Source organism: Micrasema longulum, unplaced genomic scaffold, assembly GCF_059751315.1.
Source record: "Micrasema longulum isolate JH-2025_06_02 unplaced genomic scaffold, ASM5975131v1 h1tg002029l, whole genome shotgun sequence".
Taxonomy (NCBI): Eukaryota; Metazoa; Arthropoda; class Insecta; order Trichoptera; family Brachycentridae; genus Micrasema; species Micrasema longulum.
The window spans coordinates 1-288358 of NW_028279197.1; the positions used below are offsets into that span (position 1 = coordinate 1).

The 288358-nt window shown below is 32.4% G+C and overlaps 12 protein-coding genes and 3 long non-coding RNA genes across 22 annotated transcripts; 7 read left to right on the forward strand and 8 right to left on the reverse strand.

Annotated features, from left to right (window-relative positions):
- The first annotated feature begins 14367 nt into the window (after window positions 1–14367).
- On the forward strand, window positions 14368–78990 carry LOC148273225 (uncharacterized). The gene is made up of 7 exons (XM_088238982.1): window positions 14368–14483; window positions 54742–54792; window positions 65755–65882; window positions 68091–68243; window positions 70818–70994; window positions 74077–74380; window positions 75166–78990. Exons 1-7 carry the CDS (start codon window positions 14369–14371, stop codon window positions 75723–75725), a joined length of 1488 nt encoding a protein of 495 aa, XP_088095108.1. The 5' UTR covers window position 14368; the 3' UTR covers window positions 75726–78990.
- A 1538-nt stretch (window positions 78991–80528) lies between these two features.
- Window positions 80529–102039, reverse strand: LOC148273226 (uncharacterized). The gene is made up of 8 exons (XM_088238981.1): window positions 101574–102039; window positions 101171–101293; window positions 98981–99548; window positions 98196–98437; window positions 96638–96777; window positions 94374–94487; window positions 92393–92479; window positions 80529–87754 (listed from the first exon to the last, which is right to left on the reverse strand). The coding sequence occupies exons 1-8, from the start codon at window positions 101840–101842 to the stop codon at window positions 87456–87458; spliced, it is 1842 nt and encodes a 613-aa protein (XP_088095107.1). The 5' UTR covers window positions 101843–102039; the 3' UTR covers window positions 80529–87455.
- Window positions 102040–104110: 2071 nt separating this feature from the next.
- Window positions 104111–107951, forward strand: Prx5 (Peroxiredoxin 5). The gene is made up of 3 exons (XM_088238987.1): window positions 104111–104284; window positions 104798–105064; window positions 106777–107951. The coding sequence occupies exons 1-3, from the start codon at window positions 104186–104188 to the stop codon at window positions 106966–106968; spliced, it is 558 nt and encodes a 185-aa protein (XP_088095113.1). The 5' UTR covers window positions 104111–104185; the 3' UTR covers window positions 106969–107951.
- LOC148273228 (uncharacterized) lies at window positions 106775–109917 on the reverse strand. The gene is made up of 2 exons (XR_015824632.1): window positions 109733–109917; window positions 106775–109661 (listed from the first exon to the last, which is right to left on the reverse strand). It is a non-coding gene; the product is annotated as an uncharacterized LOC148273228 (long non-coding RNA).
- A 181-nt stretch (window positions 109918–110098) lies between these two features.
- LOC148273229 (apoptosis-resistant E3 ubiquitin protein ligase 1) lies at window positions 110099–149710 on the forward strand. 2 transcript variants are annotated; one of them, XM_088238988.1, is made up of 17 exons: window positions 110099–110375; window positions 137624–137780; window positions 140358–140566; window positions 141689–141828; window positions 143131–143271; window positions 143738–143849; window positions 144188–144381; window positions 144667–144865; window positions 144944–145167; window positions 145255–145419; window positions 145593–145770; window positions 145883–146028; window positions 146153–146296; window positions 146446–146619; window positions 146985–147137; window positions 148645–148839; window positions 149415–149710. In XM_088238988.1, the coding sequence occupies exons 1-17, from the start codon at window positions 110198–110200 to the stop codon at window positions 149583–149585; spliced, it is 2880 nt and encodes a 959-aa protein (XP_088095114.1). In that variant the 5' UTR covers window positions 110099–110197; the 3' UTR covers window positions 149586–149710. The 2 variants fall into 2 exon arrangements, with proteins under 2 accessions (XP_088095114.1, XP_088095115.1); XM_088238989.1 differs by lacking the exon at window positions 110099–110375 and adding an exon at window positions 116532–116542.
- Window positions 149711–158028: 8318 nt separating this feature from the next.
- LOC148273230 (uncharacterized) lies at window positions 158029–198039 on the reverse strand. 2 transcript variants are annotated; one of them, XM_088238976.1, is made up of 5 exons: window positions 197805–198039; window positions 177143–177464; window positions 174907–175098; window positions 159034–159176; window positions 158029–158805 (listed from the first exon to the last, which is right to left on the reverse strand). In XM_088238976.1, the coding sequence occupies exons 2-5, from the start codon at window positions 177455–177457 to the stop codon at window positions 158541–158543; spliced, it is 915 nt and encodes a 304-aa protein (XP_088095102.1). In that variant the 5' UTR covers window positions 177458–177464; window positions 197805–198039; the 3' UTR covers window positions 158029–158540. The 2 variants fall into 2 exon arrangements, with proteins under 2 accessions (XP_088095102.1, XP_088095101.1); XM_088238975.1 differs by lacking the exon at window positions 197805–198039 and adding an exon at window positions 179391–179516.
- On the forward strand, window positions 180345–206456 carry LOC148273231 (embryonic polarity protein dorsal-like). Of its 5 annotated transcripts, XM_088238973.1 has the most exons (12): window positions 180345–180717; window positions 180871–180961; window positions 188532–188603; window positions 190105–190327; window positions 193275–193427; window positions 193872–194050; window positions 195733–195965; window positions 198219–198380; window positions 200003–200081; window positions 201659–201745; window positions 205108–205188; window positions 205909–206456. In XM_088238973.1, exons 2-12 carry the CDS (start codon window positions 180937–180939, stop codon window positions 206349–206351), a joined length of 1737 nt encoding a protein of 578 aa, XP_088095099.1. In that variant the 5' UTR covers window positions 180345–180717; window positions 180871–180936; the 3' UTR covers window positions 206352–206456. The 5 variants fall into 5 exon arrangements, 3 of the variants coding, with proteins under 3 accessions (XP_088095099.1, XP_088095098.1, XP_088095100.1); XR_015824627.1 differs by having other exon boundaries at window positions 200003–201745; XM_088238974.1 differs by lacking the exon at window positions 180871–180961 and having other exon boundaries at window positions 180361–180717.
- Window positions 206451–210515, reverse strand: LOC148273232 (uncharacterized). The gene is made up of 3 exons (XR_015824629.1): window positions 210451–210515; window positions 208803–208948; window positions 206451–206658 (listed from the first exon to the last, which is right to left on the reverse strand). It is a non-coding gene; the product is annotated as an uncharacterized LOC148273232 (long non-coding RNA).
- A 4671-nt stretch (window positions 210516–215186) lies between these two features.
- On the reverse strand, window positions 215187–218229 carry Bacc (nuclear regulator Bacchus). Its single transcript, XM_088238977.1, has 3 exons — window positions 218057–218229; window positions 216248–216419; window positions 215187–216166 (listed from the first exon to the last, which is right to left on the reverse strand). Exons 1-3 carry the CDS (start codon window positions 218162–218164, stop codon window positions 216114–216116), a joined length of 333 nt encoding a protein of 110 aa, XP_088095103.1. The 5' UTR covers window positions 218165–218229; the 3' UTR covers window positions 215187–216113.
- Window positions 218230–218367: 138 nt separating this feature from the next.
- On the forward strand, window positions 218368–227869 carry LOC148273234 (uncharacterized). Of its 2 annotated transcripts, XR_015824631.1 has the most exons (3): window positions 218368–222822; window positions 223240–223373; window positions 224211–227869. It is a non-coding gene; the product is annotated as an uncharacterized LOC148273234 (long non-coding RNA). The 2 variants fall into 2 exon arrangements; XR_015824630.1 differs by having other exon boundaries at window positions 218368–223373.
- Window positions 227870–232072: 4203 nt separating this feature from the next.
- Window positions 232073–233471, forward strand: RpL36A (ribosomal protein L36A). The gene is made up of 3 exons (XM_088238980.1): window positions 232073–232106; window positions 232257–232430; window positions 233295–233471. Exons 1-3 carry the CDS (start codon window positions 232104–232106, stop codon window positions 233430–233432), a joined length of 315 nt encoding a protein of 104 aa, XP_088095106.1. The 5' UTR covers window positions 232073–232103; the 3' UTR covers window positions 233433–233471.
- Window positions 233472–234811: 1340 nt separating this feature from the next.
- On the reverse strand, window positions 234812–238497 carry CCDC53 (Coiled-coil domain containing 53). Its single transcript, XM_088238979.1, has 3 exons — window positions 238350–238497; window positions 235958–236120; window positions 234812–235160 (listed from the first exon to the last, which is right to left on the reverse strand). The coding sequence occupies exons 2-3, from the start codon at window positions 236117–236119 to the stop codon at window positions 234867–234869; spliced, it is 456 nt and encodes a 151-aa protein (XP_088095105.1). The 5' UTR covers window position 236120; window positions 238350–238497; the 3' UTR covers window positions 234812–234866.
- Window positions 238498–244418: 5921 nt separating this feature from the next.
- Tnpo-SR (transportin 3) lies at window positions 244419–260676 on the reverse strand. Its single transcript, XM_088238969.1, has 8 exons — window positions 260444–260676; window positions 259209–260285; window positions 258964–259130; window positions 257265–257478; window positions 255674–255829; window positions 254268–254500; window positions 249117–249854; window positions 244419–245230 (listed from the first exon to the last, which is right to left on the reverse strand). The coding sequence occupies exons 1-8, from the start codon at window positions 260561–260563 to the stop codon at window positions 245170–245172; spliced, it is 2766 nt and encodes a 921-aa protein (XP_088095095.1). The 5' UTR covers window positions 260564–260676; the 3' UTR covers window positions 244419–245169.
- Window positions 260677–261732: 1056 nt separating this feature from the next.
- On the forward strand, window positions 261733–265052 carry LOC148273238 (ubiquitin thioesterase otubain-like). Its single transcript, XM_088238971.1, has 5 exons — window positions 261733–261844; window positions 261924–262223; window positions 262333–262548; window positions 264052–264162; window positions 264304–265052. Exons 1-5 carry the CDS (start codon window positions 261740–261742, stop codon window positions 264388–264390), a joined length of 819 nt encoding a protein of 272 aa, XP_088095097.1. The 5' UTR covers window positions 261733–261739; the 3' UTR covers window positions 264391–265052.
- Window positions 265053–271620: 6568 nt separating this feature from the next.
- Window positions 271621–279340, reverse strand: LOC148273239 (uncharacterized). Its single transcript, XM_088238970.1, has 2 exons — window positions 278978–279340; window positions 271621–276469 (listed from the first exon to the last, which is right to left on the reverse strand). The coding sequence occupies exons 1-2, from the start codon at window positions 279095–279097 to the stop codon at window positions 272804–272806; spliced, it is 3786 nt and encodes a 1261-aa protein (XP_088095096.1). The 5' UTR covers window positions 279098–279340; the 3' UTR covers window positions 271621–272803.
- Between the last annotated feature and the right edge of the window lie 9018 nt (window positions 279341–288358).

Here is a 288358-nt window from a genome sequence, read left to right on the forward strand (position 1 = left end):
TCTGTGATTTGAGATACTTGTAGACGAGACTAAACTAACATCATGCTATAACATTACGTCGTATATCTACATATGTGCCGTATTTATATAGTAAACGTAAAATTTAAATTTACATTATTTATTGCACACTTCCAATCGAAGCAAGTTATAATTTTTATTAATAATTTAAGTAGTCAAAATGTATGTAGACTAGGATTCACTCCGTGGGGAGTTATTGATGTTAAAATATATTACAGATGTATTTCTGGCTGAATACGGCTTCTGCACGTAAATGGTCACTTTTTCCTGTACATATTGGCAGTTTATCAGATATCATTTACATTTGTTAACGCTCGTCCATGCGCTCAGTAGCTGCAAGGCTTGTTATCTTACTTCCATTATTAAAAATTTGCTTTTTATTTCGTTTTTAAAATATAACTTCAACTTTAAACTTCTCTATTTAATAAAAAAATGTAAATAGGGGCTAGATTTATTACTGTCCATGCGCTCTGTAGCTGCAAGACGTGCTGTTATCTAGCTCCTTTCATAATTGGAGACGAGGAACTATAATCCCAACCGTCCATGCGCTCTGTAGCTGCAAGACGTGCTGAGATATTTATTTATTGTACAGCGCCCTTGAGGTGATTTTCACGAAAATGGCGCTATATAAATTATCCAAACATATATATATATATATATACATATTAATTTTTTATTCATAATGTTATTCCTGAGATTTGGCGTCTACATTACGTAATGGATCAAATAACCTATAAATTAATGCCCACCACAGTTGGGAAATAAGTAAATATATGGAGAACTTTGACAGAGTAATATGGAGGTATCGGCATCAAGAAGACTTATGACCTGTCGTTACACACTGTGCAATTCTCAGCATTCCGCGTGTATTTGAACTTCCATATTTCTTAAGTTTGCATACGTTAATTTTTAAAGAACTGTAGCCTTTATTCACGCTAATGAGATTCATTCAACAGAATGAGGAAGTTCAGTGCAACGGGAAATTTAATATAAATAATGTTTTCTTGCTCGCAGTAAAAATAAAAGCATTTAATCGTACGTAATGTTCATGTAATAAAAAAATAATAAAAAATATTTTAATAATAATGAGCTACTTTGAATTACGTCATAAGTTTTTGGTAATCATCCAATCAACTAGAGTTGTTTAGATTTCCGGTTTCCGAAGAACCAACTCACCAGTCAGGACAACTCGCCAAAGTCAACTAAAGACGTCACGGGTGGATTAATTTCAAATTACAAAACTTTAAAAATCATAGCGATGATAATACGATACATAAAATACAAAAAAAAGTGTTTGGTAGTATGATATATAAAGATATTAGGGGTGTTGGGTCTATCGCATCGTTTTGTGGGATGCCGATCGTTTTTGTTGAAAAAAAACATCCATATGGGTAGATAGAGTGTCGTTGGAAGGCGTCTGGGTTTGATAAACATTTTTTGTTTTTGAAATTATTTTTGTAAATATATCGTTTATAAGTAAGGTTTGCACTAGCTGTTGAAATTTTTCTTTTTTTTTTGTACAATTATCCTAAATAACATAATAAGTACATTAGCACAGGTTTTTCTACAAAAGCACAAAGCATATTCTGAAGATGGCTCCTGCAATGGTAGTCGAAACGTTGAGACGAATTCCATTTACACCCTATCACCCAAAAATGATTCATATTGATAACAGTGACCGAGAAAATGTACGCTTCTATTTACATTTTTTTTGTTCAAAACTTTGCCCAGCTTACAATTTCTCCCAATTCTAACAATAAATTCATTTATTTGTCAGTTTGGAGAAATACTTTGAGCTGGACGCACGTCTTGTTGAAATGTAAAAAAAAAAAAAAAAAAAGAAAAGTGTAACGTGGGTTGTGGGACTGTGTAAGTATATAAAATACCTAGAATCGGCGGCCTGCTTATTTGCGTCTTAAGCTTTTACTTTGAATAGTTACAATTTTTACGAAAAACATAAATAGAATAGAAAAAACAATTTATTTTGAATTCGAATAAACCCACAAAGAATAATTATATTATGATCTTTTCTATACAACACGCGTTCTGTCATTCATTCCGTTAACATCCGTTATTCTCATTTCCTTCTAGAATACTATTTGTACATAGAGAAATTGTAATAAATAAATATGAAACGAGAAAGAGTCCTTATCGCCGGCCGTCCATGTATCCCGTACAAAGGGAGAGCTTACGAACCTTCGGCCCGGGGATCGTTGGACCAAGTAATATTGCTTTATGGCCGCGGGCCTGATAAGGGCTGCTGCACCCCTGACCGAGTCTAGGGGCAGATCGCTTAGCTGATTCCTTTAATGGAACTTCACTATTCAATCGGCAAACTTTGGGTACACAACACAAAACACAAACGGCAACCATCATATGTATAAGGAAATCAGACAGATAGAACTTTGAATCCAATTTAGAGCTCCTTTGTTATATATTATATTAGATTGTCGGCAAGCGTGTTTATATAATAGGAAACAAAGAAAAGCAGAGAGGATAGAATGTCATATGAGTCTATCTTCGCATATTTAACACAATTAATAAACATATTTTTGTCAGTTTAAAAAAATACATTCTTGATAAATTTTGATATATTGTAAAATGTTATGTTATTAAAAGTTTATGTTAGTTCTAAACTAACAGAATAAATAACGATAACTTTTAAATGGTACTACTTATAATCGGTTTTGTTAAACTTTGTTTTAAAATAATTTTAATATTTAAAGTTATCGAAAATTAGTTACATTTTTCATCTAAAAATTAAAACGATAATAAATGTAAATAAATTGTATATTTTGACGAATACTTTTATATCCTCAATACTGAATTATTTTTTGGTTCTCATTAAATTGTTTGAAATCGTACGTACATATTATTTAACCTACCGATATATGTTTTTCAACAATGTTTTAAATTTGTCCAAATTTTTATTGATAATTACTAGATTTAAACCTCTATGGAGCTGTTAATATCAAAACATTACAACTTAAATAAAGAATACTTAATCTAGCCAATGTACTGATCATAAGCTCTGTAAATGCCTAAACTTCTATATCCTCTTCTCTAAAGTGTAAAGTGTGTGAATATCTTTAGATTAAATTACATACCGAATCAATGTAGTCATATTGCAACTAAACCGCCATATAATTTATTAATCCATCAAACAAAATTATTTTTATTTCTGACATCATTTTTTGATTCGCACCCAGTAATGCAAAGGGTACTGCTCTGTTACTTCAATTGTAGCGTATCTTGATAATTAGATCAATAAAGCCAAGATGATCAGTCTTGCACTTCAGATCCAGACCAGGAAATGTGAAGTGCTGTGGTGGAAAGCCATCTATCGAACAAATATTTTTTTCGTTAATATTATTATTAACAAATTACAACAGAGATGGAGAACATCTCGGGGAAGGGAATATGGAAGTCTAGGCATTTACTGGGCTTATTACCTGTCATTGGCTGGTTTAAGTGGCCGCTTACACATCGTGTAACATTCACCATTTAGTCATCCATATTTTTAGCATCCACATTTCTTCGGTTCTTCCATCTGTTGATTTTAGTGAAGTTAAAGAGCTGAAACCTTTATTGTTGTGAAGAAATTCATCTGATCGAATTATTTCACATACTAGGCAACGCCTGAAAACAAATTTACAATTATTTAACTTCTTGGATCAGTTGATTTTATTCAATGACAGGTCATAAGAACTGTAAATGCCTAGACTTCCATATTCCCTTCTCTGAAATGTTCCCTTCTGCATCCCGTTGTAATTTTTCAACGTTACTGACTCCCTGGGAGGTTCATTTTTAATTTTTATTATTTATTTATTAATAACATATAAAAATACAATATTACAACTTAAAACAATCTTTTACATTTATCAAATACATATATTTACATTAACGTTTCCCATTACGTAAAAGAAATAAACAATTCTTGTGTACATAATGGGGAGTGACGTCTTACAATAGTTTATTTTATTTTAATCAATAATATTTGTATGATAATATAAATAAATTACAAAAAAGAAATAAACGATGTTTTCAATCAGTGTTACATAAAGAAGAATTATAGATGTAATTTTTCATTTCCTTCTTAAATATATTGTATTCCTGACTGTACTTTTTATTATCTTTGTTCATTTCATTAAAGAAAAATATTCCTCTGTGAGTATAATGATGTTGTGCAGTTGTTGTTTTTAATTTAGGAATTACGATAGTACCACCTGTTCCAGGTTGCATATTAACGTTTTTTAAAATCCAGTTTTTCGTCTACAAACATCTGGACGAACTCAAAATATTGTAATGTTATTTTTATTTTATGTTTTCCATGCATAGATATAGCCATACTGCCGTGTTTTTGCATTTTTTTTCAAAACTACTTTTTACGTATTATATACAAAGGCGGACATTACAGACATGTTTCCCGTATTGACACAAAGTTGTCTCGGACTCCCTCTCGTCTCTCGTGAACATTTCCTTTCCTTTGCAGCATACTTGACCATATAAACGGGGAATCTGACATAAAAGGTAAACAAACACGCATCAACTCAGCGGCGGGCATTCCTCTTCGTTTAATTTAAATTCCTCCCGCCTTACGTCAGGTCAGTTCATCCTTTGATCATTTAGCATCCTATCTCTTGAGGCTGCAGGGGGAAACTTTACTACGGTCTGTGCCTGACGTCCAAAGGGAATGCCCATTCATTTGCATGATCTTTGATTAAAGTGCTCGGAATATGCACTATTTACATCAGGGAACATTTTGTGAATAGGTAATATAAATTCATACTCGCAATACCACATTTTATTTCACAAATCTCCGTTGTTAGTAAATATAGTTTTATCGTGGCTATGTTAAACGTAGTATGAGAAAGAAAAACTGTACGGTATTTGTAAAATAATACACTTTTCTTGGCAACACAAAATCAAATGGGAGAACAAAAATCATAACAATTGGATAATTTTCCGGTCGGATGAATAATTGAATCAAGGAGAACAGAAATGTGGGGAGGTACGAACGGCATATTGTAGGTCCTTTCTGATTGAGGAAGTTTGGGGAGACTTCCTCGCGCCTCCTGCCGCCCCGGTATCGATCAGAGAGAAAGGGCATAAGGTAAACAATGAATGCGGGGGTAAACAACTACACGCACGCGGTACGTATGTAACGACCCTTTCTCTAATTCTGTTTGCCGTGGACCGGCCGGCAAACATGCCCCGAACACTGCAAATAAAATACCATTTTGCAAAAGGTGAGGGACGATGGTTATATTATGAATCTCAGCCCCGTTCAGTAAAGGTCAGCGAATAAACGCGTATTAAATTTTGACAAAGTCAAATAAGCCAGTTATTTCAATTTCGTGTGTAAATATTATGTTTACTTCCTTTCTTTATATCCACATTGGCAATCTTCGCTAAACTTGTAACGATGGCTTTTGTTTGTTCACGATTTTATAAAATGTACAATTTTCCGCTACTCAAATTCTTTCGAATTGTAGTAAGGAAATCAAATTCTTCGCACTCTTTGATACCACTATTGACCGAGGAGTATTCTCTACCCGAGTGGATTCAATTTGCAAAGTATAAAGACGAAATAAATTGGTTTCATTCATTACGTTGTCCGGCACTTGCGGATAGGCGTTGGGCTGACAGAATAGGGGACTGGACTCGTTCCCTAGATCGAGTAAAGAATGTATCGCCTCCGATAATTGGAAGGGGCAATATTCCTCCTAAATTACCATAATGGACCGTGGGAGGAAATAATGGCGTTTAAGGAAATTTATCGCTGACTTGCAGAAAACGACTTTCAAAGAGAAATTCACGGAATGTTTTCATAGATTTTTTTGCTGTCTTTTATTCATTTCATTAAAAGCTTTGCTTTCTTGGTTTCATATGATCATTTTTCAAAACATGGTTTATTTTTCGCTTCTTAATTTTTTCCAGTGGTAACTGTTTTGCGTTCGGCGAAACTTTAAATAGTGACAATCTAAATTAATATAAAGTTATCTACGTTTTATTTCTAGAGCAGGAACATTCCAAATATGTCGTATGTCATTTTGTAAAAAACTGAGTTTTTTATGAAATGTTTATTTTTATATTAAATGCTTACTTAAAAACATAATTTTTAAAACTACAAAAATATTCTTCACTACTATCCACTAATAATAGGTCTCTGTAGAACTCCCCATCAAAAGTTAAGATTTTTAGTTGTCCCAAAATTGAAGCCAATAAACCAGTCAAGTCCAGGGTGGATCCATTCACCGTTTTTCGAGCGATGGCGGGATATGCTAAGACCACCATAAGTGCTTCAAATATAAAATTTTGTTTGAGGTTTATATGTATATGGTAAAACTGGCTCCGCAATATGAAGCCATTTTACTGGAATAAAAAAAAATTAAAGAAAAAATAAAAATAGATAATAAAAAATAAAAAAATAATAATATTAAAATATTGTAATAACTGCAATATTTCATTGCTCCAAGACTGGCACCTGAAGCGTAAGACTGATAACCTTACCTTCGTGTAACAGATTATTGAAATATGCTGCATTTGGTTTACCAATGCAGCGCCCTATGCACTACAGGGTGCGGAAAGGGGAATGATTGATGATGATGTATATTTATACTATAGTTTCATGTCCCTGAGTGAGTTTTTTGACAATAACTCTGGTAGTACTCAGTAATGTTATAGAAAATTGTATATGTTTTTAATTCGGTATTGATTTACGTGGAAACTTTGTGAGTTTATTAATTATTAAACATTTCTGCTGGAATGTTGGTATATAAAGAAACGCACTACTACAAATTATTATGCTTTCCATTCCCCGGTCCATGTATCCGTCTCTATTCACGGCACCCACTAGCACTTTGATAAAATCTTAAGAAATGAGAGGTGTCGCAGACTGCTAGGGGTGGGTGGCTGCAGAGGGTGGTAAGGGGGTAGAGGTCGCTGAAACAGGGTGGCTAATATTGATTAGTCTCTCAGGCAAGAGTGTTCGACCATAACCAGACATTGGCCACGTATAGACGCAAATGGCGAGTACACTCTGGATACAAATATGCAGTCGAGTGTGACTTGGTCAAAAATGTAAAAAATCACATTATTTCACTGTTTCATAAAAATGGCATTACACTACGTTGTACTAAGAAGTTGGACATAGATATTAACGTGTTTGATTAGATAGCCTGGATAGATTTTTTTTGTTTAAATGCATTTATGACTACTGAGTTCACTATTTTAATTTGTACGAAAGTTCTTCGGCCAATTATCACAATAAGCATAATCGGCATTCAAACGGATTGTGGTCCTGTGGTAGTGTTACAGAATCTAGATAAAGAGGTCTAAGGATCGAACCCAGATCTACCACCATTGTTTTTCTCAATTTTCCAATACTGTTCTTATGGCTACCTAAAGGAAAATGACCCTAATGGATACGAGTAAATTAAGAATGCATTATTTTTACAATAATATTTTTTTAAAAGGTGTGCTTTAATGATTTTAACATGTATGTCGTGTTAATGGATAGCAAAATAAATAGCTTAAAATATTTATAATTTATACGAAAAATGTTGATAGATGCGAAAAACGAGGAAGACCTAGAAAATCTTCTCTGCTTACCCCTACGGAAAAAAATTGCGTAATAATCTGCTGTTGCTTTTAAGTTGTCAATAAACATAAATACTGGGACCGAACCCTTTTTTCTGTATTGATAGTTAAATAAAGACGGTAATGAAAAATACATCAAATGAAATGTTTTACTTTTGACTAAATTTAAAAGTTTATTTACCAAATCCCTAAAATACTACTGCCAAGTCAAAATTAACAATAACTATAATAATATTACTCCAGTAAAAAGGCTTTATGGTGCAAATCCATTTAAAAAAAATATTTTTTTGCATTATTTTTATAAAATTTAGAAATAAAATATCGTTGACATGTGGAAAATACAATTAATATGACCATTTTGTCTTGACCGCGCAGGACATAACGCTGGAACAATACGAAAATTAAGCCACAGTTCTCAAAATGAATACATGACGGCGTTTATTACGTAAACTATTATTTATTTTATACCAAGATGTATTGGAATTATTAAATGACAAACTAAATACTAAAAAGGATTTTTTCTGCCTCCATTTTCAGCAGAAAAAATGTGTCACGACGAGGAAATTACCATTATAATAAGGTCTTGTCCGTGCGCGTTCATAAGAGGACAATGCGGCCATGCGCAGTCTTGGGGGTAATCATTGTTCCGCGGAGATAACCTAGCTGTATATCTCCGTGGTAATATCTCGAAACAATGTTTTATCCTACAAATTGCTGTTTACACATGGACAATGATCGACTCATGGGACAAAACAATAAAGTACAGTCCACGTGTTAACGGCCTTTAACTGAGGTAAAAAAGAAAGAAAAAATTTCGAAAATGATTACACAAAAATATGTATAATTTAATGAACAATGCAGAAAGAAACAAAAAATTACAAGATTTATGAATGTTTAAAAAAATATAAATTAAAAGATTACTACAAGCATACAATAATGTTCTTAGAATGGTCTCAACACTTCTAGCCAATGCGTGAACAGGGGTGAATGGATTTACCCTTAGGCCTTGGAGCGGGTTGGAGCGGGTTGGAGAAGCGCATTATTGTAACTGCTTAAATTACTCTTAACATAGTGAAACTAACAAATAGTACGTTTGTTTACTGAAAAAAATAATAGTGTTTGGGAAGTGTGTAAATTATATTGTTGTATTTTTATATCTAGTGGGTATCATTTATAGGACCGTTTTTTCTTTCTATATATAAAACAATATCTTGATATTTTCTACTATGTACCCAATACGTAATGGATAAAGAAATCCACACGAAATTATGAAACTTATTTCAGGAAATTGAGTATCTCACTTCACCAAAATTGTATTTGTTTACTCAAGTTTTTCCTCATAATATGTAAACAAATCGGAGTAGCTGTTAGTTATGTAAACAAGAATGAGAAAATAATATCTTTTTTTATTTATAAAGCAATTAGGCACAATTTTTTCTCGATTTTTCGTAATTTATCTATATTCTCTAATAAATGTTTTTTTGTGATTATTTTTCTGTTTTGTATTCTCGATTTTTTATTATTGCATTTTTTTATCATCTCGCTAATATATACGGGTTGTACATATACTTGTACTTGGCAATATATTTAGTAAGTATAACTATGGTATGGAACGCTCTCCTAACAGAAGTGTAGAACTGTGAGAGTGATGTGATATTTTGAAAAAATATTCAAACTCCCCTGTTCTTGAAATCGTTTGTAAAATTTTTAAGCTTGTTTTGACAAAATTAATTGTTTTTATTCAAATTTTATATCAAATTCAATTCAATTTTGAATAAGACCGTCAATATGTTATTTGTGATATTTACACATTATGAAAATGGCGCGACATGACCTTTCTATTTCATTTTCATTTTTATGATAAAACAACACAAATCATGTAAATAAATAAGTATAAAAAAAAGTTAAGAGTAGGCACTGTTTTTTTACATGCAATTAAAGTTTTTTATTTCGGCCTGTGAATTAGTGGTCAGCGCATTAGCTTACCATGCAAGAGGTCTCGGGTTTGATTCCCGACATGGTTAACATGAAACATTTCGTTTCAATTTTTTTATTTTTAAAACAGGTGTTTTTACACTAAAATATTTCATAGTCCCTAGACTGGCGCCTGAAGCGCAAGACTGATCATCTTACCTTCACATAACACAAAAAATATGATTCAATCTAAATGCTCAATTCAATTTCAATTTTCAATTTTATTTATTCATATATATGTACATTACAAAATGGGATATCTTAATTCATACATATATGTAGAAATAATCAATATAATAAGGTAGAATTAGGTATATATAAAAATGACACATAATTATACATAATATCCAGAGAATAATATGGTAAAAAAGTAAGACAATCTTTTAACGAAAAACTCTCTCAGAGACGTGAAAAAGGTCTATGTCCAAAGTAATATTGTTCAATATAGAGATAGCCCTTCCAACAGGCATGATCAAGATACGCTGCGATTAGTGTGCCAATGCAGTGCCTTATGCACCATTCGGTGTGGAAAGGGATTGATGATGAACATTTTTTACAAATGTAATTGTAATGTTACACACTAAGGAAAATAAATAAAATATTATAGAAGAAAGAAACGAAATGAAAAGCACAGCAAGGTTGACGATGAAGAAATGAAATGGAGAATAGGAATCGGCATTTTTACAATATAGTTCACTAATTCGGAATTCAACATATTTAAAATACATTAATTCATGTTTAGGAACAATCGTTCGTAATACCCACAGTTTGGCTGGGGTAATCAGTCATATGATATATTAACAGAGATATGGAATGTAACATTTGGACCCAAACGAGATATTACTAAAATATTACCCTAAACTGGTACTTTCGCTCTCATGACTATCTCACTCACATTTGTGTAATTCAAATCTAGATTAGGTACGCTGCAGCTGATATTCAAACGTAAGTATTATTATTGTATAGTTATATTTAAAATGTTTGATTACGAAACATAAGTATTATTTGTATAATTATATTAAAAATGTTTGATAACGAAACATTTAATACACAAGGTTGTAATGTCAACGCCGGCCATGTAAAAACTCCACATATTAAACGAATAAATTATGAATGGCGGCCAACGCCTTTGCGATTAACATAAAATCATTCAAATGAAATTACTTTTGAAAAGTAACGAATTATTTTTAACATATTTTATCTCAGGCACGTGCTGGTTTAAGCTCAGCTTAATTTAATGTGGATTCTATTCTTTTGAATTAATTACTCTAAATACTGTGATATTGTGTACTGTTTTAAACAATGCATCTTATATTTAAGTCACAACAGATAACATCCTCTTTAAAGCGAGTACGAACCTAAATATGTAATAAAAAAACTTGATTTGATTTTCTCACGACTGTTAAAGTTTTCTATTCTCTTATTGTTTAAGCAATTATTATTATTAAGAAAAACGTAAACGTTTTCTAATAGTTCAAATTTATTACAATAAGCTTGTTTCTATGATGCTCGCATTTTTGTTGACGTTTTTACTCGATATGCTTTTTGAGGTAAAATGCTTCCACAGATACGAGATGATAATATCTATATAATATAAACACATTGAAAATAAATATCTGCTATACTATTTAAAGTTTTTCATGAATTGTGATTTCGTCATTCTTTTAAATGCATAGAAATGTATTTTCATTCAGTATATAAATAACCACAATGTAAAGGAAAATGTTACCAAGTGACATGTAGCAACTTCACAGAAGAGCCAATTAAAGGTTTTTTTTATTAATAAAAAATCTCATACATACCTATCATTTTGGCGTGATTTCTACAAAACATTAAAAAAAAATATGTAATACGTAAAATATTAATAATACACCTTATCACATTTTGAAAATTTAAATATGGAAAATCTTTATTTTTTACGTTAGTTTTTAGGACAATTGATTAATTATAAACAGGAGACTTAAATATGAAGCACTTTTAATATTTTATGATGTAAAATGCAATGAATTTAAATATTTACTAGTTTTATGATTATATCTAAAAACAATAAATTTATATTTTTATGTGTTCACAAAATATATGCTTTGAAACTTTTTGTTGTAATTTATAAAAAACAGATCCTTGTACAACACAAAATATTACCTTTATCTTGCGTAAATCAAGAAAGCCGTGCAAAGATATTTTTATTGGGTTTTGTAAGGAAATAATTCCGTAAATAAACAATTATTACTTCTACTCGCAAGGGCAAGGTCTTGCTAATAAAATGCCAATCAATGATTTGGAACTCTATTAACTGAGACTTGTAGTGCTGTGGGGGATTTTTCTTCCCTTTTCTCTCCTTTCTTTCCTCTATCTTTTTTCTTTCTTCTTCCTCCTCGAGTAGTTACTACGTCTCCACTACAGTCTAGTCTTAGTCTACTAATACCACCGTACGGTACAATACTCTCTCACAGCCTTCATTCAACGAACCACACACGCCCTGTGTAGCAGGGGTAATCAAATTAATTATACAAAGGCTGGTAATAATTTATTTAGTGGTAATAAAATAAAATCTCTATTTTTCTTCAGTTTCTCTTGCTAATGGGGATTTTTGTCAATTTCCACAATGCTTTTTATCATTATTTATCGTAATAAGTATTGCGTGTACTATCTAAAAGAATAAAAATATCTAAATGTGCAGTTTAATAATTGACAACAAAGAAGTGTACCTACAACGCAAATTGTAACATGTTTTACAACGCAAATCTCGTAACATGTTTTTTATTAATATCTAAAAATATCGCGTATTTTGACAATCACAATTTATTACATAATATTATTTGTACACGATTTACTTATTTTTATATTTGTATATTATATTTTATTAATTTTGGCAGAAAGTCAACTTTTATAATATTTTTGAATGAAAATGTTGGAAGACTTCAGTCACATAATATATTATGAAAATGAATATATTTATTTTCTAATGCGCATATATTATTTTTGTTTTGATATTGATATATGATGAAAAAAATAGTGATTTCATCTGGTTCTAATGGATACTACTATTTTCATATAAATTATTACGATTTTTTTTAAACTTAATGCAGTAATTACTAGATATAGAGGCATTATCTTTCTATGCATAACACGTGTTAGTATTTATTCCTTCATTCGCCTTTCCGCCAGTTTCCGATGTCTGTTTAGTTTCGTCTTCTGTCTGATTAGTTGCAGTAGGGTATCTTCCCTCCCTAACTCCACTTCACTGAGAATGTCTATACTTCACACACATACAACTCTACTCTTTGTGCCTATATCGTCTAATCAACGCACCAACTTACCGTCCTATTCCCATCCCCATTGTTTAAGAAAATCGCCTAATTTCGCCCCCGGCATGAGCGGGGCTAAACTATTTATTCCGTTACGATTTAGGAGATTTGTTCGATTCGGACTTTGTGTTTGGGGGTAAAGAAAACATCCTGGAATGTATTAAGACTGGCCGGGTAAGAGTTTTAGCTTCGCGTGCCCAGTTAGTGACGTATATTGTTCACACAGCATGCGAGTAAGGTAGGTTAGTATTTAGACACTTTCTCAGATATTTTCTTGTAAACAGAGCCTCCTAATACTTTTCTGAGTATAAGTTTGTCCGTGTTATTTTCGTACTACGGTAAAATTTGTAAACATGATTTAGCTCGGCTAAAAATAACATACCCGAACATAAATATGTGCTTTATAAATAGTTAAATACTATCAATTGGTTTATTAATATCAAAAATTTTAATCGTTCTTTATGAACATACTATATCGGCACTATAAACTAGTCATTTTATCTTCTAATGTAGAAATAGAAAACATAATATTACATATCATCGAAGTGTACCAATTTATTTTACAAAACAAAACATTATTTAAAAGATTTGTTCTCTAAAGCTCAAATGTGCCAAAAAAGTTTTTAATGAAATTATGAATGCATTGACAAAATGGTGAAAAGGGATCGTTTTGTATTTTGGCATTCCACCCGTTTTCTCTATTTCAACAACAAAGCGCCACACCGCATAACGCTCGCCACTATGACCAAGCACTTAAGTATAAATTCAATGGCGTATAAATAAACTTTTATTACTTCTACTTGTAGGGGTAGGCCACACACATCTATTCTGACAAACATTCCTAGGTTCATTCACATTCATACATCTTGTCATACGTGCCCTTCAGTTGTGTCTGCTTTTGACATGGCCAAACCAAAGATTTTAGTTTATATGATCATGCCATGGCTTTCTTGGTCATCTTCGTCTTACGTTGCCGTAAATTCTCGCCATATATGCCTGTTTTGCCATTTTTTCGTCATCCATTCGTTCTACATGACCAAACCATGTCAGTGGCCTTTCTTAATCTTATCAATTACTATAATAAGCGCTCAAAAAATGCTTCATAAGTTGTTGATGATAACGTTCTTACTAAAAATACATTGTGTATTTTTTTATAAAAGAAATATTTGCGTTCTTGTGATTTACCCAAATATTTCATTTTGAGGGCCATTTTTGACGAAATGTAAGTAATTCAATATCAGAAAATGGGAATCAAGTTGAGGTAGAGTGGGATTTGAACCACGAACCTTTGAGCCGTGAGTCCGAGACACTAGCCACGGAATCACAGCCCGATCCAAATACAATAATAATGAAAAATAATATCGTTATTCGTCCTAATCATAGTTTACAATTATGACGAACAACGATATTATTTTTAGTGTATGTTTACTTTATTTTACGAAGATTGTTTCTTGTCTACAGGTAAAATGTGGCTGAAAGACGAAGATTGTGAAGCTGCTAACATGCCCTGGCGTCCTCCAGTGGACACTCTTGATCAACACAAAGCTGCTCTACGAGCCAGGCTTGGACTACCATCACCTGGTAAGTTGTTCCTTTATATTTTTACTTTACTTTTTAGAGATAACAACACCAATCATTGATTACAACATGCATACGATAGAAAATCCAATCCACAAATTAACGTAATATATCATTGTTACTAAATATTATTATTTAACCATAATATGTATATTACTTATAATAGTAAAAGCACATATAGCTTCTTAAGTGAGTGACGCATCACTATTTTGATGTTTTAGCAATAGCAAAATATACTGAGCCAAATATTGTTCGCGCATTTATTGCATATTTATAACGTGAATAAAAAACTACTGTTCTTTGACAAAAAAAAACTTGTGAAATGTGTTCCTCAGCAAAAATATTTTCACTTTATTTTTATAACAATGAAATACATAATAAATGGGAAATAATCACGTTTTTAGTAAATAGGCACAAAAAATTGTAAGTAGAAATATTTTTTTGACTGTATGCGTATATTTTTGCAGGTATGAGTTTAAATAAGTGTGACAAAATATTTTTCTTAAATTCACGATTTAAATATTTGTTCACGAATCTACACATTGTCTCAATGGTTTAATTTTTATTTTACATGTTTATCTGATGCGATCTTTTTTTATCTATACATAAATAAAACTGTCAAAACTAGTCATAAAAAAGTACTTTTTATGATATTTTCCACGATTCATCAAAAATAAACTTCGTCTAATATGTATGTATGTAAGTTAGCTATGAAATTATCCAAATTGTCCTTATGTATTATAGTTATTTGTTACTTTTTTTATTGCTTATGTTTGAGGGTAATTAACAAAAAAAACAACGCCACGCCTTGCTTTATCTTTATTAAAATAAATTTGAATAGCAAATAACCAAGGATCTCATAGAAATCACATTTTTATTAACATATTATAATATGATCTTACTGGGAATTATTTTACCCGGAATTCCAAACGTTAGACAAGCGTAAATCATTGCACTAAGGAGGCCGGCAAATGTGTTCAGATTTTTATTTTTTATTAAGGCGGGTAAAATCAAGAACAGTATTGTTTTTAATTTTATTTGGGTCACCTGTAAATCTCGTCGTGTTCTCGGAGTGTTCTCTGCGCATTGCAGAGGTGATATTATGCGCTCCAGCGACACGTGCCCGAGTCAATTTTACTGTCAAATATAATTTGTCGAACCACTCCTTAATAACACCATCCACGCTAAAGAAACTGTGACGCAAAACAAAATCACAGAGAATAAATAAACCTGTATTCAATGATTTATCTAAATATTTAATTTTTTAACCGATAAATACACATTTGTATTCTTATGATAATTCCTGTTTTAAATAATTATATTCCGTTTTCAAAGAGTCGTAAATTATCAACATCATTCCGTGTCCACTCTGTACATGGAGCATGTAGTGTCCACAAATCCAGGCTAGCTCGTGTGCATCCTCCCAATTCATGTTAGCGCCCTGTAGTTCACACGTGAACTGTTAATGAACTGTCAACCATGGACGAGCAGGACCGAGAGAACCTTATGTAAAGTAGGCAAGGGCGGTTAAGGCTAACGGGGTACTTATTCTTAGATATCTTTTTACCCTAACACTTAATTTAAAAATAGGAATTAAAGCATTCGATTAGCAAAGTCCACGTATATATAATAACATGGATGAATTTACTTTTTTATTTGTTCTTTTCATATTATCCAAGTTCGAACCAGCATATGTGTAAAGATTTCATAACATAAAAATAATTTATAGTTTTACCTATAAAATTTCGTTATTTTCTTTACTTAAATAATATTTTTTACACATTTCGTGGGTTGTTTTTGTTTTATTCTGTAAAAAATCTCGAAATTATTTTAATAGTATAGAAAATGGGGCGTTAATCAAAATACATCAATCTCGGCACATTTCTTATAGAATAATTGACAACACAAGAAACTAATGGGAATATAATCGGTGGTAATTGTAACGCGCTGTTTAACTTACTTTTTACATTAACGACGTCAAATAACATTAATCATCTTCTTTTTCATGAATTAAATGACGTTTCAGTGCTTTATTTGAAGAAACTTCTAATAATCTTCATATTAGGAATCTTAAACAGTGCATAAAGACTTTTTTTACAATGTCATATTAATTTAAATAAAAAACTGTCTTAAATCTATGTACTGAAAATACATCGCTTACACTTTACAACGGTATGAATCACAATAATTAAAGTTTAAAATAATTGATCTCGTTAATATTTACTTGTGTTTAATTATAAGGTTTCGTGGAATTCACACTTGAGAATACTATTCGTTTTTTTTTTAATAAAAAAACTTTATTTAATTTACATACATATCTTTCTATTTAAAAATTTAATGATTATTCCTCACAATAAGGTTTGGTACAAAAGTGAGACAAAATTCAAACGGTAAATTATAACCCGAAGACATAAAAATGCCCGGTACTTTTTCGAATTTTTAACTTAATTGAGTTGACTGGTTCTAAAATTAATCGAGATTAATGAAGTTATCTATTTTAGTTAAAATGGATAAAAGACCTAGTCTTAAATTACCTATCACCTTTTTTTGTACGTAACACGAGTAGGTACAATAATATTTAAATTTACTAATTTTATACATGTAATTTATGACTAGCAAAATTCAATGTAATATTTTACCGAAAAGTCATGTCAAACAATAGATAGAATGATTTGATAGTCAATTAACTTTTGCTATAACTTTTATGGGGGTAATAGTGGTCAGCGATAGTCGCCGTTCATAAATTATCTGATTTTTGTGTAATCTAAAAAACTGTGCCTATTGAAAGATCTTCCCCAATATTTCCATTGCGCAATCGTCGGAATGATTTGAGGCCCTTAAAGCCCAGATTTTCCATTACCGGGGTACGGCTTCAATGGACTAAAATATATGGCAAATCAAAAGAATGAAAGGGAGTTGTCCACTAAAGGACATTACGCTTTTAAGGCGAATGACTTTTTCAAAGGGACTTTTCTTTACGGTATGTTTATCGAAATTTCAAATCAAAATTCTACTCGCTTTATTTTATTACATACATACATACATACATAACTTTTTTACTTAGTCTTACATTTCTAAATAAACAAAGTTAAGGAATGTCAGTTTTTACCATTGTGATAATTTCTACAAGTATTATTTATTTATAAACGCCGCCAAAGGCATTATTTACATATATTATATTAAATATTATACACAAGATAAAAGAGTTAAGAACTAAGGTAAAGAAGTGAATTAAAATAACACTTAAAATACATATCCACTTATAAACAATTATTTGTTGAATATGTAAGGAATGCAGTTAATTTAATAAATAAAGATTTCAACTAACACTTTTAAAATCTAACATGTTACTATTTCAATCGTGTAACAAATATTTGCTTTGTGTAAAATCAATAAATATATTTAATATTCCACCGTGATTTAAAACATGATTTCGTCAAGTTAGTCTTAAAATAAAGTAAAATTAAATATTTCACTTCTTACAAAAAACAAGTATGAATCTCAAATGCCATATCTTTTAGTTTTTAACTAAGCGTGTACATAAGTATGGTAACTTGTTGAAGTTTTGCAATATGTTCGAGTATTGTGATATCATTGTTATCTCATACTACAATATTTCATACTATAATAATATATATTTGTTTTTCCTTTATAAGTTTTTTTTTTATTTCTAATGCTATTTGGTACTGACAGTTTGAAATGCACGTAAAAATATTCAACAAGAAAATTTGTTTCCTTGCTTTCTTTGTTACATACAGTTTTTGATTTACACCGTTTTTGACACACTCAAAGGGAAAAATATAAAAATAAGGGACGGTGTTAAAGGTTTCTCAAGAATGAACCAAATCCTCTGCGAACTCTTAGAGATATAACCATATGTTGCCACTATCTTGTTGTATTCATATAGTGAATCAAGAGTGCATTACATCGGGCCATTCATCTCATCTTGTTAGATCCCACATCAGTCCGGCAACGCGGTACAATCGGATAAAAGATGGCCGATTTGATGGTCCAATCAGCGAGGGGTGTTTGGTCTGGAAGAGGGGAGGTAAGGGGGACAGGGCATACACCCTCACCCGATCTAAAAGGGTGAAGTTACTATATTCCACATGCAGTCGCCGACAAAAGCATAGTTCGCCAAGGTAAAGAAATTAAGATTTTTACAGTGCTATAAATATTATAAGTAAACCAGTATTATTTCCTTATAAAAATTATAATAATTTTGATATTGTGTAGCGTCGTTTTCGTCAAATACAGAGTCCGATTCTTGTGAGCGGACTCTTAAGAGTACTTTTTAATATTTAAGAATTAATTTTTTTCCTTAGTAGAATCAATTATAAAATATGGCATAAAGTCGTAGGGACATTCAACTAAAACTGATATTAAAATGATCTAGATTCTACAGTACTCTATAGTTCAGAAACTTGTATTAGCAGAGATTTACAGACAAAGAAGTGATAAAGTTTCCCTTATAAAACATTTACAACTCTGCCAGTTCGGGGATTACTGTGGCTTTGCATAATCTTAGAACATTTTAATAATAATAATTTCCGAATTTCTCTCAAACAACACCACAATACATGCTTTAGGTATAATGATGCTTGAGTAGTACCAAAAATATGTAAGTAGTATGGTAATAGAACTCTCAATTATTTAGTACCTAGCATTTTTAATTTATTGCCAATAGAACTTAAATTTAACACGCAATTTAACAAGAACAAAATACGTGGGTGGCTACACGATTCTTCTTCCTCGCAGTCTCAATCCTGGGGATTGGTTTGCAGCCAAGTCCTGCATCTCGTCCTCCATTGGTCTCTATTTTCTGCAGCCCTCTTCAGCTTGACATATGAGGCGCAGTTTAAATCTTCGCACACTTGCTTCAAATCATCCCGTCGGGGGATTAAAAGTTTATATATGAATAGTTATTAAACTAGCGTTATATTATATACGTTAGTATTAGTATAAATATCCGCCAACAAGCCACGGAAAAGTGGCTTGGGGGCATTTTAGTTACTTTAAAAATAATTTGTTTTTAAATAATTCAAATGTCAAAAGCGTAAAAAAAGATCAGTTTGACACATTAATTACACTTTAAATGTCGACTAGGGAAAAAATTTCTTTTTTTAAAATTGCGTTATTATACATTATTTACCCGTTTTAATACACGTTTTTTTTATTTTATAACAATCTACTTTTATGTATTTATTTAATCTTAAAATTGTAAATTTAGAAAAATGAGACTAGTTTTTGTGCTCAGGATAGTGGATTACACTGTTTTAGTTATTTAGCGCATTTAAAGTTATACAATTTCAAATAAAAAAATTGTCTTTCAAATGTTAATTGATGTTACAAATATACACACACATACATACACACATACATGCATGCACACATACATACATACAAACATATATACATACACATATATATATTATACATGCATTCACACATTCATACATACATTGATACAATGCAGCACTTAAAAAATAAACACAAAATCGTAAATAAAGAAGTGTTAACTCAATGTATAATATACATGAGTATAAAAATAAAATAAAAAATTACATCATATAAACTATTAAATGCAAAAACGCATCTTTGATGAAAACTTATCCTGTGTTTGTTAGGAATCAAACCCCATGTGCGCCTCTAACAATATAAGACGGACAATCTAAAACATTCCAAGAATTAGCAGATTCAGTTTTTTTTTTAAACTAGCAAACAAAATCAAATATGCATTCATTCAAATTCGTTAAGTTTTTTCGTATTTAAAAGTTAAAATATTATTAATGTTCAAAATTATATTTGAACGTAAAACATATTTAAATAATATTGTGTTCCAGTGAGTTAAGATTACTTATTGTGATATATTTTCTATCATTACAAACACAAATTTATTTTTAAGTGGTGAAACACAAATACCGAAAAATGAACTGATAAAGAAATAAAACACACAAAACAAACACTCAAAAACCATTTATAAATCGTTCCAGACAGTGCTATATTATCAGACCTGAATATCTTCGTTACCGAATAAATATATGGGAATGTATTTTAAATAATTTTTAATGGATGCAGAAATCAAAGAAGAACGAAAAAGCCATGGCATGACCAAATTCTACAAATATTTGATGATGGATATGTAATAAAGGTAATCTGCGTACGTGCAGAGAAGATGTATGAATGTAGAGGAAACGATTCTATCTTCTCTGCCTTTTCCTACTTGATTTGTTTGTTTATTTTAAATAGAAACCACAAATTTCAAACCCGAACACATAAATAGTAGCAATTTCCATAAATAAAATAATTAAGGGGTTTAATAACTAGGCTATGCATACAAAACAAGAGATAAAAAATACAAGATTACTAATGAGAATGTAGTCTTAAAACTCATTGTAGAAGGGTTTAAACTGTACAATTAGAAATCTGAAGAAATAAAAGGTACGGAAAGCCTAAAAAATATTTCAAAGCAATTGAAAAAAAACTATATTTGATAAATTTTGATATAAATTGTAATGTAATTAATGGTTTACATTTGTTCTTGATATATTGTGAATTATATGATTCATTGTTTCAGCATTTACTTTGTGGAAAAAAATTTTGAATTCATTTAAAATAAAACACTTTGTAAATTTACCACACAAGAGTAATACATTAAAACACGACTAGTTTCGGGTAATCAGTATTACCCATCCTTCCCCCTTCCGCCCGACCCTATCAGGACCTAAGTATTAATATGTGTATGTATATTTACACCTGAGGATGGGTAATACTGATTACCCGAAACTAGTCGTGTTTTAATGTATTAAACTCTTGTGTGGTAAATTTACAAAGTGTTTTATTTTTAATATTGTGAATTAACTTAATAAAGCATGAATAAATAAATGAATAAGAAGGTATACAATTATTATTATTAACATTTTAAAAAAAGCAATGAAATAAACGGTTTATTTTTTTTCCCTTTTTAGCGTAGTGGGGTCCAAAATGGCGCAGCGTCTCGTTTTATAAACTGGGGCCGTCACTTCACACCCGCATTAGAAGTTCTTTTCACTCTATTTTCCCGACATAAATACTTCTCAGTCAATCCCGTCACCAGCGCTGAGAGGAATAATGGCTCAAGTCGCCCAATTCCCGCTCCTTTTGCCCCTTTATTACATAAATCGTGCATAAAACTTATCGCCGCCCCCCCTCCCTCCTCGGACGCGTTTCAAAGTTCGCATAAAACGACCCTTAAATAGTTTATTCGCAAGAGCCCTTTTTCTTTGTTTTTACATTTCGATTTGTAGGCTGGAGGGAGCTAATCTGAAACTAATACTATTAGGATAAAGTGATGTCCTTGAGAGAGCTTTTTGTCGGGGGATTTAAAAAGCAATAATCTTTGTTTTCTAAATTATTTATTTGCAGTACTTCATTCTACATTTCAAGTCCTTACTCCATGGAACCAAAGCCCTGCGATGAGTAGTGAAGAATAATTCATTAAAATAACATAGCACACCAATATTATGCAAAAAAATATTTTTAAAATATGTGCATTTACATATTTCAAATAAAAAAAATCCAATATTAACAAAAAACTTTTTTATGATTTTTTTTTCTTTAAATGTACTCTTATCTGTCAATAAAAAAAACAACTACATGTGTAAACTTGCACCGTTTTTAAGTTTTTTATTTTCATGTTTACAAAATAGGTATTGAATTATCTATTTCCCTTTTCTTTTTCTTAGTATTTTGTAAATTAGTAACCAAGTAAAATTATGACGAAACCAACCTCAAAACCGCTCTTCACGACATATAACTCAAAATTTAAGAAGTCTACATACTTTTAAACTTTTTTTAAAGAAATTTTTGCGTTCTTATGATTTACCCAAATGTTTAAATTTTGGGTTCATTTTCAACGAATTGTGAATAATTCGCTATTTGAATATGGTAATCAAGTTGGGGTAGAGTGGGGTTCGAACTTCAAACCTCTGACCCGTGAGTCCGCAACTTAAATTTGTCACAAAAAATATTGAATTATTATTTTTCCGATTAAAAATTCACCACGAAAAAAAAATATTTAAAAAAAATCAAAAATGTCATACTTACTACAAAGTGAAAAATATTTTTGACGTTAAAAATACAAAATATTTACAAATCTAAACTTGTACGTTTTGCTTATTTTTTATTTGTCTATTTCATTGAACAAGTAACCTATTCCTGTCCTTTGCCCTATGCACCATTATGTATGGTTAAGGAAATAATAAAATAGTTAGTCATTTATGAAATATTTACATTTTTTCTGTAATATTTTTATAACTTTTTACGAGGATTTATCATAAAAACGCTATTATTGATATTTTCTGTTTAAAATTATACTTATATAAAATAATTGAAGGAATATAGATGTTCAAATATGGGCAGAATGGTGAATGTTACACAGTTTGTAAAGTGGTCACTTAAACCACCCATTGACATGTCATAAGCCCTGTAGATGCCTAGACTTATTACCTCATCTTAAATGTTCTTCATCTCTGTTGTTATATGTTAATATAAACAGCTCCCTAGGGAGTTGAATCCAGTACAAAAAGTAAAAAAATTGGACAAACTCAAACTATTGTTTATACTAACTAGTTTAATAGATTTTTGATCAATAAACTTTTTATTTTTTATTAAAATCCAAGTATCACCCTTGAACTTGAAATACTAACTTTTCTACAGCGTATTTCATTTTTATTTAATACAATATATAGAAAACGCTAAAGTACATTATATTTATTTCAAAGCTCCCCTGTACCTACAAATGTGGTTATAGTAAAGTTGCCATTATAATGCTACGCAAGCTTATCGCAGTGACCAGCCGGAGTATGTGCTTGACCGGCGTCGTCCATCTAGCGGAAATCTATCGAAGCTAAACTGTTGGGAAACCATTATAACATGAACGGGTCTGAATTTCAGTCAACTGAAATAATTTATGTACCAGAGTTACGTAGGTACTCAAATTTATTTTTCATGTATACAAACTTATTATACTAAAAAAAAATATATTTTATTTCATGAAATTGATGAAATTCCATTGTAATTGTATAATATAATGTTTAAATATATGTTATAAATTCAAAAATACCTTGTACGTCTCCAGATATTTATTTGACCTATTGACGCTTTCACCCTCTAACGGACAGTCTGAAGATGCTCGTTAGATGGTAAAAGCAGTAATTGATAAAATAAATAAGTGAAAGTTTACCAAGTATTTTTTTAATGTAAAACTTTGATTTAAATCGTCATGTTCGTAGAACAACGACGAATGTGCAAAAAATGCAACCCAAAAGGTTTTATAAAGACCTTATATTCCAGATTTAAATAAAATGAAATATATATAACTAACCCAAGTGTCAAAAAATATACTTTTGTACGCATCGAGTTGAAAGTGTCAAAAAAAATTCAACCGTTCTCATGTAAAGTTGAAGAAAATCACATGCGTCGTTATTCTATGATCATGACGAAACATAAATAATCCTTTAATTAATATTCAATTTTTCTTATATCTACATACATTATTTAATTTAGGTACTCTTCTTTGTCAAAAAATGTCTCGTTTCTCAAATGTCAAAGCGGTTTTTTTTATAACAAATTAAATGCAAATTAATATATAAACATACAATTTGGGCGTAAATGAAACTTTAGTCGAGTGAAAATAATCATTTGTGAAATTCATCAGTTTTTAAAAAAAGATAAGTAAAATCCAAATTTGTTTAAAAATCCAGACATTCTGATTACACTCTTGTACGCACTTTAAAGTGCGAAGGGCTTTGTATTGGTATACTGAATGCTGCGTACATTGAATATCTATCACATTAACATAAAGTGGCCATAGGAAATGAAATATTATAATTTAGTATAGTTTAGGATATAACCTAAATATATCATATTTTTACCATTTCTTTTTTTAATCTTTTTTTAAAATTATGTAAAAGTGTTTATTCTTGAGTTTTTTTCCACTTCTAGTTTTGTGATAAATGCACTGCAAATATTTTTTTAAAAACTTCCAATATTAACTCTCTCTATTGCAGTGTTAATATATCGAAATCTGGTGCGACAATCTCCTACCAGTTGCGCCCCCATAAATCATTCCATAGGGCACACTCCCTTATTTAAAAAATACTTTCACCCTCCGAAGGGGTTGGCACGCGCTCGGCACTAAAGCCTGAACGATGTCCTTCCGGCACAAAGCCTCAAAAGGAAGTAAATAAATAAATGGACGGAAGCAATTCCACTAATCAATGGGTCTTTGAGATGTCAAACGAAATGAATTTTAATGGCATTTAGCTTATTGAGGGTTTCGTATTTTGTTTAATTGAATTTTCAATTTAATGTGGGTCATATTAATGGTAAAAAGAAAACCTTTCACTTCAAACAATTCACCATCATCAGTATGATTATAAATAGGCACATAATACATTTTATTTGTTATTAAAACAATGCCCGATCTCAAAATCTTTTGACGTTTAATTTATTTGTTTTTAATAATGACTTCCATAAAATAATGTTTTTTTGTTTCTGCTTACGATTTGTGTCATAACCTATACGTCTGTATTCGGTCGTATTGAAAAATATTTTTTAAATTTTATTGATTCATTTTTTTTATTATGATGTATTATTAAGTACGGATCGAAAGAATAAAAATTGAAGGAATCACAATTAAACAAAAAAAAACATTCAAACTCCAAAACATTAACAGCTTGACAAGCGCCGTAGCGCAGTTGGTTGACGGCTAACTGTGAAACTGGCGTCGCGGGTTCGATTCCCGCCAGTTGCAAGAAAGGAATCCAAGAAATATTTTTTCTCAATTGGTCTGGGTGTTGTGGTGTATTTTTCATAGCTTCTTTCATATTCTCTCTTTCCCACTTGCTGACAAGCCTCTGAAATAGAGGCTTAGCAGGTTATTCCTTTTTAAAAAAACATATTGATTATGATCAATTTAATCCGGAGGCATTTTCCAAAAAGATAAACAAAATAACAATAATTAATTGATTGGATAATACTTTATAATTTAAATCGGGTAGACATCACACAAAATCAAATAAGTCATTAATATTTTTTTCAAATTCTAAATTTCATTATTGATAATAACCGAAAATTACAAATCATGAACATCCTTGGCCATATTCCAAACCTTTTAATAATCTTGTAAAACATCTTCATAATAATAACACTCCATTCCTCCATTTGGATAAAGGTTATATTAAGGGACGACTTTTTGAGGGTCACTTTTCCCTCTCAATAAAAAATAGGGAAGGGGATTGTTTGCAAATTCTGTTCCTTTTTTGCCGCAAATATTGTTTTTTCTTGTAATATGATAGTCCTAACCAGAAAATTTAGTAATATACCAAAAATTGCATTTTATTTCATAAAAATATGAAACAACGACGAATTATCGTCGTGGCAACATATTAAAAATATAATCATCAAACAAAAATATAACTGATTTACCTACATGTATTATAAAACCTTATTCTGAAAAGAATATTTAACAAAAAATATCCCTTACAAGTTATCCATTATATTAATAAAAAATATTATTAAAAGCCTATCAATTCCTTCGAACGTAGCAAGGCAAAGGGTCGATTCACAGAATAAATTAATTATATTATAACCTAGTTGTGATCCCGTGGTTAGTGTCGTGGACTCATGGATCAGAGGTCCAAGGCTCAAACCCCACTCTACCACAACTTGATTCCCATTTTCTAATAATGATTTATTTATAACTCGTTGAAAATGCCCCCCAAAAATGGAATATTTATAAATCATAAGAACGCAAATATTTAGTTTAAAAATATAATGCTTATGTTGTTTTTTTTACAAGATATTTTGGTATAAAATTTTCACTCTTGAAACGAAATTAAAAAAGCATGTTTAACATGAGCGCGTTCTAAACAAGATTTTTCGCTTCTATTTTATGGTAAATAATGATAATTTGGGTTGAAAAATACGTATTTAAATACTTTCCTGATTGTGTTTTGATGTCCGGCATCCCTTTAGTCGAGTGTGCAGTGTGCATTGAGGCACAAAGGTCTTGTACGAGTATAATATGCAGGAACAATCGCTCCCTTCTAATGTAAACAGTGGAGGACGCAAACAGAGGGCAGTTGGAAATTCTAACCCACTCTCTAAGTCCAACCGAACCCACAAAATCTACTCTAAATGTTAAAAACCTGAGGCATCTCCATACTGTTTACTCATGTTAATGCTGGGAGAGTTCCGCTCGCAAAGTATATGGTGCCGTGGTATCACTCCGCAGACGCAGACATATCAAAACGAATTTTATGTCAGAATCAAACATAAATATTTATGTAGAATTCGCCATAAATATTTATTGCTATCCGTGTTAAAAACATAACGAGCTTCTGTAAAGCTGTCAAAACATAATGAACTCCTCAACTTCTGTTAATAAGTGCACGAAGAATGCTCGCACTTATCAGAGACCATAAGGATAATAAAGTAGCGTACTTTTTACGGTATCACTTGAATTACAATATAAAATTATTATTTCACCGTTTTTTGTAATAAAAGACGGGAAACGCTACTTACAGTCTAAGTTTTATTAGCTTCCATATTAGTTCTTAATTTGTGCGAATCTTTTGGTCGCAATGTGTTCTAATTAAGGAATTATTGATTTGCAGTATTCAATGCATGTATGACAAGATGTATGAATGTGGAAGAGGCTAGGAGTGTATGCCAGGATAGACGTGTGTGGCGGTCCATTCTCTCTGCCTACCCCTACGGGGAAATGGCGTGATGGTAGTAGTAGTAGTAGCAGTATTCAATCTTCCTCTTTTCGATCCTAAGTGGAGCATGTAGACATCAGTAGTATTAATTTCCAGGAGACCCTTTCGCCCCTTAGTTCTGCCGAATGAACTCGAAAGATCGTCATCGACGGCCTTCCGGGACGGCGTGAGCCCGCAGGTTTAAAATCCATGCAACTCGGGTTTAGGCGCTCCCGAGGCATGCGTAGCGCGTGTGCAAGCCAGGCCCACCGCCGCACCCTCAAGGCGCTCGTTATAGGAGGCTGCTGCGTCCGTTCTCGGACTTCAGTGACAGTTAGAAAATCGAACTACCTCATGCCTAATATTCTTCTCAAGCGCTTACTCTCAAAACTCAGAAATTTGGTGTTCTGAGCTTCGGTAAGGTGCCAAGATTCGCTCCCATATAGGAGTACTGGCATTATACAAGAGTTGAATAATCGGTATTTCGTTTTGACCTAGTATAGACTAGAGTTTCAGACAACACGCATTGTGTTAAAAGTCGCTCCAGCTATTCCTCGGCGGATTGCAAGCTTTTCGTGTATGCTTCAATCCTCAGTAATGTATTTAATGGTCTATCTCAAAATGGTGTCGGGTTTCATTCATCAATATTCATTTTTCTGCATAAAACTTTTATATTTGATAAATGGGAAACTTGTATGACTTAATTTGAGAAATTCGATCAATTTTTGTCACTTTTATGGCAAGTTTAACGTAACATTTTAGTCATTATCTAGAAGATTGCGCAGTAAGAGGTGTGCGTGATTCGTTGGGTGTAAAATATGCCATTAGTGTAATCAAGGAAGGGTAACGCCAAAAAACGTAATGCGAACATGTCGAATATAATGAAAGTCAGTAGTTAGCGTCATAATTAAAAGTTGAATAAACTGACTGATTATTTTATTCATGGAACATTTTTTATTGTAATCAATCCCCGTTACATCCCCCGCGGCGCGATTAAAAAAAACATTTACCTGTTTAACTCGTTTCGCGTCTTCTCACTCCGTTAAAATTTTAATATTCCTGCGAAAGGATACACCTGTTATGTTATTACTCCGACCTCGGAGCTCTAAATCTATTATGCAGGCAATACATATATTCAACAATCCGCCGGACCGAGTCTCGCTTCTACCTGAGAACTCAAAGAAACTCTCTTTTCCACTTTGGCCGAAAAGGGAGGAATATGAAAAACGTTTTTTCCCAACTTTGGTCGAGTATTTACTTAGCGAGCTTCGCGGCAGCGCTTTGATATGGAAATGGTCTCCGGAATAAGTTCTACCGCACAACACACCTCCCCGGACCGGTCAGCGATGGGATGAATACATTACTAAATACTTGTATTTTTCTACGATGAATTATATTGCCTCCTGACTCTTAAGTAGCCTTTACATTATCAAAGAAACTGTATTGGTTTACAAAACACGTTAAAATATCCATCAGAATTCATTATTTCCCAAAGCAATTTAGTTTTCTCCTCAACTCACACCCGGCGTGTGTACCACACGTGAACTTATCTACTTGTTCGTTTGTACATTCAAATATAAAAATCAATATTATTTTTAAATCTAACGATGGCCTTATCATATTTTAGTTTTTATTAATATGATTTTGATATTATGAGCATGGTCAAAATAATTTAAGCATTTACCAACTAAAATATTTTTTTCGGTGTCTCTTATTTATTTTTTAAATTCAAATTAATAACAGTTGCTAGATGTATTTTTGGAAAGTTATTAGAACGTTTATTATTATTTTGTCATTTGGATCATTATTGGTAGTACTTGGGTATTATATTAGACTCGAAATTAACTTTGAATGCGAACTTTGAGCATTAAAAAAAAACATCTAAAAATCGTATTTCTCGGTAGATTGAGGAATAAATTAGATAGAAATACAGCAAAACTCATAGATACGAGTATCATCACAAAAATATTATGCCTTAAACAAGTAAGATAGATTAGAATAATACCGTGCAAGTCCTGTCCTGTTCGATGGTTTGAAAGTGAATTTATTGTAAAATAAATAATATTACTAACGGACATTTTAGTCCTTAATATCAGCGTATCAGTATAAATCCTTAGGTGTTCTCTATTTGTTCTTCTACTCTTCAGAATCTATTTAAACTTTTAAAATAATGTTTGAGTTATGATAAAAACGTTACTTGTGAATGAATGGTGAATAGTGTTAAGAGTAAATATATATAAAGAATTATGGAAGTATAATTAACATCGTTTCGTGAATATTAAACGATGAAAGAATGATTCTAAAAAAACAATTAATGTTTTGTTAAGTTAACTTTAGTATTCGTTAAGGAATACTTTTAAATAATTTCATCTTTATTATGTATAGTTTTTTTTTACTAAGCAATAGTGTTTTATTTCAAGACAAGTAACAATACTTGCAAGCAAGAAAATATATTATAACAGTACGCTGATGAATAATACAATTTTATATATCACTTTTTCCGGCAACTGGGTTATTACATGAAATAGCCGTGCAAATGAATCGTTCGCTTTCTAGTAACTAGGGCTGGAGTTCGAGTCCCCGCGGCTTTAGTTTTTTGGAATTACGTTTTTTTCTTGTATACATTGTGTTAAATTAGAAAATGTTTTAATTATTAGCCTTAATTATTATTTTAATTAATATATCAGCCACTAGCGCCATTTGTTATCGATAATTTATCAAATATGGAATAGACCTTTTTTATATGCCGTACTACCGCTATGGACATTTTATCAGAATTTTTGCAGCTTACCAATCTATAAACTCGCCGCTTGCCATTACAATATTTCAAATATTGTACATTTTTTAATATTTCAAAAGCATTTCAAATAAATATAACTCCTTTTCTACATAAACACTGAATATTTTATAAAATGCGATGGAGCACCCTCTATACTGAGTATCAATAATAGATAACATTGAGATTCTCCTAGGAGTTCTTATAAACCGCCTCTCATCACGAGTGCACCCTTCTAAATTTAAAACCACAATAAGCCAATGTGGACTTACTCTTTACCCCCACCACTATTTAAATACATAATATTCATTTGGTTTTTTATTTCAATGGCTTCGTAACCCTTCCAAATCCTCGTGGGGTCTCATTTGCATCCCTCGGGGCGAGAACGAGCCTATACTCTATCTTTTTATGATTTTCGACGAGCATAAAAAAGTCATTCACAAGTTTGTTACTACAACGTATGCATACGTCCTTAATAGAGAAAGGGGTGATAATGCATAGAAGTATATTAGGGTTAACCATGATTGGTCGCTGAAACTTGTGATTTATTGATTCATATATATGTGCTATAAAAGTTCCCCATTCATTTATTAATAAACAGCAGTTATCAAATTAATATTCAGTATATAAAAGGAGAACTATAAAACATACCTTAATTAAATTATTGAACATCGACATAAAGATGTAGAAACATGAGTTACAAGAAATATTTACTTACGGAATTCAGAAATATCAATTCCTCTACAAAGTTGCTGTTTCTTTTTAGTCAATGTACGAACTTTTATGAGCAGTCATGTTTAAATGGGATTTTTATCAAATCTTGGTGCTAGTATTTGTCACAGTAATTGGCCTCTTAACCAGTTGGGCGCATATAAAACAGAACTATCATAATGCACATGCCAGATAAGATTCCTGTTCTGCGGTTTCATCAGTATTTTGTTGCTTAATTCAAATCATTTTTTTAATACAACTACTTCTACCATCTCCCCATTCCACCGCCACACACATCTATCCTGACATACATTCCTCGCTTCTTCCACATTCATACATCTTGTCATACATGCCCTTCGGTTGTGTCGGCTTTTGATATGACCAGACTTGAGATTTTGATTTATCTGATAATGCCACGTCTTTTTTGGTCGTCCACGTCCTACGTTACCATTTATTCTAGCCGTGTATATCTGTTTTAACATTCTTTCGTCATCGATCCGTTCTTCAAGACCAAACTATCTAAGTTGGCTCTACCCGACCAAGTTTCTTCAGGGTATGCTTGGCTACAACAGTTTACAGACTAGAAGGTATGTGTATTTGACTACACATTTTTATCGACTGTTGCGCGGTGTGATCGATAATTCTGAAATTATGATGAGCATTAGTTTGTATGTTCGTGATAATTACCTAAAACAACGTCAGCATAGATTATTTCATATTCCGATATACAGGACCAACCTGCCTATGGTTATGCCTGTTGGAAGGGCTACCGCTATGCTGAAAAACATCGCTCTGGTTTTTGATCTGTTCCATGTATCCGAAGGGGTTTTCTGGAGCAGGATTCTCCTACTACTTTGACATGAGTCTCTTACATGTATTTTTTTCAAATATAATATATACGTATTGAATATATGTTTGTAATGTATATGTTATAATTAAATAAATAAATTGAATTGAATTGAAAAAGTGACCCTTCCTTAATCTTATCTAATATTTGCAGTCTCGCCTGATTTCACCATTCAGAACCATGTCATGCATTGATTTCCCGCACATTCGTCTGAGAGACTGCATTTCAACCGCATTCACTCCGCTTTCATCATTCCTCTGCCAATCTCACATTTCACTTCCATACATGAGTGTCGGGACTAAAACCTCGTTGTGCACTGATAGTCTAGCTTCGATTGTCATTTTTCGTGAAAACTCGTTTTTTATTGAATTTTTAATATTACTACTACTACTACTACCATCACGCCATTTCCCCGTAGGGGTAGGCAAAGAGAATGGACCGCCACACACGTCTATCCTGGCATACATTCCTAGCTTCTTCCACATTCATACATCTTGTCATACGTGCTTTTGACATGACCAGACTTAAGATTTTGGTTTATCTGATCATGCCACGTCTTCCTTGGTCGTCCTCGTCTCACGATACCGTTCATTTTCGCCATGTTGACTTGTTTTACCATTCTTTCGTCGTCCATTTGTTCTACGTGACCAAACCATAATATTTTTTCCATCGTTGATGTTTAATATAACCGTAATAATTTGATAAATGAAATAACTGCGCTTTCAAAGTCACTTTTGATTTATTCGTGGTAGGTTATTTAGTTTTAGTGATTCAGGTATAGCTGGCACACACTGGCATCTTCGCTACGAAACTGCAAGCGAAATCAGCTTTTATTCCGAATAACTTTGGGTTTCGTTGGCAGCCGTTGCACCTTTTCCATTTCGATTTCATCAGGACGTCAAGGTGTTCGGAAGAGTTACGGATCGCGTGTCGCCCACGTGACGTTGTGCTAAGTTTGTTGGTATTGTGTGATGGTATTTGTGCTCGACCATTATCCCATTCATCCTTTGAGCCGAACACGCGCAACGTCTCCGCGCTAGAGAGGGTGGGAAGTCAGGAGAATATCTACTTTTATCTTTAATTCCGAGACCCGCACGGGCAAACATCATTAAAGAGATTCATGACAGGCTGCGCTATGCCTTCGCAGTTGTCCTAGATCACTACCTGGCTCGCAATTATGAATGACTGCCAACAAACAGAACGATGAATAAATTCGTTTTCTTTAATAATAAAATCGAATTATTTCCGTAAAATATTGAGTCACCATTATTAATGAAATTTTACCGAACGTATTTCTGTAAATTTTCTAAATGAATATTTCCATTAAGTGAGATAATTTGAATTGACTTTATCGACTGATTTGTCAATTGTCATTCATAATGGAGAAGTTCGGTGTTTTTTTGAATATTTTTTTCTGTGTTATTTTTTTTGTATTTATTTTTATTTAAGAAGGTAAAATATAAAAGTAAAAATAATGAAACCCACTAAACACATAATACCGATTTTTCAAAAAAGTTAATATCTCAATAACAGAACCTGTTTTTAAAATATATCAATAACTAATCGTTTTGAAATTTATATAAAAGTACTTAATCGATTCATTAAATGCACCATAGATGCACCGCCGTGAATCCTATAAAATTTACGAAGTATAAATAGATTTAATGTGTCGATTAGAAGAGTTTTAGCGCCATATTATTTATGTCATAGTGTTGTGAATTAAATTTATATAGTTTTGAATACGATTTCAATAATAAATAACATAATCAAGAAAAAGCACTCAATTGGAATTATCAGATGATTCATGATTTTCTTTCCAAAGTAGTAGTGTGTTTTAAAATAATTTTTTTTATTGATGTGGTAAAAATTCTTAATCTAATACTTTTTTGTTTGAAAATTTATTTATTATCCCTTACGGATTAAAGCATTAATTTACAAAAATAACAAATAATTTTTTATTCATACTTGTTGTTGATAATAATAATTTTTACACCTTTTAAAAAATTTATCCGAGTCTTTTGTTTAGTTTTGTCTGGTAGTTTATTATATAATTTAAGTCCCTGATTCATTAGTCTCGATTGTCTTTGTCTCGTTTTGAGATGTATGTGATATTGTTCTGATATTCTTGTATTATGTCCGTGTTTATTCCAATTTTTCAAGTTTTAATTTTTTGTCTACAATAATATCAGTCGCTAACTTGTAAATAATTTACATTGTTTAGTTTCGTTAAAGAGTTCTTTAGTCGGTATTAGATAAGGGGGGTCATATACTAGCTTCAATTTTTTATTTTGCTGTCGTTGTAGTCTGTTTATGTCATTTTGGATTATGACCTTTAATTTGGATTACACATATCTTTTTTAGAAATAAATATACGTAGGTAATGAAAACTTTTTTGATTGTTCGCAATTCTTAAGATCAAGATGAAAATTCTCGCCTTGTTGTTTGTCATAAGTGATTATTTTTATATCCCCTGTCAAAGTACGAAATGATTCGCCATGTATTATATTCTCACGCAGTGTGATATTGTGCGTCGGTAGTCGGTAGTCGCTCGCACCAAGATCCGCGGAAAGGGAAGAATTCCCGTTAAGTATTTCACCCCATCGAGCAATTTTTCGACTAAATATATCCCGTGTATTCTCTTTGTTAATTGTTTCCCTCCTACTGCAATAATCATATATTATGTACATGTGCCGGGAAAGAAACATAGCCTAAACAAAAGAACCACTAAAAATGTCAATAGCCCCATATCGGAAGGGCAATATCATAACATATACGTTAATCGAAAGCTTTGAAAGTTCTCTCCCATAACGGTCTTGGCAGCGAAAGAAAATATTTATCGCACATTTAATTACGAGGTATATAATAAATAAAGAGCCAGAAATACAAGAAACATCTGTATTTGCCAGCGATAGTAAGTAATCAGGACTAAAGTTACCCTTACGGTGATTTAAGGACGTTATAACATGTACTCGTATACAAGCCCAATAGCACCTATATTAAAATGATGTACATGTAACAAGTAGTATTACAATATGGCGTTAAGTTAAATTAAATATTCTAATATTTAAACATTAATTAAACAAGATACACTTATTTTATTTTTATTTTATTTATTTTATTAACATACACGGCATAATTGCCTTTTACAAATTTATAATATAAACATATAAGGTTTGATATTTTTTAAACTACATATTTGCACTCAAAACTAAGGAACAATAATCAAGCCTAAAAATTATATAACATAATATTTAAAAATAAAAAATAAAAAAAAAGTTTAAATAAAACAAAAGTTTGAAATAAAAAGTATACGAGAACTTTAAAATTTAATATAAAAAGTAAATCAAATTTTAAACATAATAAGGTTTATAATAAAAATATATATAAAAAAAAAAAAAAAAAACAGAAAATCATATATGAAGTAACTACATTAAATATGATTACTGCTCATCTTTGAAAAAGTTTATAAGGTTTGTTCTATAAGAACAATACCCCCACATTAAATATATCCGATATGTGGGAACAACTATTGCCGAGTTCATGAAGTCGGCTTAATACGGCATTACAATTATATACTGTGCGTGAGTTGTTACTGCAAAACGGTGGCACTTATATTTAACTAATATAAATATTTACCCTTCCCAATGGACATCTTCATACGAATAATTCCTGGGTCGAGGTGTGTACCCAGTTAAGTAAAAAATTGACATTTTGAGTTACTGCAAAAACCAAGTTTAAAAAAAATCCTCTCATTCATCTAATTATAATTATGTTTGTTCATGTGATAAAAATAATGATTTATGGCATTGCTTTTTAATTTAATGTCCAACATGCTGGCTTATGTATGAATATGTTATTATTGTGGATAACGTATATAGCGCCATTTTCGTAATAAAATACCTCAAGGGCGCTTATATAATATAAGAAATAATATTATGTTACGTTTAATTTATTAAACTATAAATTTAAGAGTAACCCTGTAATGCTTTGTTATTAAAAATTATATGAAAACGTGGAAAATCACATTTTTAAACTAATGATAACCTATGCAATGTTACCGAGACTTGTTAGTCTTATGCAATGTTACCGTACTTAACTAAACGAATCAATGGATAACACTACCTTCTAAGTCCTATTTTTATGGTGTTAGCTCTTTTTTAAACAATGGAGTTCTGGTTCCGATCCTTGTGTATAGAGGCGAAGTATGAACAAGGATGAAAGCAGTCTGAATACTGTTAAAATGCGATCATTCGGGCGAACGTGTTGTTAAACTATGCACGATATCCGTGCATTATGTAAAGCTGATATAAGTATTATGGACAAAATAACAAAAGGAGTGCTTTATTTATTTATTTATTATGGATAACTTATATAGCGCCATTTTCGTAATAAAATACCTCAAGGGCGCTTTACATGGTGATTATATTGTTAAGTTAATTTAATTGAAGCTTTTAAATTTGTAATTTAATTAAAATAATTTATTTTGTTGTCACGTGCTACGGATTTATTCAAATGATTTAGAGAACAAGTGGGTTTTAAGTTTTTTCCGAAACATCACTTCACACTCACAGCCTCGCACCTCTGCTGGGATGTCTTGGTTTAGACATTTAGAGCAAATGGACAGCAAAAGAACGGCCAAAAAAAATACGATGTGAATGTCAACGGATACAGAAAATGAGTAAGACCAAAAAATATGTGGTATAACCAAATCCAAAAAATACTCAAAGATGGATTGAAATAAATTGGAATAATCGGCATGCGTGCATGTGAAGATATATGCATATGGCGGAAACTAAACGAAATGATGCAACATTTATTCAACTTTAATCTCTCAAATCCTCCAGTGTGAGTGACGTCTTGTGTATAAACGTTTTCTTATTTGGAGATTTCAATACATTTTTAGATGTAATTCAGGACACTGTTCTTTTTTAAGTTAAGTGCACAATAAACGGAGTCATATTCCACAATGTGCGATGCTCATTCGACTGATTTCTAGCTTGAAAAATAATTTAGCGAATCCATTTTATAATTGAATGTTCACAGCGCAGCGTTGCCATTTAACTCACTGAGAAATATATTGAACCGGTTAATTCCGGAGACGTTAAATCGCTACCCTGCGCACAGGGAGCAAACTAATTAAGAGATTATTTGGCGCGGAAAATTTACTGCAGCTCGCGATAATAATGGTATGGCGGTTGAAAAATCATTACTTCTAACTCTGACCGCCAGAGACCGCCAGGAAACGCCGGAAACCGCCGGGAATCACTTACCTCCTGGTTGCTTTAACGGGAATTAATCATAGTATCATATTTTGTCCGCCTCCTGGTCAAAAATCCAGCGCGCTGGCCTACCATGTAAGAGATCTCGGATTCGATTCCCGACGTGTTCGAGATGAAATATTTATTGTGTTTTAACACTAAAATATTTCATAGCCTGACAGGGGCCTGAAACGTATGTAACAAAAATAATCACGATACGCTGCAGTTGCTCCCTGCACTGCCATCTGAAGCGCAAGCCCAATCACCTTACCTTCATATAGCAAAAATTATCTAGGTACGCTGCGATTGGTGTACCAATGTAGAGCCCAACGCACCATTAGGTGGGAAAAGGAAATCTCATACTCTGAAGGTACTCTTTTTCGTGTCCAGACGGATTACGAATACAATTCTGTGAGTGAAATATAACCAGAATCCTTGACGAGTGTTTTCAAATCGATGGCCACTCTCGGGTAAAAATCCTGACAAATAAAATCCAATGCAGATAAATTCTCCCTGAGGTGTAGTGATTGACGCGTTCGCCTTCCGTGCTAAAGGTCCCGGATTCGATTATTTCGTTTTCAAATGTGGTTTTACAATACATTTATTACTAATTAACTTTTAATGAAAATAACAATTTAAATTTATTCAATTTACGATATTTTTAGTTTGTCCAAATGTTCGTAGACAAAAGACTGGATTACACCCCTCCCTAAGGGGTGTAATCCCTAAGTCATTTAGATTAACATTAATTACGACAGGAACAAAGAAGATTTTAGAGAAAAAAATATGCCATGACAGGTCATAAGCTCTGTATGTATAATGTCTTCCATGCCTGTTGTAATTTGTTAATCACTAAATTTATAAAAAAATCATAAAGGGAACGGATTTTTGTAACTGAATTTCATCATTCGTTTAAATTGCTCCATGGTCATGAGGAAGAATGATAATATCCGACATGAGCCTTCCATACAATTTGCCAAACCAGCAAAGAAAGGGGCAATGGAAGACATTTTTAAAAGTAACTCGTTTATTGACAAAAAAACAATGCTTTTTTGTACGAGCGAAACCGATAAGAAAACTCTTGGTCTTATCATGGTTTTCGAGTATGTGGAAGAAGTTATTTCACTTCATCAGTTCATGGACCCTGAACTGGCACGTGAATCGTAAGATAAGTCGCCATCTGGTGCGGATTGGCAAAGGTGTTATTCAAATATTCGAATGTTCAAGTAAAACCTTTGACTATTCAACAAACGAAATAATTAATCTAAAACAATTTTCATGAAAAAATCTCCAATGTGTATTATGTTTTTTCTTCTGGTTAATATTATTATAAAACGGTAAAGGCAATAATTAGTGTAAAGAAACTTCTGTTTGAAGAATTTCAGAGATATCTATAATATTTAAACAGCGATAAAAAATATTTTTTATTCAAATACCTATATGTTGAATTATTGATTTATTATATTGTATTAAGTAATAAAACTTTTTTTAATTCATTTTTCACGCCAATAAGGTTTGCATATGCGTACATAAAAGTAAAACACGAGTATATAAACAACATAAAATTTAAAAAATACAATTTAAAAAAATAAAAGATAGTTTAGAAATATAGTTGTTTAAGAATAATATAAAGAAGCAGTAAAAGAGAGAAAAAAATATATTAAAAAATGGTTTCGATAAAAAGTCACCACTGATGTATTTGGGAAAACGATTTTTTCAACTAATTGATTCAATTCCGTATCAAATGAGTAAGTACTTTATATTGAAGCAAAAGTATTTTTGTGTAATTGACTTATTTATTGTATCCTTGGGTATTTAGATACTATTATTTTTTCCTGGAATGAATGTTTACAAAATGTTCAAATAAAGGACCCTTATGTGAAACTCATACTGCTGCGTTCAATTAAATGACTAATTTAAGAATAAAATATAGCCGATAGGTATCGAGGGTGGTATGGGCCCGCATTTCACGTTCACAAACACTGCATTTAAATCAACAACAAATTGTCAGTCAATAATATATTTACCAATTTACGTAGTTGATTAACGGAAAGATAAATAATGCATTGAGTGGTTTTGTCAGATGTGTATCAAAGTTGACGCCAGCCGCCATTTGCAATAATAATTCGAAAGCTAAATCAAGTTTTTGATGTTATCAACGGATATCATTTTTATATTGATACAAATATCCTGTATGCAATGCTAGGAATCTGTCGGCCAAGGATGGTTTCCGTAAATTTACTTATAATTATGTCCTCCAAAATGTTTATCAGTTGTCAGACTGTCATGACACAATGCTTCCTCCCTCCTACCGCTCCCCCGCCGCAGTATTGCAACAGGCGTCTTATCCGAGGATGATCAAATGCAGTCTTCCATAAAAACTCTTTTTTACTCGGAATACTAAGAAACAAATACGAAATCCGACATCTGAATACAAAAAAACTGCAGGTAAAAATGTTAGGGGTGAAATAAAAATAATAACGCGGCAGAATTCCGTCGAAAAAAACGAATAAAATTAAGCAGCTTTTAAATGTGTTTTTCGGTTGATCTAGTTAATGCGAAAAAAAATGCTCTCAGGTAGGGAAAATAATAGGTGACGCCAAAAAAACGCGTAAAATTCACAAAAAAACGGGATCCCAACCCGGCAGTTGGTGGCGTGCTGTTAAGGCACTACCCTTATTAATGCTCCGAAATAACAAAGATGCATAAAAAATACACCGAAATTTATACAGAGAATCGCGTGAGTAGGGGTAGGTTTTATTGCGAAATCTAGACAATTCTACCTGCGTGGTTCTTGTACTGTTTTGTCCTCTGCGCAATAATAATGCCCGCAAGGGGTAACGCGAGAATTTTGAAAACGAGATTTTTTAAGAAACGCGCGTTTCCGGCTCGGCCTACTCCTTTAGGTTCTGTTCTGTATTGGCAGGGTATTAATACCATTATCGAGGTTCGGCATTGCGCGCCACTTCGCTAAACCCACAATCCGCCATCTAGCGAGTAGCGAGTAGCGAGTAGCGAGTAGCGAGTGGCGAGTAGCGAGTGGCGAGTAGTGTAGCGGGGAAGGGGATGCATCGGGTAAGCGGCACTCACTTACCGCGCACCCTTTTATTCCCTAACGGGGTGTCAAACGGGCAACATACGTTGCGTCAGTTCGGGAAATTCACGCACTTGGAAAAAACTTCGTAACAGTGTTTCGTAAATAATTTCATTTTTACTATCAAACCTGTGTAAAAAAACTTTTTTAATTAAATACTTCTAACGTGTTTGTTATAAACAATTCTTCAAAATGGTGATGGTATCATCTTGTAAGATGAGAGGTCAGCTGAATCTCAAGCCTCCCCCAGAACGTAACAATAATCAAGTGGTGGAGAAATCTTCATTTTCTTTCATGCCGCCATACATGCGATATCACCGTAAGTTTTAATTTAATATTTTGGATTTATTGAATATACTTCAAGTAAAAAATGCATGCATTTTGGCGGGCTTATTGCCAAAAACAATACCTTCCAGCCAACTTAAAAACTGACTCATCAAAAAAAAAAATACCAAACTTTTTCAAATATGCTATATTTAAATGTACATAACAGCTGTTTTTTAGTGTGCTAAGAGACGCTGTGCAGATTATTTAATCTTATTTTTAAAAATACTTTGTTTTAAACATGAGGATTTAGTACATAAAATTAAGTTTATAAAGACAATTTTCCAATATTTGACATTTTATATATTTTTTACTATTTAGAAGAAGAAATATAAATACATGCAACATTGTCTTACAAAAATTAAAAATACAGTACATTTATTATTATTATTAACAGTATATTTATTACTCTCTAAAATTACGAATGTATGATTTATTATCATTATTATAATAAATAGTTACATTTTAATTTAGTTTTAAAAAAGGTTAGAAAACTCATAATATTAGTTGAATCCCGCTATACTTTTTCAAGTCTTTTTATTTATAAACTATTTTGCCGTTCGTTTAATGTAATGCATAATTTTTTCTCATTGTTAAAATTTTGGCGAATGGAAAATTATAAACATAATATAATATTTCATTGGTTTGTAGGAGTTTAAATAACGCAATGATAATTTATTGCATTACAATTTTTGAACTGGAGTTCATAAACAAATTACATTTTATAATTTAAACGAAAATATATACGAATATTCGGATACAACATAAATCCGGTTTTCTTAAAAGCTTTTTAATTTATTCAATTAATTTTAATAAGCTTTCAATTGGTCATAGCTCAGCTTTACGTTAAAATAAATTATCTTACTTCTGAATTGATATGGACATGAATTATTTCAGTAAAATTATGCAGTTCGACCGCAGGTGGATGCGTATAATGCAGAGTAATTAAACTTGCTATAAATTCAATAATTATAAAAAATGCGCTTAGTTAATTCATTCAGTAAAATTACTTATTATCGGAAAGGCCGTTTATTTTCTGCTTAATCTTTGCAAAAAAAAAGTTCTTATGCCCGAAAATATTATTCCAATGCTATTGAACTGAATAATGTTTACGTAGCTATTTTTTTTAGTGAACGTATTATTTTTTAGTCATTGTAGTTTAATTAGTGCTCTCTTTACAACATTACAACAAATGGGTAGTAGAGGTAGGTAGAAGTAAAATGGATTGTGTCATTCAGCTAAGCCAATTTTGGAATATCTGCTCCAAAAATGCAAAGTGTATGCTTTCATTTTAAGTATTTTTAAATTATAAAAATATAATTAAATAAACAGAGAAAAATGAAATATATGTGTAGTGTTTCAAACTGTGGATTTGTTACATTTTTAAAATTTTGTTTATTTCTCTCTGTATGCATATTATGTTTTCTATGTTAAAAAAAGGAAAAAGAAAAAAAATCACATGCACAAAAATTCAAAGTATATTGTTAATTGTACTCGGCACGGGTTACTCCAGTGAGGACATATTACTTTTTTTTTAATTTTGTATGCAATGCATAAAAATCATTAATACCTACTCTTTAAAGAAACAAAGATACAGTGTTAGAACTATGGTTACTTGTAAAATGCAACATTTGCTACATATAGCGATTTGAAACAAATATATAAGTGTTTTTTTTTTTTATTTTTATATAAATAGAAATCAATATTATAAAACACAATATTCCTTTAATTCAGGGCCGGTAACATTATTAATTGCGCGTATTAAAAAAAAAATATGGTGCTATCGAAATTATATTTTGTTTATTTACTAACGGACATAGTCCATTCAAAAACTGGCTCATACAAATACTCATAATACATACAGGCACAAATAAATACAATTAAAGCTAGGACAAAAAATTAAATTTAATATTAAGCAAATTACCGTTCGCAAATATTTACCGACTATTATTTTACTTATTATTCACTCATAACTTATTATTTATTTAGTATTTGTTACAAACAAACAAACCATCGCGCCGATTCCCCGTAAGGGTGGGCAGAGAGAATAGAACGCCACACCACTCTACCTTTGCCTACAGATCTCGCTTCTTTTACATTCATACCTTCTCATGCTCGCGCGCCGATTATTTTGACTTTTAACATGTCCATTTTCGGGTATTTGTTGGATTTGGTCCTGCCATGTCTTTCTCGGTCTTCCTCTATTTCTGCATCCATCGTCATTTGCATCGTAAATATTTTAGCAGTTGTTTCGCTGTCCATTCGCTCTACATGTCCAACCAACGCAGAGCTCCTTTCTTGATTTTGTCGATAATGCTTATCTCAGCCTTGCATAATGTACGGATCTCAACATTTGTGCATCTATCGTACATAGTTTTACCACACATTCGTCTGAGAGATCGCATTTTGACAGCATTCGGCCTTATTTTATCCCTGTTTTCCCAAGTCCATACTTCACTCCCATACATCAAGGTCGGGATCAGGACTCCATTGTGAACTGCTAGTTTTGCCTCTTGCGACAAACATTTATTTGCCAAGGTCAATTTAAGTGCACCGTTCACTCTGTTCCCGGCACTCACCCTCCTTTCGATATCTTTCTCAGTCGTTCCATCCCTAGTAAACATACTTCCCATAGTATTTGTTATCTTGTATAAAACAGTGAATACAACACTTTATTATTAAACCAATTGCATTTTATCTCGATTACTTGTCACACGAAAGTCTAGAAATGTTCATTTAAAAAACGCTTTACAAATCTTTTTCATCTTGTATTACAAGTGCGTCGCGATATTTAATATGTTTCCTATGTAACTCGATGCAGTAGCTTAATAATAACGTAAGAAGAGAGTACCGATCTTCTTTTTTTCTTTTATGTGCAGTCAGTTATGTTTGGAAAAGGTGAAATTGTATTTCCGTAGCGCTCAGTTCAATTTAGCAGAAATTAATTAATGACATCGAGCGGCCATTCCGCCCACCGTCCCCCATTCACCCTCAAAGTACATAATATATTATTATATTCCAGTCATAGCGCGTGCTAACTTGAGGGGTAAAAGATATCACGTTCTTAAGAAAATGGAATACTGCATTCGAGTTTTTCTACCCCGTAACTCACCCGAAGACCGGTCAACCAACTAACTTTCATATTTTTTAATATTTTGAGCATTATTAACATCGCATTACACATTTTTTTTATTCAATTGATTTTTCAACCACTAGAGCTTTGTTGTGTGATCATTTTTAATAATTAATTAACAAAATTTATGACGAAAATTTCAAAATCTTTTTTGTATGAAAAATGTAAAACTTTATTTTTTTTATTTTTTTTATTAATAAAACATAAAGTACAAAAATTACATATTTTACTCCCAGGAGTTATTAGAAACTCATTTGGGACCGTACATAAGAAAAAACAATTTTTTGACAATACATAATATCACACAAATTGATACATCCGAAATAAAAAGAAAACGTTATTGTATAAGAAACATAAAACACCATCTTATATAAACTATATTAATAATTATCAATATCAAAAAGATTCAAGAAATATTTTTTAATTGCGACACTTCTAGATTTTTTATTCAGTTTTTCGTGTCTTAGCTCATCAGGCATTTTATTATATTCGGAATAGCCAATATTTTCCAAAGACCTACTGTTAAACTTTGTTGAGCGAAACTTTCGATTTTTAACTATCACCAATGATTAAACAACCGACTCTTAGGCCCTTACTTAACAAACATGATATAAAGTAATGCCTAGGTAAAACTATGCCAGGTTTATAAATAAGGCCCTTAATATTTTGTATATTAGAGATAGCGGGTGCTAACTAGAAGGATGAAATGTTTTTTTATAATATTGTTTAATCTTCTCACCCTTCGGGTGGATGAAAAATGCATTCGTTTTTGTAAAATAAAACCAGAATCCTCAACTAGTGTTTTTAAATGAGCTACTCTCAGTTAAAAATCCTGAAAAAGGAAACGTAATGTATCGAAAGTAATAGTGTAATGGCTGGCGCGTTCTATTTCAATTTCACAAAAAATAAACGTGAAAAAAAAAGCGTTTATTTGACATGCATAATTTAAACACGTTATAAAAGACCACACATTACGACAGCAAACTGCGTATCCAATTATAAGTTTTTGTGTAGAATTAAAAAAAATAATCTTAATGAATATTTATTTCAATCTGCTTCTGAATCACTTGATTGCCTACGGGTATTGGTTTGACCAATCTGTCATCTTTTAGACTAATAAAAATATAAAAAATTGCACGAATGTTTAAAAATAGTCACAAAAAAATATCAGAATACAACATATTATCTAATTTTTAAATGAGTATAATACCGAAAATACATTTTCAATATATTATACATGAAATAATGTTGTGGTTTTTTTATATTACTTGTGCATTATTTTCCCTGTCATTACACATAAAGATTCCTTCGTTTAAATGTATTTGTGGATGCGTAAAACTCACACATTTGTACGATGTGATTAGTGAGGGAGGCCTCTCTATTATATATATTATGTACATACTAACGAGGAAAGCGCCGCATGGTGGCGACAGTTGGAACTATTAATTGTTGGAAAAACAGGAAAAGCTCGCCGTACAAAAAATGTAGAAAAAGCTTTCTTAGAATATATTATTCATTTTTAATTATTTCTCTAACATATTATCTTATGCATAAGTATTTCTTTTCAGTAATAAATCTCTATTAATACATTACAAGAGATATAAAGAACATTTAAATTGAGGAAATATAGGAGTCTAGGAATTTACAGGGCTCATGTCCTATCATTAAAAACAGTGTGTTGAAAACCTTTGAAAAAAACTCCCATAGACCAAAACTCCCGTTGATCTTGTTTTAATTAGTACTTACCATTTTTTCTCTTACATTACATTACATATTTTGGTATTGTTTATTAATTCAATGTCTATACCGATTTTTTATTACTGTTAATATCGCTTTAACATTTTTTTTAGCTATCTTGAGTTTAAAATCTCGCTTTTTAAAATTTTAAATGCTTGAGATACTGTTTTTTTTATATTTTTAATAGTAAAAATAATAAATATTTATTAACCATAATATACGATGTCATACATACAAAAATAATAACAAAGGTACACAAAGTTAAATGGCGGACTTACTCTGAGCATGTTTTTATATTTTTTAACCACTTTTAATTGATTTTTATATTATTATTACTTTTCTAACACTAATTTGTTTTTAAAGTGTTTTTAAAATTAACATTATTTTTATACTCGTATTTTATTTTTTTGTTGTTGCTATACATCTGTTCTTTTTTAAATTTCTTAAAATACGTATTTTAATTAATTAATTTAAATTTAATCTTACTTATTTACAGCCAATGACATACATGTCATAAGCCCTGTAAATGTCTAGACTTCTACAATCCCTTCTTTGAAAACCTCTTCTGTTCTGTAGTAATATATTAGTATTATTACTCATAAGAGGGTTCAATCCAGCCTATGTTTACAAATATTTAGACAAACTCAAAATATTGTATTGTTTGATGTACACATACTAATAATTACTTACGTTGGTTGAAATATCCTTCTTATATAAGATTCTTTGAGAGTTATGTTATGAAGTTAGTACCCGCCCATGCAAGGATTACTGCAATGGCGCTCGCCAGTAATGCTGTGAAAACTTAGTTATGAGTTATTGTAACATTAACAGCCTCTGAGAACTTTCTACTGGGGATAAAGGTGAAAAGGGGTGGAACAAGGTAGAGTACAGAGTAGAAAGTAGGGGTTTCAAGGAAAGAAAAATACGGTGGAACGTACGTAGATTTAGTACATATTAAGAAATGACGTTTTTTTTATTTTGTTTGAAGATAATATTTTCTTGTCCCAGAATCCATTCACGTCTAAACAGCAATTTGTAGGACGGGACATTGTTCCTATGCACTGTCACTGAAATAGACAGCTTGCTATCTCAATCGCCAATGATTACCCCCACGCCCGCGCGTGGCCGCATTGTCGTCATGTGAATGCGTACAAACACGACTGTAGAACAGTAGCGACTTGCTTGACGCGTGAGTGCTACTCCTGTGCAATTTTTCTGCTGAAAATGATGGCAGAAAAAATCGCTCTTATTTTTTATTTCGCCCTTAAACAATTCCAACGCATCTCAATATAAAAGAAATATTTTTCCACGATCGAAATTTTGTACTGTCCCAGCGTCCTGTCCAGTGTTGTCAAAGCTGTTCACGGAGCTGGGACAAGACAATATTGTCATTTCTATTGTCCTCGTGTAAACCTAACCTTAAGGTCCATAGTAAATTTTTAAAAAATCACTTAATTCGAAAACAATAATACATTTTTTTCCATAAATTATAGTCTTATTTCGATACAGCACATTTAATTTAAAACAGATAGACGTTAAAATTTACAATAAAATTATAATTTTAATGTTAGTTCAGACAAAACAAAGAAAGTCTGATTTTTAGTTGGTGTAGCAAATAATCGAGATATACTGCGGTAAGCGTACTAAAGTAGTGTCTTATGCACCATCAGATGCCAATAAATGAATAAAAATGATGATATTTTGCTAAGAAAAATAGTCAAAACCATAAATTAGTTACCCTTATGCCACTTGTGGATAGACTAGGTGACCATAACACCGACATTAATAAGCCAGGCTCTCGCTTTTCCCAATAGACTGGCGCATTTATAGAGTTGCATATGCCATTGCAAAATGGCGTACTTACCCCCTCACCTCTCGGTGTACCACCTTCTGTACACCACCCGGCCCTCCCACCCCCCCAGCCCGACAAAAGAGGGTTGCTTAGCAACCTGGAACTTGTCTCAATTACCCACCCACATTAAGCTCTGTGCAGTTTTCGCCATAACCTAATGACTGAATATTATACGTTAAGCCAAAGAACAATAATAAATTATCAGTAAAATTCAATGACGTCTCATAGAACTTAATTTATCTTATACTATGACGTTTCTTACTACAAAGTTCAAAGACAATCATGTCAATTACCATACGCGTTAAGTTTTATGCCGTTTTCACCTTAATTTTTCAAAAGTTTCAACTTAATGACTTAATACAATACGTTAATAGTAATGACAGTCAGACTTTTCTTTATACAAACGTATTCCCGTATTTTTTTTCTAGATTATGTCACTAGATCCGTTGGTTTTGCACAGCATAGATATTTACCATTACACGTCTTTATCATTTTACTTTTTTGGAAAATTATTTCTTATGAGAGCCATCCAAAAATCCAAAAAAGACACTAGTTTTATCTGCCGTCTTCGGACATACGGTATACAAATAATATGATAAATAATATTTTGTCTACTAAATTAGATAACCACTTAAACTGAAAAGAAGCCGTGAAGACTGTTGTTGCTAAAATAAGTAGTTATGCATTTGTTATAGTCAAACTGAATAAAATAGCTATCAATGAATGTGTTATGTTCATTTATTACGTGCATTCAATTTTGATTTGTGGTATTATTTTTTGGGGAAACTCGACTAATGTACAAGATGTTTTTAAAAATCAAATAATATGTGTTCGGAAAATGATAAATGCTGATTACCTGGCAACATGTAGGCCAATTTTTATTAGATTAAATTTATTTACAGTGGCGGGTACTTAAAGAATGGAACTTTATCTTATTGTTAAATCAAGACCTGAATATTTTAGTACACAGGAAAAAAGTCACTTTCATTACACCAGATAAAAGTAAATTAAAAACTCCATTTGCGAAACAATCATTTGAACGAAGAGGACCCATATGCTTGGCAATCAAAATTTACAAGCTTCCCAAAAATATTATGGAAATAAATTGTGCATTTTTTTTTGCAAGTGTGCTAAAAGTGTATCTAAAAATTCAATGTTTCAATAGTATAAATGAAGATGCATTTTAATAAATTAAAAAGTATTAAATGTAAGCAATAAACACCATAACTTATATACCCTTCTTTAGCTTTTGGCATGACCAGACTTACGATTTTGGTTTATGTGATGATGCCACATCATTCTTATTCGTCTTCGTTCTACGTTACCGTTTATTGTGACCACGAAATGAATCAGGTTGTGGTCCCGTGGCTAGTGTTGCGGGCTCACGGATCTTAGGTCCGAGGTTCGAATCCCACTCTACCCCAACTTGATTTCCATGTTCAAATAGTGACTTATTTACAACTCGTTGAAAATGATCACCAAAATTGAAATAAACAAACAAACAAACAAACCATCACGCCGTTTCCCCGTAAGGGTAGGCAGAGAGGATAGAACGCCACAACACTCTATCTTTGCATACAGATCTCGCTTCCTCTACATTCATACATCTTTTCATGCACGCGCGCCGATTATTCCGACTTTTGACATGTCCATCTTTAAGTATTTGTTGGATTTGGTCATGAAATATTTGGGTAAATTATAAGAACGCTAATATTTCTTTTTTTTTTTTTTAATTCTCGCCATATATATCGATTTTAATCTTACCAATTATTCCTGTCTCAGATTTGCACTCTCGCCTGATTTCATCATTCGTAACCCTGTCATACATTGATTTCACACACATTTGTCTAAGAGTTCGAATTTCAACCGCGTTCACACTGCTTTCATCATTTTATTAATATAAATATTTTATTCTAACTTAATTTTCTTACAAAAAATTAAAGTCATCTATAAGTAGTCGATAAAAGGTGAATACGCACACAACACACTACCCTCCTTATAACGTTCTATTACTTTTCTCCCCTTTAACCTATCGCCACAGATCTAATTTATAATTCCATTAAAATCGTGTTCTGCGTCCATTTTGAATGTGAGTACATAACAATATTACTAGGAAAGTTATAGAAATGATTTCTGGTCTGGCATGCAAAATGTCTGACATTTATTCTGAATACTATTCGGTTGAATCAAATGTCAGATTGTAATTGAATTATTGAATATTTCACGTGAAATTCGTATAGCAACTGATTAATACCTGTGTCGACACGAATGAACGTGTATACAAATAGAACGGGTAATTTTTTATGTATTGTATTGATTACATATAATGCTACTGTACTCATCACACATCTAACTGTTTATTCCATGTACCATCCGTTCGTACAAATTATGCCCAGAACTCTCCACTTGTGCGTTTCGCTAAAAAGTATAATTCAAACCTTCATTCTATTGACCCTTTCGATTGTAATAAAGTGACTTTCAAAATGCTAGCTCTAAAATGAATATTGAATGCTAGTCCTTAAGTCTTTGGTGATATTTCAAATTGTTTACATTTGTTTACGAACTCTCCTCTATTAAACATTTTTTGTCTTAATTTAGCAATTGTATAATCTTACAAATACCAACTTATGCAGTCTAATTTTCAAGGCAAAATTGATACTTATTCGCATATACACACACCATTACTTTCACACACAAATACATACCCTCACACATATGCAAACACCCTCACCTACCTTCTGTCCTGCTCTCACATACACACAAATTCATATGTTTACGTAAAATGTATTTTGGTTGATATTTGTCATTGGTTTCATTTAATGGTTTTTTTTTTCATTTATACGTGTGTATTTGCCGTATAACTGTTGTTAATAATGTAATAGATAATTCAGATAGTATTCTTCTGCCTTGGAACACAGCGTGAGGGCTAGATTTCTTGTCGTCCATATGCTCTGTAACTGCAACACGTGTTGTTATAAAGCTCCTATTTTGTTATTAAAATCGATCGTAATTGGAAATGAAGAACTAGAATCCCAACCGTCCTTGCGCTCTGTAGCCGCTAGACATGTTAGGTTATCTTAAACAGCGCTTGAGTCAATTTTCACAAAAATAGCGCCATGCGAATTATCTAACAACGTAGTTTTTTAACGTACCCAAAGAAATGTTCAGACTGTTGCATGCCATGCATTATTTTCATTTTGGATCATTTTTGTGAAAATTACCTCAAGGGCGCTGTACAGTAAATATCCCGACCCGTCTTGTAGTTACAAAGCGCATAGGTGGTTGGGATTCTAGTTTCCCGTTTCCAATTTGTATGTTTAATTTGAATAATCTAAATATAGGAGCTGGATTACAACACGTCTTGCAGTTACAGATCACATGGACTTCTACAAATCTAGCCATGATTTACGTTTAAAAAATAATCGTTTATCGAATCTAGATTACATGTCTTACAGCAGAAATCTAGACACTATTTACAGTTCAAATTAAGTTGTATTTTTTTAATACAGTAAATTTCATTTACATAATATGGAAGCTAGTATTATAAAATGTCTTGCAGGTACAAAATATCGTATATTTATTGTGGATAACTTATATAGCGCCATTTTCGTAATAAAATACCTCAAGGGCGCTATGCTCCCACTATAACTACTGCTGTTTTGAATCCTTTTCTTCTTATTTTCTACATCCGTTCCTAATTGGATCATGTGGACATCACCTGATGCCTCGAACGTGTTGCGTTGGTAAAAATAAAAATTCCTCAGATCTATGGGCTAGTGTAGGCAATAAGGACCCCGATTAATATAGTCTGATGGCTCATGACCACTCCATATTATCTGCCATAAAGCTGAATGCCTGAAATGCAAAGTGGTACTGAATATTTAATCCTGCCTTACAAGGAATGTATCCTTTTCGATCGACGAATAGTGGTCATCATACTTTCTTGATAGACCCTCATTTATTATCAATCGCGATTATTTTTTTTACAAAAAATGTATAAACTTCAAGGTAATAGGAAATATCAAATACTACGAATACAGATTAAAATATATGAAATGGATTTAGAATAATTAATTGTATTTTCAAAATCAATATGGATATTGTGGAGAAATGTTTTCATACATAAATGTAAAAATAATAATAACATAAATACTTTTCTAGAAAAACGCGTCATGTTTGGCCTTGGTTGTTGTGACGTCAAGATTCGTGATAATGTTCTAAGCAAATTTAAATGGCCAGGAATAAATAAACATTAATCGTGACGTATTAGAGGCGTGACCAATAGAATGGCCGTTTTTGCGGGAATTCAAAATTACAAATTCAAAAATATTTTTTATGCTACTAATTTTTTTTCTCTTGACAGTATTTCATAGACCTTTATTACTTTAAAAATGTTTTAATAAAGTATTTTTTTTCGTTCAAATCATCAATTGGTCACTTTTCAATTTATCCTTTGTTTTCGATGACTACCCTTAAAACATACAGTTCCGCAATTCCTCTATCCACCTGGTATTCATATATAAATGAGAATAATGTTATCACCTCGGCTAGCTTATCCAGCTATGGATTGAGTATCTGGGGGCGCGGGGGCGAAGCCTCGACATCGGGGCTCAGTGTCGTGGCAGGATTAAGCCCGCGCTAGGGGCTGACCAATGTTTTAGGGCCGTATTACTTTAAACGACTCCCCCGGGGGTCACTTCTCAACACACCGCTATTATTTTTCATCCCTAACCCCCAAATTGTAAAGTACTAAAACTTAAGGTATCTCCATACTGAGGAAAGTAAACGAAGGAAGAACGACTGGGAAATTTGAGTATGCAATTCCCCGTTAACACTGGAATTCTAATTTATTTGAAAATGTTTTATTCGATATTGTTACAATATTTCATCGTTTTCCAACAGCGTAATATACTGTTTAAAATATTATTTGTCCACTTTTTGTAATTTTTCTCATAAAACTATTATTTGTCAAAATAAATTGTGGTATGTTTTCCTCGGTATGAGATTTCCCTGTAAGGAACTTGAAGCCTAATTGATCAAATAAATAAATGAAAACGTACTAAGTATTTTATTTATTTAAACGCCTTTTATGCTTTTACGTGTTTTTACATACATATATACAAATAAAGACAGACATGTTTTTTACAAAGAAGTAGCAAAAAATATATAAATGATTTTTAGAATAAAAAGAAAAATATCAAAAATAGCATCTTTACATATTAGTATAACAGTGGAAAGAACAAAATTAACGAATTAGTCATAATGTATCGGGTTGTGTTCCTGTGGCTAGTTTTTCGGACTCATGGAGCAAAGGTCCCTGGTTCAAATCCCACTGTACCCCAACTTTTTCTTATAGTGAGTTTTTTAAAACTCTTAATTAAATATTTGGCAAATTATAAGAACGCAAATATTTATTTTCCTTAAAAAACTTTTATTTAAATTTACGTTAAAATAAAATTAATTAGATCTTACTTTTGCATAATTTTCAACGGTTGATACATAAACAAAAAATATCAAATAGCTTCACACACTTCAAATAACGGTAAAAAAAAAAAAGTCAACTTTTATCCTTTTTTACGTATTAATTTCAAGAATACAAATTTATTTAATGACAAAATGAAACCTACTTAAATTATGGCAATAATACATACTTAAATTGCGTCAAATACAAAACTTCCAAATAACTATTAACTTTTACTCATAACTCAACAACTTTCTTATTATTACCTATCTAATTATTTATCACCCACTGACTAAGTGGATAATACCTCTTTTTTAAAGTAAATACAGCTCTATGCTTTCTGCACGAAAGTTCAAAACGAATAAAATACGACACAATTGCTCATCTTTTTTTAAACAGTCATATGAAGTTTTATATTTTGAAAATTAAAAACGAAATAAAATTAAGACGTATCCGACAATTTTCATTTTAGGTTTAATTGGAATCAACAAATCAATAACTGCAAAAAAATCCTATCGAATTGAAGTTAAATAAGAACCAACCTCCTCAACCAAACTCGTTAATGTTATATTTACTTGTAAATTAACTGAAAATGTAATATACATTATACTTTTATTGAAATTATGTTATAATAAGCTTTCTAGGCAAATACGAAAAAACATTTACATCTGGGTCTATAGTCTGGAGCCTGGAGGATATTTCTAATTCTCCATATTGGTATCATGACATTAGGTATCTCCCTTTACAGCTAGAGAAATTGTCATTTTCAAATCCAGGGTTGTAATCACCATCACCTTAATGGTGTTTTTTTTTTAATATGCTTCGTTTGTTTTCTTCGATTTAAACGCATCGCATAACGTTTGATAAATTTCCTTAACGTATTAATAATTTTATGGTAAGGATTTTCAAAATATTTACGATTGTTTTCTTAAAAGCATGTGTTTGCAGAATAAACTGTTTTTGTGTTTTTTTATTCAAATTTACTCGTAATTCAGTGTTGCAATAAATCACTTTTTTCAAGAATCATCAAAATAGAGTTGTATAAGTCATGTATAATAATAACTTAATAAATTATTTGTATTAACCTCTAATGTATAAGTATGCACATATGTTTAAACGTTTTATCAATGATGAATTATACGAACGTATTTTTTAGATATTCGTTCTGTATATTTTAATAAATTATGCTTATGATCTCAAAAGTTGATACATATTTTTGTGATAGAAATGCCAGTGAACGACTTGATTCAAACGAATTCCGGGGAGAAAAAAAACATTTTTTGTTTATTGAAATATAAAAAATAAAAAAAAGAGTATCATACGGGTATTTCAAAAATGTTGTTTTTTTAAATAATATACGTTTACTTGTTATTGTGTAATTGATGAAGTGGCGTTATAATGCTGTATGTTATAGCAAAATATTCGTATGCTTGTCATAAGTGAGCGATATGACTAATTACAAAAGTTTAATTCCTTTGCAAATTGTGTTTGATTTTTGTGTGACAAAGAAAGAAAAAACTAGTAAAATAAAAATTCTACATTAAATTTCTCTTTGTCAACCCTGAAATGCGCCAGGGATGGTTTTACGACTCCCGGGGCCCATTCCAGTGACAGAGTGGTGTCCTTACGATGGCCCAAACTAGCCTCCTGCCCTTACTCTAGACACCCCTGCATTATTTAATATTCAATACACTGAACATACACGAACCGAACGGATCGAACTCCCAAAACAATATTATTTCTCGATGCATAACAAAACTAGACCACCGAGTCAAGAGTGGTGGGAAAGGGTGTAAAACATAATAACTATTTCCTATTGGTTTTACGACTTTTATGTGACTTATTTGGAGGTGTCATGGTGTAGTTTACACGCTGAAATTGATACCTATAACACTCCATCAGAATATGTAAGGTATTCAAATAAGTGTTTTGTTTATTATTTTTATATTTAACATTGCAAATATTGGTATCATTTAAGTATTTAGTACAAATAATAATCTTTTAAATGAAAAATATACAAATTTCGGTTTATCATAATTTTATTGAAACAATAAATAATATTTGGTTTATTTTAAAGTATGCTCTTTTCCATCTTTTTATTTGTATTTTAAGCGTTTATTTTATGTTACACATTTCTTCTGGTCAAATTCTCACGGGGTTTACTAAATATGCCAAATAAACAGGTATTATCACCACCATTGCCATATTATAAAAATCATATTTTATTTACAAGTGCCGATTTCCTCATTGACGTGAAAGCTTTTGACAGTCTAAAATCTAAACCTTTTAAACATAGAATTAATGATTTTCATTTTTCATTTTCAGATCTGCCTCAAAGCAGGATGGTGAAATCCCCCTCCCCGCCTCCGTCCAATGGTAAGTGTTTTATTTTACTAATAACTGGGATAATAACTTACAAAAACGAAAATAAATGATCTGGACAGCTTATTAATGTTCAATATTTATTATAGCATTTTAATCGCCGTTTGATTAGTATTGATGTAATAACTTCAGAATCAATTAGGTCAAAAACCCGGCTGATGTTGAGACAAACAAAAAATAATGAAGGGTTAAAATTAGTATTTTTTTAAAGACCTCGTGCATTTTGATACTACCGAATGCAAATTTTTCCAACCCAATGTTTTTCTAGGCAGTATCAGTCTTTTTAGAAAATGGTGCGAATATTTTTACATACACTAAATATTTTGAATGGCACGTAACAAACGACTTCGGATCGGAACTGGATCCAGTCTCGGCTGATCCACAGAATCCCGCCAAGATTTAAAGTCAGTTTTTATTCCATTCTATATTCATATGCAAACAGCATTCCTGGCTGAATTGAGGAACGATACAGTGGACATAGTCGGCGCATTTAGTACTCACTACACTTTAAAATTTTTAATGAATATGGGTTTTAAAAAATCATGAAATGGTTTATCGAAATCTTAAATTATGCTTCATTCATATTTAGAGAACACAATTTAGCGTTTTTTATTCAGCATTTTAATGTTTAGTATAATATTAGTCTCAGTATGATGGCGTAGCATAGTCAGTATGTTAGTCCTACAAGAATAGCATTAACGTCTTTTTAGTACTTTTTAGATGATTTCTCTCAAAAATAATATAAACATTGGACTATTTTCTGAATTTTGAGCACTTTTTTCAAAATATAATATATCGCGGTGTTCTGATTTGTGTAACAGTTTTTTGTGATTTCGTTGGAAAAGACATATTATCGGTTAATTCCGGTATATTTCCGTAATAAAATTATTGATTTTGACTATTTCCACATAAATATTATTGCTTGGGTTTTACAACTCAAAAAGAGTCTTTGGAGATCAACCATAACTCAATAAATATTTAAATGTGCCATCTTTGACTAAAAATTATTTTGTTTTTTATTTTCATTTATAAGAATTGGTTATCAATTCTATTAAAAAGTTACTTATTTATCTGTTTTACAAGCTTAACTTGTAAAACAGTCAATAAAACAAGCTTCGAGGAAGTTTATTGAATCATTTACAGATTATTCAAATTAGTCATCATTATTTTGTAAATCGTGGTTTCTAAATAAATGAAACTGAGAAAATAATACAGAAATAAACAATCGCTAATGGTGCCATAATACACATTTGAAAATATATTTTCTCAGGCTAGAAATTTCTAGTTCTTTGTATGCAGCGGTCATCGATGGGAGAAACATTTTTATTGGGCCGATTTGGCATTCAAAGCACAAGCCGTTATTCAAATTTTCGGAAAATATGAAAATCTCGGCTGGACCGTGTCGGGGCCCGCGGGGCTGCAAAGGGGAAGGGGGGACAAGAGGGAGAATAGTGCTTTGAACGTATTCTAAAGAGAAAATTTCTGCTTTTTACTATCATTTTACAATATTCAAATTTCAATATTCCGTGACGTTCAAAGTCATCTTGCAGATTGTAAACATTAAAAATCCAATTCTACTTTGTTTCAATTCTTCTTTTACTTTTCAAACATAATAACGGACTTAGAACATCTTAAGTTACACGATCAGTAATGCAAAAAACTTTTAGTTTATTTTATTTTTCTTATACCTGTACATAATTCATATGTAAATTGGTTCGTGAAAATCGTAATTTCTGTATCCGTTTTTAGTTACTTAGTGCCATAAATTATTACTGGACTCAATTCTACGTTTATTTATAAAATATACAGGTGTATAAATGCGTCACACTGTGTACTCCTGCATATTATACAAATAAACGTGTAATAACGCAGCGAGACTTATTTTCGGAATCTCTAAGTTCAGTCATATCACTCCACTACTTCGGGAACTACACTGGCTACGTTTTCCACAGAGGGTCGAATACAAACTCTGTTGGCTTATGTATAAGTCACTGCACAACTCGGCTCCGGAATATCTAAGGGAACTATGCATTCCAGATGAACTAGCTGACAGGCGTCTCACGCTTAGATCAGCTACGTCTACGGCGAGAGGAAAAGTTATTATACCTCTACGCAAACAGCGCACTAAATTTGGTGAGCGCGCATTTGCGGTCGCAGGCCCTATGGCATGGAATGCTCTCCCAGCAGAGGTGCGAGGCTGTGAAAGTGAAGTGATGTTTCGGAAAAAACTTAAAACCCACTTGTTCTTTAAATCATTTGAATAAATCCGTAGCACGTGACAACAAAATAAATTATTTTAATTAAATTACAAATTTAAAAGCTTCAATTAAATTAACTTTACAATAGAATCACCATGTAAAGCGCCCTTGAGGTATTTTATTACGAAAATGGCGCTATATATCCACAATAAATAAATAAATAAATAAAATAACGGTATTCGTTTTATGAATTACAACAATTATTATTTTTTTGTTTTTAAACCATCGTAGTCTTTGATATTTCTCATATAAACAGCTACTCCACAGTTCTAATCCTACTAAGCTGTTTTCTTCTGACGATTCTACGTCTGTTGATCTTTCCCTTCATGACAAACCAAAATATGACATATTATCACCTCTCAACACACAACCAAAATAGAAAATCTCACTGAGCTTATGGGTTCTCTATTTGTACTGGTTCTACGCAATATTTCATTGTTGGTTATCATATCGGTCCTATCTGAACATAAAAATCAAATAGTGGAGTTAAGTTTTATCCAAAATATTTTATTCGTCATCATTGTTTTACGGTCTAGCAAAATTAATTCGAATTATCCTCCCTGTTTCAAGTTCGGGTCCATTTCTGGCTTCGTCATGTTGATTTTATCCGTGGAAAGTGCAGCGATTGTGGGGGGAAGTAATATGACGAGGGATGGGGTTAACAATACATCCCCGTCCCCTCCTTAGCCACTGGTCAGCCATCCCTCATCACTATTCTAGCAGCGTACTTTACTGCATAAAGCTTCGTCCTCGAAATTTTAAACCGAGGCGAGGCATATAAGTAATATAAAACTAATACGCGAAACAAGACAAAAACTTGCCAATGGTAAATCCAAGAAATATTGTTTCCATTAAAAGTTAGTAAGTAATTGCATAAAACCACTTACCGACTTTTCTATGCCTTCCGGTTTCGAGACGTACCCGTCTCTTTGTCATGACACTAACTACATCAACATGCTATTCCCACTATACACCTTCACCATAGTAGTAGTTGCACAAAGATAGATAGGACACATGCTGTTAGTAGCCAACACCAACACGCTCTACTACTTACGGCAGCGTTATACCTTAATATATTTTTTGTCTTACCACGGTAAAAATATAGTGAACCACTTGTGGATATTAAAATTCCATTGGTTAAATCAATACTTTTTTATCCAATAATAAACATTATTAAAATTAAGAAACAAGATTTTTTTCAATATTTACTTCCACTGTAGTAATATTGGGATTTTATCATAGATACGTTTTAATGTCATTTATGTAATTAAATTTAATAATATAATTTAAAGAAACACTAATGGATTTCTTTTTTTTTATCTAGGTATACCACAAGGTATTCCTTGAAATCAATTCTTCTTATATTTTTACAGTCAAGCAAATACCACAAAAATACTGGGTTTTTCGTTTGCAATGGTCACATCCGAGTTCGAGTATCGTCTATCATCTTGTTAACATTAATAATAAGTTAAGGAATGCTATCTTTGTTTAGTTTTTTATATTTTACTTTTTGTGCTGTTACATGTTCACTTAATTGCCATACTTACTAGTTCTTTGCTCAATGTATTATTATTGTGTTTTTTTTTTTAAATTTTTATTGTTAACTTTTTTAAATCATTCTTATGTTGTTGAAATACCATTCGTCGATCCGTTTTGTAGCTGCAAGACTTGTTGTTTTCTAACTTTTATTTTTATAAATTTGCTTTTTTATTTCATTTTTTAAAATATCACTTAAACTCTAAACTTCATTGTCAAATAAAAATTTTAAAAATAAAAATGTAAATAGGGGCTAGATTTCTTACCGTCCATGCGCGCTGTAGCTGCAAGACGTGTTGTTATCTAGCTCCTGTATATCATAATCGTTATTTATCATAAATGGAGACGTGGACCTAGAATCCCAACCATCCATGCACTCTGTAGCTGCAAGACGTGCTGGGATATTTATTTATTGTACAGCGCCCTTGAGATGATTTGAAAACAGTACTACTAAGTTTTAAATTGTGCCAGTAGTGATGAGTAATGTGCTATTTTTATAATAAATAATAATTATTCGTAATTCAAATACGTAATTAAAATCATTTTACGTTTTCGATTTATTTTTTTGTAAGTATTTTAATTCAGATTTATTGTCATTTTATTGGTTTTAAATAACATTTTAATAAGTCGATTTATTATTAAATCAATACCTTTCTTTTGATTGACCCATAACTGACCGACCGCCTTTTCACAAATAACACTTCTGCAAAATTCTTGATAAATCATTAGTTTTTACGTAATATATCATTAAAATTAAAAATCAAATAATACAACAGTAAGAAAGTGTGTTATTCTTGGACCCGGCAATTTTAATGATATCCTATAATGCAGTATTTTGAAATTTTAGAAATTACGCGATTTCACATCATCCGAGATTACGATAATGAATGTCCATTACTCTTGAACATAATAATTCAGAATGAATGTTGAAAAATAATGGCTTATTTTGATTTTTTTTGTATAACCGGATGCAATTATTTTTCTATCTCGGGACAGTTACATTTGGCATTTAGTTTTCATCATTCTGTCTGGAACGATAGCATAAAATAGCATTTTCATCGTTGAAGGGTTTTAATTGTAATATCACACACTAAATTTTATTCGTAAAATGGATACATCGATATGAAAAAGTTCGAAAATAAGGATTTTAAAAATTATAATTCAACCCACGTATTTTCGTATGGCCACTAGCCCATGGTGCGGAAAGTTAATACTGGGAACCCAAAAGTTTTTTTCACAACAAAGTAGCCTCGCGTATCGCGTTAAGTTCAGGTTCATATTAAAGGCGCCTATTTTTTCATAACTGGCCGACTCTCGGGAGCCGAATACCTTATACTTTGCCTTGGCGGTTTGTGACTAATATCGGTGCCGTCTAAAGGAATGGGCGCTTATTCTGAGACTTCTTCCAATAAAAATCTATTGACGGACAACTGTTCCTCGAAGGAAATTTACTGCGTAGTACATGTGAAATATTAAAATGACAAATATACCGGATGCTTCAATTCATTTAACATTTTCAGATATTATTATTAAAGACATTTAAGTCGAATTGTTTTCTTACGCCTTGGTATTTTATCAGGTAGGTACAGCTTCATTTTTACAGTATTTAACTTTTTATTTATTTATTTATTGACACCTTTTATCAAAAATACAATTTTAAGTTCACTTTGCCCAGCTAACAAGGGTACATACCCCGTTCCAAGCTAGGCAATTACATTATAATATATGATAATATTCAACAAATTAATAGAGAGCACAGATATACAATATAAACTTACTCGTAATCGTATACACATTTTGATACATATGCATACACACATCCACATATATACACATTTATATATGTACACACATATATACACATGTACATACACACACGTACATATACCCATTCGCATACACATATGTACATACATTCATAAAACATAGATAATTTATTTATAATGCGAAACATCATCGTTACCATCTGTTTATATATTTTTTTAAATTATTCTTTATTTAATTAACTGACTTTAATTTATTAACTGACGCAACACAAATTATATCTGATCATTCATAAAAGCAACGTGTCTGGACCAAATTACAGGTTATACATATACTCTTTCCAACACTGTGTTCTAAGGAAAGTCACATGTTCGGATTGCAATGGGTAATTATTCCTATTTTTAATAAACCGATATCTTAATCTGTCTTCATTGGAGAAACGCAGAACGGCAGATGGACCTTTTGCGCATTTCAAAATACTTAAAATAAATAATGTATCATCTCTTTCAACAGCAACAGCTTTCAATTTCTTTTCATGTTCCTAACCATGTCTGTCACCAGAAGTCAAAATCTGCTATTTATCAAATCTTCTAAGAGTAATTTTTGTGTTTATGTTCCAATGTCCAGAATGTGAATATTAGTCAATTTGTCACACATCTTTGGGATAGATCTTTCGGCTTTTCGTAGATCTCTTCGCCATTAACACAGTGTGGGATGAAGATGGATTGGCATTGGTTTGCTCGACGTCTTATATGTTAATCGTGTTTATGAATATATTGTGTATCATTATTTGATTGCCCTTGTTTGTCTTTGCTACATATTTTTATGTTTTTTTTGTTCAATTTCTTATATGCTTCTTTATATAACTGTTACAATTAGCTTAAGCCGCATATACAATCAATAAATAAATAAATAGTTTAAAACTTTGAAATTTGTTTTAATAATGAGACATCTAAAGATATATTGTTTTAATTTATATTCTGCAAAAAAAAAATATATTGAGGCGTGTTTTTCATTATGTTTGTATTAATAAACATTAGGTTATTATATTTTTCTTGACATTTTTCTTTGCTGGGTTTTTGAGCACTACTTCGACCGGGCTTCCAATATACCGAGACAGTCCTGTTAGGATTATGATGCGTGTAATATAATATCGCGCAGCTAGTGGACATCAAGGTGCTCTAGACAAATAAGTTTACCTTCCAAATTGGTGGTGCTATATGGTGTATAGTTTATGGTGAATGATGTATGATGAGTGATTAATGAGGACGGGCGCAATAACTGTTATTTTGTTTCTGTGGGAAAGTCATTAGCGTGTGAGGAATGACATAACAATATTTTTGGACAAGTTATTGTTGGGTATCTCACACTTTTTGTTATTCCGAGGAAATATTAGCCGATGACTGGTGGATTGTTGATCACGGTCAGCCATTGAAGCGACCGCTGGGAAAATTTTAAATTACAGCAATGCTCGACATTTCAAATTTTCCTTTTTTTGATTGACACGAATTTATCGAGAATTTCGTTTTTCGGCTAAAAAAGAACCGTTTTAAATCCGTAATTCTACGAACGTTTTATTAGGTATTACTTTCCATATACTTTATATAAGCCTATTTAAAACTTTTATCATTACTTAGTACTTTTTAATTAATTTTTAAAAGGAGTTTTTACAGCATAAAAATGCCATTTATTTTTACTGTCGACCTGTTTGCGTACTATATGTTTGTGATTTAAAAAAAAAACAAATTCGAGCATTGAACCTTGAATTCGCACCTTTTAAAAAAATGTAATGCCATTACCAAAGATATAAAAAAAAAAATTTGCGTTTAAGGGTGTTAATTAACAGGACAATGAAATATTATCAAATATACGTTCATGAGTATTTTTTTTTCTTTAATTAGTTTCGTCCTAAATACGAGTAATTAATATTTTGTATGTTTATATGTACTTACGAAATCTAAAGTTGTAAATGCTTTTTGACACGTATATTTTAATTTTTATGCACACTTTCGGTTGTAACCCCATATTTACAAGTTAATAAATCACAAGACAGGATCGGATAAGTCTAGTATCTCCGTAATAGATTCAACCCTTTCTCAATGCATATTCATTGCAGGTAAATGATGCCACGTGCCACAGCTTAATGTAGTGACTTTTTTAAGGGGTTGTGATTTTTTATTTAATTCAGGTACACGTTTTACTGTATCAATTCTCCCTGTGTTCAAACCCCTTCTGACATTGCTTTATCCACATCTTTGAATTATAATAAAACTCCAAGGTGATACCGTGATCTCTGAATTACGAAAGGGTTGCATAATAGATTTGACATAGTGTAATGAGGGTTATTTAAATATAAAGGGTGCGGGGATTTTGATTATATATGATTTCTATGAGCTTTTTTACAAGGTGGGTATCAAAGTGCTGTTTGGTTACAGTAATTTGTTTATCGAGTGCACAGGTAGAATGGGGCATATTTATATTTTTAGTGTATGGGGTGGGGCTTTTAATATATTCAACGAGGGTTATTATATGTAGTGTTGATTCAATTGATAATGTAGTTTAATAGAGTGGTTAACACAACTTTGAGATTCAATCAGGAATACTTGAACAGTTTTATAGAAACATTAGGTTGATTTTATTAAAACCGCACTTTATCACAAAGCCATCGTAATATGTGTGTTTAATTCGTTCTTAAGTCAATTTTGAACGCAGCTATTCAATAAATTAATCATCGTTTTGTGAATAAATGTGTTTTACAATTTTCTATAAAATAGCGTTCATTTTCTTTCCCGTTGTCTGTGGTTTCGTATCGTCTATTCCTGGGTCAATGTCTTAATCTATGGTCGCTCTGTCCGTTTCCGCCAATTTGGTATCCCGGTCATCCATGGATTTTGTTTTTTCATAAAGCTCATAATGCACCAGGTAGGTGTTACCTGGACTCCAGAAATTAATAGAAACATAATAAGAGTTTTAGTGGTAGGTAAAACTCCAATATTATGTGTTCTGAATTGATTTCTGGAGTCCATATTATGAGAGATCTGTCTGTTATTTCCTGGTGACCGGGTGACGCCTTTATTTGATATTAACCGGTTGAAACAGGCTTGCTAGAGAGGAACCTTTTCAGACTGTATGAAAAGACTGAAGAAAAGAAAAAAGACTGTATTTTGGCTTCGAAAAAATAATAACCACAATTTTTAATATTTATATAATAATAATGATGAGAAACAACCCAATATTCGAACTATAAAAAATCTTCATTTACCAAGACAACTTGCTATAATGCTATGTTGTCGTCAATTGATAGATTTCAATTGATTGTTTAAAAAAAAATTACATGAAAGATAAATTAATAGGAATTGTGAAATTTTGACTAGGTAGCGTAAAAAAAAATCCACATTATCTCAATAATATTATTCACTAATAATAGTATTTTCTCAATGATCTTCACAATAATAACGGTATTTTATTAAATACAATCAAATGTTATTTCATATCTAATTGTACAATTCTTTATCTGTCTAACGTGAGTTCAGACAAAGCCAACGCTTACATTGTAGGTACATAATAAAAAACACACCTTTTTGAAAATATTCAACATTTTTCAATTAGAACAATGATGTAGTATATAAAGTAATTGTTATTTTTGTTAATAAATCATGATTTTTATTATTATTATTAAAAATATTTTTTTTATTTGTTAAACACCCACATAGTCAAATATTTTTACCTTGCCCAATTTCAATATCCAAGTGAAATTTATTTTGCAACATCTTACTAAATATTGACTGCAAACCATCTCCGGGGATTGAAAATAGAAGAAGAAAAGTAAATGTTATAGGTACTCCTCTCGATTATATCTTGCGACTCGTGCCATGAGACAGCACGCCCAGAAACAACCCCTTTCATCACAGATTCAACCCCTTTAGGGGTAGAAAATTTATGGTGCTAGGTTAACTATCAATCACTCCGTTCATTCTTTGATTATTTTAGCAGTTATTCAGTTTTTAAATAAATATACTAAAAAATAAATCACTGTTAAATAAAAATCTAAATAATGTTAGTATAATATTGCATTCCGTTTTGAATATTTTAATATTTTGGTCGATATTTTATATAAATCATCCGTTTATTTTTTCGGATACTTTTTAATTGAAATGAAAAAATCTGTTTTTAATTTAAATTAGTAGTTTTTCCTCTCTGTTGCAATAAATTTAGAAAACACATTGTCAACCATTTTAGTTGAAATATAAGCGTTTTCGTAAAATAGGTATTAATAAAATATATCTTTAAAATATAAATATCAATTGAACTATTTAAAATTTCTACTATCATTATGACACGTGGCCCCTAACCCTACCGTCAGCCAATATCCGTCGTTAATCGGCCATAAATCATAATTTAAAGACAATTTCTAATTCCGCCTCGTGTCACAGAATAACGAATCAACGCATCACAAAAAAGTGTTGCCAGTATAATCAGCATTTTACTTGTACATATTAAAAAGTCAACAAAAAGCAATTATCCACGGCCGTATATAAACCTTTTCGCATAATCGCGACTGAATAGGAGGGGAAAATGGAATATGAAAAATGAAAGGGTTGCAGCGACCGGTGCAATAATATAAGCCGTTTATCATCGCCTTATAGAAATCAAGCGGGAAATATGTAATTTCTGTACTGTTGTGATTATCGGTCGTGTGATGGTCGATGGCAGGGGGTTTAGGACTCGACAAAGAAAGGGTTGTAACACGAGGGGTGGAGGCGGCGGCGGCGGCAGCGATTGGCTGCTAATGCGCGATAAACGGGATCTCATCTCCCGCCACCCTTTTTAGCTCATAAACAAGATGGATGATACAAAAAACGAGTTTTTAATAAATCTGTTATAATTTCGGTGCTTCATTGCCACAGAATGGCGTTTATTATTTAATATCATTAAGGTTTTTCAAATTAAAATATTAATTAGCGTTCGTACAATTCATCATTTGGAAGGATGTTTACTATGTAATTCAAGTCGAATTCAAATAAAATATTATGCTTTTTATTTTATTTTATTTTTGCAAAAGTTATTAACACGGACAATTGTATAAAACGCAATAAAAATTCGTCTGCTAATTGATTAAAATGTAGTTTTCTATGGATTTTTATCGTAAAAAATATTTTTAAGTTAGACTTAAACTATTTGAAATATTAACAACTCACATAAAAGTAAAACATTACATCTTTATGAAGCTTTGTTAGACTTTTGAGTATCTATATAGCACCTCCGTGATTTACTTCAATTTACAATTAATAGTGATATCAAATAGTAATTGAGTACAAAGTTAAATTTTATATGCTTAACATGAAAATTACAACGTTAATACTTCAACTTAATTTCAACTTTGATTCATTTGTTTTAGATGGGGAGACGGGAGGAGATAGCGGAGACGATAGAAGTGGAGGAAGTGAGAGATTGGGCTCACTACACCGACTAGGACCTCATGATGAGCATTCCCTGGATTCAGACAGAGGTGGCGCCCTGAACTTGGTAATTATCCATTAAAATGCTTTTATTATTTTCATTGCTCGGCTAATATTTTCATATTATGTATTTATTCCCCTGTACCAGTTTTTTTCAATCTGTGGGTCGCGAAGCCTTGCTATTTTTTAAGATCTGGTGCTACCAACCCCTCTCCCCCCAGGTTTTTAATTTTATATTACTACCTAAAGGGGTTGCGTATTCAAAAAGGTTGAAAAACACTGCCATAGGGCAGCAAAAAGGCTAAAGAATTATAATAAAAAATTTGATATATTTGCGTGCTTTATACAAGTTAACTATAAAATAGGCAAAAGAGTTTTAAAAATTCATGATCAGGTAATTACTTCGTTCATTATTTTTAACGTTACATACTTTTTTTGTCTTATATTTATTCATATTAAATATGTTATTTTAGAAATAAAAATATCATCGAAAAAATCAAAGTAAGCTTTACGAAAATATTTTTTTTATTCTTTGTTACTTTCATAATTATATAATGAAACTCCCTTAAGGCGTAAATCGAATTATAATTAATAACTTATATAGGTCATTGTGCTTCTACGTTACAGACAAAAATACTTTGCGCCTAGTTAAAGTCCAGTAGCTGTACATGAAAGTAACGCGTAATGCATGGATTTATAAAACGGAGTATATTACACGGATTACAGTATACGAAGGATATTAGATGAAAATTACGAGATTGAATAAATTAGCTAATTTTGTATGTAACTTTTGTGTAGATACAAACTATACACAATGTATTCTTCTCTTTTTTCAATTAAGAAAATTTTAATTATCTGGGGTTATTTTTTTAAATTTTTTTTACCACAACAGGCCAGGATACCCAATTACAGTGGTGAATTACATCACAGAATACCCAGGCTTGAGAAAAATCACATTTAATATTTGTGTTCTCACTGGGAATCGAACCCGGAACCATCCGTGTGTGAGTCAAGCGTCTTGACCACTACACCACGGAGGCCGTATTATATTATTCGTAAATTGATACTTCATCCGAAATCAGATTAGAAAATAGTAGGTATAAAAATAATCATAAATATGATTTTGTTCAATCATTTTATCAGAGAATTTTTTTTATCGTACACACTGTGTTTTAATTTCATTTTTTTACTTTTTTTAAATATGTAAATGTTTTTTTTAAATCAGCTTATTAAACATTCGAAAGCACTGTTTATATATATGTGAACCATTTCCGTGTTTAGAATTAAGAATAAAACTATGAAATGTCACTACAGCGTTTTTTTAACAATTATTGTTAGATTTTTACACTTTTATCTTCCAACAAACCTACAATCGATTGATTTACAGAATTAATAATTGAACAATGTTCGTTTATATAAATCTTTGAATCTATATTTATTACGTCAATTAATGTAGAAAGTTGCATCCCTTGAAGTGGTTTACACTTTTCTGGAATATTTTCTCCCCTACTGAGTATTATTCTTTTCCCACTAGATTTTACATTGTGCGAGGGTGAATTGGATTTATATAAAGTGTTTTAAATTCTTCGGGGAGAACATGTGTTACATTGACATAACATATTATGATCCTTCTCACCCCATCATAAAGATGAAGAAAATACTTTTGATATCCCATGTTTATTGGAAAAATGAATGAATATTTTATAAAAACAAGTATCGAAGTTTGAAACTATATTTTGGGAGTACCACCAGCTAGATTTTTTAATGTTATAAGGGAATGATGATGATAATTTTTAGTAAAATATTTAACTCGTGTTGGAGTACCCGATTACAAATTGCTTTAAAAGCGGTTAACCGGACTTAGGTACATGTATTTATTTATGTTTTTTTGTAAAAATTACTAAGCACCTATAAATGAATAAGTTTCTAATATACGTGGGTGTGTGTGAAGTATTTTTCGACAAATTTCTCGAAGGGACTGATTTGCGCTCAGCACTAAAATAATGTTATTTAGGAGTAAATGCCTACCTCATTTTGACTAAAAACTCGCCATTTCTCCGTAGGAGTAGGTAGAAATGATGGACCGGCACACACGTCTATCCTCACATAAACATTCCAGTCTGCTTTTGACATGGCCAGATTTAAGTCTGAACTGACTTAATCTGAAATAGAAAATAATAGCATTACCCCCAGATATCTGTAAGAGTATTTTAGTGCTGTTTGAATTCAGCGCTACGGTGATTTTTGTATTTTAATCGCTCGTGTCTATGTCCAGGTGACTGATGTGTCCCAGAGGAACAGCAGGGGAGGCAGTTCCCCGCTGGGGGGCGGCGTCGGGCCGGGGGCGGGTCCGCCCGCGGTGCAGGCCGCCCTGGCAGCCCTGCAGGCGGGACACATGTCCCTCAACTCGCTCATGTCACACGCCCAGGTAACGAACACGATTCAAAGTATCTTGTGCAGTGTTTTTCAATGAAATGAATTGCAACAGAGAGAGAAAACATTTTTGAGAAGGGAATATGGAAGTCTAGGCAGTTGCAGAGGTTATGACTCGTCATTGACTGGATTAAGTAGCCACTTTACTTGCTGTAACATTCACCATTCTACCTATGTATTTAAAAAAAAATTACTTGAGTCTAAAATGTTCTTCATCTCTGTTGTAATATGTTGATCTTAAGATAAGTTTGTGGTTTCCACATCTACGCAATTTTCAAAAGTTACATAATATAAGTATCTAATCAAATCAGATGTGATTTTATTAATATTATTCCGAATTTTCTCGTAGGTGACATCTGTTGACTTTTTAGTAAAACTTTAATAGTCTAGACCAGAGGTAGCCAACATGGTCAGATCCGCGATCTATTTTTTACCGTCCAGTGACCGTGCGCAGATACCAATCATGATTTCCCTTTTTAGAGCAGGTGCATTGGGCACTGCGCTGGAACTCCAATTGCAGCGTATCTAGATCATTTTTGTTTGTAAGATTGTTGTGACATTTACGTTTGTAGCAGGAGGCAAAACTAGCAGTTCTAACAATGGGGCAAAAACTAACAAAGGCAATACTAAACTACTAGACCGTAGCAACACTAACAACGTAGTTCTGATGACGACCTTAATTTATGGAAGTGAAGTATGGAATTGGAAAAATAATGATAAAAGTAGTTTGAATGCTTTCGAAATGCGATCTCTCGGCGGATGTGTGGTAAAACGATGTATGATAGGAGCAAACATGTCGGGATCTCGCCGCGCACTACGTAAGGCTGAGACAAGCATTATCGACAAAAGAAAGGCGTGCTGCGTTGGTTTGGACATATAGAGCGAATGGACAGGGAAAACCGGCTAAAAGAATCTAAGATGCGAATGTTGATGTATGCAGAAAACGAGAAAGACAAGATCAAATTCAACAAATATTTTAATATGGATACTTCAAGAGTAGGAATATAATATGTATGAATGTAGAGAAAGCGAATCGAACTTGTCAAGGCACGAGCCTTGGGTCTCGAGGATTCTAAAATACTTATTTAGGGTACTGGTTCTAATTGAAAAAATAATAATGAAAATAAAAATTTGCGTTCTTATAATTCGCAAAATATTTCAGTTTTGGAGGCCACTTTCAACGAGTTAACTTGCTATTAAAAAAAACGGGAATCAAGTTGGCCCGAAATGAGGTTCAAACCTCGGACCTCTGATCCGTGAATCTGCGACAGCCACGGGATCACAATCCGATTTACCATACATCTAATTTAAAACAATAATTATGTAAAGCATGCAATATAACTAGATGGCTAAAAATTCTTAAAAATCTTCGTCTTTCCGTAATTTTTTTTTTCTTCGCCTTGCCGCGATCGACAGTTCTAATAACTACGATCGACCGGTTAGCCACCCCTGGTCTAGACTCCCAGATTTACACATTCATTAATAATTCCTTCATCTCTGTTGAAATTTGTTTGTTGTTGAATAGATTAACAGTAAATCGTAACGAAACTTTTTGGACCACTGAGCCTCGATTACAAAACAGAGTTCTCTTAAATTGTCTACAAAGTCAATTCTATTTTTCTGCACAAAAATGTGTATGCATGTCTGAAAGATTTTTTTTGTAACATTTTCAATTACAGGTTACCGACGAAGATATTTTTAATGTAAATATTAAATAAACATTTTCATTCAGAACATTCGATTTTGCTTTATAGACAATTGAAGATAACTCTGTTAACTTCCCATTGTAATAGGAGTCCTTAATAGCTAGCACAAGAGTCACATAGAGTTCGTTCGTACGTAGCGGAAACGAGAGCGAAATACAATTTCAAAAGAATTAGAAGCAGACATGGCCAACCTTTTTAGCATCCGTGCCAAATTTTCGAAGAGAGATTTCCCGCCGGGCCACTCACCAAAGTTTTGTCGTTATTCAAACCAAACAATAGAACATATATAGTTTATAAAACCAAACGTAGAATCAAATGTTTTTACTAGATTGAAGTTCAAATTTGAAAAAAAAAATAGTGAGACGTCTGACTTTGTTTAGAAGAGCTAAGAGCGTCAATGTGTATTTCGACTGATGTCATTGCTACACGAAAAGAGTTTTGCCATGCTAGATAATAAAACATGAAATCAGATGCTCGATTTTTCAAATTGTCTTTAATATGTTTCAAAAGTCGTCCACGCGTCTAGTAATAGTTTGACGAGCCAGGCTTATTTTTGAGGAACAATTTTTCTTTTCAGAACAAAGTATTTCAGTTACCCTTTCCAAACATTCATCTTGGTAGTTTAAGTTACACCAAAAGTAAAAATGTTTATTAGTAATTATGCTCCGCGGACCACATGTTGTCGCCCGCGACCCCGCGTTGGCCACCCATGATTAGAGTGAGATCGATGTATGGGATACGATAGAACTTACGAAACGAAAGCATGACGTGCTAATAGGTCTAATCCATAAGTCCGCGAACTTGTTAAACAAAATTGAATACGCTTATTTTATTACGAATGTGACAGTTTCTTTTATTTTCAGAATCAACAAATGTATGTGCAGAACCCCGTGGGGGCCCTGGCGGGGCTGTCGGGGGCCGAGCTGCAGGCCCTCCAGAGAGCGCTGCAGCACCAAGCGGGGCTCCGGGCGCAGCTCCACGGACTGGCCATGCTGCAACCCCCGCAGGGAAACCAACCGCAGTTCTTCCTGCAAAATCAGGTTAGCCATCACACCTAATTAAAGTAAACTAAATTATTAGGAAATCGTGACTGACTGAGTCCCCCAGGACTATAACGCTGCGGGCGGAAGTGTGCTTTCTCCATCTGATTTGGTATTGTGAACATCAGATTTATTTCATTTTAATAATAAAACACTTTTAATGTTTTCGTTTATCAAACAAAAATTTATTTATTTTTTAATAAATCAAAACCAGTAAAAAAAATGCTCGCCTGTATGGAATGAGACAAGTTTACATATTTAATAATTTATTTTTAATTATTTTACCAAGTTCCATAAAATTGTTTGTAAATTAAACTTTTTTTTTTGTATTATGCAATGAAAAAATATATACCATAAATTGTCAATTGAACGTTCTAGGATATAGAAATAATATTATGTTTTTGAATCAAAATAAAATATTTTTTTAAATAAAAGAACATAGTAATGCATAAATCAGAAACTTATAGCGTAATCAATTAGGAAGTTTAGTGCTACGAAAAAATAAATATAAAAATGTTTTCTTACGCGCGGTAAAAAATAGTGGCGAAATTTCTTGAAAATGAATGAAAAAATAATTTAAATTATTTCGAACAACGTTATCAGGTCATTCAAACCAACCAACGATAGAGTGTTGTGATAATTTTTTTTTAACGGAAAGCCAATTCACCTATCAGCAGAACTCACCAAAGAGAGCTTGTGACCTCACACGCAGAGTATTTTCAAAATTACAAAATTTTGAAAAATCATGGCGCTGATAATACAATACATAAAAATATATCTAAAAATAAATTTGGTTTAGTTTGATGTCTATGATTTTTTATTCTTTTTCAACTCTGAACTCCCTCATTTGAGAGTTATGTAGAAAAAGTTTTTTTTTTGTTTAAATAACACATGACGTGTAATACTTCAATCGTTAGTGCAATGAAAATATAACCTTTTTGTGTCTTCCCCACGAAAACTTATTTTTATCGGATAGTTGCTATGTCTGTTTTTCTATAATCTTGAATACATTCTACGTATTAAGATTGCCTTTTCATATTATTACTACTTACGATTATTCCTGAAGTGCGGTTTTTGTTAATAAAACAACTTTACCTTTACATACAAAAAATATTTCATATTCGTTTTATATCTTTAACCGATCAAGTATTTCAGGTAGATTTTTATACAGTTCACTGAAAAATAGAACAAATAAGCTTAGAAATTTTCAAACCACCCCCACCAATCAATGCAATTAATGAATTGAAATATTTATAAACAACTGATGTTATAATGCAGTATAATATCCTATAGGGACTTCTATCACAGACATATACCCGCTCAAGTCACCCTGGCAGAGATATAACACATTCTGTTCAGGTTTGATTTAAACCGATATTACTGACTGTTCATTTATTAATTTAATATAGTGATATACTTAGGTATCTAGTTTCATTTTCTTAAATCCCATTTATGGGAGATATGTTGGTGATGAATCAAAGTCCTGTTTTGGAATACGCACTTAGAAGCATGATTGTTGTAACTGTATCTTATCTATGATGGTTTTTTTTTTAACTGTGCAAAGGCTGCACATTTTAGCGCATCCTTATAAACTTTTTTTATTAATATTTCTATAGACTAGAGATACTAGATTAAAAATTTAACAATGCTATGCTCTTTTTGCAATATAAACATAAATATATTAGAAAAGTAGTACCCATCTAATTAGATCAATATTTGAATGTGTAAATTTGTCTTTTTTCAAATAATTTGATCAATACACATGCTTTACAGTTATCGAGTAAAATCTATATCAATAAACAAAATGTCCAAGATTAGATTTACCTGAATGTATATTAATTTATAAAATAAATACTTTGGGTTAGTACTAAATATAATATCATTGTGTAAAGGGAGAGTTTCAGTGCACTCAAATTAACTTTAGCAAGTTAATGTTTGTCGCAGGAGCTATAACCATCATGTATGGCATTGTAAAAAACCAGGATGAAAGAAGGCTAAATTCTGTCGAATGCAATCCTTGAAGAATGTGTAGTAAAACTATCTACGATATGTACATAGATATCAAGACCTGGGCTGGTATTTCAAACGCTCTCATGGCAGTATTATCTCGTGTATTTACATACAAAATACACGAGAAAAATGGTTTTCTCGTGCCACGAGAGTGGTTCAGAATAGCACCCCTGGGATGCTATTCTAAATCTTCCTCATGGGCGTAGAAAGTGGTTCATTTATGGATTTTTATATTTTGCATGCGAATACACTTTGCTTTGTATATGGCCATAAGGATGATTTAATGAAGGGATTCGTTCCACGCAGTACTGTTTTAGAAAAAAACCGCCTAAAAATGAAGGTACTAAAATAGGCGCAAATGTGGATACGTTTCCTCGTATAAAAATCATTTCAGTATTTTAAAAAGAAAATTGTTTGTTATTTATCGTACTTTCATTTTATTTTAAAAATATAACATGATAAAAAAATACTTAATATAATTATTATAAAATCGTAACAATTTTTTTTTACGATCACTCTTCCGTTGCGCATGCGTCTCTGCGCCTTGTAAGTAAAAGAGCGATGTAAGGAATGAGCAAGTTCAGTGCTACAGGAAATTTGATTTTAAAAAATGTTTTCTTACATACGGTACAAATAGAGCATAAATTTCTTTAAAATGTATGAAAAAAATATTAAAAATGGACTACTTTAAATGACGTCACAAGTTCTTCTAAAGTAACTAATGATAGAAGTGTTACAATAGATTCTTGGTTTCCGGGAAACCAACCTATTAATCAGGAAAACTCACCGAAAAGAACTAGGGACGTAGCTTGCGGAGTAATTAAAAAAATACAATAAAAAAGTAGCTATGATAATACGATGCACAAATTTAAAAAAAAAAATTTTTAAAAAGCACTGAATTTCCTCATTCAAAATACGAATAATAAAATAATTATATTATTATGAAGGAATGTTAAATTAATGTAATTTTTTTAGTATTTATTTAATTTTTGTAACATTTAAAAAGTGGATCCGGTGCATTGTTATTCATCCGTAGTCACAAAGCGTTATTAACGGCTTGCATCTCATCCAGGTTCAGCAAGCAGTGGCGCAGGCCGCCCAGCAGTTGCAGCAACTGCAGCAACAGCAGCACCCGCCGCACTCGCCCAGCCCCGGGCAGACTGGGGGCGCGGCGCAGACCACGCCCCCCAACCAGGGCGCCGGCACCGGGGGGCTCCCGGCCGGGATGCTTACCCCATCCACGCCCAGCTCGGGAGGCCTGACGCCGCACCACCACAAGAACCCGCGCCTGTTGGAGCCCTCGCCGGAGGAGACCACCGACTTGGAGGAGCTGGAACAGTTCGCCAAGACCTTCAAACAGAGAAGGATTAAACTAGGTGTTTATTTATTTATTTACTAAATTTTGCCAAGCCCTTTAAACAGACAAGGATAAAATTAGATTTTTAATTCATTATTTTATTTGGAAAACCAACAGTTCTACATATTATTTATAGTTACCATTAACAAATATTGCATGGACTCGGAACCAATAATAGATAACCGCAACTTGCAAAAAGTACCTAAGTAAAGAAATAAGTATAATACACATTGCCAAACATGTGTCCATTGTATGTCAATAGACACATGTTGGCAATTCTACAGTATCCGATAGCTTCTTAAAAAAATATCAAGCTTTGTTTTTGCTCTCCTGTAAGCCTAGCAAAGTGCAGTTTCGATGGTATACGTAGGGACCGTCGATATACACCAGGATTATTCTGTCACAATTTCGTTTCATAGGTTCGTTTGTTCGTCATATATCCATCTCATTCTAATGCAATCAAAACCATATTTCACTCTCCATGAATTTACGAAACAAATTATTTACAACATACTTACGGCCACAGGTAACCCTCCTACAACACGGTGGATAGGATAAATGCCATGTGAAATCGTGTTATATAGACTCAGACAGTACACAGGTTGGGAAAACAATCTAAAAAGTTTTTTTTTTCTTACTGAAAATTTTGCAAAAAAATATTTTTGTGTCAAACAGTAAAAAATAACTGTAACCAGCAATGTACTCATTTAAAAATACATCTGCCTATATTATACCTACTTTTATAAATTTCTTCCTGCGTGTTATTTTAGTTAAAAACATTAAATAAGTTTTTTTCTTTTACAGGTTTCACTCAAGGTGATGTCGGTCTTGCAATGGGAAAACTGTACGGAAATGACTTTTCACAGACGACAATATCTAGATTCGAAGCTTTAAACCTTAGTTTCAAGAACATGTGTAAATTAAAACCTCTTCTTCAGAAATGGTTAGAAGATGCGGATAACACCTTGAACAACCCGAGTTCGCTGAGCAATCCTCTCACGACACCCGAAGCAATAGGACGCCGCAGGAAGAAAAGAACTTCCATTGAGACAAGCGTCAGAGTGGCTCTGGAAAAAGCCTTTTTAATGAACCCAAAACCTACCTCCGAGGAAATAACTTCCTTGGCTGACAGCTTATGCATGGAGAAGGAGGTAGTGAGAGTGTGGTTCTGCAATAGAAGACAGAAGGAGAAGAGAATCAATCCACCCACGTCCTCCATGGGCAGCCCTAATTCCATGAGTAATGGGAATGGGGCGATGTTCGCGGCGGCGCTGGCCAGCTCCTTCGCGGGCGGCCCCTTGGCGCTAGTGGCCGCCCCTCCACACTACGCGCCATCCCCACTACCCGCCATGAAGCAGGAATGACCCCGCCACGAGTGGGACCTCTCCGTACTTCTCGCACCCGACAATCGGTATATAGACTAACGGAAGCGCCTGTCGCCAGTGATCATAGTTATATTATACTGTCGTGCAATCCGGTAAATGTGAATTGTCCTCGGTTTCTGCTCTTACAGTGTCTACCGCGTTATATTGACACTTTTAATAGTGATGACAATTGTTATATAAAAACTATCTTGTTAATATTATCGACAGTCTTAGCGGCTCCATAAGTATATTTTCTAAGAGAATTGTGTAAATATTACCTTTAAGGTGAGAAATGTGCACCGTTGAACTGTTTTTGTATGCGTAATTCCAAATATACGAGAAGATTAAGAATAAAATATGAATAAATGAATAATCAATGTACTCCAGTATTTTGTCTGTCCAAAGATATATTATTGACTGGATCTCCATAGTATTGGATACAGTGCACATGAAGTATATTTTCTCTCACTGTTTAATTTGTCCCCAATATAAGATTTTCATCCCTACTATACTAACCCAGTCTTCCACGGACTAAAGTTCCTATAATATTTACTGTAAGTTTGAGACGTTTCCAAAGTTTTCTTTATTCTTGAATATTGTTGTATCTGTGTATTACATATCGTATAAAATTAACCGCATGAATAGCTCTGTTGACGCTACAAAAGTCTTAACATGGCTATTTATGCCTAATCTTTTAATATTATGTACATTGTAAAAATCTGGTTTCTTCACAGAAATACTAAAGTTATTAAATATTTAATTAGGTGTTTATAATATGGACAAGCTTATAATGGAGACTACTAAAGCATTTATTTATTGAAAGCCTTCTCAATTTGAAAACCTTAATTCATAATGTTTTTAAATTAACTAGGCTTTATTTTTTTAAAGAAAACATAATGATAATTTGATTTATATGTAAACATCTTCATTTAGGCTTCCTTCCAAATATATTCAGCGAGTGGCATTGACTCACTAACATGCAGGGTCTTAAATCAAAAATATATTTTCAGAGTTATGCCACTTCTTGAAATGCAAAATTTAACGGAATTAGCATATCTCTCTTAAGAACTCATCTTCTCATATAAAGCAATAACTTGTTTAACAATTTTATCCTCAAGAGGAAATAAAGTATACACGAATGAGGACCAACGTGATGAGTTCCTACGAATTTTATTTCCTTTAAAAACATAAATGTATAACTATATTAATCTCAAGAGCAAGGCTAGCTAGTTTAGATTCTAAGAAAGTTTATATAACTGATAACTGTAAGGATTTTCTTTGTTTATCTTGTTTTACTTTCAACTGTTACAATGAGAACTTTGTTAGAGAAACTTTACATACCTTAACTACACTTTGCTGTAAATATTAACATAACACGAAGTGGATTGTGTAAGATAACACTAAATAATAAAAACGTAAAATACACACTGAAATTTTTTATTTTTCCATGGATTACTTTTTATAGAGAAATAAGAATGTACGCATTATAATTTATTGATACTGTCTTCAGTGAATACTGGAATGTATACATTATAAATATTTCAGAAATGCCTCATTTATTGAATGAGTAATTAAAGCATCTTGTGTATTTTTGTTTAAATATGTAGATTTGTGGTCAACCCAAAATATAAACTCTAAAAAATAAACAATTTTTTTTTTAACCTGTATGTTCATTTGAATTTTTATATTTACTTTTCACTTTGTAAAACAATAAAATTCTACTTAATATTAAATAATATTGCAACACAATCGCATTTTTAATATTCTGTTGATTTTGTAAATATATATATTTATATCAATTATATTGTTTCCTTCCAGTGTCCTTGTTAATATGTTAAACGCAAATATAAATTATTTATGAGTTTTCAACATTAGCTCATCAGTGTAATTATTATTATTTTTAAACAAGAATGTGAGATTGTATTTGAATTGCATAATTTTGAAAAATCCCAATACAAAGAGACAAAAGCCTTCTAACGAATATCACTAATAATATCTTTGCAATGGTCATAAATTTTTAATTTTCAAAGCAAATTTTTAATTGATTACAATCCATCCGAAAGAGTTTAAGTAGTCTTATATATTGACATTATTAATTCCATTCAATATTCAAAAGAAAAACTCATGTAAAGTATTCTAAGTAAAATTAGATGTGCATTACCCATATAAGTAAAATATCATCATAAACAAATACTTTTTTTACTATGGAAACAAAACATAAAAGATTAGTGTTACTTAAATCCACAGAACTAACCATTTGTCTTTTATTTCTATAATTAATTATAATGAACTTCCACCAAGAATTTTCACTAATAAACTTGAATGTTTCCAATAAATATTGTTTACAATCATGTGTGGGCTTTAGGCTTTTTTCTATATATCCCTAGATTTCTTAATGATATATCCTGACAAAATATTTATCAGTGTGATAAAGAACCATTATCAGTATTGTGGTGTAGATATGTATATTTATTCTACTATAAACCAATTAGGTGAACATAAAAGAGTGAAGGAATCATAAAAAAGCCAGTGTTTACCAACATTAAAACAATATTTTTTGTTTTAAATTTCTACATATTTTTGCAACACATTATAATGCTGCTTTTATAATTTACAGTAAAACTCCAATTATCTGGATTAATGCCAGGTTTTATGGCTTTTGAACGAATTGAATTCACATTAAAAAATTACATGTCCAGCAAAGTTAATTGCAGAATTAAATTTAAATTAAGAACATCCTTATTTTTCATTTCCTGATAACGATTTGTATATTTGGCAATCCGGGTGACTGGAGTTCGGATAAACGGAGTTGTACTGTCTATAATTTTTTTGCTCATTTTTGTTATCTTGTAGAAGTTTTATATGAGATGGTTTCATGTGTTTTTTTTTCCTTAGGTCAAATAATAGTCGTACACTGGTGTTGCTTTTATTAGTTGTTGTTAATGTATATATTATATAATTATTTATTTTGTACTCTTCAATCAATATCATATCAGTAACTATAAATACTGCAAACACTATTTTAACAAAATAATGTGAAAATTATAAGTAAATGTGTAGAATAAATAGAATACCTGTCCTATGTATAATAAGTCATGGATATCTTTCATTTTTACATTCCCTGAAATAAATCAATCTGTGAACATTTATATAACATTACATATTAATAAAGACTTAAAGATACAAGCTAAAAATAATAAATGTATGTGTGTAGGTTATTTAAAAAATAGAAAGAAAATGTGTGTTGAACTACCAACAAATAAAACCACAAACAAATTAAATATTATTTTATTAACAATCCCCTTTTCCTGTATTGAGGCGTAAAACAGCTCAACGATTTGACTGGAACATGAAGAAAGAGATAAAGGAAATAGAAAGAATTGACGCTTTTGTAAAGGAAATAGTAAGAAATGTCTAAATCTGTGCATTATGTAAGGCTGAGATAAGCATTATTGACAAAATTAAGGGGTTCTGCCATGGACATGTGCAACGAATGGACGGCGAACGTTCATAGATGCAGATAACGAGGAAGGCCGAGAAAGACATGGGATGACCAAATCTATCAAACACTTGAAGATGGACAAGTCAAAAGTCGGTCAATTTTTCGTGGAGTACCTTGTGAAAGACTGAGTTGGCTGGTGAAGACAGTTTGTGACAGGGATCATGGAGGATCTCCTTAGCGGCTTTTTTTTAATTTTCTATGCCGCGGTCTAAAGCGTGACAGTACATAGACATAATATTAATTTTATTATGGATAACTTATATAGCGCCATTTTCGTAATACAATACCTCAAGGGCGGCCTTACTAAGTGATTATATAAAGAAATAAATTTGACTTCAACTTTTTAAATTTGTAATTTAAGACAAACAATGTACTTCGTCATCACATTTGTCATACATAAAGTAAGAAATAAAATATAATATTTGGTACATTCAAATACATATTCCTACATATAACTAGTAAGAAAATAAAGATGACATGATATACATAAATATTGTAAAACAATTCAATTAATCAATAAGAAAAACTTTAAAATAAAAGTGTTGCTGTACAGCAACACTTTTATTTGAAATATTATTTATTAAAATACACAGTTGTAAGCAGGGAGAAAAGAAAATTTTAAACAGATTATTTACATGCTTTAAAATGTTTAACATCTGTGAAAAAAAAGTATGCAAAACTTATACAAAAAAGGAAGAAAAAAAACTAGATTTAGGTATCTACAAGAAATAATCAACAACAGCAAAATATTTTTTTACTTGAAACATATAACAAACAATAACAAAAGATAAAACTATTGTACAGTGGTGTCTTTGATACCAAATTTCTAGTGAAGCTCAGATTTTAAGGATAAGTATAATATGCGTATATGTAAGGTAGGTACCTACAGTAAATAACACAGTACGGAACATGTCTGTAGGAATCTTTAAGCATTTTTATATTGGTTGCTAGTTTTTTATCTTCAAAATGTGTTGATATAAAGAGAATTAAAATACATATTAGGTACTAGCAATGATTTCTTAGTGATTTCAGTTGCTTCATATGCTCCTTCGTCCCTGCTATTGTATATAAATAAGAATGTATATTACAGACTTACGCAACAATTGAACCTTTATCCATAGAATTAAGAATAGTCCAGAAGGAGCGTAGAATCATATTTGAATACATCGGACTGTGTCCAATAATCCCCCACTATGGCCTACTTTCGCCGCGCGCATTCGTGATGTCGCCGCGTAATGTTGCTTGATGGGAAAAAAAAACTCATAACACAAATGTAAGGTAAAAAAAAAGCAATCTGTTAATTTCTCTAAAATTTTATTGTGCACACGGAAACATTGATTGACACAACAGAGTAGATAAGTAAAGGGTCATTTGATAAGAGTAATTGAATTTATGAACTTTGAACTTAAAATATAAAACAAATTTTATTTTACATAAAACTGAAATTTTTTTATATCATGTTAAATAATATTTGATGTTTTAAAGATAATGTCGTTCAAATGTCCCCCAAGGCGTTGCTTAATCCAAGGTCTAATTTTCATTAGTTCTTGCATTAGATGAGCAAAGTAGGGTAAAAAAAAATTACTACCCTGGCAACACTAACGAAATTTCCATTTTGTTTCTTCGACAATCTGACAGATGGAACAATAATTCAATTCTTAAGTAATGCATTTGCTGCCTAAACATTCCTTTGCTAATTACACATGAAAAGTGATACCATTCTGTTTCTTTAAGATCCTAGCAGTATTTCTACACTTCAAAGGGACACGGTATAGTTGAATTCAAATCAGGACTGTACTGAGCGATGTCTACAAAGAAACTAATGGGTCAAAATGTAAACCTACTCATTTATGAGTAGTTTAGTCGCCTTCTGTTTGATGTGCGTATGTGGTTTCTGACTATTCTTAATTCTATGCCTTTATCTATGCAATAAAACATTATTTGAATACTAGAAAGACAGTTTTATAATTGAAGAAAATCAATTTTGTTAAAAATTATGCATTGAAGTAGTATAATGTTAATTTCAGTCCTAAAAATTGTTTTCAATACCACTATATCATTGATTTCCCATCATGAAAAATGTATTCAATATTTTCAGCTGAAAACAAATCTTAGTTTCTTCAAAACTATTGTTTGGATGCACATATTTCAAATCACTGCAAAAGAAGCTTTCTGCCTAGTATTTGGTATGGAGATTGGAATACAAAAATGCTAAGAAATTAACGCATATATGGTGTGTGTTATTTATGTATTTTTTCTTCCATTGCACAGCTGGCTGGGAGACCCAATTATAGTAACGAATTATTACAATGCAGAATAACCAGCTATAAAGACTACAATTAAAATAATTGTGACCAAGGATCAAACCCTCAACCCCCTTTCATGAAGAAACATCTTGGAAACTATACCACAGGAGCTATCGAGAGTAAACTTCTGAGTAATAATGTGCGACACGCTTATAGAGATGCCATTTCGCCCTATCGCATAGAACAAAAGTGTTGCAAATTTTTGGTTTAACAGCAGACTGTAACGGACGGTTTCATCGCTGTGCTTACGATTCTTGACCGGAGTACCTACGGCCCTTTGTTTTGCTGCAAACTGTATCTAACTTCATGATTGATAATCCTAGAATGGTTTTTTTTCGTATGGGCGGCTCAAGCTGTAGAGGGTTATTGGCCTGAGGTAAAAATAGTGAACTAGATAAAACCATTATTTTTTAACAAAACAGCTCCCCTCAAATCTTTGTTGTGCCATGAACGTCACATTGAAGTTTTAAAATATTGTTTTATTTTTAAAATATTATGTGAATTTAATTTTAGGTGACAATAAAATCACATTTTACTTTTTTGTTTTGTTAACAAATACTAATACATATTTTTAATTTAATATAACCCATACAATATTTTTGATATTTCTTTATTCTATTTCAGAGGATTTAATCTACAATAAGGTAAAAATTAAAAAGATAAAAATAGCATTTAAAAAGTATTTGTATTTTCTGTTACACACATACAAAAATAAACTTAATACATACATAATTTGTATTATATAACTTTTTTCAAATGATCATGAATGTGTATGTATAGGGTCATTCCGTTGTTTTGTTGAAATCGCATTTCCACAAAAAACAATATATTTTTTTGAATCCATCAAAGCTTTAGCAAATCTTTATTTTAATAAAAAATATATATTCAAAACGAATGATTTAATTACTCACCCTAAAGCAACAAGATTTATCTTATTAGTCCAATTTCCTATCAATACTGACAAATTTTAACCTACTTTTAAGTTTCCAATAAAAGCCAGATTTTATTAAAATTAATTTCTTCATAACTAAGTATGAAGAAACAAATGTAAATTTCTTGATTAAAAAACAATATTTCTACTTTTGAATTTTAATAATTTAAGATAAAGAATTAGAAAACAAAGATATAAAAAATACACACATAATAAATTAGGTAGTAACCATTTTTTTGGCTCTCCTGTAAAATGAACCAAAATTAAATTATCCGCTTTTGTTCTTCAGCTTCTCACTTATCTGATACATATAATAATTTTACTTTATTATTTGTTATAGGGTAACAACTAAAAACAACGATGGCAAAGTTAAAGAAAAAACTAACAAACCAATAAAAGCTAGCCGAGGACAGGCTACATAAGCAACAAAAATATGCAGATATTATAAACAATCCGGAACTTTAGTCTTCAGACAGAGAAAGAAAGAAAAAGATACGCCATGAGAAAAGTGCAAAAAAGATCTGCAGCATTGAAGATATGGGTGCAAGTGCCCAGAGAGAGCAGAGGAAGATGGAAACTCGGAAAAAAACTAAAGAACCCTCTAAACTATTTGAAGAAAAAAGCGGAGCCGAGTAAAATAGAAAGGATTATATGTAGCAGAAAATATGCCCCCAAATAGCAACAATGCTGAGGACGTACTCAATGATATGCAAAATGCTTTTAACCCTGACCTTCCAGCAGTTGATAATGTTTCAACATATAACACAAAAAAAAGGTCGGCGAACGAATAAGACTGCTTGAAAATTACGGTACATATCTATGAAAATCATTACAAAAAAATCATTATAAGATGAGATTAACTAAAGAAAAAAAATAAGTGCACAAAAGAAAATAAGAGTGTTGCAGCTTCACAAAAGAAACACAACGCACGAAGATACGGTGGAGAAAAAAGTTAAAAATGACCCAATTAAAGACATCCCAACCAATAGAGAAATTGTTGCTTAGTGAATCACTGTCTCCTTTAAAAAATATCAGGCTTTTAAATTGAGTTCTGATCTGATGAATGTTTGCATAGGTATTCATAATTACTTAGTTAGCCTGCATATTTGATTACTCCATATAATTTCTCCTATTTAGGGATAGAGAGAAGTAGTGAAATAGTTTGGTTGTTCTGTCTCTGATGTTCCAGCTGCATGCACTTCACGCAGATTGTATTTTCATATTTTGTCCATTGCTTCATACAAATGTTGTAAACACATCACTAGACAGAACTGATCACATGTGATTGATATTGTGTAATTTCTTGTCTCCACTGATCCAAAGTCTGAATAAAGCATTTAATTTTTTACTATGAGTTTTCCTTTCTCTTTCCTATCTTTTTTGTCAGATGATACATAGAAAGATTCTATTTTATTGTTCACTTTAATTCATATTACATTAGTCTAGTGTTTCTTAACCGTGATCAGGCACATATGTGGTTCAGTTCATATCTTAATGAAAGAGAATATGCAGTTGTGTTCCAGGGTAAAAGCTCAACCAACTTTCGGGTGTCTACAGGAGTGCCTCAAGGGTCAGTACTCGGACCACTCCTCTATCTCCTTTACACTAAAGATACAGAGAACATTATCAAAGAATGTGGATTGTGGTCTCACTGCTACGCAGATGATACTCAGATTTATTTTTATTGCAAACCAGGCGAGAGAAGTGTGCTTGTCAATTTAATTGATGGATGCATCGAGAAAATAGGAAACTGGATGGCTGAAAACAGACTAACATTAAACCCATCAAAAACTGAACAACTATGGGTCGCTTCAGCCAGACGACAGAATTTGATCCAGGATACGGCTCTACCCAATGTAGGGAGTACCGCTTTAGCCACCGTTAAACTACTGGGAGTTTTACTCAATTCTGACCTTTCTCTTGACGCTCAAATTAGTAGAACGATAAGTTCACGCTTCTACCAGCTGAGACAAATTAAATGCATACGCAAAAATTTGCCGGTTGATGCCGCCCGTCAATTAATAAATGCGTTTGTAGTGTCTACAGTCGATTATTGTAATGGTATCTATGCAGGTCTACCAATGAAAAAAATTACTCGCCTACAATCTGTATTGAATGCCGCAGCGAGACTTATTTTCGGAATCTCTAAGTTCAGTCATATCACTCCACTACTTCGGGAACTACACTGGCTACGTTTTCCACAGAGGGTCGAATACAAACTCTGTTGGGTTATGTATAAGTCACTGCACAACTCTGCTCCGGAATATCTAAGGGAACTATGCATTCCAGATGAACTAGCTGACAGGCGTCTAACGCTTAGATCAGCTACGTCTACGGCGAGAGGAAAAGTTATTTTACCTCTACGCAAACAGCGCACTAAATTTAGTGAACGAGCATTTGCGGTAGTAGGCCCTATGGCATGGAATGCTCTCCCAGCAGAGGTGCGAGGCTGTGAAAGTGAAGTGATGTTTCGGAAAAAACTTAAAACCCACTTGTTCTCTAAATCATTTGAATAAATCCGTAGCATGTGACAACAAAATAAATTATTTTAATTAAATTACAAATTTAAAAGAATCACTATGTAAAGCGCCCTTGAGGTATTTTGTTACGAAAATGGCGCTATATAAGCTATCCATAATAATAATAATAATTGAAAGAATCAGTAAAAAATATCCAGCCCCCCCCCTGAACAAAAATCGAAATAAAAATTTACACTTTTCTCTATGTAGGTATGTATTGTATCCAATGTATTTCCTACTACAAATAAAAAATAATGAGTAGTACAAATAAAACACAATATTATTTTTATAAACATTATGTACTTATTCTCTTTTATGTCATATTAATATCACATACCTAGATATAATAATATTTTTTTAAACGAGTAAATAATTGAATATAAATTTTTTATCAAAAAACTAAAAAAAGTTAAGGAGATCCCTGAGCCTTATCTGATTGCGCCAATTTCGTAATATTAGGTTCAAGTTATATAAAATATAATCTCAAATCTCCACTTTGACTTATTTGTAATCGATTTTGTAATTTTTTTCAATATATGCATTTCACTAAAATCCTAATCTACGAAATAGGAAGATGGAAATGCTATGATGGGTAATTTTACTTCTTTCCAAAGAAGAGGGTATTGATTGTGAACGAACCCAAAACGCATTATAATCACATTGATTGAATACTATTTTGGCATTGCAGTCATTTTGTATGTCAATAAACTGCTCTTTTAAATTTGAACTGCCTCCGGCTTCGGACGGTACAAAACTTTCACTCATAGGTGATATTTTGAACTTTTTTGATTGGGCCTATATTTTATATGAAGAACATGATATTGAACTTATTTTTCTATATTGACACAATGCCCACTCGATTTTCTGCAGTACCCCCGAAGTGCTAAAAATTTCAAAGCACCCCACCAGAACTTCAAAACGCCCACAAAGAGGCGCCGGCGCCCCAGTTAAGAATCACCGCATAGTCTAACATCCATCAATTTTTCAATACCATACTAACAAACTTCATTACCATCCAAATGTATAAATTACGATTTTTTCATTACCATCCACACATTTATTACCTTCCATCAATTTCCTTCATATCTGAATGTTGCACATATCGATGACAGCTACGTAAACTGCCGTATAAACATCAACTTTTCAGGAGAGCTGTTTAAAGATGTTTTTGTTTACCTGAGTTAACAATTCTAAAGGTATTAATTTGAATTTTGAATTATACTAATAAAAATTTCTGTGTTTTTTTTAATGACTTTTGAAAATTGTGTCTACAATAAACCCTTTTTGAGATTTCGGTGTTGCAATTTTTTACATGGAATCCTTATCGGTTTAATAGTTAGTACTTATAGTACTTACGATTTTTTACTTGGAATCTGCATAACTTACGACATATTGGTTTATTTTTTAAACTAATTAATTTATCGTAATTGTCTACACGTTAATGTTAAAAAAATTAATTTGACATTTTGTAGGATACAATAGTATACGTCTTCCATCGATACGTGCTCTTTTCACATTAGTATACAGGAACACAATTCTATTTTTAAAAAAAACTTCTAAAACATGCAAATTTGAACAAAATGACGGAATGATCCTATAATGTATAATATGCACATAAACCCTAAAATTGCGTAATTAGTAACTACAGTCGACTATTTACTTACAGGGATTAGTGGTGTAAAGAATAAATTATGAAATTAGCATCCATTCGATTAATGCACATAATGTACAGGCATAAACAGATCAATCAATATAATCTCGCTAATAAAATAAAAATGAATATGATGTATTATAAAGGAAAATACCTGGCAACAATAAATATTGATTTAAATTCAATCAACCTTTTCCTAAATAAATGTAACAACCATTGCCAACTTTAAAAAATATTTGAACTCCTGCCTTTTTATTCATCCAACAGCATACTATGGATTGTTTATTCACATTTTATTGCTGCAGATATCCCACTCTTCTACAAGTAGAAGTCAACATGATATAACATATAGATATATTTCAACAGTAGTAGTCAATAAAACACTTAGCAAAATCAAAGATTATATAACATAAAAAACATTGCTTAAGCATATTATTTATTATACCATAAAATTTACACTACCTTATTTACATCTTGTGTTTTTGTAATTGCTTTTTTAGTAATTTTTATTTTATATTAAAATAAATATAGTGCCTTTAAAATGTCTCGTAAAACAACATCTGTAGAATGAATAATACGGAATTTAAATTTGCTTGAATACGCTTAGCTTTATTTTTCCAATTCTATCGCTTAGCTTATTTTCACCTTATACTGTAAACATGCACTTAATTAAACCTCTAAAGGGCTACAAGTGGTCGCAATAAAATGCCTTTGTGGTAAAACATTTTTAAAAGAGAAATAAAAGAAACAGACATAAACTGAATTCAAGTAAAACAGCTAGTCAAATCTTCAGTAATACCAACTTGCTAACATTAGAAAAATTATTGCATAATAACTGACAACTTCTCAGTTACAGACGCAAGAAATGAGTTCTGTGTAAACAATTTTTTCTGTTTTGTGGGAATCGTACCGCTTTGTCCACTATTATTTCTCAATCTGTTTTTATATTCAGCATACGACAATTCCGGCGCATTATCACTTAAGACATCAGATTCGCTATAAAGATAATAACTATTGCGTGATTTGGTCTCCTTAGTAATCTTTGGGCGTTTTACATGCGTAATGCGGGTGGGAGATATCTTTTTGCTCATTTTTGCTTCCTCTTCACTGGCTTTGTTACCTAAAATAACATTAAGCAACATTAAATTTGTAATCGGGTTGTGGTCCTGTGGCTAGTGTCTCGGACTCACGGACCAAAGGTCCGTGGTTCAAATCCTACTCTACCCCTACTTGATTCCCATTTTGTAATAGTGAGTTATTTACAACTCGTTGAAAATGGCCCTCAAAATTAAATATTTGGGAAGAACGCAAATATTTCTTTTAATATATATTTTTTTTTTAAATAAAAAAGTCACCGACTAAGCATTATATACAATGTGGACCAGCGTTTCTCAAACATTTTAAGCCTGCGGTCCGGAGAAAGTAGGAGAAAATATTTTACGGACAGGTAACGCAGGTATAAAAACTTTTATTACAAAAATTACAAAAAATTACAAATTACAAATTTGATGAAGAGGTGGGTTCGTCTAGAAGCCGATAGACATATAAGTTGGTATGTGGTTATATACCTACAATAATTGTTTTATATAATAAAAATTATAACTCACAACATTTTACTGTTTCATTCTATATCTTTTACTACGTTTTTTAATTGTTTTTTACTACTTTTTTACTGTATGTTTTCGATGTTTACTACCGTTTATTGTTTTTAACTCTTAAAAGACTGTGCTGAATAATCCCTTTGCAGCCGGTGGTGTAACACAATGTGACCACAAGCATAAGTCGAGATATTTTGAAATGTAAGCTAAAATACCAAATTATTTACAATGGTATGTGTTAAAAATGATCTTTATTCAAAGATGTTACATAAAAAATATAAAATTAAAGCATATTTATGCAAAATAAAGTTAGAAATTGTGTTCATTCCTTTTAAAATCCCGCTAGCAAGCGCTGCCGCCCGCGTCTGGTTGTCGACTGAATTCCGAATTACACTTACGACAGAATTTAGCGGAAATAGATCAACCGGGAGACTAGAAAGTATGCTATGCTAATACAACTCTTATTTGAATGCAAAAAAGAATATCAAATTTTTATTGCAAATAAATACTAGATTTTATTAGAATAAATAAAAACGCTGTTAAAACATATTCTTAGAATAATATTGAAATAAATCCTAAAAAAATAGCAAAAAAAACTTGAAAGAAATAAAATAATAGTACGTAATACGTGATATAATCAAATCATAATTAAACATACACAAAAATGACAACGTGAACACGTTTTTTAAAACTAGTTACGAACAAATTTTTTGAACACTTTAAATGAAATAACTTTGCACACTTCCTTGGGTACACTTCCACTTATTTGTTTGACCAATTAGCGCTTTCATCCCATTATGGACATCTTCAGACTGGCGAATATTATACAATGTAAAGATGATTTATAGAAATCAAAATATTATCTTAAGTGTGGAAATGAGTGGAAGTGTACCAAGTATTTTTGATTAATAACTTATATGTAAATGTATGTAAATATTACATCATTACAATGAAATTCCATCAAGAATTGTCAAAAAATAATTTAAATCAGATAAATTGTGAATAAATTGTAGAAACATTTCGGGAACACGGTGTGTTAAATACAGCGTCAGCTTAGTATACTACAAAAAACTTCACGCGACTGATGTGTTCTCTGTCCCACAAGTGGTATAATTCTGTATCGTGCTCTTTCGGTATTGTTTTCTCGGTCATTCAAGCTCCGCCCCTAACGAATAGTGTCCTTGTCGGTCTTCTGATATGCTATATTCTCGTGCTCTTTCTTATAAAATTTAATAAACCACTTATAATACTGGCATCTCTTTCGTTTGTTTTAATTTATTTTACAAAATGAAGAAATTGTTTTTTATAGAAAAAGCCCGTGCATTTTTTATAAAAATGTTTCCTTATTTTGGTGTAAAAAAGTCCATATAAGGATTACAAAAAATATGAGTTGGTTATTTAAAAAAATAAGAGAGTTATTAAATGTTTTTTACCCGAGGTAGACATCCGTTACCGCATAGCCACACATGAGTTAATATTGTTTTTTTTATGTAATGATAACTGTTTTTAAATTTTGACAGTCTTAGAACGGTGTAAATAACCCTAGTTAGACAGTCAAAGCAACATAGTATAAATGTATAATTGTATGTATGAATATATGATAATAAATAAATAAATTATAATTATTAATTATATAATTATTTCATTATAGAATTAGTATTAACCATTATTAATTATATAATAATTATACAACAATAATTATTATTTACTAACATTTAATGCAATGGAAATATGATGCTATGATTACAATTTTAAAATATTCTGAATCTCAAAATCTTATTACAAAATGCAATAATCGCAGCTTGTGTGACGGTATGTGTATGTTGGTATTAGGTGTAAATGAAGGTACCTACAAATACATTCTTATTCTTAGCGGTGGGGGTCAGTGCTATGCAAGCTCCCGACGTCACTGCGACCTGTGAAGATCTATTGTGACGGGACCTACACATACATACTATTTTACATAAACAAACAACCCATCTTGGGGTTTCAAACAGCTAACCCGACTCTATACTGATACTAGATGCTGTATATTCGAAACATTTTGCAAGGTACATTCTCCGTTTCTCATACAATGTGAAGAATTCACCATTTATTCTCCCATTTGTGTTAATTTCAAGCAAGCCATCTTGTCTATTCAACTTCTGCTATTGCACTGTCTAATAGCAATAATAATTACTATTCTCTGGTCTACAACCCCTGCATGTAAACGCGTTGGCGCTAGATAGGCTCGCTGCGCACAATGGCTATGTAGTCGCGATAGGCCGTTACTATCGACAAGCCCGTAGGGTAAAATATAACTGTATTAACCTTTTTGCACTTTGTTAGGCTAAATTCAAATCAATTGTATCATCATCATTATCAATATTTCCCTACGGTGCACCGTACACCAACTGCAGATCATTTTGTTACACAAAGGTAAAAACAGTCTTACACTTGAGGTGCCAGTCCAGGAACATGAAATATTTTGGTATAAAAAAACAAACAAACCATCGGGCCGTTTCCCCGAAATGGTAGGCAGAGGATAGAATGCCATATTACTCTGTCTTTGCATACAGACCTCACTCCCTCTACATTCATAAATCTTCTCATGTACACATGACACTTATCCCAACTTTTGTTATGTCCATCTTCACAAATATTAGTTGAATATGGTCAAGCCGTTTCTTTTTCGGTCTTTCTCGTTTTCTGCATCCATCAACATGCGCATTGTAAATCCTTTTAGCCATTCTTTCGCTGTCCATTCCTTCTACATGTCCAAACCAACGCAGCACTCCTTTTTGATTCTGTAGAAAATGCCTGTCTCGGCCTTACATAATTTATTTATTTATTAATTTACACGCCCTACGGGCTTTTACATATATTAGAAATTACATTCAAGTGCAGCAGTGAAACATAAGTATGTAAATTAAGTTCAAATTAAAGATAACATAAGAAAAGCTAAAAGATACAATAATAAGTAAAAATCAGGAAATGTACCAACATAGGTATAGGGTACGTAGAAAAATATTTAATAAATTTACATATGAAAACATACACACATACATATACATACATATAAGTTTATACATTATTATAGAGATACATGAGAAAAAAAAATAGTAAATAAAGAACAATATTAAGAAATTTTATTCAAATTAATTTATGACCTTTTGAATACTTAACCTATATTTATATAAAGACAGACGAAATATATCAACTTCACCATACTCGTTACCTAGCCGGTGTAGTCTAGGTATTGGTGAATTGTAATAATAATTGTGACTACCAGGAGATTTAAAAAATAACATTAGCTGCCGAGTATTTCGAACTGGTACTTTTAAGCTGATAACACTAGTTAATTCCGGGACGTCAATACGCCATTTGCTATTTTATACATGTAATGTATGTAATGCGCGGATCTTGACATTTGTGCACGTAGCATACATAGTTTTACCATAGATTCACCAGAGAGATCGCATTTTGACAGCATTCAGCCTATTTTCATTCTAGTTTTTCCAATTCCACACCTCACTCCTATACACAAGGATCGACACGTGCTTGTTTTGCCTCCTTCAACAAACATTTGTAAAAGCATGTGTAAAAATACATTTTAAATCAATATTTCATGCAAATCATCATATCGGGAATCCAACCTGGGCCGCGATTATCAACGTTTTCTTAATCGGCATATTTCCAGACAAAGTAAAATCGTCATTTATGTATGAAAATGTATATATTTGTATAAAAATTCAAGATATCTTCATCGGCAACTGAACATACATATTTAGAAAAAAAAAATGTATACATATCCTATTTTCACGCAGAAAACTTGATTTTACTTTGAGGATAAAATTGAAGATGAATGTTGACTTCAATGATGAGGCAGACAAATCTTTGGTGATTCATTTGTCCTGTGGAAACACAATGGCTAATAACTATTTCCTAGTTAATTTTTTTTAACATGAAATGATATTTGCCACAACAAACATCAATGCAAGAAATTCTACTATACAACCAAAATGTCATTTTACTGTAGGGTTAAGCAGATGATGAAACCCCATCGACAATATTTATAATACTGGCAGTAACTGAATATAGCCTTTTGCTTATAAAGTTTTTCGAAAATGTGGTGCACTTAACAAATTTAGTTAATTAAAAAATAAAACTTAAATATTCACCTTGGTTATTTAAAGTTTTTTTCTTTATTACTAATCCATAGTTAGGTTTCGATATGAATTTATCTTTGCTTTTTCGCTGTATACAACCTAAAAATAAAATAATAAACATCTATAATAAAACATGAATGAACTTCATTATATATGTCAACTTCATTATATATTACATGGGTATTATTGAGACTTTCTACTCTCAATTGTTAAATAAAACAAAATCAAACATATCATGCAGTTTACTTTTATACTTGATATTTTTAATTATTTAATTCTCGACTTCCTGGACATCCACTGCTGACTGATCGTCGGCAGTTTATGTCAGAACTTCAGGATGGGAACCTGACTTGGGAGGACGCAAAGAAGGTGGCGGCCGATAGAGATGCATAGAGGCTCTTTGTGGATACCATATGCTCCAACTAAGTAGCGGACATGGAATGATGAACAAATGATCAATATTCAAAATTCTTCTCCGTTTATACGGTTCAGTTTTATTTATTACAGGACGAGAATATAAATACCTATTTGTGATAAGTTTTTTATTTAAAACATAATCTGTAAGATGTGTATTACAGCCATTATGTAATGCAATTAATTTTATTGTGTTAATTTCTTTGTGATAACTTATATTTTGACAGAGGAATATTTATTAATGAATTACTGAATCAATGTATGTGGGTTTACGGAATATTTCAAAGGTTATCTTAACATTAATAACGGTTAATGTTAAATTCAGTAAATTTAATTTTAATTTTCTATCCAAATGCTAAAAAATATCATCAGCATACTATTTCCATATTTAAATATTTTTTGATAGTGGAGATTCACCATTAAACAATGTATCTTCTAAAAATGTTAAATGATGAAAAATATCATTCAATGCAATACCTATTACGTACCCCTTATTATTTTTCCGAGAATCTGAAGGCTGGGCGCAAAACACTGAACACACGTCAGCGGGTGACGTATTTTAGGTATGTACTTGTTATTTAGTTAGATTTGAAATATTTAGTTTATTAATTTGTAAACCTCGACACAGAAACAGTCATGTTCCTAAACCGGTAGCCATTTTAGTTTTTTGTAGGATTTTGCTGGTTGTTGGAGGGTGGAGCGAAACTTGTTGGAGCAGTTGGAGATGGACAGAAGAAACGAGGTTGGTGTTGTGATACGTATTTATTACGTAGTGAATAAGATGCAACACTTCGTCATGAAGCGCGAGAGTAACGCGATGATGAGTTGAACCGACTGCTTTTGGACTACATGCTGGAACTGAGTAACTGACTTTTATAGGTCATGTTCCTTTGCTCTTCATGCCGTCATGACGAGAAAGAAGTTAATGTACTTCAGGACGTTGCGCTCGATGTGTCATCCGATTTCGTTATTGAGTTAACGTCCTGTGTGCAATACTGTTGATCTTGCATAATATAATGGTATATATTTAATAGAAAACGCTGAGTTGCTTCTTGGGTCGTTGCTTTATATTTCAGGTAAAACCATTTGACGTGTGTGTGTGTAATCAATCAATGGAGTTTGACTCCCACAGCACTCACTATCCAGAGAGGTGGTCTCACAAAATCAGATGACATATCCAGTGCAACGTCCTGGAGAACATTAACTCCATCCCTGCCATGGAGACATAAAGAACAAAAGGACACGACCTATAAAAGGATCACAGGGGGTGGTAACATTAGTCAGTCAGCTCAACGCGGTTAATCAGTTACAGCATGTAATCCAGTCAAGTTAGTTATAATCGCCGTTACTCTCGCGCGTCAGAACAAAGTGCTGTGTCTTATTCGATAAGTAACAAATATATATTGAACCTCAACATTATTTCTGTTCACCCCCAACTGGTGTAAGAGCTCTACCTCAAACAATCAGAAAAATCCTACAGCTTAAATGAAATGTGTTTTAAAAACAGATAAAGTAATATGTATTATCAAGTTAGCTATTATTACTCACAGATTTTCTTTTAATAAACACATTAAAATACCTTTATGAGCCCCTCTAATTATAACAGACATGTCATATTTCGGCAGCCCATAATTTCTCAATTGTGATAAAATTGTTTTCAAAAACCTATTCCGAAGACTCTGCCATGTTCTGTCTGAAAAAAAAAGAAATAATATATTTATAGATATGATTTAAGTAAAAAATGCTGTGCTGGAAAAACTTTTTATTTTAAAAATTCACAACTTGAAGTGGAAGATCTTCCCAATTTTCGTCCTATTTCTAATCTTCCTATCGTATCAAAAATACCAGAAAAAATAGTTTCTCATGGGAAAATTATATTAAGCATAATGAGGAACTTCAGCCCTACGGGATATTGGATACAAAAAATGTTTTCTTGAACGCGGTAAAGGTTAGAGCATTAAATTGCACGACAAAGTTTCTTGAAAATGTACAAAAAATATAATAAAAAATATTTCAATAAAAATTAACTACTAATGATGTCACTAGAGCATATGAATGAAGTGTAAGATATCCGGTTTACTTACCGTAAACGGACCAATTGGCAGAACTGACAGAGAATAAATGAGAACCTCTGATGTCACATGCGGAGTAATTTCAGAAATGCAAAACTTTAAAAATTCATAGCCCTGATAATACAATATATGAAAATTTAAATGTATTTTTGGCATAGTTTAATAATCTATTAACAAATAATTCTCTTTTAAAAAAAACAACTGAACTTCCTCATTCTGTTTTCAATTAGCATACTGATGTTTTCATTCCACGGAGACGGGAGTGATAAGAGTACTGTCTAACATTACGACGGTAGAATCTGGATATCTGGTGTTGTTGGCTCTTTTGGACATGAGTGATGCATTTGATACTGTAGACTATAATATTTTGCTTGAACGCCTGGAGAAAACTTATGGTATCTGTGCTGTGATCAGGCACATATATGGTTTAATTCATATCTTCATGAAAGAAAATATGCAGTTGTGTTCCTGAGTAAAAGCTTACCCAACTTGTCAAACCCAAAAGTCTACTGGAGTGCCTCGAAGCTCAGTACTAGGACCACTTCTCTATCTCCTATACACTAAAGATAACATAATCAAAGAATGCGGATGATACACATACTTATTTTTACTGTAAACTAGGCGAGAAGAGTGTGCTTGTTAACTTCATTTATTATTATTATTATGGATAACTTATACAGCTCCATTTTTGTAATATAATACCTGAAGGGCGCTATACAAAGTGATTCTATAGATAAATAAATTTGATTGAGCTTTTAAATTTGTAATTTAATTAAAACAATTTATTTTATTATCACATACGGATTTATTCATTGATGGATGCATCAAGAAAATAGGAAACTGGACGGCTGTAAATAGACTAATATTAAAGCTATCTAAAACGGAACAAGGATGGCTTCGGCCAGACGACAGAATTTGGTTCAGGATATGACACTACCCGATTCAAGGGGTACCGCTTTACCAACTATTAATCTGCTGGGAGTCTTCCATTTTAATTCTGAACTCTCTCTTGATGGTCGAATTGGTAAGATGATAAGTTCTTGCTTCTACCAGCTGAGAAAAATTTAATACATAAGCAAAAAAATTCCGGTTGATGCTGCCCTTCAATTAATATATGAAATTTGTAGTGTCTAGAGTTAATTATTCTGACAGTATCTACACAGGTCTACCAATAAATAAAATTACTTGCTGTCTGTATTAAATGCCACAGCGAGACTTATTTTTGGAATCTCTAAGTTCAGTCATATCACTAACCGCTTCAGGAATTACACTGGCTACGTTTTCCACATAGGGTGCAATAAAAACTCTGTTGGCTTATGTATAAGCCACTGCACAACTCTGTTCCAGAATATCTAAAAGAACTTTACATTCCAAATGAACTAGCTGACAAACGCCTTACACTTAGCTACACTACCAGCTACATCTAAGGCAATAGGAAAAGTTATTATACATGTAATCAAATGTTTATAATATTTCAGTGGTTGTAGATTTCTTATTGTAGAGAAATGATGTTTCGAAAAAAACTTCAAACCCACCTGTCCTCTTAAACATTTGAGAAAATCCGTAGCACGTTAAGACAAAATAAATTGTTTTACTTAAATTAAAATGAAATTGATATTCATATAATCACCTCGTAAAGCGCCCTTGAGGTATTATATTACGAAAATGGCTCTTCATAAGTTATCCATAATAATAAATAAATAAATTACAAAGATCAAATTAATAACAATATTTTTAAGCATTACATATTTTAAATTAAGCTAACACATACTTCCATTAGGCATTATTTGCTTCCTTTCCAATTCTTTCCATATGTAATTCCCGTTGACTTTGATAGAATTGGTTCCTTCAAGAATCCAATTCAAAATGATTCGGTCTTCCTCAGCGGTGTATTGTGCTTTATCATTCAAACTAAAATAAATGGCAAATGGATTTTTTTAATAAGACAAAAACACATCAAATTAATGTAAAACCCTGAAACACACTTAATTATTTTATAATAATTTTTATAGAGTGTTAACTGACCACTTACGAACGTTTTTAAGCAAAATAGTATTTTTTTCTAATGATGAAGGTTACTTCTTTTTTCCCAAACACGGTCGATATCAATAAATCAATTTGTGTAGTAGATTTATTGAAATTTTCGCAAATTAATACATATTTGATACCCGCCAGATATTGAGCTACCTTACGATATCCGGATACGATTGAGCCAGATACCAGATAATTACCCAGATATCTGTTTTATCTCTAGTTTAGATATAAGATTATTTATAAAAATGTCTAGATTTGGCACAAAGTATACTAGGCAGGCGCAAAATAAAAATAAGGTTTAAATAAGTTTTCAAAGTTTCATTTGAACAAAAGTAGAAGAGTTTTTAATATCCTGTGAAAATATATTTTTAATTCATTTTTAAAAACTTGCCACTTAAAGAATTTATTTATATATTCATTCAAAATTACACTCGTTTATATATTCATGAACTTATTAAGGCTTTTTGTAGGCTGTGCCCGTGTTAAGTCAAAATAATTAACAATACATAATAAAATTAATTAAATTATATATATATAGATTGAAAAATACATAATAAAATCAATTAAATTATAATACCATGTGATGCAATAGAATAACAATCCAGAAAAGTAAAATATAAATAACAAAGAATAAAACCATAAATAAGAACATTCCAGCATAAAAAAAAATAATCAGATATAAATATTAAAATATGAATTATACAAATTTAGTTGCATACATAGTCAAATATACAAAATAATAGAACCATTAATTTTAATAGAAAATAATTCAAAAACATAATTGAAATGATAATTATTGAGATATGGTATACAGAGTAAGAAATTGAAGTAATAAATAATATGCCAAATAACAGCGAGTCTAGTGGTCATTTTACACACTGTAACAGTACCATTCTGCCTACGTTTGAACATCTATATTTCTACATCTGTAAAAGAGCTAAAACCTTTATTAATTCCCTTCTCAAAAATGTTTTTCACCTCTGTTGTAGTATCTATTAATCTCGGTAAACTCCCAGTCGACCAAGTTTCTGCAACAAGTTAAAGTGGCAAACCTTGTCAAAGGCTTTACTGAAGTCGGTATATATAGCGTCAACCTAGTGCATCTTATGAAGTGCACAATAAGGTAGAATCTTGTCTATAAACATTAAGACATTCTCAAAATGTTGTCAAATGAAGAACACACTTGACGTTTCAACTAGGAATATTAGGAGCAACTAAATTTTGGAACATGTAAAGAGCAACAGCTAAGAGGTGGTGCGCTAAATTGAAGACATGCAAAATGAATAAAAACATACTTTCTCATGGAGTAATTTAAATTTTTGGATGGTCGTAAATTGCGAGGTGGGCTTTTGTTCTCTGGTTGTTGTATCAATTTGGGTTTGATATCAGATTTCCATTTGTCAATAACTGAAAATACAGTACCAGCTTTCGATGTTTGACAATTTTCTTTGTTAGATTCGACGAAATTACTTCTTTTGATATCATTTAAATTTTCATTTTTATGAAATTCCATACTTTGATCCAATCTCCTACGAACCTAAAATATATATTTATTTATTTAAAACTTCAAGTACAAAGAATAAGTACTTTGGCGGACTATGGAGGTTATGAAATAAATTTAATTCGGTATATTTTTTAAAAAAATAATTCACATGAGGCCAAACCTGAGACCAATAGAAGTCTACTGCCATACAAAAAATTTTAATTATATTTTGTACATAAAATTGTGGGAACAGGAAATATAAAAGATTAGATAAACACTTAAACAGCGCACTAAATTTAGTGAACGCGCATTTGCGGTCGCAGGCCCTATGGCATGGAATGCTCTCCCAGCAGAGGTGCGAGGCTGTGAAAATGAAGTGATGTTTCGGAAAAAACTTAAAACCCACTTGTTCTCTAAATCATTTGAATAAATCCGTAGCATGTGACAACAAAATAAATTGTTTTAATTAAATTACAAATTTAAAAGCTTCAATTAAATTAATTTAACAATAGAATCACTATGTAAAGCGCCCTTGAGGTATTTTATTACGAAAATGGCGCTATATAAGTTATCCATAATAATAATAATAATAATTACTTTGTTCGGGGGAGAAATCTGCTTTGGTTTTGGTTTAGCAATCGGTTTCGACTTGGACTTAGAAGTTTCATTAGAGTTTGTCAAGTCTGATGCACGGTGAATGAGACCAAGTTCTCTAGCAAATTCTGATTGAGTCATCTCGCTTGAGCCATAACTATCCGCATAATTCTTTCTTTGTGTTTTTACAGGAGTTATAGAACTTACGCCTATTTTGATATTGGGAAAGTTTCTTTCCAAAACTACTGTTGGATTCAACGAAAATATTAATTGTAAAAAATATTCATCGTCAGTTTCGAATAAACCTTCGGGAATTACGGCCATTCCTTTATAAGGCATAAAATCTCTATTCTTCGAAACCCATTTTCCAATGACCCCTAAGTGTTCATAACTAATTTGAAAAGATGCTCCACTTTCCTTATTCGTTGGTTTGCCCTTTGTCAAAGATCGAGAGGTATGAGATGGCCAATTTCGGTGCCCACTATTGTTATTGGATTCATCTTTTTCAATTAAATATGTCCTATTGGAGGAATTAGTTCTGTTCAGAACACTTTGTAGATCGGGTTTTTCTCTGCAAATAGTAAATCATTAAACAGGCTAGCAATAAATAAATCATACTTTTAATAATCTTTGATGTATTAATTTTTCCAAATTAATCAATTATATAAAAGAAGATGCTATGCTAGATCATTCTGAAAATACTGTTTAAAGATTTAGCAAACATGGCAATAAAAATATACAATTAAATGTTTTTGCCTTCAAAACAGATTCCATTCATTTAAACTAGCAGGATACAAAAGAGATTTGAGATAAGAATGTACATACTTTCCGCGGAGAATAATTGTTTAGTCATTAAAACATTTCAAAGTAGCTATATTTGAGTTAGCGGCTGGATTGGCGATAAGAATGTACTAGCTCGCAACTGCAAGAAGAAATGAAATAAGAATGTACTCGCTCGCAGTTGCGAGCCAATATTAGCAGACTCTAGCTGGAGTCTAGCGTAACGGGGTTAAATTATAATGTAACAGTGGGCTTCGAATAAGCAGATGAAAGCTAATGCATGTATATGTTGGAAGAAATCATACAAAAAGTGGACCCTTTGCATTATTCGTGTGTGACAGATGGGTCTGATAGGCCTCTCATTGAAAGAATAAATATTTTGTTGGGTTACAAACATTTTATTTAGTTTGTAATAATAAAACAACATTAATTCAATACATCATAATAAAAGTCTGGTATTTAATAAAATAAAATAAACATAGTTAAATCATCATCATATCTGCACTTGATGGTGCATAGGGCACCGTATTAAAACACCAAATGCAGCGCATCTCAATCATGGGTCCAGGGACTATTGAAGTGTAAAACCACCATTAAAATGTTCCCTCCTCAGTATGTAATTTGACATAATATTTAGGACAGTTGTGATAATTAATATTTAGGCCAGTTAAGAAGTATATAATTACAAAAATAGAGATATTTACAAAAAAATGGCAATAACGCAGTATCAAGTCTACAAAAATCAAAATGGTTAAAACTCTCATTTTTCCTATATTCTTGTACGCCACAGAAACGTGTACCCTGAGAGAAAGAGAATGATGAAAGAAAGACTCTTTAAGTAGTGCTGGCGTAAAATGCTACGGATACCACGGACAGCCCATAGGACTAATGTCTCTATAATCCGAGAACTGGGTATTGAACAGTAGCTTTCTTCCAAAGTACAGACTCGTGTTCTCGGCTACTTTGGCCAGATTATGAGACAATATTGGAAAATTAGCGGTACAAGGACGAGTAGAGGGAACTGGATCTCGCGGAAGAAGACCTACCAGATGGACAGACTTGGTAAGAGAAGCGAGTGGCGTCCCTCTTCGAAAGGCTTTCGGCAGCGCTGAAGATAGAAGCGGGTGGAGGCAGATCGTAACGACGTGCTTCTCTCCTGCGAGGTGACCACGACTGCTTTGCCAAGAGTAAACGACTAAGAAGAGCATAATTTATACTTTGGGCTGTTACACAACAACAGATTTATCTACCTAATTGACACAAGTTAGAGTATTATTTGATCGAAATTTAGCCATTTTCTTGCACAATGATTAAGACTAAAATGGCCTGAAAATGAATTTCAAAAAACCAGCAGTAAGCAAAGGGGAGTTTATTTAGAAATAAATTATTTTTAGTGAATATATTAATATATACCTTTCTATAATAGCGGTTGTTGTCAGTTTCTCTTGGCATCCATTTGATTGGTTATTAGCTAAAGAACACCGACATTCCTTTTTCTCAATCATTTCTTGAAGTTGTTCAATCTTTTGACATACCCTTTAAGGAAAAATTGCAGGGTTGTAAATAGATCATTGGTAAGGAAAAAATAGTTTAATTAAATATATTAAATCTGCTTAAAGTGATGATATTCTGGGATCATTAATAATAAGGTATGTATATATATTATATAGGTAAATAAGATATGAAATGAATCACTAGTTGGGGGATTTCATATAAGTACAATAAAGATGTTCAGTAGATACAACAACCGAACTGTGGATAAAGCCATAGTAGAACCTAAGCCATGATTGAATACAAAATTCTATTAAATACTCACATAGAATAACTTTGAGTAACTCGGTAAGGCGATTTGGTTTTCATTTTCCGTCTACATTTGTGGTGATTTAGCGCCTTTTTTATTTCATGAACAGCATCTTCAAAGTCCATGAGAACCATTTTGTGACAGTAAGAAAGGTAGAAAAAATCCAGTTTCGACTGAGCATTTGTTTTAGGATCGACGATAAATCCATCTTTAACCTCGATAAATTTGCCGTGTATTTTGACGTAGCAATTATTCCAACTACTACTAGCGTTGTCAATTTCCATTTCGCAAGATAAAACAATTACAAAATCAACGTTTAACCGAAATTATTATTTTTACAAATTAATCTTGACCATCTAAAGCGGATCAAACATAAAAGCTACACACTGAAAAATAAAAATAACAATATTATAAAGTAAAACGGTCACGAAAAGTTAACCAGAGAAACGTGCTCAATAGATTAAATATATTTTTCTTCTTCGTTTTTTCATGGCCTTTTCACATCTCAACTCGGGTGTTCTGGCCAGTGTCGAATATTTTTTTATTTTTTTACGTATATATACACATGTGTTAGTAATATAATATGTACAAGTCAGTATGTTTGTATTTAATAAAATATATACATATAATAATAAAACATATTTACAGCTTTACACCATTTACAACTAGATATTTACAAATGATTTTATACATGTTTATTGGGTGGGGACAGGAGAGTTAGAATATGAATAGGGAATGGGATATTAATATCAGAGAGGTCGTATAGGAAATCAGGATAACAATCATTTATGGGGCATCCAAAAAAAATATGGTGTAAATCTTCCTCATCTAGCTGACATTTGCAAATGTCCCGGACACACATGGATTCTGAACAGGTGAGAACCATTGCAGCAGTGCCCAATGCGCATTCTGCATATGGAGGATGTATCAAACTTGTTCAGAATCACTTTGGAAAACCAAGGCTTTTCTGTTACATTTGGCTTCAGTTGGAAAAGATGTTTACCCTTGGCTTGGGAGAAGGCTACCCAATATTCTTGCCAAGTGCGAAGTTGCTTCTCCTTCGTCATAACAAGGAGATCACCTAGTGGTAGTAAATTACTATGGGCAGGATCCACGGAGTAGACCGCCTCCTTTGCTAACGCGTCCACTTTTTCATTCCCGGGAATACCACAATGGCTAGGGATCCAGGACATAACAATACTCTTATTGGATGCCTCTGATAAAGAAAGAAGAAATCGAGTTTCCACGCAGAACTCATCCTTGGGATAAGAGGATGGAGGGGATTTGATTATTTGTAAGGTACTCAAGGAATCCGACAGGATTAGGAACTTGCTATATTGTGAGCTTAAGGCGTACTTGACAGCTTCTCGGATTGCGATACATTCTACGGTAAATACAGATGCATTCTTGTGCAATTTGCACAATCTTTGAAAGTTGTTGTCTTCACAATATAGAGCCGCACCCGTATGGGTTGGCGAATCTGACCGAGATCCATCAGTGTTGACAATTTTCCAACCTATCCATCTTGACGACCGAATACAGTTGAATGTGCACCGGGGCTGTAGGTGGCTTTCGACTCCGAATGTGAGTTCAATACTTGGGGCATAAATAGAAGCTTTAAATGGAAAACGATAAAGGGGAAGAAGGTCTTTAGAATAAATGTTAGATTCGAAAGATTTGTAAAAATGAAAACTGTTGACTAGTAAAGGGGCGGTTTATGAATCCAAAAAGATGAGGATGTCACGCAGTCAGAGAGAAACTGTGCCTTTTTGAGGAGCAGGTTGTTTTTTTGGACAGAGCATTTTAGAAGAAATATATCCGCCGAGTATTGTCTTCTCATACTGAGTGGGGGATCACAAGCTTCTACTTGTAAAGCGTTAATTGGAGATGACTTCGGAACGCGTATCATGTGATCATACTGTGGTGTCTTTTTTGATTCACCTGTTTGGACCGCAGTCACATGCCGTTCGGCGTACGGTTCTACCCGCGATTTGGAACAAGCTTTTATAGAATATTACGATAAATTAATGAGTACTGCCGATAATGGTTCTGAAGCCAGATAATAAACTTTTTTATTTATATATATATATGATATTTGCTGGTACAATGGGACAATGCGCTTTAAACAAATGTATATAAGAAGGTAAAAGTCGTTTATCTTTTGAGACTTAAGCTAGGGTTTCCCAGGACAGCGGTGCCCGTATCTTAACGGGCGTAGTGAACGGTGATGCGGTGGGAAGCCGTCGTAACGTCGTCTAGAGAGTGGTTTCCTAGGAAAATTGTGTTAAATGGTGTTGATAACACCGTTTTCCTAGGAAACCACACTCTAGTCATCGTTACGACGGCTGTCCACCGCATCACCGTTCACTGCGGCCGTTAAAATACGGGCACCGCTGTCCTAGGAAACCCTAGCTTTATGGAAAGAAATGTTTGGAACGTCGTTCCCGATGCGCGGTCCGATCTGTACGTGCGTGTACGTGTTTGTCTCTAATACATCCACAATATTATGTCTTTGGTATTTTTCATTCAAGTATTTTCTAGATGTGCACTATTGTTATTGTCTATGATTAGTTATCAAACGCCTGTCTGATTTGTCTCGCCGCTCGCGGGAAAGATTCTCATTTTCAATGAATTTTGCCAGGAAACCGGTTGTTGAAGTTACCGCATTCTTCGCATCGAAATCATTTAAAAGACACATTTTTATATCCAGAATGGTTTCAATCAAGGTATTGTTTTTAAAATCATTATGTAATTTTAGTAATGTCGACGTGTTATGTCGTGTAAATGTAAACATGCATTTATATGACCAAAGTGCGCAAAATTTCCACCAAAGTACTTATTTTATTGTATAATTTTACTAGAAGTGTAACTGGTTGTTTTATCAAACAATAAAAAAACATGTCGGCACATAATCGAACCGGCTTAATTATGTTTTGAAAGCTGCATTCAAAACATGCATGTATTTAGTCTTGGAAATATGACAATTTATTGTTACGCACTAGACTTGAAATGAAAACTGAACTTAAGCAACGGGTATTTTCACGATCGACTTAAAAATTTTGATATTTAACAATTGAATTATTATGATTAATGGGGGCTAGAAACAAAGATGCAATATCTCATACTAGAAATTTAATTAATTCAACGTTTCTAAAAAATTACAAAATGATGTAATGTATTAATTGTTCGTCATATTTTGTTTCGTTACTTCTTTAAAGCGTGTTTATTTTGTTTTTTAGGAAGGAGATAAAATTCCCAATATTGATATGTATGAAGACTCCCCAGCCAACAAGGTGAACATTGCTGACTTTTGTAGCGGAAAAAAAGTTGTACTGTTCGCAGTTCCCGGCGCCTTTACTCCAGGATGCTCCAAAACTCATTTGCCTGGATATGTCAGTGGTGCAGATAAAATGAGAAGTGAGGGCATAGCGGAAATCGTTTGTGTATCTGTTAATGACCCTTACGTAATGGCTGCTTGGGGCAAGGCTCACAATACTACAGGAAAGGTAGGTTTTTATTTTATTCCGCGTGCCCATAAATAATTGCATTATCTTTTGAAGTACCTACAGAAAGGTATTCATCATACAAACCTATAGTCAGAATGTCGTAAGGCAATAATATCAACCCTACAGGAAAACTAAATGCTGACTTATGACGCTTTTCCCACCCATGATAATGATTTTTACACTTACTGTTAGGTTGAAAAATTTTAACAACTCACTTATGATTATTATTATTATGGATAATTATATATAATGCCATTTCACAAGTGCTTTACGAAAGTGATATAATATGTATACATGCATAGTATAATCTATTTGGAATAAACAGTAGACGCTCTCTTAACCGGCGCCGCTTCAACCGTCAACCGGCCTCTTCTAGGAATGCCTCTTTTGGAGTGATGTGTGATGTTTTCCTGTACATATTTTTTTCAGTTTATGAAATGTTCATTTTTAATGTGTGAGTTTCTAATACAGAATAAAAGTTCTGTTATCTTAGTGTTTTGAAAAAAAAAAAAGTTTTTTTCCTTCCTTGCGAAAGTGTTTTTTTAATTGTGTTGTTTACTACCCTCTCTTTAACCGGCTTTTTCGTTACACGGCCCTGGGTCAGTCCCACCAAGGCCGGTTAAGCGAGTGTCTACTGTACATCAGAGGCTAACTGTGTATAGAAGCGATTATGCGCAGCTTACCATTATATTTGACTAACTATAACAATGTTTTATTGTAACTTTATTTACAGAAAAACAAATAAATAATTAACATTTATTTTAAATCATTTCCACCATTTGTATTTTCATCCTGATATAAATATAAATTTTAATAAAGCGCGGCCAGCGCTTGTGGTGAGCCAAGAAACTAACCGATTATTCCAGATTATTTTTTCATACAAATAAATATACTATATTTTGAATATATTAACCCCAGTGCGGGTTTTTTCTCCTAGATGAAACTTGCAGAATTCACAAATTATTTGAAGATTCTTGATATGGAAAACAGTATTTCAAACATTGTTTCTTAAGGACTATTTTTCTTTGAGATGGTACTTTTGACATAAGACCATAATTACTTTCATGCGTCAGATTGCAGGACATAAAGCGCTCCACGCGGTCGTTTCTAGCACTATTAATTACTAGAACGATGCGGCCAGTTGACATTTCAATTGAATACCTAATATCGACTGAATTCATATTGCTATTTTTTAATGAATTATATATTAAAGCAATGGATAATAGCACGCATAAATAAACAATTAACAATACATTCAGTAAAAAAATGGGACCCGTGAGGTTGAACTTGCCAAAAAAGAGTCTGGCTCTTGTGTTTGGCAAGTTTACAAAATAACATAAAAAAGAAACAAAAAATTAAATAATTCTTAAAAAATTAAATATAACACTAAATGGATATTTTTATTTTCATTTACTAAAAAATATTAAATAAAAACACTAAATTTAAAAATATAATATAATATATTACGAAGTTACATCGTTTGAGTTGATTTCATAGATGAGAATTGTTGTATCACACAGAACCACAGAAAAATATCAATTTATAGTATATATTACTCACATTATATTATGTACCTCCTATGTAGGTACAAAAATATATGATATTTTTTTACAGCTTACCTGTAAATAAAATCACCATTCGCCACTGCTGTACATATATTTAAATAAAATAATTTACTTTGTCATATTGTATGTATTTTTCTTTGTTTTTAGGTACGTATGCTTGCCGATCCGCTTGGTGCCTTCACTAAAAGTGTTCAACTTTCCACCGATTTACCTCCATTGGGTGGACTTCGTTCCAAGAGATATTCCATGGTCCTTGATGATGGTGTTGTGAAGACACTCAATGTGGAGCCTGATGGTACAGGACTATCATGCTCGCTCGCTGACAAACTGAAACTCTAAAAACAAACATGTAGTTTAACAAAGCATTTCACATATTAACCAATTATCTAACTCTTATATTAGAATAGTTAATATAATATAAATACGTAACGCTTAAAAATACAATATCAATATTGAGTTAATTTTCTTAGTTCTAGTATCACATTTTGTTATGTAACATATTAAATAAAAAAATTGTTTTCCTAAGCCAAATTGTCAATTATTATGGCTATAAAATTAAGATTATTGATATGATTCTTAAAAAAAGATTATAATTTAGTTATTCATTTTTCTATAGGTAGTCTCGTAGTTTTCTTATATATAATCAATTTTTATCAAAATATACATGTTTTACTGAGGTTGATTTCGGGAGTTCTGCACATTACCAACATATCGGGCAGCTGATGATGGACTTTAAAATGCTGTAGAAGAAGCCTGTTCAAATTTGAAGGTTTGGAATCGGGTTGTGGTCCCGTGGCAAGTGTCATGGACTCGCGGATCATAGGTCCAAGGTTCGCACCCCACTCTACCCCCATTTGATTCCCATTTACTAATAGTGCGTTATTTACAACTCGTTGAAAACGGCCCCCAAAATTGAGGTATTCAGGTAAATCATAAGAGAATGCAAATGTTTATTTTTATTAAAAAAATAAATAAATAATATCGACATCATCGGTGTCGAAAAGGATGTCGAAATCTATCTATGTATTTAATTTTGGCTTAGTTCTTCAAAAATATATTTTCTTTTATTATTCATTTAAATTTTATTCATAATATCTATTTGTATTACAATATAAAGATACGCAATAGAATAGTTAATAATAATGTTTTTTTTGCCTAGTTGGAAGTATTTTTATTTTTTTAGTTTGCATACTTTAGAACTAGTGGTTCCAAACATTTTGCAGTTATTAAATAATAAACCTTCCTTCTACTTTTGGCATCATCTTATATATATATATATTTTTATTCTTAAAATGAAAAAATAAATTTGTTATAAATTTTAACCTTGTTTTATTTTGTGTGTCCCTATGAATATTCACAATACTCAGTGCCATATAAGAATATAATATATTATACAATATTTTTATCTATATTAAATATTGAGTAGGTAAAGCATCGTACATATGAAACAAATAAATTAATGTAATTGTAAAATATTCAAGACATTATCATTAACCTTGACTTTATTCACCTTTATCAGTTTAATAATTCAGTCAATCATTATTTAAACACACTTGTAATTACATAAAAATGTACTTATTTATGGAAAAATCAACTACATCTAACCCAGGTATCAAATTATTTACTTTTGTACTGTTATTTGTTATGACATAAATTGCCAAAAAAGACTTCATGAACCTCGCTCTCTAAAACCTGTTCTATGATCATGACGACATGTGCTTAGTAAATATGTTATCCTACCTAACATTTATTTATACAAATATGATTCACAAACAATACATTAGACATTGGTATAATCGTCATTGTTTGTGAACACATCATGTACCTACAAATAAGTATAATGTTTTTTTTATGAATCATGTTAATTTAATTTTGACAATTAAAGTGAGAAGTTAACATGTGAATTTTTGCTCTTAAATAAACAACCCATTTCATGAGTTGTTTTTTTATATTTGTATTTTTTTTTTTCTAATTATTAGTTTCCATTCAAAATAAAATTATTTTGATAGTAAGAAACCTACAGCCACTTTTCTCTTAAAATGATGTACATTTGTTTCCTTCATAACTTACAAATAAATTTAAACCACGTAACCGTAGGAAAATCATTACCTCCCAAATAATAATTTATCTTTATAATATATTTCTGGAAAAAAGCTTTTTGTTTTCTACTGCATTTGATTACATTAGTACACCGTCACCATATTTAACTTGTAACAATACAGGTTTGGATGTACTTTGACATTATGTAGAGTCAACATGAATTAACAACATTTGTCAGAATTGTGGCACCATACTATCTCTCGTGGAAGAAGTATTGTGGCAGACGTTAGTTTCTAAGTTGAATTTTCAAGAAATTGTGAGAAAATGTTAGAAGTGAAAAAACTATGCATATTTCAAAGCAAAATCATACATGTTTTGTATGAAATGTGTTCACAATATAGGGGACTAAATCTAAGCCACATGTGGGTTGAACTCTTATAAATCCCCATTTTTAATAAAATTATTCTTACTCTTGTTCAACGGTTGTCTTATCAAAATATCTCTTATAACATATAAAATAATAATGTTCTAAAGAAATTGTGATTCTATAAAATTTTGCTGGTATTTAAAAATGACATAATAATATTTTATTGATTAAACTGGCACTCACTACGTTTCTTTGTTACACTAATAAACTTTATCATAGTAACACTTTTATTTTTTATAACATTTTTGAGATAATTTTTAAGTTGCTTTCATTTTTTGCTTTTCTTTTTTCATTCGTCCACGTGCTTTGTAGCTGCAAGATGTTTAATAATATTCATTTATTTTGAATCCTGAAATAGGGCACACATAACCATATTCCTATGTGCATGTGCTCTAATATTAACAATGTTCATATATTTCATAGCTTAGCTTTCATATTATGTAAATTAAACTTATTGTACAATTAATTGTAACTTAATCTTCAACTGTAAATAGGGTCCAGATTTCTTACGGTCCATGCGCTCTGTAGCTGCAAAATATGTTGTTATCTAGATTATATCTGCAAACTTTAAAATAAAAATTAATATTTATTAAAAACACTTGGTATTTTGTTTTGTTAATGGGATCTAGGTTGTACCCATCGGTGAGCTCTGTGGCTGCAAGACATGTTTTATCTTGCTCCTATGTATTATTAAAATTAAAAATAAACTATTGGAAACGGGGAACTCAAATTTCAACCGCTTATGCGCTCTGTAGTTGCAGGGCGTGTTGGGATGTTTATTGTACAGTGCCCTTGAGATAATTTTCCACAAAAATGGAGCTCTAAAAAATATCCAGAATAAATATACATTACATCACTATCTATTAGTGTAGTGACTGACCATTTTGCCATTCCAATTTTGTAATCGATTGTGGCCAAATAATCATCTTACCATAGACAATAGAGATGTATATTTTTGATTTAGATACAATTTTGCTGTAGCCTCTCGTAAAATGTCAAATGTAAATTGATAACACTTGAGTGTAGTGATGAATTCGTGAATTAAAAAGTAATTATATCGTGAATACATGCATAAAACGCGTTATATAATGTTTATTTACAATGCTCAAGGGGGTTAATTTATTTTTGGGCTTGATATTCATAGTACTTATTTCATTTTCATTCACAAAACTAGTATCCTATCTGTGGGGATCCGCTCTTTACACCGGCCGAACTGAAGCTGACGTTTGGTTGGATCAAAATGATTTAGGCGATTATAAACAGTTATTTAAGGACAAAGGTTTGTTATACATTCAAAATATTTAAGATAATTAGTACCCTACATGAAAAAAGAACCTGTTTTGAACCACAAAATAGTGTGCACATCTTTTCATTCAATATAGTATACTTAAATAAGTAAGCAAGGAATCCTTATTTATACTTATACCCACTATAATAAAAATACATAATGGGAACTGAACTTATATCTTCAATATTGCTTTTCATTCCATTCTGTTAATTTTCAACACTAGGTTCTTAGTAAAAAAATCGATTTACAATATCATTCATAGATCAAATTAAACATTATATTTTATCTACCCATATACTTATAATTTCTTATCAGGAAAAAGAAAGTCACTAACCCTAAAAATGACTGTTTAAGTTGAATATGACATTCGAAGCGTAAAATTATGTTTTTTTTGCACCACAACAGGCCAGGAGGCCCAATTACAGTGGTAAACACCCAGGCCTGAGAAAAATCATGTTATTTAATAGGCTGACGTCACCAGGATAACTTATTAAAAAAATGTGAGAATTCTAATTATTTGTTTTATACTATGTGACTTTATATATATTATATATAAAAACATTTAAATAAAACGACAGGCGCTGTGGCGCAGTGTGTTAGATGACCAACTGTGAAGCTGGCATCGCATGTTCGATTCCTGTCAGTTGCAAGAAAAAATCCAGGTTTTTTTTTTTTCTCAATTAGTCTGGGTGTTGTGGTGTATATTTTTCATAACTTCTTCCATATTCTCTCTCTCCCACCTGCTGACAAGCCTCTGAAATGGAGGCTTACTTCCTAGGGAGCTATTGATTTCAGCCTTTATTGATGTGGGTGAGATGCATCTGATTGAATTATTTCACCCACATACTAGGCAACGCCTGAAAATATTTCAGCGCTTTAACTTCACAAACATCAACAGATGGAAGAATTGAAGGAATGTAGATGTTCAAATATAGGCAGAATGGTGAATGTGACAGTGTGTAAAGCGGCCACTTAAACCAACCAATGACAGGTCATAAGCCCTGTAGATGCTTAGACTTCTATATTCCCTTCTCTAAAATGATCTCCATCTCTGTTGTAATATGTTAATGTATGTATAATGTTTTTGATAGATAAAAATGAAAAAAAATATAACTCCCTAGAGGGGAAAATCCAGTCTTTTGTCTGCAAACATTTGGACAAACTCAAAATATTGTTGATCAATATATTTATTCATCATATTTGTTGATGTATTTTTTTGTTGACTTTTGTAAATATTTATTTTTCCTACATCTTGGTACAATATTTTTTAATTTTCATTAAATTAATTAATTTAATTTTCGTTGCCTTACTAGGTTAGGCTGTATCCAGGCAGTTTTCAGTCATTCTCTTGTATAACATCTTCTGGTTAACTAAGGTACAAACTCTGTTCTAAGCGAGGCAAGGAATACATAACCATTTTAAATCTAACCATTTTAAATACAGCGTATAGGGAAATATCAGGTTTTTTTTACAATCATTAATTAATAAGGGTCTATAAAATACTATTAAATAAAAAAAATTGTGTGCCTCGTGGTGTAATGGTCAGCGCGTTAGCCTACCATGCAAGAGGTCTCGGGTTCGATTCCAGATACGGTTGATATGCAATATTGATTTAAAAGGGTGTTTTCACACTAGAATATTTCATAGTCCCTGGACTGGTACCTTAAGCGTAAGAATCATCATCTTACCTTCATGTAACAAAAATGATCAAGATACTCTGCGATTGGTGTACCGATGTAGTGCTCTATGCACCATTAGGTGCGGAAAGGGAAGATGATGACTTATTAGAAGCATAAAAAATATTTTTTAATGTATAATTTTAAATTTCCGCAAAAACGGTTCATTGCATTGGCTGCGCCCCTAATACGTCACGATTCTGTAAAGTTTAGAACATTATTAATGACTGCTTAAATTAAAATTGAACATCGTCACAATGAGGAAGTTTAGTGCTTTTTTTTATTTGTTAATAGGCTTTTAAACTAAGCCAAAATATATTTTTTTAATTTTTATGCATCGTATTATCAGCGCTACGATTTTTCAAAGTTTCGTATTTCTGAAATAACTCCACGTGTGACTTTAGAGACTCTCTTCCGCTTATTCTCGATCAGTTCTGCCCATTGGTCCATTCACGGCAAGCAAACCGGAAATCTTCCATAACTCTCTTATCATTGGTTGATTCATATGATCCAGTGACGTCGTTCAAAGTAGTCCGTTTTTATTAAAACATTTTTTATTATTTATTTTTTCGTACATTTTCAGGAAACTTTTCGGTATAATTAATTTAATGCTCCAAATTTTACCGCACGCAAGTGACATTTATTTTATCCAATTTCCCGTAGGGCTTAAGTTCCTCGTTGTGATGGCCAAACATGTCGCGTTTTTGAGGAGGCAATTTTCTTTACAATATTATTTTAAGAGTTATGTTGAAAACATTTCTCTACAATATCCATATTGATTTTCAAAGTTCAACTATTTAAAAAAAATCCATTTCAAATATTTTTATCGATATTCGTAGTATGTGATATTTGCCTATTGGAATCATGTTAAAAAACTTGTCCAGCAAAGTTAATTGCTTTGACGAAGAAACTCGTTTACGAGCAGCGAGGTCCCGCACACGCTTGACGTTGAGTTTTTATTTCGTGATAACGATCCGGATGTTTGGAGTTTGGATGAACGAAGTTCTACTGTATTGAAAAATAATTGTGAAGTACTATTTACTTATCTAATTATAAAAATAATATTATCAATTCAATATGAAAAATAAAAATACATATTAAAATTTTTGTCTTATACATGTAAAATCTATATTACAAAACCGAAAATACATGTGTGTGAAATTTGGATACATTATTCTGGATGCAAGTAGTAGAGACGTAAAATTTAGAACGAACGTGTAAAATGTCATGTCTAAATCAACCCCGCTGATTTTTAGCAAAAATTTTCTCTGTCTTCCTCGGTATGAGTCATTTTAATTCTAAAATCTAACTTTTCAATGGTTAGTCGTAGCAATGTGAAATTTGAAATAAGCACTTGATATGCTAATTATAGATTCACGGTAGTATTTTTTAATTACTACATTTTTCTTTCTTCATCGGCTACAGAAATGAACTTTTTAACGGTGAGTCGTAGAGACGTGAAATTTAGAACGTACGTGTAAAATTCTAATTCTAGATCAACCATGAGGCAATTTTGTATCGTTCTTCCTCGGTATTATTAATGAATGAATTCATTTTATTATGAAATCTAAATTTTTAGCGGCTCAAATGCTATTTATAGATTAACTTTCCTGTTTTCGAGACAATTTTTTGACGGAAAGTCGTAGAGACGTGAAATTTAGATTTTTTCTATTTTTATTTATTGAAATATATATTCGAACAAATTATATAATATACATAAATATAATGAGATTATACAGAAATATAAATAAAGTAAAGATATCAATATGTTGAGAATGAACTGAGAGACTCAGTTTACCCTGAAGATGGCTCCTGCAATGGTAGCCGAAACGTCGGAACAAATCCAACACACACGGTATCACCCAAAAAAGAAACATATTGATAACAGTGACCGCGAAAACCTTCGCACCTATTTAAAGTAAAGATAATACGATAAAATGGATTTTTAAGTCCGAGTAAACAAAAATCTTTTTCTTTTATTATTTCATTATTATTGTAATATTTTATTTGTTTTTTACTTGTGGAATGATGCGGAGTGGCTATTTCAATGAACGCTTTTCTTATTATTTTTTGACATTGTATTTAGTAATGTATAGAAAACTATAATTGGCCTATAATTTTGGTTTATTTGTAAATATTTTTTTTTGTTGTAATGGCTGTTTTCTTTTAATATCGATTTTATTGTATTTACAATAAAATAAAATTAATTAATTAATAAGATTATACATAAAAATAAATATTTCTACTAAATACAAAAATCCACCAAGCCACTTTTTGTAACTTGTTGAATTTCTAAATCAATCGCGCTGCTTTTGAGGCAAAATTGTTTCGACCTTCCTCGGTATAATATAACTTTTTAACCGTAAGTAGTATTCGTGACGTAAAATTAAGGGGATTTTCAACGAAAATATGAAACTAATAATTCATAGATGGCACTTTTATAGTGCACGTTTATTTTCATTGGAAATTTTACAAAACTTGGTTTGCGGAAACCTTACACTATATTGATTGTAACAAATACCATAACAATATAATTTAGGTCCTTTTCACAAAATTGTGTACAAAACAAAAAATAACTTATAATATTATAAAAATAGCTTTTAAAAGAAAGTTTGACAAAAAAAATTTATTAAAAATAACAAAGTAAAAAATAGTTAGGTAAAATAGTAAAAAAAGCCCAAAAAGAAATCATTCTTAATTAAATTGAATAAATCTGTTAATTATATTGTTATTAGAAAAGATATTTAAAATATTCTTACTTGATTTTTTAAAAACATATCCCTACCTGTTAATATACATACTATGATATTTAATTTTAGAGGGAACGCGGTCCGACTTTTCTTCATACAAACGTACTCTCGTATTTTCTCCCTGGATTATTGCTCTAGCGCGGTGATTTTTTACACTCTATAGATGTTAGCGTGTCTTTATCGTTTTACTTTTTTGATAAATTCTTATGGGAGCTAGGACCATCCAAAAACCCATAAAAACCCCCATTTTTATCTGCCATCTCTGGACTTACGGTATACCTACAAATATAAATCATTTTGTAAAATGGAAACAACTTTCGGGGACAGCTTTTGTCTATTTAGTAAGGCATAATCAATCCGACGTGCAGTTGTCTTTTTCGCACAATATCTGGGAGGCATCTGCGAGAGAGTGACAGAAAAACTATGTACAAAACCAAACACCTATCTATAAAATTTGTCTGTCACCGCATTTCCGCTTAAGTAGCATACACAGACGGGGTCTACGTTCAAAACGCACGCAAAAAATGCGGTGATGAATTTCGACGCTGCCCGGTTGAGTTTTGATAAAAAATAGCGCTTCGATATTCGAGGACATAATATATTCATAAATATCGACCAGCTGATTTTAATCTAACCTCAATCGGACGGCGAACCCAGACCCCGATTATATACAATTGGACCTTATTTGGGTTGCAAAGATGATGTAGATAGATATTTGTATTTTATTTGGGTTGCATTTTTTTAAATGAAATCCATTCAACAACAAAACATATATAAAGAAAAATTAAAAACAATTCAGGTTGAACTTGCCAAAAAAGAATAAGGTTCTTTTGTTTGGCAAAATTACATAATATACTTTACAATGTATTTGTTTTGCATGTATGTAGTTATATATTTGCACTTATTTTTTCATTTCCATTCTCCAATTATGAAAAAAACTTTCAACTATGCTTAAAAATACTCTTAGTTATTTATTAAGAAATACGTAATCGGTTTTGATTTTTGAATAGCCGCGCTGGTTTCAATTATAAAAATCTTCGTTAAACAAGACTGCCAAAAGAATAAAGTTGACACAAGAATGGTGTAACACGAAGGTACCTTTCTGTTCTTTGTGCCGCTTATATCACCGGGGGCGCGCGCACCACTCCCGGGCGGGTGGTGCTCCCCCCGCCCCCGCCCCTGCCCGCGGCCCACAGCTCACTGCCGCCGCTGACGTCCGCACGGCCGGACCCTCGGTCGAACCATCCAACCCCCTTCCCTTAACCTTTCTCCCAGTCGCCCGGAATCTTTAGATCACATTCCCCAACCTCGACAAACTCTTCCACCCTTCCATCGTCCATACCCTCTCCCTAAACGAGTCCTCCGCTCGCGATACCACTAAACGCAAACATTCCGCGTCCCGCGGAGGCTCCACCTGACACCACCGCCGATTGCTCGCGCGGAATCGCTTCCGATATTTACTCTTATCTCGTGCAATGAATTAAAAACGCTAGTTGTGACAATGTTGTGCCGTAAAGTGATATATTTTTACGGGTTACAAAATTATCTCGCAAATAACACTCGTATCAATTGTCTATAATCGTACTGGTTTTTCTTATTTTTACACTTTTTTAACATAATCGCCGTTTATCGAATATATAACAGAATAACGGAACATCGAACATGTGGTCGTTCGGAGATTCTGAAATTTACTCCATCGGAATGGTCCATCCGTCCAACAGCACCAATTCAGGTACTCGAAGACTTTTCTAATTAATTGCAATACCCACACGCACCTTCGTTCCAGTCATGATTAACAAAACTGTTCATTTTCTTACTGTAACAATATTGACACATTATAAGTTGTTTCCTCCCTTTAAATATTTTTATCTTATGACATTGTTGCAATTTGCAATAGATTGGCGAAGCGTGACCTCCTCTTGTTACGTACGTACCCTATTCCAACATGTACCTAGTACTTTCAGGATAATAGATTGACCCAATGCTGAAATTGGAGCAGACGCAAGCTTTGATCAAATTTATGCAATCGACTTTTAAGTTGTCAAGAAATAGTGCATCCTTGAATTCTTTAATAACAAATTTAGATTATATTGATATAATTAGATTATATTGATGTTTTTTGTAGACATTTCTTGATAAAACTCCATAGTTAATGATTTAGATACAATTTAAAATAAAATTATCAATAAACTAAACTTACTAAACGTAGAAGCGTTTCTGATCTGTCTTTCCTCTTCAAAATTTTAAACAATTTTATCGATAGTCCATATCTCTTCGAGCGTATTTCAATCAATTTTCCCGTAAAGTCAACACGACAAGTTCATTTTTTTTTATAATTCATTGCCCAAAAAAAATTTGTTCAAAACTCGTTTATTTATCGTAGCTGCTCCAAATTTAATTTACTTTGTCCCCATTTGCATATTTTTAATACAACATTTTGTGACTTAAAAAAAAAACTTTTTGAAACATTGTAAAATGAAACATTTGGCAGTGTGTAATAAGTTTATGTTCCTTTAATTATGTTTATTTTATTATAATATCAACATTTTGAATTGGTCAACTATAACAATATTATGAAAAACCCTCTCCTCCACTCTATTTCCTCATCCCTTAACCTTCTTACGAGCTCTTTTTTTTCTCATGTCTTATATAATATATTATTTTTCTCTTATTTCATTTAAATTATTTATTGACAATTCTTGATGGAATTCCATTATAATGATGTAATAACTTATATTTCCATAAATTAAATATATATATTTCCATAAAAGTAATTACATCATTATTATTTTTCACTTTACTGTGTAACATGTTCTCTCATTATATTTGTGAAAAACTTGAACTGGATGTATGTACCTACTATTTTTTATATTTTGTATTCTTATATAACAACTGTTGTTTTTCCTTAATAAATAAAAATAAATATTTTTAAAAAAACTTATTGGTTTAGTCCACCAGTCCCGATGATGCCTTCTTAGGCGAAAGCTTTCGTTAGTCAAAATGAAATAGTAGTGACACGAAACCAAGAAGTTTTATTGATAATTTCATGTAAATCATCAACAAATTTAGAGTTGCACGAGTATTACATCGTATGTAATACTTTATAATTCGTGGCACTAATAAGTGAACCTAGTTGCCTTATTACTAAAATGCTCATAAGTTAGGATTTTTTTATTATTTGAATAAAAATGATCTATTATATTATAATACTAGCGGACCCGACAGACGTTGTCCTGCCCGAACGTTGGCAAAAGACTTTTCATTGATAAGTGGGTACCTAGGTACTTGTTTGTGATTAAATTCAAAAACGAAAAATAGTTTATATTCAAATATTGAATTCACGTAGGTATCTAGGTACTTGTTTATGGTTGAATTCCTAAAAATAAAATAAATATATTTTTCAAATATGGTATTCTTTTTGCAAACGTCAAACTCCGGTCATCTCACCAACGGAGGGGTGTACTTATGTAGGAATACGATTTTTAAAAATGTATTGAATATAATATTCTTTTAGTATTACCAAAAACCTGTAAAAATATATAAATGGGTAGAAATTATAAGGAATTTAAGGTAATAATCTGATTGAATCCACAAAAAACAAATGCTGTTTGTAAACATTCAAAAACAAACTTTTTTTATACCAAAAAAAAAACAACATATTTCATTTTTTTGTAAATGCATTCTCCTCGAATGCAACCCTGGTAGATCAACGAATAAAACATTTATGCTCCTTACTTTTTTTTTACATATTAGATTGAAGATTTTAATATCTACGAACACGCACAGCTCAAAGATCTATATTTCTCTGAAAACCGCACGTAAATCGGTTAAGCCGTTTAGAAGAAGTTCAGTGACATCACACGTACAGAGGAATTATATATATAAAGATAGTGAAATGGTTAGAGGAATCTGCTTTTATGCACTTAAGCGTCATGAATTCACCTAACATGTATGTTTACGATCTAGTCGTACAACGTGGTGTCCTATAAAACTAATAAAATTCAACTTGTCCACCCAATGCATACCTACTCATTTAGTGTCCGCGTATTTTCTGGATTTTTATAAAAATCCTATTTGGCAATATGGTATCTATGGGGGTTTAAAAAATATTTTCGGTATTTCCTTTCTTTTAATTTTTATTAAGAATATTATTTAAGTTATTTATTATTTTGTTTTTTATGTTTTTAAGCCGTCGCTGTGTTTTGTTAAACTTAAGTGAATGCGTATAATTGGATGGAAGGCGACCCACTAGATATTTTTAATTTTTTTGTAAAAAAATACATATTTGCGTTCTTACCCAACTATTTCATTTTGAGGGCCATTTTCAACGAGTTGTAAATAACTCGCTATTAGAAAATGGGAATCAAGTTGGGGTAGAGTGGGATTCGAACCACGGACCTTTGAGCCGTGAGTACGAGACACTAGCCACGGGACCACAACCCGATTCTATTTTTTTATTTCTCTAAGTATAAGTATTATAACCTATACATCTGTTTGCATTATAAATAAATAAAATAAAATATGTATAATGTACTCTAGCAAATATATATATTTATATTATTTTATTCAGTCTGCATAATTCACATTGGATTTTTCCTCCATGCGGGTGCAGTGATTAGCTCACTCTATCAAAATGTTTTACAAAATAAATAACTTAATGTATCTGATTCCGACGCACATAACTTTTCCAGTTATATTTAGTATACGCAATATTGTGTAAACCGTAACGTGCTGAAATAAATGTAAAAATATCAAATGTAGAGAAACTAAAAATACTTTATGGTTTTCAAAATCCTCGACTGCATCATACTATCATAATCATACGACATTTAGAAACATTGCTACCATGAATGCCTCCCTTGCCTACGTCATGACGCGTCACAAAAAAAATAATACCGACGTATTATGTATACAGCCTGTAACTGGGAGGACGGATCATCGGTGGCAGAGTGAAAGGGGACCTCAATGCCTATCTATTTAACCCCCATGTATGTTCAGCGATATTCAGTCGTTTAAAAGTTATTCAGATTTTTAAGAATTTTTAGTAATAATCCGATTTTAGGCTGGATGTCCCAAGTGTACCCAAACTAATTATTAGCCTATTTTGAGCATTTAATTTAAAAAATAAAACAATGTCTTAGTATTTTAATTTGACACTATCCAGTCCTTTGGCTACGTCCAGCCTAAAATCGGATTTTTACTGAAAATTCTTAAAAATCTGAATAACTTTTAAACGACATAGGGGTTAAATAGATAGGCATTGAGGTCCCCCATCGCTCTGCCACCGATGATCCGTCCTCCCAGTTACAGGCTGTATACTCGCATGCTTTTTTATTGTTTTTTTTATGACTTGATTATCTGATTAACAATGCTTATTTATACTATTTTATATTGGTATAATTGGATTGAAATAATTAACACAACAATACACGTAGATTTCAGCTATGGTAAAACTCTCAACCTATAATATATTTTTTTAATAATCCATTATTAATGATAGTCACAAGGCCCAATTACACAGTAAATTATTGAACAGAACACCCGTGTCTGAGAAAATCTCATTTATTATGATTTCACTGGAAATCGAACCTGGAACCTCCGTGCGATAGGCAAGCGTCTTAGCCATCAGCCTACGTTATTGATTAATATAGTATTTTATTAAACACAAATTATTTTAATCTAGGTAGATATTGGTCAATTAGTTATATTAATTGGCGATCATTCGGTTTAAAAGTGGACATCAATAAATTGATGAAACTGAAAGATCCTGAAAAAACGTTCGGAAGTAACTAGGAGATTCTAATGGGAACATTTCCTCGCGTATCCGATGATAATAATGGTTTTTCTATTTAAATCGTTTAGTTTTGCACATCGATATTTTTATTTTATTTTTCTAGATTTAACGGTACAAGTACCTTTTACATACTTACATATTTTATTTGAATTGTTCATAGATAAACCCTTACGGGTTACATACATTTAACAAAATATTTTTACTTATAAAATTCACATTCTACTGTTAATAATAATATTTTAAACATCTTTTGTAAATGTTGTCTGAGTCTTTTGTTTAGTTTTGTCTGGTAGTTTATTGTATAATGTCAGTCCATGGTGTATTAGTCTCGATTGTCCTTTTCTCGTTATAAAAGGTTGTATATGATATTTTTCTGATATTCTCGTATTGTGTTCATGTTTAGTACAGTTTTTTTCAAGTTTTAATTCTTCGTCTACAATTACATCAGTGGATAATTTATGAGTAAATTTTAAGGATTCGAGTTTAAAGAGTTCAGTTTCATTTGATCGTTTAGTTTGTTTAAAAAGTTATTTAGTTGCTGTTAGATAGGGTAGGTCATATACTAACTTTAATATTTTATTTTGCTGTCTTTGTAGTCTGTTTATGTCATTTTGATTTCCTGTTCCCCAAAGTAGTTGCATATAACATATTTTAGTTTTTACATAGGCTTCATACATTTTTTTTCCTTTTTTGGAACATAGGTTTTGATTTGTAAAAAAGACTCGATAATATATTTATATATTTCACATAAAACATTATATTTTTCTTTTTCATATAAACACCTCACTGGGCATAATCCATATACATTGGTATTTCATTACCATTTTAGTAACTTAAAACTAAATTATATAAAATAACCTTAAATTTGCCAAATACTATGTAAAACTAAAGTTATTATAAAAATACCTTTGAAGAACGAGAAAATAAAAAAAAACATAACATAATGTGGTTATAATACAGAATGAGTTATGTAATAATAACAGTTAATAAAAATAGAAGGTACATTCTGTTAATATAAAAACGAAAAATTTACGAACTATAGTATAAACCTAAAATTGCAAAATATATTTAAATTAAGAATAAAAAAGAGAAAATACAAACAATATAACATGGTTACAATACAGAATCAGTAATGTAATAATAATATAAAATACATTATGTTAATTAACCGCAACAACATTTTCAGTGCTTACTAAAAACGTAGTTAAAAGATTGATTCTACACTGAAATGTTTTATAAGTGTTTATAAGCTGGAAATTTCATTAGAAATACGTCATCTAAATCCGAAGGTTTATTTCCCAGCGTATATAGCCGATTTAGTACAGAATTGAGAGAATATATATTTTCATATGACAGTTAAACTCTCCTTGTCGATCTCACCGGTACTTTACAATTAATAAGTGCCAAAAGTTCAGGGCTATCCAATATTGAATTAACGATTTTGAATGAAATTAATTTAATCGTTTATAGTTTTTCTGTCGCTTAGTTTAATTAAAAAAAAAACATAGTTACGAAATTCATTGCGTATTCCTAACTTAAAATTAATATATCTCAAAAACTTATTGAATGAATGAACTCTTTCTATGTTAATCTGATGTAAGGTATAATAAGGGGTCCATGTTGTTAAATTTTACTCCAATATGCTTCTCACCAAAGAGGTGTACAGAATCTTTAAAGTGTTTGAATTTTTTTAGTGATACGCAAAATAACCCCTAACATCTTCAGAGATCTATTTCATTTATCTCGCATAAAACTTTTTTTCTCTTTTCTATATGAACACCTCACCTCCCGTGTCGAGGCATTCATTTACATTATTTTTTATATTATCTTCTAGCTACAGTACTTGATATTTTAAATAATATATGCGCATACATACACACACATAAATGTATGCATAGATGTAAACGTACATATATAAATATGTAGTAAAATCAATAATAATGTTAACAAAAAATCATAATAGTAGTAATGTAATACACATAGGTACTGTGCAGATATTGAGCCGAGAAGCATGCCACCGTTGCGGGCTATATGAGATCTCAAGTTCGATTCCTAGCTAGGCCAACATAAAAATACGTGATATTCGCTGCTATACAAAATGTAAGAGCGTGTATGCATGTCCATATAACGCCAAATGCGTCCATAGATGCAGATGTAATACGCACCCGTTGGATAGAATGGAGAGTCCTGTCAGGTGTTATGTGCTACCCTAAATATACAAGACGTTCGTCCAGCCATGCTTTAAGCTAGGGTTTCCTAGGACAGCGGTGCCCGTATCTTAACGGCCGTAGTGAACGGTGATGCGGTGAACAGCCGTCGTAACGGTGACTAGAAAGTGATTTCCTAGGAAAACGGTGTTAAATAGTGTTGATAATACCGTTTTCCTAGGAAACCACTCTCTAGTCACCGTTACGAGTGCTGTCTACCGCATCACCGTTCACTACGGCCGTTAAGATACGGGCACCGCTGTCCTAGGAAACCCTAGCTTTACGGATCAGGGCCTCGATTATGATGGGAAGTTAAAATTTATCTTAAATTTTATCTACAAAGTAAAATAAAAGTTTTCTGTATGAAAAATGGAATATGTTTACAATTTTTATTTCTAAACATGTTGAATTACCGGTTACCGACGAAGATACTTTGAATTTTCATACAAATATACACACTTTCGTCCATAAATATCGATATTAGTTTTTACCGTCTCAGTAAATAACGATGAAGGTAGCCGTTCCTAATCGCGGCCCAGAATGCCGGACCATAAAGAAAAAGCGCGAGCAGAAAATACATACTGCAGAAATGAAGATGCTCAGATGGTCCGTAGGCGTTACCAGGATTGACAAGATAAAAAATGGATATGTTTGCGGTAGTTTTGGGGTCACGTCTATCCCGGAGAAACTAAAAGAGACTAGACTCCGATGGTACGGACACGTTAACAGACGGAATGACGATCACGTCGTCAGGCTTGCGCTAGATATTCCCACCCAAGTGACAGCTCGAGGTTGTCCACGAGGACCTGGTGGACCAATATTGAGAGTGACCCGAGGAAGGAGCAGCTGACCAGTGAGATGACACAAGGCAGGATAACTTGGAGACTGTGTACCGGGCCGACCCTAGATGAACTGGGAAGAGGCAAAGAAGAAATATGCATGTACATATAAAATTCTACCTACAATGTGTGTGTAATAATGACTAAAACGAATTATTATGAAATTTATGATAAAAATATAGGAAATAATCTGAAAATTGGGTTGTAGTACCGTGGTAGTGTTGCTGGCTCACGAATCAGAGGTCCAAGGTTCAAACTTGAATTTTCTAACACAGCTTTTTACGACTAGTTGAAGATGGCCTCTAAAATTGGTACTCAAATCATAAGTACAAAAATATAAATCTCGGTAAATACACTTGTGATATCTACTTTTCATAATTATGAATGTATGTCCCTATATTGCGGATAATCGACTTAATTACAATAAAATGTGCGAGTTTATTAATAATATGTGACTTGCACAACACAAAACCTGCTTTGTGTTCTTGTCGTACAAGTAAAAATATAAAGTTGCTACAATCAATAATAATTTCATCAACCAAGTACAGTGTACGGAAAACTTCGGCTTTGCGAAAATAATATAAAGGCATTGCAGAACCTAATTTTATATTCCACGCGATTGAAAAAAATTATAAAACTTTTCTTAGCCTGTTGCGCATCACAATAATCATGTACTTGCCTCTCCTACTACATTATTTTTGTTTGTAAATATCTATGTATTATAAATAATTAACGCCTATTTTCTTAGTTTCTTTGTTATGGACACAACTCGGGATACGTTTTCCCGTGTATTTATAAATATAAATACATAAATACAAATACATATATTTGCACCGCAACTGGCCGAAATGCCTAATTAGAGAGGTGAATTACAGCACAAGCTTCTCGGAGAAAAATAGTATTTATTTATTGTGATCTCACCGGTGTCGAACCCGGAACCCTCTCATATAATATATTACAAAAACCGTATTACCGAAAACGATAAGGGCAGGTCTGAAGGTCATAAAAACGTAAATAAGATGTTGTTATAAATTAAATATTACAACCAGAATTATCTTCTTTTTTTTAAAAAAAAAAGAACACAATTCTATAAAAAAAGGTTTCAACTAAAATATTAAAAAAAAAAAAATTCAAGTATTACCGAAAGCATAATTTTACGTATAATTAAAGGAAAATGTATGTGATTTAAAATGCTTGTATTTCTTTTCAAAATCAAAAAATTAAAATTTGGCTTCGGCCACTTTCATGTTCACCTTATTATCTTTAAATTATTGCGACACATTTTAGTTCAATACTTAGTCTTTATTGAGATCCCAGATACTTAAGTTTAGTCTAAATTTGAAATGGCGTCTGCCGGTCTAAAAGTAATTATATTTTAGTTACATAAAACTTTTAAGTATATTTTTAAACAGAAATACCTTTCAAAAATTTTGTTTTGATCTAATTTAAGTTTTTTTATTATTGCGCGATTAAAAAAAAAAACATTCGTTTTAAAATGGCAAAATCGTATAATTTCCTCATTTTGTGTGCGTTTTACCAGACTACAGCCTTACAAATCACCCTGTAACTGAAAAATCCTGAAAAGGTACATCAAAAAATATTCTCCACATTTTGTAATATTTTATCATTTCTCGCATCATGACACATTATCTTTTAAAATGCGTATTTATGTAAATAGATACACTTATAATACTGTGTCCGTGCGGACGACGATGAATAAAGTTCTGTGTGAAATAGAACCAGAACCCTGAACGAGTGTTTTCGACTTGATGGCGGATGAGATCAGTATTAGATAATTCACCTCGTAATGTAGTAGCGCGCTCCCCTACTATGCTTGAGGTCGTGGATTCGATTCCTAGCGGGGCGGACGTAAAATATTGGTTTTAAAGGTGGTCCTACCTTTTAATATTTTATTGTTCTGGCTCCTGAAGCGTATGACTGATTGATCACTTTTTTTTTTCGGTTAACAAAAATGGTCCGGAAGTGCTTATTTTCCGTGCAATCTCTAAACCGCCATAACTTGACAAATGCACTTTCGAGAAAAGCGCTAAAACTTTTCAAGCAAGTTAATCGCAATGATATTGATAAAAACTTTTTTTTTAAGTTTCATAATAAGGTTGTGATGATAACGATTAATTGTGAGAAAAAAGCCTGCAAAAGTCACCAAAAAAAAGTTTTTCAAATTCGCATCAGTTACTGCAGACAAAAAGTTTCCCAGAACTAGTTAAAATGGAGTATTAAAACATGATCAAAAAAATACTACTTTTAGTAATTATTACAGCCTAAAATGTAGAATTACATAAGGTTTACTGCGTTTTTGTTGGTTTTTAGAGAAAGCTGATAGATAGCAGATACATATTATGAGTATAAGCAGTTTGTATTAAAACACACCTTTTTTTTTAAACATTTCAAATTTTTCAAATTATAATGTATTTGTTCAAAAAACACGTGGCCTTTATTATTACAAATAAAAACATTCAACATAATCAAGCTAAACGAATTTTTTCAAAACCGAATTTTAGTAAGTATTAAATTATTCTACCTAATCCCAAAAGGAATACTACCAGATGTCAAACTAAAGGATGGGTCATGGGGTCTACCACAAACTCTGAATTCGGGCAAAGAAATTTCAGGTTTCTGGCCCCCAAAATATTCAATATGCTACCCAAACATTGCAAAACCGTGACCTGGATTCAATTGAATAAATTTGTAAAAAAATGGTTACTGGGTTTAGGTCGAGGAAATCGGAAAATTTACTCAAAAACATTCTTAAATAATAAATAATATAAATTAATATTGTAGAACTGTATTGTAAATCAACTAGTAGGTAGTAATGTAATTGTTTATTTTGCATAAAAATGTCTGCCTTAAAACAGGTTGTACCTAGTTAGGCAGACTAAACATGATTCAGAGAAATCTATTACCTAAGTGTGTATGTAGTAGATAAAGTAATTGTTATTTTTGTTAATAAATCATGATTATTATTATTATTATTATTTTAATCTTAATTTGTTGCAACCAAGAGGGAAAACATTTTTGAGAAGGGAATATGAAAGTCTAGGCATTTACAAGGCTTATGCCCTATCATTGGCTGGTTTAAGTGCCCACATTACACATTGTGTAACATTCACAATTCGTCCTATATTTAAACATCCACATTTCCTCAACTCTTCCATCTGTTGACTTTTGTGAAGTAAAAGAGCTGAAACTTTTATCATATTGGTGAGATCATCCGGCTGAACCAATTCACCTACTAGGCAACGCCTGAAAACAATTTTTAAATTTTTATGCTTCTTATATCAGTTAGTTAAATCAACAATGTTTTGAGTATGTCCAACATGCTGGATTTCCACCCTTGGGAATTATTTAAATTTAAATTTGTTGCATCAACTCGAAAGTGTTTTCCCTCTCTGTTGCAACAAATTTAGATCTAAATAACTTCCTATCCAGCCTGTCTACAAACATTTTGACATATTCAAAACATTGTTGACTATTTTAATAATTAATGGGCGAAACTTGATGTTGCTGCATGGGTAAAATGTATCAATCTTCTAGTAGCGAAAAAAGAGTTAGATACTAGTGACCGTCCGAAAAAAACTTTTTAGCCGAAATCAAATTTCGGCTGCTGTTCTAGTTTCGGCTAAAACCGAAGTTATTTTAATAAGCTTAAAGTCACTTCAAAACACCCCAAATTTAGTCAAAAAAATTCGCCTAATGAAACTTGAACAGAAGTCGAAATTCGATTTCGGTTGATCTTGTTTCGGTCGGTCACTACTAATTATATCATAATTGCTGTAATTAAAATTTAATAAAAGCAGTCCGTAGCATTTTGCGAAAATTGCGCTTTGAAAATTACCCAGGTACGATCATTAATATAATATGGGGTGCAATTGTATGGAGCATTTTCTCAAAGAATTATTGCGTCGTTTCCGAATGTTTTAAATAATTAAAATGCACTGCATATTTCAAGGATGGCGTGACCTCTGATAAACGTGATGATAAGGCCGGTTACCGGCTACTGGTATTAGCGTGACCGGACATTATATAGATGGCATTATTCTATAGAAATGTTCCCCATATAAGCCGGTGGGTGTTTTGCCAAAAGGTTCACCGCGCAAGATGGCATGATAAGGCCAGCGTTTGGGGAAGGATACGGTAGAATGTCAGAAGGTCAGTCTTTTCAGATTCATATCACGAATATCGTGAATTCTTCCAACACTTAAGGTTGGTAAGTTACTTCTAAAAATGTAATCTAGTAAACTGCCACGACTACTGGTCTGTTAGGAAGAGCTGGCGCAAACAATACATTTACACATTGCGCTTGTCTAGATGTCTAGTATCTGTGAATAAGCGCATGGTATGACATCGCACGGCATACGCATTGTGAAAATAATCTCAGTCCCTCTCGCGCTTATGAGCGTGACAGAGAAAACTATTGCTTTGTTTGTTGCTAATGATATGGTAATAAAATATACAGAGGATGCTCCAGCGTTCGTCCGAATTTCGCTGCGATTCTTCATAGTAAAAATATAAATATAATAATATGTATTTGATGTATGGGTATATAGCTATGGATGAAAAACACCGGTTTATAAATATCAATACCTCAGAGACAAACGGATGCAAATCCAACCGTCAAATGTTCGACCAATGCTTAAAGAATCTATTTTCTCTAAGTGATTTCTAATAATTTATATCATTCATTTGTATTTTCAGTATCTTAATATATTGGTTATTTCATTATAATACTTACATTTCTTCCAAATCAATGAACATGATCATAAACTGGATACGAAAATCGAAATGTCAATTCATCAAATTCTGGATTTGCATCCGTCTGCCTCTGAGGTACAAATATACTCTCTCACTTAATCTAGTTACGTATGCATGGTTCGATTATCTAGTGCTGGCGCGTTCGCATAACGGACACTAACCTTAATATTATTTTTTTGTCGAATGTGCTATGTTTAAAAAAAATCTCATTTGGATTAGAGGGCTGTGTACCTTTATGAAAAAAAAACCATTAGTTAAGAAAATGACATATATTTATTTATTTTATCTCTTAAAATACTGTGTTAAAAATTCCTTTGCAAGCGGTGATGTAACATCGTGTTACCACAAGCAAAAAACGGAATATAATAAAGTTCACACATTTGAAAAAAGAAACATGGAGACATACTGTTTAATAATTCAATTTCCATAATTTATAAAAATAAACATATCGCTTAACCCTGTTATAGCAAAATAAATTAAAAATCATAAATACGCCGATTATTTTACACGCGTGCGTCCCCCATCACTGTCAAAAACCGACTGATTCTGTTTCACACAAATACTGGCCCCAGAACAGCGTCTCTGTCTTCCTTGTTATGAGTTCTATCGTCGTCTCTTATTCAGTTTCATTGCTGTATTTTCCGACATTCATTCTTCGCGTAGCAAGGATAAATATTTTTTGCATGAAAATCCAGCATAGTTATAATAATTTCACTTTCCAAATCCGGTGTGAAAATGTCCATTTGAAGATTACAAAAATACAACTTCATCATTTAAATGAGTAAGAGAGATATATCAAGTCTTATATCGTATGTCGACTAGTGTGACATCACAGCCACACAAGAGTTGAACAAGTACATTTTATATACACAGTTTAAAAAATGCATGCTTCAAGTTGTATTGGAGAAGATATATACACACTTATCGATAAGCATTAAATCTCGTTATTTATACTCTTAAAACAATTTATATAAAAATATAACTTGTGTTATGCATTTTAATTGCATTGTATGAGTTTTTATTATAATATGGTGAACGCAAATAAAAAATGTACTCGTGTAAAAATAAATTAACATATTTATTACATTTTCTTAACCCATTTTCATTTCATATTCACATCCCTCTAATCCAACACAGATTTTTTTAAACGATAACACATATGGTTAAAATTTTATATATTCTTTTTAAAATCACCATCCTGTAAATTTTAAATGCGTTTGTGTGAGTTTTGTGAACGCGCCAGCTTTTGTTAATCGACACACACATGGTAGGAAAATTAATTTTGTGGGTCAGTGGATTTTATCTTGAAGGCTTTTAGTAATTTAAGGTTAACTTCTGAAATTTGTATTGGGGTTTCAGGGTTACGGAATGTACGTAATCTACATATATATCCTCATCTTTCACTTCGCGCCTAATTGTGCATAGGGCATTGCATTGTTACCTTCAATTCCATTGCAATATAAATTATTTGTAACGTACTTACTTGAAGACAGACCTACGCATCAGACGCCTGTTGAGGAACTTTGAAATATTGCAGTAAAAACTCACGTATTAAATTAATATTTCTCGTTGACCTTGCCGGGAATTAATCCCGAGAACTCAAGCATTTTATTATAACCAAACACACTATCCACTACACTACGAAGCGGACTTGACTCAATTTAATTTCCTTTTTCTCGAGAGTAGCTATCGAGTCGAAAACACTACATGATTATGGTTCTATTTCACACACCTGGACATTTCATTTTTCTTTCCGCCTGGACACGGGGAATACAGAAATCATTTTTACTTGTTATTAACACATTTTTAGTGGTGTAAATGAACCAACTAATTGAAAAAAATAATTACATCTGCTTCATAAAAAAATCGTCTAGTTATTTTAAAACTATTAAATGGAATTAAACGTAGTTGTGCAGGAAGCAGCCAGTCCACAATTTTGAAAAAATGAGATATACAGGGATAGGCGCTCGAAGTGTTACCAACTTCACGCTGCTGTAGCAACCATACGGTTAATGACAGTGCGCTCATGTTTTGACACGTGTCAGTCTGTTATATTGTTAATAAATCTACCGAAGCACATTTTTTTACGTCATAGTTAAAAAAAGTTATCGAAGTGTAATTCAAACTCAACAGTGTTACTGCTCTGTATGTGGCCGAAAAATCGCAACCAGCCATTATTAGTGAGCTACGACATTTACATGTAAATAAAATGTTTGTGTATCGAACCATTTCACTTTACAATGATACTCGTAGCATAAAAGAAGTTAGAAAATTTGGTCTTTTTTCATGAATTTTTTTTACGGTTTAGCAATATGCAAACAAACCAAGCGATCACGATATATTGTCGGGGTGGGGTCTACGTTCAAGAAGCACTGAAGGCATGCGGTAGTGTATTTTGACAATGTCCGGTTGAGTTTAGATAAAAATTAGCTGGTCGGTATTCACGACTATTTATTATTTTTTTATTTATTTGACGGACTTATGCAGTCCATTCTAACGATGGTAAATACAAATTCTTATAATAAATACAGGCACTAATAAAATAAAATACAACTAAATAAAATGTTTATTATTTTATATCGAGTATCTAAACTCAACCGGCAGCGCCAAAACACATTACCGCATCATTCCGCGCGCCTCCATGAGGTGATGAGGCTCCATTACATCCGGTCCACTGTCTGGTGGGGATTATGGTATGCTGGCACCACCGAGCCATATTTTTTCAAAAATGAGCAAAGACGTACCGTTACTGTGAATGGTGAGTGCTATCGTGCCATGCTGAATATTTGTCCTTTCCCCAAATGGAAAAAAATGATGAGGACGATTTTTGACTTGCCATACAGCGGGCATTACGATGAAGTTGTTGCGTGGAAAAAAAAGTAGTATAGTAGTAGTTTATTATTCTTTACATGGGATTCATTGAATCTCTTATAAACGTCAAAAGATTATAACTATATAACATAATTCAACAATTAGTAAATTAAACCTAATAAACGAATAAACTTCAATCAACAACACAGTTTAAATCAATAAACATGAATCTAATGCCAAGCTGTCTTTTCCTGCATTTATTCTTCTGCTCTATAGTAGCTTTTTCCAAACAGCCTGTGCTTGACAGAATCTTTTTTTTTTGTTGGCAAAGCCTGAATTTCAAGAGCTACCTTGTTGTAGAATCGTATGCAGTTTGAGGCAAAAGAATTATTATTTTTTTGCGGTCTAGTAGTGGGCACAACTCGCATAACTTTATTTCATGTTAAACCTATGATCATTTCTGTTTCTCCTAAAACCATCAATATGTTTATGTACATACATCAAGTTTCATAAATATACTGATATGTGACTGTCAATACATTGTTTTTTTTAAACTTATCTCTAAGCGATTCTCTGGGACTCCTATTGTAAATTGCTCGAACAGCTCTCTTCTGCAGCACAAAAACAGAATCAATATCTGTAGCACTTCCCCGCAGCAGTATACAGTAAGACACAACGCTATGTAACTAACTGAAATTTCTACATCAGTAAGATTTCGAATCTTTTTAACAGCGTATTCTGCAGAACTAAGTCTGTTCGATAAATCATATATACACGAACGAATCGGTTATATCACGAAATGGTCCTTACAACTACTGGCCACTTAGATCTTGTGATTTAAAACCACTTGACTATTTTCTGTGAGGCTATGTTAAATCACAGGTTTTCACCAACAAACCCGGGACTCTTGAAGAGCTGAAGCCAACATTCGCCGCACCATAGCCACTATACCAACCAAAATGCTGCACAAAGTCATCGAAAATTGGCGTCACCGGATCAATCAGTGCAGGAGAAGCCGTGGTGGTCATTTATACAATATTTTGATTGAAGCAGAAATGGCATAACATGTATCATCTAATAAAATCATTCCGCAACTTTTTTGATCGAATTTACTGTGTTTTATTTCAATTTTAAATCCTATCGTTCTTATTGGTAAACCCTCTATTTGTTGAATTTGGGCATGCCATTTCTTTATCGTTCTTCCTCGTTTTCTGCACCCATCAACATTCCGTTCCGTAGCCGTTCTTTTGCCGTTCATTCGCTGTACGTGTCCAATCCAATGCAGCTATACCATACTATATCTATCACCATATTACTGTTTATTTTTTCGCACCACAACGGGCCAGGAGGCTCAATTACAGTGGGGAATTACAGCACAGAACACCCAGGCTTGAGAAAAATCACATTAAATTTTTGTGTTCTCGCCGGTAATCGAACACCGAACCTTCCGTGCGTAGTCAAGTGTCTAAGCTATTACACCACGGAGGCCGCCGTATATGTATGTATGTATGTGTATATTTTATCCGTTTTAATAATTTATACTGTATTAAAAATAAATTTATTTTATTTACAGTTGTATTTAGTATCATATTGATAATCGATTTTCCAACACGCGGTTATTCAACTTTATATATTTCTTGTAACTTGGTTTGAAGGTCGATTAACCATCCCTCGAATTGATTTATTTATGATAACATTAAATTCTTAGTTAACGTGTTTTATAAATCGATTTCGATGTCAGTCGATATAAAAGTTATGTACGAGGGTTATCATATAATAATTTATTCACCGAGACACGTACAGAAGTATCTTATACATAGCATTCAAAAGTATGGTGTTTTACTAGGAATGATAAAAATATTATTTAATTATTATCATCACCTATCGGCACCTAATGGTGCATATGGCACTACATTAGAACAGCAATGCGTCCATTGCTCATTTGTTACATGAAGGTATGGTGATCAGTCTTGCGCTACAGGAGTGGTATTCTGAATCTCCTCTACCCCCTAGATTAGTTTGGGGATTTTTTTAAGCATGCGTTTACGCTTCATATCTGGCCATACTGATGGTTAAACGTCAAATAAATATGAACACGTAAAATCAAACATGAAATTTTAGTTAAAAACATTATTGCGACCTTAAGCATTACCCAAAACACTTCATTGAGTTAAATTAACCAAACCGTATTAGATTTTTTCCATTGTTTAAACAGTTTTATACATCGTTTGATGTTTCATCATCAGTGTGGCCATATATGAAGCAAAGTGTATTCGTATGTAATAAAAATCCCCAAACTTATTTCTTCTCTATCCCCGCAAAAAGATCCATAAATACACCCCAGGCACCAGTCCAGGGACAGTGAAATATTGCAGTGTTATACCACTTTTAAAACAAATATTTAACGTCGACCCTGCAAGGAATCGAATCGGGAACCTCAAGCATGGTAGTTGAACGCTCCAACAACTACTCTACGAGGCCGACTTATCCCCACTAGATTTCCCTTTTCGGGATTTTTACCTGAGAGTAGCCATCGAGTCTAAAACACTCGTCCAGTGTTTTGGTACTATTTCATATACAGATCTCTAATATTTATTCGTCTAGGCACAGATAAAGTTATAATACCACTGTTATGTAATCTATTCATAAAGATATACATGAATATAGATCCTCGGTAAAATAAAAAATACATAGGCCAATAAATTGGTTGTGCGGTTCCCGCCGGTGGAAGGGTGTCGAAAGTGATTATTCAGCTTTGTTCGGCGGAACTTAGGGACGCGAGATTACACGGGAGCGGGCGAGAGTGCTAGCGAACGATAGGGTCTCTTGAAAGTATCTGGTGATGTCCACATGCTCCACTTAAGAGTGCATGTGGAAAATTACAATGAGAATTGTGATAAAGCTGATTTAAATTTAAAATAGGCTTTAAAGTTATACCGTCGAAAACAACGACGTCTTTTTCCTGTCACGCGATTTCGTTTTAAATCAACATTTGTTTCTGTTAAAAGTACTTTTTATTTAAGGTTTTTAACATCACATTTTTCACATAAAAGATTTATTTTTAAAATAGTAGGAAAATTGAATTTGTATTTTTATTTTTACCGAAATACGTATATTATGTAAGTATTGTATGTGGATAATAATATGTTTGTTTTGAATGATACCTTACATAAACATTTCTGTTTTATTCATTGGGGAAATTTAAACATTTTTTAGATAGGCTTTCTAAATTTCTTTTTAATTACTTCGCACATAGTGTTAGTATAATTAAATGTATATTGTATTTATTATCTTATTGCCTAATCTGGGCAATATAGGGGTGTATTCATATCCATTGTTGCCTTTGACCTTGCTTTCACTATTCATTACCCTTTTTGCATATTTTGTCGGAAAAACACGGTCATTTATTATTTTGTAATTATGTAAAACGGCTTAAAACAAGGTTTAACCTAATGCCAAAAGAAAACATGTTAACTCCGGGCCGAAACTATAACAGGACATTAATATGACAAATACTGGCCGTTTGGAGAAATTATTATCTCCCATTTATTAATGAGGGTTATCTGAATATCTGGCGCCGGCTTTCAGTAACGAATAGCGTGCATTTATATACGTACAAACAATAATTTTAAATATTTATTACTCATAAGTTTGTTATAAATCGTTTTGAATACCTGTTTAATTTTCAGTGCACGCTTAGATTGCACAACATGCATTTTAAAACGTATTTTTTTCCGTTCCCCGACTGCGTCAAAAAATTGCAGGAAAATTTGAGTAATTCGATCAATTATTCAATTTTCTGTTTACGCATATCGTACTAGTATTTTATCTTCTTTACAGTATTCTTCTTCTTCAGCCTGTAGCGGTCCACTCCTGGACGTAGGCCTCTTCCGCGCCAAAAGGTTTCAAATTCGATATGGTTTATTTCAGAGAGGCTTTGACATTTGAACGCCACGCTTGTCGAGCAAGTTGTCGAGTTTCACTGTGTTGTTTGTTCTTTATCAGAACTGGTGTTGATTTTGTCGAAGCTTCTGTCCTTCTTCAGATTTCCTTCTAGCCGCTTTGTTCCCAGTTTTGTGGCACTGGAAGCTTGCCATTCGCCCTCTCCCTATCTGCCACGACACCGATGGTAATGTCAGTGGTATCGCCCGGGGTTCGCGGGGTCTAAGACCACTGTACGACGCCAGGGAGTAGGACATGTGAGTAGTGTCGCTGGCGTTATATTATTGATTTTTTCGACAATTGTAGCCAGCATTACACCGCATTAAATTACAGAAGCCGTGTTCGGCTAGCGAACTGCCTTATTAATGAGTTCATTCTGACTTGCATTTGTGCGGCTTCTGGGTGCATAAAATAGTGCATTAAATCTCACTCTAGTATAATTATTGGGAACATACAAACTGATCTCTTTCAGTATATTTGGGCTATATATAGTTCCAGAAATCAGCTTATAGAAATGTTTCCCAAGAAAAAATTGACGACGAGATTCGAGGGTGTTGTAATCCAGCATCCCTGCTAGAAATAATGACTGATATAATAATGGATAATTATTATTTTCTTTGAGTTATAAGTATCGCAAAAATCGCCTTTGAACCTTCTCTTTATCAAGGATGTGGTTTGATTTAGAAGGGTCCCGAATTATGGAACAGTATTCTGGGTTGTATATACTTCCAGAAATCAGTTTATAGAAATGTTTCCCAATAAAAAATTGACGACGAGATTATTCGAGGGTGTTGTAATCCAGCTCCCTGCTAGAAATAATGATGGATACACTTATGGTTGGTGTTTGTTACCTACTAAACGTCGGGTTATATCGACTGCCTAGTAGGTTCCACATAAATTGCTAAATATTTATCCGCGTTGATATCGTTCCATAAAAATCGTCTCGTGAGAACGTTTTTTACTTCACGCTCGTTTTGGATAAATCTTCAGACTAACATGGTATGTGTAATGCACAGATAAAGTAAAAGATTGTACTTACAGTTTTATTTTCTTTTATTGATACAAAAGATACAATATATAAACTTAACTAAACTTAATATAATAGGGAATGGAAATACTTAAAAATAACTCAAGGCATCTAATTTGTAAAACGTAAAATAAAGCAGTTAAGAAAAAGTATGAAATCGTAACAATTAAAATTAAATCAAGTTTTTGTCTAAAGGACGTGTGTCACCGAACACGGCCAAAACGCTTCTCGTCCTGTCCACAGACTACAGATATCTTGTCCTGTCCGTCGCTCGGACCTGGCGCGCGACGTCGCGTGTGACGTCTATAGTGTTGCCACACACTAATAGATAATTATTATTTTCTTTGAGTTATAAGTATCGCAAAAATCGCTTGTAAACCTTCTCTCTATCAAGGTTGTGGTTTGATTCAGAAGGGTCCCGAATGATGGAACAGTATTCTAGTATGCCGCGGACTAGTGTATCATACAATGGGCGAATTGCAGTAGTATTATTGAAATATCTAGAGTTTCGAAGTACAAATCCAAGTACCTTACTAGATTTATCTACAACACTGGACTTAAATGTAAAATTCACCTCAAAAATAATACCAAGATCTTTAATTTGGTAATTGCGTGTAAAAGTACATTATTCATGTTGTCAGGAAATAGAGATGTTTCTTGGCAGCGAGTGTACGAGATAACGCAGCATTTTGGTATGCTAAAAACACGCAGTGAGATCGGAAGAACTACCCTAAACCTATGCATTATACCAGTGATTGAAGAGATTTTAGATTTAACATAATCAAAATGGTGAATCCATGTGAGCTGTGAATCTATGTAGATTACCAAAAAATGACTGTATTCATTTAAAAAATCACTACTTGAGGAGGTATGTGGAAGGTGAAATTTAGTTTTAAGTTCTTCTTTTTCCTCGGATATTTCTTTATTACAATATTCAAATATTTAATATTATTTTTTTATTATGAATTGTTTTAATTTCTTTGTATTTTATACTTGCTTGCTATCTTGTTTTCAGTTTTATGTACATATTATTACTTCTTACTATATTATTATTATTACCATGCCTTTATGTAAATATTATTCTGTTTCAAAATGAGTTTGTTGTAACTCCTGGGAGTACAAAAAGAATTGTATGATTTAATATAAAAAAGGGTAATTTGTTACATACAGACCAATACTGCTTTGCAGCCCTTTTTGTGAATTGAGTGACTTTTGTCAGCATCCATTTTTTTGGAAGTCTGGAGCGAAAGGTTAAGCACTTATTATGCAACATGGCGTTTCGTAACATTTTTTAGGCACAGCCAGAGATGATTGTCAGGATTGTACTACTACGACCCTACCTACTATTTGAACCATATTCTTTAACTTCCTGAAAAATTGTAATAGTCGGTTATTTTACGCCTTATATGTTTTTTTGTAGGAATTTCATCCCTAACATCATGTGGTACCCCCGAAGAGTTACCCGAACTCCCCGCTCAGGACGAGCAGCGCTTGCGGCGCGCCGCCAGGCTTCTGCAGCAGCGCCTCGTGCTGCGCCAGTGGCTAGTCTCGCACCACCTGCACCACATCTATACCAGGTACTGTACCCCACATCCCTGATATCATCCATTACCCCCAAACTGCCCTCTCAGGACGAGGAGCTGTGTAGATACATAAAATACCTAGCGTCGGCGGTCGGCTAGTTTGTATCTTAGCCCTTAATACAAATATTCTTATGTAAGTAAAGTAAAGTAAAATATAAATGTATATTTTCAATAATAATTACAAAATAATCTCAAAATTAGCAGTCGTTCTGAATTGCTCGGATGGTTCTAATTCCCATAATAAACTATGCATCAATAAAGCAAAACTATTGACACACGCCGATGGTTAATATTATAGTGCCATAATACAGGGGGAAAATAAGCGAATACGTGTGTATGAAGAAAATTCAGACCGCGTTTCCTCTCAATTAAAACATGATTAAGTATATTTACAAAGTTTGCTTCATAATTATTTTACGTGACCAATGAAATAGGTTCGATCTTTTTAGTACACATAAACGCATCCTGAGCCCTCTAAAGTTATGACACTTATCTCATGCTCAAATGCTCAGTCATGACTCATGACCAACGCGTATTTAGTCGTGAGCTAGATATTTCTTTTGAATCCCAAATGCCTGATTGTGCCTGAAACCGTGTAAAAACTATTCGGATATAAGGAAAAAAGATAGTGTAACTTTTTAAATTGAATTCTAAATCTAAAAATAATTTATATTCAAATATTGAATTTAAGTAGGTACCTATGTACTTTTATATGTTTGAATTTCAAAACACAAAATAATTCGTTTTCAAATATAGAACTCTTATTGCAAATGTCAAACTCTGCTCTTCTCACCAACAGGGGCACACTTTATGTAGGAATGTGATTTTCAAAAATGTATTAAATGTCTGTTAAGCTAGGGTTTCCTAGGACAGCGGTGCCCGCATTTTAACGGCCGTAGTGAACGGTGATGCGGTAAATACCGGCGTAACGGTGACTAGAGAGTAGTTTCCTAAGAAAACGGTGTTATCAACACCATTTAACACCGTTTCCCTAGAAAACCACTCTCTAGTCGACGTTACGACGGCTATCCACCGCATCACCGTTCACTACGGCCGTTAAGATACGGGCACCGCTGTCCTAGGAAACCCTAGCTTTACATAGAATTAAGAATAGTCCAGAAGGAGCGTGAATCATATTTGAATACATCAGAATGTGTCCAATAATCCCCCCACTATAGCCTACTTTCGCCGCGCGCATTCGTGATGTCGCCGCGTAATGTTGCTTGATGGGAAAAAAAATAATCATAACACAAATGTAAGGTAAAAAAAGCAATCTGTTAATTTCTCTTAAATTTTGTTGTGCACGCGGAAACATTAATTGACACAACAGAGTAGATAAGTAAAGGGTCATTTAATAAGAGTAATTGAATTTATGAACTTTGAACTTAAAATATAAAACAAATTTTATTTGACATAAAACGGATATTTTTATATCATGTTAAATAATATTTGATGTTTTAAAAATAATGTCGTTTAAATGTCCCCCGCGGCGTTGTTTAATACGAGGTCTAATTTTCATTAGTTCTTGCATTAGATGAACAAAATAGGGTAAAAAAAATTACTACCCTGGCAATACTAACGAAATTTACATTTTGTTTCTTCGACAATGACAGATGGAAAAATAATTCAATTTTTAAGTAATGCATTTGCTACTTAAACACTTGTTTGCTAATTACACATGAAATGTGATACCATCCTGTTTCTTTAAAATCCTAGCAGTATTTCTACACTTTAAAAGGACACAACACGGAATAGTTGAATTCAAATCAGGAGTGGTGTACTGGGCAACGTCTACAACGAAACTAATAGGTCAAAACGTAAACCTACTCATTTATGAGTAGTTTAGTCGCCTTCTGTTTGATGTGCGTATGCGGTTTCTGGACTATTCTTAATTCTATGGTCAGTTAATATTATTTTGTCATTACTGAAAATCCATTAAAAATAAATAAATGGGTCGAAATTCTAATAAAAGGCTAAATAAATAACAGGTCCCTTCTGCCATCTGACTACCGATATGCGACAGATAATGGTTCTTAATTAATCAAATTAAATTAAATCAAATCGGAGTACGTCGGACCTTCAAATATTAAATATTAAATAAAATTTAATAAATTACCTAAAATTAAAAATTTATGTTTCAACTGGATTCTAATTGAAAATCAACAAATATTATTTCATTAAATTCAACGCTAAATCGATATAAAAATCTATAAAATATTAAATTGGTGTCACACACAGTATTCAACTCATTATTCTTAATATTGTTTGATAACATGTTACATATATTAGGTATATTGTACTGCTGTGTCCTTTTGCCATATTTATTACAATATTTAGGAACAACTAGGTCTTCCGTACTAGTAAATCTGATATTGTAATCATGTACTAATTTTTGTTTATACTCGGAGTGTGACTCATGCAGAGAAATTTAATTGTACCAAACTAGAGCCCTAATTGATAATTTATTTATACATTAATGACATTGAAATATCGTGTCGGGCGATATACATCTTTATTACAGTACGCGGACTCTTTCAACCTGTGTCTATACTTATCGCTTCGTGTTTTCAGACTGCTGAGTCTCGATGTCACGTCCCTGGAAGATGTGTATTGGCTGGAGGACTCGGCTGCAGCCACGGCGCTGGCCGGCAGGGAGCTGACCGCGTGGGCCTCTGCCCGGCGGGGGCTGCCCACAGACCAGGAGGGGCTGCGCTCCCTGAAGGCCGAACTATGGAGCACTGTAGTAAAAAACAGTCGTCACCAAGATGCTTGGACCTGGGGTAATTAATTTATTACTAAATCTTCTCAATTTACAATAGTTAGATTCCAGTCTTAATATACCTATCCTTTTACAGCACATATATTTCTCCTACTTTATTATACATTGTAACTATTATACCTCTATAACACAGAGAAAGGCAAATTTTGTTTACCTAGATCTGACACTTGTTTTTGACTAACTTTGAATCCAAAAATGACCCCGGTTTATGTTACATCAACTTTTCAAGCTACAGGATACCCTCTTTCTGTCCCAAAAGTAAATAAAAATGTGCATAGATGTAAGTCAAATTGTGTTCAAACAAGTAGTAAGCAGTTATTTTATTAAATGGCAAACATACATAATACATATTTTTGATAGTGATAATTATTAATGTAGTTTATATAAGATGGTGTTTTACGTTTCTTATGCAATATTTTTTTCTTTTTATTTCGGATGTATTAATTTGTATGATATTATGTATTGTCAAAAAAATGTTTTTTCTTATGTACGGTCCCAAATGAGTTTCTAATAACTCCTGGGAGTATAATATGTAATTTTGTATTATATATTTTATTAATAATAAAAATTTTAAAAATATTAAAAAAAATATTAAGGTAAAAATTTAACATTGAGATAAGCTGTAGGGAAGACTTGGTAGAAGAAAACTGACTACAGTTTTGAAATCAGCATGCCAAGGGGCTAAGGTAATTAATCCTTCCCGATGATTGCGTCTGTTTATTTTGCTGTGTCCTGACTTCATCTACAGATTTCCAGAAGTTCACAAGTAGCTAGTGTCGCCTACCTGTTATTCGACTTTACTTTTTTCTTTGAAATGATCAGGTCTTATCGGGGGTTTTATTATTATTTTGTCTTTATCTACTATATTATCATGCCTATTTAATTACGCTCTTCACTTAAACATTTTCCCATTTAATTTTACAATGTGAAATAAAAAAATAACAATACAAAGATAATCTTAAGTGTTAGTATTATGTTTTAAATAATGATTAATTTACTGTTGTATTATCAAGATACCGAACAAGATATCCTAAGCCCAATCAATGGTAACGTTCCATTTTAAAATTTATATTCAAAATAGGATTGTGTTTACTAAAAAAGTAATTTGCATGCATTTTTTCAGGGGGTATGTTAGTGGTTTCTGTGTCTGTGGCTGGTCTAGTAACTTTGGCAGCCATGACGCAACCTTCCCTTGCTCCAGAAGCAAAGCACTCCCTTCTTCAATATGTCACCGGAAAATATTTGCATCCTCCAAATTGCAAGGTGTGTGGTTTTTTTAGTCTAGAAAATTGTATTTGTGTTTAGGGGCATATTGTAAAAAAATGTTATGTAATTCATATGAGAATAATTAAAATCAAATGAAATTCGGACATCTTCAACACATTCAATTTTATTTTAAAAACAATATTTGAGTTGTTAAAAAAACTTTGTAGCAATAATATGCATCATAATAATTGTTCAAATTTAAAAATAAAATAATATTATTACATTAAATTTCAGATATTGGGGATTATAATGTATTTTGCTTTTTTAATATTGTTTCCTGAAAAATATTATGAAAAGTTCATATATATTTTCTACATAATCACATTTAGTTATATATATTCCTAAATGTTTTATTTCCATGTATTACTTCATATTAATTAAATTATTTTTAGACATTGTTGAAATGCATAGTGTTTTATAATATAATATTCTAAATCGGGTTTATTTACAACTAGAAATAACAACTGTTAATAATAAATAAATAACATAAATTCAAAATCTAGATATCAAATCAAATACTAGAAGTACGGAGTTGTTTGCAACTCCATACATAGGTACTAACTATGCACGAAACTCTTCAATTCCGCGTTTGCATTCCTTGGCCATCAAATTTACTTGTGATATAGATATTTTTAATACAACAATTATTTATTTTAAAACGTTATTAAATGCACTGTTTAAAACTAATTATTAAAGTCGCAATAAAACTTTCTTTTTCATGCAATTTTTTCTCTTTTTTCTCTTTCTGAAATTAATTTAACAAATATTTTTATGTACCATATATTATATTATTTTCTTATATTTACTTACTGTAAACTAATTTTTATTATTTGTTTTTAACATTAATTTGTTAATACCATTTTTGTTATACGTATATAAATATATTTTTTTTTTGTTTAAATTCTTTGAAAGTTATTTACAATTTCCTTTTTAATTTCAACACTTTTCTTATATCCATATTTTTTTTTTTTTTACTACCTATGCAAAGTTTCACTTTTTATTTTTTCTACCTGTGTACAAAAAAGCGTTGTTTATTTTTAAAATTATTACTTTCTATGTTTGTACTCACCTGTATAATTTTTGTAAATGCTCCTTGGGCGTATTGTAAAATTAAATAAATAATAAATAATTATGAACTTTGTTGTATGATATACTGACAGCACTTATTGATTTTTGTGTGTTTTTAAAAAATAATTGTTTTATGGTGATATGCAACCTCTGATCTAGTGTTATTATTACTTATTATTAAATTGATTTATTAAACTATAACAAATGCTCATATCGAAATACATTTTGCAGGTGGAGTGGGACTGGGTAGAACCCCAATCTGTGGGCAGCACTGTCTGCTTTACGGTGAAGTTCTTCCAACGTAACGGCCAACCATATCCCATCTGTGATACAGATCAACTCTGTGTCACTGTTTCACATGGTGCAAGAAAAGTAACTTATATTTTATAAAAATCTAATGCCTTAATTTTCTATAATATATTGAGTAATATCTAAGTAAGTAAAATATTAAAAGTAAAAAAACAGTTTATAGCAATCACTTAATCAAAAAGTTGGACATCAAATCATCATAATGGTCAGGTTTCTAGCACAAATTTGTAACTAACATTTCACTAATTGTGACATATTGCACTTTTAACATTAAAAGCACATCCCAAATCAACAATTTAAATAATACCACAAGCCGAATATTATGAAACATATTTTTTTATATTTATAAAATACGTCACATTTTAATTTACTTTTTGAACAAAGATTATCTATTGCCAGTTATGAATCAATCTCATCAAATTTGTAGTTACCGACTTGTCTCAAAAACCTGACGATATTTTAATATTAATTCAATTATTTTATTTTGTTTTCGTAAAATGATATTTGTCTAATAAATCTTTTTTTTCAGATAAGTACAGTGAGTGAGTTGGGGTCCCCCACAGATCCAAATAATGCCAATATTGCCAAAGTTAAATTTACTGTTAGGACTTCTGGATCCTATAGCATATCTGTCATGATTGGTTCGTACTGATTTTATTCACCTGTATAACTAACCGTAAAATAAATCTAATATTTAGTTAATAAGTCTTTATTTATGAATTTTTTAACCACTCCTTTTCCTTGACTAATAAAACCATTTGTCTGCAATGTTAATTAATAGAATATCACAACCACACATGAGTTGGTGGTAGCGATATTAATGTTTCACATTAAAGATAGAAACAGTAATTTAAATATGTCTTTCTAAGGCGACAAATTTGTATTTGATTTCAACTCATTATGGTCATAATTCACACGAGGAATTTACAAGATAGAAATGAGTTGATATTTGTTATGAAAGTTTTCTTTAAAATTCCAGGTAGTGTAGCGATTGCAGGCAGTCCGTTCCAGAAATCATTTGTATCAGGCGCTGTGGACCCTCGGAAGAGTGTTGTGGTACGCCATACCGCTACTCTGGTCTGTACTCAGAATACCCCACACAACATTCACGTGCAACCGCGTGACGCCTACAATAATCCTTGCACCTTCCAATCTACAGACAACCCGACTGAAGTAAGTTGTTATCAATATAATTTCAGCCCTTGATAGAAGAGTTTTTGATTTTTCGCATAGTATTGTAAAATAGAAATTCTCTGAATTATGTAAATTCTAGTAATAAATCATTTAACAGTTTGTGAACATTTATTTTAATTCTAATGCGCTGTCTATAATACAAACACTAATTTTGAATAAAGTCTTAACAATTTTAGTGTCATTTTAATAATTTGTTTGTCAATCGCTTGTATATAGAGGCATGTTCAAATATCCTTATTTTACTAATAATGTTGTTTTTTTTAGGGTTACAGTATACAAATCTCTCAGCTCGGTTGTCCTGTAGATGAGAAATTATCGTCTTCAGCTACGTATAACTATGATACAGTAAATCAGCGCCTTGTTGTGACAGTTTGCTTTACACAGCATGGAATTTATCGTGCCTTATTAAACTTCAACAAAGTTACTCTCCATAATGGAGAATTCGACTGTATTGTTCTTACCGGTAAAACCACATCCTTAAAATAAAATACATTTTTTAATTTCAAAGAGATTATTTTGATTTTGATTTTTTCTATTTCAGCTAGTGATGCAGCTATAGTTCAAAAGAATGTCTCATCTAAAAGTCATAATATATGTTACGAAGCCCGGCTTTTATCTTCTCTTCATGGAGCTTCTTCAGATAAACCACCAAAACCTCGTAAAGTCTTGTGCCACGTTAGTCCCAAGCAATTGACACTTAAAGAAATGATTCTTAAATTTATACCAAAACGATTAGCTACATTTCGTCTATGTCCTTCTACTAAAGTACGCAACTTTACCTGTTTTATGATACTTTGACATATATATATTTGTTTAATGAATGTTTTATGATATATGTTTTTGTGATTACAGCTTATATTCTGTTCGGGTAGTGGTGTTCCTGGAACAAGTGGAGTATTTCTAGTTGATGATGGTACACAACCTCCTATCGAGCTTTCCTCTCCTGATCGAGATGTTATTGCTGCGACATTCACACAATTTTTGCTAAAAAATATTGGAGGATCTGAAACGTTTAAGGTACATTTTACATTCCTGTTAGCGACAGAAGTAATCTCTGTAATAGTGTTATTTAAAATTAAAATAATGCTGCTGTATTATTTTGGAAGGGGTTATATTTATCCGACCAACACATGCCAAACAAAACATGATCACGTATTTATTTTTATTTCATGTCGTACTTCTATTTGCAGGATAAGCAAGACTTCTTTTACTGTGAAGTTCGGAAGTTTCACAGTCGCCATCAACATGAGAAACTTTCAATGAGAGTATGCAGAGAAAGTTTAGTTCAGAGCAGCCTTAAAGCAACAAAACATTACAGTGTAGCTGATTGGTGTCGCAACTTTGACGTCACGTTTCAAGGCGAACAAGGTTAATATGCTAAAGATAATAAATACATCATATCCAATATAAATAAATGTAAACGCACCATTGTAAAATGTATCCTTGAAGTGTCCCAGACTAACTTCTCTCTTTTTAATAGCCGTTGACTGGGGTGGCGTTAGAAGAGAATGGTTTTCATTACTGTGTGGAAAACTATTTGATTCTCAATTTGGATTATTTTCATCTCTTCATGATTCGCCTACGGGGCTTGTCCACCCTAATCCAATTCGTCCACCACAACTTAAGGTTGGTTTAATGGAATTTTCTGCCTTGATTATCAATTCAATATAAAATTAGTAATTTGTTTGACTGTTTCGTTGTGATTTCTTCGAACATTATTATTAGTATTATTCATGTAATTTTTTTCCAGCTAAAACATTTTGAATTAGCTGGAAAGATTGTAGGAAAATGTCTGTATGAGAGTGCACTCGGAGGAACATATCGTCAACTAGTGAGAGCGAGATTTACCCGCAGTTTTCTTGCACAAATTATTGGGCTACGAGTTCACTATAAGGTAAAATAGTTATTAATAAATAAAATACGTATAAAATTATATCAGCGTGCTTGAAATGATATTTGTTTTTGTTCGTATGTATTTTAAAATAAAATATCATATTGTTTGTGTTTTGTAGATTGCTATAAATTATTCTGTTTTTTTTTCAGTATTTTGAGCAAGATGACCCGGAACTGTATTTATCTAAAGTGAAATATATTTTGGATAATGATTTAGACCAACAATCTTGTGGAGCAGAATTATATTTCGTAGAAGAAGAGTATGATAAAGCCGGCCATTTAGTTTGTAGTGTAGATCTTATTCCTAATGGAAATCATATCAAGGTACGGCCATTATATTGGAAATCAATACTTTATTTTTTTCAAATGGTAAAAACACATTTTTTTGCAATATTTCTACATTGTTTTTATGCAAAGTGCAACTTTATGCAGATAAGATTGCATGAAGTCCCATCTGCCAAATGAAAAAAATATATAACCATCAGCTTTCTTTTGATAGTAATTGTATTTGTAATATGTAAGCAAAATAAGAAAAAGGTACTTTTAAGTATACTCTAGTATAATGCAATCTAGTTAATTAATCAGTGCTCCAAATTTCAAGCTAATTATTAAAATAGTATATTTGCATTAAATTTTGAATTAACCGTTTAATCCATTTCAAATAATTTTCATTACTATGTTCTTTTTAGGTTTGTAATAGTACAAAACACCGTTATTTAGATGCCCTTGCGCAGTATAAACTAGCTACCAGATGCAAGGAAGAAGTGGATTCTTTCCTGAGAGGACTTAATCAACTTATTCCTGATAATCTTCTGAGTATATTTGACGAAAATGAATTAGAGGTGTGTATTTTTTGTTATTTTTGTATTTATTTAAAATGGCAGCTTTCAAAAAGAACTGGGAATGCGGCTAGGAATAGTAGGCGCCACATTCAACTGCATGAAGGTTGTCTGGAGATTAGATATTTACTCAGTAAAAATAAAATGCCGCCTATATAACGCCTGCAAAACACCTATTCTCCTGTACTGCGAATTGTGGTACCTCACTAGGGCTCAAAACAGCAAAATACTTATTTCTGAGAATAAGTGTCTCAGAAGAATTTTTGGTGTTCGGTGGTTTGGCTTTGTAAGGAATGAAGTAATAGAAAATAGAGGCAACTCCAGTGACAACTGTCATCAAGCGGAGGCCATACGGTTGGCTAGGCCATATACTGTGGATGCCTCCTGAGAGCCTTAACCAGGCTTGCCTACTTTACGAGGCATCAGGTTCTCGACGCTCTGGACGACCGCTGCCAACTGCTCGTCAGTAGTACATCAGAACTACATTAGAGATGTCTGAAAGATCTTCGTGGACACCATGTGCTCCGGAGCAGACATGGAATAATGATAATGATTTATTTATGTTAGTAGTAAATACAAGTTATCTATTTTCATTTTATGTAAGGATGTATTAGAATTATGTTTCACCGAGACAGTATTGAAACCAAGATTTTCCAACTTATTAAAAAAAAATCTAGGTGATACCAAAACACATTCAAGATTCATCTATCTGCAAAAAATATTCACATTTTACTAAGTGCAGATAATATTATTTATGTGTAAAATCAAGAAGGAGGAAGTTCAGTGGTTTCAAATTATATTTTTTAATTAACTATCAATCTAAGCCAAAATTTATTTTTATGCATTGTCGTTGGTATCATTTTTTAAAATTTTGTAATTTTAAAAATACCCATCGCAACTTCGAATCTACACTGCCAGCGACGTCACTAATTCAAGTCGGTGAGTGTTTCTGACATTTAAAAGAAGAACCCCATAGAATTCTAAAAACAAATTATTTATACCCGCTGAACGTCGAAAAACATGGCAACCCCAGAAACCGGAAATCTATTGCCAGTTGCCACAACAACATAACAACGCTATAATTTTGTTATTGTAAACACGTGGTCACATGAACCTGTGACGTTACAAAGTATTTTATTTTTATTAATATTTTCACACATTTTTAAGAAACTTCGCCGTACAATGAAATGCTTTAATTTTTACAGCGCATAAGAAAACATTTTTTATATCCAATTTTCTATAGTACTGAACTTTTTCATTCTATATTATCTTTATTCAGATTTTCCAGTATATCGCTTACTAGTTTCTAGTGAGTTACCTTAATAAATAAATATGTAATCATACCCATTGCTTTTTAAATTAGCATTAGCATAAAATATAAATTATTGAAATATAATATAATATATAATCTTGTCATCTAAACTCATGGGAGCACTATTTACTTAGTTTATTTATATTTGTAGTACTTTATGTTGTCAACATCTTAAAATTACATTTTCATTTTATCTAGTTACTGGTATGTGGTACTGGCGAAGTGTCTGTGACTGATTGGAAGACTCACGCAATAATAAACGGAAGTGGAAGGGACTTTGAACGAGTATTGGGCTGGTTCTGGGCAGCGGTCACCAACTTTTCCACCGAGGAACGTGCTCGACTATTACAGTTTACTACCGGCTGCTCTCAGCTTCCGCCCGGGGGATTCCAGGTAGAGGATTACTATATTCTTCTTCTTCTTTTGGTGTCTCGCTATCTGAAATTACGCATCGATGACCATTACTCCATCTCGGTCCTGGGTGCTGCACAACAGATCATCAGCATTTAGTCCTGGCCACTGGCTCATATTCCTCAACCGGGACAGGCATTTTTAGCCAATACCCTTGAATTTACATATTTATAGAATATGTATTATATTTAATCGCTCTTATAATCTTGCCGAGGTACTCTAGTTTAGTTTGCGCCGTTGACTGTGTTAAAACACTATCATTTCTAAAACTGCCGTGTTCATTATTATTTTTGGCCAAGGTATTTTCAATATGTACCTGTTCACCCACGTCTGGAATGCTTTTATCTTATTCACAGTGGACATTTTCAACGTCCATGTTTCACACCCGTATAATAGTATTGAAAAAAATATAACATTGGGCGAACTTCAAACGTATTTTAATATCTGGGTGTCCATTTGTCAGTACTGTCTGTAAGTTTTGAAGGAGTTTCTGGCCATTTATTTTTTCTCTGCTGTAATGATTTTATTTACTAATAGAATATTATGTGTTATTACAGGAACTAAGCCCAAGATTTCAGCTAACAGCAGCTCACACCTTCGGAGCATTGCCCACAGCACACACATGCTTTAATCAACTCTGCCTTCCCGATTACGATTGCTATGAACAATTTGTTAATGCATTGCTCTGGGCCATCAACGAAGGGAGTGAAGGTTTTGGTATGATATAAACTGCATTATCAACCTGCAAACCTAAACCCATTTCATAATTTGTTACCATTTTTATTTCATAATTATATATATATATATATGTACTTAAGTCTTTTTCCGTGATGTTATTTTAGTCATTGGTTGTGATATTCTTTTTTTAAGCGTACTTTTATTTTTAATCTATTCACTTCAGCTGTGCAATATTTGATATTTCCTAGTTTAGGTATAATTTTTTTCATTTGCATAATATGTATTTGTAAAAATATTCATTTGAATGCAGCAAGTATATTTTTTATCTGTGATTTTCAATGAAAAATTAACACATTTTGATTATACGAGTCATTGTGATCGTAGGACAATGACGGATGTGCGAAAAATGTAACATCGACTTTAGTTTATATTTGATCTAGAGAAGGTTATATAAAAGCTTTATATTCCAGGTTTGAAATAAAATATGTATATGACTAACCCAAGTTTCAAATGATATACGTTTGTACTTATCAAGTTGTGACATAAAGTGTCTAACCGTTCTCACTTCGGATCTTTATCGGATTTTTTATTTACAAATGTTTAATTTAAAAGCTGTCAATTAGATATTTCAGAGATGTAAAATGTTAACCTTATTCCTTGTGGAATTAAGACATACATTACAAACTTGTAAATCTCTGCAAAAACTGTTCATATTAAAATTACCTTATTTTTTACATTTACATAATTGAGTATTTATTTGATTTGGCCATAGTGGCCAATATATGCAAGAATTCTCAATTTGTCAAATAAAACCAGCGCTTTATTATTGTTTTTTTTTAAACCCTTTACCAAGATACGGTAATATCGGCCGATTACAGGTTTCATTTTTACAAATTCACATATAATTAAAACTATTTAATAATATATATATATGTATGTATTATTTCTTACTTGCATCATATTATTTAAATGTATGTTTCCACCTAACAAAGATAACCCTAAAACAAATATTCATATTTAACTAACTATCCAATCCCTTGTATTTTTGCCTAATGTTTTTTCTTTTATAAAATCAACACTTACCAATTTATAGCCATTTTTTCTCAAGTGCCACTGAATAAGAAATTAATGTATTTTAATTTCATCCACATTAGTGAATAAGTTTTTTTTGACAATGTTATTTGCATACATTATTATAAAAAATATTTTTACTCTGTACTTTGGGATGATCAACATTTGGAATGAAAAATAAGAAAAACGACAGTGAATAAATTAATAAAAAACCAAAATATTGAAAAAAATTAGGGTCAAAGCGAAATTAACAATTTGAAGACAAAAAAATGTTGAAATTTTTTAAGACTGTGAGCGAAAACATTTTCGAGAAGAGAATATGGAAATTTTAGACATTTGTTGATTAAAAAAAATAAAACAGTTTTCATTCTTGTCTCATAGTCCATTTTTTACTGCATATTAATTTCATTATTTGTTGAGATTAAATTATACATATGTGTATGGGAATCTGTAGGTATATATTTAGAATATGTAATATAATCTGAAATATTTATTTATATTATCTCTAGTTTCCAGCTTTAATCAATCGTTGCCATTTTTCTATAAAATATTAAAAGATGGTTTGGTTGTGAATGTTAATTGTTATTTTATTTCAATAAATTTGTAGTTTTGAAATTTTTAAAATAGATTTTCTTTATATAATTAGGAGTTTTGTCATTTTATCTCGAGCTGTTATATTAGTTATTAAAATGTAGGTATATTTTTTATACAAAATTGCAATAAATAGCAATAATTGTATCTTTATTACTTGCTTTTTGTATGTGCAATATCTGTATTATAATTGTGATATTCAACAGCGGCCCTGTCGTACACAATAAATGGTGACACAAATTCGAAAGGTCCATTCTTTTTGTATAATTTCTTAAATTTTTTCCTTTAATTTGTTTTAAATACGCCTTACTTGCTGCTTCCGAATTTTACTCAAATAAGAACGAGGATAGTAATGTAAAACGGAGAGTAAAAAAGTAAAAAAGTTGTTAAGGTCTTTGTTAATCAAAATGTCGCGATCTTTTTTACTGATTAGTCATTTTATTATTTTATGTACCTGCCGGGCGTGTGTAGTAACTGTAATTGATGTCTTTAATTAGACTATAATTAGCAATGCTGACAATTTTTTTTTTTTCTTACATTTAGTTGGTAAATGAATTTAATTAATCTTTATATAGGTATGCTACTTATAAATGTAGCATACCTATATACCTATTGTACCCTTCCATAAGATCACAGCAAGAACGGGCTCATTAACTAATAACAAATCTTACAGGAGAAAAGAAGAATGTGTGGAGCACTGGGTTCGTGTATTTAATAAAATAGGTTTTCAATTTATGTAATATATCTAGAGATGTAGTAGATACATCGCTAAAAAACGTCGAATAAAACATCCGCTTTCGTTCAGAAAAAAACATCATGTATCGAAATGGCGATGTTTTTGTATATAGTCAATAGAAATTAGGGAAAATATAATTTCTAGCCGGCACCTCTAGGGTGGGGGGGGGGAAGTGACAGATTTTTTAAGATCCCAGTTATGATGTCTGTGTCTGTGTGGGATTAAACATTTTCAGTACAAAAAATCGACAAAACCGTCTGCATTGTCGATGTTTTAATACCTCAATGTTTTTTTAGGAAATATATCGATGTTTTTAGACATCAATGTAAATTCTTCGATATATCGACGCCCCACTGTATCGATGTTTTGGTAGGCGATGTTTCATCCCTAAATATATCGCCTATCGTTCACTACCGCGTATTAGCCAAAAAACTCAAAATACATTTTTTTTGTGTTTTCAGTTGAATGGTACAAGTCACATTGATTGGTGTATTTAAATTTCGAAATTGATCAATAGACTACTTGCATTTGATTAAATTCAATACCGCAAATGAATCATCCCCACTAAAGAAGCGAGCAATATCACGTATATCCCTAAAACCAATACAGCGAATATCGTTGTATCCAATGAAAAAGGACACAATTGCAACGTTGCATAAACAAGGTTGTTTGCAATTGTGTCCTTTTTTGTTGGATACGACGATATAATGCAGCAAATATGCCATGCATGCCTACCAGTTTAACCACTTGCCACAATTAACTTCGTATGGACGTATACTGTGGTAAAAATGGATTTTCTAATATAAATCAACAATTCAATATAAACTCTATTCAAATTGATTTATTTTACAAAATCGTGACTTTTTTTGTCCCTCCTAAATATTTTGACAAATGGCTCTTCCGCGGTATTGAACTCGCATAGACAATATGTTTTTACATACAATCACGGAAAAGAACAAACAAAAAAGTGTACTTTACATTTTTTCAAAACTTATTTTTTGAACTGACAAAAATAAGCTCGTTGCAGCAATTCAACTGTTTTTTTGCCAGCCATGAATAAGATAGGGAGACACTTTTTTTATTGAATTCATTCATGAGAAAAAAATGGCATTAATATCTACCAAAAAATGCAACGAGCCTGTTTTAGCCGTTTACCCTTCATATATGTAGATAAACAGTGCATTTGAATGTTTAATGAGCCTATGATAATGTGCTAGTGCCTGTCTGTGAACCGAGTAAACACAATTTTTGCTTGTGTAAGCACACGTTTGAATGATTTATATGAAAGCATTTTGTTACATATAAAGCAAAGGTTATTAAAGATTTTAATGGATTGTACTTATAAAATTAACCCTTGCTATAAGCTATGTATATATATTTAACATTTTTATTAATATGTTTTGCCATTGCAACCATAAGAAGGTATTCTAATAAATATGTATCCTATCTTTTAATTAGGGAAAATATCCTTACTTAATACTTGCAATTTTCTCGACATAAACTATTTAGTCTGATTTAGTTATTTGAATAAATCCTACATTTCGATCTCTCACTAATCTAACTTTTTGTACTGATATTTGATATACCCATCTGGATATTTTTTGTGGTGCTGGAAGAATTGTTTTGAGTGACGGATTTTTCTTTGTTAAATTTCGATCTCTCCTAGCAACAAAAAAATACACCGTGAGGCCTAAAGGGCAGAAATTTCTGTGTATCCAAGATTCCAAATAACCTAGATCAAATGAGTTTGGCATTTGACATTCTTTATGCTTATTTTAGAATGTAACAGTCAAAAATAGTTTATATTATTAATACAATAGTTCAAACACATTGCACACCTGCTAATTCATATAATTAACACAATAGTATTTATACACATTTGAATTGTTTTAGATTTAAGTGTTTAATAAAAACTCCTAAATTAACCTGCCAAGTACGTATATAGTTTATCTTTTTCTTGGTACCTATGTGTATAATACATGCAGGTTCTTGACTATTTCAAATATAATAATATTTATGAAGTAATGTTTTTTTAAATATATATTTATCATTTTATACATACATTGTGCTTTGTTTAGTTTGTTTTAAGAATTTTGTATAAATACTTACTTGGTAATAATAATTCACATTTTTATTTGTTATTATAACAGTTTTCCCATATATACCTACCTATTATGGTATTTATTTGATCAGTCCTTTCGTCATCATAAATGACCATAAATAAATCAATTTTTAATATTAGATTAAGTTACTTATAAGTTTTACCTAGAAATGGAAATAAATTGTTTGGCATTGAATAAAAAACATATACATAGGCATGTCCTTGCGTAAATCAAATTGAAAGATGTGTTTCTCTTACCCAGTATAGTCTGAGCCTTTATAATTTAGCACATATCTCAATACCAATGTGATACTTTAATTTATATGTACATATATTGGTATCTATGCGTACTTTAAATTAATGGCTTCACTCAAATCATAAGCTACATTTGTATGTAATACTCGATGTGCATACAAATATATGTATTTCATTCAATGGGAAAATAATACTTGCTATTTGACAGTAACAATTCCACTGTAAACTGGTTTAGAAAGATTATGTTTTTTGTACATACATATATTTATATTGGATAAATGTTTCCTGTGCCTATCCTAAGCATTTAATGACATTAGATCAGATTTAATAGAAGATATAATAAATTAAATACTAATATTTTCGTTTTGATTTTATTATTTAGGCTCTGATAAAAAGGTAATTTTTAGTATTTATGTAGACTCCGTTTATATAGTTGCACATAAAAATAGAAAAGTTAGAACATAATTAAATATATTAATATGTATTATTTAATATGTAAATTTAAGTTGATGCACATTTCACGGGATCAACTATGAATTAATATTCTATACTTATATTAATGTATCTTGATTTGTCAGAGGCAATATTGATAATATAATCAGTGTAATTTAATGGAATTCTAATACATACACATTTGTATTAATACTTAAATAGCCTACAAATACATTTGTATTTTAATTTCCAATGTACTTTCCAAGCATTTATTGACAGAATGCAGATTTTAGTTAATGTGAATCTAGATAAATAAATTCAGATATACAAATTTCTATTATACGTATGTAGTTAAAAAGAAAAAATATATAGCGCCGTTTTATAAAAATATTACCTCATAGAAAAATATTTACCACTTTCTCGTATTTGAGATCTCAAAAACGTTTTCTATTTCAGAAGATAACTTAGTCGATTTGTATTTATGACTATAAATCTCACACGTGCATAAAATGCATATAATGTATTTCTTTCATATTATTGACTGAAACTTCCCACTCATGGCTTCATATGGCAAAAAAATTAAACAGTTTAATTTTGTATGAAATTATAACGTTATGTATAATATACTGTAACATGTAAATAAATATGCAGGTACTAGTTACATATGTTTTATTTTATTCATAAATACATTTGAACAATGAAATTTTAAGTGTTGTCCGGTGTGGCTAATTTTATTGTGTAATAGAATTTCGGCTTTAACAATCCTTTGCAACTTATAAAAACAAGTTTTTATCCGAAAATAGATTACTGATTCAATTAATTTACAAATTTTACATTATATTTGTTACAAAAATCAAACCAAGTGTGTATGAACAATGTGACATGAATTAATATGTATGTAATTTTGGTTTTGTTTGTCTAATAAGTAGAATAATCTTCAACGTCATTATAAATATTGAGGATCATAAAATAATTGTTTTGACTGAATGGGATGCTAACCCTGGGTAGACACAAAGTTGGAATCCCAGAATAGAAAGGGCCAAAGTTGAATTGATATAATATTATTATTACTGATCCATGGTTATTTTTATGTACTTAATGTGATATTAACTCAATTTTTTTGTTCATAATTTAAAACTGTGCCCCTGAATCATTGTTTTTTTTTACATATTTGTTCCCAATTACTAATTATAAAAATGATAAGTTTTACATATAAATATATGTATAATAAATGTCTCGTAAAAATTATAGTTAAAAATGCTTAGGGTACCTAACTGTTATTCCTATTGTTTTTGCTATTTGATAATAACTAAGAAATATTAAACAGTGATTTATTTATATTCTTAGATTGAATTATTTTGATTTGTGTGATTTCATTAAAACTTCGTTATTTTTAATGGAAATCAGTTTATAAATATTAGTCATTTTCACAATTCTGAATATTATCAGATTTTTTAAAAGTTCGAGTAATTGCACCTAATTCAAAGATTAAACAAGATAATAATATATAAATTTCAACAGTTTTTATGGATTATTAAAAGTAAAAGAAACTAATTTAAATTAGATTATTTTTGACTAGTTTAGAGTTTCAAAATATTGAAATTAGGTGTATGGTACAATGGAAAAGATCAAATTTGGAACAAAAAGGTTAAAAATATCCATTTACCGCACTGCACTGCAATTGAAATGTTTTCTGCACAAACCATGCTTAGCAAATTTTTGGAAGTCATAAACGCGTTACAAAAATGGTCAGGTCAAAAATTGTAATATTCCTTACTATGTTGTAATTTTTTTTAAGTCATTACTCTGTTAAAATTATACGGTAAAAGTATTTTAAAATAAAAACATATGTATTTTCGTTTTATTAAATTAAAAAAAATAATAGTTTATTTGTTGGTTTTAATTAAAATGCCTTTGAATTTGTTATATGTATGCTGTTAAATTTATTTAATTTTCACTCGGTTCTTTTTGGGTATAATATTTTCGAGACAATGTAGCATTGGTTGAATATGATAGCAATACTGTAACATATTATAAATACATAGTATGTAGATTATCATAATTTTAATATAGATATATTTCTGAAATCAGTACAAACTTTGTACTTATTAATAGATACATACTGCTATGTAGTATGTGGTATACTGAAACTTTTATTGTAATCTGTTATATAGAATAAAAAAATTATGTTGAAGGAAAGCGCAATGTCTTGATACTAAATCAACAGTCATTGAAATAAATACTAGTGAAAAAAGTGTTTTTTATTTCAAAGTTCTCTCTTTATTGATATATCTTATCAATATTTTTTATCCGGGTGAAAAATGTACTTAGTTTATGGAAATTTCAACACTTATAATTAAAAAATAATGATCCCACTGTTAAATAACTCCAAAGATCCAAATTATATTTTTACATTATTGTTTACAAGTTTTTTGTTTTAAAAAAAGAATGGTATGCGGAAAAAAATATATTTAGAGTCGCCTCTGATTGTGACAAAAAGTCAACGTTACTTTTTGTCACACTGTCTAGTGCTATGGAGATGTATGAGAGTGCGCTCACTGTGGTGACATGACAATACGGTGACAAAAAGTTCCAGCGTGACTCACCCGGCCTGCACATTGCTGTGGGAGTGCGCTCACTAGGAACTTTTTGTCACTGTGCCGGCAGACGCCTACCAAACAGACGTGTTGTGAATTTTTCATTTATATTTAAGATCAATATATTATTACAACAGTGATGAAGAACATTTTAGACAAGATAATGGCATTTACAGGGCTTATGACCTGTCATTGGCTGGTTTTAGTGGCCACTTTATACACTGTAAAACATTCACCATTCTACCCATATTTGAACATCTATATTCCTTCAACCCTTTCATCTGTTGATGTTTGTGAAGTTAAAGAGCTGAAACCTTATTTATGCGGGCGAGATTTAAGATGGCCGCTTCTCTGCAAGAAGATATTGAACACGAATTGTTAATAGAAGACAGAGAAAAGGCTAGTATTGTATACAAAACAATTCAAGGAATTCTCTGATATTCATTTGAAAGGGAAATTGTGGGACGAGATTTCAATTAAATTATTTCAAAACTGTTTTATTGACATAAGCAAATAATTTAAAAAACAGTAGAGGATATTGACAGAGGATATATAGACATGAGGATATTTCAGAATACAGGAAGTACAATTTTCCTTTTAATAATCGGGATGTACCGACATCAAAACCTGGTCACTGGTAAAAAGTATAAATAAAAGTGGAAAAAAACTATGTATATACGCATTTTTATTATTATAAGGAAATAAAACACTTTTTAAATTAATATAATTTTAATTCTTAAAATATGTTATGAATTAATGCAATATATAAAAATTACTCAAAATTATATCTAAATGTTACAATAAATCACACAAAAATAGTGAAGAAACACAAGCCTTATTTTTTAATAAATGCATATTACAGTCATAAATATTTAAATTAAGAACCTGTTAAAAATGCCTTCACAACACATACGTGATTTTCACTACGAATAAATATCAGGTACACTATCTTACAGAATTGACTTGTTAAGACATCTTTAACTAAATTCGGACTAGAATAGTTTAATAGCATAACATTAGCACAGTTCAAAAAGGATAAAATTAATGTACATTATGAAAATACGTAAAGGGGAAAAAAAGTAAAACAGTTATGTTGACAAAAATATATAGTTAATTAAACTCATTAACTGGTTAGTTTGATATTGTGTTTAGATAACGCATGCAGCATTTAGTTATTTAAAAAATTATCTGGTTTAGAAATAGTCATTTAAATTCCAAAAAATTAGCGTGTGGTAAAAATCATTGCCACGCTTAGTAATTTTTGTGTCACAGTTCCCCACCAAGTTCCCACATTTGATGGAACACTAAGGCTGCAGTGTAGTGGCCACGGACTGAAGTAAAATGGCCATCTTTGGAGTTTCTCGTTTGCTGCTTGTAATTGCATTTTCAAATCTTCAATTTGTGAATGCAAAATGGTAATAATATTTCTCTCCTGTTCTAACTCGTTGCTTTTATATTCTTCTTGGGCAGTTTTCTCTTGCAGGCATCTAGAAAAAATGACAAAATAGGAAAACAAAAGAATCACTAAGAGGATGGTACATAATAAAATATTATGCCTTAAACTTATTTTTTACAATTAATTGTCATTGTGGATGTTGATTAATTTTTTTTGTGTACCTTATTCTATAAAAATAAAAATAATTGCCTGAGTTTCATTTCAATATATATTCAAAATAACCAATATACCTACTAATATGTAGTTTTTATAATATTACCTTTTTACGTTAGTTAGCTCCAATTCAATGAGTTTAAATTCTTCCTCTTTAATTTTCATATTTCCTTTGAATTGTATGATTTCCATCCGCGCTTTTTTCAACTCATTCTCCAAACACATGTTATCGTCTTTATTTTGATTTATCTGAAATATTAAAGAAAAAATAATGTAGTGAAATGTTTAGTTGATTGGGTTACTTAACCATACAATTTTCTATTAAATATCTGTGTACTCAAACTATTAATAGGAAACTCTTCATCATCATCATCACAATCAGCCCATGCTGGTTCATTGCACGACATAGGCCTCCCCCTGTCTCATCCTCTCCTCCCGGTTCTGCACCTTTCTCATACATTGTCTACCGGAAAACCTCGGAATATCATCCGTTCACCTCATGAGTGAGCGTCCTTGGGGCTTCGTATTCTTTGATCTCCATCAGAAATTTGAGCAACAGGGCCTGCCCATTTCCACTTCAACCAACCAATCCTTTCCAACACATCACATAATTTGGTTTGACTGTGGATCCAATCGTTACTATTTCTATCTCTTAATATTAATCCAAGCATAACACGTTCCATACTTCTCTGTGCAGCTAAATAATGTGTTAGATTTGATTTTAAGATCCGTTTTTTCCGGCAAAAGGTTGATTTAGCAGATTGGCGGTAATGTACGCCGGCCGACAATATGTTGCTCAGGAGGGTGGCATATCTTTAATTTACTCTGCTGTCTTTTAGATCGTCTAAAATATCCCACATCTCAATGGAATCAAAAGCTTTTTCATAGTCCACAAAGTAACTCTTACTCATTTAAAATCAATCACAGCTTTGTGAAAATAGTATTGATTGTTCAGTTCAAATAATTTATTTTAGAATCGGGCTGTGGTCCCATAGCTATTGTCGCAGACTCAGGGATCAGATGTCCAAGGTTTGAAGTCCACTCTACCCTAAATGATTCCCGTTTTCCAATAGTGAGTGATTTATTATTATTTATTTCATTTAAAATGGCCCCAAAATTAAAACATATTTAGGTAAATCATAAGAACGCAAATATATAATGTGCACATTTAAAAATAAAATTTGTGATGTAATTAAATTTTCAGAAAATAAATCAATGTCATGAGTGAACAAATGATTGACTTAATTTTTTATTTATTCATAATGTTAACTGCCTAAGCAAATGAGGAAGTTTAGTGCTAAGAGAAATTGGGTTTATTTTTTATTCTTACACATGGTAAAAATTAAAGCATTTCATTATACAGCAAAGTTCCTCAAGAATGTATGAAAAAATTAATAAAAATGGTTTGACAATTTCTTCTGGCATTGTTAAGTGTTGCAATTGTTTTCCTGTTTCCGAGTAGCCATTTTTTTCAACGATTTCCGATATCGACATTTGACATCACAGGCAGATTAACTTAAAAATTACAAAACTTTGAAAAATAATAATGATGATAATACGATACATAAAAACACATTTTTGTGGCATAGATTGATAAAACAATATAAAGAATTCTTTTTTTAAATGCTGAACTGCCTCATTACAACAATTATTTTTAAAAGATGTAAACAAATAAAAACCACGCAAATATAACAAAAATACATTTTTAATAATACAAGGGTACTAAAATAATGGACGAAACAAGGGCAATAAATTTACAAGTATATAAATTAAAATATTTTTTTCAGGAATTAACCATTTCCTTTTTGATTAAAAATATTTCAAATTATTATTATTCTTTTTTGTAGGCGCAAAAACTGTAATATAATTATCTCATCATTATAGTTTTTACGCCTACACCATTTTTAGAATGCTTTATTTTATATTGTCATGTATCTCCACTCGTTTTTTTATTGAAATTTACTAAATCAGTATTTTTTTACTCGTTTAAAGCTATTTTCCGGAATATTTAAAAATAAAAAAAAACGTTTTTACATGTCGTGTTTCGTTTAAAAATAGTTCAGGAATTCTCCACCCTTGTCCTTATGCTCGAATATTTATAGTCCAAATTACTCATTATTATCGAGAATTAAATTCAGTATATAGCACGTGTTGTACGTATGAGTATCCCGGTCCCCTATATATAATTTGTTTCCCTATCACGCTGACACGCGAGGATTATTATTCGAGTTCCCCTCGCGGCTACCGGGCGCCAAGGCCGCCCGCCATAACCGCCGCCATTCTGACAGGCGGGAAACATGGCGACGGAAAGTTGGCGCCAAAACGATACGAATCGAACATCAACTTTCTAAACGCATTTTCGTATTTCCCACGGAAAACTGTACCTTATAATCGACCTAATGCTTGAATATAGTTAACTAAATATTAATGTTTTAAACTCATAACGATGTTCTCGATACAGTAGGTTTTTTTAGGTACACTTCTTTACATTTTAGGCACATAACTACTATTGCATTTTATAATTTTTATATATATATATATTTATTTTTTTATGTATGTTAAAAAACATTTTTACATCCAATTTCCCATACCACTGAACTTTCTCGACAATCTTTGGGGTTCCAATTGATTTTCTAAATATTTAAGTTTCTATGAATTTTGTAACATTTGAGGCAATTAATTAAATATCTCAATAATTCTAACCTGACCTATGGATGCAATGTCTGTCATATTACTTTCAAGTACATTATTTATTATTTGTGTTGAGTAAATATTTTTTCTTAAAAATAACAGCAGTCTTAAAATATATTAAAAATAAAAATAAAATCGAACGAAAAGAATATATTCTGGTTTCGGTTTCCTTAAATAAGATTCTAGCAACGAATAATTAAATAAATAAAAAAAAAATTAAAAAATTGTGGCGCCAAAATATTGACTGTAAAAAAGTTTCTGGTCGATTTGGCGCCGAATTTTCAGGCGCAGCGCTGAAAGTTCGCGGCCGGGAGGGTGCGTAGTGTGTATAGTACAGAGGAATGCGGAATATCCATGAGCTGGCTGACTCAGTGCGTGGGTGAAAACTTGTATCATGGCTACTGTCTACAGCGCAAACTCCGAAGTGTTCATTCTACGCTCGATCTAATACTACGCTCGCTGTAAGATTATTAGAGGAACTACCCTAACAGCTGATTTTCAAAGCCCAGATGACTTTTGGAAAATATTCAATACTTACTACTGTTTTCCATAAACAAACTGAGATATTTTTTTGTATTCACAAAACATTTAAAAATAAACTTAGGTACTCATTGTTTATGTTTCATTTTCCTAGACAAACTGACCGGATTTGACGTTTCCTTCACTCCATAATAATATACTTATAAATTATCGACTTCGAATGTAAAGGTCAAACTGCATAAGAGCGGCACCGTGCGGGACTGCGCGGCGCGTCACGGCAACACAAAATATTATTTTCACTGTTTTGGATGAAACAAATAGCACTACAGCAGCCCTACACTGCGCGGCACTCCATACAACATTTTGGCGAAGTCCAGCTAGTGCGGTTTGACCTTAAAAGTAATGATATAAATAGAAAATATACCTAAATTATATATATATTCATGTATTGTGGGTAAATATTTTTATATTGTGCATAAGCTAAAAATGATAACATCACAGCGCTTCGTCTATTATTTTCACTAAATCAAAAGACTATCAAATCCTTCTTTTATAAACAGTGTAAATATTACATTATAACACAAAAGCGGAATTGTAATGATGGGAGTTCAGTGGTCTATTTTATTTTTAGTATTTGTTAATAGACTATTAAACTAAGCCTAAAAATTTATCAATTTTTTAAAGTTTTTTTTTTGCACCTCAACAGTTCGGGAGGCCCAATTACAGTGCTAAATTACATCACAGAACACCCAGGCTTGAGAAAAATGACATTCAATTTTCGTGATCTCACCTAGAATCGAACCCGAAACCTTCCGTGTGTGCGTCAAGCGTCTTATGTGAGTCGCCACGGAGGCCACCAATTTCTGAAATTACTCCGCGTGTGAGGCCTCAAGTTATCTCCGCTTCTTCTCGGTCAGTTCTGCCAATTGGTCCGTTGACGGTAAGTAAACCGGAAATCTTTGACAGCTAGCTCTCTTATCATTTGTTAACTTATATGAACTAGTGACGTCGTTCAAAAAAGTTAGTTTTTATTAAAATATTGTTTATCATTTTTTTCGTACATTTTCAAGAAACTTTGCCAAACAATTTAATGCTCTAATTTTCACTGCGGTAAGAAAATATTTTTGTATCCAATTTCCAGTAGGGCTGAAGTTCCTCATTCAGAAAATATGAAGGGAAACATCATTTTCATTTAGGCTATATTAAACCATGAATCAGTATGTAAATTAATATTCGCAAGGTTAATCAAATTAAAAATGACGGTCTCGCGGTGCAGTGGTCAGCGCATTTGCTTACTATGCAATAGGTCTAGGGTTCGATTACCGACATGTTGGCATGAAATATTTATTTAAAAGGGTGTTTTTACACTGGAATATTTCACAGTCCCTGGACTGGCACCTGAAGCGTAAGACTGATCATCTTACCTCCTTGAAACAAAAAATGATTAATATACGTTGCAATTGGTGAACCAATGCAGTGCCCTATCCACCATTAGGATTGGATTCTGAAACGGAACAATGATGATGATGAGTAAAATTTAATTTTCTGTTTTCATAATATTTTATTTTGTTTTGTACTCTGCTGTTTTTTTTAAGTAAGTACGTACGTACGTCTATTTAATGGTATTTATGAAAGAAGATTAGGTACTTGAGAACTAACCAAGAAAAACGTCTTTAGTAAATAAAATTGACGCATACTAGCAGATAGGTACCTATTACCTACTGTCTGTGGAGGATTAAGCATCGCCCCTTCCACTGCTCCAGCTCTAGCGTTCACGCAACGCGACTTTCTCCACTCGTCATATCTCCTGAGTCACCAAGACGCCAGTTCTCGCAGCATCATCATCTCCATTCTACTTTCCCAAGATCAATACGCATCCCGGCGGTGACGAATTCCACTGGGTATGGGAGATGCGAGTCCCGGCGAGTGAGTCACCTATTCCAGGAATAAGGCTAAACAATCCTCCCCTGTCCCCCCCTCGGGCGGGTGACTCACCACTCGCCACCCGGAGAAACTCCGCCATGCAACTTGTACAAGCGGGGAAATTCGCTAATCTATCGTTAGGCGGCACGACATGATTCGTATTCTGATGGAAAATCAGTTAACATCAGTTAATTTACTTATAACAATAACAAGCAAACTATATTTTACTATCATATCATAAGCGAGCTTTCTGATACCTTGAAAGCTGAAATCTTTTTTTATATGAGTGGGATTCAATCAAATTATTTCACCTACTAGGAAATGCCTGAAAATATTTTTCAAGTTTCGTAATTCTCAGACCCCTTGGTTTTTTATCAGCAAAATTTTTAATATGTCCAAATATTTACCGACAAGCATTATAATTTACGAAAGGGCCTGTTGTCAATTTTAATTTTTTTGATGCAAGTAATAAAAAAGTGCGTAGTAAAAAAAATAATAGTGAATTGAGTTGTATAAAAAATTATAATATTACTTTTGCCCAAAACAATTAACGTAAAAAAATATATTTATTTAAATACACAAATTCGGTTATATTGGGTGGAAAATATTTCAGCTCTTTAGGTAAACAATCTGTATTGAGCTGAAATGTTTTAGGCCAAAATTAAATCTATCTATCTTTCTTCTATCTTCTTATATATATAAAAATGAATCACCGTGTTGTGTCTCGCAAAAACTCTAAAATGGCTTTACAGATTTACGTGCAGTAAAATTTTCTAATTCACGTACTCGAGGTTTACAAACAATAACATATTCAATATATTGAGTAGAAAAAAGTTACAAGCATTATGTGTTTTCATCGATTTTCCAGGGTTGCATTCGAATGAAATGCATATTCCAAAAAATTTGGAGAATGTTATTTTTTGTAAATTAAAAAAGATTGTATTTTAACGTTTACAAACATCAATTATTATCAATGGATACTGATTTGAATAATTTCCTAACAATTCCTTAATTTCTACAAGTTAACATATTTTTAATGGATTTTTAGTATTGTTTTAAAAAATTTAACCGACATTAGAGACATTTTTGAAAAACGGATTCTTACACAGAATGAACCACTGTCGATAAGTAGCGTAGAGTTTGACATTTGGAAAAAGAATTCATTATTTGAAAAATTATTATTTCATGTTTTGGAATTCAACCACAAACAAGTGCCAAGGTACCTACCAATGTAATTAAATCCAATATTTGAATATTAAAAATGTTTAGTTTTGGAATTTAATCATAAACCAGTACTTAGGTACCTACATATCAATGAAAAGTATTTTCCTTTTATCCGGAAAGTTTTTGCACGTTTTCACGATAGTCATTTTTCTTTTATTATTATTTATTTATTGACGGACTTATATAGCCTATTCCAACAATGGTAAACACATTTTCTTATACTAAATACAGGTACAAATGAAATAAAATTCAACGAAATAAAATTAAAAATACGACAAAAAAAATAATAATTACTACCTCAAGACAAGACCTGGTCTATCTTAGTTCTTTTTTTTTCTTTTGGTTTCGAATTAAATGTCAAGGTCACGTCGAAACACGGCTGACAATAAAATAATTACTAAATTCGCGTTGGGCATGGGTTGAAAATGAAGATGAAAGTGCCATAATTTTAGAAGGCTCAGAGTAAATCGCGCTCTGAATTTTCTTAATGAACACATATTCCTGTATTTTCTCCATGGATTATTGGTATTACAGTAGTAATTTTTGCATGATTTTGATTTGAGCGCGACGAGGTCTCTTAGCCAATTGCATGAAGAGATAAAACGAAAAGCTTACCCTTATTACGAATTTAAAATATAAGTTTTTTTTATCCTAACAGATTTTGCACACTTTTACGACACAATCAGGCATTTTTCTTTTCATATTTTTTTCATAGTTTCATAGTTGAGTGTCATAATTTTAGAACGCTCAGGGAAAAAGTGGTCTGACTTTTATACATCAACACGTATTCCCGTATTTTCTCGATGGATTATGGCACTAGAGTAGTGATTTTTTCACGATTTTAATTTGAGTACGACGAGGTCTCTAAACCAATAAAATAAACGAAAAACGATTGCTAAACCAGCAGGCAAGCCAATGTTCGGGAATATTAACAATTTTTAGTTTTGGAATTCAATCATAAACAAGTATCTAGGTACCTACTTATCAATGAAAAGTCTTTTTCTCTTTTATACGGACAGTTTTTGCATGCTTTCACCACAATCAGGCATTTTTTAATATATTTAATTTGGTATCGAATTAAATGTCAAGATCACGTCAAAACACGGCTGGCGAGTAAAAGATTACTAAATTCGCTTTTGGCAAGAGTTATAACATAATTATAGAAAGCTCAAGGTAAAACGCTGTCTGACTTTTCTTCATTAACACGAAATATATCGTAAAATCTGGCTGGTTGTTAAAGAATTAGCGTTGAGCATGAGTTGAGAGTCATAATTTTAGAGGCTCAGATATACCGTGTTAAAACTGTTTTTCATTAGCACGTATTCCCGTATTTTCTCCCTGGATTATGGCACTAGGGCACTAGGGCACTGATTTTTGTACAATTTTGATTTATGTACAATGAGGCCTCTTAGCCAATCACATGAGAAGATAGAACGAAAAACTTACCCATATAACTTTTTTATAAATAGCTCAAAAAAGGAATAATAAATAACATGTGTCCTTATTTACGAAATAATGTTTGCTGAACCAGCTTATAATAGGCAAGCCAACGTTCGGGAATAAAAAAAAATAGTTTTAGAATTCGACCATAAACAAGTGCCAAAGTGTCTACTTAAATTCAATATTTGAATATCAATAGCTTTTGGTTTTAGAATTCAATCATAAACAAGTACCTAAGTACCTTATTTTCAATGAAAAGTATTTTTCCTTTGGTTCGAATAGTTTTTGCACGCTTTCGCGACACATTCAAGTATTTTTTTTTTCATTTTAAGACTAATATTAAATTAAAGTTTAACTGCAATGTACAAACAAGAAATACAAGAACGTCGTACAATTTAACTTGCGAACAACCTAGAACTAACAGAAGAAAAACAATTTTGTATTTACTGAAATAAAATTCTACAATTCACTTTCAAATAAACCTGAAAAATATTATACAAAACATATACGTACTTAAAAAACACCTGAACAAACCAGTTCTTACAGCCCGTGTTAGTGATATGTAATGTTAAATTATCGACTTTTTATTAAAACTATTGTGTCATAATAAGTAATATACCCTCAGACCAGCACTTTTGCTGATTTGGAATATTTCGTACAAAAAATGTAATGTAATGAAATTTAGAATATTTAAACGATGTGTTTTTTTCATTTTCGTAATTTATTTTGGTTTTGAATAAAATGTCAAGCTCACATCAAAACACGGCTGGCGATAAAAGAATGACTAAATTCGAGTTGGGCATGAGTTGAGTGTCATAATTTTAGAAGGCTCAGGGTAAAACGGTCTCTCACTTTTCTTTATCAATACGCATTCACGTATTTTCTCCATAGATTGTGGCACTAGAGTAGTGATTTTTGCACGATTTGAGCACGATGAGGCCTCTCAGCCAATCACACGTGGAGATAAAACAAACCCTTATTACGAATATGCAGGGTGTTCTTAAAACCCTGTCACATCCGAAACCACAATGATCAGTATGGGCAATAAGACATATTTCCAAAGTATGCTTACACTTAAAACACTTTATTGCTCTTTAGTTCGCCCTATTCTTGAATATGCATCTGTAATCTGGTCCCCTCATTATGCTGTTCATATCAAGCGCCTTGAATCAGTTCAACATCGTTTTATAAGAAAAATTGCATGGAAGATGGGATTGGAAAGAGGAGACTATTCATATTCTGATATGGAGAGGTTTTTAAGCATATCAAGTCTTGAAAAACGCAGATGCATTGCAGATATAATCTGCATGTATAAAATTATGAACTGTCTCATTGATGCCCCTGAAATTTTGCAAAAGATTATTTTTAACGTTCCCACCCGTAGACTAAGAAATAATGAAATGCTTTTCCTCGGTCACTACAGGACCAATTATGGTGCACAGTCGCCTTTGCCCAGAATGATCAGGCGGGTGAACGATCATCAAGATCTTGATTATTATGGTGTAAGGATGTCTTTCTTTACAAATCAGCTAAAGAATCTGTATAGTTAGCCTATGCTTTTTACTTAATCTAAAAAATCTATCATCTGTCTTTGCTGCTTATTTCTGTTCCTTATATTTTTTTTATTCCTTTGTAAAAATTTCTTTTAATTGTAATGTTTATAATGGACTTTGTCCGTAAATAAATAAATAAATAAATAAATAAATATTAGTATATTAAAAAAAATATTTACAACAAATATTTTTTTTAAATAAAATATTTAAAAAACAAATTGTTACTTATTTTTGCAGGGGAGACGTGAGGGGAGCGCGGCGCAGTGTAAGACTCCCCCCTTCCCCCTCCTCGTTTACTCTTGCAGAAGTAAGCAACCATTTACATTTTTAAAAAAATTATTTGTTCTAAAAATATATTTCAATGAGCCAATATGTCTTCTTACTCATATTGATCATCGTGGTTTCGGATGCGACAGGGTTTAAAGAACAGCCTGTATAAATAGCTTAAAAACGTCCAAAGTAAATAACGTGTGTAATTAATTACGAAAAAAATGTTTGTTCAACCAGCTTATAGCAGGCAAGCTAACGTTCGGGCAGGACAACGTCTGTCGGGTCCGCTTGTATATATATACAAGCGGATATATATCTTATACCTATCTATATACTATATATATATATATATATATAAAAGGCAATGTTCGAATGGTTCTCCTCGATAGACTCGATAACTACCGGACCGATTTACGTTCAGTTTTCAGATAAATGTACGTCTTTGCTGCGAGAAGGTTTTAAGCTCATAAAATCTTCAATTTATTAAGTACAAAAAAATAGGAGCGTAAATGTTTTATTTATTTATCACTAGGGTTGCATTCGCCGAGAATGCGTATACAAAAAAAATGGATGGATGCATAGAATTAAGAATAGTCCAGAAGGAGCGTAGAATCATATTTAAATACATCGGACTGTGTCCAATAATTCCCCCACTATGCCTTACTTTCATCGCACGCATTCGTGAAGTCATGTTGCACGATGGGATAAATTATAATTTTAACACAAATGTAAGGTAAAAAAAGCAATCTGTCAATTTCTCTAAAATTTTATTGTGCACGCGGAAATATTCATTGACACAACAGAGTAGATAAGTAAAGGGTCATTTAATAAGAGTAATTGAATTAATGAACTTTAAACTTAAAATATAAAACAAAATTTCTTTTACATAAAACGGAAATTTTTATATCATGTTAAATAATATTTGATGTTTTAAAGATAATGTCAGTCAAATGTCCACGATAAAACAAATTCCAATTTTCATTAGTTCTCTCATTAGATGAGCAAAGTAGAGTAAACAAATTTACTACCCTGGCAACACTAACGAAATTTCCATTTTGTTTCTTCGACAATCTGACAGATGGAAAAATAATTCAATTTTTAAGTAATGCATTTGTTACATACACATTCATTTGCTAATTACACATGAAATGTGATTGCATCCTGTTTCTTTAAGATCCTAGCAGTATTTCTACAATTTAAAAGGACACAACACGGCATAGTTGAATTCAAATCAGGAGTTGCATACTGAGCGACGTCTACAAAGAAACTAATGGATCAAAACGTAAACCTACTCATTTATGAGTAGTTTAGTCGCCTTCTGTTTGATGTGCGTATACGGTTTCCGGACTTTTCTTAATTCTATGGATGGATGTTATTTTTTTGTGTATTAAAAAAAAATGTTATTGAATGTTTACAGACAGCACTCGTTTTTTTATGGATCCCAATCAGATTATTTCATTGCATTCCTTATAATTTCTACCCATATATTTATTTTTACTGGATTTTTGGATATACTAAAATAATATCAACTGACATTCGATACATTTTTGGAAATCGTATTCCTGACCAAAATGCATTCCTGAGCAGAGTTTGACATTTGTTAAAAGAATTCTTTATTTATAAATAATGAATTATTTTATGTTTTGGAATTCAAACACAAACAAGTACTTGGGTATATCTATGAAATATCTATAATATCTGGAATGTCTATTACTTTTAGATTTGGAATTCAATCATAAGCAAGTCCTAGGTTACTTACTAATGAAAAGTTACATCTTTTTTGCGTTTATCCGAAAGGTTTTTACTGAAGATTTTTTAGTTAATTTTTGTAAGTATACTTAATTATGTTTAATCAAGAGGAAACGCGGTCCGACTTTTCTTCATTCAAACGGATTCACGTATTTTCTCTCTGAATTATGGCATTACAGAAATGTTTTTTTTTCAATAACAACAACAACTAACTATCATGCCGTTTCCCCGTAAGGGTAGGAAGAGCGGATAGAACGCCATATCACTATATCTTTGCATTCGGATCTCGATTCCTCTTTATTTATAGATCTCCTCGTGCACGCGCGCTGATTATTCTGACTTTTGCCATATCCATCATCAAGTATTTGTTGGATTTGGTCATGCCATATCTTTCTCGGTCTTCCTCTATTTCTGCATCCATGAACATTCACATTGTAAATATTTTTAGTTGTTCTTTCGTTGTCCATTCGCTCTACATGTCCAAACCAGCGCAGAGATCTTTTTTACACACCATAGATATTTACCATTGGCGTGTACCTATATTGTTTCGTTTTTAAAAAAAAATTTATTATGGGAACTATAACCATTCAAACCCGTAAAAAAACACCGTTTTATCTGCTGTCTTCGGGCGCACGGCGCATTAAAAAAACGTTGTTAAATACCAATAGCAATTTTAAACAAGATAAAATTGTATAATAGTGAAAAGGAATCAAATAAAAAATTAAATTATCGACCTTCAGCTCTGAAATTTGATTTTAGCGATTGTAAATATATTGGTTTTGGAATAGATGATAATATTTGGATTAATCATAGACTAGCCACCGTTTGCTACACTCGTAATATCTACCTGCACAGTATCAAAGTATTGACCCGAGCTGAGAGGTGAAAAGGCAAAAAAAAAAAGAAGAAGAATCAAAGTATTGATACGATTAAGATCTAAGAGCATGTATCTTTTACAGCCGGGATATTGCGTTATCGGCATGTCTATAGTGTATACATACACAGGTATGTACCTAACTGGATTTTCCACGCTAACTTGAATTAACGTGTATTGGGTAATATGGAAACACCTAGACGATCGTTAGATAATACTTATCATAATTCAGTTATTGCAACGAGTCACAATTATTGTGATCTATTTATGTAAAATATGTGGGTAAGCCCTAAAAAACCGTCACGAGTTGAACGTTGAACGTAAGGTTATTACTAGATCTACATAAGTCCACAAAACAACAATTAGTTTTAGCAAGTAAAGGATTCCGTATTTATAATCTAATGAAATTGAACGTAGCTCTATTGTTTATAGTAAATATCAACAATCAATAATACCGATGTAATGGACTGGATTCAAAATGATCCATCACAATTAAATACTTGTTCGAATTTATAATATTATATTACCCACAACAATGATGTATTAACATTAGCAACTAACATTAGCATACAGCAACTAACTAGATACTTACTTTACTATTGCATATCAATAATAATAATTATACCCCCAAGATTCTACATACACAGTTATATTGTAATATTATTTTACCTACAATGGTGCACTTTGGGGACCCCCGGGCCCCGATTACAGTGGAAAGTTAACAGTTATCTTAAATTGTTTAAAAGCGAAATTAAATTTTCCGTTCGAAAATAAATATCATTAACATTTTATATGTATTAAAAAAAAAAAAACCGTTATTAGCATAAATAAACAATACATGCAGTAAAAAAATGGAACACTTAAGGTTAAAACTTGCCAAAAAAGAGTCTGGCTCTTGTGTTTGTCAAGTTTACAAAATAACATAAAAAAGAAACGAAAAATGCAAAACAAAATAATAAAATTAAACAATTTTAAAAATTGAGAAAATATAACAGTAAATTTTTTTTAATAAAAACACAAAATTTATAAATTTAAAACACAGGCACATATTGAACATACAGCTTTATTTTCAAAATACAGTTTATGTTAATTATGTCAAGAAGCTTTTCTTTAATTTATCCTTAAATTTTCCGTAATTTATTTCTTGACGTAGATTTTGCGGTAAATTATTGAAAAGCTTCCGTCCTATATATGCATGATGATGTTTGGCCGTCGTAGTTTTAATTCTCTGTAGAGCGAGGCATCTTGTTCTTAACCTTCTCGTAATACGGTCCGATGGGAGGCTCTCCTTATGCACCTGGAGCATACAACACTTTCCGTAGATATCCTCCACTCTTAAAACATTAAATTCTTTGAACAGTTCGGTAGTTGAGAACAAAGATGGTTCATATAGTTTTTTCTGTAGAACTTTTAAAGGTCTAAGATGAGCGTTTTAAGCCCCTCCCCATCCAACTATTGCATATTGAATGATTGACTGTACTAGAACATAATAAACTATAAGAACAAGTTACTCTGATCCTATTTTTCTTTTCTTACTGTATAATGATTTTAAGTCATGAATTTAAGTATATGTATAACAGACTTTCGTCCTGTTTTTCTTTTATTGTTTTTTTTTTGTTTTTCTTTTCTTATCGTATAATTTTAAGTCATAAGTATATGTATGACAACACACTTAAGTTTTGTTTTCATTTAAAAAAAAAAAAAAAACATTAATTTGTTCTATAAGATATATAAGAAGGCGGCATCCGTGGTGAAGTGGTCAAGACGCTTGACTCACACACGGAAGGTTCCGGGTTCGATTCCCGGTGAGAACACAAAAATTAAATGTGATTTTTCTCAAGCCTGGGTGTTCTGTGATGTAATTCACCACTGTAATTGAGCCTCCTGGCCTGCTGTAGTGCAAAAAAAAACATATTATAATCTAAAACTGTGTTTCTTTTTTGCTTATCAATTACAATAATTTATATATCCATTTACAATTATTTTTTTCAGGCATTTTTTCCAAACTACACATACTAACTGTATTTTTAATAATATCTCGAAGAGGTGACAAGTAAAATAGAATACATATTTTTCCTACCGAATTTTGAAAAAAGTACAATGTATTTTTTTTTATCAACAATGGACAACATTATTTGAAAATGAGTAGGCGATAAGGGGGGACGTCAAAAAGAATACATTTGAAATTGGTTCTTTAAGTTTTTGAATTGGTTAATCTATGGTTCAGAAATCATCCTTCTTAGGATGGATTGCCTTAATGTAAAAAAAAAAAATCTATGGTTAGTTTGGTTTGCTTATCGTTTTGGTTTTGTAGTAGGATTTCGCATTATTTATGAACATAATAACTATGCGACGTCGCCATAGACTAACGGATCGTCGTATTTTTTTCATAGCGATAGTTGGAGGACCAGCAATCGACACAAGCTACTTTCAGTCCCGAAAAAATATATATTTCTATCGGGAGAATTCTTAGTATTGAACGACAAAACTAATTAATTACGTAACTAATTTTTCCTAATACCACATGCGCGAAGCTGTGGGTAAAAACAAGTATTGATATATTTTACAAAAGTTGTAGTATATTGTAATTTGAAAAAAAAATGTAATTGAGGCCCTGATACCTTCGTGCCGCGCGCATAACGTAAAATCGATATTTACGAACGTAAATGTGTATATTTGTATGAAAATTTAAAGTATCTTATTTGGTTACCTGTAATTGAACATGTTTTGAAAAATAATTGTATGCATATTCGCTTTTTCATACAGAAAACTTAATTTTACTTGGTAGATAAAATTTAGGATGTATGTTAACTTCCCATTGTAATACGGATCCAGGAACAATAGTATCGCCAGTGGCAATAAATGTTGGAGAAGGTACTCACTGTGAAAAGGGAACCAATTTCAGGACGCCTGAAATGCGCAACTTTCAAGAAGCACGATAGCTCCATCATTCCTCTTCCAGTGCTATGCTCCTATAGAGGATACAGATGCCACTGCTAAATACAATTTTTATGATTTGATACACTCTGCATTATTTATATCTAGGTTACCCAAACGAGAGTGTGTAGTCATCATCGGCGACTTTAATGCTAGGGTATGAGGTACCTCCATAAAAAGAACCCGTGGGCTCAGTCGTACTAATGAAAATGGTTTGAAACTCATAGAATTGGCTACTTTAATGAGCTCACCATTGGCGGTACTATCTTTCCCAACAAAAATATTTACAAGTATATAATATTAACTCATTAGATGGACGCACAAAATCGGAAATTGACCACTTACTTACTCTACCGCTCGACGCACAGGCGGGAAATGCTTGACGTTAGAGCTTATCGAAGAACCGATTTATGCAGAGACCACAAGCTGCTTGTTGGAAAATTGCATGGCTAAACACTCAGTGGTATATGAGTAAATAACTCAATTTCTAGGCTGCTATTCTGAACGCTCTCGCGGCCGTAGAAAACGCTACTATAGCGCGTATTTATGTACTAATCTGACAAAAAAATAACTCACGATGAAGAAAACGTTATTTCAACGGGCTCAATGTTGAAAAACAACAGATAAGGAAAATAAAACTGGCCAAACCATTAAAATAGAACGCAAATTAAGAAGAAGGTAGTTTAAAATAGAACGGAGATTTAAAAGGAATACGAGTGATAGAAAAAAGAGTGTTTTGATAAATCTAATGTGATTTTTCTCATTCCTGGGTGTTCTGTGAAGTCATTCATCACTGTAATTAGGCTTTCTGGCCTGTTGTAGTGCAAAAAAATCTTACCGAGTCCTCTAGATCCTGATTGCGTTCCTTGGCCTGGCGCAGCTTGGTCCTCTCGGCCCCCAGGAGGTCGTGCGCCTGCGCGGCTTGAGCCCGCGCCGCCGCCAGGTCCCCCTTGCAACTCCGCCACAGCTCCTGCAGGCCGGAGGCGCGCTGCGCGGCGAGGCTGGCGGAGCGCTGCAGCGAACACTTCTCCTGCCGAATAAGACCTTACCATAGTCAATCGAGGAAAGGAATAAAAAAAATAATTAAAAATGGTTCCAAAATTACGGATCCAATAAATGGCTCCAACTTCTACGAGAGAAAAATCTGAAAACATTTAAGGTGATAAGCACTGAAATTCAAACCAGCTTCTTTTTTATAAACTATATTTTTAAAATATTATTTTTATACACATCTATTTTGTATTGCCTATCGATTTATTTAAATTTCAAAAAAAAAACATTGCCATTTCTTATGTAAAATATTAAATATATACTTAATTTTTTTCCTATTTTTATACGATCCGTTAATACTTATACAAAGTCAATTAACAAATAAATTAATTATCGTAACTCTAATTACACGTTTTTAACCATTTATATAGGTAATAGATATAACAATAAGAACTAATAAAATAATAAATCAGTTAGTAAAATAATAAATCAATAGTTGAGGTGGGTATCAAATATTGGTCACGTAAAAATGAAATTTTAGCTACTTTTTTCCAGTTTTTCAGTTTCAGTGTAAAAAAATCGGCGTTTCGTTCTTTCAATAAAGCTTCATTCTTACAATAATACAACTAATACAGTAAAAAAGGTTCATCTTTAAAGTATAAGTAAGGTTGAGGGTTATCTCACTTGGATTATATATTTTTAATCATTTATTAAATGCATCAGTTATAATTTGACTGTCGCGTCGGCGTCGCGTATCAGCGTGGGCGTCGCGTCGTGCGGGGTAAATATCTGCAATTCTATCATAATTTCCAATTCCCTATATTTATTCGGTGGAGTATTTATTCATAGTGAAATAAACTATTTATATGTAATACATTATAACGTATGCGTGATTAATAATAAAAATGGTAAAAATATTATGTATGTCATAGCTGCGGCGCTAAATCGCCGATAATCTCCGTAAGATCTCCGCACTTCGCTGTCAGCGAGCTGGCTAGTCTCAGCCCGCGGACTACGAACGGCTGACGAACTCACCATAAATAAATCTACAAAAATAAACTGATTGGGGAGATGTTAACGCAGTAACCAGTAGGTACCTAACGCAGTCGGCAGTTACTAAGAAGCGTTTAGGAAACCGATAGACTGCACCAAACTATAAATCAGAGCGTTATCTTAGAACAGAAGCTGAATTTTTTGTGATTACATTATGTTTTACAGGATAAAACAGAAAAAATTGCATACGTTTCAAATAGTTACAGAACAATTAAAATTATTGTGTAACCTGACTACTATGCAAATATACATATTATTATATGTACTATATTCATATGCAAAGACTATAACACCACAATCTATAAAATAAAATAATTTTGGCGAAAATTTTTGTATGCAGAGGCCAGTACTTTTAGTAATTATTTATAATACATTAAAATACATTTTTTAAATTATTTAACTTTTAGTAGATAACAAATATGGATTCTTATGCATAGTTCTTGTGATTTTATGTGTAGGTGAGATACATAATAAATATGAGTTACATCGATTCGCTATATTTACTAAAAAAAACTAAAGGTGTAAATTAATATCGAGTCAAATAAACTCATGTTTAAATGAACAGTTATTATTACAAGAAGTAGTATTCACTTTGAAATCATTAGAAAAATATATCATATTTTGATCCAATATTTGTGTATTCTCAATTGTACTTCATATAAATGTTTTGCAATATTAAATACATATGTAGATACAAAAATCCAATAAAATTTTGGGGCGTCGCTTATCCATAAGTCCTGGCGACCAATTTGGACAATAAATAAAGTATTATGTAACAGTATTGAAACAACATGCATAGTCAAAGAATCTATATCATATTTTGTAGCGTGAGGCAGATTAACATTTGAAAATAAACACTTCCATGTGCATACTCAATCTAAAAATACTCTCACCTAAAAAACAGACGCTCCCGGCGTGCTATCACTGCACGGGCACAGCCCGCAACATTATTCGCAGTAAATAACAACCACCGTAACTTGTATAAGATGAAAGAACGATAATTATTGGCAAGAAGGGAGAAGAAACGTTACGTTTTCGAAGGCTTGGCTTTCCTCGCAGCGAGTGTTGAGTTCTTCCCTCAGTCTCTTGACCTCGGCCATGGCTTGGCGGAGCTTACTGCAGTCAGCCTGGAGTAGACTTCGCAGGGAGGACACTTGGAGTTGGAGCTGGTCCTCACGAGACGTCCGCCCTGCCAAGGTTGCCCGGAGCGACTTTACTTCCTCCCTCTTCAGCCGCCAAGAGTTGATGACGAGAGCTAGAGTAATATTTTTAGAAGCCTCCTTTTTGTTCTTGTTTTGGGTTATTTTAAAATCTGTGTTATTGGACGAAGCGGCATCCGACTGCATAATAGCACTGCAACAGCGAGTAATATAAAAATTTCATTTCATACGAACGAATAATTAAATAATTACTAATTAATAGTAAGTACCTGATAATAATTGTATTTTCCGGCGTATTTTTTTTTAAATTGCCCTATTATAAATTAAACCACCTAGATGATACTTGTTAATCATTTTTTTAACGAACCGTTCATTTGAATCCATTTAGTTTGACAGACGAAATGAGTTTGAATCCACTCGGTTTCATCGCTCTCTCGACATCGTTAGACTGATGGTTTTTAAGACATTTAAACTATAAATATAAACATCACCATTTCAATATTCGCAGCCAGTTGTGCACGGGAAACTGCATTTACATTGCAACATATCTCAATTATTTCTTTACATGGGAAGTTAGGTGACCAGTCTAACGCTTCAGGTGCCAGTCCAGGAACAATAAAATATTGCAGTATAGAACCACCATTCAAAGCATGTTTATCCAATTTCTTACTTTTTGGGATTACAATAAAACTTCTACCAAAAAAAACCACTAGCTAATTTGACTGTTTTACCTAACTAAATACTAGGTAAGGTACAGTGACGTTTTAATTTTTTTTTGCACCACAAAAAGCCAAGAGGACCAAATACAGCACAGAACACCCAGGTTTAAGAAAAATCACACTTAATTTTTTGTTCTCACCAGGAAACGAACTTGGAACCTATGGTACATGAGTTAAGCATAATAAAAAGTAATGCAATTTAAATCATTTTATTTCATTGATTTATTTTATTTATAAATATATTCTGTCATTTTAATTTTGTCAACAAATAATAAATATTGCTCGAATATTACGAAAATGGCGCTGTGTACGTTATTTATAATAATAATAATTAAAGACATTATTAAATCATTTAGGATATAATCTTATGCCTCTTTATTTACGCAACGTAAAAAAATATATAACAATGTTAATACAATTACAAATTCACAACTGGTCGAAAGCGCAAATATTTTTAAAAAATATTCTGGTGACTCGTTTTGAAATTTTGTCACAATATTATCTCGCTTAGAGATCGGGTTAAATAGTTAACACCATTGAACAGTTAAGACGTGCGTAGGCAGATATTTCAATTCAATTAATTTATTTAAATATAACATATGCATTGCAAACATACATTCAATACGTACATATTATAAAAAGTTATTTGTAGTAAAAAGGGTCAACACATACATATTGCAAGAAAACTTTAACGGCTTTTAAATTTTTCGACTTATATTGCATGTTGCATTTCTATCTCTTGGCAGACCTTTTGTACTATTTTTTTACTGCGACAACACCAGATGGGCCTCTGATTTAAAAGAATAATATAACAAATCTCGCATTATTGAAGTAATGTTTTCAAAAATCAATTAATAAAATTTTTGGACCGTGTTATTTCGAAACGGTGCAAAACGAGGTTCCAGTATATTTTATTTTATAACGTAATTCAACAATGATACATACTAGCATATTATAACAGAGATTAAGAACATTTTAGAGAAGTAAATATAATATAAGTCTAGGCATCTACGGGGCTTATAACCTGCTATTTATCTATCCTCATTTCATGTCTACAAACATTTAGATATACTTAATATATTTTTGTTTTTTTATTCAATTGCACCGTTGAAAAAATATTTTTATTGTAATTAAACAATATTATCTTCCATCAATCAATTGATGACTAAATCCGCAAATATCATTACAAAATTCGTAAATTTAAATTAACCCAATAATCGACAATATATTAGATATTTATAGAAGGGAGCATATGAGCAATTAATTATGTCCCTAAATTAAAATTGAATGCCAGGTAACACACAATTAGTACATAGTCTTATCAACTACCTATCGCATTTATGTGATATAAAAAATTGGTTAAGCATAGACATAAGAGCAAGGAAATGTGTCATACGTACTTCGATATTATCACCAATATATAAGCAACCGAATTCTTAAAATGAAGAGGAGAAAAATTATCGTGAAGTAAAATTTATTGTTTGGACGTTCCTGTAAAATATCACTTGTTTAGGAATATATAGTTTAAATTATTTCAAATATCACGTTTTACTACGGGACGCAACGGTAGGTACCTATTTTATTACCTATCTTAATAATGGAAGCAACAACTATAAAAAAATGATAAGATTTTTTTATGGATTAAACATGCAATTTGTGAAAATACAATTTTCACAGAGGGGTTTTTTTTATTGCAGAATCTTTTATTTATTTCACTGAACAATGTTTATTCCTGTTTGACATAAATTACGTGACGTTATTTTATAAATTAATCTGCAAAATAAGCTTTTAGTCAAGACGATTCAAACGAAAAATAACCCCAACCGAAGTAAAATCAAAGACAACATACGAATATTAAAAGATCAGTATTTAAAAATACTGTGAAACTGTTTTTAATAGACCTATTTTCAGTTAACCTTGTCAACAAAAATAAGACTTTAATGGATTTTAATTTACTTGTCATGTCTTTTGTACTTAAAAAAATAGCCTTGACTGTTAAAACATTTCATTTCCTTGATGTAGAAAATGCATGGATTGCGGGTAGATTAGGTGCCTAATTAGTTTTTAAGGCTTCGATATCGATATTCGATATACCTATCTCCAGTAAAATTATTTCAGGCGGGACGGGAAATTCGGGAAATGAAATCAAAATGCAATTATTAAAAAAATATATAGAAATGTAAAAGTTATTAATATTGGAATTAATATCCAGTAACCTCTGTATCCAGGTTCAGCTAGTAGTTAGTAGTTAGTAGCTGGGTAGTGTAGATAAATAATTATTATCAACACTACCCACACGTAAAAGGTAAAAGCGAATGAGCTAGTGAGCCATGCTCTTCCCGCATGCGCAGTAGCGTCTGATACGTCATCGTATCCCATGTGACTTGTTTAGCCAATCGTATCTTGTGAACTTACGTACAAGTATCATATCGCTCGAAAGTTGTGGTCACTGTTCCTAAAATAATTGAGTACACATCGCTCCTTCGTTCCACCGGTTTGAGACGTGCAGATTATTTCGGAGATTTTCTAACTGTTATATTTTTCTGTAGTTTAAAAAGTAAACATATCTTTAAGTTAAAGTTTATTCTTAACTAAACAACTGTGTTCAAATTCCGACAACTGGCCGCCTAGCGTGCGCGCTGTGATTGAGACGAGACCTTGATAACTTGTTTCTTCGAACGAGTGAATTACGAATTACGACTGTGTTATAGGATCATGTTGATAGAGGTATGTGTTTGGATTACATCCATTTCGTGTGCTGTCCTTAACTTCAAGGAAGTTTAAATAAAATGTTATAGTGTTGTGCTTAAATGTGTAAATTAATCTACATTCTTTCCGAATGTACGAAAATACATTATACATACTTTTAAACTTTTGAAGGGCTCTCGGCTATAAACGGAACTTCGGATCGGCTCGCAACTTACTGTTCTTATAAAAATCCAGTAGATGGCAATGGAAAACGGTAGTATAGGTGTGTAAACAAGAAGTTCAAAACATTGCATGACACTTGATAGTTTACAAGTTGTGGCGCTTGTAGATATAACTTGTATCACTGTGCATGTTTGTACTTACTGTTTCAAATATATGTTTTAAAGTTTTATGTTTGCATGTAAAATATGTACATTAATCACTGATAGTCTAACATCAGCTGGCACAACCATAATTACTTGTAGTTACCACATAATATAATGAACATTACCTATAATCGGAGTCCTATCGGAATCTAGTTAGAATGCATGTTCGCTTAAAATCTTTCATACATATTTTTTGCGGTAGTTCTAAGAACGACGCGCTACGGTGTAGAATTTACCTAATTTTTGTATTTTCAAATTTGCAATACCTATTTTTTACTGGTACGTGTTGATATACCCCCGAAAATACTATTTTCGAGTTATACACCCGTACGTTATTAAAAAGTAAGATTTGTGCTTATTCAGAACTACATATTTAATATATTTGTTTTCCGAATGTTTCTAAGGTATTAAGTGTTTTTATTTAGTTTTATTAAAATTATTTTTATTGTTCGGCTTTCATGAATCCATTTCCTTTTTTGTGACCTTAAATTAACTACGTAGGTATGTATTTACATAACTGGATTAAACTATTTATTTATTTCATGTTGTGAAATTTATGCAAATTATACAACATGCTTATCATAGTAAATATTATAGTAATGCTGTAAAGTTTATTTTTAATTCAGTGATAATTGTTTTAAGGGTGTTTTCCATTGCTAAAAAATGAAATTTCTAAGATCTTCTCATACATTAAATATATTGTTTATGGAGATTTAATATACCTAAGTACCGTACGAATTAAGAGATTTTTATCCCATTTCCTTATAGCAACAGAAATAATTGATTAAATTATATTTTTATTTGTTTTGCCAACCAAACTATATAAAAACGCGACAAAAATATTAACTTTATTTTGTTGTTTGTGGTAGGTAAGTTGTGGAAATATTTTCGGATATTTACCTTACTTTTCCTTTTTGTTTATTAATTGTATTATTATTATATTTTTATTTTTATTTTTATAGCGATATATATTTTTATTTGGCGTGTTTCTGTGGTTCTGCAATTTCTAATTTTTAACTCGCAAATATATATTTTTTTATATCTACGTATTTTAAATACCACAGTAGGTAAACATTTGAGGTGTTTTATACATTTATTGATATTCAAATATAACCAACCACTTCAAAGCCGTTTTATGTTTTATGAAAATGTGTTTTTTTCACGTTTTCGGCGTTGAATAGCTTGTGACAAAAAAAATGTAAAACTTATTTAATAATCACAGAATAGTTCTTATAAATTTATTAATGATTTTTTTCAGAAATATTTTTATTCAACTTATATCAAAGTTCTCACAAGATGAAACAACTTTATAAATTATATAATTTTTGACATGACTTTTCCTCGGTCCAGTAATTTCGTTTTATCATTCCTTTCCCTCTAAAATTGCAACTGTAATTTGTGTTTGCATTCTTACTGTAATTATTTTATTATATTTTAAGTGTGTTGTATAGTATAGTCTGCCAAATAGGCATAAACATATAAAAATAAATGAAATTGTTATATCTTCCCCCAACCTCGACCGATGTTTGTATATTCAATGTACAATAATAGAGATTGACATCACTAAACATTGTTATTAAATATTGCCTTTGGTAAGTAAGTAAGCTGTAAGCTTGCTATTGTAATAATTTGACTAATAATTGTATTTTTTAATATAATTTGACTAATAATTAGTACACATGTATACTTACATGTTTTAAGTACACACAATAATAAATAATAACAAGAAATAAATAATAAATAAATAAAAATTATATTATTATTTGACATATTGTCTGCCTAAGGGCCGGTTAAACTCAAAAAAGTTATCTTTAAAAAAAGTTTTAATTTAAATAATTGTTGCGTTTTCGCCAAAATGAACAAAATGGATTAGGTTAAAAAGTATATTAAAAGAACTAATTTGCCCGTTTTGACTAAAATGCAACAATTATTTAACTATAAAAAAAAATTTACTGGACTTTTTATGATGCAATTGGCCGTTACTATATAAGCATTTTTTCTCTTCACTCAGGCTTATTTAATTTTAAAAAACCACTGATTATTTATAATATAATTATTAAATATTTTCAGTTTAAACACATATTTAAAAATATATATTTAACATAAATTTTGTCGGAAATCGAACCCAAGACCTCTTGCACGGTAGGCAAAAGCGCTTACCACTGGACCACCAGCCGATTTATATATAATTCCTAATAAATCGTTTTATATTCAATTAAGCCATTCTCATTTTTATTTTTATTAAATTAAATAAATATTTGTGATATGGTTTATCCAATTATTTAAATTTTGAGGCCAGTTAGCTGTAAATATTTTTTGAATGGAAAATATTACAATAACATATTGTGGACATACTTATACATATTAAAGTAGAACCTTTATATTCTTCGACCCATATTCAATATTCATCATATTCAATAATCTTCACATTTTAATATAAAGGTTACAATAACAGTCACATAAAAATACAGTGGAACTTCTATATTCGTTAACCCACATTCAATATTCATAATGTTCAATAATCTTCACGTTTTAATATAAAGGTTGCAATAACATATTATGTACATAATTGTACATAATATAGTAGAACCTCTATATTCGTCAACCCATATTCAATATTCAATAATCTTCACATTTTAATATAAATGTTACAATAACATATTTTGTACATACTTATACATAATATAGTGGAACCTCTATATTCATCAACCCATATTCAATATTCACAATATTCAATAATCGTCACATTTTAATATAAAGGTTACAATAACATATTGTGTACATACTTATACATAATATAGTGGAACCTCTATATTCATCAACCCATATTCAATATTCATAATATTCAATAATCTTCACATTTTAATATAAAGGTTACAATAACATATTGTGTACATACATTGTTGTACTATTTTTAGGAGTTGGAAACAGATTAATGAAATTCTAGTTTTTTCTTATGGGAAAAATTGTTTCTATATTCGTCAGACCAGTAGAAAAATATGTAATATTAAAAAAAAAAAGGTCATCTAAAGAAACCTTGAAAAACATTACTAATTTGTTCAAATACTTCAAAAAATCTTGTCTTTTCCTATTTGTATGTGAAAATTTTCTGCATAACTCTGTGACTAAACCGCTTGTTTTTCGGATAAATAAGTGCTAATTGTAAATATGATACAATGCAAAATACTGAACATAAGGTCTAAAAATGGCTAAATTACAGGTCTATTTCTGTATTAAAATATTTTACCAATCATATAAATTACCAACCAGTGCAAAGTAAACTCTAAACAATAAACATAATTATAATTTATTTTAACATGACTTATATTATTAGTTAATTATTTGGTTAGTTATTTATAATATTTTTTAATCAATTATTTTATCTCTTGTACAGTACATTCAATTTAATGCCTGTGGATGAACCAAGTAAATATACATTTTTTATTTGTGTAAGCACGCACATTTGAATGATTTATATGAAAACTTTTTGCTACGCACACATAAGCTAAGGTTATCAAAGATTTGAATGGACTATTGTACTTATGTATTGTTTTTTTTTTAATAGTGTAAGAGATACAAAATTTATTTGTATATTGTAACAAGTCAAATTAATATATTTTCAATTTAAATATGCACCCTGAAATCAATAAATATCTGTAATTATTTGGATATAAAAGGGATTACCGATATATGTTACATATTTGTTCTTATTACCCACATCTATAGAATTAGAGTGAATACGAATTTGTCTGGTTTGTATTTAAAAATAGACAGTCCCCACCTAAAAATGACTAGACATTTTTTATTACACTGAGCTGTGTGCTGTGTGGGACTTACAAATGAAATAATGGGTAATTTTTAATAATTATTATCGATTTTGATTTATCTCTAAAATAATATAATTACATGAACCGGGTTGTGGTCCCGTGGTAGTATTGTGGACTCATGGACCAAAGGTCCCAGGTTCAAATCCCACTTTACCACAACTCGATTTCCAGCACAAGTTATTTACAAGTTTTAGGAAATGGTCTGAAAATTTAAATATTTGAGTAAATAATAAGAACTTGAGTATTTCTCTTATTAAAAAAAAAAAACATTGATTTTACAGAAATAAAACATTTCATACATCACTAGTTTTAAGACATTTTTTTGTGCCCTCATAATCGGATCCTGTGAATTAATATTGGTAAAATTACCTATTACATTTGCTTGAATTTTAAATAAATATCTGAATTGTCTATGTTCTTACAAGTGACATACATACACACATACGAGTATATGTACATATAAAATTAATTTCATTGACTGTTAACAATTAGGGGTGTCTTTCTGAAAAAATGGAAAGACTCTGTAATAACACCGATACCGAAAGTCGACAATGCAAAGCAAGTTGAAGATTTTAGACCTGTAAACATCTTGCTTAAATATGAACAAATTCTTGAATATATAGTGAAAGAACAGCTCATTAAACACCTTGAAAAAATTAAATATTAGTGAGTGGACAATCTGGATTTGGAAACAGATACCCGTGTAAAACTGCAGTAAATTGTATTGTATATCAATGGAAATATTGTATTCATAAGAAAGAGTGTATAGTAGCCGTTTTCTTAGATTTCAAAAGAGCATTCGAGACAATCGAAAGAAGTAGACTACTGTGTAAATTAAAAAGTATGGGAATTGAAAATGAGCTAAAATGGTTTACTGATTATTTAAATGATAGAACACAAAAAACAAAATTTGGAAATGCACCATCTTTAAAAAAAACTACTAATCTAGGAGATCCACAGGGATCAGTTTTGGGGCCAATACATTTAATTATTTAAATAAATGATATTGTTAAATGCTTAAAATATTATTCTCTTAAACTTTTTGCTGATGACACTCTACTCTATGTGGCTGAAAACAATGTTTATGATGCTTGCAAGAGATGTGAATAGATTTAAATCAATATTTTATTTGCTGGAAATAAATAAATTAAAATTAAATGTTTCAAAAAGTAAATTCATGAAAGTAAGCAATAAAAAAGTTCAATAATACAATAAACTAAACATTCACGGGGAAAACATAAATGAAGTGAAAGAAATAAAATATTTAGGGGTAATAATAGATAATAAGCTGAAGTTTGCTTCACATTTTGAGTATATCAACAACAACACTTCTAAAAATGTAGGATTTTCAAATAGAATAAAAAAATCTCTGTGCAAAAGTAATATAATTTTTAAGGCAGTTGTTTTGCCACATTAAAATTATTGTTCTAGTGTTCTCTTTCTGAGCTCTGAAAATCAATATAATGTCATGCAGAAATCTCAGAATCGGGGAATGAGGACAATATTGAGATGTAGCAGGTTTACAAAAATTTGACATATGTTGACAGTACTGAACTTTTTGGTAAAGCAAAGACTAATTTCAAATTCTGAAGTGTTCATATTCAAATTAAAAATCAATTATTGCCCGAATACATGTTTTATGATGTTCAGCGTAATAACAAAATTCATCGCTATCCTATAAGGGGAGGTGAAGGTTTCAGACTCCCCAAAACAAGAATCCAGGTAACCCAAAACAATCTGTATCATAAAGGACTTAAGATATTCAATGAGTTGCCAAAAGAGATTAGGGATGCTGGGTCTATCGCATTATTTAGTGGGGCAGCGATGATCTTTGTTAAAAACAAACATTCATACAGGTAAATAGAGTGTCATCGAAAAGCGTCTGGATTTTGTAACAATGTTTTATTTTTGTATACATATAATGTTTATTAGTTAAGGTATATCTAACTGTTCAAATTTTATTTGTACAACTATTTAAAATAAATACATTACATTACAACAAAATCAAATAATTAGTTCACAATGATACAACTCAACTACAAATCAACAGTCCCTAATATATTGAAATTAATTTTAGAATCTATTTAAATGTAAAATGGGTATAGTTATGGCATGATCTAGGCAGACATGGAAAGTGTGTTATCTCAAGTCAGGAGTGATAACACCACTTGCTTCTTGAATGCATGCCTTTGCTGTAGGAATACTTTGACAGTACTTTTTAGTGAAATTTCGTTAACTGTTCTGTGGATCCTTGACAGAGGGGAAAAGATTCCGACGTTGGTTCTAAAATTTTCCACAGCAATGACAGCATTGGTACGCAAGTTACGGTGAGATACATTAAAGTTGATCTGAGCGAGGATAGCATGGGCATCTTTATAGTTAGATATTATTTTATGCAAGAATATTAAACCAGCCAAAACCCTTCTGAACGTTAAACTGAAAATGTGAAAGTATTGTAGATGATCATAATAGTTCATTATTAGAGTATTTAATCCATTTCTAGATATTAACAATTTTAAAAATTAACATTGAACCGATTCCATCCGCACTATATGAATATTATAATTAGGAGACTATATTATGTAATTAAATTCAAGCAAGTTACGAATTTTTGGGGATTTGAATGACTTAATTATTTGCAAAATAAATCCATGGATTTTTAATGCTCTCTTGGAGACGTAATCAATGTGATAGTTAAATTTAAGTTTGTTATCAAAAGTTATCCTAGGTTCTCTGATCATCTCAACGTTTATTGTAATCGTGTTGTTAATTGAATATGATTTTATTTATTTGTAAATTACTGTTTTCCATTACAATATTAATGTTTTTATTTTCTCTGGCTGATAAATCTTTCTCTCTCCATAATGCACTTTTTTTATTTTATTAAAGTTAATATGTGCAAGCCTTATCTCGCAATTAAAGAACAGCGGTTTTTTAAAAATTAATTAGGTTTATTTAATACTTTATGTATGTACCTATCTTTTGGTATGTTGTTTTTAGTCCAAAATTTTGACCAATCTGTTTTTTGGTTGGCTGGAAAATATTGCTTTAAGCCATAAGTCCAAAGTACCTTATTCTTTGTACTTGAAGTTTTAAATAAATAAATAAAAGTTAAAAGAACAGATTTACATTACCTTTATTAAAGCATTCTTGTAAAAAAGGGGTAAATATTGTAATTTTTCTAAAATGTCATTTTCATTTATACCGTAGATACTACAATAGTTATTGCACTAGTTTTAAGATATTTCTACTTGATAAGTTTGTTTTGTCGATAATTAATATAATTATGCACATTATTTTTAATAGGTAAAGAAGCAATAATGAGAATACCCATTAAAACTTTAAATACATTTTGTATATTTTTTGTTATTGGCTTGTTACTGGAATGGAGTGTGCGTAATAAAATATATCTAAGCTTCAAAAATGTTTCTAGAATGGTATGTATTGGATGGTTTGAATTTTACTCTGAAAATGTGTTTAGTCTTTGTTTACGTAAAAATAATACGTTGATTGACTCATTTCTGTTGTAATTATATTTGTCTCATACTTTGTCTATTGCTGTGGGTTTTTGTACTAAATTTTCCTAACAAAGTTGTATTATATGAAAGAAACATGGACTATTTTTTTTCCCCCTTTTCAGACGGAGATCTATCGAGTGAAGTAGATAATGAGGAGAACGGTCAGCAATCCGATATCAATATTAGTGATGTCCGTAAGTACATATTTTTTTATTTATAATTTATTCATAAATATGAATACCAAATCCTTTTATATTCTAAATCAGGTTTTTTTCTGCAATATCAAAATTCAGTTTAAAAATGTGTACAGTGATTTCCTTACTATGCAATAACAATTTAAATACACAGCATAAGTTAAAATACATGCAGATGCAATCTATTTATATTGTTATTAAACTAGCTTCATATAGTGAAGTAATTAAAAAATCTATTAATAAGAATGATTTATGGAAAAACTAAATTATTTAGCATTTGACATTATTTTTTATCACATTGTTGATTTTGACATTGCGAGATTTGTTGGAAATGCATTATTAGGGTTTTAAATGTTTTTCAACATATTTTTATTTTATTTTATTAACATCAAAACTATTACATAAGTAGTTATATCAATTATATACTATATATGACAACCTTACTTTACACATAGTTGTAAATGATAATTTGTTAACTGAAGAGTTACCCGTAAAAAACAAAGTCGTTTTTCTACCACTTGAGATGCGGCATATCACATGTCACGATTTTTCGGTAGATCTACCGATTTTGGGAGCTCTGCCATGTATAATCTTTGAATCTACCGATTTACCGAATTCGATGGTAATTCTACCAATTTATTGACATGACAGTAGATGCTCTTTTCTTTTGCCGCTGATATGTGAATATATGTGAAACCTCTGAGTAACAATTCACTAGAGAAGCCCTTTGGCTCTATTGCATAGAACATAAGTTAGTTTTATAAAAAATAATATTTTATCGCTTAGCTTAATCCAATCTATCCTAACCTAACCTAACCTGACCCAACCTATCCTAACATAACCTAACACAACCTATCCTAACATAACCAAACTTCACATAACAAAATAAATACAAAAATTGTAAAAGAATAAATAAAATAAATAACACATCAAACTATTGTTCCGTAAGTATTACTTACTTACTGTAGGGTCTTCGGGTATTTTCTTCTTAATTATAAGGAAATACTCATTGGTTATATTCATCAAGTTACATTTCTTTTCCCAGAAATATTTAGTGATTTCCGTTTATCACCTGAAACCATGGTCATCTTTTACATTTTTTGAAGATATTTGATAATATTCGTGGAACAGTTTTATTGCAAGACCCAATTTTCACTCAGTGACAACATGTGACATGCGACGCTGCAAGTTGTAGAAAAAAGAACTAAAAAGAACAATCATGTACGATTTGTATCCTTGGTACCAAAAGCAACGAAAACCCCAGTTTTGCTGGAGAGACTATATTGTAAAGCATTCATGGCAGCGTAGATGCAAATAGCCCAAGACTGTTTGGCATGGAGAAGGATGCAGAAGGCCTGCGTTCAGGAGTCAATGGCTACAGGCTGAAGAAGAAGATATATTTTTGTGCCTATTTATAGAATTACAAAACATGATTTTATTTCTGAATATCATAAAAAAAGATTAATACAATTGTTTTTAATAAAAGTTGTATGAATTTTAGTTGCGGTTATCCAAACAACGGATCCAAATTACGAAGCGACGGTACAGCGGTGTGAACCAGAAATGTTCAGTGGTGGTGGACCCCTAACGGGGCCCTCGCAACACTTGAATCAAGAGCCCCCTCTGTCTCTCGCTCACCAGCCGCCCGCCGCCTCGGGGTCCCTTCACCGGAGGCGGAACGCCTACGTCAAGATCATAGAGCAACCCGCATCCAAGGCACTTAGGTTAATTTAAACGCTATTATACAATATTATAAATACTATTTTTGAAAATAATTCATTATCCGTAATTCAACAAATTTTAGCAACATTGTTTCAATGTGATCCTTGTATTGTGCTCTGATGTGATCATATCTGAAATACTCTGCAACTCTCTCAGCTTGAAAAGAGTTCAGCGAAAGTTATTGTGCTACATACAATTTAAAGATAGGAAAACCTGTGCTTAAAATTTACTACCAAACTTTAATGTCTAAGTTAAGGTAACCATTGCTCTCCACCAGACTGACAATTGCTGAGCTCACTCTAATAAATTGCTCAAAATTACTGTCCCTGGTAATCGTTCATGAAACTCGCCTTGTAGTGGTTCCTACCACCAGACTCCAACACATGTTTCAGTGGGGATACAATACCACAAACTACGCTTACAATTCTGTCTTGGCTCGCATGTGCAGAACTCCAAATAATTATGCAGATCTGTTGTATTTAGTGCACAGTACATAATGTACATTAAAATCTGTACGTATTTCTATAGATAATATAATTTTAAAGGTAGTGTTAAGAATTTCAAGTTAATTGATTAAGATTTGTAGAAGTTATGTGTCCGGCCAGTTAAAAAAAAAATAGTTTTGAGATGCATTTAAAGTATTGGTCCTATTATTACAGCTCTAACCGCGAACTACCAATCGCTGGAAATAAGGATTATAAATTTTGTCCCATCTGTAAAACTTATTATATCTCATTTCTAACAACCTAAGGCAGCAGTTTCCAGCCCGCATGCTACTACGCCTCCCTAAAAACATAGTTTTCTGTGCCTCCCTACCTTTTATTTTTCTTAATACACGTTTTAAATAATAATCAAAATATATTTTTTAATAGGAATTAAATATATGTTTAAAAATGTAAAAAATAAACACTCTTTCACTAGTATGAAGTTTGAAAAAAAATTGGCACCTCCCTTGGCAATAGTCCGTTCAAAAATTTTAATGGAAATACCCCTTAAGTTATTTGATCAGGTTGACTTTCAACCTAATTAAACTAAACCGAAACCAAGTGAGGGTTATCACGAGAGCTTTCACAGGGCACTACAGATTGAATAAACACCCTAGAATGAAACTCCTGGGTGTAGGTTACACAGTGCGAATGATGAAAAACGTATATGCATTTTAGGTGAATTCAATTCAATTCATTTATTTTAAAAATAACATATACATTACAAAAATATATTCAATATGTACATATTATAAAAAAGAAAAAAAAATAAATACACGAAAGAGACTCATGTCAAAGTAGTAGAAGAATCCTGCTCCGGAAAACCCCTTCGGATACATGGAACAGATCAATATCCAGAGCGATGTTGTTCAGCATAGCGTTAGACCTTCCAACAGGCATAACCATAGGCAGGTTGGTCCTGAATATTGGAATATGAAACAATCTATGCTGACGCTGTCTTAGGTAATTATCAGGAACATACAAACCAATGCTCATCATAATTTCAGAATTATCGATCATACCGCGCAACAATCAATAAAAATGTGTAGTCAAATACACATTCCTTCTAGTCTCTAAACTGTTGTAGCCAAGCATACCCTGGAGAAACTCGGTCGGGTAGAGCCAAGGATACCCGCACTCTCTCATGTAGAGATATCTCAGAAACTTCTTTTGGATTTTCTCTATCATAAGAGAGTACTTCAGTGAATGTGATGCTTCATATCACAAATAAAGCTTCATCTTCAGGGTAACATTGGTTATAATACCTGAGGATGTGAGAGCGCTCGCATCCTTTCTAATAGCTCAATATTTTAAGGACTTGGATTTGGATCTTATGTTTTGACTGGCCTAGCAACATGTGGCCGAGCATTGTCATGTTGCAAAATTACTTTGTTGTGCTAGATTAGATTTTGCCCTCCACTCAGTTGCCCCGCTCTTCGAAGACGTAGGGTCGCTACAGTGGATCTACCCAAAAAATATTAGGGACTTGGAACAAGTTCTCGCTGTTTCCCAGTAGAGCAATAAATGATCTTATCCTAGCCTTTTTACATCTGGTCGGATCATTACCAAACATCATCACCATTTCTGCTCTGCTCTGCACCGAGCAATTAATACATTTGAGCTGAGTATTAAAGGAAAATGGCCACAATATGAGGAGAGACACTACAAAGTAATTTTGCAGCATGACAATGCTCGGCCACATGTTGCTCGGCCAGTCAAAACATATTTGGAAACGCTTAAATGGAAAGTCTTACCCCAACCGTCGTATTTATCGGACATTGCTCCTTCTGATTACCACTCGTTTTTATCGATCTCCTGACTTCGGCCTGACTGAGCAGCACTTACATTCTTATGCAGATGCCAAAAAATTGCTTAATTCATGAATAACCTCAAAATACTAGTGGTGCTTTTGAGGTGGTATTCGTACGCTGCCAGAAAGATGGGAGAAAGTAGTCGCTATCAAGTCCCTAATATGTTGCCATTGCGCCAGCAATATCCGTTAAGTGACTTTAAAAAAAAGTTTTGTTGATAATTTCAACAATTTTTGATGCTTTTTTTTCACGTATTTTTTTATTGATGAGAAAAGGAAAATACATAATTTTATTATGAACAAATATTTCCATTTATTTTGCTGAAACAAAGTTGTGTAATCTTAATGAGAAATTAAAAATACTTTTAAAAAAGAAAGATTGCAGGCGCAACGATGATATATATATTTAAAAAATAATATGCCGAACAATTTAATACACAGTTTGCAGTGATGTCAGGAGCTTATCTATAAGAATAAGAATAGTTTGATAATGTTTTCAATAAAATATATATTTTAATTTTTAATGCCTAAGGAGTTTTAGGTAGTATGTTTTAATCAATAATAACTGTATAATGAATTGACTGTGTTTTAATGATTACGTATATTATCTATAATAAATTATTATTCTTATGTTTTCAACAATTCTTTTTTCAGGTTTCGATATGAATGCGAAGGAAGATCTGCAGGATCCATACCCGGAGTACATAGTACACCAGAAAACAAAACATATCCAACCATAGAAATAGTAGGCTACAGAGGTCGTGCTGTCGTGGTAGTCTCTTGCGTCACAAAAGACCCACCTTACAGGTTTGTCCTTTATCCTTACCAACAATGTTTTGAGTTTGTCCAAATTTTTGTAGACAAGAACTGGATTCAACCCCCTGAGGAGCTGTTAATATTAACATATTACAGCAGAGATGGAGAACATTTTAGAGGAGGGAATATAGAAGTCTAGGCATCTCTAGGAATCTCATCCACATCAATAAAAGTTTCAGCTCTTTAACTTCACAAAGATCTTCAGATGGAAGAATTGAAGGAATATCGATGTTTAAATCTAGGCAGAATGGTGAATGTTACACAGTGTGTAATGTGACCACTTGAACCAGCCAATGACAGGTCATAAGCACTGTAGATGCCTTGACTTCTATATATTCCCTTCTGTAAAATTGTCTCTTTATCCTTACTATCCAAAATGCAATCTTAATCTTTATTTTGCAAAGAAATCTAATTACTTTACTTTTCCTTCCGCAGACCACACCCCCACAACTTGGTCGGGAAGGACGGCTGTAAAAAAGGTGTCTGCACAGTAGAAATAAATTCTGACAGTATGTGTGTTTCATTTAGCAATTTAGGAATCCAATGTGTAAAAAAAAAAGATATAGAAGAAGCTCTCAGAGTTCGGGAAGAAATTCGAGTGGATCCTTATAAAAGTAAGTCCTTTTATTTTATTTACTACTTTGCAAATTTATATTGCTCTTAAGTCGATCGCTTATTCCAAGCATTGTTGTTTATTTTCATATCTATTTGCATAAAATGGCCTCATTCTGGTAAAAAAAATGAGCCATTTCCAACTAAGTAGTTAAAGTAATAAAAAATATTAAGTCCCAGAGTGGAGAACAACTCTAATACTACCGCAGAAATACGTATATACTGTGCCTTTTAATTAACCCACGAATCAACCATTCTAATTCTTATGGCTCCATAAACAGTAAAAAATATTGCCTTTAGTTGTATTTTTATTCCAATTACTCCATAATTATTCGCATTATAATCTGAATTTGTTTTTTTATGGTTAAAAATCATAATTTTGTCTTTATAATCACTTTAAAAATGATCATCAAGGATATGCTTTTTTTATCATAATCAAGGAAGAAATTGAACAAATACAAGAAAATAAAAACATGTACATGGAATTTACGTTTCTTCTTTGCTTTATTTGTGTGTAGATGTTACCGGAAATGTGTTATATTAAGAAAATGATTTTTTTAGAATATTTAATTACACACTATTCCTACAAAATATATAAAGATCCTAAGAATTTTCATATTAAAACAATGTCTAATTAGACAGTAGTAGTAGTAGGAAATATACATATAAAATCAAGAAACAAAGATACCCACATGTTTATTACAAGATAATCATTTTTTTCTTTCCTTATGCCACAAAATCATTACCGAATGGCGCTTGCTAATGTCCTCAACAAAAACATTCTCGATTTCATTGTAGTATTATCTCGGCTACGGCAAAAATGTCGTATAAAAGAATTTGGTTTTTATTACTGGGGTGGATATCTTATTACCTCAGGGCTGGTATTCTGAACACATTTACAGCGCACTATAATGCGTATTTAGTACGTAAAAATGAGCTATACCGAGCTATAATTGCATTCGGAATACCAGCCCAGGTATCTCCACTTAACATGTCTGTTATTTACGAAGCCATTATGGGTGGATTCCGGAACATCCCGAATGGATAAGGCATTGGGTATTTACAAATAAGCCCCTAGGTCTCCACTGACGATCGCCGTTAACCTTAATTAAAAACGTTTCCTGGTGCCAGTTAGGAAATATGTAAATTTCCTAAGAAATGTGTTTTTCCTGAGGATTTTAGAGATGATACATATATATTTCCTAGGAATTATTTACAATGTCTTATTTTGTACATTTCCGGTAACATGTAAATAAAATGTTCATGCTGAGAAGTTCCTGATTAGCCCACATTAATATATCCCTCCTGATCCCAATAGTTTAGATAAATTTTAAGATATTTAATAGCAGAAAAATCCACTTTTTGAAATATAAACCTTGTATATTATAAGCAAGGTAAATAATAAAGCAACTCCCATATAAAAAAAAAAATTTAAAAATGTTCTCCGTGGTTCTAATGGCTAAGACACTTGACTCATGCACGGAAGGTTTTGGGTTCGATTCTCAATGAGAACACCAAAATGTCATGTCATTTTTCTCTACCGTGGGTGTACTGTGCTGTAATACACCACTGTAATTGGGCTTTCTGGCCTGTTGTGGTGCAAAAAAAACATCTGACGCATTAGATTGTGTTTTTGATGTATGATATTATTTATTAGTAATAAATAAAATTGTAATTTTTTCAGCTGGATTTTCCCACCGCGCGCAGCCAACTAGTATAGATCTGAATGCAGTCCGACTTTGTTTCCAAGTCTTCCTGGAGGGAAAGGATGCGGGTCGCTTCACTCTTCCCCTGGTGCCCGTGGCGTCTGACACTATATTTGACAAAAAAGCTATGAGTGATCTGGTGATATGCAAGATGAGTCACTGCTCTGCACCTGTAGCTGGCGGCAGGGAAATTATTTTACTTTGTGAAAAGGTTAAAACTATTTATATTACATACATTTGGCGGCCTCCGTGGTGTAGTGGTCAAGACGCTTGACTCACACACGAATTAAAATGTGATTTTTCTCAAGCCTGGGTGTTCTGTGATGTAATTCACCACTGTAATTGGGCTTCCTGGCCTGTTGTGGTGCAGAAATAAATAAACATCAATAAAAATAAATAAACATATCAATTAAGAAGTTCAGCTATATTTAATTTTTTTTTTTTTTTTTGTCAAACTAAGCCAAAAATATTTTATTTTATGTATCTCGTATATCGTATTCTATGACCTCGTTTGACATGACCAGATTAGTTTGTAAGATTGACAAACAGTTTATTTTGATTTCTGACATTTAAAAGTTGAACCCCTTACAATTAAAATTTATATCCGCTAAATTGGCAAAAAACATGGCTACCCCGGAAACCGGAAATCTGTTGCCGGTTGCAATCATGATCCCCTATGGTTGCCACAACAACATAGCAATGCTATAATTTACTGGCTATGGCTCACATGTGGTCAGGTAAACCTGTGACGTTGCGAAGCAGTTATCAAAACCGTTTTTGTTAATTTTTTTGTATATTTTTGATAAACTTCTCCATAAATGCTTAAATTTTTACCATGCCTAAAAAAACACTGTTTATATCTAATTTCCCGCAGCACTGAACTTCCTCATTATTGTAATCCTTTGAAGTACAAAAGAGTTGGTTGATGGAAACGAGAGTGATCAAAATGCCGTGAATTTGTCGTGCTGTTTATATCCCGTGAAACCACGAAGGCCATCTCGGAATGTTAGGAACTTTGTCCGTGTCCAGGCGGACAAAGAATACAGTTCTATGTATGAAATGGATCCAAAACCCTGGATGACCACCTTAGCTTTCTCAGATAGACAGATGATCATATGCAGTACTCGATGCGCCATCGGTGCAGATAAGAGTTTGATAATGAATCTGGAGAAAAATGCCTTAGCTAGGGATAGTTTGCAACCCATTGTTTTATGTAGTTCGGTATCATGACTAAAAACTGATTAAGTCACTAGTGTGCAAAGTGCACTTTCATGTTTCTAGTGCTTATTTTATATCATCACTCATCAGGATGAAATTTCAACTAACTTACAAGTCACTTCAAAGCAATAAATCTTTTTGAAATACAAAATGACAATAAACAATATTCTTCTTCTTCTTCTTCGTTTTTTCATGGCCTTTTCACATCTCAACTTGGGTGTTCTGGCCAGTGTCGAGTAGTTTTTTTTTTTTTTTTACATATATACACATGTGTTAGTAATATAATATGTACAAGTTAGTATGTTAGTATTTAATATAATATATACATATAATAATAAAACATATTTACAGCTTTACACCATTTACAACTAGATATTTACATAGGATTTTAAATACACGTTTATTGGGTGGGGGCAGGAAATAAACAATATTGTTACATATTATTACACAAATTTAAAACTTATTCTGAGAGAATAAATTTCAAGAAAAGTTGATAAAATCTGCTGTAGATTTCACACCATTTTCTGTCTAGGTGGATAAAATATTAGCTATTGAGGTCGCCTTGTTATTTATTCAACTGTTGTACTCCAATCCTGCATAGCTACGTACACCTCCATTTCTGTTCATGTTTATGTTCAGTCAATATTTAATGCTTTCAAATTATTATGACCCATAACCCATAACTTTTTATGCATGATCACGTCATTTTCCGAATGAAAGGTAGGCGCATGATTGATAGATCATTGGTTTGCAGATTTAAAAATGTTGGTTGCAAATCGCATTATTAATATTTCTGCTTTGAGCACAATACCAAATTAATACAAGCACTCACCTTATACTAAGGTTCTCCACCTTGATGTTACAGTTTCTTCTCGCGAGCAGGTTCTATGGGATTCCGGGTTAAACAAAACACTTGATCTTGAACAGACAGTGACCCAATGGTTCTTTTTCAACTTAAAATCTCACTCGAGGATCCAAAATTACAATGGCTATCACTCAAATAACTTATCAGTGGTGTGGGTATACACAATTCATGCACTTGCGGTGGCAGTCAATACCTCATTGCCCTAGAAAGAAAAAATGGTTACCCAAGCTGAGATCATAGCATTTTGATCCAAGTTCAGGCAGTTCATTTAAATTAAACATAGTAAATGTAGCACAACCGATGAAATTATGTTTGTTTTACATGATATTTCCATTTATTTCCATAGTATATTCATAATAAATTCTGTTTAATTGATTTCAGGTTGCCAAAGAAGATATAAGTATAAGATTTTATGAAGAATCTGATGGTCAAGTTGTGTGGGAAGGATGGGGGGACTTTCAGCATGCTAATGTCCACAAGCAAGTTGCCATCGCATTCCGAGCACCACGATACAAAACATTAGATGTAGAACAACCAGTGAAGGTAATTTTGAAACAGTCATAAATTAAAACATTTAAGTTTGTAAGTGTAAATTCTTGATGGAAGTTCATTGTAATTTATTATATAAATAAAAGACGAGTGATACTTTAATCCACAAATTTGGAATATCCAGTGACCGGTTTCATCGCTTTTTACCCTTTGTTTTTCAGAAATCATTACTTACAAAACCACACTCACGAAGGATGAGACACTAAAAATAAAATAAAATACTTAAACTCATTAAAATAGCATTATATCAACTCATTAGTTAACCCGAAGAAAATAAAAAATTGATAATGATCCTTAAGATAAAAATAACTTTATTTAATTTACTTTCATATAACTTTGAATTATCTATCCTTACCTCTGTTTTGTATAAATACATTGAACTCTTTAATAAAGATACCAGTCTCGAAGATGTCGCGAAAGCGATGAAACCGGTCACTGGATATTCCAAATTTGTGGATTAAAGTATAACTCGTCTTTTATTTATATAATAAAGTCAAAAAAAATTTTTTTTTGAGTCTCCATTATAAAAATGCTTCTACACCATTTTATTTATTTTTAAAAAAAAATGATCTAATGAAGAAAAATTGTAGAGTGTAAAGTAAAAGATGCACCATGTATAGTATTTTGTTCTGTAATTTTACTCACAAAAGTTGCAAACAAATTAATTTGTAAATCTCCTTCCATCCTTTTCTATCAATCATCATTTTTGTCCAAAGCATTTTGTGGGGGGTTCGTATTCAGTATATTATAAAAAGGAGCATTGCCTTTAAACTTCTGAACGGGTTAATTTATAATCTCAGCATTTTAAAGCACATAAAATTATATATACTGAGCAACTATTTAAGAGCTAAGCAACACAGACCATTTGTTCTTCCTAAATGTGGGACAAATTTACCATTTGATGATGCCTGTGGAGAGAATAATTGGTCTGTTGAACAGCCTACCAAGAGAGGTGGATATTTCCATGCTGGGTTACCAGTTTTAGACTCTTCCTCTCTAACTATGTATCATAATGTGTATTAGTGACTCATTCGTCTCTGTTTACTATTGTTTTAATGGACTATGTGTTGTACCTTAATCTATTGTGCATTTTTTTTTTTAAAACATGTTTTTGTAAATATCTAATCATAAATGTACATTGTAATTGGCAGTGATGATGAATTAATTAATTATATCTAAAGCTTCCCAAGCCTAAGGTCTGCAGCCCTAAGGCCTTGTAACACCTGAGGTCGGCTTGACATAAAATTGTACACAAAGACAGCAAAATATCAAAACTAAATGAATTCATCTCTATAAAGGTTTAAAAGAGAGAAAAGCGACTAATTTTAATAAAATAAAATACAATGTGCAGTTATATACTTGATTCTCGATAAGTCATTTTATTGAATACTACTAACACACAAACGTTTGCAGTTCCTGATTTTCTAAGTTGTGCTGAATAATCTGAGCAGTAATATTTCTTTTTCAAAGCTCATAAATATTTTTTTTTACATAATAGAAAAAAATACATTCAACATAGTAAAAAAAATCTGAACTTTTAAAATTACTCGTTCTTTGAATATACTCGTAACTAAATAAATATCAATATTATGCTAACGCGAGCATTCTTTATCCAGGTGTACATTCAACTTAGAAGACCATCGGATGGAGCTGTCAGCGAGGCGCTGCCTTTTGAGTTGCTCCCATTGGATTCAGGTAGGACAGGGCTACTGTCACGACGTCGCAAAACAGATTTCAATCTTCTCAGTCAAATTTTGGCTTCCGATATGAACAAACGGAAACCAATTCCACAAAACTCGTTTGATTCTGAAGGTACGGTTACTAGTGTCTCTACAGACAGAAATAATAACAGTAACCACCCTGCCACAGCTTCTTCAATGGAAACTGATAACAATTCCAATCACAATGTAACAGTTGATCTAACTACTCCTTGTGATGAAGTCAATAAAATCGAAGATCAGATGCATTCGCAAGAAAATGGAATAGATTCTAACAATTCCAGTTCATCGGAACATCACGATAAAAATTTTAATGAACTATTGGATCAAGTGGCCGAACTCGATGAAATATATTCTGAGAATCAAACGAGGTTAAATAATATTGCTGCTCTAGGAAACTATAATTCCCAAGATATGAGTATGGATGTAGATGATTTCGACGATCGAAAAACATACAGCAGTCTTCAACTAGCATTTAAAAATCCTGTACCCATTACTGAACCTGATATATCTTACGAAGATGTTGTGACTCATAAAGGTCCCATCATTGATTTGGCACCTCTGAAGAGAGATACTGATGAGAAACTTCCCCCTTTGCCACCAAAGCGCATTCGCAAAACTCCTTCTATGGAAGCACTTCGCCCGCGAGCTCAAACATTGTCTGTGAGCTCCGTGGAACAAATTCTCAAACCTGGACAACCCATTCCTCTATCTCATTCTCCCTCACAGTCACAACAGCTGCTCGGCCGTCCTCAACAGATCACTGTTGCCAGATCTGCCGATTGTTTGCCAGAAAACTTACCTTCTATCCCACCCAAGAAGCGATCCTTCCTGTCGCGTATTTTTAACAGAAAAACTAAAGACAAATCTCCCACTCACCAGTCGGCAGATAGAAAGGCTGGAAAACCAGTAGGCAGGAGCGCCAGTAGTATTTCTGGCCAGCGGCCCTCCAAGTTTAAGCAGGATGTTTCTCACACATCCCTCAAGGGTTCTTCGGGAAATTTGTCATTAGGGACCTCTCTTCGTTATACTGACAGTATCACTCATATTTCACTGCACGCTGACAATAATGATTCATCAGCATCCCTAAATACCAATAACCGGGCAGCATTCCCCCCAACTGACGGCGAAACTATTCTCGTAGCTGAAAATGTGTTAGCCATAGATGCGTCTGCGCTTAGGAAAATTCAAGATAACTTAGATCTAACAGATGCTGAGCATTATGCCCTGTATATGGCCTTAGCTCCTCATGCCACAGTGTCAGAGTTTGATGAATTGAGTTGTTATTACTCTCCAGTGGAAGGAGGAAAATTTCCCCTCATGGCTCCATCCAATCAAGAATCTAAAAATTAGTCCAATTGTTTTGGTGTGTTGATATACTATATAACATGTACAATATTGTAATGTATTATTTAAATTAATTTTCTAATGTTCTTTTTTAACCAAAATATATTATTACAATGTATTGTTCTTAACATAATTTTTAACTATTTTCTAATGACTAAGCATTTTTTTATTATTTTGTTTTACTTAAACTACTTATATGTGTTATAGAATTGAAACGAAAAAGACAGAAAATTGGTGGAGATCCAAATGCCCATCTCCTTAGACATTTACAGGCCCCGATGCAAGATATTGCTAGTAAGTTCTTCCAACAAACATCATTCATATTTATTTTTGGGGGAGCTTGGGTGATGGCACAAGACTATAATTTTACTTTAGCTGCATTTCTCTTGTCCGCACACTCCGTGCATCGTATGTTTCCATTCTGTGACTATCCGGTGTTACTGAATAACATATTTGAATGTTGATCAATTATTGGAACATTAATATAATATGTATTTGCATGCGCCTTTGAAGTTTACAAAAAGAAAATGTAAAATCAATTGTATCTTTTTTTATAAATCAATTAAATTAATCTAAGTATCATGTTTAATGAAATTAGGGAGACATTTGTTTTTCACTATCACACAGGTGCTGGTTATATTTCACAAAATTATTGAATGAAAGGTGACATTATGTTTGTATTTATATAAATTATTTGTTTGCATTTTCCCATTTACTTATAAATTATAGAACATATCATACTCATTAGCAAGTTATTTATATGAACCTTATTAAGTTTCAACAAAAATAAGTCTGACTCCCACTTTGTGTGAATTGCGCAATAACTTTTTATAATATGGTATTATGTATGTATAATATGTATATTATGACATGTATTTTCCAAGTACTTATTTCAAACGTTTTTAAATTATGAATTTAGGTGCTGGCAATCATTTGTATGTTTTTATACGTGAATAATTTGTTTTTATAATGTACCTATTACTCTAGTCAAATAGAAACTAGTCATGTTACTTTTATATTATTAATATATTTAAAATATTGTTTGTGTAAATTTGAAAGTTTATCATTCTGTGTGTAAGGATGTCGTTTGAATAAAGTGAAATTATTATTCTACTGTATAGGTACAATTAGATAAATAGCTCGTGTGAAATAAATACATGAATCTGGAATTGAATTTTTTCTTCGCTACCTATTAAAATTTTCAGAGAAAGTCTAAATCTTATTTACGATGCCATTCCAATTGAGGTATGAAATAATGAGTTATTTTTTGACATGGATGTTGCCAAAGCATGTTGTTTTTTTTTTTTTGTTTTCCAGTAATTTTATGAAGTTTGCTTTTTGATATATTAATGAATGTGTTTTTATGATCTCATAAATGTTTTGCATTGTGTCAATCAAACACTTTACAGGCAGAACAGCTGTCACAAATATATTTTTTTTAATTAAGTAGAGTCAGGTGTTATGATTGATTCAAGTATATAATGGGGACTTGAATAAGTTATTGCTGCTTTTTTGTAAAAATTAATGCTTTGTTTAAAAAAATACTTGCAACATGTGGCCGAGCGTTATCATGCTGCAAAATTATTTTGCCATGTCTCTCATGGTATTGTGGCCATTTTCTCTTCAATGCTCAGCTCAAACACATCAATTGTAGTCGAAAGCGATCTCCCGTGGTGGTTTCGTTGGGTTTGAGAAGCTCACAATACACTACATCCAGCTGATCATTATGCAGAGATGATGATGATGTTGATAATGATGTTCGGTGATGTTCCGACAGAGCAAGGTCACCATAAGTCTCCACATGAATTCTATGTGCTTCAGCTGCAGATTTTTTTGAAAAAATCAATGCGATAAAATTCCGCGCAAATATTATTTTTTTACATGAAATTTGACATGTTTAATGCTATGAAAAAAAATCTTGTTTGCACTTTGGCAGAATAACATTTTCTGTCATTTTAAGCCTAATGGTGAACTTCACGATGAAGTTGGCTGTAGTATTGCTTGATGTTAAAAGGCTAAGATAACACCACCTATCTGGAAACGGTGAGAACAAATTCAAGTCCCTATTAGTAAAAATGCATGCATATAATACTTGATAAGCAAGTAAATTAGAAACGTTTTTGTATTATTTATGTCTTAATAAAACTATACTTAATGAGGAAGTTCAGTGATTAAAAGAAAAAAACAATATTTGTTAATAGTCTATCAACCTAAGCCAAAAAATTTTTTTTTTAAATTTTTATTTATCATGTTATCTTCACTTTGATTTTTACAAGTTTTTATTATTTTTATTACTCCTCTCGTGATGTCTATAGTTCTGTTTTGTGAGTTGTTCTGATTAATGGGTTGGCTTCCCGGAAACTGGAAATCTATCCCAACACTATCATTAGTTGATTTAGATGAACTTGTGACGTCATTTAAAGTAGTTTACTTTTATTCAAATATTTTTTATTATTATTTTTCACACATTTTAGTGAAACTTCACCGCACAATTAAATGCTCTAATTTTTACCTCATGTAAAAAAACATTTTTTGTATCCAATTTCCTGTAGCATTTAACTTCCTCATTGTTTTAATTTAAAATCAATCAAACTTGGTTTGGTTTTACATTTGTTTACTGCTTTTGCAAAAATAAAACAATAGAATGTAAACAATTTACCATTCTAAAGATGTCTAATTAGGTGAAAGAAAACATTTGATGGTCAAAACAAAGGTAAAACCAAACCCAGGAGTTTGACTTTGTATCAAAATGATTAAATATCTAAGTAAACTTACGTGCACAAGTTTGTTTTTCTTTTTTTGTTTAATATTTTTCACCATATTTTTTGTTCTTTGGTAAACTTTCATGTACATACATACAAATTTATACTTAAATTGTATGTGTTAAGTATATTATTCCATTCTTCTTTGCTAATGCTTTATATTTATTGTAGTGTATTGATGTCGCATACATATATTATGAATTGAATGTATTAATTATTAATTAATTAATTATTGAATGTAATTCACCTAATTTGAAATTTGTACAGCAAAAGTTTGTGACACTAATACTTAGCTACATAATATTTTGTTTAAAGGCAATTAAGTGGCAGACTAACTAAAGATTATGATGAAGATATGGCTTAATGTACAATATGATGCGTCTTTTTTTACAAAAGAAAATTGGATAATGCAGGTACTACAGAAAACCAAAACTCATGCATGTACAATATTTCAACTGGCAACGAAACACAAGGTATTTTAGCAACGAGTGCAAATCTCAATGATTTACCCAAGTATTTCAATTTTGGGGGCTATTTTCAACAAGTTTTAAACAACTTACTATTATAAAATGGAAATCAAGTTGTGGTAGACTGTGGTTCGAACCGCGGACTTCTGATCCGTGAGTCCAATACACTAGCCATGGGACCACAACCCGGTTCTTATCTTTGAGTCCGACCTTTCTTAGTCTGTCACTGAAGAATTATTACTAATCAGTTTATTTTTTTGTGCAAATATTTTTATTATATTATTACTGAATACTCACTGAATTTGATGAAACTTTTAAAATTATTTTTTTACCATTTTTATGGGTAAAAAAATATGGCTAAAATAATCAACATTATTTTCCAAGTATTGTCCATTGAACTTCACAGTAATTACTGTATATTTTCCAGGTACAGATCCATTGGCGCAGGCGTCAGTATATAATGTATATGGAATGTCGCCGGAGCGAACTATAAAAATGGAACCAAGAGGTATAACAATTTAAATATTTGACTTTGTTTAAAATTATTGAATTAAATATGCTGTCCGGCTTTGAAATATAGTAATTGTTCCTTTGTAAAAGCATAACAAATAAGCAAACAACTTAGCTATTACACCACGAGTGGCTCCATTGTCTCACGCTCACATTATGTTGGTTTGATTTACAGATAGATTAAAACAGTGTTTCTTATCCGTATTTATTTAACTTTTTGTACATAATGTTATTTGTACATTGGCGGGCTTATTGCCTATTTCTTGCTTATTTCTTCCTACCAGCCAATTATCCACCCCTTAAAATTAGCGCCCCCCCTCTTATTTCTTTTTTCCCTCTCCAAATCTATTTGTACTCGATCTATAGCAGGCCAATAATCCTTAAATGTAAGAGTTATCTGATTATTCTATTTTCAATAAAATTATATCTTTATTGAAAATATTTTACAATACAAATAAACATCTTTGGTTTGACAAGTTGACTGCCGCTCTGTTATAAGTGGAGAGAGTAATGTCAATTTATTTTTCTATGAAATTGTTCAAACGATGTCCATTAGCACTTTCAGTAAAATATTTTATTACCGTAACAGATATAACAATGTTCAGGCATAGTGCCTATGTTACCAGTGGAGTATTGATGATTATAAATAATATACTGTTCGTAAATGCGCGTAAATGCGTACTCAGCACCCAAACGCATCAAAGGTATTTATTTTCAGATCAAACACCGTCGCCGTATTCAAACCACAGTGTAGTAAAATTTGGTGAAACTTACCGCACCATACAGGGGAGCCCATCTCCGCAGCATCATCCCACTCCCTCCCCCCCCCTAGACTATGCTGTGCCCGGGGCGTCGGGCTGGCTGCCCCCTCCCCGGCTGGCAGCCCCCCTGCAGGCGGCGCCCCCCCTCCAGCTGCCCCCCGACCACCCCTCCCTCAGCAGCCTGCTGGACATGGACAGCCAGCAGCTCACGCAACTCAACTCCGCGGAGCTGTCGGGCTTGTCTTGCCTGCTGGACGGGACTTACCAGCCCAGCCAGGATAGCCGGATGAACATAGACCAGGAGAATATGACGGACAGCTTTACACGACTCACAACAAATGCTATCAACGAACTCACAGGGGGAAATGTGCATGTTGATCATTATGGTCGCCAAAACTAACTTAATATGTTTATCTATAGAACAAAAATGTATGTATCTATAAAATATGCATATGTATTTTTACTGTGTAAATAATATTTTTAAGTAAAAAATTTAATAGAATGTTAATAATTTATTTTAATATACGCTTCAGGTACTATGTCCTCCCATTATAAGACTATCTGCCATCAAACAAAAACCGTAATATTTTATTCTGTGTTTATTGTTGTATCCAGATGTGACTTCTTCTAAGCAACTTCCTAATAGCACTTGAAAACTATAAATACTTCTTGCCTTTTATTTTCTGCCAGCCAAAAAATTGCCGCATCTGAAAGTGGCTTTAATTATTTTATTCTTAAACATAATGCAATTTTGTGAATAGTAAAACACAAAAAATATATAAAATTCAAAACAATGGAGAGATTAGAATTCCGCATAAGAGCTTGTCATTACTTCAAAAGAAATGTGCAAAAATAAATTCAATAAAAAATTGATTCTTCAAAATTATGTACATATCTATTTTAAATGCAGGCAATGACTTTCTAGAACTTTCCCAGGTTTAGTAAAGCAATAAAATAAACAATAAATTTTATTTGTACTAATATGTTGACTACGACAAACTCTTTTTTGTTTTTGTTAAAATCATGTTAACATTTTTCAGAGTTAAATTTTTTCATCGTGGTGAGGCAGGTAGAAAAAATGTATGTTTCATGTCAGGACAGCTTGAGAATATATTGAAAAAAAAATGTATTTTGTAACCCTAAAAGTGTCACACTTTGCTGCTTAAATAGAGAAAATTTAATGATTTTTTATTTGAAATTTTTGGCAATAGCCCACTCTTAATTTTTATATTGCATCTAAAATTCGAGAGCATTTTAACACAAGATTCTTTTATTAATTCATGGAACATCGATCATTTATAAAAGTAAACCAGATACGTTTTCAATAAAGATGAAATTACAAATATAAGAGACAAAAAAAACAAAATAGCTTTGACAAAACATTTAGAAATATTATTTGAGACATGGTTAGAAATAGAACTATCACTAATGACAACAGAAAATATTTTTTTGATAAAAACTTTACTTGAATATTACAAAATTTAATCTACATTAAATCCTTCAAGAGTTCTTCACCAAATCTGTGGAAGATGGAGAAGAGTGGTGCATTAGACAAAATTCCGAATTGTACAGCATATATGAAGCTCCTAGTATCTCAACGCACATGAAGCTGCTCAGGTTGAGATGGGCTGGACACATACAAAGAATTCAGAATGCACGAGTAACTAAGAGAATCATGATTGGACAGCCAGGAGGAAGTAAAAGAAGGATTGGGAGGCCCAAACTGAGGTGAGAGGATGACATAAAAAAATATGCATCACAACTTCTACAAGTTGCAAATTGAAAAATTGCTGCTGAGGACGGGCTGAGGACGGGCGGAGTTGGAGGCCAAAGTTGAAGGAGGCCAAGGCTGGATTTGGGCTGTAGCGCCAACGAAAAAGAAGAAGAATCTACATTAAATTATGTTTTTGCAGTAAAAGTAAACACATCTGTTTGGCATCTGAAAAACTGGATATAATGAAAATAAGCCATCATCTAAAATCAGGCTACGAGAGGTAAGTTGATTTCATAGCAAGAGATAAATCTTTGAAAAAAATGAAAGGACATTTTTCAGACATGCCCTTCTTGAAATGAAGTGTAGACACACAATGTAGATTGTAATTGCATCCAATTGTGTATAGAGCGACTGCATCAGCACTACAACTGCGGTGTATCCCAATAATTTTATCAATCTTTCTAACTAATATTTCATTTCAACACTACTTTAGCATGGAACTACTACTTGACTAACATCTACTTGATTTACTTTTCCACTATTTTTATCCGAGTGTATCTAGGTATCGAGTTGAAACAATCGCCCAGGATTCTGATTGTATTTCACACACAAAAATGTTTATATATTTGACTTCATCATCACCTTAGAGTAATAATTCGCTAGAGAAGGCCTTTAGCTCTATTGCATAGAAAAAAAGTGTTCCAAATTTCCGGTTTGGATTTTAGTAACAACAAACGCACAACGGGCAGTTTCATTTTATGCTTGCAATTCTCGAACTGAGTACCTACGGCCCGTTGTATTGCTGTAAACTATAGCTAACTTCGTTGTTGATAAGTATAGAATAGTTTTTGTTCTTAGGACGATTCTATTAGCCAGTGGCGTTTTTTTTTTTTTTATTTAACTTTTTGTACATAATGTTATTTGTACATTGGCGGGCTATGCCAAATGGCAATTTCTTCCAACCAACCAATAAAATAAAAGTTTCATTTTTATAATTCAAGTTACAGAACATATTCAATAGAAAAAGAAAAGATTAAAAAGCTAAAGATATATAAAAATAGAAATAAACATATTTGTTTATAAATTATCTTAAATCAAAACTATTACTCAATGGAAAAAAGGAAAAAAGATTATTACTCTAGTAAGTGCATATGTTGTCCACAAACTGCCTCCCGATCTCTATCAGCTGCCTGCTCCTGTGCACTCTCTCAAGTCAAGTTCCCAACCCATAGTTCTGACATGAACTACCAATGAGCCCTTGGCAGTATAGAAAATTATATAAACTATAAAAAATACATTTATGTAAAAAAAATATTATCAGGTAGGAGTAATAAATCTTTCATAAACAAACAATTTATTTAGTCAGGTTAGTAGTTAATTCGACCAATAAAAAAAAAACATTTTGTAGTTATGCATAAGCAAAAAAATTACTTTTGAACCATTAAAAACCAACCTTGCTAAAAAAAAGCCTGGCACAATCACTATTGTCATGACCACAGAAAATATAGGATATAAGATCCCCATGACCCTCGATAAAAATTGCATTTCAATTTTTAACTTTATTAAACTGAATTTATGCAATAAATCAATGACATACAGGATATAGGTTAATACACGTTACAAGCATGAAGTTGATGGCATTTCAACCGTGGGTAGTTGCATTCCTTGGCTTTATTCTCTAACGGACTTTTGCCGTGATCAGACATGACGCTATGCAAAAAAAGGCTGTTGTGTAATCATAAAATGAGGAATATCGGTGCTACAGAAAATTGCACATAAAAAATGTTTTCTGACGCGCGGTAAAAATTAGAACATTTAGTTATAGTAAGACAAAGTTTCTTGAAAACGTATGAAAAAATCATAAAAATTATTTTAATAAAAATAAAATGAAAATTTAATAAAAACGAACTACTTTGAACAACATTAAGTATGAGTTCTTCCGAATCAACCGATGAAAGAGTGCTGTGATAGATTTCGAGTTTACGGGAAACCAATTCACCAATTAGCAGAACTCACCGAAGAAAACTTGTGACTTCGACGTGGAGTAATTTCAAAATTACAAAACTTTAAAAATCATAGCGCTGATAATACGATGCATATTTTATTTTTTTTAAACCACTGAACTTCCTCATTACATCCTAATCTTGGATACTAGATAGTGTGATAGTTTTATTTGTAAATGGGAAAGTTTGGAAAATCAATGTATGACAGGCTTACAAATGACGAAATCAGGCAAGAGTGTAAATCTGAGTCAAGTATAGTTTATAAGATTAAGAAAGGATCTCTGAGATGGTTTGGACGACGAAAGACTGATAAAACAAGTATATATGGCGAAAATGAAAGGTAACGTGAGACAAGGACGACCAAGGAAGACGTGGCATGATCAGATAAACCAAAATCTCAAGTCTGGTCTTGTCAAAAGCAGACAGAACCATAGGGCATGTATGACAAGATGTATGAATATGGAAGAAGGTATGAATATATGCCAGGATAGACGTGTGTGGCAGTCCATTCTCTCTGCCTACCCCTATGGAGAAATGGTTTGATGGTAGTAGCAGTAGTTTTAGCACATCAATTATATTACTGACGGGGGATGCAGCTAATAAGAAAATAAATTATGTGTCCATTAATCATTATAAATTACCACCATAAATGTTCTTCTTGGTTATTTAATTTAGCTTTGATTGGTATATTTATCATCTATCCTTCATGTGCATGGGAATTCTAATAAACCTATTTTATAAACCAGCAAAACACAGGTTATAAACCCTGTAAAAGCACAGACCTGCATATTCTCTAATAATATATTCGTGTCTGTTGAAATAATGTAATGCGCAATTGAAATGAAACTACAAAACATTTGTGCGTCATAATTTTAAAATATAGAAGCATTTTAAAAATCTAAACTAAATAACGAACATTGTAGATAGGTAGGTCATTGTAAATTATTCCGTACCTCCGTCTACCGTGAAACACGGTAACTTTGGCCAAAAAGGTGATTCAATAATAAAAAGTAACACTCAACTAACGACTACATGATAATTCAGATTATATTTCGATGTTTATCTACTGTTTATCCATTCATGTTTAGTATTAGCGCAAAGTAATTCCTAAACACCAAACATAAATTGGTATATGTGGTACTTTAGGTAATTTTCTGGTCAAAGTTACTGTGTTTGACGGAACCTACATAGTTTAATTTAGATAATGGGCGGAGAATCGCTTTGGTGACGTCATGTTGGTGGCGTATTCAAAACACGGTATTTAAAAATAATTTTAACTTAAAGTGATAAATACCTTCTAAATTCATAAAAATATTTATGTACATATTTTAAATACGAATTTTTTTGCATTTTAACAAAAAAATCGTAACGTTGTAGTACGTCCGCACTTGTAACTATAAAGCCTGACGAAATTAGTGTGTTCGATGTTACTATCATGTAAATGTAAAACACATTGTGTTTTGTGTGAATTTATTGAACCAATGCAAAAAAATTGCTTACGCATATTCAATTTATAGGTACACAAGTCTTTAAACGTTCATGACACAAACTACAACCTGTATATTTCAGAGGAAAGAATTTGTATTTGTAAATCATTTACAGTTAAATGCAGCGTTTCCTACCCTCCAATTTTTCGGCAGATCGCTGATTTTTATGAAAGTCTACCGAAATCAAACTTTTCGTGGAAATCTTAAAAAGAGGGAAAACGAAATAACAAATGTTTTACTTGAAACTAACGTTACTACCTTAGAGTATATACTCTAAGGTTACTACCATCAAATAAACTGACAGTAGGCACTGCACTGCTAGTCTAAAACGTGGCAACGTGGAAAAATTACAATCTAAATATTGTAGTAGGTACAACTAAGGAAAGATTTCTAAAAAGAATTAATAATTAAGAAGAAGTTATATTATTTTTATTTAAGAATTAATTAATTTCTAATTTTATTTGACTTTTTCGTATAAAAATACAAAAAAGTCAAATAAAATTTACCAAAACCATATCTATAATATTAATAGTCTTAAAATGATTGAGTCAGTCATGTACAGTTCATACGTATCGCGCAAATTCCCTCGGTCCGGTAAAATTAGGGTAGGTGACACATATTTATTATTTTCCTTTTTGGTTTCATTTAATTGGTTTCTACTCGCGGGTGAAAATTTTGATAAAAGAAATCAAGTCAAGATTGTTTGACTTTATGGTGTACTGATTCGTATTTTTACCTGCCTATTGATAAATGAAATAATTTTTTTAAATAATTTTTAATGAATCCACCCAATTTTCGGTACTTTTAATCTATAATATTCAGCATGTCAGCGGTAACAGAAGACATACGTCGTTTGGAAAGGGAGTACACATGCGTCCTTAATTGTTTTGTAACGCGCTGTCTCTCTCTTGCGTCCGATTGCTGTCTTTTTCGCTGTCATGTCCAACGTTTTTAGGTTAGTTACACCGGTTAGTTCACCGAAAAATACTTTAATTTTTGTACATAAATATTAATTTAACTTAATATCATATCGATATAATATATTGAAGTTTATATTACTCTGTGTTAGTTTGTTTATGACGTAAAAAAATGTATGTTTGCTAAATAAAATGGGTTGATTTCTGTTCAAACATGTTAAATTTTGTTCAGGAGAGCGGCTTAAAGTTGTAAAATAGTTTCAAATGTATCTCTCGAAGTAAAAACACAATTAATTGCTGTTTTTTTGGATTTATATGCTTTTGATAAGGATATTTACGAAAAAAACATCTTAAATACGGACTGTTAAAATAACTATGTGACTTCAATGTTTGTAGGAATATATATGCCTTCCTTCCTGTGCATTATATGTTTTATTTGCTTTAACTCGATTTTGAACTTTTGAAACTCAAGTGACAGCAAAAAACATGTAACGAGTTCACAGTCTAGAAAGCATGTAAATGGACGTCAGGGTATCCAGCTCATATTACTGGACTATCGGTGTTTTAGAACTAGCTATTTCAGTAGTGGTATACAGGACTCCGATGTTTTAAGCATTAATAGAATCTGAATATATGAACAAAATGACATTCGTAACTCAATTTCGCAAAAATGTCTTCCAGCGTTTCAGTTTTAAGGTACATATATATATATAAAGGCGTAATAAATAAAGCATAATAGGCGGCCTCCGTGGTTAAGTTGTTAAGATGCTTGACTCACGAACGGAAGGTTCCGGGTTCGATTCCCGGTAAGAATACAAAAATTCAAAATGTGATTTTTTTCAAGCCTGACTATTCTGTGCTACAATTCATCACTGTAATTGGGCCTTCTGGCCTGTTGTGGTGTAATTAAAATATATATATAATAACAGGCAGGCAGAAAAAGTAGCTTTCTGAGTAGTTCTTCAAAATTGTTTTCTTAGTTTTTTTTTTAACTGGTTCAAAGTATTTCTAATACGAAATTATCAATTTTTTATCGATAATTCTATAACTGGTATTTTTTTTATAAAGGCGGTGTTCTTTAAACCCTGTCACATCCGAAACCACGATAATCGCAGTACTTATGGGCAAGAAGACATATTGGCATATTTAAAAAAATATTTAAAACGAAGAAAATTTGTAAAAATAAAATATTAAAAATAACAAATTGTTGCTAACTTCTGCAGGGGAGAAGCGAGGGGGGCGCGGCTGCGCGGTTAACGGTGTCTCAGACTCCCCCCTCCTCGTTTCTCTACTGCAGAAGTTAGCAACCGTTTGTTTTTTTTTAATTTTTTAAACTTTGTTAAAGAACAACATTAAAATATTTATGCATGATGATTGTTTTTTTTTGTAAAAAACAAACATGCAAGTTTGTTGGATGGTAACTAGGAAGTTTGCTTTAAACTTGCCTCAAAATTACAGAGTTGCAATCTCAAACTTGAGTCAAGCTTGAACTCTTGATACTTCAAACTTGAGGCAAGTTCAAATTGCTATCTGGGTAGCCACGGGACCACACCCCGGTTCATTATTGTATATAGATTGCTCCTAACTAGCAAAAAATAAATTGTGAGGCTCAAAAGAGCGAAATTTCACAGTGCCCGAGATTCTAATTAATCAACTGAGGCCCACAGGGCCGATAAAGCGAGACCCGAAGTGCCTAATCTCCTAACATGTAACAGTCTGTTTCCTGCTAATTATTAGGTATCTACTAGATAATATACGTCAGTTTTTTAAGAGTCGTAACAATGCCCAAATATGTTTTTTAAAACCCAGTTTTAATCTAAGCTGTAGCTGCACACAATTCATAATAAAATAGGCAATACGGAAAACTTTCTGTGCATGCTGTAGGTAAAAGCGTAAAATGTGTGAATGTACAATCCAGAACTACACAGCGAGTTTCCAGGGGAGGGGGATAGGAATCGTGCTTACGCTTACATTTTTCCTCCGCGCGAAGGTCGCTGACGACGCTAACGTTGCGGGTATATTTTGCCAAGAAGTAAAAATGTTCCATCATTTCTTAATAAATAAATTGTCTGCTGTTTCGTCGCTTAAGTTATTGGAACTCCTAATAATTCATTACGATGCATCGTGAAAGAAATCTTATCAAGCTGTTGTAAATTCGTGCTTTTAACGTATTTCTGAGAAAAGATAACCCAAATTATAGTAAATTTTAGATTCCCGCTTGGTTATTCGTAACTTCCATATAGTAATACACTGCTCGATCAATTTCCAGGCACAATGATTCACTTGACAAATACTACACTGTGCATTTTAAAAAATAATATACCTACCTAATTAACTGGTATTCTACGGGCCATGCAAGGCTTTTCCCACAGTCCTCTCTTCAAACACAAAAGCAATACTATGAAGAGAGATGGGGAGGAAAGAATCACAATCTTACTTTTATAGGCACATACCGTTTTAAATTTCAACCGCCTAAAACAGCAGATATAATTATAATATACATATTGATGCCATTGCAGGAATAAGAGTGATTTTTTAAATTCCAGACTAACTAATAAACTTCATATTTTTATTTCATTTGAGACTAAATTATTTTCAGACATTCATTTAACTTACTTGGTCTTTATTTACTTATATATTTTTTTAGATAATTATATTAAAGTAGATAAAAATAACATGCATAAAACGAGGTCATTCTTCCCATTTACCAATTGTTGTAAGGACTAGTGTGCCAGAATCCACAACTATCTATTATAAAATTAGTAGAAAAATCGATATAATGCACATGGCACAAGAACCGCCATGATCGGCGGAGCGGTGACCGGCGGCGGCGTGCGGGCATAAGCAGGCAGCATGGCGGATAGCGGGCGCGCCACCCGACGGCGGCGTACGGCAATGAGGCGTTCTAGAAGCCGCAGCCGGCGTGACCGAGCGCGGCGGCGTGGGGCTGCGCGCGCACCGCGTCACTTCCCGCGCCGGTAGGTACTAGGACCGGGTACTTACCTACTCTACACGGCGTGCGTGTGCCCGTCTAGAGAAGAGCCTACCAACACCGATAAGGATGGCCGGTAGCTTGGGAAAGGGTCTTTACTTGTGAACAGTAAAACTGCAGTCTGGCATTTCGTTACTTCCCTCTTACGAGGGAAATAATTTTATATTTATATACGTTCATTGTTGAAAGGTACAGTAATAACTACAAATTTCCTATGTGTTCTCTTATGTAAAAATATGCAATTATTTGGGTCGAGTTGGAATGAGATTTCAACATGTAAGCCGCGTGTCGTCCCTTTTAAGTAATTTTACAATATGGACAAAAAATTCATTACTATTATTACAATGTCAATGACCATACATACAGTGACACACGACATTTCTAAAAACTTTCTTACTTCCTAAAATTTAACTTAAAAACTTATTTTACCAAACCCAGACTAATGCTTAAAATCTTCCTGATAATTTATTGCCAGCGGTATAAAAATAAAAATTCACACTATGAAGTCTGGAAAAGTTGAACGGAATCGATCATACAATCTCATCAGTTATGTCAAATCAAACATGATGCATTTTTTTAGTATTTTTCATTACATTTCAAAATAACATTTGTACATTATATATAATAATTAAAATGCCAGCGGCAGCGGCCAGTACACGGAAACAATTATTAACAACTCCAGTGGGAAGGCGCGAGCTGTAAGGGCCGCGGAGGAAACTGCCCAATGTTCATCATCACTGCGTACTATGTAAATTACAACACTTTGTCATTTAAACAATACATAAAGTTTGGAACCCGAACACATCCCTCCCGTGACACGGTCGCAGCTATTGAACTTACAGGATAAAGTAATAATTCATTTACAAAATGAAGGAATTCCCGGAGCAGCCCTGCGGAGAGCGCTATAAATAGGGGCGAGGAGGCTGAGCCACCCGGGGGGCTGCGGTCGGGACAGGAGGGGTGATGCGCGGGAGAATCACCATTTTCTTCACTAATGTCACAACACCGTGAAAAGAGTCTGATAATTTCTCAACTGTTGCTAAATCCTATTACGCGTCGTCGTCATCTTCTTCTCCGCCTATTTCCTCTTCTTCCTCCTCGTCTGAAACAAAAACCTCACATCAGTTCCGTTGGTCAACTCGACTACCGACTACTGTCACCCGGCACCGAGCACTATACTCACCATCTCCATCTATCTCGTCCTCTTCCCCCTCTCCGATGTCTTCCTCCTCGTCTTCCTCTTCTCCTTCCGCCTCCTCCTCGTCCTCTTCTCCGAGTTCTTCATCCTCTCCCTCGGGTTCTGCTCCGCCCCCGTTCTCTTCTTTCCTCGATTTCTTTACTTCCGCTGTCTTATCCTGAAAAGTGACATCAATTACAATCTGATAAGGAAAAGTATGCATCGAAACCATTCAATGGGTTATATTATATAACTATTATTGTGGGGCATTGTATATCATAATCATATTACTGACAAGTATTCAAACACATAATATAAACTAATGTCATTGAATCAATGTTAGAATTAGTTCTTAGAAAATTATTTCTTAAAATATTTCTTGCATAATGTATTTTTCTATTACACTATCATTTGTGTTTATGACGAAAAGTGTAGGTCCCACGTGCTGTGAACGCCGCTAATACGCCGGTAATAGTGTATGTGCGCTCTATACGTTATATTTTGTTACTGAGAGAGAAGGGTAACAATGACCCGATCAACAATCTGCAAACATCGCTCAGGCTAAATAAAAAATCTGGCATTTGATAGAGCCATGTTTACGCTAAGTTATACGGCAGAGAAAGATGACTAACGTAATAATGTTTTATTTTCTATAAATGAAGTTTTAAAAAATACCAGGAAGCCGGCATGGGACGCTCGGACGTTCCGAGGTATATTTCCGCTTACAACGGCAAAATAAAACCCGAGGTAAACCATTTTTACGCGATAAACGTTAGGATTTAATCGCGCGCGGGAAAGAGAAAGCGTCAAATGCCGAACGGGGCCGATAGAAGAAAAGCTGCGCGTGAGACAAAGACGGCGAGAGTTGCGCGGCAAAGGGGGTTCTGCAATACATCTGCCGCCGGCGAGGGAAAGGAAGTTGACAAATTATTTTACCTTTTAATATTAAACACCGGCATGACATTAGGAACTGGGAATAATGCGCCCTGAAATAAGTATTACCTAACTTGCTAAGGCTCGCGCGACTTTCAATGTATATCAATAGAGATAACTCTATCGGGGAACGCCGCGCGTGGGTTTACACAACCTCACTTCGGCGACCCGATAGGCGCTCGAATATTCGCCGTGAGATACCGGAGATCGATACAACCGAATGTATGCATGCCTTCATTACTTACATTCGTATCAGAAAACAACAACATTATCGATAAATTATCATGCGAGCTCGTTATTTCTTTTTTGCCAGAAATATTGTGCATCGCCATCTTTTCCGTCATGGCAAAGGGTAATAATAGTAAGCCAAGGAAAACGGAATATTGTATTATATTTTAATTACTCCTAGCATTTAAACCGAGGTATTTAGGACACTACATACTGAAACAAATACTCATCGGAACATAAGTTAATGAATTATTGATTTGGAATACATCTCTTCCCGCCATGTTTTCTACGACCAAGGTCACACAATATCTTTGATGAAGTAAACAAAGCTGATAAAAAGCACAAAAGGAGTAGAAATATGGACATTTCTAGAAAATAAATGACATTAATAATGGGCTGTTATTTTCGGGGTTAGAAATCACGTACTTGCATCCACGAAGTTCTAGGAGCACGCCATAGTAAATACCGGAGCAGCGTGCATCACATGGCAACCGCGTAACGTTACAAATACAAAACAAAAGTATTAATTGTGAAATTATAATCATTCTACATATTTTAAACGCGTCAGAAGGTACGAGGCAAAGAATATACACAAATAACTAAGAATAAAAATGGCGCGCTATTTTTTAAACTGTGATAAAAGTAGTAATTTACCTCTGCTGCTCTCTTTGTGCCTTTGATGTCACATTTCGCGTCTCCAGCGCCCTTCTCTTCTCCAACCTTTTCCACGGCTACTTCACTGTTATTTTCCTTGGTACTCATGTTTTTTAATTTAATCTCGTCTTCTCGACTCTTCAAGTGAACCTGCCAAAATCCAACGCGCGACTGACCGGCAACTCCGTACTTCAGTTCAAAAACGAAGATGGCGCGGGCTTCTCTAGATCTGTTTCGTGATTGGTCGGAATACCGGCTTTTTCCACAGTATTTAAGACGTTGAAAATTAATATTTTAATGAAATTCCTTTGTTTTATCATTAAAAATTGTACAGTTTTAATAATAAACTAATTGCCAAGAATGTGTTTGTACTTTCTTACAATTAACAAAAGAGGGGTTTAAGAGTAAAATTGCACCTAAAACTAGGAGGTTTGCGGCTATAATCGCACTCAAATAAGACTATTGTAGATGTCGCTAGTAACTCTCGTTGGCGGGGCATTTAAACGGACTTAAGAAAAGGAATAATTTGTAAACTATCTTGGCAGATTAATTTACAGTTACCAAATTCTGCTGAATAATGTCCTATTCATGGTATTTTTGGCAACTTATCCACAAAAGTAATGCTTTAAATATAAATGCATTACGTATAATTTATTAGAGTTACTGGTTCTCAGGCCTGGGGTCCTAAATACAAGCAGAGCTTGCCAGGGAGTTGCCGCGTTTTTGTCACCCGGAATAATAGAATGTATGCAAGAGTATGTCTTTATAAGTTCTAGACTTATGTTTGTCAGATTCAAGGTTGGATTGGCTAGGGTAATAATATTAATAGGATATGCTCCGGTGAATTCCGACTGCTAATCTGAGGATAAGTTTCCGATTAGTGTGATGAATGGGAAAAAAGAGAATGATAGAGTAGTACTTGCTGGAGATTTAAATGTATGGGCGGGAACTCAAAGAGACGGGATGGAATCCGCCCCAGGTATATTTGAAGATAAAAGGCAGAATGATAATGGAATAAGACTGCTAGAGGTATGTCTGGAATGGAACCTTTTTGTTTCAAATACATTCTTTGATCATAAGGAAATCCATCAGTATACGTGAGAGAGAGGCAATGAAAGGTCTATTATCGACTATGTAGTCATTGACTCTAGACTGAAACCTGTGACAGTTGATACGCGAGTGTACAGAGGATCCAAAATGGAAACAGATCACTTCTTGGCAGAATCGAGAGTAATCTTGTTTCACGGATGGCAGTCCCAAGACCCGCAAAGTACAAATGCCTTCTAGAGTCAAAATTGAAAAACTCCAAAACGATTGCATAAAAGATAATTTTTAAAGGGCCATAAATCGCAGACTATAATAATAATTCTGCTGAATAATGAGGAATATAGAGGAAGACCGAGAAAGATGAATGTGGGAAAATTTTAATATTGATGTTATGTGGAAATGTTTTAGAAATGGTTTGTGTGAATCGGGAATGGAAGTATGCAGTATAACAAAACAAGAAAGGAAGAAAGAAGGGTGATGCATGGTGGGACGATGGAATAAAAAGAGTAGTTCAAGAAAAGAAAGTAGCATGGTTAAATCTGCTGACTGAATAAAGCGGTTGGTAGTAGGTATGCTGAATTAAAAAATGTATAAAATGAATGCAAGAAGAGAGTGAAACAAGTTGTGTGTGAAGGAAAGTTATTGCTGAAAGTAAGAGAGGGAATTAAAATGACCAAGAACTAACAAGAAAATATAAAAATATTCTAGAAAGCGGTAAGAGGTAAAGATGGAAAAATAGTGACAAATGATAGTGGAATAAAAATGAGATGGAAGGAATACTTCAAGGAGGTGTATGAAACACACACAGGAAAAATGAGCACTGCAATACCTTCTCACGTTAGTTTAAATGCAGATGATGGTACCACAGAGATAAGTAAGAAGTGCTAGGTTTTGATAGTGTTGTTACAGAGTTTATAAAGGAGGGCGGTGAATTTTTTTTTGTGTGGATGCACAAGCTTTTTAACTTTTGAATTGAATGTTGATGGGTGCAGAGATAGAGGAAGACCGAGAAAGACATGGCATGACCAAATACAACAAATATTTAAAGATGGACATATCGACTCTTTTATGTATTTTTTTCTTTTTTATAATATGTACGTATTGAATATATGTTTGTAATGTATATGTTATATTTAAATAAATTAATTGAATTGAATTGAATCAAAATCTGGAATAATCAACGGATGTGCATGAGATGTATAATGTAGAGGAAGCGAGATCTGTAGCAAAGACAGAGTAATATGGCATTATATCCTCTCTGCTTACCCTTACAGAGAAACCGTGTGACAGTTTGTTTGTTGCATGTTTGTTTATTAGAGTAAAAAATAGTTACAAAGAATGCGAAAGTAAGAATTATCTGAAAGAAGAGGAAGGTATTAAAATGTCAGTCCATTTCTATGAAAATATAAAAGCTTTTTTGGAAAGAAGTGAAAAAGACAAAAAATTCCTCCAGGTGTTAAAGCATAAGTGTGATTAAATAAAATAAAAATAGTCAAATGATAACGAATGACGAAGTATTGAAAGAGAGGTGGATAAAATATTTTATATGAAAACACTGAAAGTGTCCATGCATAACAAATATGTTGTACAGAGGAAAACATGAGTGATGACACTGCATATGAGATAAGCATGGTAGAAATTAAGAGTGAGCTGAAATGTCTAGAGAGGTAAATCTTTTGGATAAGAGTTACTGTGGAATGTCTGAAGAGTTATAGTGCATCTAGTGGAAAGGCATACGCCTCTGGATTGAAGGACGGCAGTTAAAAGAGATAGAATGTATAGGTATTGGAGCTAAACTGGAAAATTTACCACTAAGCTTTTTGTTGTGCGCTGATGATGCAATTATTTTACCAAAAAACGTGGCACCATCAGCTATAAGATAAACCAAAATCTAAAGTTGGGTCATGTCAAAACCAGACACAACCAAAGGGCATATATGAAAAGATCTATGAATGTGAAGAAGATAGTAATGAATGTTAGGATAGACGTGTAGACGTAGAATTGATCAGTGTAAAGGCTATACCTGTTTATATTTTAACAATTTGTCAAATTGCGTTTCTATTTTTGAGATGCTAAAATAACCTAATTATGTTATAATCAGAGATTATTTCTCTTTTTAGTTTTGTGTCCACCATTGACGAGAATGTTAGTTCACATGGGTAAGATATGGCAAATGGCACTAACAATTTTGGCTATAGATAAGACGCTTGCCTCACACATAAAGGGTTCCAGGTTCGATTTTCAGTGAGATCACAGTTATGAAATGTGACTTTTTCAAACCTGTGTGTTGTGCTGTAATTAAGCCTCTTTACCTGTTGTAGTGCAAAATAAAGAAATATATTTCAAAGGTTCCCTTTTTCAAACCTGTGTGTTGTGCTGACTTTAGGCCTCTTTACCTGTTGTAATGCAAAATAAAAAAAATATTTTAAAGCAAAAATTAAGTTACAAGCGAGATGGCGAAAAATATTATTTCTTTTAAACCAAGATGTATTGGTATTGTTGAAGGACAAACTAAATAATAAAAAGGCAATTCTTCAGTAGAAAAAATTCACAGAAGCAACCCGCACACATTAAGCAAGTCGCTTTTGTCCTATGGTACTGTCCATAAACGTTTTCACGAGGACAGTACAGCTGCACGCAGTGAGGGTTATCGCTGTCCTGCAGAGATAGCCTACCGATCTTTCTCTGTGACAATGTCTTGGAACAATGTCCTGTCCTAAAAAAATCTGTTTACACGGGGATAAAAGGTTAAATCTTGGGATAGAACAATATTATATTGATTGTGTATGCAAATAATTGGTAGAATTAAATATTAAAATTTGATAAGGTATCCAAAATAAAATACTTGTATTGATAATGTTTTTATTTATTAGTTTGACAATGTCCTAACAAGACAAAAATCGACAAACTTTACACTCTTGTGTATTTAAAAAATAAACGTAGAGTCAAATCCAATGAAATTATTTTATTTTGGATACCTTACTAAATTTCAATATTGTATTGTCCACATGTAAACGATACTTTAATAATGTGGTCTCAATAGAAAGAAAATTAATATGTTGTCGTTGAAATCTTTGACATACAAGTAGTGTTATAAAATTAAAGTTCTGGAGGGTCGCCAGATTTTTTACTAGTAAAGGGGTAGGTAGTATTCAAAAAGGTTGAAAAACACTGTCATATACAAGATCTAATAATTTAGGTTTATCACTACTCCACGTGAATGAAAAAATATTTAGGTATTTTAATATGATATAATATTCTTTATGTCTATTTGATGTGCCTATAAGACTTGCTGAAATATAGAACTACGTACTGTGTTTGAATGAGGAGACACTTTTTTTCTGGAAATGGTGAGGTTGTACCTGCATACACAATAATTTTAAAGTAAGTATGTAGATTCTAATTTACCAAAACCTGTTAAACATTAAATATTTGGTTGGTACTCTGATCTGATTTGTAAAGTACATGAAGGTAAGATGATTAGTTTCATTTCCAATAAAATGTATACCCACACACAGGCCATGCCTTTGTGGGTTTTTTTTGTGTTTATGTAATAGTTTTTTTGTATTTGTAACTTATGTACGAGTATACCTATTTCTCTAATACTAATCTTCATTTAATTTCCTTTTTCAGGTTTTTTCAAGTTGAAAACATTCGTCCAGAGTTCTGGTTCTATCACACACACAGAACTGTATTTTTCATCCTACCAGGACCTGGAGGTATATTGCAAACACAAAATTCTCTCCTTTTCACTCTTACCATACCCAAAATTATTGTATAAGTATAAACCATGTGTGCCGATGCTTAGTGAAACACATGTAACTGAAGAAATAACAAATAATAAAGTAATGTTTCTGGCATACACGACTGTCGGATGTGATTCGTTCAGTCGGCATACAAGAGGCGTAATGCAAAGTAAAATTTCTTTCAAGATAATTTCAAATGAGGTTCTGCAAGAAACAAAACTCACGATGCTCACTATACAAGTTAAGAATAAATTTATAACAGGAATATTTGCAGTGTGTGTCCATAGAATTAAGAATAGTCAAGAAACTGCATATGAGCATCAAACAGAAGGCGACTAAACTACTCATAAATGAGTAGTTCTACGTTTTGACCCATTAGTTTCTTTGTAGATGTCGCTCAGTACGCAACTCCTGATTTGAATTCAACTATGCCGTGTTGTGTCCTTTAAAAGTGTGGAAATGCTGCTAGGATCTTAAAGAAACAGGATGGGATCACATTTCATGTGTAATTAGCAAATGAATGTGTAAGTAGCAAATACATTACTTAAAAATTGAATTATTTTTCTATCTGTCAAGATTGTCGAAGAAAAATTAAAATGGACATCGTTAGTGTTGCCAGGGTAGTAAAATTTTTACTCTACTTTGCTCATCTAACGAGAGAACTAACGAAAATTGGACCTCGGATTAAATAAGTCTGTGGTGGACATTTGACCGGCATTATCTTTAAAACATCGAATATTATTTAACATGATATAAAAATATCAGTTTTATGTAAAATAAATTTGTTTTTTATTTTAAGTTCAAAGTTCATTAATTAAATTACTCTTATTAAATGACCCCTTACTTATCTACTCTGTTGTGTCAATCAGTATTTCCGCGTGCACAATAAAATTTTAGAGAAATTAACAGATTGATTTTTTTCACCTTACATTTGTGTTATGATTATATTTTTTCCCATCTTGCAACATTACGCGGCGACATCACGAATGCGCGCGGCGAAAGTGGGGCATAGTGATGGGATTTTTGGACACAGTCCGTTGTATTCAAATATGATTCTACGCTCATCTGGACTATTCTTAATTCTATGGGTGTGTCATTCTTCTAATCAAAACCTTAATTTTTTTATTGGATCTTTTCGAAGATTTGTGTCAAAAAACATGGAATAAAAGAGGCAAAAACAAAATTCCAGCCATAGAGGTGTGCATAGAGGTATTGATTGCAGCAAAGAAAAAATAAGTATGGATCCTCAAAAAGAAAATTATAATAATGAAACATCTGTATGCGAAGTAAATTATGGATAATATAGTTTTGTGATGAAAGTATTCGATAATGTCATGCCTACTAAAAAACTGATATTTCAGAAAACTAACCAAAACAACAACCCATGTGTGAACTTCAGAAACGGAGATGACGCATACATAGTTGCCCAAAGAATTCAATCAAATGAAGAATGGAAAATATGAAAAAAAATAATAGGAAACATAATGCATCTGAATTTAATATTTTTTAATATAGTAACTGAAAGTATTTTTTGACATTTTAAGTATAATGTAAGTTATAACTAGTTTTTTAAGTTTCTTTTACAACTATTTAAATAAATACATTACATTACAAAAACACATAAGACAAGAACTGAAATACCGATTGCAGTGCTTTTTATAGCTTATTTCAGTTAAGATAATCAGTGTTACACCTTATGAGATTTGGAGGATAGTAATGTTTTTAAACTAACACTTTAGTTTTCAGTTTACCGTGGGGTTGATAGTATCCAAAATGGCAAAAATCATATATAATATAGATTACATCACTCGCATGTCTTGCATTTTTAAATTTGGTGAGTGTGACGAGTGAATGCGGAAATAAAATTCTGCATTTTATTATTATAAATTTATGTAATGCCATCACCATATCAAATGGAATAAACTATATGTATTGTTGTGTGAGGATATCGACTGTTCATCACTATGACGAATGAAAAAAGCGACACAATAATAACTCCCTAGGTGGTGAAACCCAGTCTTTGTCTACAAACATTTGGACAAACTAAAAATGTTGTTCAATAATATTTTCAAATGATCATCAACATATTTTGCTAAGACCTGTGTATCTCTGTTCTATCATTACAAAATAAATTATCAAAATGGTTCACAAGGTTCAACTGTTAATGGTCATGAAATAACTTACAAAATGTCTTACATAAAGGAATATGCTTTTTAGTAAAGTGTTAATGAGGTTCGAATGAAATATATTTTAAGTACATTTATGCCACACACGAGTTTAATATTAGTTAGAACAAAAGTTTTGGGTATTCAGAATTACCCTTCGTCAGGTGTAAATATAAACTGAAACAATATAATTATACAGAATACTATTTATTTATTTACACTTAATATACATATCAGGGCGAGCATATTGCCTTACGGCAATTTCTTTTTACCTACCCAAACTGTTTAGTTTGATAAAATTAAAACCAACTACAGTCTATCATACATTATGTACTAATTACTAATTAGCACCAAAGTGTAAACTCTAATTTTATGAAAGTTTAGTAAATTATTTATCTTCGCAATATTTTAATTTATTGCACATCACCAAATGTTAGAAAATTTATAATGGAAAAAATAACACAATATTTTTCTTAGGGACCATCGAGTTAGTACAGTGGTGACTGGTGACTGGTGACTAGTCCTCGCTGATGGAAATAATACTCCAGACTAAAAGTATATCCCTTTGCAACTGCTTTCATACGAGGTAAACACCTTTCGCCAATGTGCCAAAAGTGCACAAACATGTGATTATCAAATTATTCCTAAACGACACATATCTTTTCCAAAAATGTAGGTTTTTAAGGATTTTTTTTTCAAATCAAAAACTTTAGTGGAGTAAACAATCGAAATTCAATCCGCCCGTTACAAAGGGACAATATGTAAATTTATGATTTTTTTATTATATTTGTATATCATCGATGGAAATCCACATACCTCAAATTTGATGATTTTAGAGGAGAGAGATTAATGGGTTATTTTTTTATGTGTGTATAGTAAAATTATGGATGGTTTTTTTTAACATTTAAGCAAGTTGAGTATTCAGTTTTCTATATTTTTTTTGTGCACATCAGTAATTTATTAATACGTAGACCAAAAAAATTACACCATCTAGGGGATTTTAGAACAAGATACTTTTCAAATATTAAAATTTTTATTAGCATCATATAGGTATATGTGACAACATGGCGCAAGAGCAAAATTCTCTTCTTTCGGATATGGATACCTCTAATATTATCGGTAATTTGGATAAAAATATAATAGATAACATTAGTTAAATATCTGATAGTGATTTATTCCCAGATGTTTCACTTAAGAATAAAGATTACACCCCAATAACATTAATATTTTACACAAAACACCAATTTTTTGTGCACGTGACAGATTTATCATTTTCCAAAAACCAACTTTCCACATTCCGTTCAATGATGAATCATTAAATAAATGTTCCTCTTTTCAAACTTAACTTCAAAAATGAATTATATTTCATTAAAAAAATTGCTATTAATAATGGAAGAACAATTGATTTAATACGCTTAAATAGAAAACTAAATCAATCAAATAAACTATTTTTAAATCCTGCTAATAGTAATTATAATAATACTGATAATGATAATAAATGGAGAAAAATTCTTTACGTAAATACTATACCCACTATTGTATCCAATTTTTATCAAATAATATCAAACCTGCTTTTTATACAAATAACAATATTGGTAAATTATTGCTTAAAAATAAAGATGAAAATAGTTTATTTAATAATTCAGGTGTTTACCGGTTATTTGTTTATTTTTTATTTATTTTTTCTTTTATTAAAGAAGGTAAAAACACGAACAGAAAATATAAAAGGAAAAATAATGAAACCCACTAAACCGCGAAACCGGCTTGTCAGCAATTAAAATTCAATTCTTGTCTTTCAGTTTACTTTGGAAGAACATGAAGAAATTTTTATATTTTTGTTAAAGAACACATGAGGTGTCTTCACAATAACAATTTCTTAACTTCTTAAAAATAACAAAATTAACAAATCACCTAATCAATTTTTAATTAAGATACAGGGGTTCAAATCTTACATCCAAAATAATAAAGGGTTAAAAGTAAATAATATGGAAATATTTCACATTAGGAAAGCTTAAAAAAATAATGTTTCTTTGATCAATAATCAAACTTTTCAATGCAGCCTGTTATACGAAGTTAGATTGTAATGGTCACCCTCTACCTTTTAAACTCACGCTCCTCCCTCTTATTTCAACTATTTCTCCTACAACATAAAATATTTTCATAACCTAATCAATGCATGTAAATGTTGCTTATTAAAATGCATGTCGTGTTGGTTTTACATTTTTGTGCAACAACTATGGTGAAGGTGCATAGTGGGTTTTGCATGTTAGTTTAATTGGTGTCCTGGCGAAGAAATAGATATGTCTCGAAACTGGTAGACATAGAAAAGTCAGTAAGTGGTTACATACAAATATTTAATAACATTTAGTAAGTATTGGTAATGTTTTATTTTATTAAAATATGAATAAGCACTCAATAAGCAACATACGTGTAATGGACGGTTACGGTTTGCGCTTGCAATTTTTTACCCAAATACCTACGGCCCGTTGTATTGCTGTAATCTGTAGCTAACTTCATGGGTCATAATCATATAATGGTTTTTCTCCGTATGGGCGACTCTATTAGATTATTACTTTAAGAATAAGTAATTCTATTGATTGATTTGGTGTTTATTTTGTAGAACTCCATATTTAAACTTTATTTGGGCATTTTCAAACGAATGTCATTTTCAAACGAAACTGTAAAAATAAAATAAAGTGTTCAGTAGATTCAAATCAGTGTTTGATTTCTAATTATAAGTATAAGTATATTATAACTATTGCATATTTTATTATACTAAGTTAGAAGTAAAAAAAATTCTACACAATAGTATATCAATTTCAACTTGAGTCTAACGTCAACTTCTAGTAAGTATTACATACAAAACGTCGGAAATTCCAGCAAGATATCTGTAGTAGATTCCAGCCACTGGTCAATGATTGAATGGGTAACATTGACCAGCCTTAAAAGTACCAGCCTTAGGCTTAGTTACTCGTATTTATAATTTGGAATTTTTAATTATATTCCATAAATCTGCTCCTGAAGCGACTCAAAAACCGAAAATAAACAAGTAATAACTGTTCTGATACAATTATTACATATATTTAAAGCTGAGAATCAGTCACAAATAGTGTATCTTACGGTATGGTATGTGTATATTTTTTTTAATAATCAAAAGTCAGCCTCTGGCTCAAAATTAAGAAGATGCATTTAAGGAAAAGCGAACCGAAAACTTTTAATAGAAGATACGAACAAAAAGTATAGACCTGAGTTTTGATTCAAACTTAAACATAAAATTATTTAATGATAGTTTTGTTTCTGTCATAAGGGGACAAGTACCTAAAATTCCGAAAAAAATAGGGACAAGGATAAAAGGGAATTAAGTGGTGTATAAAATATATATTGTTTCTTTCAAAATATATTTTCTTTCTAGTTAAATTATTGTTTTTGGTCAAGCTCTGAAAATTACTCTATTTAAAAAAAAAACTTAAACTTATTTATCTATGTTTACGTTTTTATTATGATTTTAACCAATTAAAATATAATATAAATATTTGCTACTGTAATTGGATCGGCATCCGAAGAATAAACTGATCTTCTTGACTTCATTTACCATTTATATTATGTGGTTGAGATTTAATATACTTGTAAACCTGGGCACTTTGATACATGACAGCTAGATATCTGTAGTCTGTGCATGACAGATGGCAGTAGGCATAACCATAGAATAACAACAGTTGAACTCGCATAAGATATCTGTAGTCTGTGCTCGCATGCATCCAAATAAAGCAATGTGAATGTAGCTATGGTTAAAATACATGTCATGTCAATGATTCTAATAATATAATTTGGCCATTCGGATCTTTAGCACATCTAGGTTTAATTACTATTAGCGATTTTTTGTTATTATTTGTATTTTGTCACGGGTCGATTACAATTTTTCAAAGGCGAAAATTTTGACGTTTAATTTCTAGATCGTAATTAAAGACGTACCTAATCATATAATTTTAGAACAAAATAATTATTTACTGTGATATTTAATCGAAAATGATTTCCAAAATGTGTACAGTGCCGAAAAAATATTTTTAATAATCATAAACATCTTTTACAGTTCCAATTGAATAGAATCCGTTATTTGGTTTGTTAAATAAAATTATCACTTTTGAAATTCGCACGTAAGTGTGATTGGTCACCATAGTATTAAATATTTATATGTTGGTCACTTGTTTTCCAAATGTCAGTTTGACCACTACAACACTAGTTAACATTTCCAATAGACAAAAAACTTAATAATGACCATAAATTGTGCAGAGTAATTCAATAATAAAACCACGTTCAGTATTTTCATATTTTACTATTTGTTGATATATTATATATTTATTTTTAAATACGTTTCAAAGATTAGATGAAATCGTCGATTTATAACCTAATTAATTATTTTATTCAAAAGGTTTTATTTAAGAACTATTTTGATAGGTTGGGTTAGAATATGGAGCGCTGTTTTTTTTATTTATTTGTTGCGCATCAGAAAAAGCACAAGAATAATGACGATATTTGTGTTGATTTATGTCAGAAGCCGCTTCTCAGGAAATGACTTTGTGACGTAACTAAATTTATTTATAAGAAATTCCGAATTCCGAAAAGCCGAGATATTGTTATAAAAACGAGGATGTTTTTGTTAAGTGACGTTAGCTGGCGCTACTCAAGAGCGACTTTGTGACGTTAAAAAATTCATGGTGTAGCCGAAATATGTGACGTTAGCAAAAACATCCTCGTTTTTATTACAATATTTCGGCTACACCATGAATTTCTTAACGTCGCAAAGTCACCCCTGAGTAGCGCCTGCTAACGTCACTTAACAAAAACATCCTAGTTTTTATTTCAATATTTCGGCTACGCCATGAATTTCTTAACGTCGCAAAGTCACCCCTGAGTAGCGCCTGCTAACGTCACTTAACAAAAACATCCTCGTTTTTATAACAATATTTCGGCTTTTCGGAATTCGGAATTTCTTATAAATAAATTTAGTTACGTCACAAAGTCATTTCCTGAGAAGCGGCTTCTGACATAAATCAACACAAATATCGTCATTATTCTTGTGCTTTTTCTGATGCGCAACAAATATTCTAACCCAACCTATTAAAATAGTTCTTATTCAGGGGTGACTTTGCGACGTTAAGAAATTCATGGCGTAGCCGAAATATTGTAATAAAAACTAGGATGTTTTTGTTAAGTGACGTTAGCAGGCGCTACTCAGGGGTGACTTTGCGACGTTAAGAAATTCATGGCGTAGCCGAAATATTGTAATAAAAACTAGGATGTTTTTGTTAAGTGACGTTAGCAGGCGCTACTCAAGAGCGACTTTGTGACGTTAAAAAATTTATGGTGTAGCCGAAATATTGTAATAAAAACGAGGATGTTTTTGCTAAGTGGCGTTAGCAGGTGCTACTCAGGGGCGACTTTATCACGTGACGAAATTGTTTTATAAGAAATTCATGGTGAAGCCGAGATGCGTGGTGTTTCGAAAAATATCGGTGTAGGTAGGCGCCTAGTTATAATACAATTTTTGTATATGTATAATTATTATTATTGTATTTGTATACTTATAATTTAAATATATTTATGTATAATTCTTATTTTAATATGTTTATGTATTAATCGCTATTTTTTTCCAATTATTTTTAATCGCTATCCCGTTTATAAATTATATTTGTAACACTTAATAATACATTTTTAAAATCATTAAATGTTATTTTTGTATTTTCTTTAATATTATTGTTCATGTAAATTCTATATTATTAGTTCTTCTAATTTACTCCACATATTTTTTAATTACAAAAAATAAAAATGCGACAGGACAAAATTGGCAAAGCACAAAACAAAATAGGAAACAGGAGAGTAAAAGAACTGAAAAATGGAACGCATTCAAAAAGATCTCTTTGACAGATAAATGATTAGACGTCCGTATTAACTTCTCCAAAGGTATTTTCGCAAACGAGTGGAGGCGTATAAAAAAAAAAGGTATTTAAAAATTTAATCAGTATTCAAAAACTGCTTTGAGAAGGGAATATATGAATGCTGCATTTTCTGGGTACGTTATTATATGTGATTGAAATGATCATTGATTATATTCTACATAGTGCAATGAAGGTTTTATCTATTTAATTGATAAAAATCAATAGTTGAAAGGGGTGTTTACGGTGGATGTCATACATAATGCACAGTAATCACAATCACAGGTTGTGAGATCCGTAAATGCTTTGACTTCCATATCCATACAAAATCTTTTATCTACGTTAAGATTAATAAACTTACTACCTACGCTGCCCTTATAAATCTATTTAAATCAAACTTTAGTTGCCAGAATTCCACTCATATGCTTGGAAGCTACAAAACGTTTTGATAATTCAGTTTCCATGTATAAGAAATAGGTATTTCATAAATAAATTTAGTAAAAAGATTATAAATTCAAACTTTCCATGCGTTCTGTAGTTGTATGACGTGTTGTAATCTTACTCTTTTTACGATTATTAAAAACTAAATTAAAAAAAAATAATAGTCAATTAAAAAAAAAACCTAAAACTGGGGACTGAATTTCTTACCATTCATGGACTATGTCAATGCAAACTGCTGTGTTATCTAGCTTCTATCTATTATTGAAAGAAAATATTTTATCATAATTAAGGAGTAACTAAAATCCCAACCAACCGCGCTCCTTTGCAAAATATTTGAGATGCTTATTGTAAAACGCCCCTAATGTATTTTTACTAAAATGACCCATTATCAATTATCCAAAAAAAAAAAAAAATAACATTGCGACTTAGATAAGATCATTTGACAGTTGAAAATTCGGAATGAATCTACGCAAAAATTCAGATGGGATCTTAAACGTAAAGTTTACCAGTGTATAAGAAAGTAATATGGAGTAAGCATTTACAGGGCTTTTATTTATCATTGCCTGGTTTGTGTGATCACTTTGCACAGCGGCGTATCTAAATTCAAACCATAGAGATATTTTCGTTTACCTTACCATAGAGTGAAGCTTTTTTTTTGTATGGCAGTCCCATCTGACATCCGGCCTTTTGAGTTTGCGATTTGACGGATTTCGCCATGGTACACAATTTGTTTTGAATTTTTAACTTATCTAATAACATCGGGCTTGTTTAAATCTGATTTTATTCGAATGATCTATTTTCACTATCAGTGATATATGTGAGTGCTAATTTCAGTGATATTTATAAAAGTACTTCTATCTTATTTCAGGTTAACGTACCGAAACAACGTCGTACTTTCTGCAAAAAATGCAAGGTTCACAAGAGCCACAAAGTCTCGCAGTACAAGAAATCAAAAGAAAGGCAGGTTTCGCAGGGAAGACGTCGTTACGATAGAAAGCAGCAAGGTTATGGGGGCCAGACAAAACCTATTTTCAGGAAGAAGGTTTGTTATTGTTCATATGTCTTAAAGCTATGTCTAATGACATGGTCTTTGAATCTTTAACTTTATATTATTTTTTTATAGTTAATGATTAACGCTCGATGCATAGAATCATGCTTTAATAAAAACAAATAAAACTTTGATGACAAAAATAAGTAATATTTTTTTTGTAAATATGTATGTTGTTTTTTATTGCCTTATTAAATAATCTAATAGCCAATACACACTCTGTTAGATATCCTATTTTAGTTTTGAGGCATTCACTGTATACGGCATTAATCATTAAAATATTTGTGTATCTTGTTAATGTTATCTTAAAGCACAAAAATAAATTTCTAAATATTCCAGGTGGTAATCATCCAACTTAAATACATGACCTAAACTGTAAACCTAAAATCTTGTAAAAATATCCCAGGGGATAAATTCTGCATTAAATACTCGTTATCAAACAAATTGTGACAAACCTGAAAATATTATTTATCTTTTTAAAAATTTATATTTCTACTATCAAACATCCCAAATTATGAACAACTGTGCTTGAAAATGTAAATAAAGTTGAGATAGAACAGGAGTCAAATCTCTGATCTGTTAAATCGCAACAATAATAGGGTACTAAGTCCCGGTTCTATTACAGTTTCATTAAGCATAAATTAATATGTTCAATGTTGATGTTATGTTTTTTATGCTAAACCTTGAATATAAATATTTAAACAATTTGAGGTAGCAAAATCGCTGATAGTATCACTGGGTTCTCACTGATTTTCTCTGGAGATGTTCTGGTGTGCCTGTCTTTTTATCAAGTTTCCCCACCCTTATTTGTGTAGTGATTGTGTAGTAATTTAATCTCGAGTATTATATATTTTATAGGCTAAGACCACAAAGAAGATCGTTCTGAGATTGGAATGTACTGATTGCAAATTCCGCTCCCAAGTAGCCCTAAAGCGATGCAAGCACTTTGAGTTGGGAGGAGACAAGAAGAGGAAGGGACAAATGATTCAATTTTAATTGAATGTAATTAAGCCGAATAAAAATCCTTAAAACATCGCCTAGTTTTTTTTCTTTAATGGATACTCAATTCACATTGATGTTTAACAAAGGTATAGTTAAAATTCACAATGTGTGCCTTAAAAATGTGTTGATACAACAGGTGCTAAATTTATTATACTCAAGATCATCATCATCATCAGCCGTCTCTTGTCCAATGGTGAACATAGATCTAATCCAGCCAATAAAATCCCATCCAACCACTTCCTGCAACCCGTCTTATGTCATCAGACCACTTTGCCTGAGGGCTACTGACACTTCTGCCTGTCCTGGGTTGCCATTCTGTATGCGCCCGCTAAAATATGCACCTTCCCAGGACCTTGGCTTTTGCATTGCGTCGCTCATGACTGCGACTCCCCTAAACAAAGCAAAAGCTGGTTCTGGAGGAAGGGTCCTTTTTTCAACTCGCAAGGGGATCACGGGATGTTAAATATTATATCAATAGATGAAAAAAATATATAATTTGAACAAGAATGATAGAGGGAAGAGTGCTGTGCATAGTTAGTGCTACAAACTGGCAGATGAAATAAATATTTATTTTGTATCATGCAAAAGGAGGCATTAAAATTAATTCTGGAGAGTAGGTTTAAAGAGTTTACAATGTTTTGAGTATGTCCAAATGTTTGTAGACGGGCTAGATTTACTCACTAGGGAGTTATTTAGATCTAAATTTGTCAAAACAGACTCAAACTCTGTTGCAACAAATTTAGATCTAAATAACTCCCTAGGGAGGAAATCCAGCCTGTCTAACATTTGGACATACTCAAAACATTGTTGATTAAACTAACTGGTATAAGAAGTTTAAAAATTGTCTTCAGGCGTTGCCTAGTAGTTAAATTGGTTCACACGGATGAATCTCGCACACATTTCAGTTTTTTTACTTCACAAAAGTCAACAGATGGAAGAGTTAAGAAAATGTGGATGTTATAACAGGGGCAGAATGGTGGATGTTACACAGTGTGTAAAGTGGCCACTTAAACGATAGAGATAAGCTCTGTAAATGCCTGGAATTCCATATTCTCTTCTCAAAAATGTTTCCCTCTCTGTTGTGACAAAATTTAAGAGTACTTTATTATTTATATAGATACCATAATTCAGATATAGTGCGTCTATTTTCAAGAGTAAATTTTAAATATTCCATGAATATGATGAATTTTCAATACCTTGAACATAAAAAAAAAATGAAACAGGTATTTTAGTTTTCCAGCAAGTATTAAGTTTATATAAATAGATTGAAACAATTATACCTGATTATCGTCTGACAGATATAATCTGCAATAACTGTATGGATTGAAAAAATAAGTCACAATGCTGATTTTTATAAAATGAAAACAATGCGGTTTTTATCCATCGACTTTACTTTCATAAAAAAAATACTTTGGTTATTTATATGAATCAACTTTCTAAAACATTAGGATCCAGTCCTTCTTGAATTATTTTTAACTTAACAGCTTGTACGGGAACACCAACTTGCACCATTTTGAAAAACCTGTCGTATATTGGGTCTTTAGGTTTTAATGGTTGGATAGAATCTTCACTTGCTACCGGTGGTTCATCTTCGATTGGTTGAATATTAGTTTCAAGTGGTTTAACATTAGGTTCAATGCTACCTTCTACAGTGCTTAATATTTTCTCTTCTTGTGTTTCGACAATTTTTAAAGTTTCTTCCATATCCGGTATAGAAGACAACTATAAAAAAATATGTACATTTCGTTAAAAGCATAGAGGACAATAAGTTTTATGGGAAATGACATAAAGCTTTTTCAGGCATTTAAATCAAGTATTGAGGCAATTTGTCATTAAATATTTGGTTTCCTGATCTTGCAGTTTGTTACCGAATCTCTGTCTAAATAGTAGTTCAACGTGATTTATATTTATAACTTTTAGTTCGAAGTTGGCTTGGGTAATAAACAATTTAACTACAAATAATGTTTTGCTGAAAAACATTACAGTACTCTTACAGTATTCAATAGAAGCAATATAATATTTTTCATTTTTAGTCTGTATTTAATTGCAACAAAAGTTTCTTGTTTAAATTGGACATACTCAAACATTGTTGAAAAATTTCTTGATTCGTAAAATATATGTTTTACATTCACGTTTACATTTACGTTTTATGAATTACATTCTTTAGTCTTTTGATCAGTTTTTAATTTTATTATAAAGAATTTATTCCAAATATAATAAGGATATATTCTAAATATATGTAAGTACATATAATATTTTACACAACTAAAGAACAAATGAGAGGGTAACAAACAACCCCTGTAGATAACATATAAATCAAAAGTAAAATAAGTATTTTTTCCAAACTATTTGTTATTTTTATAGTACCTGTGAAATTTATATAAATGTATTTTTCTATGTCCAAATAAAAATATACTTCATACAAATAATATGATCAATATCACTGATGACCAATAATTCACATTTGGCCAAAGTTAATTTAGTTTAAAAGCATCACAAAATTGGGTAAGTTAACTTACTTTGCTTTCTAATATTTTTAATGAGGCTTCAATTTTCTGCATTTTAATTTCATAATTTACTAATTTTGTTTCACACTCGTAGGCAAAATTATTCAAAAACTGGACTGTTTTTAAAACAAAATGGTTTATGAATGCCAGCATACGCTTTTGATGAAGAGCCATCCTGAAAAATAAACAGATATAATTCAAAAAAGTAAAGTGAGCTAAACTCAAAAAGACAAATTAAAAGCGATTAAAACACTTTTTTAATTTATTGGCGCGTATAAAAATCATAGAGAATATACAACCATGAAAGGCTGACTTCCTCATTTCAGTCAATTAATACTTGCAAGGGTTAAAAGCGGTAAGATTTTACTCAATAGAGTTACAACATAAACAGGTCCATCCAAATAAAAAGGATGAATGTGAAATCCATCAGACTAGACGATTATTCGAGAGGCTTAAAGTAATGGGGAAGTTCAGTAGTTTTTTTTCAATTTTTATACTATGATTTTTTTTAAAGTTTTTTATTTCTGAAATAACTCCGCGAGTGACGTCAGAGATTATCTTTCACATATTCTCGATTAGTTCTGGCCATTGGTCCATTGACGGCAAGCGAACCGGAAATCTTCCATAACTCTCTTATCATTGGCTGATTCATATGAACTAGTGACGTCGTTTAAAGTAGTTTGTTTTTATTAAAATATTTTTCTCATACATTTTCAGGAAACTGCCATACAATTGAATGCTCCAATTTTTACAGCGCGCAAGAAAACATTTATTGTGTCCGATTTTCCATAGGACTGAAGTTCCTCATAGCCAGTAACAGTAGTAGGTAATGGATTGTCTAGTTGGAGAATTAAATTTGATGTGGGTGTTGAAAAAAATATTTATTCAACACCCAGAGGGGTCTGAAAATGAACAGTTTAACCCTGGACACTTAACGTTTGTACGTACCTCATTAAACCTAACCATTCGTCGATTCCACAAACAATTTTAGAGGTGAATATTTCTAATCAAAAACTAATTTATATAAATTTTGTCAAAAACTATTTTTATAAGAATATTTTTTATTATGGCATTAATTTTTAGAACTTGGAGAACATGACTTAATGTGTATATATTTATTGAAAAAATAAAGGTAAAATTGCCTTATTTTCTTTAGCGAACTAAAATTATAACATTCGCTTTACTAAAAAAATATATAAAAAACTAATATTTAAAAGCGTAAGTTGCGCAAAAATAAATTTTTTGCTCACCACAAATTGCGGTGTTACGTTTTGATGGGTCAGTTTTCGAATGCGCCTTTTTGTAAGGAGCAAAGCCCAAAATATTATTATTTTTTTTATTATTGGTATTTCAGTAGGTTGAAAATCATTGCTGGACGTTGACTGACCATCGCCTTGACTTTCATATTTCTTTGCAGCTAGTAAATCTTTCTTTATGTGCATTGGTATTGTGAGAATTTCTTAATCGGATTTTGAGCCATAGTTCTATAAGTTGCGAACGCAATTTTCTCTTCTTCTTGTCATATCTGATTGGTCATGAATTGGTCAAATAATAGGATCTATTATACTCTTTACTGCACGAGCTGGTTCTCTGGCAACTAGTACAAAATTTATAGCTGCTGCTCTGCCTGAAGTACGCCCTTTACTCGTGGCTCAAACATGACTGTTCCGACTGTGGATATAACTTTGTGATAAAGTCAAGATACATTAATTGGCGGAGATGTCTTCAGATAGAATAGGCTGTGGTTGTAGTTCCAACATATAATCCAGTAAACCAGATGAGAATCGTCCTGAGCATTCAGTTGGTTATCCTTACTGTCGGACGGGTAGTGGTCGTCTTGAATATCACTTTCCGCATCATCAATCTGCACATTGTCGTCATGTTCGCCATCAGATGATCCTCTAATTAACTGATGTCATTATCTTCTAATAATAAACGCGTGATATCACCATCAGGCGTAGCAAAAAACAGTAAAAGTATTATGACTAGTCACAAAAAAATATACACTAACCCTAACCATTCATCGAAACGACGAGTAGATTTGCAATTTCTTGAAAAATTGTGTACCTACCCGTTGGACATAATTGTCTCCCGAAAGACAATGGAAAGCAATGAGTTGATAAGCAACAACACGATCATCGACATGCGGGGAAAAAAGAGACAGCGTATTTGCTATCGCGTATTCGTCGATATTTAACGAAGGTAAGGTTTCTAGGGTTTAATATACATAAAGTACGTAAGTAAGACTGCGAATCCTCCAAGCTAAGCAAAAGTTTATTCAAGGGGGGGGAGGACCACCAGATATTTTTCTACCCGCAAGCAGGTCGCGCATTCAAAAATGTTAAAAAAACACTGAGTTATACCAAAAATATTTGAAAAACAAGATTAATTCATTAATACTTACTTTTTACACTTTATTAGCCTTCTTCAGCTTTTATTGCCTTGGCACAGATTATGAAATTACTTCGGTCACTCTTTAAAGTCCGACGATTTGCACAGACTAGATATATTATTTTAAGTATACTGAAATTCAAAACTTGTTTTTGTTTATTGATGACGGCTGTCAACGTGCTGTCAACTCAATAATATTTCATATCCGTGTTTAGTCTGTGGTTATAATTCTACTCACAAAATTTATTCTACATTATCTCTGCGTTACACCAATACCTACTAGATCTAAAAGCTTTGGCAATCAAAGCGCCCCTAGCGGCAGAATCGGGTTAAAGAGGCCATAGCGGACCCTATAAGTTCTATTGTAAGCCGTGTGTTTTTCATACATCTGCGAATATATTCCTCCATTTTTCGTCTGACAAACCACCGCTCGCTCGCGTTTTTTTGCTTTAAAAGTGGTAAATTGCTCTTAAAATAAAATAAAAACTTTTCCTGCATATCTATGAAAAAAAAAAAAACATAAAATAGTTAATAAGTGCTGTGTTCCCAATTGCAAAGGAAATCATAAATCTGGTCAAAAAGTTTACACTTTCGTGTTGTCCACTGACCCGATTTTAAGTTTTAAATGGCTTTAAACTATACATTGAAGACATTTTACACCAACTAAATACTCCGAAGTATAAATATATACCTATTTAAACATCGTTTTACTAAAAAATCATCACTAAATATTAGTCTCTTTGACGTAAACTCTTAATTAGCTTAAGCTTTATGATTGTGTATTTTATATACATTTGTCATTTAATGCGCATTATAAATGTATTGGTTTATCATACGAGTTTGTTCTGTTTATTTGTAGTATGTGAAAATGTATGGTTTGGATAAATGATGGGTAAATAATCCTCAAAACAAAATTTAAAATTGTACCCATTCTGTCAAGACAAGTTTTTTTAAACCTTAACTTAACTTGGAAACCAAGGCACTCTGATACATGACAGTAGACATAACCATAGAAAAACATAACACTTGAACTGTCATGCATCTTTTTCAGGAATAAAGCAATTCGAGCGCAGCAATGGTTGAAATACACTTGTCAATGATCATAATAATATACACGACACCTCACCGTGTGTATAGTTGAACTGTAGATAGGGGTGGCTCTGTAGCTGCTGTTGTCCGGCTATCTCGGATAAGATAGACTTCTCTGGCTGGGTCAGCGGTGATATGCTCCAAAAGGGCAGGCGGCGGAGAGAGCAACTTTATTTACAAAAAACAAACAGGTTTTATGTGAGTTTTATCAATTCATATGCACCGTGTCGCTATCGGACAGGGTACGGGACAGCATACATAAGCCGCAGGAGAGAGCGAGAAGGGGTCGGGCTGCCCCGGATAAACTCATAGCACGCCCTCTCATTGGCTGGACATTTTAAGATTTTATTTATGAAGCTAAATAACTCCCTCGGTATATATTTCACATAAAAATGAAGTATGTAGGCATCATCCCCGTGTCTTAATTAATGCATAAATAACACGGGAAAAGATCCTACATACTGATTAAAAAAGTGACACACGTTTTAGCGGGATTTAGTGAGGCCTAGTACCTCACAATCCTACACATATTTGTGACTAGAGTCTCGATATTCTAACGCATGCCCTCGCAAGTGACATAATAAACCGTTTTTATTAAAGGGGCAGCTTATTAGATTACAAAATCGAGACTCGTAGCCGAAAAAAACATAAAAACCCAACATATAAAAAAGTTCGTAAAAAAACTGATGCCAGTTATTCTAATTGAAGCGCCGCATGTAGCCCTAGCGATGACTCGAAAAGCTCCAGCTGCCATCGGGGTCTAACAATTTCTCGGTGCCCAGTCGAACATTTTTCCTCGTTCAGCAATCATCTCCGTCTATGAGCCCGAACAAGGGCGGCTAGGCTTGATGATTTATTTTCTCTTGTTTGAAGGAAGGAAGGCTGATCTGGGGTTACTCCGTGTGCATCCGCAGACGAAAATATATTTTTAAAGACAGAGTAATCTTTACTCTCTACCCCCCGACCTGGCTTTTTACTCGACTTCACTTCACCATGGACTTGGATTTTGGACTTCTCTCCCTACGGATTCCTGGCCACGGCGAATAGGACACTTCAACCTGAAGTAAGATGTCCTTCTTAGGACATCTCCGGCCTTGACGAAACGCATCTGTGGACCGGGTCGTGCGCTCTAGTGGCTAAGCGTAACCACAACACGATGCCAGTAGCGCGTTAGCTATACGTTTTTTCCCTGCTACTGTCTAAAAAGTCATAACAAGTTTATGTAAAGTATTACTTAATTTGAAGTAATAATTAAATTTATACTATTGTGTTAGTTTATAGTAAATTACGAACAAGATCATGACCAGAGAATCAACAAATGATTTATCACGATAAACAAAAATGCAAATTTCTTTTATGCATTTTTCTATAATAAAAAAACTAAAATTTCAGATGTCAGATGATTTGATTTCCAATTTTCCTTTTTTCAATGGTTAAAACTCTAGGAAAATCAAAGACAGTAAATTTTTTGCTATCATGTGTTGGAGTGCCCACGTCTTGAAGTTGCCCCTTATTTATTTATTCATATTTTTTCCATTAAAAACTACGTGAATAGGGTTACCCGTGCTGAGGACCTGTCTTTAGGAATTACAGGTATTTATTATTTGAAAAATATACATAGTTAAATACCTGGGTCCTCAGTTACCCGTGTGACAGAAGCTTTGAAAAACTTATAGGTCAACAGTTCACAGCACTAAAAATTTTTATCACTAACTAATGTCAAAAATGGCCTTCATCAGTTCAGTGCCTGGGCCTTGAGTCTAGGTGGTGTTGGTTACATTGTCATTTGAGATTGAGCATAGACAATGGGCTATTATCACGGTTTTTTTTATTAGCTAATAAATTAATTTGAAAAATCACAAGACAATCGGTACTACTCTTATTAAAATCCGTTAAGAAATAAGGGAGATATAAAGGATTAAAGTCTAGTCATTTGAATATAAATAAAAACAGACAATTCATGACGTCACCAAGTTTGACGTCATCGTATGCGAAGATAGTTTTTACGTAAAAATTTATGATTCGAGTAGAGTAAGTGGAATGGGGTGACTTTCTTCAATTTCGAACTTCAAACCTTCGTAAAAGAAAAATTAAAATTCTTATTTTTTAAATGAGAAAATATTATGTTGTGTGAGCGAGAAAATAATAAAAACTTTGTGATCAAAGTCAACCCTTCGGAGTGGGGTCGCTTTGATACATCATGATTTTATGCGTTTGTTTTGAACATTTCATTTTATTTTTTACTTTATTTAGATAAAAAATATAAGTATACAACGTATACAACTAAATACAATTTTATATTAATTTAATACATATATTTACATTAACGTTTCGCTTTACGTAAAAAAAAACGATTCTTGAGTATAAAATGGGGAGTGACATTTCACAATAATTTGTTTATTTTATTTTTAATCGGTAAATATTTTTAGTATAACATATAAATTATAAAAAAAACGGTGTTTTAAGTCAGCGCTACACAAAAAAGAATTATAAATATAACTTTTCACTTCTTTTTTAATTATATTATCCATACTCCGATAGTAAATTACTTGCAAAAAAAACACTCAGGTATCAGCAAATTATGATTAGGCGTGTATTTAATAAGGGTTTAAGTCGAATCTCATGAAATAATTAAAAATAATATACTTTAATTCCACATAAAACAAAAATTATTTTTATAATTATTTTAAACCAAAAAATGGAATTTTTATATATACTCAAAAATAATAATTGAAATATACATCAAGATTACACTAGACACTAAATTTTTAAAAATTAAAAAATATCTTGACGATTCCACTTCAAACTTCTTGAAATCTTAGTTTAAATAAAGTTATATAACAATTTCATTTAAATCGTATTCCGTATTACGATTAAAAAAACAGTTAAAATTGACCGAAATTTATTAATGATCAGTAGTTATAGAGATAAATATAAACAATATATCCGCTGATCAAAGTCGCCTTACGATTTAAATGTCGCCATTTATTTCAAGGTTGGCTAGAGAAGGGGAAAAAATCATAGAGAGCAATACGCGTCCTTGCAATTTCTATTCGGATTACCAACATTTAAAACAAATGCACGATTCGTGGTGTACTGTTGGGTGGGTTTGGATGATCGAATTTATTACCAACCGAATAGAAACGCTTTTCAGAGATGTTGAAAATAGTAAACGAAATTTATGAATGAAATTATTGATTATTAGAGCTTTTATAAACACTAAAGGAGTCTTTGAGAAATCCTTTATATGTATAATGTGTTAAATCCGATATTCCTCCCGGGTGATAATACCCTATTTTATCTGGTGTAGGTTCATTCATGCTTCATGGCATTCACGCAAGTGGTCAATACAGATATTACAGATTGTCTTCAAAATATTCATAAATGTATTTTGGCAGATATTTTTCCCTTTTAATTTTTTTTTATTTCAATTTGTAATATCCAATAAATTAAAAATTTCACAGTTCCACAAATGTCAAACTAGTTAACTCAGAGGATTTTGGTTTCTTCAAAATGGCCCAACAAAAAAATAATAATGAGGTCAGACAATGAATGGGCATACCAATTTATTGTTAGTTACAAGAATCTATAACAAGACATTGTTAGCTGGAAAATTCAGCTCCTAGGGCTTCATGTAATCAGCTTTCCGGGCGTCGTGTTATTATGTTGTAGCAAAGCCCAAAACGGCTTTTATTCAACAGTGGAAATATGGGTGATCAAAAAAAAAACTAACAATTATGGAGCAAACTAATATAGCGCATTCGAGATCCTAATGAACGAAAGCCGATCAATTGAGGTTCATATAGCCGATTAAACAAGACCATTAGAACAAATTCATCGAGGCCCGTGCTGCTGTTCGATCGCTCCGAAAATAAAAAAATTGATTAGGAGGATGAGATGGCTGAAATTTCTGATTGTCAAGGATCCCAATTAACAGTAGCCTGGAAGGCCGAATCATCTAGCATATAACAGTCTGTGAAAGTATAGTCATAGTAATTACTTATTATATTTCATAGTATAACTAACCATATTAAGCATTTTCTTTGTAATAGATTTTCTTTAAGTGTTGCAGGATTACATAAATTTAAAGTTACAGTATATTTCATTCACACAATTTTGCTGTTATTGAATTAGGTATGTAAAAAAAAAAACAGAACATTTACTTCTGTATTTAAAAAAATCATATATACATCCGGGCGGATGAAAAATACACTTCCGTGTGTGAAATGGAACCAGAACCCTGGACGGATATTTTCAACTTTGATTCTATTCAGATAAAAATCCAGAAAAAGAAGCTGAAGCAACAAATGATCGAAATATGTTGCATTCGATGCACTGATGCAGTGCCCTAAGCACCATTGCATGCTAATAAAAGTACGATGATTATGAAAAAATATTTTTGAAAATAAATTATTGGTTTTCATTTTATAGGGATTTTACCGTATGAGACAGAATATTTTCTATAATGAAACTAGGAAGACATTTACGGGATTACCCATCATTAAGTGGTTTATGTTTTGAAAAAATACCTTTAAAAACATATACCTTTTTAGGCATTTTGTAATTTGGGAAGAACCCCACCTTGACAGCTTCAGTTCTATATTACTTGACAAAAATCAATAGACAACTGAACCAAGTACAAGTTGTATAGAAAACCTGCTGGTATTAATCATATCCAATAAAGTTCAAGGTGTGGTCGCTAGTTAGTTAACTTTACTGCCTTAATGAGTAATGTACATATTGGGCCTGTTCTGTACATACTGGTAACAAAAAGAACCAACTATGTAATTATATTGAAAAGATATAAATGAATGATTTTTATTATTTTTTAATACACCGATTTCTATTGAAATATTCAGCAGTTTTCTATTTTATACCTATAAAAACTATACATCCATTTATAAAATATACATTACATAATATTAAAAGAAAAAACTTAATGCTAACATTTAAATTTCTGATTTCAGTTTTTATGTAAACATATATAATAATATAAGATGTGTGTGAATGTATTTATTCAATAACATCAAAAGAATCTTACTATAAAAAAAAAAAACTGCCTAATGGTTATGGTTATCTGGAAAATAATTGTTTAAGAAACAAAAAGTTTCATAGAATCTATGTATTGAATTTTAAAAATATACAATGTCTGTATGTTTATGATTTTAATAATGGGACAGCAAAAGTAAATCACAAGTTTACTTTTAAAATATTGTACAATAAGTCAGGTAAAAAAAACAATTAATTCCATACTGCATTATAAATATGTTCCCGCGCATATTGGTGAGTTGACACAAGGGGAACCGTAATTGGCGCGAACCATAATTTTTATAATTAAGATTTGAATCACAATTTTTCCAATTTTTTAATTTCAATTGAATCCATTTTTTTAAAAATGACTAGGTAATTATTAAAATAAAAAATAGCACATGATCAGATTGTGTTTTTGACAAAACATGTACATGTTTAAACTCAACTAGTGTTTTTATTTTGGATAAAAATAGCAACTGTTATTATGTATTTTTAAACAATCGTTATAAAGAATACTTATGCAATTTAAAAGTATTCAATTTACAAAAACTGAGGTTCGCGCATATTACGCCCATAAAAACTGAACATATCTATCACAAATTACAATGTCTTCTTAAATATTAAATGTTTACTTAAAGGAGTAGAAAATTTATAATTATTCTGAAACATGTATTGAATTGGAACATCTTATGTACACGTCATAGAATAATAAATTAATTATAAAGTCTTGCAAAGTCTCTGAGTGCTTGCGTTATCTCTTTTCCTGATTGGGATCTGAAACAATATTAAGAAATGTGTAAATTTTATAACTTTGGTGATGGAAAAAAAATTGTATCAGTTCTTTATAAGACAGCTTCTTCAGAGTTGGAAGTTAGTAAGGAAAGCCACCAGATCCTTAATTATTTGGATCCCATTTTCTGATACAAAACCATGGTTATTTTTTATTGGTAAAAACAAATTCAATAGTTTCTGTAAGTTGAGATAAAATAAAAGCACAAAATAAAATTTTGCAAATACCACAGTAATTTGATTCGGTTGTGATACACTGGTAGTGTCGCAGATCGTAAATCAGAGATCCGAGGTTCAAACCCTGCTTTGCCACAACCTGATCCGTTAATTTCTAATTGATTATTTATGACCAGTTAGAATACCCCCAAAATATAAATATAAAGAAATATGTATAAAAATATAAATATTAAGATGGATCATAAGAAAATTTCTTTAAAGAATCATACAAGCTAATCATAAATTTATTCATTCAAGGTATATTATAAAGATTATTATAAGTGGACAGTTAAAACACGTGCTGAGAATACCATGGAATGTCAGAAGTATAAATGTCTCCATACTGGAGGAATTCAACATAAAAGTTTGCCTATCGGCCATATGCTGCCAACGTATTCTGCAGTTCTTCGAACACATAGCTAGACGTGACCCAGAAAATCTGGAGAAGATAATAATCATGGGCAGTGTGCCAGGAGGAAGAAGCAGTTGCAGCTCGATGGATCGACCAGGTTAAAACAATGTCACAGGCGACCCTATATGGAGCTGTGGAGAGGGCACAGGGCCATGAAGGGTGGAGACACATAGTCAATGGAATGGCTGGGGAGAGTACCAACGATCAGGACCCTCAGAACTGAGGAACGACAGAGAAGAAGATAAAGATTATAAAATATGCGTATCAGTGTTTTTGTTCTAATCTAGCTGAATTCACTCAATACTTTTTCTCCCAAATTAAAAATTAAACTCAAGTACATATGGACAAAAAAAAGTTCGCACTTACCTGCTATCCCAAACTATAAGTTTACCTGTCACTATTTCTAAGAAATTCATCACCCTAAATGTGCTACCCGAACCGTAAAGCATTTACCCTATGTCATGATATGGGGGTGCATGACAGCTCATGGTTTGGGTACACTTCAGATAGTCCAAAGCAACATGAATACTATAAAATATAAAACAGTTTTGGAGAATCATGCGTTTCCCACAGTTGAAGACATAATACAATTCAGATCAAATCCCGTATCCCAAGATAATTCTGCACCTTGCCATCGAGCTCAATCTGAGAGTATATAACTTTATTTTATTAATCTAAATTTTTGTAACTTGATCTGTAATACCATATGTTTGTTATAGGTTACTGAATTCAAAGAGTCTTTTGAAGTTACATCGCCGAGCTGGCCTGGAAACAGCCCGGACTTTAACCCGGTAGAAAATTTATGGACAATAATGAAACAAAAAATTGCGAAGAAACAGGGCAAAAACACCCAGGAATTGATTGAAATCATCAACCATGTTTGGGAATATGAAATATCATTGGATATTGAAAAAAAAAAAATATTCATCAATGCCAGAAATAATTTCTTTGGTAATTAAGAGCAAAGGTGATATAACAAAATATTAAAATACCTTTGAACCCGAAACATAAGCTTTATATTTATATTCCTCTGTTTTAAATATAAGTCTGTTTATCCTTTACACAAATCTATTAAGCAAATGTAATTGTTTGCCAGGGCCAATACAAATACAGTACCATAAATCAATTACGTCGGTACGAGAACAATGGTAGTGGAGCTACTGCCTGGAAAAAAACCCTATTTATAAATTTTTCATAGGCTTTTATTTTTATATTTTACTTGGAAATATGACTTAGTCACTAGATCTACTAAAACATATTTAAAAAAAAACTTTTTTTGTCCATGGGTGTATATGCTATCTACACTGACTATTTGAAAGTCTTTGATAGAGTAAATCATCTTACCCTTCTATTAAAGTCGGCTTTCGGCGGTCAGCGCGTAAGCCTACCATGCAAGAGGTCTCGGGTTCGATTCCGACATGGTTGAAATGAAATATTTATTTAAAAGGGTGTTTTCACACTAGAATATTTCATATTACCTGGACTGGTACCTGAAGTGTAAGACTGATAATCTTACCTTCATGTAACAAAAAATATCAAGATACGCTGCGATTGGTGTAAAAATGCAGTGCCCTATGCACCATTAGGTGAGGAAAGAGAGTGATGATGATGATGAATGATCGAACATCTTGGCATTCACAGTGATCTTATGCGACAGTTTATTTCTTATCTAACAAATCACTGTCAACCTGTTGTAATCGGTGGCTTCTGTTTGAACTTTGCTTCTTTTACCATATGCCGGGAAGTCTAACTGCGGCAGACGAACCAGCAAGTCGCGGTAACTCATACACTACATGTATTAAAAATGATTGTTTATTCATGTTAAAATGTGTCAGCAAATTTATTTTTATAGTATCGTTCTCAAAAAATAAACTAGACATATAAAATCAATGAGTCGATTATAAATTAAAAATGAATTATTATTTCAAATTTATTTGAAAAATGTTCTTGATAACTTTTTATAAAAAATTGTGATGTTATTAAAAGTTTATAAAAGTTCTTAAAATATTATGAACTAACTTAATACAGCAGAAATAAATAATTTCTTCATCAGAAGTCCGTGACTTTGGTGTTGTACTTGACAGTAAACTTACGTATAACAAACATATTAAAAATACTGTAGAAAAAGCTTACGAAATGTTAGGATTTAGAAAACTTTTTTTTTGTATGTGGCGTCTTAAGCTAAATTTTCCTAGGACAGCGGCGCCCGTATCTTAACGGCCGTAGTGAACGGTGATGTGGTGGACAGCCGTCGTAATGTCGACTAGAGAGTGGTTTCCTAGGGAAACGGTGTTAAATGGTGTTTGCCTAGGAAACCACTCTCTAGTCAACGTTATGACAGCTGTCCACCGCATCACCGTTCACTACGGCCGTTAAAATACGGACACCGCTGTCTTAGGAAACCCTAGCTTTAGAGTTTAGTTCTCCGATTTTGGAATCTTCAATTATAATGTTTATAAAAACCGCATCGAACATATTCAAAACTGTTTTCTTAGACAGTTAGATTTTTTAAATAATGTTATGTTTTCAAATAGGTCTGCAAATTTTCATAAAATTGAAATCTCGCAACTCGGAGTATCATGTTAGATATAAAATTGTTAATAACCTAAATGATAGACCACACATTTTTGGAAACGTTTCATATCGAGTACCTGCCCGTAGAACTCATCATTCTGAACTCCTTGACATTCTGCGCTTACAAACTAATTATTTATATGAAAAATAGCACCCTTCGAAGAAAACAGACTACCTATAATGACATCCACATATTACACTGTATCAGGTCTGTTAAAGACATTTCAAATTTATCTTCCGATTAACTTTTACATATACCTACTACCTGTAACTAATGAGTAATGAGTTGTTGTTTGTGAAATTTTAGTTGTAAATATAAATAATCATGGAAACAGAGATAGAGGAGAGGAGAGTAGGGACGGCACTATACCATGTCTTCTCCCTCTTAAATACTTTTTATCTAATTATAATATTTCTTTTTTTAGTACTGTTTAATTTTTTCTCTTCTCCTTATGAATCCATAATAAATATGATTGTGAAATCTGTAATTTGTCTTACTTCTTTAAATTGTTTCTTATACAATGTGTTTATTAAAAAAAAAAAGATTTCCATGTAAATAAATACATATTTTTTCTAAATTATTATCCAATCATTTACATATAATATTAATTTGAATGTTTTTGTAATGGAATAAAATTAGTGTTTACATAAAATAAAATATCTCCTTACCTGCTAACAGTAGAATGAAATTGTTGCAGCTGATCAGATGTGGCGAAGGTACCATTTTGTGGTAGTTTCTTTAAAGCATTTTCTATCCATAATATAGTTTGAGATCGATTCAGAAGCAACATTTCTAACAAAACTTCAGAAACATCAGAAAGCATGTAAGAGTGTATACAGAATACACTCGCATGGGTCAAGTTAGCTACAATGGCTTCTCCATGTGATGATAAAAGGTGCATAACGGGTACAATACAGTCTTGGCGAGAACCCTTTGGTTGTCCAACGTGCACCAAATCACAGAAAAATTTCATTACAGAAGAATTTGCGTCTCTATGATCAAGAGAGCAAGCTTGAAGCCCACATTTTATGACAGGCTCAATTGCGGAACTATTCAAAAAATCTAAAGGAAGTTTCTGCAAGAAGCGTAAACACAAACGAAATAAGTCATCTACTGTATCTGGGTTTTGACTTAATCCAGAAGGACACATGAGAAGCTCAAAAGATGGACCGATAAGAGTCTGAAGCATTTCTGTCAGAACCATATTGCATGTTGGTTCACCGGCAAATTCATCTACTAAAATGCTTGCTAAATAGAGGAAACAGCTATGCCTGTGTACATTGTATGTCAAAACCATTTGCTTGGATAAAGGTTCTAAGAGAATAGATGCCTGTCTTCCAAGCGATCTTATAGCAAATCGAAGACACCTGCATAATCTTTCCATAATACGCAAATCTTCGCAGTACCTGAAAAACAAATATTTTGTTATTAGCAAATTTATTTTTCTTCTACCAAATATATAAGAATATTATGGTTTATTTGCAGTGAAAGTAGCAATTTATTATAGAAATCTTTAATCTGTTTTATAAAATACTAGCGGACCCGACAGATGTTGTCCTGCCCGAACATTGGCTTGCCTGCTATTAGCTGGTTCCGCAAACGTTTTTTCGATATTCGAATTTTCCACCTACGGGGTCCAATTGTGAACCTAAACCATCCAGGGACCCACTCAAACACACAAAAAATTTCATCAAAACTTTTGCAAACAAAACAAAAAAAAATTTTGGTCAAAAAATATTTTATTTCTTAGAACCAGATTAATAAAGAAATAAGTACACAAATATTTTATTTTTGCCTTTTTTGAGCTTATTATACAGGGTGTTCATTAAACCCTGTCACATCCGAAACCACGATTATCAGTATGAGCAAGAAGACATATTGGCACATTTAAATAAATTTTTAGAATGAATAAAATTTTTAAAAATAAAATATTTAAAAAATAAAATATTAAAAAAATCAAATGGTTGCTTACATCTGCAGGGGAGAAACGAGGAGGGGAGAGTCTGATGTCTGGTGTCTGGATTGCCGCGCGCTGCGCCCCCCTCGCCCGCCTCAGTCCGAGCACTGAGAAGCTTGGCTTATCACAGTTTCTTTACTGTGATTGACTAATATTTTACGTGTATCCACAGTATTCAATTAAAATATTAACAATTGGAATTTTAACCAAGAAATTTATAGCAGATATTGAGAAAAATTTACAGAACAAAATATGAAAGTCGAGGTATTTAAATGTTTGATGTGCCCTTTCCAAAATTATATGCACGTCAGATATCGTTCTAAAACGACTTCACTGACACGTCTTAATGCTAAAACATAATTATATCCACATTATTTCATCAAAACATTATCAACGTCACAATGCGAAAAAAATATTTCACTGTTCTGTCACACTGTTTTGAGGTTATAAGATTTTACGATAATTGCTAATAAGTGACAAGTCCTGTTTGTTTATTAATAATAATTGTTTCAGAGCGGAGGGGATATTATATCTGAGATCTTTATTCTTTCAGTTTTAACATAACAACTGAGCTCAATAAAATTAATATCCCAACTAGAAACCTCAGACAAAACTTACTCTTTCATACCGATAACCATAGAACTAACTATGGTTTTCATTCCCCTATGCCCAGAATTCTTAGGTCTGCCAACAAACATACCAGTCTTGATTTCTTTGATAACATGTTGTCTTCTTTCAAACGATCACTGAATCAAATTCAATTACAAACACCTCTCTCCCGCTTCCACTCCCACAAAGTCTACTATAAACCATTGAGTTTTTCTAATTTTGTTATAATAATTTTCTATGTATAAATGTGTCCTTAAAAATGCCCATTGGGCGTATATATAAATAAATAAATAAATTTCATGTTTAATCATACATTACCTACTGTATGTTTTGCACATTAAGTACAAAGCTTACAGGGTAACAACCGTTACAGTTTTGATATGAACGAACATTTTTATCATGACCAGTCCGAGGTAGATCCATGTCAAGTGTATGATTATCGAAATCATAATGAAGCATATTTAAGGAATTATTAAATAAGCGTGTAAGTTATAAGTGAAATTATAAAATAGGTGTGGAGTATAAATTATCGTAAAATCTTGTAACCTTAAAACAGTGTGACAGAGCAGTGAAATATATTTTTGGCATTGTGATGTTGATAATGTTTTAATGAAATAATGTGGATAAAATTATGTTTTAGCATTAAGACGTGTCAGTAAAGGCGTTTTAGAATGATATCTGACGTGCATATAATTTTGGAAAGGGCACATCAAACATTAAAATACCTCGACTATCATATTTTGTTCTGTAAATTTTTCTCAATATCTGCTATAAATTTCTTGGTTAAAATTCCAAACAAACAATAAACAAACCATCACGCTGTTTCCCCGTAAGGGTAGGCAGAAGGGATAGAACGCCACAACACTCTATCTTTGCATACAGATCTCGCTTCCTCTACATTCATATATCTTCTCATGCACGCGCGCCGATTATTCCGACTTTTGACATGTCTATCTTTAAGTATTTGTTGGATTTGGTCATGCCATGTCTTTCTCGGTCTTCCTCTATTTCTGCATCCATCAACATTCGCATTGTAAATATTCTTAGCCGTTCTTTCGCTGTCCATTCATTCTACATGTCCAAACCAGCGCAGAGCTCCTTTCTTGATTTTGTCGATAATGCTTGCCTCAGCCTTACATAATGTACGGATCTCAACATTTGTGCATCTATCGTACATTGTTTTACCACACATTCGCCTGAGAGATCGCATTTCAACAGCATTCAGCCTACTTTGATCCCTGTTTTTCCAAGTCCATACTTCGCTCCCATACATCAGGGACGGAACCAGGACTCCGCTGTGAACTGCCAATTTTGCCTCTTGTGACAAACATTTATTTGCCAAGGTCGATTTAAGTGCACCGTTTACTCTGTTCCCAGCACTCACCCTCCTTTCAATATCTTTCTCAGTCATTCCATCCCTAGTGAACATACTTCCCAGATACACAAATTCCTCTACTTGTTTTAGTATAACTCCATTCACAGTAATTTCACATTTAGTCGTACTTTCATTTCTTTCAAAAACCATAACATTCGATTTATCGACATAATTGAATAGTGTGGATACACGTAAAATATTAGTCGATCATAGTAAAGAAACCGTGATAAGCCAAGCTTCACAATGCTCGGACTGAGGCGGGCGAGGGAGGCACGGCCTACCATACATCAGACTCTCCCCTCCTCGTTTCTCCCCTGTAGATGTAAGCAACCATTTGATTTTTTAAAATTTTATTCGTTCTAAAACTTTATTTAAATGTGCCAATATGTCTTCTTGCTCATACTGATAATCGTGGTTTCGGGTGTGACAGGGTTTAGTGAACACCGTGTATATTCATAATAAGGGTTAGTTTTTCGTTTTATCTCCTCATGTGATTGGTTAAGAGTCCTTGTCGTGCTCAAATCAAATTCGTGCAAAAATTACTGCTCTAGTGCCATAATCAAGGGAGAAAATACAGGATTACGTGTTAATGAAGAAAAATCAGACCGCATTTTACCCTGAGCCCTTTAAAATTATGACACCCGACTCATGCCCAATGCGAATTTAGTCATTCTTTAATCGCCAGCCGGATTTTGCGTGAGCTTGACATTTAATTTGAAACCGAAAGAAATGAAAAGAAAAAGGACTGTGTCGTGAAAGTGTGCAAAAACTGTTTGGATAAAAGAAAAGAGCCTTTTCATTAATGAGTGAGTACCTAGGTACTTGTTTATGATTCAATTCCAAAACTAAAATTTATTAATATTCAAATATTGAGTTTAAGCAGGTACCCAGGTACTTGTTTATGGTTGAATTCCAAAACATAAAATAATTCATTTTCAAATATAGAATTCTTTTCGCAAGTGTCAAACTCTGCTTTTCTACCATAAGGGGTGTATTTTAGGTAGGAATACGATTTTCAAAAATTTATTAAATGTCAGTTAATATTATTTTATCATCACTGAAAATCCGTTAAAAAGAAATAAATGGGAAGAAATTATAAGAGGTGTAAGGAAAGAATCTGATTGGGATCCATAAAAAGCTAATTCTGTTTATAAACATTTAAAAACAAACTTTTTTTACACACAAAAAAACAACATCCTTCCATTTTTTTATATATGCATTCTGGTATTTTGCTATTATTTTGTATATGCACAATGGTAGGTCTATGAATAAAACATTTGACTATATTCATTAAAAAAATTACTACTTGAGGAGGTACGTGGAAGGTGAAATTTAGTTTTAAGTTCTTTTTTTCCTCGGATATTTCTTTCTTACTATATGCAAATGTTTAATATTAATTTTAATTATTTGTTTTAATTTCTTTGTATTATATACTTAACTTGCTATCTTATTTCAGTTTTATGTACATATTATTACTTGTTACTATATTATTATTATTACCATACCTTTATGTAAATAATATTCTATCCCAAAATGCGTTTGTCGTAACTCCTGCGAGTACAAAAAAAAACGACAAAACACGGCATAGTTGAAATCAAATGAAGAGCAATGTCTTTAAAGAAAATAATGGGTTAAAATGTAAAACTACTCCTTTAAAAGTAGTTTAGTCGCCATCTGTTTGATGCGCGCGTATGCGGTTTCTGGACTATTCTTAATTCTATATGTATACCGTAATGTACACCAAAACTAGGAGCATTAATTTGTTGAATTTAAAGGATGATAGCAATGCATTAACTAAGCGCATAACACAATTATTTTTTCTTGTTATTTTCTCAGAGATTGATATACCTGTAGTAATTTTAACAATAAGAATAGTACCTTTCCATTGCTGCAGACAGTATTGGCCAGGCTTCAGTAAAAACAACTAAACAGGGGTGGATTTCAGTTGCAGAAAGAGAAATCAGTTTACAGTAGCGGAACAAAGCAGATAATCTGTCGAGCCAAAGGGTGGGATCTGACGTTGTTTCCTTACTGATTGCAACATTGTGAGCACTCAATGTTGCTAAGGCTGTTAGTTGTACTGAACATGCCTCACGCATAGCGACGGTGACCTTAAAAAAAGTCACAGCATGAAAATACTATTTTATTCATTCGCTAAGTAGAAATCAGAAATAATAAAATATTTTTTTATAGAATGTGATAATAAACTGTATCCTATTAAGGGCAATGAAATCCCTTTTCTTGTTTTTTTTTCTATCCAAATTTTATATTCAACTAAATATTCGATATTAACATAGATTTAAAAACAAGTATTTCTCATTTCACAATGTGTACTTCACAAGTAGACAAATTTTAATAAAATAAATAAAACAACTTTGTCTTCAGCCACTTTTTTTTTCTACCAACCAGTTTCAAAGTTATATAAGCTTCTTTATCAAGGTATACTTAACTAATGAATTCTATCCTATTTTATTTTATCAGTGTGCTACACATATTGAACTAATAAATCAAGTCTTTTTGTCTATTAAGGATGGGAAGTATAATTTAAAATGGATACGCTCAAAACTAGACAGGAGTGGACTAAAGGAAATATTGTTTATTTGGTTATTTATTATTTTTTTCTTATTATGAACGGCTTTTTTCATTTCTAATTAATCCAAGTTGTCTAATTTTAATGTTTTATATTCAACATGAAGAACTTTTAACCCAGTGTCTTTATTAAAATTATGATTATTTTCTATTAGATGGTTTGCGAATTCAGAAAAATTATTCATATTTAGGCACCCTTAAGTGTTCTTTTACTCTAATATTAAGTTTCTTTTACTTTTTTCAATGTAGACTAAATCACAATCATTAAAATTTAATTGACATATGCTAGATTTATTATACGTGAAAATATAAAAATTAAACAACTTGGAAATCTTAGAAATTGAAAAAGCGATTCATAATAAGAAAAAAACAATAAATAACAAAATAAACAATATTTCCTTTAGTCCGCTTCCCATCCTTGATAGACAAAAAGATTTGATTTATTAGCCCCATATGTGTAGCACAATACTGATAGAATAAAATAGGATAGAATTCATTATTTAAGATACCTTGATTAAGAAGCTTGTATAGCTTTGAAACCGGTCGGTAGAAAAAAAAAAATAAGTGGCTGAAAACAAAGTTGTTTTATTTATTTTATTATAATGAATAACCATAAAGTTAGCGCTTCAAATATAACATTTAGACAAATTTAAATTTCTTAGCTCTTTCTAATGGAAAATTTAGATTAAAAATACCTGTTCATGCGGCAGACGTCCAATAATAGCGGCAACTCCTCGCAGTACGTTTATTGAAGCTTCAGAGGATAAGCATAAAGAATCAAGACTGTGTATTATTTGAAGAAGTCCAGATAAATGTACACCCATATGATCCCTACAAGCGCTACAAATTCCCTAAAAAATAAACATATTCAAAACATTACAACAGACATGGAGAATGTTTTAGAGAAGAGAATATGAATGGGCACTTTACATGCTGTGTAACATTCACCATTTTTGCCTGTGTTGGAACATCCATATTTATTCAATTCTTACATCGGTTGATCCTTGTGAAGTTAAAAAGCTGAAATATTTTACATTTACTAATCTGGAGACCTGAAATACTCAAAAAATCAAAAGCGCTAGTAATTCAAATTTAAAACATTTAAAAAAAATAAATGTACAAATCATGTCCATCAGTGATAATATATAAAGACTCTGGTAATTAAGACTAGAAATTCTCAACAAGCTAAAAGCATTAGTGGGAGGAACCGGCAAATCACCCAAAAATACTATAAATTCTCAGCAAGTTAGAACCATTAGTAGGAACTGTCAAATCAACCAAAAAGACTATAAATCCTCAACAAGTCAAAAGCCTAAGTAGGAACAGGCAAATAATCCTTATAACATATCGTCGGCCTAAAACTCATGAGACCCAAACCTGTTCAGGGGAGAGTAAAAATCGTTTTATATGAGTAGCAAAGTTTTTTATCAATACATTTTTAAAAAAATAATAGAACACCGCGAAAATACAAGTTTTTCACACATATAAATTATTTAAAGTCCTAACAGATAATTCCAAAAAATGATTTTCTACTATTTGTGGACTAACGATAAGTTTTTTTTTTTTTTTTTTTAAAGAAATATTTGCGTTCTTATAATTTACGCAAATATTTATTTTTGAGGGCCATTTTCAACGAGTTGTAAATAACTCACTATTAGAAAATGGAAATCAAGTTGGGGTAGAGTGGGATTCGAACCACGGATCTTTGATCCGTGAGTCTGAGACACTAGCCACGGGACTACAACCCGATTCTAAGTTCAAGGAGCACGAAGGAGTGCGGTAGTGTGTTGTGACACTGAGGCTGGGCATTTCTTCCATGCGCCCTGAACAGACCTTGGCTATAGGTAAACGATTTTTAAAAACTTTTTTAATCTATGATAATTTTCCTCAAAAAGCTTTTTTTAATTGCACCCAGTGGGATTTCCTCTGTAGTATGCTTTGGAACAAAAAGACATAAAAGGCAAAACATCTCTGGAAAATATTGGCCATTCCCAATTTAATAAACTGCCCGATGAACTAAAAAAGGAAAAGTCAAATAGCAAACCCAAAAGTGTCGCAATTAAACAATATTACTTAAATATTTTCGATGGATGTTTATTAATGTAATTTATATAGATAGTGTATGATACTGTGTTTTAGGTTTCTAATATTATGTTTTCTTACTATTTTAGATTGTATTAACTGATATTATGTATTGTCACATGTTTTCTTTTTATCTACAGTATAATATCTACTTTATGTATTATATGTTTTATTAATAATTTAAAAAATACTATAAATGTATACCTGAAGTGCGTGAGCAGCTGCTGGAGCCAGGGATACATGTTGCAAAGCTCGAAGTATACACTCCAAAGTAGCTTGGAGACACTCGGGGTGCTTGTCGATCCACTCACACAACTCACCCAGCAACAGGACAGATGTATATCTCACTGCAACGTGTGCACTGTCCGGCAAGCTCAATATAGCTTCCACTACTTTAGGAACAACTTCGTATTCTTCACTGCAATAAAAATATTTTATATTCACAATGGTGAATCTTGAAGGAGTGAAAACAAAACTTCCCGGAAAGGCAAGGAAGGTACTTGTGACCATATTTTGAGACCAGCGCAGGATATCACGTATTATTTTGTACAATTATACAGGGGTGTTCTTTAAACCCCATCACATCCTAAACCAGGATGATCAGTATGGGCAAGAAGACATATTAGCATATTCAAAAAAATATTTAGAACAAAGTAAATTTAAAAAAAAAAAATATTAAAAAAAAACAAATGGTTGCTAACTTCTGGAGGGGAGAAGCGAGGGGGGCGCGGTTGCGCGGTTGATGGTGTATCAGACTCCCCCTCCCCCCTCCTCGTTTCTCCCCTGTAGAAGTAAGCAACCATTTGTTTTTGTTAAATATTTTATTTTTTATAATTTTAGTCATTCTAAAAATTTATTTCAATGTGCCAATATGTCTTCTTGCTCATACTGATCATCGTGGTTTCGGATGTGACAGGGTTTAAAGAACACCCTGTATTACTACAGAAAAGGGGTGAATTTTTTTTGTTGTGAAAAGTCAATTCTCTACAGTTATAGATACTTAGTAACTCACTGGAAACTATAAACTACACTGGAACCCCATTTAACACAGTTAATAAATAAATAAATGACGCATTCCAAAAATTATACATATATTTTTTAAAATATTAATTTGACAATGCGTAATAGTAATACAATTAAACTATTCGTTATTGGAATGCTCTACACTGATTTTTTACTTACTTAGCGTATAATAGGAGGGTAAAGTGAAAAGTTCTCGGCCTGACCCAGAGATAGCATTGCAATCAGCAAAAATTTATGTTGCCTGCCTGGGTGCACATGTCATTAGTTCGTATGACAAGTATCAACTTGTCCTCTCAAGTAGTTTGCTCACACTAAATGTTTGCAGTGGACGTCTTGCATGTTTTTCGTTAACATGGATAAACTTGAATATCATGCAGTCATAAAATTCTTTGTTTTGGATGGATTAACTCCTAAGGAAATTTATTCAAACGTCCAAAGAAGTAGTTGAGAGGGTCGTAGATAAATATTTTCACAGCCTTCCAGACTCTCACTTCCGAGAAGGAATACTGATGTTGGAAAAACGCTGGACTAAGTGTGTTGAAGTCAAGGGAGATTATGTAGAAAAATAAAATAATTTTTTAACTGAAAATCGCAGCCTTTCATTGTCAGGCCGAGAACTTTTCACCTTACCCTCGTATATGATAGTGAATGATATCACGTTAAATTTAAGAAAAAAAATATGATACAATAAATAGTAAATGATTAAATTTTTTTGAAATCCTGAATTGATTTTTATACAAGATCCAGTATTTTCTTTTTAGTATAATTTATTTACACGTTACTGTGTGGAATGTATCCCTCTTATTTCGGTTAGTAAATGGTGTTGTATGTATCACTAAATACTTAGGACCGCAATATGCAAACACTACAACATACTTACGGTAATATATTTTTTGCGATAGCTTGCATGAAGAATAGAACCGCTTCAGTTTGTTCCCAACTCACATTAGGTACTTGTAAGGAAATAAACATTTGTTGGAAGCAGTGACTGGATCCAATAGTGAAAACCATATCTTTGGTCAAGTCTAGAGCTTTTTGTCTAAAATCCTGAAAGAAAAACACACTCATATAATATACCATAATAGTGTAAAACTCGGGAAAAAACTGTGAGGATTAATTTCTTACATAGAATTCATCGTCTTTGTCCAATAATCCTTGGTGGTCTGGTTCCATCTGACAATGTCGGCAGAGTGCACCAATAAGGCGTTCAGCATACGGCTTGAACACACTTATCAGTTCTTCATTTTCTCTATTGTACAACTCTTCCGAGAGTCGGTACCAGAGGTTGAAGGAAATCTCCGCAACTTCGTAGTCGTGGTGACCGACGCACACCAAAACTAGATCTAATGATTTTATTGCAAAATGCTGATTTTCCTTTTTGGTGGGACAGAAGTTGACAATTTTTTCTAGAAATGACTCTCCTAATTCGGTAAATATTCTACTATAGTTAATTGCCTTTTCTTGATCTTCATGCGCTACAGCTAAATGGTACGAGGGTTCCAAAGAAACTACACTGTGAAATGTTAAAATTTCAATATTGTTTTCAGTTTTTTCCTCCAAATTTTTTAGCAAAACACAGATACAGTCGGAAGCAGCTTCGTGAAGTCCGAGGGATGTGGAACGTTCTTGTAACACTTGAAATGTATGGGAGATTACGGAACTCTTTACAATCTCTTCGGAAGCTATGGCATTTATAGAAAGCCACGACGTTAAACATTTTATTATTTTAACTGTTACAAGCGAATTGTCAAGTGAGTTATCTAATGTTACCCTCAAAAACTCACAAACAATGCTAGAATTAGTCGTCAAGTATTGCTTTATTTCATTTCTTCTATTGGCACCCAGCCTTAGAGAGCGTGACATAACTTCCTCGGGTATAACGGTTAGTATTTCCAGCAGACCCCACGCATTACTGGCTGAGTATCTTTCCACAAGGTCTGCAATAGGACTGCTCCACAAGGTCATCTGCAGGGCAAGGTCAGCTAGAGCTAAAGAGAGTTGAGTCACAATCACGGCATTTGTAGCAGGAGTTACGCGACTGATATGTTCCAACAGTGAATCTCTTAGTGATATGTGAGCTTCTATAGGTAGCTCGTGGAATGAGTGCTGGATTTTCGATCTCATAGTTTGTGCACCAAAATAACAGGACTCGACGCTCCTCTTCTGCTGTAATAATTCATCAGATATTTGCCACGAATGAAGCTGAAAACATGTAAGGTAATTCATTAGTGTATCGATTCTACAAATAAAAATAGATTCGATTTATAAGTAGATTATAAAATTCATGTTTGATTAGTAGAAAGTACATTATTAATCGCTATTATTTCGAATTAACTCCATAAAACGGATGAAGGTCTTACCGATTTCTGAAATTTTCCCAACCAGTCTGATGCTTTTTCTTTTTCTTGGGGATTAGGATCATTATACAATGCGTGTATTGCCTGAAATACTTCGTCAATTGGTGGTGCAACGTTGGCCATTTAAAAATTAATTACTAATGTTTTAGATGAAAACGTACACATTGAAATTACAAAATAAAATTGCAAATTAATCAGCATGCAACCGACTGTCACAACAGTTTTCCATGGATTACGAATTGAAAATTAAATGTAATTCTTCTTCTTCTTTTTCTTCTTAGTTTTTTTTTTGCTTTTTCACCACTAACTGGAGAGTTCTAGCCAGTGTTGAGTTTCAATTACTATTTTTACAGGAGAGCGTTCCTCAAATATATTTTATGAAAGATTTTCGAATGCTGGTCGATGGTGCAATAAGGTTTATGATTTTTTTTAATGTAGCAGGTTTCTGAGAAAAAAATTAAAGTGGAAAATTTCAAACCGTGTTTGAAAAACGAAAAAAAGGGAATTTACAAAATCATTTTTTTAGAATCTAAATAAAGAATAAAAAAGCACGTGACGTATTGCTGACAGTTACTTAAAATTTATCTAATTCAATTGATTTTTTAAGCAATTAAAAAAAAAAGTCTGCCACATGCTGTTTGAATTATTTTTATAAAATTTTGCAGATAACAAAAAAAATAAAAATTTACGGAGTCTTAACGCAAGCACATTTTTTCATTAATAAAAATTCTTGAACCATGACGTGCTGCTACTGGTGGCAATTGTGAGAAACTCTGGAAATTATGTTTTAAACACGACAATGCGCTGTTTCATTTTTGGATGTGATCGTAAAATATTGTTTTTCAAATACCTTTAAAAAGTATATTATAATTGTATTTCTGTTCGGTAAACCATCCTATAATGTTTTACCTTTTTTGTGCATAAGTCCATGTACTATTCACAGTGTTTTTGAACAGCGTGTACCGGCAACATACTACAAATGACAAAGTATTTCTTACTTTCAGATTAGACTATACTAGAATATTTTTTTGTTCTCGAGTCGTTTTTATTTGTGTAAAACAATTTTTATAATCAAAGATAATGTAGAACTATAACTAGTTGATGAAATATGACCTCAGTCACTCATCTGGATGTAGATGCAGTAACCAGTTTTTTTATTGAAAAATATTTGTTGTCAAAATAAGTATTCAATGATAACTAAGAAATGTGAAGAACAATATTCAATCCAATGTCTATGATCTGTTGTAATTTGTAATGTAAATAGATCTATGGAATGCTTCGTTTGTCAAATTGGTAAAAATGGCGAGCGTTGAAGATGACGGTGCCCGTGCCGGAAAAAACACGGAAAGTACGATTAATCAGGATGAACTTATTATGAAACAACAGAGACAAATCGAACAAGAGGTAAAATGCAATATGTTAACATGATCCTTAAATTTTTTTAGGAAAATATGCATATTATATTATTTGACAAATTGGTTAGATTTCAGATAATATACCTTTGATCGGAGAACAGGAGTCATTGTCGACCTTAGAAGAAGAATATTCAGATGATCCCGTGTATTGCTTGAAAGCTAAGTTTCTGTCTTCTAAGTATAGATGCATTAGGAGGACTAGACCTGACGGCAATTGTTTTTTTCGGGCATTTTCATACGCGTATCTCGAACATTTACTAACCGATAAAAACGAATATGACAAGTTCTATAGTTATGCTGGAAAATCAAAAGATGAACTTGTTTCATTAGGGTTTTCTCAATTCACAGTGGAAGACTTTTATGATACTGTAAGTATCCAATGACATACAAGTATCAATATTCTCTCTTAGTATCTAAATAATTTATTGTTGAATTATTGTTAGTACATTAATGTTATTTTCTTTCTTCTTTTTATAGTTTATGGAAGTATTAAAAACAGTTGGAGCGGATATTGGTAAAGAAGATACAACCTCTTCTCGACTAGAACTGCATAAGATATTTAACGAACAGAGTTATTCCGACTACTTTGTTGTTTATTTGCGACTGATTGCTTCAGGACAGCTTCAGACTGATCGAGAATTCTATCAAAATTTCATAGAGGGAGATCGTACCATTTTGGAATTCTGTCATCAGGTATAAAATTCAGTTTTTTTTTTCATTCTCGGCATAACTTTTTCCACGGAGATGGTTAATTATTCTTGTTCTAGTTAGTTCTCTTAAATTAACATATTTTCCCATCATCACTCTCAAATCACTCTTCATTTAATTAATATTTATGCATTAATCAGCAGTTTAAACGAATTTTGTCTTTTGTTTGAAGTTGAGCTGTTGTTAACATTCAACTGTTATACTTTCCATGCATCTTATGGTTGGGTTTTACCAGCATTGTCAACCTCCATCAAGTAAATTTTGATAGTCGGGGACCACAAATTTCCATTGATCAATGGAAGAATCAGCAGATCCCTGAGGGGGGGGGGGCTAGTGATGGAAAAAAGTTGTTGACCTTTATTGGTCCCCCGAAACTTGTCTCACCACTATTTCCCCTGAAAAAATGTTACCAAGTTTTAGTTTTTAAGCGCCTAGGTTTTTAGCAAGGCTTAAGCTATTTTACCACTAAATACATAAAACCTTATCATACATTGGAATAATCAGCAGAATTAAATTAAATTTTGGTAGATCCTCATAAAAATCTACAAGTATACGGAAAAATATAGGTAAACATTTATTCTGTTTTAAAAGTGTTCCCGATTAGGCATTTAAACACAATCAATTTACAAACGAGCCTCCACAGATATAAAAGATACCTGACAGAGAAGGCCAAACAAATGTGTTTGGCACAAAATGTTCCAGGGCCTCGATTACAATGGGAAGTTAACGTTTATATTTAATTTTATCTAAAAATAAAAATTAAGTTTTCTGTATGAAAAGCAGAATATGCCTACATTTTTTTCTTTTAAACATGTTCAATTATAGGTTACCGATGAAGATACTTTAAATGTTCATGCAAATTTACTCATTTTCGTACACAAATATCGATTTTTCTTTATAGACAGTCGAAGATAACTCTGTTAACTTCCCATTGTGATCGGGGCCCAGGATATAATTCGTATTTTACGATTATTTAACGATTACTTACAAATCCGAATCATAAAATTTCAGAAATAATTATTCAAATAAAATAAAAAGTATTTAAAAATTATTTTAGCATATATTGAAATATACCTTCTGTGAGTTTTTTTTTAATGCTTTGTTTAATATGTAACCAACTAACAAAGCAAACAAGCACAAAATAAGTTTGTTTTTTGTTATTTGGGAGAAGTGCCTTAATCACTCCTGGATTCTTGACTCATTGGATGAAAAATATTTTATCTCTTAGTTCCGTGTTTTACTAGGTTTATATCGTCGGGTTTTTGGCACAAGTTGGTAACTACATTTCACTAGGTGTGAGATATTGCACTTTTAAAGTTAAAAGCTTATCCCAAATCGACAAAATTAGTGAAATTTTCTACACATTTTTTTGGACAAACCTGTTTTTTTATTGTCAGGTCTAACTGTACCTTATAATATGATACAATTCAAATGAAAATTACTTTTAAAGTAGCATGCTGTATGTAGCTATAATATTGTTGTCTGCAGGAAGTGGAGCCAATGTACAAAGAATCTGATCACATACACATCATTGCTTTGTGTTCTGCACTGAAAGTTGGAGTTACAGTTCGTTATATGGATCGAGGAGAGGGGGGGCAGGTTTGTCAATTGAATACATTATAATATAAAATATGTTTTATTTCTGTCTGCTCTCATTTATTTTTTAAACTGTGAAGTTTTTACTGTAGAACTAAGCAATAAATGTATTAAATTTACTCAATTGATTCTGTTTGCTTTTAGGTAATTGGGCACGATTTTCCAGATGGGACATCTCCCCTGGTTCACCTCCTATACCGGCCTGGCCATTACGACATCTTGTATTTGTGATTATTATACACAAGTGTGTCAGAGACACTTGAATGGTAAATCCTGGTGTTTGCCACACCTTGTTGAGTAATTCATGACAAAAGAAGTTCAATGTCTTAATTCGTTACTCAGAAAACTATATTTTAAAAATATTGAGAAATCTAATGTTGACTATTCTTATAGGAAGTGATTTCTATGGCAATTCAAACATTTGTACAACTATGTAGGCATTTAACACACCATGTTTTTTTTAAATGTCTATGGAGTTATTTCATTCCATTATTGGATAGTAAATAAGTGTTTAAATGAATTCTTAAAACATAAATTACCTTTCAGTCTTTTTCCAGTGAAATGTTATGCATTTATTTTAACATTACTTGAATGAAACAAACATGAAATCATTTTATTTTTCAAAACTGATGTTTTACTTCATTCGAAATGTAAACACACTATTCACCCTTCACTGGAAAATCAAATGCATATATGCTTGAATTTGGCATTTATGGTCATGTAATAAGGAATCTCAATGGTAAATACGCTATTGCCAATCCGAATTTTTTTTCACTAGATATTTTTTTTTATTTTGGTATAAAATTCTGCAATATGTAAAATAGAATTCAAAGAGGAGTTTCATTATTGTAGAAATTATTAAATTGTCTATAATTAAATATTTGGCCACTAAATGTTTTTTTTTTCATAAAAAGTTTCCTCAAACTGAACACAAAATAAACTTTGACGAAAAAAGTCCAATAAAAAAAAACATAAGTTAATAAGTTAAGATAATTGGTGGCCTCTGGTGTAATGGCTAAGATGCTTGACTCACAAATAGAAGGTTCTTGGTTTGATGACATGACTTCCTTCAAAAACTTAGGTATTATCATACATAACCATTTAGAGTGGCACGATCAGGTTAGCAAAGTTAGTCGCAAACTTCATAGCAGTTTGCGCTCACTTAAAGGTTGCAGAATTTCTTGCCAATCAATGTTAAGCAGGCATTAGTCCGAAGCTTACTTCTCCCACTCCTTGCAGATGTCTGTTACCCAGATGCTGATTCTGAACGGTTTGATAGGTTGTAACGATTGCAGAATGTTCGTATATGTTATATCTTTGACCTTCCAAAATTTGACCACATTATCGAACACCACACACAACTACATTGGCTCAGTATCAGGCATAGACATTCACATTCTATCACTTCTTCACAATAATTTGAGAAAGCTCTTCCAACCTCTATTACAACACGGACTATCTCTTCGCTCTAGTAACGAGAGTATCCTTTTTATACCCTTTCATCGCTCTAATTTCTTGCCTCTTTCACAGTAGCTCGATTGTGGAATAATCTACCCACTAATGTTAGAGATGCCCTTCTTTATTTGCATTTAAATCAAGATTGAAATGTGACTATCTAAATGTTTGAGTTGTTCCTTTCTCCTTCTTTCCTTCCCTCCTCCTCTCCTCTCTTCATAGCTTAGTGTAAGATTTAGTATAAAATTTTAGGATTCAGTATAATTCCTTAGAATATGTCTTTGTACTTGTAATTTTCTCAAACTGAACGGTTTGGGTAGGTAGAAAGAAATTGTCTTAAGGCAATATGCCCGCCCTTTTATGTATGTAAAGTGTACATGTATATAAAGTGTATATGTATATAAAGTGTATATGTATATAAAGTGTATATGTATATAAAGTGTTAAATAAATAAATAAATTCCTGGTAAAAACACAAAGATTAAATGAGATTTTTCTCAGGCCTGGGTGTTCTGTATCGAGTCTTCTGACCGTCGTGGTATATTTTTTTTACAAATGGTGTGATATAAATACCACTCAGTGATGAATTCAATATTATTATCTGGTAATTAATTTAATATCTGGTCAATTTCATACTCACTGTTCTGATGATGTTTGAACTTTGTAAAATGTGTTGCTGACACGCGCACCTGCAAGAAGAGTCTGAAAAACACTAGTGAAAAAAACGCTGATACCTATACCGGGCCTAACCCGGCTTACAGTGGTCTGTCAAGCAGCAGCCACTTTCGGATAGGTCCAGACGGGGCAAAGATCTGGTCTGCAAGGTGAAGCTTCTGACAATTCTTGATTGGAGCCAGAGAGTAGTGGATGATGAAGCCGAAGAATTAAAATATTTGATTTGACTAGTTGTTTGACCATGTTTATTGAGAAAAGTTGCGTTTTGCAAATTACAATAAATGTGTGTTTTTTAATTTATTCAGTTTCATAAAAAATGGGAGACACTATTTTGACAGCTATAACTGGCATAACTTCCAATCAATATATCGACGTTATGCCAGCAATATCTGCTAAGGGGAGCAAACCCTTTAGATGCCTGAAAATTAGTAATTTTTAATGATTTTTTTTAAAGGTGATAAAATAAATCATTTAAACATTTCAAGGTTATTTTATTACAGCTCTGAAATACAAGGAATCATTTTTTACTTATTTTTATAATACAAAATGGCGGCGTTATAAGATATTCCTTCAGGTGTCTTTTGTGTGACATTCTTTTTCTTCTTCGTTTTTTAATGGCCTTTTCACCTCTCAACTCGGGTGTTCTGGCCAGTGTCGAGTTTTTTTTTTTCTTTTTTACATATTTACACATGTGTTTGTAATATAATATATACAAGTTAGTGAGTTAGTATTTAATATAATATATATATAATAATATAACATATTTACAGCTTAACACCATTTATAACTAGATATTTACATAGGATTTTAAATACACGTTTATTGGGTGGGGACAGGAAATAAACAATATTGTTACATATTATTACACAAATTTAAAACTTTTAATCCAAAAAAACATGATTTAGATCTTCCTCCTCAAGCTGACATTCGCACATGGAGAGTCCCGGACATGGATTCTGAACAGGTAAAAACCATTACAACAGTGTCCAATACACATTCTGCATATGGAAGACGTCTCAAATTTGTTCAGAATCACTTTGGAAAACCAAGGCTTTTCTGTTTCAATTGGAAAAGATGTCTTCCCTTGGCTTGGGATGAGGCTACCCAATATTCTTGCCATATGCGAAGTTGCTTCTCCTTTGTCATAACGAGGAGATCACCTAGTGGTAGGAAATTACTAAAGGCAGGATCCTCGGAATGGACCGCCTCCTTTGCCAACTCGTCCACCCTCTCGTTACCGAGAATACCACAATGGCTAGGGATCCAAGACATAAAAATGCTTTTATTGGATGCCTCTGATCAAGAAAGAAGAAATCGAGTTTCCACGCAGAGTTCGTCCACTGGATAAGAGGGTGGGGGGGGGATTTGATTTTTTTGTAAGGCACTCAGGGAATCCTACAGGATGAGAAACTTACTATATTGTGAGCTTAAGGCGTATTTGACAGCTTCTCGGATTTGCGATACATTCCGCTGTAAATACGGATGCATTGTTGTGCAATTTGTACAATTTTTGAAAGTCGTCGTCTTCACAATATATGGCCGCACCCGTGTGGGTTGGCAAATCTGACCGAGATCCATCAGTGTAGATAATTCTCCAACCTATCCGTCTTGACGACCGAATACGGTTGAATGTACACCGGGGCTGTAGGTGGCTTTCAACTCCAAATGTGAGTTCAATATTTGGGCGTATATAGAAACTTTAAATGGAAAACGATAAAGGGGAAGAAGGTCTTTAGGGTCAATGTTAAATTCAAAAGATTTGTAAAAATTAAAGCTGTTGATAAGTAAAGGGAGCGGTTTATGGGACCAGAAAGATGATGACGTAGCACTGTCAGAGAGGGATTTTACTTTTTCGAGGAGCAGGTTACTCTTTTGGACGGAGCATTTTTGAAAAAACCTATCCGCCAAATATTGTCTTCTCATTCCGAGTGGGGCATCAGAGGCCTCTACCTGTACAGCGTTAATTGGAGAGGACTTCATTGCTCCGATGACTAGTCTCAGACTTTGGGATTGGATCTGGTCGAGTCTTTGGAGATTCTTTTTTGAACATGGTTCTAAAAGGAATGAGGCATAATCGAGATGGCTCCGGATATACGAAGTATAAAAAAGTCTCTGTATAAAAGGGTGGCTGCCCCACCATACTCGCGAGACTGCTCTTAACGTATTCAATCCAGCTTGACACTTGTTTACTATATGATTTATGTATGAGTTCCATGTAAGATGAGTGTCCAGAATTACTCCCAAGAACTTAATCTAGGTTGTAAAAGGGACTATCTCATCTTCGTGCTGAATTTTTATGGTTGGGATTTTTCGCTGTCTACAGAAGGTTATGGCATTACTTTTACCAGCCGACAGGTCTAAGCCATGACCCACTAATCAATTTCTGATATTTCTCATACCTAAATTTCGTACATTTTCCAGATTCTTTGGGTCCTTCTCATATGCATACATGAAGAAGTCGTCCGCGTACTGAAGCAAACTTGTCTCTGAGGGAACAATTCCGCTGATGTCATGCGTATAGATATTGAAGAGAATCGGGCTCAGGACAGAACCCTGAAGTAGTCCCTTGCTCAACTCTCTTTCCGCCACAGCATGACCGCGAACACTGATGTCTACCTTTGTGGAGAGAATCAAGTTTGCTATAAAAGAAGTGAGCTTTTGTGGGATTCCAATTCGTAGCATTTTAGCTTCCAGAATATGTATAATAACATTATCATGTGCTCCACTTACGTCCAGACAGACACTGATTAGGAATTCTTTATCTTTCAGAGCGGCTCTGATATCGGATCTCAGAACCGATACGCTTTCAATAGTGCTCTTTCTTTTCCTAAATCCAAATTGAGGCTAGGAGAATTTTCGAGCTCGCCATAAACTAGTCCAAGCGTTGTCTCACCATATGTTCCGCAACTTTTAACAGTGTGGAAGATAGGGGTATGGGGCGGTAGAAAGTACCAAAATTTGGGTCTTTTTTAGGTTTAAGAAATAGGAATGAAAGATTGGGTTTCCCATGAAGGGGGAATGTTGATCAGTGATAGGATGTAGGAGAGGGTAGGATCACTGTTATGTTGAATGAAACTATATAGGGTACCGTCAATCCCTGGAGCTGAGTCCTTAAGCCGTGTCAGAACAGTCTTTAGTTCATCTGAACTAAAGCTATGATCCAACCAGCCTCTATCTGTAAACTGGTACCAATAGGGAGACTCATTCCAGTTATTAGCAGTCTACGGGGCTAACATGTTGGCGAACTCCTCAACCCACTCAAGAGACTCAGGATGTCTCACAGGTGGAGTGAAAGAACCTCTAAATCTACGTATTGTGCTCCAAACGGTCGAGATTGGCACGTCTCGTGATAAAGAGCAACAAAAGTTTTTCCATCCTTCCCTTTTCTTGTTTCTTAACAGGCGTTTTGTTTTGGCTTCTGCTTGTTTGAAAATCAATAGATTTTTCAGACTCATGTTTAAAGAGTAGACTTTGGCTAGTCTTTTCCTCTTCAAGACTGCCTCTGCACATTCGCTATCCCACCATGGGGCGGGAAGAGGTTTACTTCTATTATTTCCTTGCTTTATAGGGACATGTCTGTCTGCTGCTTCGACGATGTATGATGATAATGCTTCATAGCATTTCATTACATTTTCTTTCGTCGGAATGGGCAGCTCGTTCACTTTGAGTTCAATGTCATCAGAGAAGTCCTTCCACTTAACTCTTTCCGTAATGTATCTCGGTCTTCGCCTTCCACCAGGGGATAGGCCACTTTGGCAATGTCTATAGCTGAACATGATGTCGACCAAGCGCTGGAGATCGATAAATCTACAGCACTGGGTCGATGGTGTAGGAGTTGGAGACAAGTTGGGGAACCATCATTAAGAACACACATGTTCACCTCATCTAAAAGATCAATAATGTCTCTTCCTATTCTGTCGCATGTCGGAGCACCCCACAGGGGGTGATGAGCATTAAAATCCCCAAGAACAAGGAACGGTGGGGTAATTCTTGGAACATAGAGAGGAGCATTGATTTTGAAGGTTTATTGGATGGGGATTTTGTGTGACATTAAAAAGTGCTGCATTTGTCATTTTTTTTCTATTGATCTGAAACAAAATAAATATATGTACCTCGATTACTGACATATGCGCCACTGATTATCCTCTCTCACTGGTCCGCAGATTCTTTGAGTACTTTCTGTTCAAAAGTGTCCAGCAATTAAGCTATCTTCACTGTCAGTGTTAACGCCTTATACCCATATACCAATACAGTTCGTATAATTGTTTTTCAAATGGTAATTTGTAATCTGTGGACATTACTTGATTTGAACACTGGCAGCAAAGAAAAGTATGTTGTGTTGGCTGCTGTGAGTCTTTTTCTGATTTCTGCTGGATCCTCATTGTTCTCTGTTATACTGGAGCTCAGGTTGGTGAATTGCTCGACCACTTTGAAGGAGTTATTATCTTTATATTGGAAACTGCTTCTTGCTCTTGCGATGGGTTTCTGCTCTGTCATCATTTTTGTTTTTTCAAAATTGATTTGCAGTCCTACATCCCGTGCAGCTGTGTCCAAGGGATCAAAAATCTCTTAAATGGCTGTTATTGATCTCCAGACAATGTTGATATAATCCACATATCCGACAAGTTGGCTGCTCTTATAACAAATATTGGAGCCAGTGTCCGTTAGTTCTTCGTCTATTTTGACCTTACATTTTGAGTCTGACATGGTTGATTTAACAAGTCTAATCAGTTTTGTAGGGATTGTAACAATAAATCATATAGACACTCTTGATCTTTGCTATCATATGCTTGTTTGAAGTCTATAAATAGTTGGTGTATGTCCATGTCAAACTCCCAGCATTTTGCCAAAATTTGTCCGGATACCTGCTTGATACTCTCCCAGTATATTTTCTGCGTACAAATCAATTCTTTGTTTTAATATCGTGGTTAAGATTTTGTATGCTGTGCATAGAAATGATGTGCCTCTATGGTCTGCGCATTTTAATTTATCACCTTTGTTGTGGATGGGTTTAGGCCTCTCCTCTGGTATTTTCTCTAGTGACCATATCTCTATAATCTAATTATGTAGATTCTTTAGGTACTCGTTTCAATATTTGAACAACCCGGCAGGTAGATTATCTTTACCAGGTGCTTTATTGTTTTTGAGTCTCTTTAGTGCCATTTTTATTTAAAAAATTACATTACTTTGCAAATTTTTAAAGATATTTTTGAAAGACAATCTGTTTTTATTTTTAAAAATCTGACTTGGGTGACTTCTGCTATAGGAGTTTGAAGTCTGGTTAGCCAATCACACGAGGAAAGGGGATAAAGTTTTGAAAATAAAGACAAGGTGATTTATTAATATTTTAATATAAATATACATAGCCAGAATTTATAATTTTTTTTAATTGCCATGTTGAAAGAGTTATCTTATAATGTTCTAAGGAAATACTAAGATATTTTCTTACATGTATTATTCAGAACTTATAAAATTGTGACACTAAAAAACAAGTATTTCCAGCCAGCCATTTTTGAGATTTCCAGTTCATATTAGTCACTTATGTTGTTTTACATTGATGTTCAGTTTAAAGATAGCCATCTCCTTTATTTCTGCTAAGAAAAAAATTAAAAAGCAATAGAAATTCATATGGTTATATTGATCGCTCATACAAAACATCGATTTACTCATTTTGACTTACAATGGAGACGGCTTTTTTTTAGAATCACAATTTATTCAAAAATGTTATCTTTGTGTACAACTCTGGTATATGTGGATTGTTGTAAACATAAAGAAGGTACATTTTGTCATCAGTTAATCGAGGTTTCTGTACTTCTAGTCACCTATCTTAATAAAAAATACTATAATAATATTCCACCATTATTAAATATGCCTTGAATATCCAAATAAATTAAAAAATATAGCACAAAACACTTGTGTCGGAATCCCTCTAAATGTACTGGGCATATTTTAAAAGCAATAAAGGTACGAGTACAAATATTACCTAAACAAAACTTTTGGAGTAAAGGGAATGTAATTTGGTATTCATTTTCAAATCTTTTTGTTATATTTCAGACTCATTTTTACAATATAGAACATACAACCATTGGAAAATCAATTTTAATCAAGGCGCATAATTTAAATAAAGAATTTCCCAAAAGCAGGTTTTGTTTTCTTTCTATTCAGAGTCACAATTAAAAATCATTCAAAAATGGAAGATGAATGGCGAACATTATTCGAACAACTCGATTGTGAAATTGAACAATATGATTATGTAATTTAATGAATTAATGGTGTAATCTTAGAACTATAGAACAGTTTTCTGAATTATTAAAAACATATTATCTATAAGTATTCTAATTAATAAAACGACAACATATACCTTAAACATTAAATTTGAAAAAAAAAATTTAAGGAAAAACACAAGCATTAATAAAACACTTAACATATGTAATAATAGAACAGTCCAACAATACTCGACCAAGATTTAGTCTTGTCGGTTGTGTTGCGACATCTATTCAATGTAATGAAATGAATTATTGACAGAAATAAACACCATCAGGTTCCCTTTTAGGTTTCATACCAGCGAAAAATCCCTTAATGTCTTCTTCTTTGACTACTTCTTTCTTATCCTTGAACGTCTTTAAGAAGTCTAAAAGTTTGTCTTTCATTTTGTTGTATTCTGTAATAGCGTTAATTTGCTGAACATGACCAAGAGAAGACAAGGCCTCCATACCCTTCTCATACTGAGATGATGATGCTTCTGTTTTGATCTTTCCCAAATCTTCATAAGCACTTACAGTGTCCTCCATATCTAACAGAAATGAAACCTTATAATCGCTATACGTATTTAAACAAGAAGAGCACGAGCACAGTTTAGAGCGCCAATCGGAAGGCCAAAATACAGCACCTCGACGCCTGATTCGCTGACAGGTCACAGGCTTAATACAGACCTCAGCAGATACTTCTTGCTTTATTTTTTTTAAGATTCCATTTGTACATAAGCTGTCCTCGAGTTTTCTCTTTTTATTTTCAGAAATATCACAAACTTTAGATTCTTTTGACATATTGTTGCATGTTTCAAGGTTGATATTATCTGTATTATTTTCCGGTGGAGCAATATCACTAGTAGTAGCATTAACTACATCTTCATTGTTAGATTTCTTTAATCCTGATTCATTGGAAACTTTTGTTGGCTCTATTGTGTGCAACTGGATATCGATTACAGCATTTTCTACAGACTTTTCAACTAATTCTTTAGTTTGATCATGATTGACTTCTTGATCTTTAGACAGTAAATCTGCAACATCATTTTCAGTGACAGTTACATTTTCAGATGAAGATAAATCATTAAGATTATCAGATTTCTGATTTTCATTATTGCATTCTTCAGTTAAATTTTCAGATGAAGGTAAATTATTAAGATTATCAGATTTCTGGTTTTCATTCATTTCATTATTGCATTCTTCAGTTAAATTTTCAGATGAAGGTAAATCATTAAGATTATCAGATTTCTGGTTTTCACTAATTTCACTATTACATTCTTCAGTTAAATTTTCAGATGAAGGTAAATCATTAAGATTATCAGATTTCTGGTTTTCACTAATTTCACTATTACATTCTTCAGTTAAATTTTCAGATGAAGGTAAATCATTAAGATTATCAGATTTCTGGTTTTCATTAATTTCATTATTGCATTCTTCAGTTAAATTTTTAGATAAAGGTAAATCATTAAGATTATCAGATTTCTGGTTTTCACTAATTTCACTATTACATTCTTCAGTTAAATTTTCAGATGAAGGTAAATCATTAAGATTATCAGATTTCTGATTTTCGTTAGTTTCATTACTGCATTCTTCAGTTAAATTTTCAGACGAAGGTAAATCATTAAGATTATTAGAATTCTGATTTTCATTCATCTCATTGCATTCTTCCATAGATTCCATTGGTCGAGATATAAGATTAGCAACGGATACCAAATTTTCAACATCATTCCTGGGTTCGGATTTACCAGACGAATCAATTTCTGGAATCATGTCTACATCTGTCGACTTCAGGTGAAGTTTACTTGTAGAATCATCTTCAATAATACCAGCATTAGGAAGTGGTTTAATTGCGGAATGTAAGTTTTTAATAATATCAATATTTGTAGAGTCAATAATTGTTGGGTTAATATCTCCAATAGTATTTAAACTATTTGTAGCATCAGAAAGAGTTTCAATTGTATAAATTGAATCTACTTTTTCAACGGTGTTTATATTACTAGCATCCAAAAGAGATGCTGTTGGGGAAATAATGTCTTTATTAGTATGTGCATTCATAGCATCAGTTGCAATTGCAGAATCATCATTTGTAGTATCAGAAAGTGGTTTAATTTTAGAAATATCTTCATTTGTAGCATCAGGAGTAAGCTCAACAGAATTACTTTCATCAATGGAACCAACTTCTGGAGTTTTAGAAAGAGATTGGATTAAAATATTGTTCTCTTCGCTTCTTACTATATCAGTAGGAGGTTTAGTAAGTGAATTTACTTCTTCTGTAACCATATCTGTAGCTCCAGGTAGAGGGGTATCAGACAAGTTCTTATCTTCAAAAGCTGTAGAATCTGTATGCTCTGGATTAGATGTAGCATCTTTTATAGGAATTGGGGCATGCATAGCACTTTCTTCCATTATAATATCTTTGAGATGAGCAGGTTCGGCAACGGAATTGCGTTTTGAATCAGTGGGTTCTGTAATACAATTATCAACATAGGGTAAACTGTTCTCAATATCTTTATTTTTCTCATTATTTCCTTTAGATCCTGCTTCAGGTTCATGTAAACTCCCGGTAGAATTGTTACTAATTGCAACTAAATCAAAATTTGACACTGAAATTATACCTGAAATTGCATCAGATTTAAGAATTTCAGAGGATTTTGTGTCATCAATTGAAAAATTATTTTTTGTGTCCACTGCGGATACTAAATTTTCATTGTTTTCATCAATAGTAGGAAGAGATTCATTGGTAACAAAAGTTTCAAGAGATGCATCTTCACTACTTTTGTTTTCCAATGTGTTAGATACCTCTTCCATATTTACTTCTAAGGCTGTTTCCGCAGTAGTACATTCTTTATCAACACCATCTTTTATTTCATGGGTACTAAGGCCTTCAAATTCCATCGGTTCAAATTGAGTCAGGAGATTTTTAGTGTCGGAGATTAGGTTTACTTCAGTAGAATCATAATTGTCCTCAGATTGATTTAGTTCTTTAGTATCTGGTTTCTCAGTATTTTCTTTACTCTCATTAAATACTTCTATTGTTTTAACTTCTTTTGGTGATGTATTTACAGAATCTTCATTTAAAACGGTACTTACTTCTTTTTCGCTATTCAAATTTGGATTAAGGTTAGAACAATTATCATTATTAGATGTTGAAGTACTGTTGGAATCCAATAAAGAAATTGATTCAGATGCACTCTGTTCAATTGGATTGTTTAAATTATTAATTAAACCATCATTTGGCATGCCAGAAATTTCATTACCAATTAATTGGTTATCTATGGATAATTTTTCAGATGGGTCAGAGATTTCTTTGGATTCATTCAGAGTTTCATTAATATTGGCACATTCTTCTTCATTACTAGATTTATCAGTTGGTTCAACGGATTGCGGCACATTTTCTTGTAGGGGTTTTTCTGAGACAATTTCAGCTACGTCAACTTCCATACTGGTATCAACATCATTTTCTATTTCAACTAAAACCTCATAGCACAAATAGTCACCAAGGAAATCATTTTTATCCATACATGTTTGGCAAATCATTTCTGAATATTGGTCCGGAGGGGGCAATTTAGTATCCAAGTGTCTTGAATGGAACCAGTCTTCGCAAACAATGCACTGGATCATTTCATCTTCCACAGTATCATCAGGATCTGGATAGGGACGATGGCAGATACAGTAAAGACCAGAAAAATTCTGGTTGTATTGATTTTGGGTATTTGCCTCAAATTTAACAGCTCCGAATGAGCAGGGTTTGGAATTTAATTTGGGACCACCACAATCACACCGAAAGTTTCTTTTTGTGTAAAGTTCAATAAGTGTGTGGTTTTCATGACAAGCCAGACTGCATGCCAGGCACACTCCAGAGCGATCAGATGGATTATCAACTGACTCGGGGCAGCAGGTGAGGCAAGCATATAAGGCTTGCCTTTTCACATAACCCTGAAATTAAATTCTTTTATAAAAATTGTTGAATTTTTTTATATTAAAAAAAATATAGTAGGTATTGCATTTCAAAAATCTATAAGGACATATCTTAAAATGTATGGTATTATTGTATGTGCATACATACATACATTCAAGTATACATTATATTTTTAATTAGATTTTTTTATGTTTATTTGAAAATATTTATAAAGGTTGTATACCTCAGGCTATGGGTATGTGAAATTTATGGTTTGCTTTTATTTAAAAAATATATTTATAAAGTAGTGTGCTTTATCTCTATTTATACATGTAAAGAAATAATAAAAAATAAATAAAAAAAGAGTAAACTTAAAGGTTTGTAAAACACTGAAAACAAAATAGGAAAATATTAAATTATGTAAAAATAGTAAAACGATGCATGATAGGTGGTGCACAAATGTCGAAATCCGTGAGCTGTGTAAGGCTGGAGATATCCATTATCGACAAAATCAAGGGATGCTGCGTTGGCTTGGACATGCAGAGCGAATGGGCAGCAAAAGAACGGCTAAAAGGATCTACGATGCAAATGTTGATGGATACGAGGAAGACCGAGAAAGACATGGCACAATCAAGTCCATCAAATACTTGAAGATGGAGATGTCAAAAGAAGGAATAATCGGCGTGAGAAGATGTATGAATGTAGAGGAAGCAAGGTCTGTATGCAAAGATAGAGTGATGTGGTGTTCTATCCTCTCTGCCTACCCCTACAGAGAAACGGCGTGATGGTTTGTTTTTGTTAAATTGTTTCTAAATGTCATTCTGGTTGTTTCTTTATTTTAAAAAAATGTTAAAATTACACTTTTTATACAAACGAGGATTTTTGTTAAAATTTCTGCTTAATAAAATTTATCAAAATATACTTAATTCAGATTTCATTATCTTTACACGGATAAACAATATTTCACATTAAATTCCATCGCATGTTTCCAAAATTGTTTTAATTCAAAATACAATCCATCTTTTTACTGAAAATGCGTCAGATAACAGATGGCAGACCAATTCCATTATTATACCACCTCGGAGCAGCCAGGTATAAGGATGGAACAAGTTTGTATGGTCGCTACTCCAGCTGTATACCGGGCATAACTGTATGCGATGTTTATAAGTGACAATGTTCACCATACCTTCCTTGTTTTACTGCTATGCTTTGGCACACTTTTATAACAGGCCTGCTATTCTAAGCGCTCTCCCGGCTGTAGAGAACGCTTTTACAGCGCATATTTACATACTAAATACGTATTTATTGTGTATGCAGACAATTGGTAGAATTCCATATTTAATTTGGTAATGTATCCAAAATAAAACAAGTTTATTGGATTATAATTCTACTTTATTTTTTATAAAATATACAAAGGGTATATTGTGACGCGTTTCGTCTTGTTAGGACATTTTCAAACTAACTTAAATATTTACAAAGTTTCCTTATATACTAAAAATAATTGCTATTTTATGTTTGTGGATTTATATACAAGCCAAAATAAGTAGAGTAATTAAAATTCAATTAGGGTATACTGAGTATATTAGAGGAATATTTTGGTTATATTGGGGAAAAACCTTCCATTATTTAAAAACATTTGTAAGGGTATGACTTTAAAATTAATATAATAATTATAAAAATATTGATTTCATTTATACAGGTTTATTTAAAAAATTACTGTTGAAACTCTACATTGGTGTTTTACACAGGTTTCATTCATGTTTAATGTCAACTAAGGTAAAATACATTCAGATTTTATAATATTATTTCATTTTAATTTAATTTATTGGGAACATGACAAGTTTTTGTATATTTAGTAGGTATATAATAAAAAAATATTATACTCGTACATAATATGGAATAACAAATTTACAATTACAAGATTATAATTATAAATAATTTAGTTTTTATTTTTGAAAATATTAAGTAAAGGTGAATTAACTAGGTTCAACTGTTCATTTATAAGTACATTAGCAGGGTTATTGTCATTTTTTATTATTTCTAGCTGTTCTAACAGATTGAGTCTATAGCCTTTATTTTCTATATGTAATGGTTCAGGTTTGTTTTTGTTTGTTAAATTTGAAAATGTCCCAACAAGACGAAACGCGTCACAATATACCCTTTGTATATTTTATAAAAAATAAAGTAGAATTATAATCCAATAAACTTGTTTTATTTTGGATACATAACCAAAATAAAATACTAAATACGAACTACAAAAGCGTTTTCTACGGCCGCGAGAGCATTCGGAATAGCAGCCTAGGTTAAAAATAAAAGCTAATAATATTATGATAAAATGCAATAAGAACTGCCACTCATAGGTTTTCAAATGGATGATTTTGCAGTTAAGTTAATTTTAGGAAACACTTTCAGGAAAATCAAATAATAGGTAGGTAAATTGCACGAAACAAACGAAATTTTTTTGTGCCTAGTGGTACAAAAATGCAAACTAGATTTTTTAAATGTAAAAAAAAAACACCATAACAGATTCGTTTATAAAAACTTACCATCTTATAAGTACAGTTTTTATCGTCGCTGGCTCCCAATACCGCTATAGCATTCTCTTCAAAAGCTTCTTGTTCTTTTAGAACATCAACCATTGTAACGCTGTTGTCGTCTTCCTCCATATTTGGTTTTCAAAAGTAAAAGTATTGAAGTGTATGCCGATTGAATTCGTCGCAAGTACGAATTTTCACATAGGATTAGCTGTATGTGTTAGGAGAAATTGATAACACGATAAACTGAAAACGACGCGCTCCGAAGACAGAAGAATAAGATAAATAAAAACGATCAGACGATGGATGATCGAGACGCCGGCATAGGAAGAAGAACTCGATAATGCGAATGCGAATAACTAAAGATTTTCTATGGTCGAGAATAGAAATGTCAAATACCCAAAACCACCCTGCCGCCAAAATAGTCTATGGTATATTTATAGAAAATAACAACAAAACACAAACGGAAAAATAATAGGGTGCATTTACACAACACAAAGTGGGGAAATAAATGTTCACATCTTCAATTATTTTTAAGATTTTAAATATTTGCGGATTACTTTATAATACGTTCATTGAGACGAAGTAAAATGATTTTCATCCTCAAGGAAAGGCATCTGGGAAGGTTCTATTCTATGAAAAAATATTGTTTTATTGCAATGTATAGGTTCTATAAGTTATTACATTATCATTAAAAAAGAATTCCATTAAGAATTGTCAATAAATACGTTAAATCAAAAAATACTTATGTGAAAAAAACTGACTGCCACCGATTTGCTAATAAATGTATTCAACCTTTACATAAGCTTCTTAAAGTATACGTAGCGGACGTAAGGTTGACGCTTATGTCCGGTAGCTGGGGTTTGAATTCCGCGGCGCCACTCAAGTAAATTTTTGTGAAATATAAAAAACGTACAATTGATTATTTGAAACTGATTTGTGGTCTTGATTTTTTGTTGTTAATACAAAGACTAGGTCACTGACAGCGCCCTTAGGGGCAGAATTTGCTTAAAAAGGCCATGGGAGAGTCACTACTGTTTGGAAGCCAAACTGTCATACAACGCCCTCAATGGCAAAATTTCCTTAAAGAGGCCATGGGAGAGTCATTACATTACTTTTTGTAAACCAAACTGTCATACTTGCGTTTTTAGCTTTGAAAATAGTAAATTGCGAAAAACATAACAGTTATTATTGCGCAAAAACTATTCCAGTATACATAAGGATTATTTTTATTTATTAATTTATGCATCCACCCAGTGGGCATTTTCTAGTATAAATATGTGTTCATAAGGTAAAGGGAGATAATTCAACGAATATACTATTATATATTCATCGACTTAACTCCCTTTACCTAATCAAATATGGTTAATAAGCATACATTTAAGATGGCAACGGCAGGATTTTTTTTCGTGTGACTTTGGATAAAGTTTCTTCAACGGTTTAAATATTGATATTTTGAATTACTCGAGAACGAGATGTTTTGCGCCCTGTGGGATATACGGCACGTACAAAGTTTTGGCGACAAATTTATAGGATATGTTTATTAGAAGCACAGTCCGGCTGGTAATAACGACCGGTTTCATTACGGAGTTAAAATATTCTTTCCAATATACTCGTACAAACAAAATGATACGTCAATCCTCAAACCACTCTCATACACGTTTGTCTAATAATAATGTAAAAAAAAAAAAAAATTGAGCGGGAATTTCATACTCATTATAAAACGAAATAATACAGACTAAAATGGATACAAAGTCATTGGAACAATAGGCTTCTTTCCCCCCTCTGGCAACTACACGTGGACCGGACCATCTTCTTGGAATTAAACAAACAACATGTGTTTGCACTTGTGCGACACTGACTAATGACTACCCAAAATTTTACGAAATTTACGAAAGCTACCCTTCGGATATTTTTATCTGTTATGTTATCCATAGTGTTGAAGTGCTTTATCTGTTTTATCTGTTAAGTTTTTTATTGTTTACTTTTTAATACAAACACTTTACAAATTTATAATTTTAAGTGGCCAGAATTTCACTCGTCCATGCACTTTGTAGCTGCAAGATGATTGGTAATCTAGCTTCAATAAGTAAATGTTATCAACTATCAAATATCCTTATTTAGTAAATGAGGTCTAGAATTCCAACCGTCCATGCGCTCAGTAGCTGCAAGACTTGTTGTAATCTAATTTTTATAAATTGTTTTTTTATTTTATTTTTTTAAATATCACTAAATCTCTAAACTTTATTGTCAAATAAAAAATGTAAAAAGGGGCTAGATTTTTTATTGTCTGTGCGCTCTGTAGCTGCAAGACGTGCTGTAATCTAGCTCCTGTATATCATAATTGGAGACGAGGAACAAGAATACCAACCGCCCATGCGCTCTGTAGCTGCAAGACGTAGTGGGATATTTATTTATTGTACAGCGCCCTTGAGGTGATTTTCACAAAAACGGCGCTATATAAATTATCCAAATATAAATAAATAAATTCGCTATCCCACCATAGGCTGGAGGGGGTTTATTTTCATTGCTTTTTTTCTTATCGGGACATGTTTGTCTACTGCATCGACGATGTATGATGATAATGTTTCATGGCATTTCATTACATTTTCTTTCGTCGGCGTGAGCAGCTCGTTCACTTTGAGTTCAATGTCATCAGAGAAGTCTCTCCACTTAACCTTTTCTGTGATATATCTCGGTCTTCGCTTTTCCTCGCGGGATATACCACTTTGTCAATATCTATGGCTGAACATGATGTTTACCACTATAGGACAATAATCATTATCAAGAGTATCATCACTAATTGACAATTGTAGCAATGGTGCTATTGCAGCGCTGCAGTTTGGAAAATCCAGTTCAGTAATGATCAGTTCACCTAAGAGGTCAGTAATGTCTCTTTCCATCCTGTCGTATGTTGGAGCACCCCACAAGGCATTGTGAGCATTAAAGTCTCCCAGGATAAGGAACGGGGGAGTCAATTTTTGAAACATGGATTTCGGGGGTTTGTTAGATGGGGAGATGTATATGGAGAGAATAGCCAAGTCATTTACCTTTGCAGCTGTCACTTGAAAGGGACAACCTTCAGGCTTGACGTTGACAGGGATAAAAGGGAGGGAGTTTCTGATGAGAAGAGCGGAGCCACCCCTTCCATCTTCGCGGTCATCCCGAAGGCAGTGGAATCCTCGGAATCTAATGGTAGATCCGAGGATAATCCATGTCTTCGAGATAGCCGCAAAGGAGATAGATTTTTCTTGAATTGTTGCTGAAGATCTTCGTTTTTGTTCAGGATACTATGACTGTTTCACTGAAGAATCCTCATTTAAGGAGCTATGGCAGTAGTTAAGGAGAGAGGTAACATGTTGAAGTTGGTGGGCGACGTTGGACGGCATTTGAGGGTTGTTTTGGAGGAGTGAAAGTAAAATTGGCCTCGTGGTGTAATGCTCAGCGCGTTTGCCTACCATGCAAGAGGTTTCGGGTTCGATTCCCGACATAGTTGAAATGAAATATTTTTTTAAAGGGGTGTTTTCACACCAGAATATATCATAGTCCCTGGACTGGTTGCCTGAAGCGTAAGACTGATCATCTTACCTTCATATAACAAAAATGATCAAGAAACGCTGCGATTGGTGTACCAATGCAGTGCTATATGCACTATTAGGTGTGGAAAGGGAATGATAATGATGAAAGTAAAATACTCAATATAGTGGAAATCAGTGAGTTTTTCCATGTTGGTACTGTGCTGGGGAAAACACCCCCGTTAGATCCCGAAGAAAGTTGTCCATTCGGGTTAAAAAGGAGTGAGGGATCGTGATGAGGAGCATTGGGTTTGGAGGTTTGGTTTGATGTTGATAGGGAGGTTTGAGCAATCGTTTTCGGCTTTGTTGTTTTAGAAACGATTCCTACGAAAGAAATCGTCGCTTTTCCGAACATTTTCGTTACTTCTACGTACGATATGCTTTTTTCAGCCATCGCATGTTTAATATTTTGTTGTCTTTCTAGCTCAGGGCACAGGTTGCTGTTAGCAGAGTGATTACCGAAACAATTAAGACATTTTATACCCTCCACTGCTACCGTGCAGGCCTCCCCATTGTGTGAGGATCCACATTTGTTACAGCACGGTAGGGATCTGCAGAGGGTTTTTTTATGCCTATACTTACAGCATTTGAAACACTGGATAGTAGGGAACACATAGAGTTCTACAGGGAGGGACACATTGAATATGGATATATGGGAAGGCAGCGATTTCGAGTCAAAGGTCAAAACCAGCGTGTAAGAGAGTTTCCATTCGATTACGTCACCATTACTCGATCTATAGTTTAGTCGTCCAGCCTTGATTACTTAACCAAATCCAAGAGGTACCTCGGCATCTCCACAATATCATGTTTGGACCAGTGCGAAGGGATGTTTTTGGTAACACTCTGTTTGGTAACTTGGAAAGTCAAGATAAATACATTGTAATTAGCTATTTGTCTATTTCAGATGCTACAAACGCATTGGCCTTGTTTGCCGTCTTAAACTCCACAAAAACACTGTTACAACCGACGGACTTAATTCCTTTTCAGGCAGTCCGGATGTTATTTCTATAAATAAATCGACCGAAGTCAATATTGTACAAGTTGGTTGAGGTAACATCGTCTACTTGTACTTTGGTTACGTGTACAATTAATGGTGCGGGATTTGTTCCATTATACACCCGGGATTGAACTTTGGTAGGTGTGGTGGTAGGTGTGGTGGTAGGTGTGGTGGTAGGTGTGGTGGTAGGTGTGGTGATAGATGTGGTGGTAGGTGGAACTGCGTTTAGGACGTGTGAGGTACCTGGGGTAGCAGAAGTCAGAGGTAAAGAGGTTGAGGGTTTGTGTGGGTGAGGGCGGTCTGAATCAGAACTAGATCTCCTCCTCGTATTCATAAGTTTCGTTTTTTAGATTTGGACTTTCCTGTTACAAATTCGGTGGGGTCTGGAACTGTATCCATAGTGCCACACGATGAATCGGATTGGGATCTATCCGGTGAATTCGGTGGTTTTTCATTATCATCCGTGTTTTTAAAAAAAATATTACAATGAAAATAAATTAAATTAATGTGTAACCGACCCGTTACAGGGGGGGGGGGGTGGTGGCTTCGTCTCCCTGGTTCCACTCAATCGGCCCACCCGGCGTAAACGGGAGTTCTGAGAGCCCAGCGCACCGAGAAAGCACTGACCACTAAGTAAACCTTAGTAGCCCTGACAAGGGCTTTCCAACGGGTCCTGTTGGTCAAAAGAGGCAAGCGCAGTCAGGACAGTCACGGCAGAAGCCAGCAGCGAAGCACGAAGTCCAGCGGGAAGCGGAGGGCGCGGAGGTGGAGAGTAATACACAATACAACTGCCTTGAGCGAACTGATCGTTTATTTCAAATGTACAGGTTATAAAGCGCCCGCAACGCACTGCCTGACGACCGAGCGCGCGGTCGCCGCCATAAATGCGAGCCGGCCACGTAAATAGCGTCATCCGCCCACGCGCGGGTTTAGTCGACAGTATGCCGCGCGGCACGCAACATATAAAAAATGCATAGAAATCAATACGTGTTTATACAAAATTAAATATCCAATATTTTACATGATACAAATAAATTCCTTTTTTAAGCTATATTTTGCCCCCGGTATTTGTCAAGGCCGAATCCGAAAGTGAAACAACTCGTCTTTATTGGAGATTCGCACTTGACTTTCTTACATATACCGAAGCCCTATATTTAGTTAATTCTTTATAAAATACACAATTAAATGACATTTATAAGTCTTGTTCTTATGTTAAATACTTAGGACTAACAATAGACAGACAATTAACATGGACAATTCCTATCAACGATTTAATTAGCAAAGTGGCGACATTATCGAGTCTTTTTTTAAAAATCAAAAATTGTATTCCAAAAACGGAAAAAATTTTAATGTATGAAGCCTATGTAAAAACTAAAATATGTTATACGCAACTACTATGGGGAGCAGGATATCAAAATGACATAAACAGACTACAAAAACAACAAAATAAAATATTAAAGTTAGTATATGACCTTCCGTATTTAACTGCAACTAGAGAACTTTTTAAACAAACTAAGCAATTAAATATAACTGAACTCTTTCAACTAGAATCATTAAAATTTATCCATAAATTAGACACTAATGTAATTGTAGACGAAGAACTATAGCTTGTAAAAAATTGTAGTCAACATGGACATAATACGAGAATATCAGACAAATACCATATGCAACTTTCTAAAACAAGACAAGGACAATCAAGACTAATGAACCAGGGACTGAAATTATACAATAAACTACCAGACAAAACTAAACAAAAGACTCAGACAAACTTTTCAAAAGATGTAAAAAATATTATTTTGAACAACAGAGTATAAATGAAAAATGTATATATTGTTTTATGTAAAATAAATGTAATAATCCGTAAAAGTTTATAAATAAATTTTCAAATAAAAAAAAGCCCGCGCGTCCGGAACATAAAGAATATTTACACATGCGGAACAAAAAATCTTACCTGGTTTGAGGTTTCAGGATAATCGGAATAAAACAAAACTTAAACAAACTAATTCTACTATGGACACTTAGTAGTATATAAATAATGTATTAACCCACTATTTTTTAACAAATTAGTATGTTATTTTCAATTAAACATATGTAGGGTCCATAGTCCATAGCTGATGACACACACGTGTAAAATTAATTCACCTGAAATAGACTAATGACCAACGATGCAATGTCATCATTTTCTATCGAATCCAATACAACTTATATTGCTATTTTAGCAATATTGCACATAAAAACGAGATCGTCACCCTGCGGTACATTTCCATCGTCCCTACCATGAAGAAATGAACCACAAAAGAATATGGTCTACAAAGAGACCACAAGACGCAGCCAACATCAGTCAGCCTGTTCAGTGAGTCGGCCCTATTAGTGCAGTTATTAGTGCAGTTATTAGTGCAGTTCGCTCAGCTCCAGCATGTAGTTCAAGTGCAATCGCACCAACTCCTCATCTCCATTACTCACGCGCTCCTCAACAAATTGACATATATTTATTCAACATGCAATAAATCAACACATCAAACACCCGACGGTTCTACCGAGATACCAGGATGTATCCGGTGGGATGCTCAACTGCTGCAGAGATCTTCTTCAAACAATGCGTTTGGAAACGCCGTACTCTACGCAGCATCTACGGAGTATCCAGTTAGACGACAGAAGACAACATGCAAAACGCGAATCTCACACAACTTCGCCAATTACGCTCATCTTCGCAGATCTCACCTAGTTTCACTGATTCCGCTCAACCGCAACGAACACACTCAACTACACTGAATTCGCTCCTTTACGCTCTTTATTGTATGGTAAGCCGTGTATTTTTCCTACATATTTCACCATTTTCCACCCGACAGAACGCCCCTCACTCATGTTTTTTCTTTCTTTGAAAGGGGAAAATTGCTATTAAAACAACTGTGAGTAATATAAAATAAAAAACTATTTTAGGGATCTAAGAAAAAAATTGACTTAGAAAAATTATTAATAAGTGCTGTGTTCTCAATTGCAAAGGAAATTATAAATCTGGTCCAAAATTTACACTCTTGTGTTCTCCACTGACCCAATTTTACGTTTAAAATGGTTAAAGTTTTACATCGTAAAAATTACACCAATTAAATACTCTAGGGTAAGTAACAATATGTATTTAAACCTTGTTATATTAACTCTTGTGTGGCTGTGACATCACACTAGTCAACATTGGACAAAATACTTGATATACGTCGCTTCTTTTTTTAAATTATGAACTCGAATTTTTTGTAATGTTAAAATGGACATATTCACACCGGATTTGGACATTTCTAAAACTATGCTGGATACAAAAATTATTTATCCCTGCTACGTGAAGAATGAATGTCCGCTAATTCAGCAACACATCTGTATAATAGAGAGTACGAATAAGATAAAACTCATAACAAGGAAGACAGATACGCTGTTCTGTAGCGGGGGCTGTTTAAAACATATTCAGTCTTTAGTCGGTTGATGACAGTGATGCGGAACGCACGCGCGTAATATGAGTGGCGTGTTTATGATTTTTAATTTATTTTGCTATTACAGGGCTAAATTATATGTTTATTTGCATAAATTACGGAAAAGGAATGATGAAACAGTATTTAAAAGTTTAGTAAAGTCTCTTTTTTTCAAATGCCTGAACTTTTGAATATTCCGTCCTTTACTAGTGGAAACACGATGTTTCACGATCATTTTTAAGAGTTTAAAATTAAGACTTAATATTTTTTTCCAAAACAGAACCTTTTATGCTTTATAGTTATACATAGGTACACGATATTTGTCATAATACGTGCATGTTTTTAAAAATATATTTATTGGTTCATTATACGTGTTATTTGTAATATGTTTAGTTTTGATAAATAGGGTATGTGTAAATGATTCTCAAACAAAATTTCAAATAATACCCATTCTGTAAAGGTTTGTTTTCTTTTTTTACAAAATTTTCAATTTTAACTTATCTTTATGGAGTACTGGTATTTTATTAAGGTTTTTATTAAAAAAATACGCGCAATTAAATACGCAGGTCCTTAGGTACCTTTGTGTCAGAATTTATTTTAAAAACCTGTAGAATCGTAACCTATTATTTTTTGACGATTACAAATGTCAAAAAAGTGGCCCACATCATTTCAATACCTAGACCTTGAGTCTAGGTGGTGTTGGCTACTTCCATTGGACTTTTTGATCATAATGTATTTAAAAAATAAATTTATATTTATTTATACACCAGTGCCACCAAAGGTTTTGGTGCCACATACTAAAGAGATAAAATACTGAAAACTGAAATTATAAACACGGTTTCTGCCTGACCTGACACTGGACACTTGTATAAAGCCTTGTTTACACGAGGACAATACAATGGATATGACAATATTGTCATGTCCCGGCTCCGTGGACAGCCTCGACCGCGCAGAACATAAACGCTGGGACAATACGAAAATTCAGTCGCAGTTCACACGTCACCGCTACGAAAATGAATACACGACGGCGTATGTTGCGAGCGAGTTTGCAAAAAATATGATTTCTTTTATACCAAGATGTACTTGATTTTGGAAGATGAACCAGTTAACAATAAGAAAACTCTTTGGATTAGGAATTGGATGGCGCAGGATATTTAAAAACGATTGACTCATTTATACATAAAATTTAAATAAAACTTGATTTGGTATTTTTATTATATGTTGAGTCTTAAAAATGGTGATTGAAAGCGGTTAAACTTTCCGACAGATGCTTGACGATTTCAAGACGGCTGATTTAAAAATAAAGGTTTACCCATATAAACATCATAATGGCGAAAACATTTTGTTTTATTTATTATTTTGT

Bases quoted from the DNA above. Each gene is read 5' to 3' on its own strand.
- LOC148273238 (XM_088238971.1), top strand. From the start codon at position 261,740: ATGGCGAGCGTTGAAGATGACGGTGCCCGTGCCGGAAAAAACACGGAA. The intron at 261,845-261,923 runs GTAAAATGCAAT...CAAATTGGTTAG, and splicing joins AGAGACAAATCGAACAAGAG to ATTTCAGATAATATACCTTT. The intron at 264,163-264,303 runs GTTTGTCAATTG...GTTTGCTTTTAG, and splicing joins ATCGAGGAGAGGGGGGGCAG to GTAATTGGGCACGATTTTCC.
- LOC148273225 (XM_088238982.1), top strand. From the start codon at position 14,369: ATGTGGCTGAAAGACGAAGATTGTGAAGCTGCTAACATGCCCTGGCGT. The intron at 54,793-65,754 runs GTAAGTGTTTTA...CATTTGTTTTAG, and splicing joins CTCCCCGCCTCCGTCCAATG to ATGGGGAGACGGGAGGAGAT. The intron at 70,995-74,076 runs GTTAGCCATCAC...CATCTCATCCAG, and splicing joins AGTTCTTCCTGCAAAATCAG to GTTCAGCAAGCAGTGGCGCA.
- Bacc (XM_088238977.1), bottom strand. From the start codon at position 218,164: ATGAGTACCAAGGAAAATAACAGTGAAGTAGCCGTGGAAAAGGTTGGA. The intron at 216,420-218,056 runs GTAAATTACTAC...GTCACTTTTCAG, and splicing joins GCACAAAGAGAGCAGCAGAG to GATAAGACAGCGGAAGTAAA. The intron at 216,167-216,247 runs GTGAGTATAGTG...TTTTTGTTTCAG, and splicing joins GGACGAGATAGATGGAGATG to ACGAGGAGGAAGAAGAGGAA.
- LOC148273239 (XM_088238970.1), bottom strand. From the start codon at position 279,097: ATGGAGGAAGACGACAACAGCGTTACAATGGTTGATGTTCTAAAAGAA. The intron at 276,470-278,977 runs GTAAGTTTTTAT...ATTTAATTTCAG, and splicing joins AAAACTGTACTTATAAGATG to GGTTATGTGAAAAGGCAAGC.
- LOC148273231 (XM_088238972.1), top strand. From the start codon at position 180,937: ATGGCAATGGAAAACGGTAGTATAG. The intron at 180,962-188,531 runs GTGTGTAAACAA...CCCCCTTTTCAG, and splicing joins AATGGAAAACGGTAGTATAG to ACGGAGATCTATCGAGTGAA. The intron at 190,328-193,274 runs GTTAATTTAAAC...TTCTTTTTTCAG, and splicing joins CCCGCATCCAAGGCACTTAG to GTTTCGATATGAATGCGAAG.
- Tnpo-SR (XM_088238969.1), bottom strand. From the start codon at position 260,563: ATGGCCAACGTTGCACCACCAATTGACGAAGTATTTCAGGCAATACAC. The intron at 259,131-259,208 runs GTAAGAAATTAA...TTTTTCTTTCAG, and splicing joins ACAAAGACGATGAATTCTAT to GATTTTAGACAAAAAGCTCT. The intron at 257,479-258,963 runs GTAAGTATGTTG...TTTTTATTGCAG, and splicing joins ATCGCAAAAAATATATTACC to TGAAGAATACGAAGTTGTTC.
- Prx5 (XM_088238987.1), top strand. From the start codon at position 104,186: ATGAATTTTGCCAGGAAACCGGTTGTTGAAGTTACCGCATTCTTCGCA. The intron at 104,285-104,797 runs GTATTGTTTTTA...TTTGTTTTTTAG, and splicing joins CCAGAATGGTTTCAATCAAG to GAAGGAGATAAAATTCCCAA. The intron at 105,065-106,776 runs GTAGGTTTTTAT...CTTTGTTTTTAG, and splicing joins CTCACAATACTACAGGAAAG to GTACGTATGCTTGCCGATCC.
- RpL36A (XM_088238980.1), top strand. The intron at 232,431-233,294 runs GTTTGTTATTGT...TATATTTTATAG, and splicing joins AACCTATTTTCAGGAAGAAG to GCTAAGACCACAAAGAAGAT.
- LOC148273226 (XM_088238981.1), bottom strand. From the start codon at position 101,842: ATGGAAATTGACAACGCTAGTAGTAGTTGGAATAATTGCTACGTCAAA. The intron at 99,549-101,170 runs GTATATATTAAT...TACTATTTGCAG, and splicing joins ACAACCGCTATTATAGAAAG to AGAAAAACCCGATCTACAAA. The intron at 96,778-98,195 runs GTATGTTTTTAT...CATTTATTTTAG, and splicing joins TTAAATTACTCCATGAGAAA to TTTGAATGATAAAGCACAAT.
- LOC148273230 (XM_088238976.1), bottom strand. From the start codon at position 177,457: ATGCAGTCGGATGCCGCTTCGTCCAATAACACAGATTTTAAAATAACC. The intron at 175,099-177,142 runs GTAACGTTTCTT...CTTATTCGGCAG, and splicing joins AAAGCCAAGCCTTCGAAAAC to GAGAAGTGTTCGCTGCAGCG. The intron at 158,806-159,033 runs GTAATATTATAA...CATTTTTTCTAG, and splicing joins GAGCTAACTAACGTAAAAAG to ATGCCTGCAAGAGAAAACTG.
- LOC148273229 (XM_088238988.1), top strand. From the start codon at position 110,198: ATGCTCAAGGGGGTTAATTTATTTTTGGGCTTGATATTCATAGTACTT. The intron at 140,567-141,688 runs GTAATTAATTTA...GCATTTTTTCAG, and splicing joins CCAAGATGCTTGGACCTGGG to GGGGTATGTTAGTGGTTTCT. The intron at 145,771-145,882 runs GTTAATATGCTA...TCTTTTTAATAG, and splicing joins CACGTTTCAAGGCGAACAAG to CCGTTGACTGGGGTGGCGTT.
- CCDC53 (XM_088238979.1), bottom strand. From the start codon at position 236,119: ATGGCTCTTCATCAAAAGCGTATGCTGGCATTCATAAACCATTTTGTT. The intron at 235,161-235,957 runs GTAAGTTAACTT...ATTTTTTTATAG, and splicing joins TAAAAATATTAGAAAGCAAA to TTGTCTTCTATACCGGATAT.